The 286,340-nt window shown below is 45.0% G+C and overlaps 5 protein-coding genes across 8 annotated transcripts; 4 read left to right on the forward strand and 1 right to left on the reverse strand.

Annotated features, from left to right (window-relative positions):
• The first annotated feature begins 39,206 nt into the window (after positions 1 to 39,206).
• NDUFV2 (NADH:ubiquinone oxidoreductase core subunit V2) lies at positions 39,207 to 54,994 on the forward strand. The gene is made up of 8 exons (XM_009909924.2): positions 39,207 to 39,251; positions 41,101 to 41,166; positions 45,869 to 45,931; positions 46,021 to 46,137; positions 49,454 to 49,622; positions 52,198 to 52,307; positions 53,781 to 53,857; positions 54,835 to 54,994. Exons 1-8 carry the CDS (start codon positions 39,210 to 39,212, stop codon positions 54,926 to 54,928), a joined length of 738 nt encoding a protein of 245 aa, XP_009908226.1. The 5' UTR covers positions 39,207 to 39,209; the 3' UTR covers positions 54,929 to 54,994.
• Positions 54,995 to 59,253: 4,259 nt separating this feature from the next.
• On the forward strand, positions 59,254 to 121,942 carry ANKRD12 (ankyrin repeat domain 12). Of its 4 annotated transcripts, XM_054163986.1 has the most exons (12): positions 59,254 to 59,504; positions 81,278 to 81,415; positions 89,794 to 89,941; positions 91,535 to 91,681; positions 93,256 to 93,456; positions 96,521 to 96,663; positions 99,139 to 99,283; positions 100,863 to 105,490; positions 113,381 to 113,479; positions 115,451 to 115,594; positions 120,252 to 120,347; positions 120,673 to 121,942. In XM_054163986.1, exons 2-12 carry the CDS (start codon positions 81,329 to 81,331, stop codon positions 120,856 to 120,858), a joined length of 6,024 nt encoding a protein of 2,007 aa, XP_054019961.1. In that variant the 5' UTR covers positions 59,254 to 59,504; positions 81,278 to 81,328; the 3' UTR covers positions 120,859 to 121,942. The 4 variants fall into 4 exon arrangements, with proteins under 4 accessions (XP_054019961.1, XP_054019962.1, XP_054019963.1 ...); XM_054163987.1 differs by lacking the exon at positions 113,381 to 113,479; XM_054163988.1 differs by lacking the exon at positions 81,278 to 81,415.
• Positions 121,943 to 125,649: 3,707 nt separating this feature from the next.
• TWSG1 (twisted gastrulation BMP signaling modulator 1) lies at positions 125,650 to 156,047 on the forward strand. Its single transcript, XM_054164120.1, has 5 exons — positions 125,650 to 125,958; positions 128,728 to 128,893; positions 139,364 to 139,463; positions 144,796 to 145,062; positions 153,869 to 156,047. The coding sequence occupies exons 2-5, from the start codon at positions 128,771 to 128,773 to the stop codon at positions 154,048 to 154,050; spliced, it is 672 nt and encodes a 223-aa protein (XP_054020095.1). The 5' UTR covers positions 125,650 to 125,958; positions 128,728 to 128,770; the 3' UTR covers positions 154,051 to 156,047.
• A 4,749-nt stretch (positions 156,048 to 160,796) lies between these two features.
• Positions 160,797 to 191,564, forward strand: RALBP1 (ralA binding protein 1). Its single transcript, XM_054164198.1, has 10 exons — positions 160,797 to 160,935; positions 176,456 to 176,749; positions 181,463 to 181,921; positions 184,215 to 184,564; positions 186,805 to 186,966; positions 187,801 to 187,932; positions 188,453 to 188,560; positions 189,319 to 189,440; positions 189,785 to 189,908; positions 190,721 to 191,564. The coding sequence occupies exons 2-10, from the start codon at positions 176,506 to 176,508 to the stop codon at positions 190,994 to 190,996; spliced, it is 1,977 nt and encodes a 658-aa protein (XP_054020173.1). The 5' UTR covers positions 160,797 to 160,935; positions 176,456 to 176,505; the 3' UTR covers positions 190,997 to 191,564.
• A 6,000-nt stretch (positions 191,565 to 197,564) lies between these two features.
• Positions 197,565 to 271,011, reverse strand: PPP4R1 (protein phosphatase 4 regulatory subunit 1). The gene is made up of 19 exons (XM_054164002.1): positions 270,894 to 271,011; positions 256,670 to 256,805; positions 248,394 to 248,500; positions 234,939 to 235,081; positions 232,633 to 232,779; positions 230,517 to 230,624; positions 229,711 to 229,776; positions 228,318 to 228,476; positions 226,350 to 226,480; positions 224,313 to 224,827; positions 217,467 to 217,636; positions 210,357 to 210,452; positions 207,444 to 207,629; positions 205,312 to 205,473; positions 204,446 to 204,546; positions 201,552 to 201,672; positions 201,326 to 201,460; positions 200,140 to 200,281; positions 197,565 to 198,761 (listed from the first exon to the last, which is right to left on the reverse strand). Exons 1-19 carry the CDS (start codon positions 270,979 to 270,981, stop codon positions 198,598 to 198,600), a joined length of 2,877 nt encoding a protein of 958 aa, XP_054019977.1. The 5' UTR covers positions 270,982 to 271,011; the 3' UTR covers positions 197,565 to 198,597.
• Positions 271,012 to 286,340: the final 15,329 nt, after the last annotated feature.

A 286,340-nucleotide genomic window follows, 5' to 3' on the forward strand; every position in this document is an offset into this window, starting at 1 on the left:
AGGTAGTAATGAACTGAGCTCAGTGCCAGTACAATGTAGATAGGATGAACTGAAGAAGTGGAATAGCAAAGATGAAAATGATGCACACAAAGCTAATCATCCTCCAATCTATACTCCTTATCACTCTGAAAAGTGCTTGGGAGAAAAAAGCAGCACAGAGAAGTAATAGATCAATTGTTAATTCATCCATGTAGACTTCTAGTCCTGAAGAATGCAGGACTAGAAATAAGTGAAATTAAAATCTCCCAAAGTCCAGTAAAATGGAGAAATATTGCAAGGGGAAAACTGAGTTAAAGGAAGTCAGAAACCCAAGAGCACATAAATATCTATTAAAGGAAAGAGTAAAAAGGAAAATATCAATGTCAATCCCACAGCTTATTTTATCATCTGGAGTATTTTTATTTAGTTTCTTCCCTTCCTAATCAAAAGCCATGTGGCTGGTAAATGAAAATTCAATATAATTGTTGGAATGTGAGTTTAGCTTTAGCCCAGTCTGAAATGGCTGTACAGAATTTCCATTATTATGTGATACTCTGGTTATGATTATCATTAATTTCTACCTAAAAAGATATCAAATGTCTTGCATTGATTCAGTGGAGAGAAGGGGGAAAGGCTGCTGGAACAAGTTGAGTATGAACCAGCAGTGTGCCCAGCTGGTCAAAAAGCACAACAGCATCCTGGCCTGCATCAGAAGCAGTGTGGCCAGCACAAGCAGGGCAGTGATCATGCCCCTGTACTCACCACTAGTGAGGCCACATCTCAAATACTGGGTGCAGTTTTGGGCCCCTCAATACAAGATGGACATTGGGGTGCTGGAGTGTGTCCAGGTAAGGGACAGAAGCTGGTAAAGGGTCTGGAGAACAGGTCTTACTGAGAAGTGGCTGAGGGAACTGGGGTTGTTTAGCCTGGAGAAAAGGAAGCCCAGGGGAGATATTGCTCTGGCAGTGGTGGGTGAACAGTTGGTCTTGACGACTTTAAAAATCTCTTCCAACCAAAATAATTCTCTTTACTAAAGCATTATCTGTTCACCTGCCAGACTGAAGGAAAAGCACTGAACCTCTTCATGCATCTTCACAGAAGTAGCTGGCCAGATCTACAATCTCCAAAATCTCCCTGAGATTTGATACCCACATCTCTCTTCGCATGCTTTAAATATGAATTGTCTGTTGACACATTTGCTGAGCAGTTCTGGTCTCTATGCCACTGTTGAAGAGAAATGGCCTTCACCCACATTTGTTCATGTATATGGCCAATATATCTGGGTGCATGACTAAGGCTTTAGGAATTTGGTTAGTTGGTGCCCTTCTGGGATAGGGCAGGGATGCAGCCTTGTGAAGGGAGCATCAGGTAGGAGACCCATCTGGCTTCTTAATTTAGAATCACAGAATTGTTTCAGTTGGAAGAAACCCTTAAGATATAGTCCAACCATTGACCCAGCACTGCCAGGTCACCACTAAACCAAGTCCCTTAGTACCATATTGTGATGAAAATAGTTAATTACTGGTTGTGATTACTGCTTTAATAATTGTCTTCTCCTGTAAATAACAACATGAACATCTGGGCAACATTTCATTAATAACTGTTTCTATAGTTGTCCCCCTCTGCAAATGGACATTTGGACAATATTTCTTTGATAACTGCCTCTGTAATTATCCACCTCTGCAGGTAGTAACATGAACATCTGGACAATCTTTCATTGTGTGCTGACTGGACATGGTTCAGTTCTCAGTCACATCTGGAACATCTGGCCGGAGTCTTGGAGAGGATTGACAACAGGATTTCAGTGTGTACATTGACACCAGTTCATGCCAAAAAGACTTCTGCAAGGTGTTTGTTACTTACTATGAAAAGCAGGAGACTCTCAGACTGACTCCTGGAGACACCTATGAGTGGACACATTTCATAGGACTTCCCAATTGACAAGAAAGGTTCTTCAAATCCTTGCTGACAGCAGGGGCTCCCCAGTGTCTGCAGATCTGGATGATGGGGCAATTGGTGATGTGTCTGTCTTTATTACTATAGTTAAAATCATGTAGTAATGATTTGGTACGTTGCTCTTTCCTATCTATCCTGCTCCAGTTCCAAACCATTGCCCCTTGTCCTATCACTACAAGTCCTCCTGTACAGACTTCCAGAGGACACTGTCTTGATGAGGGGAGGCACTGCAGGAAGCAGCCTAAACACATCCAAGAGTGAGCTTCTGCTCTGCAATCCCCTGCCAGCTCAGCTTGGGACAGCACAGGTAGAACTCCATATGCACCTTTGTAGTTGGCCATTTGGACTTCCCATTTTGCACCAGAGATGTCTGGGCAACCAACTGAAAAAGGACTTGTGTCAAACACTGTTTGAGATGTTTCCTGGTTTGCACTGGAGATTGAACCAGACTGCACCTACCCATGCTTCACACCGTGCCCACCACTCATATTCATGAAGTTTCCTTGAACAGGATGGAGATTTTGGGACTCAGCCTGTTTGAAAATAGTACCATCAGAAGCTAGAGAAGAATCCTCTCCCTGAGTAACAGAAGAGGAAGTCTTAGCCCACCACTAAGGACCATGGAGGAGGAAATTAGGAAATCTACACACACACACACCCAGCAAGTCATCAAGAGCAGCAGAGAAGGACCTGCCCCCACCAAGCAACAGTAGAGAAGGACCCCTCCCCACTGACCCATAGGAAACACTGGACCCACAAAGTGCTGCTTGATCCACCATGTTGGTGACTATTTCTTGCAATCTATAAAGACACCTTTGCCTATATTTCTTTACCTTTCCTATCATTCCTCTCAATAGAAGAGAGCTATTGAGGTGCTGGACATGCAAAGGAGGGCAATAAACTGGTGAAGTGCCTGGAGAATAAGTCAGGAGTGACTGGAGGAGCTGGGGCTGTTCAGTTTGAAGAGGAAGAGGCTAAAAAGAGACCTCTTCACTCTCTACAGCTGCCTGAAAGGACATAGTCGAGAGTTTGGTACTGGTCTCTTCTCACAGGTAATTATGGAATGACCTCAAACTGCATCAGGGTAGGTTTAGGCTGGACATTAGGACTTTTTTTTTTCATGGAAGGAGTGGTCAGACATTGGAACAAGTTGCCCAGGGAGGTGGTTGAGTCACTGTCCCCAGGCATGTTTAAAGGTAATTTAGATGTGGTTCTTGGGGATATAGTTTAGAGGTGAACTTTGTAGAGTAAGGTCAATGGTTGGACTTGATCCCAGGAGTCTTTTCCAGCCTGAATGGCTCTATGATTCTGTCTTGTACTTCTCTCGTGACAGTGATAAACAGTTGGACAACCTTTGGCTTCCGTATCTTAATCTCACTGTGGATGAAAAGCAAACAACCCTCGGAGCAAATTGTAACAGGACAACCTTTCCCTGGGTATCTGTGCCTGCATAAGATGTGCTCATCAATATGTTCTGTTAGAGAAAACTAGAGGAGAGCAGCTGGGAGGAGATTGCACTTTTATAACCACATGCTAATTTTTTTTCCATAGCTTATTGCTGAGCATTTCTGAGCACTGATCTTGCCAGTGAGTGCCAGTTCGTTTTGTTCAGTTCACTTTAATAGCTTAATAATGCCTAATTGGAGTTCTTGGGTACTGCTAGTGAAGGGACACCATGCTCCATTAAGCCCAGGATATTTATTTTGAGAAAATGAGTGAGTGCACCATTTTCTGGGAGCACTAATAGACTTAAATGGATTTCAAAAAGCCTTTTACCATCAAAGAATAACTCAACACCAGGTCACATGCTTGGCTCCCAGGATGAGCCCAGGATGCAGCCTGTCACTCACTGGTTCTTCATTAAGGAAAATTCTGCAGATCTTGCTGAGAGTGGTCTTGGTTCATCAAGCTGTGAATGGCATCAGACTTGGGACTTTCATGTTTAGAACAGGCAGCGCCCTTGATGTAGGAGATAGATGTTTTTAAACAAGTTGATTCAACATTATAATGATTATTTGCAAGGCTGCCTGCTGCAAGAATCCCCTAGGAATGCCATTACTGTGCGATTCACAGAATCAGTGAGGGACCTCTGGGGATCGACTAGTGCAACACCCCTGCTAAAGCAGGGTCACCCACAGCAGGTTGCCCAGGATCACAATGTCCAGCTGGGTTTTGTAAGTCTCCAGAGGAGAACAGAAGCTCTCTGGGCAGCCTGCTCCAGGGCTCCAGAACCCTCAAAGGAAAGAATTTTTTCCTCATGTTCAGACGGAACCTCCTGGATTCCAGTTTATGCCTGTTGCCAAACGTCCTGTCACTGGTACCACTGAAAATAGTCTGACTCCATCCTCTTGACCTCTGCCTTTCAGATATTGCTCAGCATAGAGAAAATCCCTCCTAGTCTACTCTTCTCCAGGCTAACCACCCCCAGGTCTCTCAGCCTTTTCTCCTCACAGAGATGCTCCAGCCCCCTGAGTATCTTTGTAACCTCTACGGGACTCTCTCCAGTAGTTCCTTGTCTCTCTTGAACTGAGACATCTGCAACTTGACACAGTATTGATGTGGCCTCAGGAGGGCAGAATAGAGGGGGAAATGCCTGGATGTATTCCTGACTGTGTGTCTTACTTCTACTTAAACTTGTTTCTACATTGCTACTAACACTAGTAAAAGTTCTTTGGAAAAGTTACCCATTTCTCTCCCACATCTTAAAGAAAGTAGACAAACAGATAAAATTCATAAGTCAACCTGAGCTGATGCATGGCATGTGAGCAATGAAACACTGAAATATAGAAATGATAGTAGAAAGAACTAAAAGACTCCACATTTTTGTCACATCTGTTCACTTGCCATGTACATGTGGAAAACTGTCCCACAGCAATATTTTCATCTGCAATTTAATTTTCCTGGACTAGTTTTCTCTTTTCAGTCTCACTCACATGAATATGGCAGTATGAGATATCTAGGGATGATTCATTTATCTAGCTGACAGACAGATGAATTAGAAATAATCACAGCTCTATGATATCTAATTGTACTTTCCTTCTCCTTTTTTCAGTGCTTGGGGGCTGGGGGGGTGGGAAGCGGGAAGTCTTATAGAATCATGTAGAAGCATAGAGTTGTTTTGGAGGAAACTGTTAAGAACATCAAGTCCAACCCTTAAGCCAGCACTGCCAAGTCACCGCTAAACCGTGTCCCTCAGCATTACACCTACACATCTTTTAAAACCCTCCAGGGATGGGAACTCCACCACTTCCCTGGGTAGCCTGTTCCAGGGCTAGAAAACCATTTTGGGGAGGAAATTGTTCCTATTATCCAACCTAAACCTCTCCTGGTTGTCCTAGTGTATATTCCTTGGGAGAAGGGACTGACCCTCACCTCACTCCAACCTCCTTTCAGGGAGTTGTAGAAAGGTCTCCCCTCAGCCTCCTTTTCCCCAGGCTGAACAACCCCAGTTTCCTCAGGTGCAACTCACCAGACCTTTTCTTCAGACTCTTCACCAGCTTTGTTACCCTTCTCTGGACACACTGCAGCACCTCAATGCCCTAGTAGTGAGGGACCCAAAACTGAACACAGTATTTGAGGTGTGCCCTCACTAATGCCAAATACAGTGGGACAATCCCTGCCCTAGTCCTTGCTACTTGGGAGAAGGAAGCTTCCTAAGTGTAGTTCTTGAGGACAGATGGGAAGCAGAATTTGAATCTGTATTTCATAACAATTCCAACAGCAGGGAAAGTCCTAAATAGCTTCTTTCATCACAAGCCATACTGGGGATAAGGATGTTCACAAGTCTGCTTCTGTCATCAGAACCTTTACATATTCAAGGGCTACCTCTGAGAAACAAGTTTGGATCCACAGTTTCTGTGTGAATATAATCAGTAGAAACAAGATATGTTGCTGAACTGGAGTGTGAAAAAGATGGATCTGCTCCTCACAATCTCATATTTCACCAGGAGGAGACCCACAAAGAGCAGCAGTTCTCTTTAATGTGATGAGTACTTGCTAAAGGAGAAGGTTCAGACATCCCCAGGAACTTTATTACATTCACCTTCTACTACAACTTTTTGCACTGATCACACTGATTACTCATCTACTCTGTTCTGGTGAGACCCCACCTGCAGTGCTGGGTCCAGCTCTGGAGTCCTCATTACAGGAGAGAAAGGGACCTGTTAGAGTGTATCCAGAGGAGGCCACAAGAATGATACAAGGGCTCAAACCCCACTGCTGTGAGGACAGGCTGAGAGAGTTGGGGTAGGTCGGCCTGGAGAAGAGGTGAAGCTTTGAGCCATTCCCATGCATCCTATCATCAGGCATCAGAGACAGATCAGATCCCTCACTGATCCACCTGATAAGGAAGTTGTGAACAGCAAGGAGGTCACCCCTCAGTCTCTTCTAAGCTGAAGAAATCTTGTATCCTCCGCTGCTCTCTTAAGTCATGCCTTCTATTACTTTCACCATCTTTGTTGCTCTCCTTTGGACACATTCTAGCATTTTGAAATCCTTCCTATATTGTAGAGCCCAGAACTGCACACAGCACTCAAGGCAAGACCACACCACTGTGGAATATGGTAGGACAATCACTTCTGCTGGTTAGCTGTGCTGTACCTAATGCATCACAGGTTATGGTTGCCCATTTTGGCTGCAAGGACATATTGTTGACTAACATTGAGATTATCATCAACCAAAACCCTTGTCTCTCTCTCTGCAGGGTGTAGTCCAGCCTCCTGTTATCCATCTACACATGCATCTAGGATCACATCCTCCCAGGTGCAGATTTGGGGGGGGGGGGGGAACAAGATCATCTTTAAGGTGCCTTCCAACCCAAACCATTCTATGATTCTGTGAAATGATGGAAAGTAGCTTGGTGAGCACTTCCAGCAGCTTCCTCACTACCTTTAAGTGGATCCTGTCCAGCCCCATGTTACAATGGCTTTAATTACAAGTACTACATCACTGCTGAGAGAATAACAAACCCATTTCCTTGCTGCTGAGCAAATCTACCCTCAGACAAAACACCTATGAGCAAGATCTCATTTGCTGTTTCCACCCCAAACCACAGTGCCATGGAGCCTTTGCATTTTTTCCTAGTCCCACCCCTTTAAGGACTTCCAAATGTCTTCAGGAGCCCATTTAAGCCTCTCCAGCTGCTGAACTACCAAATTCTCCCCTCAATTTCTGATCCAACCAAATCTACCTGAAAACAGACAAAAGATGGTGAATACCTGGGTCACTGGGTACAGAGTTCAGGGTGTTGTTCTTTGCCATGTGGAGAATGGATCCTCAGATGGTGTCTTCCAAGTGTCACTAATTCTGCAGCTGATCAGTGTACTCATAGTATCATCTGATGGTTTTATTTCTGCACAACTGTGTCTCATTATTACCTCAGCACCTGGGGACTATGATTTGCAGGAATGGTTCTGTTCCAGGCCAGCCTGAATGGTGTTACAGTTCCAAGGCATCTTTGGCAACTGCTAATAGTGGCTGCCTATTTTTAGATCATTTTTCTGCTCTTCTCTCAGCCCAGATCTGTCCTATTTAAACAAAAAGTAGATATTTTAGACCAGCAATAGTTTTCCACTCAATTTTAGGATGTATATTTTTGCTGCTTATAGAAAGAGTTTTCAACTAGATTGCTTCCACTTTGGTTTTTCAGTTATGGTGTCATTATTTTGGGCCTCAATTTGTACTTCTTCTCCATGGTGTGACAGTATCTCTCAGAACAGGGAATGAATTCCCATCTAAACCCTTTGTTCCCAGGGGAATTGTTTTCATATATCCAGTAATACCTGCTTCTGACATCTGACTATGAGATATCAAGTCTTTTCAAGGGTCCTGCCCCTCAGCTTTTGCTCTTTGTTTGCATACTTCCAGATTTGCAGGGCTATGATTCACAATGTCAAATTCAGTGACCTCCTCAATGTCTGAATAAGTGACCAGGGCCACTTGCTGAGAGAAGAGTAGCAGAGGAAATTTGGCACCTTCAATATCAGTAAGCAGAAAACCTCACAACTTTCTCAGTATCTCACATGAGCCCATACAGCCTTGTTGCCCTATGTTGAGCTAATTTTGTCTGAAATCTGTGATCACTGCCTGGAAACTCCCCCACTACCCTAGGAAGCCTCTTCCAGGGCTTGACAACCTTTTTGGGGAAGAGATTGTTCCTAATGTCCAATCTAAACCTCTTCCTACACAACTTAAGGTCGTTTCCTCTTGTCCTGTAACTTGTTACTTGGGAGAAGAGACTGACCCCCACCCTACTACACTCTTCTTTCAGGGAGTTGTAGAGAGTGAGATGGTCTCCCTCAGCCTTATTTTCTATGCAGGTTAAACGATCCCCAGGTCCCTCAGCTGCTGTTCACAAGACCTGTGCTCTAGACTCTTCACCTGCTTCATTGCCCTTCTTTGGACCTCCTCCAATACCTCGATGTCCTCCTTTTAGTGAGAGGCCCAAAGATGAAGTTGGTACACCAGTGCTGAGTACAGGGAGACGATCACTGCCATAGTCCTGCTGGCCACACTATTCCTGATACAGGCGAGGATGCTGTTGGCCTTCTTGGCCACTTGGGCACACTGGTGGGTCACATTCAGCTGGCTCACAACCAACACCTCCAGGTCCTTTTTAGCAGCTTTCCAGCCACTCCTCTTCAAGCATGGAGCATTGCAGAGGGTTGTCGTGATCCAAATGCAGGACCCAACACTTGGCCATGTTGAACTTTTCCCCAAGTGTCCTCAGTCCATTGATCCACCCTGTAGAGACTTCCCACCCCCAAGCAGATCAAGACTCCTTCACAACTTGTCCCTGTCTGCAAACCTACTGGGAATGCACTGCTGAGTTTTCCAATAACTAGGAGCAGGCAAGCCAGGAGCTTGAAGGCACACAACTAACCCTGCTGCTTCACATTTCAGGAATTAGATTGTGCTGATGCATAGACTTGGCAGATGCTGCAGCTCCACACTTGTAGGGTTTGGAGGTTGATTTCCTACTTGGTTTAGAGAAATTTCAACTATGTAGCAGGGCTCAGAAATTTTACCACGAAATAGGTTGTCTTCTGATGGGATATTGCTAGTAAAGGAAAAATGGGATGTTTATTTATGCAAGTGACACATCACAGATGGTTGCAACCATCTCCCAGCTATCTGCTTGACTTACTTTTCCCAAAATTAGCACTAGTCACAACTCAGTCTAGTGAGAATTGCCTCAAGAATGCTGTGATAATTGCAGTCTAATGGCCTGGAGAGACAGAGCCCGAGTGCTGGGAATTCAACACCAAGTACCACTCATGGCTCTAACAGCCAGCTTCACAGGGATTAAAACAGCTAAAAAGCATATCTGGGCTACTGGGAAAAAACATGTAAGATGTTTGGTACAGTTCCAAAGCTAATGAAGGAAAATATCACTCTTTTTCTGTTCTTCTTTAGTTACACTCTATTACCTTAGAGATCAGGGAACAAAACACATACTATTCATGGGATTATGCTGGAGCTGCTTCTTCCTTCTTCAATAATTCCTGACATTTGATTTGATAGAGAACTACTTAAGAGAATCCAGCAAAGGGCTGTGAAGTCTCAAGCTGCACCAGGGGCAGTTTAGGCTCGAGGTGAGGAGAAAGTTCTTCACTGAGAGAGTCATTAGCCATTGGAATGTGCTGCTCAGGGAGGTGGTGGAGTCGCCATCCCTGGATGTGTTCAAGAGGGGCTGGACATGGCACTTGGTGCCATGGTCTAGTAGTCATGAGGTCTTGGGTGACAGGTTGGACTTGATGATCTTTGAGGTCTTTTCCAACCTTGTTGATTCTATGATTCTTTTTTTCTATGATTCTATGAAGATATTGAGGGGACTGGACCATCTCTGTGAGGAGGAAAGGCTGAGAGGCATGGGGTTGTTGAGCCTGGAGAAGACTGAAGGGGAATCTTCTCAATGCTGATCAATACTTAAAGGGTGGGGGGCAGGAAGATGGGGCCTGCTCTTTTCAGTGGTGCCCATGACAGGACAACAGGCACAAACTGGAACCCAGAGGTTCCATCTAAACATAAGGAAAAATTTCTTTCCTGTGGACATGATGGACCTCTGGAGCAGGCTGCTCCAAAGAGGTTGTGGAGCCTCCTTCTCTGGAGAGATTCCAAACCCACCTGAACATTGTGATTCTGAGCAACCAGCTCTGAATGATCCTGCAATAGCAGGGGGGTTGGGTTAGATGATCTCTGGAGATCCCAGGGCTAAATACACAGGCTGTGCAATGGCTTTTCCCAGAGATAACAGGTCGTTTCTGTAGTGAGGTGCCCCAAACTGAACCCAGTATACTTACATGGAAGCAAACCTAATTAGAGCTCAATACCTTTAGTGGCTAAATGATGGATGATGTTGGGAAAGGTTGTGCAGACTGAAAACCAGCACTGGCTTTGCTGGTGGAAAATCATTATTACTCTCTTCAGCTGACATTTTTTGGCCTCATTCTCAGAGTGGGAGACACTGCATTTGTTGCTTGTGACACTGTATGTGAGGAATGCAGATGTAAAATGCTGCATTTTTTTCAGCCAAGCTGGTGTCATTCTCTTTTAAATTCCAAAAGAAGGTCACAGCAAATTTTCTGCATCCAAATGAGAGTTGTTTTGTTGTGGGGTTTTTCTTCCCTTTTTTTTTTTTTTGCTGCTGCAGTTGCCAGAAGCATGAGGAATTGTAAATTCCCCACAAAATTGAATCCAAAAAGGACAGTGCTGATTTTCCATAGCACCTGTCAGGCAAGTAGCCACATTCACTGACTTCAGCAGATGAAAAGCTGCAACACCAAGTGCTTCAGCTATTGACTGATATAAGAACAGCAATAAACCAAGTTGGAGAGTTTTTGACACGCTCATCTAGAAAGGATTAAGATATGTTTGGAAAGTACTTACAGACGTGCTGGGGAAGAAAGATTTAAACAATATAGAATGAAAGAAACACCCATTTTCATCACACAATAATTACAAACCAACAAGATGTTGTCTTAAAATGGTCAGAAGGTGGTGAAAGTCCATTTCATGAGAAGCTTCTCCTTGGTGGCAAGCAACAGGGTTAGAGGAAATGGATACAAGCTGTTTCAGGGAAAGTTCAGGCTGGATATTAGGAAATATTTCTTCACTGGAAGGATTCTCAAACATTGGAATGGTCTGCCCAGGGCAGTGGTGGAGACAGCATCCCTGGAGGTGTTTAAGCAGTGTGGGGACCTGGCTCTTAGGGACATGGTTTAGCATCAACCCTCCGGTGCTGGGTTGAGGGTTGGACTGGATGATCTTTGAGGTCTCTTCCAGCTGGATGTATCCTCTGTGATTCTGTGATTCTGTTTAAGGTGAAATAAACATCCCTGGGGTTACAACATGGGGAACAACTCATAGCAGATGAAGGTTCACCAGAGCTTTCCTCTCTGGCCTATTCATCCTTGGACATAGTCATTGAGAATTATATTTTGATTTTTAGGTGTTCCCTCTAATGAAGCTGGGTTTTAACATGGAATAATTACACTCAGTAATTACATTTCTTTTGCTTCTGTTGGCTCAGATGACAGCCAAAACTTCTCAGTGAAATAAGGGGAGAAAAAGATACAAAGGGTCACGTTTTCTTGAGATTGCCCTCTCTCAAGTGACCTAATCTGGTGTTATTTCTCTCTTTATATTTCTCCCTCCTGCAAAATGATGACACTATTAGCCTCCAGATTGTTGTTTTAAAGGCATGATGTATTTTGATGATCACATTTTTATAGGAAGCACCTGGCTTTATTCCCAACTGGCCAAACTAATGCATGTTTCAAATTTCCTCAGTATTGCTTCAGTTAACACACTTGATTCTGACCAGCTTTAAGCTGGAGACCTTCCTTAAAAGCTGCAGGAATAAGACAAGGGGAAAAATCCTGAATAAAACATTTCTACCATCACTGCTTAAGACTTTTGTTGTCTCCTTTTCTCTCATTTAACTTTCTGAGAGTGAAATACAGTTACCAGAAAGGAGAAGTAAGAGGAGTAAAACCTTCACAGTTTCCAACAGATTTTGATAGAATTAAACATATTCAGAAAAGAGTAAAACAAACTCTGAAAATTACTTTTTTCTGCATAAGAAAAACATTCCCATTTTGGCTTTATGCTCCTGCTGTCTAAAAACTGTAAAGGCTTTTCATTATCCATTCAGCAGTTTATCTGAGTTGGGAGTAAACATCAAATTTTAAAAGCAGTTCATTTCCCGAGGAGCTGATTCAGAACTCATTGTGTTCCCCAGAGATCAGGACTGGTTCCAGTCTTGTTCAACATCTTCATCAGTGACTTGGTTGAAAGGACAGAGTGGACTCTCAGCAAGTTTGATGATGAATGATACAAAACTTTGAGGAGTGGTGGCATGCCCATTAGGCTGTGCTGCCATTTGGTGAGACCTGGACAGGCTGGAGAGTTGGGCAGAGGGGAACCTCATGAAGTTCAACAATGGCAAGTGTAGGGTCCTGAACTGGAGAGGAATAACCCCCTGCACCAGTACAGGTGAAGGTTTGACTTGCTGGTAAGCTCTTCTGTGGAGAAGGACCTGGGAGTACTGGTGGAGAACAAGTTTACCATGACCACCAATGTGTTCTTATGGCCAAAAAGGCCAATGGTCTTCTTGGGTGCATGAAGAGGAGTGTGGTCAACAGGTCAAGGGAGATTATTCTCCCCCTGTATGCTATGAGTTAATAACTCAAAGGGTAGCAACTATTACAGCTTCTCACCTTGCTTTTAGGATAACACATTATTAGGATAACATATGTGCACATCCTGCCTTGCACATTAATCTTAATTGTCCAGGGAGAAGGAATAATTAGTTCTTATGCTCCTTGTATGCTGGCAGCCTGAACTGTAATCTGCAGCCCAAGGGTAAAGATCTCATCTGAGTCATGTTTATGCACAATGAAAACATAAAGGAGTTTTGCTTTTAAATCTTGGTGAATTGAGCTGACTCCTAACAGGACAGCAGGATTCTTCAACCATTTCCTCAGCACTAACAACTACATCAAATCCATGTTCCACATTTCAAACCCCTTGAATAGAAAAGCAGTGAAAGGGTTGGGGAAGGGAGGATTAGGATCCCATTTTTATCCCCACATAAGGATACACCTCCCCTCTTCCTCCTCTGCCAGGTTTATCATTCCCAGTCCTGTATCCTGTTGTGATGATGATGATGGTTATTGAGGCTGCAGGACCACACACATTGCACTGCAGCAGCAGGTTACAGCAACTCGCTCACTTCAAACTGTGCTTCTCTCCTGAGTTAAAAGTGATAAACAGGTATGGCCACCTCTTCTCCAGGGAAACAGGATATTTCTGCTTGTGTCTGCATGTGCTCTCGCTCTGTGGGAAGAATAAAGTATCTATGGAGTGATGAGTTCTTAAGAGCATTTTTAAAAACCACTGGTGAGGTTCTGAAAGCAAAAACATTAAAAGCAGGTTTAATTAATAGTTGTTATGATCAACAGTGTAAAATGGGGGCTTCAAAATGTCACTGACAGTCTAAGCAGTGGCTAAGACCAACAGACTGATGCTCTACCTTAGCTACTCTTCAGTAAGCTCTACATTTACTCCAATTTACAAAGTAAAATCATGGAATCCAAGATGCTTGGGTTGGAAGGGACCATTGATCTGCAGGGACATCTACAACTAGAGCTGGTTGCTCAGAGCCCCATCCAACCTGACCTGGAATGTTGCCAGGGATGGGGCTTTACTACCTCTCTGGGTAACCTGGGCCATTGTCTCCCCACCCTCAGTGTAAAAAATCTACACATTGTGAAGAGAATGCTCTGAAGACACCTAATTGTGGCCTTCCAGTGTCTTAAGGGGGCCTAGAAGAAAGCTTGTGAGGGACTTTTCAGAGTGTCAGGTAGTGATAGGACTAGGGGGAATGGAGCAAATCTAGAAGTGAGTAGATTCAGATTGGATGTTAGGAACAAGTTCTTTACCATGAGGGTGGTGAGGCACTGGAACAGGTTGCCCAGGGAGGTGATAGAAGCCCCAACCCTGGAGGTCTTTAAGACCAGGCTGGATGTGATCTAGTATGAGGGGTCCCTCCCCATGGCAGGGGGGTTGCAACTGGCTGATCCTTGATGTCCCTTCCAACCCTAACAATTCTATGATGGTCGGCCATGAGACTGGATTTAGCTGTCTTAACAGGATGCCTCTCGCTCCCTTCCTCTTCACTGGGCTTCTGTTTTCCAACACTGGTTAAAGAGGCCACGAGTGTGACCAGCAGGATGGGGGAGGTTCTTCTTCCCCTCTGCTCTGCCCTAGCAAAGCCTCATCTGGAGTACTGTGTCTAGTTCTGGGCTCTCTAGTTCCAGGAGGACAGGGAACTGCTTGAGAGGGTACAGCAAAGGGCTGTGAAGATGATTAAGCATCTAGAATGTCTCTGATATGAAGAAAGGCTGAGGAGTTTGGGGCTGTTTAGCCTGGAGAAAAGACTGAAGGGGGATCATATCAATGCTTACACATACTTAAAGAGTGGGTGTCAGAAGGATGGGACCAGTCTTTTTTCCAGTGGTGCCCAGTGACATCACAAGACGTAACAGGCACAGACTTGTACATAGGAAGTTCCATCTAAACATGAGGAAAACCTTCTTTCCTGTGAGGGTGCCAGAGCCCTGGAGCAGACTGCTGAAGAGGTTGTGGTCTCCCCTTCTTTGTAGAGATTCCAAACCTGCTTGAACATGTTCTCATGCAACATGATTTGGGCAACCCTCCTTTAGCAGGGTCATTGGACTAGATGATCTCAACCCTTACCATTCATTGAGGCTCTTTTTCTCCAAAACCAGAGGAAAATGCTTGCTGGTTTTAACAGAATTGTTTTTCCTTCAGAGGAAGCCAGTATCTGCTGCTAACTCAAAGCCAGATGGTGTGTTTGGATTTATTTAGACATGACCCATTTCACAGGAGGGAGCAGCGTTGCCCATCTAAGATGAAACCTCTGCCCTGTGGGTTTGTGTGTGAGGGACCAAACTTCAGGAGTCTGATGAAGCTGGATGCAAAGCACTGCTGAGCCCAGTGCTGTACCACAGGTGATTCATCCCATTAGCAGCTCAGCTGGATACTTTGGGAATTTGATGCCTTCAAACTGGCAGGTTTTTTCCACCTTAAGAACCAATAATTCATTCTAAAAGTATCATTCAAGACTGGCTCAGGGAAGACAGGAGCACAGAGCAGAGTGGAGGAAAGAAGCCTCTATTTATCTTCACCCACACTTCTAGCTTCACTCTTTCAGAGTGATATTTTCCACTCTGTTTTGCTCTCCAGCACTACAAAAACATCTGCTGTGAGTCTCTAAAAGGAGATTGCTGTTAATTGGTCTAAAAAAACACACTGTAGAGAAGGACTTTAGAACTTCCTGGGGTCATTTGTTAGCTAGCCAAAGGAGTGGTGAATGAGCAAGTCTTCTTCTCCAAAGAAAATAGGATGGTATGGAGTGTTTCCTGCACACAACAAAACAAAAGCAGGAATCCATCCCACGTCTCATATGTCTTTTCAGACTTCAGCAGGACAAGAGGCATGTATTTAACTATTCACAGAATTAAACACAGATAATGACTCATAATAGCCATAAGGGCATTTCCTAAGCAATGCAGTTCTCTGCAGTCTCCTCATTACAGGTGTTCAGTAAGCTGACAGGATCTTAGAATCATAGAATGTTTTGGGTTGGAAGGGACCTTTAAAGGTCACTGAGTCCAACCTCCCTGCACTGAGTGGGATGTCTTCAACCACAGCAGGTTGCTCAAACCAGGAGTATTTCCAGGGATGTGGCATCTACCACTGGGCAGCCTGGGCCAGTGTCTCACCACACTCAGTGCTGGAATTACTCAAGGTAAAGGGAAAAGAAATGTCCTCATGCAAACTCTTCAAACCAATGCTCTGGAGATTTTTCTGTCTATATCTGTATTTTACTAACAAGTACAACATCTGAGATTGAAGAGAAAGGGAAGTAAGTGAAAGAAGAGCTTTAAAGAAATCTCTCACATGTAATGAAATTCTTGCCATCTCCAAGGGGCTGTACTTGAGCTGAGCTAATGAGGATGCTGAGAAGAATGGCAATACTGATCTGCAGTATGGAACAACTTCTGGAGGGGGAAAAAAAAAAGTAAGCCATCCTGAGCTTTTCAACTTGGAAACCAAACTGTGGGAGGGAAGGAAAGGAGATGTAATAAATCTTATAATACCATGAGTGTTCAGAGAAGGTGACTAAGGAGTTCATTATTTCTCACAGTATAAAACCTGCAGTGAAATTATTTGGTATCAGTTTTAAGGCCAAACAAAAGCAAGTTCTCTTCTCATGGGGTGAATGATTAAATCATTAAACTGAAGATCAGGTTGGATAAGGCTCTAAGCAAACTGTTCTGGTTGAAAATGTCCTTGATTACTGTGAGGGTATTGGACTAGGTGACCTTTAATGGTTCTTTCCAACCTAAAGCATTCTATCATTCTATGATTCTATAATCCCAGTCCTGGAGGAAGGGTTCCAAGCTGTGCTTCCCACCATTCTGTGAAAGGCTGAAAGACCTGGGACTGATATACCCAGAGAAGACTAAGAGGGAATCTTCTCAATGATGAACAATAGCTAAAAGGTGGGGAGCAAGAGGATAGGGCTGGGCTCTTTCCAGTGGTACTCAGTGCTCTGCTCTTGTGAGATGCCATCTGGAGTGCTGCATCCAGTTCTGGTGCCTCCAACCCCAGAAAAACAGGGACCTGATGGAGCAGGTCCAGAGGAGGGCTACAGAAATAATCCAAGGGCTGGAACCCCTCTCCTGTGAGGACAGACACAGAGAGTTGGGGTTGTTCAGCCTGGAGAAGAGGCTTCCAGTACATAAAGAGAACCTACAAGAAAGCTAGGGAAGGACTTTTTACAAGGGCTTGTAGTGATAGGACAAGGGGGAATGGATTGAAGCTGGAAGAGGGGAAATTTAGACTGGATATTAGGAAGAAATTCTTTAAAAGTGAGGGTGATGAGGCACGGGAACAGGTTGCCCAGAGAAGCTGTAGATGCCCCCTCCCTGGAAGTGTTCAAAGCCAGGTTGGATGAGGCCTTGAGCAACCTCTCTGGGGGGTGTCCCTACTCATGGCTGTGTGAGGAGGTTGGAATTAGACAATTTTTAAGGTCCCTTCCAACCCAAAGAATTTTATGATTCTGCAGATCTATTCTGTTAATAATGTCCTGCCTCAGGGGGACAGCAAGAGGATGAATACGCTGAAGATGTGAGGAGCTCCTCTAGTAACAGGACTTACATACCTATAAATAGAACCCAGCTCAATTTTTGTAGACCATTCTACCATCTGACTGATGGCAACAAAAATAACATAGTCCCTGAGATCATCACCTGCAGGCTTATGTAACAGTAGAAACTGTTTTTCAGAAGAAAAAAATATTAATTGCAGCCTATTATTAGCCATGAAAACATTCTTCAGTGCTATGAGTCATGATTCTCATCATCAAGCTCAATGCCATGAAATGTACCTCCTAAAAGCAATGCCCTTCACACAGTATTTGTGTGGGCTTTCCGTGGTTTTATTGTGCACTAAACTGGGCACACATGAAAGGACCTGAATGGTAGCACATCTCTTCGGACTTCTGCGGCAGAGAGATGATGCTGCCATAGCAACAAAATCTCTGGATGGTTTGAATTTGAACCCTCCACAGTGAAACTGTCTGTTGTGGTAGGAAATAGTTGTATCCCTAGATTGGTCACCATAATTTTTGCAACTACAATGATCTGGAGAAAAGAAGGCTCCAGAGAGACCTTATAGCAGCCCTCCAGTATCTGAAGGGGGCCTACAAGAAAGCCAGGAAGAGACTTTTTACAAGGGCTTGTAGTGAGTGGATGAGGGGGAATGGATTGAAGCTGGAAGGGGAGAGATTTAGACTGGATATTAGAAAGAAATTCTTTAGAGTAAAGGTGGGGAAACACTGGAACAAGTTGCTCAGGGAGGTTGTGGATGCCCCCTCCCTGGAAGTGTTTAAGGCCACATTGGATGAGGCCTTGAGCAACCTGATCTAGTGGAAGGTGTCCCTGCTCACAGCAGTGGAGTTGAAACTAGGTGATCTTTAAGGTCCCTTCCAACCCAAACTATTCTATGAGCTGTGAATCTGTAAACCTGCAGCCTGTGTTTATGTTCTTAGGGGATGTATTTCCCTCAGCAGGCTGATGCTTCCTCAGTCCTTCCTCCCACCTGCCCAAGAATTTTGTCAACACCAGATTTTCAGAAGACAAAGCTCCATAACATGTCTGTATTTACATAACTAGATAAGAAATCTGTGACTGGAATTGGGTATTTCAATAGTAAGATTGTCTTGCTGTTGCTGTTAATTGCTAGTAACGTATAATCACTGCTTTTGATGCTTTATTATCACTTATTTTATATATCTATGTGCCTATCTTGCACTCCCAACCACAAACTAGGGACAGTAAAATTAAGCCTTTTTCCAGACACATACTTCTGATACTTCTGTCCTTTAATTCCTAGACATAGCAAGGTCTGGTTTAGGAGTCTGCATCTCTGCTTAGAAAATGAAAAGCCTGAAAGCTTAGAGATGAGAGATTGTCTCCACCAGAACCCAGAAGTAGGGGCAGTTCTCTTTAATATCTTAACCAATCATCTGGACAAGGGGATCAAGAGCATTCTCATTAAGTTTGCAGGTGACACCAAGTTGGGTGGGAGTGTTGATCTGCTTGAAGGTAGAGACCTCTGCAGAGGGAAGAGGAAAGGCTGATCAGTGGGCTGAAGCCAATTGTATCAGGTTCAGCCCAATCAAGTGACAGGTCCTACACTTGGGTCACAACAGCCCCATGAACAGTCCAGGCTTAGGGAAGAGTGGCTGGAAAGCTGCCTGGTGGAAAGGGACCTGGAGGTGTTGGTTGACAGGTGGCTGACCATGAGCCAGCAGTGTGCCCAGATGGCCAAGAAGGCCAACAGCATCCTGGCATGGATGAGATGTCATCTGGCCAGCTGGAGTAGAGCAGTATTCAGCACTGGTGAGACCACATCTCAGATAGGGGGTTCAGTTTTGGGTTCCTCACTACAAGAAGGACATTGAGGTACTGAAGTACATCCAAAGAAGAGCAATGAAGCTGGTGAAGGGTCTAGAGCACAAGTCTTGTGAGGAGCAGCTGAGGGAACTGGGGTTGCTGAGCCTGAAGAAAAGGATGCTGAGGGGAGGCCTTCTTGCTCTCTACAACTTCCTGAATGGACATTGGAGCGAGGTGGGGGTTGGTCTCTTCTCCCAAAGAACAAGTGGCAGAACAAGAGGAAACAGAGGTTTGGGTTGGACATTATGAACAATCTCTTCCTTGGAAGGTTTGTCAAGCCCTGGAACAGGCTTCCCAGGGCAGTGGCAGTCACCATGGCTGGAGAGATTTAAAAGCTGTGTAGATGTGGTGCTGAGGAAAGTGGTTTAGTGGTGACCTGGCAGTTCTGGGTTAATGCCTGGACTTGATCTTGAAGGTCTTTTCCAACCAAAACAATTCTATGATTGTATGATGTTTAATTTCTGCCTTATCCAGCATTATATTAGTTCTTGCAATATCACTCTCCAGATGCTTAGGGTTTTTTTTTTTTCACACTTTAAAAAGCAGCAGTTATCTTTTTCAAACACTGATCTTCACATGCTCTGTCATTACAGTTACCAATTTCAGGGTGGGGGAAAAACCAACACCCAAGCTATTCCATCAATATGAAGAATCAATATCAATTTTGATATCAATATCTTTTTCCTGTATGGGGTGCAGCTCCTGGATTATATCTTTTTATGTTCCAGCTGATAGTATTTTCCCAAACTATATAATATTTTTCTCTCCCTCTCTACAGCCATTGCTACTTTAAATTTGATTTTTCCTATTCTGGGGCTGCTGCCACTCTGGTGGAGTAAAGGCTCTGGATTATATTTTCAGCTATTTTCATGTCTTTTTTTTTTTTTATGTCCAGTAATTGCATTCTGAGTGTCTTCAAGATGAAAGAGTATCAGGTGTTCTGGTGCATTTTCCAGCCCCTCTGCTATTTGCAATTGCTCACAGTTAGAAGAGCTGCTCCCTACTTGAATACTTCTGGTGGGAACCCATTAGTGAAAATTTATGTTCCATTAGTGACATTTCCATTAGTGAAATTTCCATTAGCCAGTGCAGCCATCGACTAAGTGTTGGATCAACATTCTTGTCCCTCTCTGCCTCGTAACTGGCTCACAAGTCACAGCAGAGCTTCCAACCACTGCTTCCAAAGGGAAATACAATGGGGAGCAATTTTGGCGATAGAGCCTGCTGCAAAGCAGAAACTTGCCTGTGCAGGGAAATCATCTGCACAGCCACACGAACAGAGTTACTGTGCTACTCCTCAGATGGTGCAACAACTTCTGGGGGTAGTTTCAGGAGTTTGAATGTCTCTTCAATTTGATTTATGCCTCTTCAAAAGCACTTTAAGCCAAAATGAAAACAAGCTTAAAACCACAGAGAGGTTCATAAGGGGACTAAAATTAGCATGTTCTCAGCAACATAATTAAACCAAATGAGATGATCTCTCAACAACTACATGAAAGGAGGTTGGAGCAAGGAGAGAGCCAGCCTCTTCTAGGTGGCAAGCAACAGGACTAGAGGAAATGGTTACAAGCTGTGCTAAGGGAGATTCAGGTTGGATACTAGGAAATATTTCTTCACTGAAAGGGTCCTCAAACATTGAAATGGTCTGCCCAGGGCAGTGTTGGAGTCACCATCCCTGGAGGTGTTTAAGCAGCATGTGGACCTGGCACTTAGAGACAGGGTTTAGTGTTGACCCTTCAGTGCTGGATCAAAGGTTGGACTAGATGATCTTGAAGGTGTCTTCCAACCAGGTAGATTCTGTGGTTCTGTGATCCTGTAATCAACTTCCCCAGAGAAAAACATCTTTAAATAAACTCTTCAATTCTTCATTAGAGGTTCTTTCTCCCCATTAGTAAAGGAAGTGTGTAAAACACAGATTTACTATCACATCAGCTGTTATATCTCATGGTACCCCATGAAATGAGATGGCTACATGCTGGCACTTGCATCCCCGCATGTTATCATCATAATCCTGACTCTCACAGGAACAGTTATCTCCTACCTCACTTCACTGGGGAGTTGTTTAGCCCAGAGAAAAGGAGGCTCAGAGGCGATCTACTTGCTCTCTACAACTCCATGAAAGGAGGTTGGAGTGAGGTGGGGATCGGGCTCTTCTCCCAGGCACTAGGACAAGAATAGGACAAGCAATAAGACAAGAAGAACAAGCAATAGGACAAGAAGAAAAGGCCTCCAGTTGCACCAGGGCAGGTTTAGGCTGGACATTGTGAAAAATTTCTTCCCCCGAGGTGTTGTCAAGCCCTGGAACAGGCTGCCCAGGGAACTAACAAGCAATAAAACAATAGGAAACAGCCTCTGTTGGTGTTCAGGAAGCACAAACCATCCAAGCTGCCACCTTTTCCATGTCTAGCAGCAAAGCTTCCTTGACCTTAGTGCCTGGAAAACAGAGAGTGCAGCTCAGCCCTCACTCGGGTGTTTGAAAACAAATACCTTTTTATCTGGTGAGCAGGGGCTGGCACAGGCTGTTCTATTGCTCTCGATAAATTTCCAGTGCCTCGGAAGATTTAACCAGTGTGGGAAATTTTAACGTGTCACCATCGTTACATTTGCCTTCGGTCAATTTACCTGGAATGTCTTTCCAGAGGATTAAACTGCAGTGCAGCGAGGGAGATGAGAAATTGCCACTCACAAGCTGCTGCCTTGTAAAGGTTAGCTTATAAAAATGTGTGCTGACTGAGGCAGTATTTTTCATTGCTGTGTTGGGGATGAAGATTTGGTTATGTTAAGATTTCTTACACATCCAGGAGTGTCTTCACACATCTATAAATAAGAGGAACTGCTGAGCTCTGAATCACTAAGCTTTGCTAAATCACTAAGCTAAATCATTTAGCCATTCCTGGAGAATTTTAGGAAACCCTAAGGGTTGTGAAGACAGGAAAAGAGATTAAAATGCTTCCATTTGTCTTAAGAGAAGTCATTTTGCAATGGGATACACAGACAGTACTTCATCAGAGGCATCTTCCAAGGACAGTCAGGACACACCGCTGAAGAAATGTGTCAGTCCTTGGCTGACAAACTTGAAGTATTTTGGAAAAATCAAGTACCCAACATAGAATCATTTTTGTTGAAAAAGACCTTTCAGATCATCAAGTTCAACTGTTAACACAGCACTGCCAAGTCCACCACTAAACCACATCTCTCAGCTCCGCATTTACATGGCTTTTAAACCCCTCCAGGGTGGGGACTCCACCGCTGCCCTGGGCAGCCTATGCCAGGGCTTGACAGCGCTCTCGGGGAAGAATTTTTTCCTAAAATTCCAGAAAAGACCAACCCCAAATTCACTCCAACCCCACTCAGGGTATCTGTAGAGAGCAAGAAGGTCTCCCCTGAACATCCCTGTCTCCAGGTTAAACAACGCCCAACACCTGTGTAAAGAACTTGACTTGCTGATGACTCTTCTTCCTTGGACTAATCATGATAAGGGGTTGTGGTAACAGGAAACCAGAGTTTCATGAGCCTGGCAAGTAACAGCAGTATTGGAGCTCAGAACTCTGCCTCCAATATTATGCATCTGTTTGCTTACCTACAGAATAGGAGGAGAAAAAGAAAGCTGAGAAGTCCTAATTCTAAGATTCTTACAGAGTCAGGTCCTCACTCTGCCACATTTTACAGTTTCCTGACTACATCTTAGTTTTCCATGCATGAGGTAGCGAAGAACATTTATAAATGATTGTGTGGTCTGAAGTCTTGTGGATGCATTCAGATGTTGTAGGAGCCAGTAACATGTCATAACTCTAATGAAAATGTCTAAGAATTCTTCTGATGATATGGGACTAAAAAATTATGGGAATATGTTCCCATTATTTAGTTTCCTTCAAAATGTTTTTCTGTGGAGCTGTACATCCCTAGAATTTTCCATACAAATTGGTACCTTTTCATTCTTCCTCCCATATGAACCAAAGGCACCATATAAACCAAAGGCACAATCTCATAAGTGGAGTGGCATGTACATACATCAGTGAAAATCCCAAAGCTGTGCTTGCACTTGAATGGTCTAAAATTTGTTATCTGCATGAAAAATATTGCCACTAAGGGTAGAAATATAACTGTGTTTTGTATTAAATTATAGGCCTTGGTATCCTGGAAAGATTCAAGCATACGAATTAATATAAATATGAATAATTTATCTCTATATATCTTCATAAAATCATAGAGTTATTGAATCATTTAGGATCATCATGTCCAACTATTATTTAACTTTACCAGGTCTGGTGCTAGACCACCTCCCTCATCAGGGACAAGGATTCAACCACCTCCCTGGGGAGCCTGTTCCAGTGTTTGAGAACCCTTTCAGTGAAGAAGTTTCTTCTAGTATCCAATCTAAACCTCCCATGGCACAACTTGAGGTCATTTCCTCTTGTCCTGTCACTTGTTATTTGTGGGAAGAGACCAACACCCTACAACCACAGGTAGTTGAGAGTGAGAAGGTTTCTTTTCAGTCTCCTTTTCTCCAAACTGAACAAACCCACTACTCAATTTGTGGCCTCACCAGTGCTGAGTACAGGGGGACAATCACTTTCCTGATCCTGCTAGCTGCAGGATTGCTGATACAGGCCAGGATGCTATTGGCTTTCTTGGCCACCTGCTCACATGCTATCTCACCTTCAGATGGCTCTTGATCCACATCCTTTGGCCTTTCTCTACTGGACAGCTTTCCAGCCACTGTCCCCCAGTCCTGGAGAACTGTAGAGAGTTGGTGTGACCCAAGTGCAGAACCTGACACTCGGCCTTATTGAACCTCACAACAGTTCAACACAAAGATCTTATCTCCTTTGGGGTTATTTGAATAGGAGAGATAAGCTCCATAGTTGGAAATGACTTGTCATTTGGATGACAAGACACCCCAAATATCATATGCTGACCCAAAACATTGCTGTGTCATTGCACTCTGTGAATCACCAAAGGCACGTTGGAGCATTGCAGGCAGGATTTGTGGCAGGGACCCTCCAGCTAAAGTGGAACTGTCCCATAAAACCTCGTTTTGTTGGCAAAGCAGTGTAAAGAAGTGAAGGCTCTTTGCAAAGAGCTGCTGTAGCTGTAAATCATCTTGCTGGTCACAAGGTGGCAATGAGAACCCGACGTGCTTTGTAAATAGGCATGTATTTGAAGTACAGCACTTCCATAAAGTAGAAAGTTTATGTATCAGCTTACACTTAGCTCAATGCTCCTCCTGAGCAGAAAATCTCTTGCCAGAACTCTTCAATGCCAGAGCAATCATAGAATCATGGAATGATAGGCTTGGAAGAGACCTCCAGATATTATGGAGTCCAACCCCCCTGCCAAAGCAGGATCATTGAGGGCAGGTCGCAGAGGAATACATCCAGAATGGTCTTCAAAGTCCAGAGTAGGAGACACCTTGCTGGGCATCCTGCTCCAGTGCTCTGCTACCCTTACAGTAAAGAAGTTTTACCTCATGTTGAGGTGAAACTTCCTGTGTTCCAGTTTGTATCCATTGCCCCTTCTCCTATCACAGAACACCACTGAAAAGAGACTGGCCCCTTCTTCTTGACACCCACCCTTCAGGTATTTATAAACACTAATAAAATCTCCTCTCAGTCTTCTGTTTTCCAAACTAAACCTCCCCAGGTCTCTCAGCCTTGAAAATGTGTGCAATGTGCACACATTTTTCTTCACATGTATGAAGTTTGATCACAATAGCCAGGGATATTTTTTTTTCCCTTTTGTTTCTTTCCCAGAGCTTCTTTTCATAGTCAGTTCCTTTACACAGTATTTCAGATGTTCTGTGCTGTAGAAGTTATCCCAGTGGTTACAGTCTAAGCAAATGAGGGCTAATTCCTTGGTTAAGTTTAATCTGTGTAAGACTTTCATTGCTACAGTATTTTGTTTTCTAACATTTTTCATTACAGGAGCCACTCAAAATAATGAAAATTATTGTGACAAAGAAAGGAGCCATGTGCTGGGTCGAAGGTTGAACTGGACGACCTTCAAGGTCTCTTCCATCCAGGTATGTTCTGTGGTTCTGTATCTGGTGCCTGTTCCATTTTATTGGCATATTAGCATCAGAGGGTAATTTTATAACCACATGATCTCCCTAGTCCCCATTCTCCATCTGTCTTATGTTCTGTACCTTGGGAATGCTCCATGTTGTCTACTGCAGGTACATGTGCCCACCTTTTACCAGTCCTTCCCAAATGCAGAGGAATGGATAGTCTTAACCAACTGACAGAAGGCCCTTCTCTGAGCAGGAGATAGCATCACCAGCTATTGATTGGTGGTGAAATAGTGCCTCCCTTCTGACAGTTTGGGACCAGCACTGTTCACAAGTTGTTTTGGTATCATGGTTCAGTGATACATTTGTGAGAAGGAAAAGACCTTACCCTCACAGCTCAGAAATGTGGTTCTTTTATCTATAGAGTCATAGAATTGTTTTGGTTGGAAGAGACCTATAAGATTATTAAGACCAACTGTTAACCCAGCACTGCCAAATCCACCACTAAACCATGTCCCACATCTACACATCTTTTAAAACCATGCAGGGACTCCACCACTGCACTGGGCAACCTATTCATAGAATCATAGAATCAGTAAGGTTGGAAAAGACCTCAGACATCATCAAGTCCAACCTATCACCCAACACCTCATAACTAACTAAATCATGGCTTCAAGTGCCACATCCAATCCTTTTTTGAACACCTTTTCTGAACAGCAATCTCATTGGGTAGAACAGCATGAAAAAGGCAGAGTTAGGCACAGAGGAAAGCAAGAGAAGCTGCAGCAAGGTGAAAGCTACATAAGGGAACACAGAATGTGGTCAGGGGGGTTGCTAGGTGGATCACAGAGCAAAGGATACCAAAGGAACAGTGACCAGTTCCAACCTCTTCCAGCAGTAACCATGAGCCAGCTGGGATTGTCACCATGAACATTCCCCCAGTGCCAATGACTATGCCCAGGAATGCTCAGGAATCCCTTTCTCCAATCTCCAGCACTTTTTGTTCTGCCTCTGCAGGAGTGACTCTCCCAGAAGGTTCCCCCTCAGCATCCTCACTCCACATCCCATGCCATCATGCAGGACACCCTCCAGGCTCTCTGGGGATGTGCCTCCATGATCACTTCCAACCCACAATCCTCAGCTGAAGGTCTGCTGGGCTTTGCTAAGCCCAGCAGACAAATCTTTTTGGGAAGAAATAGTTCTGATGTCCAACCTATATCTTCCATGCTGCAAACTGAGGCTGTTTCCTCTCGTTCTGACACTTGCAGCCTGGGAGAAGAGACCAAACCCCACTTCACTCCAAAGTCCTTTCAGGTAGTTGTAGAGAGTGATAAGGTCTCCACTGAGCCCCGTTTTCTCCAGTTCCCTCACCTGCTCCTCACAAGACTTGTGTCCTATACCCTTCACCAGCTTTGTTGCCCTTCTCTGGACACACACCAGCACCTCAATGTCTTTCATATAGTGAAGGACCCAAAACTGAACCCAGTATTCAAGGTGAGACTTCACCAACAGTGACTACAGGGAGACAAGCATTGTCCTGGTCCTGCTGGCCACACTATTGCTGATCCACGCCAGAAGTGTTGCCCCACAGCTAAGTAAAACGTTTGCTTGTTCCTTACCCTCAGAAGCTCTAGCTAAGCTGATGCTGAAGAGGGGTTCTGGCTCAGACACCAGCTCAGACCTTGCAGCTCAGACGTGCCCAAGCACGACAGCAGCTTGTCAGGCAAGGACAGAGCTGAGCAATGGATACAAGCGGCCACCGGGTGGCACTAAATGACAAGGCTGTGGCTGGTGTGTCCTGCATACTGAACCGGCAATGGCACCAGCTCTTGGTGGTCTGAAAGGCTTCAGGTACATTTCTCGGAATACTCTGAATTTTAGCTGCATATTTACCATCAGTTGGCCTTTGAAATTCACAACAGCATCACTGTGCTTCTTTTGTTGCAACACACAAGAATCACTGGATGAAGACAGCAGCCATGACAAAGCAAGGGGTTGTCTCTAACAGAAATGAGCAGCTTGCTCAGGGACTGCCTATCCATCTCTCAGCCTGCACTTCACCTCATCCTTTTGTTTCATAACAAGTCAAACCAACTCGGTCAGCCAAACCTTTGCAAAGAAGCTCTAATGCAGTTGTTGATTAAACCTTGTTTGAAATACAGTGTTCACAGCTCTGGTGTCCTCAGCATAAGAAGGAAGGTGGACTGTTGGAGCAGGTCCAGAGGAGGCTACAAAACCATTCCAAGGGATGGAACCCCTCTGCTGTGAGGACAAGCTGAGAGAGTTGGGGTTGTTCAGCCTAGAGAAGACTGGGAGGGGATCTTCTCAATGTTTATCAGCATCTAAAGGGCAGGGGTCAAGCGGATGGGGCCAGACTCTTCAGTGGTGCCCAGCAACAGGACAAGGGGCAATGGGCACAAACTGGAACATAGGAGGTTCCATCTGAACATGAGGAAAAACTTCTTTCCTGTGAGGGTGCCAGAGTATTAGAACAGGCTGTGCAGAGAGGTTGTGGAGTTTTCTTCTCTGGAGAGATTCCAAATCCACCTGGATATTGCAATCCCAGACAACCTCCTGTGGGTGGCCCTGCTTTAGCAGGGGGGTTGGACAAGCTCCAGATGCCACTTCCAACCTCCATCATTCTCATTCTGTGCTGGAAACAAGTATGATGCTGCAATGTTACACAGAAGGGCCAGGTAACCAAGCAGACTTAACACTTATGTATGTTAAAATGAGTTGAAATTACCTCTTTATCTTCCCTGAAGTCAGGTGATTACAGCAGCTACAAGGCTCAGCTATAAAGGCTAAGACCTTTAGAACCAAACTAACATAATGTTTATCCAGGTATAAAGACTCTGTGAAGATAAAGCTCATTATCTCCAGCCTTTCCAAACTGAGGAAGAAATGTTATTTTCATAGTGACATATGGAGAGCTGAGGTGACATTCTATGCTGTGCTTGGATCATCCCACAAGATCTTTAGATGTTAAGATAGTTTTACACCTACTCAGTTCTGAGGGGATCTGTGACTGAGGAGCTCTGCTTCTAATTTAAGCTGTTTAAATCTCACTGGGGCACTCAGAGAGACCACCAAGAAGCTTTGTGATTCCTTTTTCCAACAGTTTAGATCTTAGTGTAATGCTTCCTCTAAACATCAGACCAGATGGGAAAAAGATTCTTCCTTGGAAAACAGGCCAAGATTAGTGATTGAAAGATCTCATACAGAAAATATGATAACAATCTCAAGGAGCTAGAATTTTCCTACATTCATAACTGGCACTTTTCACAAGGAAAAAAATAGGCCTTGGCCTTTTCCAGTCCTAAGGCCAGTCAGAGATCTAGGTGCAGATGAAGAGCTTAAAAGCATTTCCTAATTTTGAATAAATATGTAAAGAATACTGCATCAAATTCCTTTTTGTCAAACTTAAGTGAAGCCTGCTGAATTACGCCAACAGGAAAATATTTGACCTATTTTGTTTGTAAAACGTTGCGCAAATCTAACAAATAAACGGAGTAAACTGTTCCAGAAAGAGTGCAGCAGCAGCAGCAGGCAAAATATCTTCTAGGAGACGTAAGGGTGGATGGAGAGACGAAGACTTGCATGTGGAAACAAGCTAAATAAGGCTTGAAATCTGCTCTAACACATTTAGCCTTCCTGCTCTTCTTTCTTTCTTTGGTTTATTTGGGACAGGAGCAAAATCTAAGTAGCAATCAGACAGGATGAAATTCACCTCTGGTACACTTCAGCTGGAACTAAGACTAAGAATGAATTAATATTGTGATTGACGGAGGATGAGAGCCAGTGAGCATGGATAAAATGTGGGGTACAATTCTATCTATACATATTGGCTATCCACACCCAATGAGAATACTTAGTGCCCAGCCCTCCAGGATCTACTGTCACAGGAGACCTGATCCATCCAATTCATGAAGTCAGCAAAGAGTCTGGAGGACAGGTCTTTTGAGGAGTGGCTAAGGAAAGTTATCATCCAACCTAGAGAAAAGGAGGCTGAAGAGAAACAGGTGGGGGTTGGTCTCTTCTCCCTAGAAACAAGAGATAGGACAAGAGGAAATGAATCATAGAATCATAGAATCAATAAGGTTGGAAAAGACCTCAAAGATCATCACCTGTCACCCAAGACCTCATGACTACTAAACCATGGCACCAAGTGCCACATCCAATCCCCTCTTGAACACCTCCAGGGACAGTGACTCCACCACCTCCCTGGGCAGCCCATTCCAATGGCTAACAACTCTCTCTGTGAAGAACTTTCTCCTCACCTCGAGCCTAAACTTCCCCTGGTGCAGCTTGAGACTGTGTCCTCTTGTTCTGGCGCCGGTTGCCTGAGAGAAGAGACCAACCCCCTCCTGACCACAACCACCCTTCAGGTAGTTGTTGACAGCAATAAGGTCTCCCCTGAGCCTCCTCTTCTCCAGGCTTAACAATCCCAGCTCCCTCAGCCTCTCCTCATAGGGCTTGTGCTCAAGGCCTCTCCCCAGCCTTGTTGCCCTTCTCTGGACACATTCAGGAGTCTCAATGTCCTTCTTAAATTGAGGGGGCCAGAAATGGACACAGTAAATGGCCACATATTGCACCAAGGAAGGTTTAGTTTGGATATTAGAAGAACCTTCTTCGCTGAAAAGGTTCTCAAACACTGGAACAGGCTCCCCAGGGAGGTGGTTGAATTCCCATCCCTGGAGGTGTTTAAAAGATGCAGAGATGTGGTGTTCAGGGACATGGTTTAGCACCAGACTTGGCAGAGTTAGAAAATGGTTAGAGTCAGTGATCTTGATGGTCTTTTCCAACCAAAATGATTATACAAGTCTATGCTACTCTCCACAGCTTCTTCTCAGGCCCTGGCAAACTTCTGTGGGTGGCTGAAACTGTGGGTGCCTCATGGTTCTGCTTTATCTCAAGCAGGCTTGTAGTATATCAAGGTTGGAGAGTTGGATGAAGAGGAAACTCATGAACTTCTACAAGGGCAAGTGTAGAGTCCTGCAGCTGGGGAGGAATAACCCCCTGCACCAATACAGGTTAAAGGTTGACCTGCTGGAAAGAAGCTCTGTGGAGAAAGACCTGGGAGTGCTGGTGGACAACAAATTCACCATGAGCCAGGAATGTGCTTCTGTTGGCCAAGAAGGCAAATATGTCCCAGCATGCATTAAGAAGAGTGTGACCAGCAAGACAAGGAAGGTTCTCCTGCCCATCTACTCTGCACTATTCAGGCCAAATCTGGACTCCTGTGTCCAGTTCTGGGCTCCACAGTTCAAGAGAGACAGAGAACTACTGCCGAGAGTCCAACAGAGGCCATGAAGATGCTGAGGGGACTGGAACATCTCTGTGAGGAGGAAAGGCTGAGAGACCTGGGGCTATTTAGCATGGAGAAGAGCAGAGTGGATCTTCTCTATGCTGACCAATAGCTAAAGGGTGAGGGTCAAAAGGATGGGGCCAAACTCTTTTCAGTGGTGCCCAGTGACGGGACAATGGGGAATGTGCACAAACTGTAGAGCACAGGAGATTCCATCTGACCACAAGGTAAAACTTCTTTCCTTGAGGGTGCCAGAGCACTGGAGCAGGCTGCCCAGAGAGGTTGTGGTGTCTCCATATCCAAAGGGATTCCAAACCTGCCTGGACATTTTGATCCTGTGCAATCTGCTGTGGGTGACCCTGCTTTATAATAATAATAATTATTATGACTGGACTGGATGATCTTCAGGGGTCCCTTTCAACCCCCACCATGCTGGGATTCTGCAATTATGTGATATCTGGGTTCAATGCAAACAAAATCTGTTTCACCAATAGGTCTTCTCTCCCTGCTGACTCTTGCTTCCTGCCATTCTGGAGGCAAACCAGTTGATCCCGCAGCTGAGTACAGCATGGTTTTCCTGTGTTTGTCAAGTCACTCTTTACTCAGCATAGAGTTAGAACTAGTGACTCTCCTGAGAGCAGCCTCCACTCCTCCTCTAGCTGAGCCACCAAAAGCTGCCTTCTCACCATTAGATAGAAGCAAAAGATAAATGAGTATATAACTGTTTTTTCTTTTTAAAGAAGGGGATGGGTCATTCATGTGCTGAAACGCCAGATGTGAATTGTCTCTGACTTTACAACTCAGTATCAGCAACAATTACTTACTGGATACAAATACTAGACAGAATTGATAATCTCTTGTTCTTCAGCTGTGAACCACAGCAGATGGTTTCAGTCTATGCAGATTAAGAGTGAAGTAACACTTTTTGTATCTCCAGAAGAAATGGGAATAACTTAACACCAATTACAGTGACATGATGCAAAATAGGGAAGGCAGCATCCTAAGCATTGAACTTCGACTGATTCGAGCAGATTTTGAGATTATAAATATTACATTTGGCAGTTTAGAGTCATCCACAATACAAATGGGTGTGCAGCTGTCAGAGAGAAGAATGAATCTGCAATTGGAGTGGGATTTGGTTCTGCTTTCCTTTTCACCAATCTTCCACTCTGCCCTTTAATTTCCATTACAGCTCTTTTTGCTGCAAGGACTCATTTGTCACTGGAACAGTTTATCTGTGAAAAGCCCCTCTCCTTGTTTCCAGGAGGTTAAATCAAGGCACTGAACAGGAGAGGACAGAAGTACTTGTGCGACAGAGGGGGAAATGCAAAGATGTGACACAACAGCATCAAACAAATGACACAACAAACAATACCATCAGCGTGGCTGGTATCAGTTCCATCAGGCTTAACTGTTGTCTGGGGTTTTTAGACAGCAGAGCACAGAAGAACTTTAATGAGGAATTGAAAGGTTATTTTAGATATTCATATCCATGAGGAGTGCCTGAGGAAGCTGGGGTTGTTCAGTCTGGAGAAGAGGAGGTTGAGGGAAGACCTCATCTCTCTATACAACTACCTAAAGGGAGGTTGGAGTGAGAAGGGGGCAGCCTCTTCTCCTCTTCAGGCAACAGGACTAGAGGGAATGGTTTCAAGCTGCGCCAGGGGAGGTTCAGGCTGGATATCAGGAAATATTTCTTCACCGGAAGGGTTCTCAAACATTGGAATGGTCTGCCCAGGGCAGTGGTGGAGACACCATCCCTGGAGGTGTTTAAGCAATGTGTGGACCTGGTGCTTAAGCACATGGTTAGTGTTGACCCTTCAGTGTTGGGTTGGGGGTTGGACTGGATGATCTTTTAGGTCTCCTCCAACTGGATGTTTGATGTGATTCTATGATCTATAGGAAATTTATTCTCACTAGAGTGGCAGCACAGGGAAAGCATGAAACAAGTGAGCAATGGAAACTGGCACAACAATGTAATAGAAGAGGAGGTTTGCCACAGAACTACTACCCTGACAGCACCGGACCTGCACATTGGCCCACCTGGGAGCTGTCATGGGCTTGAATTTGGTGTGTAGCTCCCTATCCTGCAGCCAAGGTGGCTGAATTCATGCCAGACATGAGCTGGCAATTCCAATCCAGGCAATCCTTTGTCACTGCGTATGAGGACAACATCCAGGATGGATACTGGCATTCCTGTTGAAGACTTAGTGTCAAGGCAGGTGCCTTTTTACCTCTGACAGCTGTGCAATGCAGATTGGACCATGGATTTTGTCAGGCAAGGTCCACACCGCAGGATAATATTAAATGTGCTGGTTGGCCCCATGTGCTGGGTTGGCCCCCAGCTTCTGACATGGAAATAGCTGAGGTACAGTAACTATGAGGACTGAATAGAAGAAATAAAAAATGCAGTTTTATAAAGAAGGAGAGGCCTTGAAAGTGAAACCAAACCTTTGGACGATAAAGAAAAGTCAGGACTTCCCTTTATTTTGTGGACAAATTTGGGGAAATAATATTTGCAGCAATGTTCTGGATGGCTGTGGGAAAGGCTACAGCCACTGGGACATTTAGTCAGGAGAGGGAAAAGCCTGTGGCAGTTACACAAACAAATACTAGATTTAGGTGTTGGCAAAGTACCAGGGCAGCAGCTGCATCCAAGTGGGTTTTTTGATGAAACCTTGGATAACAATTGCAAAATTTGTTAAGACTGCTCAGAGATGAAAAGAGAAAGGATGAGGAAAGGCAGGTGAGTTCAGGGGCACTGTTCTCATTAAGACAGGAGAGGCTAAATCATGCCTGGATCTGTGAAGGGGATAAACCAAAGAAGAAGGATAAGAAGCCTGAAGATGAGTAAAGATGGTTTGATGAGTGAGGATCAGAAACTAGAAGAGAGGATGAGGTTAAGTCTCTGGGAACATGGTTGGGAAAGGAAAATACATGAGAAAATGGAAAGCTCAGTGTCTCCTCTGTCAAGTGCTCCAGTGTGATGATCACCCATCATTGTGTCAGTTTGGTAGTGAAAGAGCGGCCCAGGCTCTGGTGCAGCCACTGTTGGCACCCAGGCTTGGTGCTGGGTACTGGAAAGTTGTGAGTATGCAGGGGACAAGCCTGTGAAAGGCTTTCATGTTGTCAGCAGGATCTGCACACCAGGATGCTCCTCTTAGCTCAGCAGCAATTTTTTTCACCACAGGTAGCAAAGTGTAGAACAGCTGTATTCTAATAATGCATAAAGGTATCAAATAAGTTTGTGTGTTGCCAGCAGAATTAATGACTCTCAGAGCTTTGGATGTAAGACAAATGTAATTCCTGTGCTGGTAATTATTATCATAGAATCACAGAAAGACCTGTAAGATCATTGAGTCCAATCATTATCTGAATCTACCAAGTCTGGTGCTAAACCATGTCCCTCAGCACCACATCTCTGCATCTTTAAAACACCTCCAGGGATAGTGACTCCACTACTTCACTGGGCAGCCTGTTCCAGAGCTTGACAACCCTTTCAGTGAAGAAGTTTCTTCTAATATCCAACCTAAACCTCCCCTGAGGCTGTTTCTTTTGGTCCTAACAGTTGTTACCTGGGAGAAAAGACTGACCCACGCTCACTCCAACTTCCTTTGAAGGAGCTGTAGAGAGCAAAAAGGTCTTCCCTCAGCCTTTTTGTCCAGGTTCAAAACCTCCAGTTCCCTCAGCTACTCTTCACAACACCTGTTCTTCAGTCTCTTCACCAGCTTCATTGCCCTTGTCTGGACACATTTCAGCACATTGCTCTTTCTTGGAGAGTGGGGTCCAAAAGTGAATCCAGTACTCAAGGTGTTGCCTCACCAGTGCTGAGTACAGTGGGACAATCACTTCCCTGGTCCTGCTGGTCACACTATGTCTGTTCCAAGCCAGGATGCTGTTGGACTTCTCGGTCACCTAGGCACACACTGGCTCATCTTCAACCAGCTGTCAACCAACACCTTTAAGTCTTTCTCTACTGGGCAGCTTTCTAGCCATTCTTCCCCGTGCCTGCAGTGTTCCTGGAGTTATTGAGACCCAAGTGCAGTATCCAGCACCTGGCTTTGTTGGCTGTGGTGCTAGCTCTGACTAGGTCTGCATGTTTTGATTTACATTAGGTAAAAGAGTTTCCTTCCCTCAGGACCCACTTTGATGTGAGGGAAAGGCTGGTAAGACCTGGTGATAGCCAGAGCTCTGCTAACAGGAGTATTAAACCCCGAAAGGATCATCTAAGGTGAACAGATTAGAGATTTAAGGGCAAATAAAAACAATCCTGGTCATCCAGGATAATAGACAAGGATGTGAGAGACTTGTTTGTGCCCTGGGATACCCAACAGGATGAAAAGCACTTGGTTTAGAAAGTCAGTGCCCTGAAATTCTTACCAGGCAAAGCAAAAATGTCCCTTTAAACTGCATAATAACAACTCCATCATCATAATAATAATAATTTGACCAGAAGTCAAATTCATTCCTGCTAGAATCGTGTTGCCTCTAGGAAAGAAATGAAGCTGCTGTCTCCTTTCATGTACACATTCAATGAGTTGCTTTTTTTTTGTTACTTTTTTTTTTTTAACTTTTTTTTTTGTAACCTCAACCCCAAGAGGTTTAATGCATTTTAATTTCTTTGTAAGTAGGTCACTGGTTTTCCTTTTCTGCTCCTTTCCTTTCCCCTTCTAAAGCAACTTGTTGTCTAAACCTTTATTTATTCACTTTAGAATAAGAAACAAACAATAACCAAAAAGAGCTTTGCAGACATTTCCAATCTACTTTAGCAATTCTAATGTGTTCCACTTTAGCCCCATCCACTCAGTACTCACCAGGCTGTTCTCAAGTTCTTGCCTTTCCATCTGCTAGTCCTTCACAGATAAAGATTCAGGCAGGAAAATTATCCCAGGAAGATGAAAGCTGCACACTGCAAGAGAGGGGAAACTTGTTCTTAAAGAATATAAGGCAACACAACTTGGTACTAAAGCTGTCACCACTCTGGTCATGCAGGATCTCTATAAAATGACAGGAACACAATGACTGAGGAAAGGGCCTCGAGTTGTGCCAAGAGAGGTTTAGGTTAGACATTAGGAACAGCTTCTTCCCTAGAGGAATAGAAGAATAGAATAGAAGAATAGCCCTAGAATAGGCTGCCCAGGGAAGTGGTGGAGTCCCCTTGGAGAGACTGAAAAACCTTGTAGATATGAGATGTCGTTCAGTGGTGGATTTGGCTATGATGGGTTAGTGGTTGGATTTGATGATCTTAAAGGTCTTTTCCAACCAGAATGATTCTATGATTCTATGGCTGCGAGAGGTTGAAAAGGAAATAACCTAAACATCCATCCCATGATGTCCTACCTGCATTTATCTTGACTGAGAATTACACTTAACTCTCTTCCCACAAGATCTGCAGAACTTGGTAATAAAATAACCCCCAAAATATCACAAAAGGACTTAAACCAGCATGAAGTGGGGAGAGGGAGTGGCAAGGACAATTATGGTGCAAGTAGCAACTGTGTACAGGGGGCTTCATCTCTGACTCTTTGCCTGAAAGGGAGAGTGAGTGCATGGATCAATTTTTAGCTCAGATGCTGGGGGCTGCAGCATCACTGGCTGCATTTGGTCAGCACCCTGAAGGCATATTTATGACTCAAGGGCCATTCCACCAGGGCTGCTGTGTTACCTGGAGCTCGTGAAATCAAGCAGAGCAACATTCAGACTCCTGTCTCTGTCAGCAGAAGATGGGAGGTTCATAAGTGCTGTGGGAGGAAGACATAAATAATAAATGAGCTAAATAATGAAGAGTGGCTGTGCCTAATTATAGTTCTGGCTGCCCTTTGGAATTAAGGAATTTCAAAGCTGCTGCAAAAAGATGCTGATCCCTTTTATGAATGGCATTTGAACTTCATGGATTATTAACTTGAGACCATCAGAAGATGCCAATGGAAGTCACACCAGCCTTTCATAGCCTTGTTGGAAGGGAGAAGCAGTGTCACTTACAGCACTTTATTTACACATCAAAACATTCTTAATCTTAAATTAATCATTAGCCTGAATGCAGAAGCAATATAAGAATTAAGATTAAATTGTGTAGGCTGTTTGGAAGATGTTTTTCCTCACAGCTTTTGGTACCCTAATTTAGGAGCTCTTCAGGCTCTGCATGCAGTCAGAAGAGAGACAGTTCACTGCAGAAGAGGCAGAAATCACTAATGCAGGTATTGAAGTATCTAGTGGTAAGTGTGTGAATGCATTTACCTCCTCATCCCTCTCTGTTAGTAGTTTGAAAAGAATCCTCCCTGTAGTCCTCTACTTGAACTTCACAGGGAGGATTTGCTTGTGACACTTCAGTCAATTGCAAGTGGGAGGTTTCTCAAGATGTAGATGGCCAAGCAGTCAGCTTGGATGGGGAGTCCAACAGTCCAGCATGTCAGACTGGTGTGGATGGGAAGAAGAGGTACTTCCTGGGTCATGCTTTAACCCTTTATCTTCTTCACAGCTTCACTATAAACCTGATCTTAGTCTGGAGAAAATAAGGCTAAGGGGAGACCTTCTTGCTCTCTACACCTCCCTAAAAGGAGTTTTGTAGCCAGGAGGGGGTTGGTCTCTTCTTCCAACGAAAAAGGGACGGGACAAGAGGACCACAAGTTGGCCCAGGGGAGGTTTAGATTGGACATTGGAAGAAAACTTCTTCACTGAAAGTTGAGATTCTTGTACACTGAAACAGGCTACCCAGGTAGGTGACTCCCCATCCCTGGAGGTGTTTAAAAGACACAAGAAATGTGGTGCTGACAGACATGGTTTAGCACCAGCTTTGGTAGAATCAGAGAACAGTTGGACTTGATGATCTTAAAGGTCTCTTCCAACCCAAACAATTCTGTGATTCTGTGACTTTGTTCCTAGTGCCCTTCCCATGCTGCAAACCAGGGATTATGAATGCCTGGTCACTGAGAACTGGATTTCTCTCAGCCTAGAGGAGCTGTGGAACAAGATGCCAGGGTACAGGTTGGTGAAATTGTGTTATCCTCCATCTCTCAGTGACTTCCTGTATCTAACTGAGGGTCAGAACATGTGCCTTTCATTTTTCTATCTGTAATATCAAGCTGATAATTGCTCATCACATTCTAAAAGAGGTCTTCACCTTTGGATATGAAATAGTTGGTTAACTTAGTGAACTTTATGGAGTAGGGTTATAGGTTGGACTTGATGTTCCTGAAGGTCTTTTCCAACCTGAACATTTCTGTGATTTTGTGATACCAACTATGTTTACTTCATTCCCAGCACAAATATCTATCTGTATGGGCACATTTAATTTATTGTTACGTAGAATCACAGAACTGGTTAAGTTGGAAAAGATCTTTATGATCATCAAGTTCATTCACTGACCTAACACTACCAAGTCCACCACTAAACCACAACCCTCAGCACCACATCTACACATCTTGTAAAGCCCTCCAGGGATGATTATTTAACCACTTCTCAGGAATAAAGGACAGTTTATATTAAGATTCTTTCTGAACCTTAACTGCATCTCCACTTTCACTAGTAATATGAGATGTACTTCCACATAAAGGTGAAATTTAAAGTGTTGCAGGGTATTGAAACAGCTGCAGTTGTGGAGAGCACAAATCTGCTCAGGGTGTTATCCCAAAAGCAGGGTAGTTTACCTGGTGTGCAACAGTCAATGCAGACACACAGCATCTACAAAATCTGTAGTGCAAACTCTAAGAAGGGTGGTCTTGTAGGCAAGGGACATCTTTTCTCTCTCCCTTATTCCCTTTCTCTTCCCTTTGGCAATTGTAAGATCAGAATTGGTTTGGTTGGAAGACCTCTAGGTTGTTGTTAAACAGTGTCCCAAAGGCAAGAGGGTAGTGTCTACAGGCAAGAGGGTAGAGGTTCATGGTGAGCATCACAGAGAGACATTAAGTGCTGGAACATGTCCAAAGAACAACAATGAGGGTGGTCTAGAGAACAGCTGAGGATCAGGAGCACTTGAGGGAACTGTGGTTGTTTAAGCTGTACAAAAGGAGGTTTAGCAGCTTGCTCTCTACAACTATGTGAAAGGAGGTTGGAGAGAAGCGGGAATTGCTCTCCTTAATATCAGGTGATAGAATGAGAGAAAATGGCCTGAAATTGTGCCAGGAGAGCTTTAGGTTGGATATTAGGAAAAAAAACTTTTACTGAAAGAGTGGTCAGGCATGGAAATAGGTTGCCCAGGGAGGAGGTGGAATAACTGTCCCTGAAGGTACTCAAGAAATGTGTGGACATGGCTCTTCAGGTCATCATTTAATGGCCATCACAGCCTCAGGTTGACAGTTGGACTTGAAGATCTTGGAAGTCTTTTCCAATTGTAACAATTCTATGATTCTAGGATTCTATGACAAGAGGGAAGAGCCTCAAGTTGCACCAGGGGAGGTTTAGGTTGGACATTACAAAAAATTTCTTCCTTGGAAGATTTGTCAAGCCCTGGAACAGGGTGAAGTCACCATCCCTGGCACAGTTTCACAGCCACGTAGATGTGGTGCTGGGGGGCACGGTTTGGGGGTGGTTTGGCAGTGCTAAGGGTTGGACTCGATGCTCTCAGAGCTCTCTTGCAACCCGAACGACTCCGTGCTCCTATGACAGCTCAGTCTGACGGATCCTTCCCTGGGCAGGAAGCCAGGCAAGCCCGAGCCCAGCACACCGCCTTAAGCCCGGTTGGCCGAGCGGAGGCAGCGCGCACCCCACGGCAGCCCCCGCGCACCCCACGGCAGCCCCCGCGCCCCAGCTAGGGCTGCGCGCTCCCTCGGGCGGGCGCGCTCTCGCAGGCGCTGCGTGTCCGGCGCATGCGCAGGGCTGCGTCTCCTTGGGGCCGCTCGGAGGGCGAGCCTAGGCCGCAAGGAGAGGGCAGGGGCGGACGGGGGTCGCTGCTGCTGCCGCCAGCACCATCATCACCATGTTCCTGTGCGCTCCGCTGCGGGCCGCGGCCGCACGCTCGGTAAGCGAGGAGTCTGCCGCTCCGGCGGTGCCGGCGCGCTTTGTCCCCGCAGGACGGGGCCGGGCTTGGCTGGAGGAGGCCGAGGGAGAGGTGGGAGGCCGCGGTGGGGAGAGGAGAGGGTCGGCGCTGCTCTCACAGCAGGTAGACGGGAGGCTGAGCCTCGAGGGAGGGCACGGCAGGGCCTCGGGGGAGAAAGGCCTGGAACAGCCGGTGAAAAGGCGTCGCTGCAGGGTGCCTGCTCTGCCCTCGGCGTTTGCCGGAGTTACCTGACCGTCTGTAGAGCTGCGCTGCCTGGCACCGAGTGCCTGTTACTGCCTGCTCTGTAGCTGCTTGGTGCCTATGGGAGGTTATTGGGGAGTTCCCCAAGTGGAAATAAATTTTTTGTCTGGCTTGTGTGTGTAGGAATAACCTTTGGAAGGCAACCCCTGAATTTATTGTTCGCTTCTCAATCAGCTCTTCACACCAATTGGAATCCTTTAGGGCAGGGCAAAAACCCATGGGCTCATTCTGCTTCCTCTTCAAGCTTAAAATTTACAAGTTTGGTTCTTGAAAACGTTCAGAGCAATATACTTGGCTAAAAGAAAGAGGCTTCACCTGAAATGCTTCCTTTTGAAGGAACACTGCATATGTGTCACGTTTACTCAGCACTGAGTATGATACCAGAGCATCACATCCATATTTGTACATTTGTAGAATGTATGAATTGCCTGCAGAACTGTTGGTTGTATTTTCAGGCTGTACATGCACTTCTAAGTCTTTTACTTGAATTTTCTGTGCTGTCTCACCCACTTAGAACACTCAGGTTGGCCTGCCAGTGCAGTTCATTTGATGTGCTTCTTACCTGCTTGTTAAAGACAACTGAGACTTTGCTGGAAAAAGTGGCACTTGGAAACAGCTTGCAGCCCACGGAGTTATCTCTCTATCCTAGAACTCATTGTGGTGCTTGGTGCAGAATGGCAAATGAGTTGCTTTGCTGGATGCTGTTTCCAGGTATGCCAGAAGTGGAGAGCAAAGAGTAGGTGGATGCATAGAACAACATATACCTGACTGCATAGTAAATCCAGTGTCTCCTGGAAGGACTGATCATATGACCAGGAATTACTGCATCCATGTTGTGAAATTACAGGAGATGATGCTGAAAAGATTGAGCTGATTTTTGCTGATTGAGCTGTATTTTTGCTGTTTTGATCCACTTGACATCTAGAAGGCAGGTGTCAAGGCAGCAGGGATAGACTCTTTTCAGTGGTGCCCAGTGATAGGACAAGGGGCAGCAGGCACAAACTGGAACCCAGGAGGTTCCTGAGTATGAGAAGAAACTTCTTTCTTGTGACGGTGCTGGAGCCCTGGAGCAGGCTGCCCAGTGAGACTGTGGAGTCTCCCCTGGAGGAACTCCAAACCCACCTGGACATTTTGATCATGGGCTGTCTGCTATAGGCAAACCTGCTTTGGCAGAAGTGTTGGACTAGAGGATCTCCAGAGATCCCTTCCAACCCCCACCATACTGGGGTACTAGGATTTTGTAAATGCTTGCTAGAGAAGAACTTCAGGAAAATCCTTCCTGAAGTGACTGATGAGAATGTGTATTCAAGGCTTTTAAGCAGTGGCAGAGGATTATCTGGTTGAAGTTAAACCCTTTAACGTCTACACTGAAATGGTCAAGGCAAGTCAAAATTGCTCTCCAAATAGTACAGGAAAGACTTTAATAGTCTCTCCTTAATTTAAACTGTTAGTGATCACAGTGGAATTAATGGCTTACAGTTAGAATAGGAGTCAAGCTGGGTCTGAAAGCAGGCACTAGCCGTGTGTAAATTACCAACTACTAGTATTGCCTACTTTCTTTTGTTTGCAGGTGAGACAAGTCCGGTACGTACACAGAACAGCAGTGCGCAATGCCGGCGGAGGAGCCCTCTTTGTGGTAAATAGTTTTCTTTCTTAATGTAAGGGAGGTGTGTGAGAAGAGTTTGGCATCGCCTTTATTCAGTCTGAAAGCTGCTGATGTGCAGGACCTTGCTATGGAAGCCTGCTGGCATTTACAAAGACACATGTTTTTAGTAGAGCTTTTCCTTAGAGTTGTGTTAAGAGTATTGAGAGGTTTTGCTGTAGATTTCACAGAATCACAGGATGGTGTGCGTTGGAAGGCACCTCTGGACATCATCTAGTCCAAACACCTGATAAAGCAGGGTCACTCAGAGCAAGTTGCCCAGGATTACAATGAGCAGGCCTCATCCTCTTCACACCCAACTATATTTAGAAGTGTTGCAGTGAGCCCCTCTCTCTCTGCTCTTCTGGGGCTAAGAAGCCCCAGGACTTTCAGTCTTTCTTCCTCATAGGGGTGTTTCAGTTCCCTCAGCATCTTTTTAGTCTCCATTGGACTTTGTCCAGTAGTTCCCTGTCTCTCTTGAATTGGGGAGCCCTTAACTGGACACAGGACTCCAGATGTGGCGTCACTAGGGTAGAATAGAGGGGAAGTGAACGCCCCTCGTTTTGCTGGTCACACTATCCTTAATGTGCCCCAGGACACCACTGGCCTTTTTCACCATAAGAATGTGTTGCTTGCTCATGGTGAACTTGTCCACAAGCACTCCCAGATGGAGCTGATTACCAGCAGGTCAGCCCCTCACCTGTACTGGTACAGGAGGTTATTCCTCCTCAGGTGCAGGGCTCTACCTTTTGGCTTTGTGTTTCATTTCTTTTCTATGAAACCCCTTTCATAGTAATGGTAACCTTAGCAGCTTTTGTGTGTGACTGCAGAGGAGACGTTGTTTAAACTTTATTTCATTGTCGACCAGTTCTTGTTTCCTTTTTTAACTGGAGTCAATTGAGCTTGTCATTGAAACCCATGAAACTTTGCAAGCTCATTTTCTTGAATGGGATGCTTAACCTCAGAATTACCCTTAGCTAAAGGTCTAGCCATGATTTCTAGGAGTTGAAAAGTGTGGTTCCTGTTCATATATGTGACGTAGCATGTTGCAGCTTGATTCATAATTGAGGTATTATTGTAGGAAAAGCTCTTAAGTTTCCATGTGTGAAGCGGATATGATGTCCATCTACCTCTAAAGAGAGCCTGAAGTATCTTGAGAGGTGGATTCTGTCCCATTCTCCATTCAGAGCTTTTTAGCTAGTCTATAGTGTAACAGCTGAAGGATTTGCCAGTTTCCCAACATTTGTTAGCAATCAGCATGTTATTAGAGTTGATCACTTTGACCGCAGACGCTCAGGGTTTTGGGGCAGATTTGTGTTTCTTTTCTGCAGTTTCCCTCATAAACTTAGTGGAGTGTGACGGGTTAGGGCTGGGCCAGCCACTGGAGATGCCAGAGGTTATCTATGAACCCCTCTCCCTTCCCAAAAGGAAGGAAAAGGAAATAAGGGAGAGAGGCTGGTGGTTTGGGAAAGGAAACTGAAACAGCTTTGATGGAAGTAATAATAATAAAATGAAATGCACAAAAATCGACACAAAGCAGTGTGGAGCCCAGCCCCTGATGTCAATGATGTCATTGTCACCAGTGATGCTGGGCAGGCACTGGGGAAGTCCCAGACTGGATTCAGCAGCAGACAGGAACCAGATTCAGGAACACACATACTGGGAAGGCAGAATCCTCTTTGAACACTGGCCATTGAAGAAGAGACTTGATTCTAGTGATCCCTCAGCTTGATCTTGAAGATGATGTCCATGGGATGGAATCCCTAGTTGGTCAATTGAGGGTCACCTGTCCTGTTCAGTCCTCCTCACAGGTGCCACCTCTGACTTCCTGTGCCCCAGTGTGGGGCACAAGATGTGGCAGTGCCCTTGGTCTGTCTGGGAGCAAGTCTAAACCAGAGCCTTTCTGCAGCCCAGCCCTTGGCAGTAACTCTCACCATCAGTGTTCTCAGTGCTAGGAGCAGCCCCTGGCTGTGGAAACCTGCCCTGAGCTTCAGAAAGTGCCCTCACTGAGCAGAGGCTGAGCTGAGAAGTCAAAGCTATGTGAATATTCAGGCATTTTTCAAGATTTGTCTAACTGTTTAAATTATTTGCTGGAAGGAGGAAGCTAAAAATAGTGAAAGGGAAGTAGAAAAGTAAAGTTGTGTGGTTTAGTTGGCTACTTGTGATTTGCAGTTGTTTATTTACTAGTGCCATTGTCATCTTTGTGTTCTGCAACAGAGTCTTCCCTAGAAAAGCACAGGAAATTGTGGGGGCTTGTTTTAAGTGGGTTAAGGGTGGGGTTTTTGGTGTGAAAGACACTGAGGTGCTGGAGCAGGTCCAGACAAAGGTAATGAAACTGGTGAAAGAGGTAGAGCACAGGTCTTGAGAGGACTGGGGTTGTTTAGCCTGGAGAAAAGGAAGCTAAGGGGAAACCTTCTTGCCCTCTACAACTCCCTGAAAGGAGGCTGAAGTGAGGTGGCAGTGGGTCTCCTGTCCCAAGTAACAAGTGATAGCCAAGAAGGAATGGCCACAGGTGGCACGAGGGAGGATTGAGAATTGGACATTAGGAAACATTTCTTCACTGAAAGAGTGTTTAAGCCCTGGAACAGGCTGTTTCTATGAGCATCTCTTAGATGAGAAAAGGCAGAGAGAGCTGGGACTGTTGGAAAAGGCTGGAGAAAGAGGGATGTCATCAATGTCCATAAATACCTGAAGCAAAGGTGCAAGGACAGTGGAGCCGGGATCCTTTCAGTGTTGCCCATTGGCAGGACCAGAGGCAGTGGGCAGAAACTGAAACACAGGTTCCATCTGAACATGAGGAAAAACTACTTTCCTGTGAGGGCCCCTGAGTTTCCTGCAAGGCACTCAGGTTACAAAGAGAGGTTGTGGAGTCTCCTACCTTGAAAATGTTCAGAGGCAGCCTTCTGGACACGGTCCTGGGCAAGCAGCTTTGGGTGGCTGTGCTTGAACAGGGAGAGTTAGGCACAGCTGACCTCCAGAGTTCCTTTTGAACCTCAGCCACTGTGGTTTATTCCTTCCACTGCTGTGTCCTTAATTGTGATCTAGGGTTTCCACAATCCATGTCCTAAAAAGCAGCAGAAATGAACCCAAAACGGAAAGAAGCAAATCCACTCATTTCAGACTCAGACATGGTTTAGCACCAAACTTCGTAGCATTAGATAATGGTTGGGTTCAATGATCTTACAGGTCTTTTCCAAATGAATTGATTCTATGCTCTATACTTACTTGCAAAGAACCTTGAGATTAAGGACAATTGCAAATGGATCAAATAGTTATGGAAAGCAAAGTAGCAGCCTGAAATTGAATGGGGGTGTGGATTTGAGAAGGAAAAGTTAAGTTGTGGAACTAGTGGTTATGAATCATGGAATTGATCCATGCAACTATGACACAGATAGGTATAAAGGGGAAGGGTGGAAGTTCCAACTTGTGCAGCATTTCCAGTCAGTTTTTCTTCCATCAGCCTCTTTTTGAGAACTTCATTAAAACGTGTAGAAAACCCTCACCAACAATTGCCAAGCTGTATTAACAGTGTTGAAAAGGTCTGTTCTCATAACACCACTGTATTGCTCAAGAAATAACATGAATGAGGCATTATTTTAAAGAGTGATTACATTTCTGATATTTTTGATAACTTTCTGGGAGGTATTTAGTCATTTATGATTCAGTACTATGAAATTTTTATCTGGACTGTATGACCTCAGTGCATGGAATAGGTCATCTTGAGTGCAATTACACAGCACTTACAGGATGGCCAGGGGATCAGGCCCAGCCAACATGGATTTAGGAAGGGCAGGTCCTGCCTGACCAACCTGATCTCCTTCTATGATCAGGTGACCACCTGGTGGATGTGGGGCAGGCTGTGGATGTAGTCTATCTGCACTTCAGCAAGGTCTTTGACACCATCCCACACAGCAAACTCCTGGCCAAGCTGTCAGCCCATGGCTTGGACAGCAGCACTCTGTGCTGGGTTAGGAACTGGCTGGAGGGCTGAGCCCAGAGAGTGGTGGTGAATGGTGCCACATCCAGCTGGCAGCCAGTCACTAGTGGTGTGCCCCAGGGATCAGTGCTGGGCCAAGTCCTGTTCAATATCTTTATTGATGATCTGGATGAGGGGATTAAATCCATCATCAGTAAATTTGCAGATGACACCAAGGAAAGATGTTGACTTGCTGGAGCGTGTCCAGAGAAGGGCAACAAAGCTGGGGAGGGGTTTGGGGCACAGCCCTGTGAGGAGAGGCTGAGGGAGTTGGGGTTGCTTAGCCTGGAGAAGAGGAGGCTAAGGGGAGACGTTATTGCTGTCTACAACTACCTGAAGGGAGGTTGTAGCCAGGTGGGGATTGGTCTCTTCTCCCAGGCAACCAGCAGGAAGAAGTTCTTCATAGAAAGTGTGATTGGCCACTGGAATGGGCTGCCCAGAGAGGTGGTGGAGTCACTATCACTGGAAGTGTTTAAGAAGAGACTGGATGGGATGCTTGGTGCCATGGTTTAGTTGATTAGCTGGTGTTGGATGATAGGTGGGACTCAATGATCTCAAAGGTCTTTTCCAACCTGGTTAATTCTATTCTATTCTAAATCAATTTTATTTCAGCTAATCAACTCTAATGAGAAGATTTACTTTTTTTTACCACAGTAAATCTGTCCTGAATAACTTCCTGCCAGCTCTCTTTTTACACCTTGCCTTTTTCTTTTTCTGAAGCACAGAGACAGTCCTGAAAACAACCCAGATACTCCGTTTGAGTTCACACCAGAAAACCAAAAGGTAAGGAGACAAAACAAGTTAAATGCACAGACTTTTCTTTTGGATCAGTACTGATTTGATTGTTTTATCCCCTCTTTGCCTTTGAAAAGCGCATAGAAGCCATCATAAACAACTACCCAGGGGGACACAAGTCAGCAGCTGTCATGGCAGTACTGGATCTGGCCCAGAGGCAGCACGGATGGTTGCCTATATCAGCTATGAACAAGGTATTTAGTGCTTCATTATCTTTTAAACCTAATTTTACTGTGTTCTTTAAATATCTTAATGGAATATTGGCTTATTTGGTCAAATCAGAGTAATGTGAGATTTACATGTGTAACACAATTAGGAGAGTTCCCTGTGACATTGCATTTGAAAAGATAAAAGGGATTCAGGAGCTTGGGGTCTGTTTGAAGGCTGTTAGCCCACTGTTAAAAGCTATAGACAGAAGAAAACAGATATTTCATGAGCCTTATTTAGAATCGTAGAATTACAGACTCATTAAGGTTGGAAAAGCCCTGCAAGATCTCTGAGTGTAACCATTAGCCCAGCACTACCAGGCTGCCACGAAACCACATCCCTCAGCACCACTTCTACATGTCTTTTAAATCCTTCCAGCGATGGGGACTCCACCTCTGCCTTGGGCAGCCTGGTCCATGGCTTGTCAACCTGTCTGGGGAAAAAACTTGTAATATCCAACCTAAACCTCCCCTGGTGCTACTTGAGGCCTTTTATTCTCTTTCCATCACTTGGTACCTGGGAGAAGAGACCAATTATCTGAAGGTTATGAAGTGAACAGGTATTATCTGTGGTCTATTTGCCTGCCGTAGAGACTGCAACATAAACCAGTTATGCTTTTGGAAACAGCCAGTTCTGCACCTGAGCAGTTGCCCAGGGGTCCAGGTTAACGAGGTCAGGGACTGGCTCCATGGAGATCATGCTTCATTGCCTGTTTACTGATGTGACACCAACCTGCAGATGTAGCCATGGTGCTCCTAAGCCCAGCTGTAGTATGTCACAGAACCTGAGGCAGACTTGCTGAGTCCGAGTTGGGTGAACGTGGCACCAGCCTTCAAGCATTCCTTTCCCAAGAGGCTGACGTGGATTAGTGTGGGCAGATGTGTAAGAGTTCTGTTCATTCATAGAGCACAAGTGCAGGATGAGCTGGAGCTGACAGAGGAAGCTGGAACCCACCTGCCTCCTCACACCTAGCTTGTGTGTGATGCTAGATGCTGGCAGGGAGCTGAACTCCTCGTTATGCTAATTCATGGCTTAGTGGAGCTTGTGCTCGAGTAGGGTAATTCCACTTGGCACCCGAATCACAGAATGGTGGGAGTTGGGAAGTACCTCTGGAGATCATCCAGTCCAACCCCCCTGCTAAAGCAGGGTCACCCAAAGCAGGGTGCCCATGATCGCAATGTCCAGGCAGGTTTGGAATCTGTCCAGAGGAGACTCCACAGCCTTTCTGGGCAGCCAGCTTCAGGGCTCCAGCACCCTCACAGGAAAGAGTTTATTGACATTTAGGTGGAAGCTCCTTGGTTCCTGTTTGTGCCCCATGTCCTGTCACTGGGCACCACTGAAAAGTGTCTGGTCCCATCTTCTTGACACTTGCTCTTTAGATATTGATAAGCATTAAGATCATGGTTTTTTTTCAGGACAAACAGCCTCAGGTCTTGCAGCCTTTCCTCCTCAGATGCTCTATTTCCCTCAGCATCTTTGTAGCTGCTGCTGGACTCTTTGCAGCAGTTCCTTGTCTCTCTTGAACTTGTGAGCCCAGAACTGGACCCAGTACTACAGATGTGGCCTCAATAGGGCAGAGTAGAGGGAGAAGTAGAACTTTCCTCTGTCTGCTGGTCACATCCTTCTTAATGCATGCCAGGACATATTGACCTTCTTGGCCATAAGTGCACATGCTGGTCATGGTAAACTTGTCCACCAGCACTCACAGGTCTTTCTCTGTGGAGGTGCTTTCCAACAGGTCAGCTCCTCACCGGTACTGGTGCAGGACCATACACTTGTCCTTGTTGAACATCATGAGGTTCCCCTCTGCCCAGCTCTCCAGCCTGTCCTGGTCTCACTGAATGGCAGCACAACCAGAGAGAGTATCTGCCACTCCTCCCCATTCTGTATTGTCAGCAAACTTGCTGAAGGACTGCTCTGTCCTTTCAACCAGGTCCCTGATGAAGATGTAGAACAAGACTGGACCCAGTCCTGACCTGTGGGGAACTCCACTAGATACAGGCCTCCAGCTAGACTCTGTACCACTGATCACAACCCTCTGAGATTTGCCCTTCAGTCAGTTCTCAATCTGCCTCACTGTCCACTCATCTAACCCACACTTCCTAAGCTTCCCTAGAAGCATGTTACAGGAGTATCAGAAGGCTTGCTGAAGTCAAGCTAGACCCCATTGTTTTGATTAGGAATAACTTAATGAGGTGGGAATTACAAAAATACACTGAGCTTTGTTTTCCCCAAAACTCCACCCCAAAATTATGTACAAAACTAGTTAAACTTTATTTACAGGTTTTATTTGGTCAGGAATTCCGCAAGGATGCTTATGGGCAACTTCAGCTCAATTTAGAGAATTCAGAAAATGGAAAAGGCTAAGGCACAGAATAGCTTTACCCCACTTACAAAATCAGAGGCAAGCCAGGACCCTAGGGAAAAGCCGAGGGTGCCAGATTTTACTCATGAGAGCAGAGCAGGATTTGGAGATGGTCCCTGGATCTCTCCTGGGCGGCAGCCTCCAGAGCTGCAAGCTTTATAATCCAATTTGTGGATCATGTGGCATAAATCCAAAGAAAATGGGACCCACCAAAATTAAAGTATCTTTAGACATGGCTCCCACGAGGCAAATCTCATGGAGCAGCACTGCCTTGCAGTGCAAGAGAAGCCCTACTGCTGGTGTGTTTCCAGTGAACAGAGTTTACGGCAGGCAGGGTCACTCCAGCGTGGGTAGGGAGCGGGAACCCAGGGTATGCAGGTCCAGAGAGAAGCCAATTCCAGGTGCTGCAGGCAGATCTTGCCAATTTCACTGTAAATCTAATGAATCCTACAATGAGTCCCAGAATGAGTCAGACCACTTTCTGGTTATTCTATTTAGGATTTCAGCAGACAGGGTGCCCAATGCCAAAATATACTGGGCACAAAGAGCCCAGCAGTCACAATTCCAGAGCCCAGTGCAAGCTTCCCCACAAGTGAATACGCATGCGGGACTTTAGCTCCTGGCAGGAGGAAAAGCGCCTTTTTACCTTGCCCTGCTCAAGCCCCCAGGGGGAGGGGAAAGGAATTTTGAGTCCTTGTCTTCCCTCATTCAAACCTCCACAGAGGGAGGTAGGGAAAGAGGGGTTTGAAGCACCCTACCACACCCATCCACTGTTCTCCCCTCATCCACACCACAAGATGGACACAGTTGTGCTTTTGGTAGCCATTCCCTCTCTCTTCCTCATCCTGTGCTGCAGGTAGCTTGACTGAAGCAGCTTGTTGACCACCTGTACTGCTGCCCTGTGAGGATTTGATGGAATATCTGTGCTCTCCTTACAGGTTGCTGAAGTTTTAGAAATGCCTCCCATGAGGGTGTATGAAGTAGCAACCTTCTACACCATGTACAACCGCAAACCAGTGGGGAAGTACCACATCCAGGTCTGCACCACCACACCTTGCATGCTGCGGGACTCTGACAGCATTTTGGAAGCCATTAAGAAGAAACTTGGTATGATGCATATTTGGAATACCTATTTATTTTGTTTTCCCCTTGTTTAACGATACTGAAGTAAAATTCTTCATGTGGTGGGGACAGTAGTAGGGTTGTAAGTAGAGTAGACTCATCGGTGAATAAGCGCTGGACTCTTCAAATGTTAGGTTTGGTTTTGATCCTTTAAAGATACTAGTAGAGTAGAGCAGAAAAGGTCGTTGTCTGGAGAGCCCTTTACTGGTCTTAAAGATGTTGTAAGGGCAAATTTACAAGAAATGCATGTTTTTAACATTGCTCTTGGACTGGGAAGCTATGCACTGTCCCATATACCAGTGTGCACTTACAGCCCAGAAGGCAAATCACATCCTGGGCTGCATGAAAACACCATGGCCAGCAGATCCAGAGAGGTGATTCAGCCACTTCACTCTAATGAGACCTCACCTTGAGTACCGTGTGCAGGTCTGGAGCCCTCAATATAGGAAGGACATGGACCTGATGGAGTGGGTCCAGAGGAGGGCTGCAAAAATTACCAGGGGGTTGGAGCACCTCTGCTATGAGTACAGGCGAGGGATCTGGGGTTGTTCAACCTGGAGAAGAGAAGGCTCTGGGGAGACCTAATAACAAGTTTCCCATACCTGAAGGGGGCCTATAAGAAGGATGGAGGGAGACTGTTCACAAAGGCCTGCAGTGACAGAACAAGGGGCAATGGCTTCAAAATAGAAAAGGGCAGATTTAGATTGGATGTTAGGAACAAGTTCTTTACTGTGAGGGTGGTGGAACACTGGAACAGGTTGCCCAGGGAGGTGGTTGAGGCCCCTTCCCTGGAGATATTCAAGGTAAAGCTCGATGAGGCCTTGGACAGCCTGATCTAGTTGGGGATGTCCCTGCTGACTGCAGGGAAGTCAGACTGGATGACCTTTGGAGGTCCCTTCCATGCTGGATTCTATATATGAGAGGACTTTGACTGCTGTGGCACTTCAATTCAAAATAGGATTTTTAAGAGATGCTGTATGGAAGTTGTGTGAGGTGTTTTTCACTGAAGGTCATAGAATCGTAGAATGGTTTGACTAGAAGAGACCTTGAAGGTCCAGCCCTCCTGCAGTCAGCATGGACATCTGCAACTAGATCCAGGTGGCTCAGAGCCCCATCCAACCTGGCTTTAAAAAATTCTAGGCTTGGAGCCTCCAAAACTTCTCTGGGCAGCCTGTTCCAACGCCTCATCACCCCAACAGTGAAGAACTTCTTTTTGTATCTAATCTCTATCTATCCTGGTTTGAAGCAATCACCCCTTGTCCTGTAACTACATGCCCTTGTAAAACGTCCCTCTCCAGCTATCCTGTAGCCTCCTCTAAGTAATGAAAAGCCACAAGAAGGTCTCCCTGGAGCCTTCTCTTCTTCGGGCTGAACAACTCTCTCACCTGTCCTCACAGCAGAGGGGTTCCAGCCCTAAGATCATTGTTGTGTATTCCTCTGGACACTCTCAAACAGGTCCATGTCTCCTGTAATGAGGACTCCAGAGATGGACCCAGCACTGCAGGTGGGGTCTCAACAGAGCGGAGCAGAAGCGCAGAATCTGCTCCCTCCACCTGCTGCCCACGCTGCTGGGGAGCAGTCCAGGATGTGGCTGGCATCTGGGCTGTCAGTGCACATTGCTGACTCCATGTCCAGCTTTTCACCCACCAGCACTGCCAGGGCTGCTCTCCATCCCACAGCCTGGACTGATACCAGGGGTTGCCCCAACCCAGGTGCAGGACCATGCACTTGGCCTCGTTGAACCTCGTGGGTTTTGCGTGGTCTGGCCTTTCTGGTGAGCCTGTCCAGGTTCCTCTGGATGGTAAATATGTTAATATAACTTACAAATTCCCCATGGAAAAAAAGTCTACTGAGGCTGCAGCCTGTTAGATGTAGCAAGAACTCTGGGGATTTGTTTGTGGAGTGTTTTCCTCCTCCCTGTGTGGTTATGTGGTGAAGAGGTTATTAGTTGATCTTACCCTCTATCAGGTTGCACTAACATTGCCTGAGGACTGCTGTGATAAGAGCTGCAGAACAACTGCTTATTCTCTTCTCCCTTCTAATAACTGTGGAGGAAAACTGCATTTCAGCATCTTCTCTTCCACAGAGAATGTTGTTGGGTTCAGACTCGGGTGTTATTTTGGCTTATGTCCCTCAGCAGCACATCTCTGAGCCTTTGAACTCCAGGGATTGGGATTTAACCACTTCCCTGGGGAGCCTGTTCCAGGGTTTGAGAGCCCTTTCAGTGAAGAAGTTTCTTCTAATGTTCAACCTAAACCTCCCCTGGTGCAACTTGATGCCATTTCCTTCATTCTTAGAGTGGTCATTTCATGGCTGTTTGGCAATAAATTGTACCTGAAAACCTTATAACAAGGTCTCAAAGAGTTATTCCCAAGACTGACTACACACTTTATTAGAATCCTTTGTTTAATGGAAACATTTTTAGACTCATTAAAAAATATTATTTAACTACACAGATTCTTTTAGGGCCAAAATACAAGTAATGAGGAGACTCAGAGTGATGTTTTATCAACCTTGTTCAGTAGCCATTGGTGATCCTAATATTCTTTTATTGTTTTAGGTATAAAAGTTGGAGAAACAACCCCTGATAAGCTCTTCACACTGATAGAAGTGGAATGTTTGGGTGCTTGTGTCAATGCACCCATGGTTCAAATCAATGACAACTACTATGTAAGTATGAGAGTCCCTTCTGAAAGGTCACATTTCTGTGCTGGGCTATCTCCATCTTCACTAGCTTTGCATTCTGAGGTTTTGGTTGGTTATTTCAAATTCCTGTTGGCAGGGTTGGTGTATTGCCTAGAGCAGCTGGGACTTCTAGAGATCATCTAGTCCAATGCCCCTGCTAATGCAGGGTCACCCTCAGCAGGTTGCCCAGGATTGCAATGTCCAGGTGGGTTTGGAATCTCTCCAGAGAAGGTGACTCCACAACCTCACGGCAGCCTGCTCTAGGATCCCCACAGGATCCTTGCAGGAAAGTTTTTCCTCGTGTCCTAGAATGGTAGGGATTGGAAGGGACATTTGAAGATCAAGTTCCAACACCCTTGCTAAAGCAGCATCACTCAGGACAGACCACACAGTACTTCCTGTGTTTTGGCCTTTTCCTGGAGTGCTTTATGAAAGTGCATAGGTGTATTTTTCCTTTTACTCTTGATATATATGAGTGGGGTGATGCTGTTCTGCAATGGTGGCCTCCCCATCAGTCTTCAGCTTCTAAATGGGAATTTGTTAAGCATTTGAAAGCAGATGGATGGAAATCTTGGACTGATTGAACACTTTTTTTGAACTTGTAGACTTCTGAGAGGTTGTGGAGTCTGCCTTTGTGGAGATCTCCAAAACCCACCTGGCAATGACCCTGGGCAACCTACTGTGGGTGACCCTGCTTTAGCAGAGGGACTGGACTAGATGACCTCCAGAGGTCCCTCCAACCCCTACCATGCTGGGAATCTTTGAATTGTGGCTCACTTGGATGCCATCAGACCAGCAGAATGAATGTATTGACTGAATGCGCCTTTAAAAAACCCTTATTTTGAAACTATTTTATTATCACAATCTGGTTAATTTTCTGACAAATTTGTCACAGATGACAGCATTCGGCAGTATCTGCAGTGGCAGGTGTACAGCAGCTAGGCAGAGACCCAGATTCACTGATCCACCAAGGAAGCTGAAAGCACTCCCCATGTTATATATCATAGAATCAGAGTTGTTTGGGTTGGAAGAGGTATTTAAGATCATCAAGTCCAAATGTTAAGTCAGCACTGCCAGGTCACTGCTAAACCACATCGCTCAGCACCACATCTGCATGGCTTTTCAATCCCTCCAAGGATGGAGACTCCACTGCTTCCATGCACAGCCTGTTCCAGGCCTTGACAAACCCTTTCAGGGAATTATTCCTCATGACCCATACAAGCATTTAGTTCTAATATAATTTCTGTAACTATATGTAAACAAAAAAAACCCATTAAAATGACAATTGGCTTTTTAATATTTCTGATTTTTTTTTTTTTTAAGCTAGTGTGTGTGTGTTAATGGACAGGATAAAAATTTCCCTTGCTGGGATCACACCAAAGAGCCACTATCTCCTACAAGAGGCACAGATGTTGACTCCCTATTTTGTCAGTGATTTTGGTTTTGTTCTTTTAACAGGAAGATTTGACACCTAAAGATATTGAAGACATCATTGATGAGCTGAAGGCTGGCAAAGTTCCCAAACCTGGCCCACGGTATGCTGTATTTGTGTAATACTGGCCAGCTGCTCCAAGGCCAGTCTTGTTGAGAAACTAAATTCCTTTTCCAGTGGTTTGAGTTCACAACCTTCAGCTAAAAAGCAGTAATTTAATAACTAGGATGGTGTGTCTACCATGCTGTGTGGTGTGGTCGACATGCTGAAGGGAAGGGATGTCATCCAGAGGGACTTGGACAGGGATTCTGGATGATGATAAGCTCTGTTCTGCTCTGCTGAGACTCCACCTGCAGTGCTGCATCCAGCTCTGGATTTCTCAGCACAGGAGAGATGAGGATCTGTTGGAGCAGGTCCAGGGCAGGCCACAAAAATTATGAGGGCTGGAATCCCTCTGCTGTGAGGACACACTGAGAGTTGGGGTTTTTTCAGCCTGAAGAGAAAGCTTCAGGGAGAGCTTAAAGTAGCCTTCCAGTGTTTGAAGGGGGCTACAGGATGGATGAAGAAGGACCTTTTAAAAAGATGTATTGACAAGGGCTAATGGCTTCAAACTGGAAAAAGCTGGATTGAGATTAGACAAGAAATTCCTCCCCATGAAGGTGGTGAGCACTGGAAAGTTACCCAGAGAGATGTGGAGGCTCCTAGCCTGGTAGTGTTCTAAGCCAGGTTGAACAGGGGCCTTGAGCAATGTAGTGTAGTAGGTGTCCTTGCCCATAGCAGAATTGGAACTATAGATCATTGGGGTGCCTTACAACCCAAACCAGCTTATGATAAAGAAATAAAAGTAGTGCTCCTGTCTTGCATTTCACTTGCAAAACTACCTGTCACTTATTTGAGTTTGGAACCCTTTTGATCTCAGCATAGTATTGCAGTTTTTCTCAAAGTTAAGTAGGAAAAATGGAAGAAAAAGAAGTGGTTTCAGCTTTTAGTCAGATTCATAGCTATCTTCTCTGCAATGGTTAAATGATATCTGTGGTGAGAACACCATGAGCAAGGCATAAATCTGCTTTTGTTTTTCAGGAGTGGACGTTTTTCTTGTGAGCCAGCTGGAGGCCTCACTTCTCTGACTGAACCACCCAAAGGACCAGGTTTTGGAGTTCGACCTGACCTCTGAGGATTTTTGTAATATAAAATGAACTGTGCAAATTATAATAAAGTAATTTTAGTCTCAGTAAAACCATGTACATTCTAATACTCTTTTAAAACAAAGCAAGCAGCAGCAATTAGAATAATGCCTGTGAAGTGTAGTAACAATTCCAAATAATAAGGGGCTCTACAGACTGGGAAGTGACTTGAGAGATGACTTAAAACAGGGAAGTGAAAGTTGCATCTTTTAATCATTGAAAATTCTTTCAAATCCTTCTAAGGTTCTTTGAAGAAGCACCAAAAATGGCTAAATTCCAAGTCTGGCAAATGCACAAGGAAACAAACCAAAAGGAATTGGACCAGTTGACATCCCAGCAGGCTGTGTGGCCATTCAGCAAGACCAGGACGGGCTGGAGAGCTGGGCAGAGGAAAACCTTGTAACAATTCAGTAAGAGCAGGTGTAGGGTCCTGAACCAGTACAGCTGTTGACCTGCTGGAAAGCTGCTCTGTACTTGTGAGTACTGGTGGGCAAGCTCACCATGAGCCAGCAAGTTGCCCTGTTTTACTGTGAGCGGTCCAGAGCCCTGGAGCAGGCTGCCTAGAGGTTGTGGAGTCTATGCTGGAGAGCTTTTAAACCTACCTGGACACTGTGATCCTGGGCAACCTGCTCTGGGTGATGCTGCTTTAGGAGCTGGGTTGAACTGAATGATCTCCAGAGGACTCTTCCAAGCTTTGGCATGCTGTGATTCTGTGAAATTTAAAACCAAAACCCCAAACAGGATCCAAGCCTTGCTGTGTACAAAATCCAGCAGTTTCAGTAAGAGGTGGTGGTTCTTGAGTCTAATTCTTGTTATTACCATTCCACGACTAGAAAAAGTGTGAAAATGATCTTTTTATCATGTTACAAGAAACCCCCAAACAGCAGTACTCACTACCAAAAGAAAGAACAGCCACAAGAAACCGCTTCCTGAACAAATTTATTTAGTACAGCCAAAGTATGGGGGTAGGAAAGGGCAAAAGATACCACAATGGTTTACATAGTCAAGTGTAATGTATGAAACCAGTTACGAGTCACAGATCCTCCTCTGAGCTTACTGCTGTGTCACCTACTTTTAAGAACTGATCTGTGTAAATTGAGGTATTTCTCCCAATATATAAAAGTTGCAGAAAATGTCTGAAACTATTGAGTGCATGCTGATTATCAGTACTTGTCTAAACTAATCTCCCTCTTCTGAGTCAAATTTTGTTACCTACATGTTTCCCTGCAATTACATCATCTAGTTTGTTTATGCCACTCACATTGGTGATGTTCCTTTGGCAAGGACAACAATTATTTTGGTGCAACAAGTCTGCCTACTCCTTGACTAGTAAGGATAATTCACATTAACCTTGTGTGGTACAGAGGTGACACACCACTGTTTAAAATTAAATGACATCTTTTAAGATAGCTTTAGGACTGTGAAATAGTTGAAGAGAAATAATCAAATAACCATTAGTCTTCTCCCTCATCCACTTCAGTTATAGAAGGCTTTATGGTCCTGGCTCCTACATGAAAAAAAAGTTTGGCAATCATTTTATTGACAATAATGACCAAAAAAAACCCCAAATCACATCCTGATTTTTACTGAATGAGGGACATGCTCTACTAATTCTCCAAATGTAGAAGTGGAAGCCAAAGAATGTCCTTTAACTTGGAAGGAAAAATAGACTACCTGGAGAAGATACTAAGAAGGTACAGTCCTGGAAAACAAAATGACATTTAGAACATGGAAGCAAAGACATGCAAACAATCCACTGGAGAGGCTGGTGGTGGTTTTTCTTTCCTCTGGTAAGAACGGAAGATATGAGAATGATGGATTAACAGGAAACTCCACTAGGTACCTACTGATGTGTTCAATGTTGGCTAACATTTCTGTTTTCTGGAACAGTGTTCTATCATGAAATAGGAAGCAAAGGCTTCCAGAGACAAGGAGAAGAGACTAACAGAGGGGTAGCAATGAGGAGTTAATTGACTGATGCCTTCTGCTTGTCATAGAATCATTTTGGTTGGAAGTGACCTTTAAGATCATCAAGCCAAACCGTTTACCCAGCACTGCCTGGTCACCACTAAACCACATCCCTCAACACAACATCTACATGTCTTTTAAATTCCTTCAGGGTTGGAGACTCCACCACTTTCCCGGGCAGCCTGTTCCATGGCTTAATCTTTTGGGGGAAGAAATTTTTCCTAATATCCAACCAAAAACCTCCCCTGGCACAACTTGCCCTATTCCTTGTTAGTAGATAGAAGTGACTGACCCCTGTCTCATTCCAACCTCCTTTCAAGTAGGAGGTCTCCCATCAGCCTCCTTTTCTTCCCAACTAAACAACCCCAGATCCCTCAGATGTTCTTCACAAGACCTGTTCTCCAGACCTTTCACCAGCTTTGTTGCCCTTCCTTAGACACACTCCAGCACCAACATGTCCTCCTTGTACTGTGAGCCCCAAAAGTGAACCCAATAGTCAAATGTCCCAGCAGTGGTGAGTACAGGGGGACAGTCACTGCCCTAGTCCCAGTGATCACAAAATGCTGATCCAAGCCAAGATGCTGTTGGCCTTCTTGGCCACCTACCAGTCCAAACAGTAGTTCTTATATAAGCTTTAAAGAGCCATCTTTTTAAATTACTGATAGATATTATTATAAAATCTGCTGCACAAGATGTTGCTGATGAAACACTCCTTCCCCTCTTAGCTGACATGAAAAATTATGCAGTGAACACAGCTCATGTGCTGTCCTACCTGCTCCCGCTCAGCTGACAGTACTCACGGTGTGTGAACAGCATGGAAAGGACATAGCAGTTATTTCATGACACAAATGATTTGTAGCAGCACTGGTACAGTAAGGTTTTTGAAAGCAAGTTAAAAGAGGTTTGCCTGAACAGATGACCTTTACAAAAAAAATGTTTTAATTCTGAAAAAAAACCTTCCTGACTTGCACAGTAAATATTAGACTTCCTGCTTTCTACACAATCAGCAAAGAAATCCAGTAGCAGACTGAGCATGGCTATTAAAGCTGCACTAAATGGAAGGGCTTTATCTGCCTCAGAACACTACATCTGACAGACACCTGTTACCCAAGAACCCACGAGCACAGAGCCACCCAGATTAAGTCTTACCACACAGTACTATAAAATAGTACTTAAGCAGATGCAAAACCTTTCTCAAGTGCAGATGAATGACCCATTTTCAAGGTAGCGAATAGCATCAGCCTACTTCTGTAACCCCACCCCCCACGCATTTATATGACACCTACTGTTTTGGAAACTTTGAAGCTGGCTCAAACGTTGGACGGGGTTGGGGAATGCATGCACCCCATAAAAGGTCTCGCAGGTCTTTGCTGCACTCACCGGGATGTAAAGAGCTAGGCGGGAGTGACGGGTGGGCAGGGTTCGGGGGGATTCTCCATAGGGATGGGCTGGAGAGAGGGAGCCCCAACCGGTGGGAATCTGCCTCAGCTAGCGGCCGGAGGGACGAAACCCCGACCGGGCCATCAGCCGCAGCGAGCTCGTCCGTCCACACTCTCTCTTCGCGGGTGTTCTGAAGGCGAACGATCCCCTAAAGCTAAGGCTCTCCGCCCCCACACCACATGCACCTGGGTCGCAGTGTTTCTCCCAAAATCTGCGGACCCTTCTACCGGTCCACAGAAATCCTCTCAGCCCCCGTCAAAGAGCGTATTCTAAGAAACAAAGTGCTTCGTACCCAGCGGGAACAGCAGTCCCTCCTCAGCCCTCCGTACCCACCGCTCCCCGCTTCATTCGGAGGCGCCGCTGCTCCCGGGCCGCGCATGCGCAATGCGCCGCCCGTGAAAACTCACTGCGCCATCGCCGCCGGAAAACCCCTCCCCGGGGAGGGAGAGGCCGCCACCGGCACGGTGGAGCGGGCAGGGATCTCGCCGGTATCACTAGGTCAGCTTCCATCCCGCCGAGGAGATCTCGAAGGCTCTCTCTCACCCCACAACCATACGCGCCGCAGCGGTGCCGCCGCCATTTCCAGAAAGTTCCAGTGGCCGCGGCTGGCCAGCGCCTGCGCAGTCCTCGCGTCCTCTTCCCTTACACACCCCCCCCTCACCTCCGGCACGCTCTGAGCCCGTTATTCGAGCGGGGGGACGAGGCAGGAGGCGCTGTCCGTGCCCGTCTCCCTTGGGGCGGGGAGCGGGGCGCTGACGCTCCTCAGAGACACGCGCACACAACCGCACTACTCCTCCCAACCCGGCGATGTAACGCTGGCGGCGGCGCTGCCCGCCCGAGCCCTGGGTGAGGGCCACGTGGGCGGGACACGGCCAATGGGAGCTCGGCGGAGCTGGGCTCCGGCGGCGACGTTGGGGAGCGGGGAGGGGAGGGGGGGGGGAGCGGTAACGGCAGCGCAGGGGTAGGGGCAGAGGGAGGGAGAGGCAGTGAAGGGGCGTTTTCAAACCCTACAGCGGCCAGGGCTGAGCCCGAGTCCCTCTAGGCACCGCTGGTAACAGTGGGTGGCAGCCGCTCCCCTGTCAGATCTCTGACGGAGAGAGGAGCGGGGAAAACGGCGGGAGAAGAAGGACGCGTCCCGTCGCTGGCTCCCGGGAGAAGGTAAGGATCGGAGAGCAACCTTACCACCCTTTCCATTCCCGGTGAGGGACTCGCGCTCCTACCCGCTCCGCCGCGGTGCCTGCCACTCTGTCTCTCCGAACGCGTTCGGGGACCCCTTACCCGGTGCCCGCCTCAGGAGGTGCAGCCGCTGCCCTGCGCTCCCGGGCAGCGGACGCTGCGTCTGTGTGTATCCCCCGGGCCTGTCCCCGCAGTGCCCTGCGCCGGAGGCACAGCGGCGGCGGGCAACGGCTGTCCGCTGTCAGCCTGTCAGTGGCGCGGCGGGAGCCATGGCCGCCGCTGTCACCGTCTGGCGGCCGCGCCTCTCGCCCCGCCGAGCCCAGCCCCTGCCCTGCCGTCCGGGGAGAAGGGCTCAGGAGGGAGGGAGGGACGGTGGGCGCAGAGGACCTGGGCGGTGGTTTCTTACTGGGGAGGTAGTGGGGAGGGAGGTGGCAGTGGCGGGGGCTGCCCGGGCGGCCGGGTGCTGAGGGCGGCATGGCGGTGCGCACACACACAGACACACACACAGACACACACGCCCCGCCGCCCCGCCTCCCAATTTTGGCAGCTCCCGCAGCCTCAGGACTTGCTCCGCCGATTTGGGCCGTGCCACCCCGGCGCGGGGCAACCTGCCTTTGTCAGACCGAGGGCCCGGGGTGAGGCGTTTGGTCGTTATTAGGCTCTAGCCTGCCGTAACATGCTAAAGGGGTGCCCCGGCTGTTTGGCACAAGAGAAGGGTTGAGCTGGCTCGGTGTGCCAGCGCAAGGCAGCGCTGAGGTGGAGCACAGGTGACACAGGCAACAAAGGAAGGACGAGAAGGCTCAGATGCACAGTTTTTCGTGCTAGTTCAACCTTGACTCTGCAGGTTCTGCTGCTGACATTCAGCCTTTATTTAAGAGCTGGATAAGAAATTGAATTATTTTTAGTTTATTTTAACCCTTTTAAGTGAAATCGGTTGTTTAATATCGGTGTTATCAGCTAGAGGTCTTGTAGACGTTGCCTGGATGCTGCCACTGTGTTCTCTGCCTTTCTTCTGCGGGCCATGGGGGTGTGGAGGAAAATCTGAATTTATACCTATGAATTATAAGGTAGGTTATGGGATAAAGCAGCTCTTCCGTGAAGGCAAGTGAGTAAGTTGTGATGCTTGTAGGAACAAAAAGCTGTCAGTCAGATGTGGAACAGTCCAGATGACCCTATGTTCCAGGAAAAAAATGTTTAATCTGGGAACACTAGAAAAGGGTGAGATCATCATGTCTATAAGAAATCATTAACTTCTATTAAAATAATTCACTGTTATTGATATGCCATGATTGGAAGGTGAGGGAACACTTCTGCTTTCTGGTTTTGCAGCAGCAAGGGTTTGGATGTTTTTCAGTATGCAAGTTGATGGCAGCTTGACTGTCCTCATGTCTTGGTTGCTGTAGGTATGGACATGGTGAGCTACTCACATCCTATACTTGCTTTCCTCCTTCTGCTGCAATCTTCTGCAACAGTTCAGAGGGTAATAGTCCCCAGAGTAACAGACATTCAAAATTGTGAGATGTCAGGGCATTTTACCTGCTATAATTTGAGGTTTGTGCAGATGTTGGGTGTTGCTTATTTCATTCTTTGGACAGAAACTCTAACTCTTAGCTAACTTTGTGACTTGATCAGCTGGGGACCTTAATTTCACCCTGTGTGAATGAGCAGGTTTCTGTGCAAGGCTGAGACACTGTCTCCTCAAATAGAATTTGAAGGTTTGACGTACAGCGGAATGCTTCATTGGGAGGGTGATGGCAACCCTGTTGGCTGTGTCTTTTTCCTTCTTCAACACTTCCCTTTTCCTGTATGTGTCTTGTAAGCTAAAATAACAGACAATACCAATGTTTTCCTCTGTACTCCAAGAACTATGGTGGCATCCTTGTAGTGATGTCAGTTTTTTGGTGCACTATATGTGAGTCTCTCTTCTGATTTTCTGGCTTTTCTCTAGTAATTGCTGGGTGCAGAGAGTTGATCCAAGAGCCTTCAGTTGGTTTGCAAAGATGACAACTCAGGCTTTCAGACATAAGGATTTTGGCTTTTCCATTACCATCCCTTTGTGTGTTCTTCTTCCACCTGTAGGATGATCCAAAATTATTTCTGAACTCTAAATATTACAGATAGCAAAGCTTAGGACAGATGTTGGGTGACAAAACAAGATCTGTGCAACAAGCTTAACTTCTTTCATGGTTTCTTCCAGCCTGCTTGCACAACAGGTAACTTCTTTGAGGAAAAGATCTTTTGATAGGAAGGTGAAGTAAGTGATTGTGTGAAGCTTTCTTTGGCATTATTTGAAGGGGGTACTACTACAGCAGAGACAAAGTGGAACTCAGGAAGTTCCACCTCAACATGAGGCAAAACATATTTACTCTGAAGGTGCTCAACCCTGGAACAGGCTGCACAGAGAGGTTGTGGAGACTTCTTCTTCAGAGACTCAAAACACATCTAGACATACATGTTTCTCTGTGGCCTGCCCTGAATGATTCTGCTTTGGCAGGGGGGTTTGACTTGACGACCTCCAGAGGTCTCTTCCAACCCCTACCATTTTATGATTCTATGATTACCACTTACCATAGGATTAGAAGCATATACTGAAATTTTAGTACCTATTTTTATTAAATTAGTGGTCATTGATCTTGCTCTCAGTCAACAGCTTCTTTGCGCCATTAAATGTCTGGTTAGATCACTACAAAGCCCATGAACTGCTGCAGTTTCAACTTAGCTGGATACAAAGTCCTTTTAGGGGCAATGAGAGGATGCAGAAATGGCTTTTTACTCAACATTGGGCATACAGAGATGTATGAAAACAAATTGTACTTGTTGAACTGATTAAACAGAATCATAAAATCCCAGCATGATAGTAGGAAGGTACCTCTGGGGATCATCTAGTCCATCACCCCTGCTAAATCAGGGTCATGCACAGCACCTTGTCCAGGATCACAATGTCCAGGTGGGTTTGGAACTTCTCCAGAGAGGGAGACTCCACAACCTCTCTGGGCAGCCTGTTCTAGTGCTCTGTCACCTCACATGAAGAAATTTTTCTTTGCCTTCAGATGAAATCTCTTTAATTCCAGTTTGTACTTGTTGCCCCTTGTTCTTTTCCCTGTTCCTCATGAAAAAAGTCTGGCCCCATCCTCTTGATCCTGTCCTTTAGATATTGATGAGCATTGAGAAGATCCCTTCTCAGCCTCCTCCAGACTAAACAGCCCCAGGTCTCTCAGCCTTTCCTCTGCAGAGGGAGATACTCCAATCCCACAGTGTCTTCATAGCTTCTGCTGGGCTTTCTCCAGCAGGGTTCCTTGTCATTCTTGAACTGGGAAGCCCAGAACTGGACTCAGTACTCCAGATATGGCCTGACTTGGGCAGAGTGGAGGGGGAGGAGAACCTCCATCGACCTTGATTTACCATGTTTAGATGATCTTAGGGTGATGAAATCATCTGAAAGACCAGCGCAGTTGGTCCTCTCTAAAGTTGGAAGCAACTATTGGTCCCAAAATCTGTAATGATTAACCTGCTACCACAGTGGTAATGGACATACCTAGAACAACTTCTGACAGTTTTTTGAACCTTATGAAGAGATGGGCTGAGCCTGAATGTTTGGTGTTCTTTCCTTTCTATGTTTTATTGCAGATGGAGTAGTATAAATGTTGATTGGTCATTTAGTCTCCAGATCAGGCTATATTTTAACTACATCATTAGGCTCTACTTAGAGTCTAGCGACAGATGGTATGAAATAAATATTAGCACAAACTCTGCCTTGCATTTTGTGTTATGACACTGAATAGTTTTATTAACAGAATAACAGAAGTCAGAGCCCTGCTAACATCCTTAGTGGTTTTTTTTCTTACTAGTTCACTACTGTTCACTGAATGGGCCCTCTCTACAAGAAAAACATTGAGGTCCTGGAGTGGGTCCAGAGAAGGACAATGAAGCTGGTGAAAGGTCTGGAGAACAGATTTTCTGAGGAGCAGCTGAAGGAAGTGGGTTTGGTTAGCCTGGAGAAGAGGAGGAAGATGGGAGACCTTCTCACTCCCTACAACTCCCTGAAAGAGATTATAGTGAGGTAGGGGTTGGCCTCTTCTCTGTAATAACAAGTGATAGAATGAGAGGAAATGGCCTCAGGTTGCACCAGGGAAGGTTTAGGTTCATATTAGAATAAGCTTCTTCACTGAAATGGTTCTCGGGCCCTGGAACAGGTTCCCTATGGGGCTAGTTGAATCCCCATCCCTGGAAGTGTTTAAAAGATGTGGTGCTGAGGGACATAGTTTAGCGCTAGACTTGGTGAAATTAGGTAGTGGTTGGACTCAGTGATCTTAAAGATCTTATTCAGCTGAAATGTTTCTATGATCCTGTTCTATGATCATTATCACAGAAGCTGGAAAAGTCTTTGAAAGTTCCTCCAGAAGCTCATGGAGCTGTATTTTATATCTCATCTACATAGTTAAGAATCTTCACTGGCATCTTACATTGAACCTAAGTATTCATTTAAAGAGAGAAACTTGAAGCCTTTGAGATATAACTTTGCTTTGGTTTATTTTGAGTTATCTCTCTGGATCTGACAAAGCACCCTCATATCTGCAGCAACTTCTTTTATCTTTATCAAGCAATAAATGAACAAACTCTCCTCAGTTTCATGGCTGAGATGTGGTCATGTCACAAAGGAATTGGTTTCACACTGGTTTATGTGAAGAAAAACCATTAGCAATGTTAGAGACAGAATTATGAGCTCTAGTAGAGTCAGAGTAAAAATGCAAACTGAAGAGTAAGACTTGAGGTGTTTTCTTCCCTGCTCCTGTCATTCACTCTTGACTTGCAAGTAGCCTGATGGAAAGTCTTGGAATGACTTTCTTGTCCTATGTCTTGCATTAATGAGGCTGGAAAACATTTGAGAGCACTTTTTTGACCCTCTCTGAGCTTCAGAGTGTTTTAAATACAAGAGGAACCAACTAACACTTTGCATTTCCAGGAGTATTAGAAAGTTTATTGCTTGATGACAGCAGAAATGAGCTTATTTAGGTGAAGACATTTCCTATAGTTTCCATTCTCCTTCAAAGCCTTTTGCATTAGTCCTGTTTAAGAGGCTTTTCAAACCTTTCAAACTCTGATAGAGTTTCCTTCTTTCTAGTATGGGTAATGATCATCCACTTGTCTTCTGAGCTCAAGAAGGGACAGGTGTCTTAACAACCATATTACTTTCTCTAATAAATAAGTAATGTTATCTATTCTCTTTAAAATAACTGTTGCTTTGCTTTCCAGTCCCTTCAGTTCTCCAGATGACACAGTAAAACATTAATGAAGGTTAATTGCAGTACTCACTTCAGTTTTACAGCTCTAAATAGTTATACTTGTATGCAGACAGTTTGCTGGTTGTTCTCTGTTTTCACTCCATCTGTTCCCTCACTATCTTTTTTCCTCCCAAAGAAAAAATATTTCCTTAAAGGAACTTGCCATAAGATTTTCTTCTGTTGCTTTTGTGCTATGTGGTGATGACCAAGAGGTGGCAATAAAGACCATGCAATATTTTGCATGTCTTCACAATTTAGCCAAGACAAAAACCTCTGTTATCCATCTGAGGACCTATAGATAAGCCTAGCCAGAAGCCTGCCTTTTTTCCCCGGATCTGCTGCTTTCATGAATGGTAGTACTCAAGTATGTTGTTATACCCCTGGTGAATTCTGTAAAGTTGAAGGGCTTTACTTAGGTGTTGGTAGTTGTCTATGTTTAGTCTGTGAAGACCCTTTGCATGTTTTGGGATTCTTCCTGGCAGTGCTGCAGATAAGTCATGGTTTTTCTTGAATTTAGGTAGACAAATTATCATTTGTTTCTGAAGGTCTAATAAAATGTATAGAGTAGATATGAAATCCCTTTGTCTTGTAGATCTTTAGGTTTCCAGAAGGGATGTAGATTCCTGTAGAAGGAATCTTAAGTTTGGCAAAGTACTTAGGAAAGTATGGTGTCATTTTCAAGTTTTACTTTGGTAGACACTGTGCTCATGGTATAGTCTTTCTCAGTTGACCAAGATTTACTTAGTTACATCTTTAAGGAATAACTCCCCTCAAACCTGAAGTTTACAACTCCACTCCTCCATTTACCATACAGGGAGTATCACATCATGCTTCATATCTGCACAGGTGCTTCCTTTGAACCCATAGCTCATCCTAAAAAAGACTCAAGAGGAAGCACCTGTGAACATACAAGTTTTTAGACTTGCAGATTGAAAGGAAGGTCTAATGGATTTTGCAATCTTTGGCCCCTAAGAACTAGAGTTCTTGGGCAAGCTGACTCTTTCTTTGCCAGAATAGGTTTCCTCTTTATAGGATCAAGAATCTCATTTAGTTTGAGATCCTATCCAGAACACAGCCAGATCTCTTCAGGTACTCGGGATGCTTATGTATGTCTGATTGTCAAAGTAAAGAGATGAGGTTGTTTTTCCATGTAAATGTTTATTTTGACAGCTAGGTAAGTCTCTCAGTAGGAATATGATGTTTTATATTCTATGCAACTGACTTAATGGTATGATTTAACTTGAGTATGATACAAGTACTCATCAGCTGCACAGGTTTTACTAGTCACTTCATAAGTCTTTGTTGGAAGAAATGCTATCTTAACTACATAGCTAAAGTTGCTGGAGAATATAGAAGACTTAAAACCTTTTCATATGGTCAGTGTATCAGCAGGAGGAGAGACCTGCCAGTAGAGGTGAAGAACATCTGCATTTCTAAATCATGGAAATGAATCATAGACTAGCTGACATCAGAGGCATTTCTTGAGGTCACCTAGTCCATGTCCTACTCAGAGCAGGGTCTGCCAGAGGAGACTGCTTCTAGACATGAGCAGTTGAACCTGGAATTCACCCCAATAGTATGAGAAAAATGTTGTGAATTTTTAATTTTAGTTATTCTGTTGGGATTCCTTGTTGGACCTGTTGCTGAAGGTTTGGTAATTCATAGAATGCTTCAGTTTGAAAGAGGTAATCTAGTAATCTAGTCTAAACAGCCTGCAGTCAGCAGGAACATTTGCAACTAAAGCAGGTTGCTCAGAGCCCCAGACAACCTGATGCAGAATGGTTCCAGAAACAGTGCATCTACCACCAATCTGGGTAATCTGTGCCACCATTTTTCCACCCTCAGAGTAAACAATTTCTTCCTTCTCTCTAGTCTAAATCTACCTCTTAGTTTAAAACCATCACCCTTTGTCCTGTCACAGCAGGCTCTGCTGAACAGACTGTCCCCATCCTTCTGATAGGTTCCCTTCAATTAGTGAAAGGCTGCAATGGGGTCTCCCTGCAGCCGGCTTTTCTCCTGGCTGACCAATTCTCTCAGCCTGTCCTCACAGCAGATGTGTTCCAGCCCTAGGATCATTGTTGTGGGTTCCTCTGGACACTCTCCAACAGGTCTGTATCTCTCCTGTGCTGAGGACTGCATAGGTGGATCCAGCACTGCAGGTGGAGTCTAAGCAGAGGGGGCAGAATCCTCTCCCTCCACCTGCTGCCCGTGCTGCTGGGGATGCAGCCCAGGACACAGTTGGTTATGGGCTGTGAGCGCACGTTACCAGCTCATGTCCAGCTTTTCACCAGCCAGCACCCCCAAGTCTTTTCCACAGGGCTGCTTAGTCTCCATCCCTTTACCCCCCACCCTGGACTGTTATCAGGGATTGCCTCAACCATTCACTAGTGGTGTGCCCCAAGGATCAGTGCGGGGGCCCATGCTCTTTAACATCTTTATTGATGATCTGGATGAGGGCATTGAGTCCATCACCAGTAAATTTGCTGACAACACCAAGCTGGGGGCAGAAGTTGATCTGCTGGAGGGTAGAGAGGCTCTGCAGAGGGACCTCCACAGGCTGGATAGGTGGGCAGAGCCCAACGGCACATTGGCCACAACAACCCCATGCAGAGCTACAGGCTGGGGTCAGAGTGGTTGGAGGGCGGCCAGGTGCAGAGGGACCTGGGGGTACTGGTCGATGGTAGGCTGAACATGAGCCTGCAATGTGCCCAGGCAGCCAAGAGGGCCAATGGCATCCTGGCCTGCATCAAGAACAGTGTGGCCAGCAGGAGTAGGGAGGTCATTCTGCCCCTGTACACTGCACTGGTTAGGCCGCACCTCGAGTACTGTGTCCAGTTCTGGGCCCCTCAGTTTAGGAAGGATGTTGACTTGCTGGAACATGTCCAGAGAAGGGCGACGAAGTTGGTGAGGGGTTTGGAGCACAGCCCTACGAGGAGAGGCTGAGGGAGCTGGGGGTGCTTAGCCTGGAGAGGATGAGACTCAGGGGTGACCTTACTGCTCTCTACAACTACCTGAAGGAAGGTTATAGACAGGCAGAGGTTGGTCTCTCCCCCCCCAGCAGCCAGTACCAGAACAAGAGGAAACAGTCTTAGGCTGCGCCAGGGGAGGTTTAGGCTGGAGGTTAGGAAGAAGTTCTACACAGAGAGAGTGATTGCCCATTGGAATGGGCTGCCTGGAGAGGTGGTGGAGTCACCATCATTGGAGGTGTTCAGGAGGAGACTTGATGGGGTGCTTGGTGCCATGGTTTAGTTGTTTAGGTGGGTTGGATTGGTTGATGGGTTGGACGCGATGATCCTGAAGGTCTCTTCCAACCTGGTTTATTCTATTCTATTATGCAGACCTTTCACTTGGTCTTCTTGAGCCTCATAAATTTCACACAGGCTCAAGCTTGTCCATGTTGCTCTGGATGAGATCCCTTCCCTCAGATGTGCCAAGTGCATTGCTCAACTTGGTGTCTTCTGTCAGACTTTGGTTTTTTCCTTTCCAATAGGGATCCAGAGCGTTTTTTGCCAGCTGTTGTAGGTAAAGTCTTTCCTGACAAATTCCATTTTTCATAGTCAGAGGCTGCATTCTTCTTCTCCTGCCTGTGTGTGGTAGTCTTGTAAAGCTGTGGTGCATCCTGCAAAGTTCCGCTGCTCAGATTCTTAATGAAGTCTTTTGTTTGTTTAATTTAAATGACTGACTGGTTGCATAAATACCACTTCTCTGCACTTAGTTTTGCTTATTAAAAATACAATTTTTTAATTTGATTTTTTTTAAAGACAACTATATGTGTTTCTTCTCTGTATTGTTTACGCTAGAACTTAATGAGGAAAGTCTTCTTCAGTGTCTGCAACTCAAGAGTGAGCTTTCAAGTGAGAAACTGAAAGTGAAACAACCTTACTTTCTACTGCTGGAGGAGAAATAGGAAAAGTAGCTGAAGTGTGAATAGTAGTGAGAGCATTTCTTCAGAAATTATCATCTGGTAACATCTGAAAAGAAACTCAGCCATATTTTTGATCCTGCAGGAATTCCTTTCAAGGAGAAGAACATCTGATTTTTCAACAAATTGTATTTGTACCCTTGGCATTCCGTTTCTCTGCAGAGCAGCCAGCTCTCAGTTCCATGAAAAGACAAAGGGTTAATGTGAGAGCAGAGAAATGCACTTAAGAAATGCATTGGAACAGGTTGCCCAGAGAGGTTGTGTAGGCTCCAAGCCTGGAAGTGTTCAAAGCCAGATTGGTTGGAGCCTTGAGCAACCTGGTCTGGTAGAAGGTGTCCATGCCTATTGCAGGGGGTTGGAACTAGGTGATCTTTAAAGTCCCTTCCAACCCAAACCATTCTGTGATTTGCCAAGTGTTTTCCACATCTAAGGATAACTGCTTTGAGACTATTTTACCCTCTTCCTTCCGTAGTGGTAAGGAAGAGGAGTTGCTTGCAGAAGCTGAAACTGAAGTCACTTAGTACTTTATACTTGGTTAGACTATAGATACTATCTAGCATTAATAATCTGAAAAATGAAGTCTGCAATGTTTGTGGCTATGGCAAAGGGGTAGAACTCCCAACTTTATTTCTGTTGCTATCTGTAAAATGAAGGAAATAATAAATTCCAGCAACACTGTGAAGGAAGAGGGAGTCTAACATTAATTACTCCTAGGTTTGATTTGTAGATAGAAGATTCTGTGGTGTTGTCCAAGGTAGATCCTCCTTTTTATTTAGGATATTTTTTTAAAATTAAAAAAGAAATGCTGTGGATATTTCCTTATCTTTAAGAAGGCAGAAATCCAGGCAAGCTGAACTAGCAGGAAATCATGGTGTGAGTGACAAATAGATTCTCTGAAGGCAAATGAATCCACTTGCTGCCTGTGTTTCTGTGGCTCCTCATAACTTCACCTTCAGGTTGTGAATAAATTTTCACACAGCAACAGAAGCAAGTTTTCTTCAGTTGCTCTGAGAATTTGCCTTTGCTAGTAGTGAGAATGGTCAGAGAATGTTGAAGTCCTTGAGTGCTACTTAAACATTTCATTAGGAGAATTAAGGACTAAAAGGAATGTTTAGCAAATCAATATATTGCTTGGTTGTGTCTAAGGACAGGTAAATAAAAACACCTGAAAAGTCTGGTTTATTTTTTCTTGTCTTGCTTTTAGTTTCATGAGCAAATTGATACCAGTGCATCGCTTTCCTTCTGACAGGTAGGTTTGGGAGTTTTAGTTGAAAGTGTGTGATGTCAGAGATATCAAACCTTACTCTCATTAGAGTGGCAGTCTTTGGTTGACATTCATTTTAAGTGTTATTGGGAAAAAAGGTTACAGAGACAAGTGCAGGTGTTTTTCTAATGATGAGCTGTGCTGTGGAAGAGAAGCCATCTCTTGCTCAGCTAGAGCTGTTATTAAAGGATGACCTGTCTGTAGTAACTCTAACAGTCAAATCAATCCATGAAGCCAGTCCCAAGGACATACTGGGGTATAGTGTTATCAGCTGGTGAATTAAGATCTTGTCATTTTGGGCCAGAGTGGAGTATTTCTTATTCCACAGAGTGCTGCTTGTGAAATGCCACTGCATGATTTATAGGTGCCAGCAGTTAGGTTTGTGTAGGCTGGGTCAATGGTCAATAGTGGTCAGCTATATGAGATTCAACAAGGCTGAGTGCTGGGTTCTGCACTTGGGTCACAACAACCCCATGAATGCTTCAGGCTTAGAAAGCTGTCTGGCAGGAAAGGACTTAGGGGTGTTGGTCAACAGCTGACTGAATATGAGCCAGTGTGTGCCCAGGTGGCCAAGGCCAAAGCATCTTGGCCTGTATCAGGAATAGTGTGATCAGCAGGAGTCAGGGAAGTGATTGTACCCCTGTACTCAGCACTCGTGAGCCCACACCTTGAGTGCTGGGTTCAGATTTGGGCTCCTCACAAGAAGGACATTGAGCTGCTGCAGTGTGTTTAAAGAAGGGCAAGGATGCTGGTGAAGTGTCTAGAGCACAAGTCTAGTGAGGTGCAGCTGAGGGAACTGGGAGTGTTTGGCCTGAAGAAAAGAAGGCTAAGGGAAGACCTTCTTGCTCTCTATAACCTCCTGAAAGGAGCTTGGTGTGAGGTGGGAATCAGTCTCATCTCCCTAGTAACAGGTGACAGAATGAGAAGAAATGGCCTCAAGTTGTACCAGGGAGCTTTATGTTGGATGTTAGAAGAAACTTATTGCTTATTGACTTACTGACCTTATTGCCCTCTACAGCTACCTTAAGGGAGGTTGTAGACAGGTGGAGGTTGGTCTCTTCCCCCAGGCAACCAGCATCAGAACAAGAGGACCCAGTCTCAAGCTGTGCCAGGGGAGGTTTAGGCTGGAGGTTAGGAAGAAGTTCTACACAGAGAGAGTGATCACCCATTGGAATGGGCTGCCCAGGGAGGTGGTGGAGTCACCGTCATTGGAGGTGTTCAGGAGGAGACTTGATAGGGCGCTTGGTTGCATGGTTTAGTCGATTAGGTGGTGTTGGGTGATAGGTTGGACGCGATGATCTTGGGGATCTCTTCCAACCTGGTTTATTCTATTCTAACTTCTTCACTGAAAGGGTTCTCAAACACTGGGACAGGCTCCGCAGGGAGAAGGCTGCATCCCCATCCCTGGAGGTATTTAAAACACAGAGATGTAGTGCTGAGGGACACAGTTTAGCACCAGACTTGGCAGAGTTAAATTATGGTTATTATGGTTGGACTTGATGATCTTAAAGGTCTTTTCCAACCAAAGCAGTTCTCTGATTTGTGTTTCTTTTACTTTTTTTTTTTTTTTTTTCCTTGCTCTAGTAACAAAGTCAGGCTGGGCTATGTAAGGTAGAGCAACAGCTGAAAATGTCTGACTGACTAGGTAACTGAGGGACTGGGATGACCTCTAGATATGCCTTAACCTCAACTATTCTTTAATTCTATGAGAAATTAAGGTTTTGTGCTCTTTAAGGGTGTTTAGGTAAAAAGGAAAGGGAGTGGGGAAGGAAAAAGGGGGAAAGAAAGCATTAGTAAAACTCAGTGAGGAAACACAGATTCAGTCATGCTGATTAATAGTGTCATTGTTAGAAGCTGACAGGTCTAGGTGCCACTATTAGCACAGAAAATAAATTGAAGAGTATTGTGAAATCTGTGGAACACTTGCAATCAAGCACAGGTAAACTTAGGCTCTAAAGAGAGGGCTTTGAACGTTTTATGAGTAGGAACCCAAAGTTCTATATAGGCAGTTACAACCAAAGCCCTGCAAAGGCAAGGATTGTGTGTCCTCTTGGTTTTTAGCTTTTCCTAGTAGAAATTCCTAGACTATGAGACATGTTCCTTATTTTGGTAGGAAGTAGTGGTGAGTTCCAGCTGAAGTATTGGAAAATCTTTCTTGCTGCCTGAGTGTTGGCTGGTTTGTAGCGGCGATGAGTAGGTACTTCAGAAGATCTTAAAAGCTGTCCTGGAGACTATGAGTAGTCACTGCCTGTTCCTATTTCACTGCTTCAGGACACCATTATGAAACAGGGTTCAAATGTTGTAATTTTTATTTATTACAGAAAGGTTTGTGCCTCTAATGGTACATATAAATGATTGGATCTCAAGTATCTAAACATCTCAAATGGCAACGTAGGAATACTCTCTGACAGGACAACAGGTCTAGTAGTTCATTCCACGTATTAGTTGAGACCTGAGGAGGCTCCAAAATACATGCATCCAAGTTCTTTCCTGGCAGGTATTCCTAAAACATGTTTGTCATAGAATGGTTTGGGTTGGAAGGGACCTTAAAGGTCATCTAGTTACAACTCCTGTCATGGGCAGGGACACTTCCTACTGGACCAGATTGCCCAAGGCTCCATCCAACCAGCCTTTGAGTACTTCCAGGCTTTGACCCTCTGCAACCTCTCTGCGTAACCTGTTCCAGTACCTCACCACCCTCTGCTTCCTAATGCCTGATCTCAATCCAACTTCTTCCAGTTTGAAGCCATTACTACCAATCTTGTCACTACACAACTTTGAGAAAAGTGCCTCTCAAACTCTCCTGTAGCCCCCTTCAAACACTGGAGGGCTGCTGTAATGTCTCCCTGGTGTCTTATCCAGGCTGAACAACCCCAGCTCTTGCATCCTGTCTTCAGAAAAGAGATGCTTCAGCCCCCTGATCATCTTGGTGGCCCTCCTTTGGACTTGCTGTAACAGTTCCATATCCTTCTTGGGATGGGAGCTCCAAAGCTGGAAAGATCATTGAAGGTGGCATCTCTGCAGAGTTGAATAGAGGGGCAGAATTCCCTCCCTATACCTGCTGCCCACGCTGCTTTGGGTGCAGCCCCAGGACATTGTTGGTCCTGGGCTATGAGCACACATCACTTGTTCATGTTGAGCTTCTCATCAGTCAGCAGCCCCTAGTCCTTTTCCTTGCACTGCTCTATCTCCATTCTCTGTCCAGCCTGTATTTGTGCTTGGGTTTGCCCTGATGTATGTGCAGAAGCTTGCATCTGACCTTGTAGAACTTTGTGAGGTTCACACAGGCCCACCTCTCAGCCTGTTCAGGTGCCTCTGGATGACATCCCTTTCCACCAAGGTGTTGACCACACCACACAGTTTGGTTTCATCTGCAAACTTGTTGAGGGTGTTTCGATCCCACTATGTCCTTGATGAAGATACTGAGTAGTATTGGTCCCAGTACAGATCCTTGAGGGACACCACTTGTTACTTGTTGTTTCCACTTAGACATTGAAGTACTGACAGTTACTCTATAGTCACAACCATTCAGCCAATTCCTTACCCACCAAGTGGTTCACCCATCACATCCATGCCTTTCCAATGTAGGGACCAGTTAATGTTAGCTGGTGTTTTGTTTGATTTGACTTTGAGGGTAACATCTAAAATCATGCAGGGTGGATTGCTGCAGGGGAAGGGTAAGGCACTTTCTCTGGGGTTGCACAAGAGGTACAGCAAAGAAAGAAGCAGAACTGATCTCAGCAGTGCATGTTCTAACCACAAAGTGTTGTGCAAATCTTAAGGCAAAACTGTAATAAAGAAGAACTCCTCACTTTTGGACCAAAAATGTTTTGTCATATTTTATTGTCAACTGCTGTAAAATCTGCCAGCTTTGTGACTCATGTCCATGCTGGATACTGCATTTGCACTTTAGACTGCAGCTGACTGTTGCCTTAGGCACTGGTAGTTTTTAACTGTGTTTGAGCTTGGCTCTTTCATCACAACTCAGACACTGGGATCTGCATGGACTGAACTGTCACAATCATGTGTGAAAAGGGGGAATGTTTTTCAGCTAACAGAGTTCTTGTCACCTTTCATCTGTAAAAGCCACTGCATCTATCTAAAGTAGTCTAAATGGATGTGCTACCTAAAGCCAGGAGTATTTAATAATCATAGAATCACAGAATGGTTGTTGCTTGAGGGGACCTTTAAAGGTCATCTAATCCAGCCGCCCTGCAGTCAGCAGGGACATCTGCAACTTACAGCAGGTTGCTCAGAGCCCAGGACAACCTGACCTTGAGTGGTCCTAAGGATGGGGCATCTACCACTGCTCTGCACAACCTGGGCCATTGTCTCACCACCCTCATGGTAAAACATTTCTTCTTTCTATCCAGCTTAAATCTTCCCTCTTTCAGTTTAAAACCATCACCACTTACCCTCCTGAAAAGATTCTCCCCAGCTTGCTTACAGACCCCTTTCAGTACTTAAAGGCCACCATAAGTTCACCTGTCCTCAGAGCAGAGGGGTTCCAGCTCTCTGGTCATTTTTCTGGCCTCCTCTGGACCTGCTCCAGCAGATCCATGTCTTAAGTTTAAGAAAAAAGTCTTTAATACTTTTTCTGGTTACTACTGGAGAACTGCATTGCAAGTTCTGCATTGAGACACCATGGAGTACAGGGCACAAAGTGCCTGTTAAGTTGTTTCTTCGTTGTATTTGCTGGTATTTTATTACACAACACATACAGAAAGCAACAATGGTAAAAATATAATCTTAAGTAGTATAACAGACACAAAAAACTTCTGATTTCATCTTTTCTTACGCAAAATATGTTTCCCTTTACAAGTTAAAGGAGAATATGCTTCTGGGCTGCAGCAGGAGTTAAGCTTGCCAGTAGGGATGTGTTGCAGTGAGAATTAGCCTGTTATAGCTGCGTATGTCTGATGTAACCAACTTTGGGAGAAGTTTTTACTAGATGGATCCCCTACCTACTCAACACGTGGAGTCTGGAGTTTTCCAGTAATTGTAGAACCATAGAATTGTTTTGGCTGGAAGAGATCTCTAAGATCATCAAGTCCAATCATCAGCCTAAGACTGCCTTGGCCATTAAACCATGTCCTGAAGTGCCATGTCTACATGTTCCTTGAACGCCTCCAGAGATGGTGATTCCACCACCTCCCTGGGCAGCCTGTTACAGTGCCTGACCACTCTTCCACTAAAGACATTTTTCTCAGTATCCAACCTAAACCTCTTCTGGCACAATTTCAGTCAATTTCCTCTCATTCTCTCACCTCATACTAGGGAGAATAGATTAACCCCCACCTCACTACAACCTCCTTCAAGGAGGCACATTTCTGCTTTCCCGCCTTGTATCAGAAAGCAGGTGGGTGGGATGACATGTGGGAGACAGGAGAAAGGGCGATGTTTTTCTTCTGATAGTTAAATCACTTTCAGAAATTAAAAAAAAAAATCTCTCCATGAGGCAGAGGGGATTCTTTGGAGACTCTGCCTCCTTATGCGCCTACCAGGGGACACCCTGCATGCTGCACTCCAGCTACATTCTTGGGTGCTAAATGAGGTCTTTTTCAGGGGGGATCCATACAACACTGTTTTCATGGGACTCTGCTCAAGAAACCAAAGACTGTTTTTGCTGAAATTAAGCCTTTAACAGCCTTTTCCTTATAAAGATCAAATGAACAGATGCAATCATTGTAGAATAGCTTTATCTGTGTAGTCCTCTCTGAAGACCTTGGTACAAAGACTGATATTTTTGTGGCTATAGTCACTCTGAAATGTGACATTTCAGAACAGCATTTGATATCATGTTCTAATGAGATTTTTAAGTGCTTGCCCTGGGCAACGTCCCATCCTTTACCATTGTTTTGACATTCTCATGAGACATCAGCAGTGTTTAAGACTTCATTTCTTCAAGCATGTCTGTCCAAGGAGGTAATGGAAGAGTCACCACAGTAATAAGCTTGTTATTCTCCATTAAAGCTAAAAGGAGATGGAACACTTTTACTTTTTTACAGGGCCACTGGAATGGCAACACTAAAGAATTTTGGTTCATGCTCCAATGAGAAAAACTTCTTTCTTGTGAGGTGATGGAGCACTGGAACAGGCTGTCCAGAGAGGTTGTGGAGTCTCCTACTCTGGAGAGATTCCAAACCCACCTTGACATAGTGATCCTGGGCAATCTGCTGTGGGTGACCCTGCTCTAACAGGGAGGTTGGACGAGGTGGTGATCTCCTGCGGTTCCTTTAAACCATGCTGGGGTTCTGTGATGCTGTACTTTCCTGAAAGGAGGAGAAAGAGCTCTAATCCAGAGAGTGTTAAACTTAGTGAAATGAACATCTTTCTGCTAGTTTCTTTTTCCTTAAACTCTGCTCCTTACAGCATGTCAAGCCCAGTTTTCTGTGAATTTTACTCCTTTGTACTGTACCCATTCCCTTTCTCCCAGCTGCCTTTGACACTCCCACCAGAATACAGATAACATTTGGTGTGACTAGGCAGGAGCTACCTACATACTTCTTAATTAACCACTATATACATACGGGTGGGCCAGCTGGCTTTCTCTCAGCAGAATTTGTCACACTGGCTTTTGCCTGCCTTTCCCTCACTTCAGCTGTTCTTCAGTGTCTCTCTCTTATAATCATCCACCACCTTTTCTTTTTCCTTTCATAGATTCATAGAATGGGTTGGATTGGAAGGGACCATAACCAGTTCCAACCCCCCCTGCCATGGGCAGGGACACCCTTCCACTAGACCTGGTTGCTCAAGGCCTCATCCATCCTGGCCTTGAACACCTCGAGGGAGGGGGCGGATTCACAACCAGCTTGAGCAACCTCTCTTACTGGAAAGAAATTTTTTCTAATGTCCAATCTAAATCTGCCCTCTTCAAAGCTTCAATCCATTCCCTGTCTTCCTGTCACTAGAAGCCCTTGTAAAAAGTCCCTTCCTGGATTTCTTGTACGCCTTCAGTTACTAGAAGGCCACTGTAAGTGTCCCCAGAGCCCCAATTCTCATAGCCTGTCCCCATGGGTGAGGTGCTCCAGCCCTCTGATCACCTTTGTGGCCCTCCTCTGGACCTACTCCAGCAGTTCAATGTACCACTTATACTGGGAACACCAAAACTGGACAACCTCTTAATAGCTTTGGGATGAAGACCATACCAGTCATTTCTAAATCAATTTGGAAGAGAGAAGGTCTTGGGAGTGGGAGGAAGGAGATCCTTAGAGGACATCTACATCAGAGTCTTAGTTTGACTCAGGAATGCATCTTGAGAGTGACCATACATCTTTCTTCTCACTGTAGCTTAATTTGCTCTATGCAGTGGTTTCAGCGATGGATTCCTCCCATTGTAAGCCAAGAGATGTGTTCAGGAACGCGCTGAATGTGCTCCAACTTCTAACGTGTTCAATCCATGGGACTGCACTAGAATTAATTCATAGCAAAACTGCCAAGCGTGGCTCATGTAAATTCTGGATTTGTGCTACCAGCTGTTTGACACTCCAGATCCGCTCTCAGTATCTCTATTCTTCTTGCCAATGTAGATGTAGCCTTTGCTGTCATTTCCCTGAGTTTAATTTTAGCAAAACATTCTGAAGCACTCCTGTCAAATATTTATAGCAAAAATTTTGTACAGTTGATTCACTGTTTCCCAGTCTGGAGTAAATCCCTGTTGGAAGAGGAGGATATTTTTCTTCAGTAGCTGATTTGTGAGATTCAGAACAGAGGTAGTTGAGAAGATTGCACTGTCCAAGATCCTCCCTATCCTAGATCCTCTGCTTTTTAAATGCACATATATTCTGGAGCTCAAAGATAAATGTAATATCTTGGATATTTGGATCCAATATCTTGGATAATTGTAATATCTTGCACCTTGAGTCCTGTGTCCAGTTGTGGGGCCCTCAGTTTAAGAAGGACATCGAGACACTTGAACGTGTCCAGAGAAGGGCAACAAGGCTGGGGAGAGGCCTTGAGCACAAGCCCTATGAGGAGAGGCTGAGGGAGCTGGGGTTGTTTAGCCTGGAGAAGAGGAGGCTCAGGGGTGACCTCATTGCCTTCTACAACTACCTGAAAGGTGGTTGTAGCCAGGAAGGGGTTGGTCTCTTCTCCCAGGCAACCAGCACCAGAACAAAGGGACACAGTCTCAAGCTGCACCAGGGGAGGTTTAGACTCGAGGTGAGGAGAAAGTTCTTCACCGAGCGAGTCGTTTGTCATTGGAATGTGCTGCCCAGGGAGGTGGTGGAGTCGTCATCCCTGGAGGCGTTCAAGAGGACACTGGACGTGGCACTTGTCCTGGTCTAGTCATGAGGTCTGTGGTGACAGGTTGGACTTGATGATCCTCGAGGTCTCTTCCAACCTTAGTGATACTGTGATACTGTGGAAGTTAACCTATTACTACTTGGCCATAAAAGCACATTGCTGGCTCCTGCTGAACTTGTTCACCAGCACTACCAGGTCCTTCTCCACAGAGCAGCTTTCCAGCAGATCAACTCCTTACCTGCACTGGGGCAGGGGCTTATTCCTTCCTAGGTGCAGGACCCTACTCTTGTCCTTGCTGAATTTCATGTGGTTCCCCTCTGCACAGCTCTCCAGCATGTCCAGACAGGGTGGCCTGATGCAGTGTCAGTCACCCCTCCCAATTTTCTGTCATTTTACTTTATGAGAAGTGGGAGTTTATTCAAATATTTTTAAGCATTTCTGTCCCTTTGAGAAGAATTTCACACAGGGATTGTGAAATGTCCCCCTGGTCCATAAAACACTTCCTGGAAATACTGCCAGTGTCAATATGACAGTTGGGATGGTTCTGCTTTGATAATTCAGTATACAATACTCTGTTTTAGTGAACTTCCAAAACAATTTTCTCTTCAAAACATAGTTGGCTTAAGATCAAGAATTGAATGAATTCACCACATGATCAAAATTAAATGTGAAGAAAATGGAAACATCCTGTGCCTTCTGTTTTCATTTACTTCTATCTGTGTATTCTTTGTGCCAGTTGTGTTATCTAAACATAGTTTTAATTCCAATGTAGTGTGAAAGTGTTTTCATCATCTTCTTGCCCCTCTACAATACCTGCAGCTTATAATGGATTTTTTTGTGTGTGTCTGCCATTAAAAAAAAACAACCCAACCCACACCAAACCCCTATTTCTGTTTCAGTATCAAGTTCAGTAAGACCTGAAAGGACATACAGGAAGGCTGAACACTCAGGAAGGAGGAAGTCTTGGTCACATCATGTGGTTTAGCCCCTTCTGGTGAGACAAACAAGAGGAGTGGTGCCAAGCCTAAGCCAATAAATTTTGCTAAGCTCCTGAAGTTTGGCTCCTTACTGTCAGTACCAGAAGGGTGTAGGAATGGCATACTGAGCAAAGCAATAATGGAAGTAGTTTCCAAGAGTCAAGTGGCAGAAAAAAAAGAGGGAAAGAAAACAGCAGCTTATGCAATAAGAAATACATTGATTAAAATAATAAAAGTAACTTTCACACCTTGATCTATTCTAAAGTACTTGTAATCAGGATGACAAATATAACTTAAGCTTGAAAGAGGGGATTTCAGAGTCTAACTGAGCTAAATTAGATTTATCACTTGTGTTTTCTTTTTAACCCCATGAAAACAGAGATACTGCCTGCTCTGCTAATACTCTGTGCATGGTGTAATTAGCACCATAGCAAAGATACTTATTGCTGCTTTTTAAGGTTAAGAAATGTTTTGTAAACTACAGGGAGTTCCTTCTAGATGACTCTTTATTGCACCAATATTTTTTCTGCAACTGTTAACAAAAAGCAAATCAAATGAAAAGGCAAACAACCCTGAGCTTTGTCCTTTAAAAAATGAGCAGTTACTCTCCAGAGCAGTAGGGCTGAAGATACCATAAAATCGTTTAGGCTGGAAGAGACCTTCAAGATCAGCGAGTCCAGCCATTAACCCACTGTACCAAGTCCACCAGTAAGCCATAGCCCCACATCTACACAGCTTTTAAGCACATCCAGGGGTGGTGGCTCCATCACCTCCCTGGGCAGCCTGTTCTAATGTCTGACAACTCTTTCAGTGGTTTTTGGGTTTGTGTTTTTTTCCTAATGTCCAGCCTGAAACTTACCTGGTACAGCTTGACACCATTCCCTCTTGCTCATCCATTCCTGCAGGCTGACAGTCAGGGTCTGGAGTTGTCCTGGATATTGTTGCTTCTGGGTCATACCAGTGGCAGAAGATCAGATGACACTACAGAAATGAGGGGAATAACCTGTTGTTTTGTTTGTCTTGGGTAAGGATGGAACAGTGGGAATTTCATAGTATTTTATCATCATAGTGGAGGCAAGATTCAGGTTGTTTTATGTGAGAGTTTCTAATTAAACTCTTTCTGGTTTTCATAAGTGGTTCATGTTAAGTAAATTTAAAACCCTCAGGTATGAGTGAAAGGAAGGAAAAAGCAGACCTTAGTGCAGCATTTCCTGTTTTTCTGACATTAGGATTGAGCATTTTGAACTTTTCTTCTCCTATTGTCCTTCCTCTCTTGTTCTGGAAGAAGAAAGTGAGATGTTACTGTGTTGTATGCAATGGTATTAATCTTAGCCAAGAGTTGCCTATAGTTTAGGTCTTGGGAGGGAGGGAGGAAAGGATGGATGGGGATTTGGGCACTCCTAGAAGAGTAGTGACTCTTCATTCTGTGGAAGAGGCAAGTCAAGGCAAGTCAAACCTCTTTCATTATGTGAATCTGTAATGACACTTTTTGATGGACCCTGGAGATGAGACCTCACAGAGCTCTTAGAGTTGTGTGTACATATATTATAGTGATGGTTTATGTAGTTTGCTGTAGGGGAAACTAGCAGATTTTTCTTTTAACATTTATTCTGTTCCAGCAAAAAAATAGCAAATCACCAAGATTTGACCTTCTTTCCATAATACTTTGGATAGATAATTAAGATAGAAAGCTTAATTTCTCTTCAGAGTGTTGCTAGAAATGATCTTGTGCACCTCCCCAGCCTTATTACCTATAAAATAAGTGAGGTATTGAACTGATGACCCATTAAGCAAGCAAAGAGATAAGGAGTTGAAGCAGTTCAGCCTCATCACTGACTTGGTGGTTTTCTGATGACACTGTCACCATTAGCAACCATGTTAGACCTTTATGATTTTCACCCCAAGGATTGAGCTGCAAGTAAGTGGGATGCTTGAAGTCAGGTGTTGTTAGTCATCCCTTTTTTAAGGTACTCTTCAGCTCGGCTACCATCTGCAGTAACATTTGTCCTGACATGACACTGCAGTGTGTACATTTATATAATATCATCTGTTTGTTTGTTTTTCAGGCACACGATGAATCCACTGATACAAGTTACAGCTAGCTAAACAGCTATAAAATGCCCAAATTTGGGTCTACAAAAACAGTTCACATTGCAAATTCTGACAGTGATAGCACCATGGTGGAAAAAACAACTGCAAGAAAGGTAACGAAGTGAAATCCATGTTCATTTAGTTGCAGTGAAGTGAAGAGTACGTGCTTTGTTGTGGGGTTTTTGTTGGGAAGAAGTAAATGTGAATCTGTAATCTGATCTCTTGAGTGAAGAAAAAAAAGCCTGTAGGTTTTACATGGTTTTAATAAAATTAAACTAGGAAACAGAAATTCTGCCTTTTATTCTGACTTGCAGCTTAATTGAAAAGGAAGCTGGATGTGTTGGATTCATTTGATGTAAATTAGTGCTTAGTTTCCATGTCTTACACCATATAAAGTCTTTTTACAGTCACAAGAACAATAGTACATATTTTATTTAATTTCATAGTGTCTGCAACAATCACATAAAACATTTCTGAAACACAGATCCAATGAACCAACACGAGTTTCTTGCATTCCTTTGTTACACTGGGGCTTGTTCCCTCCATTAGGAGAACTTGAAAGCCAAATGCTGCAGGCGAGTAACTCCTGTACAAGGGAATCCACTTCAAAATTGGTACAATCCATTTTTGAGTACTGGAAAATGAGGGAGAGTAGGAGCTCCAGAAACACTGCAGGGTGGTTTGTTGTTTAGAATTATTCCTTAATTTTCAAACTGGAGCCTAGCTGTGAATAGCCCTCTTTTTCATTTTGTCTGCTGAATACACTTGCACACCAGACAAAAGTTTATCTGTAGTACTAATGAGTAGCAGAAGAATATTCTGCCTTGTGAGTGATGAGTTGTATATTGCCCTAAGGAGACAGAATCCCATTTATCTCCCAAAAGATGTTAAAAACTCTCTTCTCTGGAAAAGGAGATTGTGTGTGTGTGTGGTCATATTTACTATTTTATTGAAGTCTGTATTCACTGTAAAACCTCTCAATGAATGGTTGTAAGACACAGAGGGCTGAAAAATAAAAGGATAAGATCCAGCATCTCATTGTATTTGTCTTCTGAAAGCATGCATGGAAAACTTTGAATGTTGTAGTCTCTTTGCAGTTTGTTTTACGGGTCCCAGTGAAGTGAAGCAAAGGTAGTTGTTTCTATTAGCTGTGGTGAGCTACTTGGATAAGAAGAAGAAGATAACAGCATAAAATGGGGAGAGGAAGTTGGCTTACTAGTAAAGAGATGAAAAAATGTTGGATTTTCCAGGGTTTTTTTGTTCTGCTTCTTGTTTGGGATATGGTCAAGTTGACTGAGGTGTCATTCAGTACTGGGAAAGAGTGGGGAATGCCCAAGGCCTGCAGGCAGCAGGAACAGGAAGGCTACTGCAGTGAAATTTAGTGCTGTTAAGGAGTGCCTTTTTATTTACACACTTGTTAATAAGTAAAGATTTTTAGGTTGCTTAAACCCCCAAAATACTGTCTGGCTCTAGAAACTCTCACTATCTTGACACTTTAAAAAAATCTTTTTAACACAGGAGGCATAACCAGCAGCTGATAGAAAAAATGATTGTTTTTTTTTTTTAACTTTATTCTGCTCAGAATTTTAAACTATAAAATCTATAACACAAAGGTTAAAATGAATTTTCATCTTTTGTTCACTTTCATCAACTTTTATAAAGTTACCTGTTTTCCCCCCTCTTTCTTTGCTCAAGGTATGTCTTGAAATTCTTGGAACACATTTGTAGGTGTGAGTATATGGAACTAGATTATCCATTTTTATAGTGCAGTTCATAGGCTTTCAGTTTAACATAGAGATTACTCTGGAATTTGAGTTTAAATGAAAATAAAGCAACCAAAGAGTTTACTTGCAAGGCCCCTTTTCCTCCTCTACTCTCCACCTCTGACTTCCTCTCACCTCCTCTACCTGTTGCTTGCTGCTGTTGTATTAAATGGAGCTAGTTTCCCAAGTGGGTGTTGAAGGAACATAGCAGCGATCCTGGTGCCTACTTCAGCATTCACTGATTGTCTTGACACCTTCCTCTACAGTCATATCCTGCCTCTGATCCTATTAACTGCTCCCTCTCTGCTAACAGCAGTAGCAATTACAATTTCTGGGCTGCGTACCCAGAATCCCTACAATACCCTACAATCTCTGCAAACTCAGGTCGCCTTCTGAAGCAGACAAAATATTAAAGAAGATCTGAATTCATATCAAGATATTAATCACTCTTCCCAGGGATGAGAAGTGTGAGTGAACATGGTGTCATTTACCAGGAAGACCAGGGGTATCCTGGGGTGCATTAAGGAGAGTGTGGCCAGCAGGTCAAGGGAGGTTCTCCTACCCATCTACTCTGCCCTGGTGAGACTACATCTGGGGTAGTGTGTTTGGTTCTGGGCTCCCCCCTTGAAGAAGGACAGGGATATACTAGAGATTGTCCAACAAGGATGATGAGGGGGCTGGAACACCTGTCTGATGAGGAAAGACTGAGAGATCTTGGGGTTGTTTAGTCTGGAAAAGAGAGGATTGAGAGGAGATCTTATTAAGGGCAGGTGTCAAGAAGAAGGTTCCAGTCTCTTTTCAGTGGTCTCCTGTGACAGGACAAGGGGCAATGGATACAAACTAGAACACAGCAAGTTCTACCCTCAAAATGAGGAAAAACTTCTTTTCTGTAAAGCTGCCAGAGCCCTATAACAGACTGCCCAGAGAGGTTGTGGAGTCATCTTCTCTAGAGGCTTTCAGAACCTGTCTGGATGTGTTCCTGTGTGACCTGCCCTAGGTGATCCTGCTTTGGCAGGGGATTTGAACTTGATCTTCAGAAGTTCCTTCCAGACCCTACCATTCTGTGATTTACCACCAGCAAATAGGGAACATTTTGATTTCATTTAGAAATTCATTTTTCATTTAATTTATTTCATCAGGACTAAATTATTCTATTTTTAATGGTCACATAAACCCCTTTCATTGGCTTAGAGGTTCAGGTGATGGTTAGTACTTATCAGGTGTCTCCAACAGGTGTCTCTGCTGTTGAGACTGATCCATCAGTACAGGAATTAGAAATAGGGACAAATGTCTGATTCTGTCTTGTCTGGTATTTGAGATGAAGATGCCAGTGAAAGCAGGATTCCTTAGAATCCTTTTACCAAGGACATAGGTACAGAATCACTGTGCGAGCTAATTACACTGATACCAAAAAGGAAGTTGATAAACTGCTTGCAGTGTTATGTTCGGTCTGGCTTCCTATTCCCTTTGGCACGAAGAATAATGTAAGATTAGAGTAATGGAGAATTTGGTTTGGGAATTGTGTGATATACAGTGGGTATAGAATCACAGAACCCTTTTGGTTGGAAAGAACCTCTATAATCATCAAGTCCAACCATTATCTCACTCTACCAAGTCTGGTAGAGGAGGTTATAGTGAGGTGGGGTTCAGTCTGTTCTCCCTAGTAACAAGTGACAAGACTAGAGGAAAGAGCCTCATATTGCACCGGGGAGGGCTAGGTTGGACATGAGTACAAACTTCTTTCCCAAAGGGTTGTCAAGCCCAGGAACAGGTTGTCCATGGCAGTGATGTAGTCACCATCCCTGGAAGGATTTCAAAGCTATGTGGACGTGCTGCTGAGGGACATGGTTTAGTAGTGACTTAGCAGTGCCGTGTTAATGGTTGGACTTGATGATCTGAAAGGTCTCTTCCAACCAAAATGATTCTATAAATGAACAGTAATGTTGAAGGACAGCACTCCCCCCAAAAGTCTACTTTCTTCTGAAAATGGCTTAAATACATGGTGTAAAACTATTCCAGTGGTTGGAAAGGATCTCTAGAGATCATCTAGTCTAAGCCCCCTGCCAAAGAAGGCTCAACCTAGGACAAGCCATGCAGGAGCACATCCAGGTGGGTTTTCAAAGTCTTCAGAGAAGGAGCCTCCACAACCTCTCTGGGCAGCCTGTTCCAGTGCTTTGTCATCCTCACAGTAAAGAAGTTTCTCCTCATGTTGAGGTGAAACCTCCTGTGTCCTAGTTTGCACGCACTGCCCCTTGTCCTATCACTGGAAAAGAGCCTGACGCCTTCATCCTGACACCCACCCCTCAGATATTTATAAACATTGATGAGATCCCCTCTCAGCCTTCTCTTCTGGAGACTATAAACACTTGCAGGATTTGGTTTTCCTTTCATAGCTGAGGTAATTTTAGCTCTTCCTTGCTGTGCATTCTGCTGTTGGATGAGGGATGTAGTGAAGTTACCATTATGAAACTTAATCTTTCATATTTGTCCAGTGGAAGTTAATGCTGCTTTTGCTGTTCTAGGAACCAGTAAATAGTGTGGGTTGAGGTCTGCAGAGAGCTCATAAAAAGCATTAGGAATAACCTTCCTGTTAATAAGCTGAGTTTATGTCATATATGCTTCAGGGTTCATGTATTTTATACCAGTTGCTTATCTTGGGAGCATAAAATAAATCAAAAAACTGGTAAGTGTAACTGGTGCTGCACTGGTAAGTGCAGCAAACAGAAATTTAATGTCTGCATGAGATATTTTATAACATAAGGACATAATGAAACTTAAATTTGTCTGAATTTATACTTCAGAATGCACACAGGCAAGACTCGGGAAGCAAATGATAGATGTGTGGTCCAAAGGAGAAACACATTTGGGCCTTGTAAGAAATTAAATGTCTTTGAAGAGTCTAACAATAGTGCCCAAAGCCATCTGAATACCATACAGAACGTGCTTCAGTATGTAATTAGCTTTGATAGGCAGAAAAAGAACACTTTTTCTCCCAGGGCTGAGTACAGCTGCTACATTCTGTGGCACTCTGTTGTCTCCTTTTGTCTGTTGTCATTGATTGTAGCTCTACCAGACAATAGAACTGGAGTGGGATATCAAGGAATGGTCCAAACTGCTTTTTATTAGCCTTCCAAGATACTTTCTGTTGAGCAGATGAAAAATGTGTTCCTCATCAGAGAGGACAGAGAAAATACTTCCTTGTTACTCTGTCCTCCTCAACATTAAACATTGAGTTCATCCCATTTGCCCCAGAGTGGAATAGGCTGTGCTCTGCTCTTGACAGATGTTTGCCAGATCTTTCCTTTCAAGCCTTGCCTGATGGAAATTCCAGCCTGTTTGGATGCTTACATTGACCACCATAGAGTTGTCTCCTGTTGCAGTCTAGGGCCATTAAATGCCCTGCGTCTGTAGCAGATGATTTTAAGGCCAGGCTGGATGTGGCTCTGGGCAACCTGATGGAGTAGAAGGTGTCCCTGCCCATGGCAGGGTGGGTGGACTAGATGATCCTTGGGGTCCCTTCCAACCCTGACAATTCTGTGATTCTGTGGCATGGAGTGTATGTAATGCCTCTGCCTTTGCAGCAGTAGTTGGTGTATCTGGCCATTATCTTGTTTTCAGTGTTTTATGTGACTAGCAATTTTCACCTTAAAGAACCTTTTTAGAAAGTCCACACTCTCAAGGTAGAGCTTGCTTTATACAGGACATCAACTTCATTTTAGATCTTCTTTTCTGGTTGCTTCCATGGATCACATTAAAGTAAACCTGCTTTCTACCCTGTAGAGGAGATGGCCCTGATATCACAGGGCCCAGGAGTGGTTGGAACAGTGAGCGCTGAGTCTTTAAATCTATTTCCATGTTCCAGCCTATGGGGTTTGATACCTCCTCTTGCCTTCCTTTACTTGACATTGAGTCCAGGAGGCTGCTAAATGTTTTCTAGTTTTTAATGTGGAGTCTTGTGGTTACACAGTTGATTTTTTGTAGCAGTCTGTAGTACCTTGATTTTATCCTGGATTTTTCAGTTTTGATTTGCATTTAGGCTGTATTTTTAATTTCACTAGTCATTTTATTTACCTTTTGCCAGTGCTCTTTACTTCTCCCTTTCTCCAGTTGTGTCTGCATCTCTATTTCATCACCATCACTATAAATACTAACTACTGTACAGACTCCTTAAAAACCCAGCTCACTGTATCTTCTGAGTGGGAAAGTCTACCACTGGTGGTAGCTAAATGGTTTTTTAATTATTTCTACAACAGCTAAGGAACAAAATACTCCTGTGTTTTTCAGTGTACTCTGTGTATAGCCTGCTCTGTCATTTTCAGCATATCTTTATCTGTTTGAAAGTGCTCATTTTTAATTGCCTCTCCTCCTAATTAGATCATCACAAAATTAATATTCAGTGATTGCCAAAGAAGCAGTTCATCAGTCAAAATATTTAACAAAACCCATATACACAGTTGAAGAGTGTTGAGCTGCCTGAGAGTAGGAAGACTCTGCAGAGGGATCTGCACAGGCTGGATTGATGGGCTGAGGCCAGTGGGGTGAGGCCAAGTGCAGGGTCCTGCACACTGGTCACAGCAAACCCATGAATGCTACAGACTTGAGAAAGAGTGTCTGGGAAGCTGCCCAGTAGAGAAAGACCGGGAGTGTTGGTTCACAGTCAGCTGAACATGAGCCAGTGTGTTCCCAGTTAGCCAAAAAGGCCAACAGCATTGCCAGGGGAGGTTTAGACTGGATGTTAGGAAGAAGTTCTTCACAGAAAGAGTGATTGGCCATTGGAATGGGCTGCCCAGGGAGATGGTGGAGTCACCGTCACTGGAGGTGTTTAAGAGGAGACTGGATGAGGCACTTGGTGCCATGGTTTAGTTGATTAGATGATATTGGGTGCTATGTTGGACTTGATGATCTCAAAGGTCTTTTCCAACCTGGTTAATTCTATTCTATTCTACTCCTATTCTATTCCATTCCATTCCATTCTAGCTTAGATCAGGCATAGTGTGGCCTGCAGGACTGGGGAAGTAATTGTCTCTCTGTACTTGGCACTGGTGAGGCCACACCTTGAAAAGGTTTACTTTTGGGCCCTTCACTACAAGAAAGTTGTTGAGGTACTGGAGTGTGTCCAAAGAATGGCAAAGAAGAAAGAAGCAGGTGAAGGATCTGGAGAATGGGTCTTGTGAAGAGCAGCTTAGGGAACTGAGGTTGTTCAGCCTGGAAAAGAGGAGGTTGAGAGAAGACCTCACTCCCTATAACTTCCTGAAAGGAGTTTGGAGCATGGTGAGTGTTGGTCCCTTCTTCTGAGTACCAAGTGACAGGATAAGAGGAAGTGGCCTCAAGTTGCATCTAGGGAGGTTTAGGTTGGAGGCTGAAAGGGTTCTCAAACACTGGAACAGTCTCCCCACAGAGGTGGTTGAATCCTTATTCCTGGAGGTGTTTAAAAAGCACAGAGGTGTGGTGCTGAGGTTTAGCATCAGACATGGTAGGTTAGAGAATGGTTGGACTTGATGGTTTTAATTAAAGGTCTTTTCCAATTGAAACAATTCTATGATTCTGTGGTTCTGATATATTAGTGGTTTCATCTGATCATCTGTTAAGAGTCATATAAAGCTGTGGAGCAGCGATAGCTGGCAGAGCCTGGGTGATGTGTTTCTGCAATATGTAATGAAGAGATTATGTTAATATTCTGTATTGCATCTTGAGTGGGGTGGGTCAAACCGTTAGGATTGCAGAGCAGCCTTCTTAGTGATCTTCTCTCTTTTACATACTTTGACCTTTTATGTTATCAGAATAATCATAACTTCATATTGTGCCCATCCAGCTTTTTCTGTGTTTATCTTCAAGTTAATGGTTGTGAATTCAATGATCTTAAGTGTCTTTTCCACCCAAAATGATTCTGTGAGTATGTTTTATAAGTCAAAAAATCCCAGATTTATCCAGCTAAAAAAAAATATTCCAGATAGCTTGTACCTACTCCTTCCAAAACTGACACTAGTTTTAAAAGTTTATTCAAAGATTTTCAAATTTCTTAGTAAATCTTGCTTTTAAAAGTGAAACAATGCATTTTTTTTTCATGTTGAAATAGAATTCTCTATGGGTGATTATAGATGGATGGTTGCTCAGGGAAGTAGTTGAGGCCCCATCCTTGGATATATTCAAGGTCATGCTTGAGATGGCTCTGGTCAATCTGATCTAATGGAGGATGTCCCTGCTCACTGCAGGGTAGTTGGACTAGGTGACCTTTGGAAGTCCCTTACAACCCAAACCATTGTATGACCATGGGATTACAGGGTGAGGTGGGAGCAGAGGGGTGTTGTTGGAAAGTTGTTTTGTCATTGCTGTGTTACTGCTCACAGTCTGAATTGCAGGGTGGGCTTTTAATGTGTTCTTAATGTCATTATTATGTTATGGTCCAGGAAGGAAATTGGGATCATTGTTAAGATTTGGCAAATTCTTCTCCAGTGTGTGTGTTCCTTTGCTTATTAATCAAGGCTCTAACAACAAACAGCAGTCAACAGTGATATTTGGAAGCAGAAACAACACAGAATATACTAATTTTAAAAAGAAATTAATTACCTTGATTATTTTTAGTAAGGTTAATGCAAAATGTTTGGCTTAAACTCTGTAATGCACATCCTTACACACAGGTACATAACATTCTCACCTGCATTTTCAGCCTTATAAGACTTAACTCTTCTTGCTCTGTAACTACTTAGTATACTTTTTCTTTATATTAGAGCAAGGACAAGATTGCCTCCTATGGCAAGAATCCCAAAGTGGATAGATGTGATGTGGGGAAGGAGATGAAAGAAAAGCCTTCCATAAAACGGAAACTTCCTTTTACCATTAGTCCATCCAGAAACGAAGATCGGAACTCAGACACAGGTATAGCCTTTTCTTGTTTCCATACCTTGGTAAAATGTGTTGTCCTTTAATTATGTGTTATGGTTTTATATTGTTGTCCCTGCAAAAAGAGGATGCTAAGTATAAAAGTTGCCCGCTTGTCATTAGCAAGACCTAGCAAGCCAGCATAGTTTTTCCACATTTTCCTTGTTTTCTAACCTTATTCCTTTGCTTCTGTTGCAGTAACAATTTTTTGTGTTTGTTGTCATCTCTAGAGGCCTGTTTGTTTAAACTAGTAAACTGAGGAAATGACACCTAAGTGTCTTGGTTTGTGACACAACTGTCAGCTCTTTGGGGAGGGAGAGTGGGAAAGATTGGTAGATGTAGTGTCCTCCATAGGAAAGAAAAAGTTGCTGAGGTTATGGAGCTAAAGTAGCTATGGAGAGTGAACATTTTCTGCAGTCTAAGCTCCTATGATCTGTTCAGGATACCTTTTCTTCACAGGCTGGTAATTCCAATTTAGGCAATATTCTGTTAGAACAGATTTCAAGACTGTAAAATCCCATTCTTAATGTGGCTCTTCTGCAATCAAGATGGAAGGATCTGGTTGTATTCAGAGAGTACAGTTATCCCTGAGTCTTGGTCATAGTTCTGTTGGTAGCAAAGCAGTCACCTCTGGAAGACCACCAGAAGGCAGGTTCTCCAAATTTCTCAAGAGGCTCAGTTTCTTACACAGAGCTCATTGTACATGCCAAGGTTCAGGGCTGGGACAACCACTAGATGAGTGCCAGAGGCTCACTGTGAACCCCTCTGCCTGCCCAAAGGGAAGAGAAAGGGATGAAGGGAGAGAGACTGATGGGCTGGGAAAAAAACTAAACCAGCTGGAATGGAAAGAGGAACAGGAGGAACAATCAAATGAAATAGAGACAAAAAGATAGAAACCAGTATGGAACCAACCCCTGACAGCAATGTCACCACTGTGGGCAGGCACTGGAGAAGTCCCTGACTTGATCCAGCAGCAAATGGCAACCAGGTTCAGAAGCTGGGTTCAGAAACACACAGATCAGGATCAAAGAGAGATCTGAGGAGTGGGTGTCAGGATGAAGGTGCAGTCTCTTTTTGGTGGTGCACAGTGATAGGACAGGACCAACAGGTACAAGCTAGAGCACAGGAGGTTCCACCTGAATGTGAGGAGACACTACTTCACAGTGAGGGTGATGGAACACTGGAACAGGCTGCCCAGAGAGGTCATGGAACCTCCTTCTCTGGAGACTTTCAAAACCCACCTGGATGTGTTCCTGTGTGGCCTGCTTTGGCACAGGGGTCAGACTTGATGATCTCTGGAGGTCCCTTCCAGCCACTAACATTCTGTGATTCTCTGAAAGGTTGGACCAGATGATCCCTGGGGTCCCTACCAACTTGTCATTCTAGGATTGCTGCTGTGAACATGGGTTTTCATCTTTTAGAACTCCTTTGTAATCCTTCTGATAGCTGTGAAGTGCAGGTAACCAAAACTAACTCAAGTGCAGTAAATTAGAGATGTAAATTCAGGTATGTGACCTGTCACCAGCTGTATTTCTAAAACAATGTCCTAACAGAACTGCAAGTTAAGTTTTTGCATGTCCATATTTCCAGACAAGGAAGGTCCAGAGAAAAAGAAACTGAAGAAGGATGCTGCAAATAAGAAGTCAACACCAGTTAACATTCTGTTTGGCTATCCTCTGTCAGAGCGCAAACAGATGGCACTTCTCATGCAGATGACAGCAAGAGACAACAGCCCAGGTGATCTTACAAAGTGAACAGTTTTCCTCTTGGCTGTTTAGTTCTGTCCCAGTCTCAGTATTCTGAACCCTGATGTCTTTGAAGAATCCATGATTTTTACTGGAATTTGTTACATTGCTCCCAGTTCTATTGAAAACTATTTTTCACTGATGTGTAACTGATGAAAAATTCTTGACCTTCTGTATTTAGGTGCAAACTTTTGCATTATGAGAGCTGTAGAACCTGAGAATCTCTTTACTTCAATGTCTTTTTGCCTCTCAAACACTGTCCCATATGCACTCTTAAAAAACCTGAAGGTTATTTGTATTTGTAGGAAATTTAACCATTGTCCTATTGTCTCAATTCAGAGTGGGATTTTTAAGGTAGAAGGAAGCTGGATTGTTTCCTTAGGATTTAATGGGAGAGGGGTTACACCTTGATTTCAATTCAGAACTTCAAGCTTTCCTTGGTCCATCTGTATGTAAAAAAATCTTTATATTAAAAGTGTATATTCTGCAGGTATATAAAATTAGCATTTAAAAATTAATAGCTGTGTTTCCTTAATAAATTACCTAATCTACCCCAAAAGGTTTGTGTTGGTGCAGCTGAGGAATACAATACACAAGATTGTGTTCCTTCCCCATACATAAAAATAGAACAGAATTGTGCTGGAGGAAGGGGAAGCAGGATAGGTACTGATCTCAGGTGGACAAGAAGGCCAACAGCATCCTGGCCTGTATCAGCAACAGTGTGCCCAGCAGAACCAGGAAAGTGATTGTCCCCTGTACTCAGCAGTGGTGAGGCCACACTTTGAGTACTGGGCTCAGTTTTTGGCCCTTACTACAAGAAAGACATCAAGGTGCTGGAGTGGGTTCAGAGTAGGGTAACAAAGCTGGGGAAGGATCTAGAACAAAAGTCTTCAAAGGAGTAGCTGAGGGAACTGGGGTTGCTCAATCTGCAGAAAAGGAGGCTGAGGGGACACCTTCTTGCTCTCCATAACTCCTTGCAAGGAGGTTAGGGTGAGGAGGGTGTTGGTCTTTTCTGCCTAGTAACAAGTGATAGGACAAGAGGAAACAGCCTTAAGTTACACCAGGGGAGGTTTAGGCTAGAAATGAAAAGAAAGTTCTTCACAGAAAGGATTCTCAAACTCTGGAACAGGCTGCCCAGGGAGGTGGTTAAGTCCCCGTTAAAAATAGGCAGAGATATGGTGCTGAGGGACATGGTTTAGCACCAGATTTGGTCGTGTTAGATAATGGTTGGACTCGAGGATCTTAAAAGGTTGATTTGGTTCCCAGCAAAACGATTCTGGGATCTGTATGGTCATGCTTTGTCTTGTTTTAGCAGAATTTATAGCAGAGTAGGTGGAGCTGGTATTTCAGATGAACTTCATCTGTCCTTGAAACCAATTTTAACAACAGTGAAATTTTGCACATCACCCTTTTGCACACTGCAAATAGACATTGTGCTGGTAAATGTAAAATCATTTATTTAAATACAATCATTCACTGATTATTGTCATGCAAGTGTTAGCACGAGGTGAGGTAAAAACAGTCTTGAAGTAACTTAGAGTGACTGTTTCAAAACTTATTTTGTAGATTCCACCTTAAATCACCCCTTGCAAACACCACCATCACAAAAGAAAACTTCCACCTCTTCTTCAAGGCAAAAAGACAAAGTGAACAAGAGAAATGAGAGAGGGGAAACTCCTCTACACATGGCAGCAATCCGAGGGGATGCCAAACAAGTGAAGGAGCTGATCCGCTTAGGTGCAAATGTCAACGTGAAAGATTTTGCAGGTAAGTTGCTGCACATTCTCTTGCCTGTGTGATGTCAAAGTTTAGTGCTTAAGTTGCTGTCAGAGATTAAAGTTCAGTTTGTGCTATATGCAAATAAAAAATAGGACATAAAACTTAGACACTCTCAAAGCATGGGTTTTATTCCTGGAATACTGGGACACTGTGGTACATATGTTTTTACAATACCTGGAGGTTTAATCTGTGGCCAGGGCCTCTGCATACTGGGTGTTAACAAAAATACCTGTGCATGCCTTCTGGACTTTGTAGAGTGTTTGGATTTTAGGAACAATTTCTTTGCCAAAAGGGTTGACAACCCATCAGTAGGCTGTCCAGGGAAGTGGTGGAGTGACAGCAAATACTGACACATCAAAAATGATCATTCATCTAGGAGGACTGGATCACATGGTGTCCTGGTTGTGCTGGGCTGTGGGCCATTATCAGTTTGGAGTCAGCCAGGACAGCTGACAAGGTGGCTACAGGTGGATTCCAGTCCATAAACCTCACATTCAATATAAAGGGGAAAGTCAGAGGAGAGAGGACTTTTCTGCTATAGCTTCCTGCTTGGACGCCTCCTGAACCTGCTCCTCTTCCTTTTCCTGCTCTTTGGGACTGATGCACCTTTGCTGGGCTGAGTATAACTTTGTACACTTCGTCCTGGCGTTGTGATCAATTTTGTTGTCTCATTAAATCCTTTTTCATTTCAACCCATGGGTCTTTTGTCCTCTTCCTGATCCCCCTTCTCTTCCTGAGGAGGGCTTATCAGGTGATAAAGTAACTGCTGGGGGTTAGCCCTAGATATGAGCTCAACATGGACACAAGTACAAGCTACACACACTTGTCTGCTTTGGTGCACATTAGCTGTCCCTGTAATGAGCCAACCTACATTATGTTGCTGCCACCTTAGCTGTTACTAAACTCTGCATCTCCTCACACAACCTACAATCTCATTATCAGTTGCTAACTTCGCCTGCTGTAATTCACAGAATCGCTTAGGTCTGAATAGACCTTTAGGATCATCAAGTCCAACTCTTAATCCACCGTTGTCAGGTCATAACTAAATAGTGTGCCTCAGCACCACATCTACGTGGCTTTCAAATTCCTCCAGTGATGGTGACTCCACCCCTTCCCTGGGCAGCCTGATCCAGCGTTTGAGAACCCTTTCAGTAAAGAAGATTCTTCTAATATCTGATCTAAATCTCCCCTGGCACAACTTGAGGCCATTTTCTCTTGTCCTATTCTTACTTGGGAGAAGAGACCAGTACCCACCTCTCTACAACCTCCTTCCAGGGACTTGTTCAGAGCAAGAAAATCTCTCCTGAGCCTGCTTTTCTCCAAGCTGAACAACCCCAGTTCACTCAGGTTCTCCTCAGAAGACCTGTGCTCTAGACTCTTCACCACCTTAATTTAATTGTAAAGGCAGATGAAAGGCTGAGGAGAATGACTGAGAGCTGGTTTTAAGAATCAATTAGGAACAAGTTGTTAAAGACTTCATTCAGAACTTGGGAGGATGTGATTGAGATCAAGTGAGATACTTTTCCATTGGTAATTCCAAGTGAGGAGTAGAGGTGGCTGTAGGGGATGAAGTTAAGAAGAGCAGGAAGATTTGAGCAGTGAGTCATGAGTGGAGAAAAATAAAAATTCAGGATGCAGTGAAGTTTAGAGATAATTAGAGATTTTAGCTAAGAATCTGGCAGAACTAAAGGAGGAGAAAATGAATTAGTAAGGGAGGACATAACCCTGCTCATGGGATATCTGCCAGAATGATACTGCTGTATGAGAACGAGAGTAAAGGAAACAGATGTTGAGAGCTTGCCAGGACTAGAGTTGGCAGGCTGGACATTGTGATAGGGTAGGAAAGCACAGCAGTAAAACACAGAGAGGAATGAATCAGGGAGGGTATAAGGGAAAAGAGGACAGAGATCAGAGGACTGAGAGCAGAATTGTTATGCTTGTGGATAAGTGAGAAAAGGATGAATGACAAGAAGATGGAAAGAAGGAGCAGGTAGCCAAGCAGTGAGTGACCCAAATGATGAGTGGAGAAGAAATGTGGTATATGAAGATCAGGAAGAAGGGGTTTGGTCTAGAATAAGGTAGAGTGTTTTTATTTTTTTAGCTTTATTTTTATTCAAGTGAGTGGCAGTTGAGAAATTGAGTAAGATGAAGGTGAGAAGTTACCTTGCTGAAGGATTAGATAAATTAGGAGTTTCTTGTACCTCCTGTTCACAGATGTTCAAGGCCATTACTGATTACACACACAATTCAAGTGTATAACCCCTTCCAGACCTGCATTGATTAAGTTGGAAACAAAAGGTGAATGCTTTCCCTAGAACTGGGCTTTGAGAAGGCAGAAGCAGCAGACTGGAAGTTCAGGGCAGCTTAGTAGAAGGCACCAAGGTGGGGAGAGGAATATGGAAACTGAGGTGAGGAATATAGCATGTGGAGGTTGATTGCTCTCTTCAGTTGAGGCTGCGTTACAAAAAAACGAGCTCTGAACTTCAGCTTGTCAATGTGGAAACCAAAACTGTCAAGAATATAGTATTCTGGGAAGTAGCAGGACCAAGTCGTCTGCCAGTATCTATTCATGGCTCGCTATCTCGACTAGTTAGATAGCTGAATGTTGGTAGTGATTCCTTGTCCATGTTCAGCAGCTCTGAAAGAGCACTGGTTGTGGTAATTTGCTGTATTTGTCCTTTCCCATACTGTGATTTTTGAACTGTTTCCATATAGAATAGTATTATTTATATGTACTTAACACTGTGGTCAAATGCTTACTGGCTAAACAACTTTAACATGTTTAGGCTGGGGTGTTTTTGCCAGATTTTGGTTTTTTCCTATTTGATTAATGATTTCTGTGTTCAGTGTAATCACAGTGAAGTTTGGAATTTGGCATGAGGTTTAGAGTTGACAAAGCAAGTGTTGTCCATCAGATGGATGGCATTACCTTCCTGCAGCTGTTGTGTGCAAGTGTGTTTTGAAGTGTTTCGAGGCAACAGAGATCACACAGGAGGAAAAACAAAACAACTCTTAAATCTTTCCAACTTGTGCTTGCCACTCTTTGCCACAGGCTGGACACCGCTGCATGAAGCTTGTAACGTTGGTTACTATGATGTCGCGAAAGTCCTGATCGCAGCAGGAGCTGATGTGAACACCCAGGGCTTGGATGATGATACACCGCTTCATGACTCTGCTAGTAGTGGGCACAGAAATGTGAGTGTACAGCAAGAGTGGGAGGGCAATAAAGAGGAGGTATGAAATGCTCCTTCTTTAGAACAAATCCTGACTACCCTGATTGCTGTCATACAGCTTTGTATTTCTGCTTCTGCTGTTTTGAGGGCATCTTAAATTTGGTTTGGTTGTCACATCTCGCTTTTCATCTTGCTTCTATTGCCAGGTATTCTCAGTTTTCTCAAGTATTTACAAGTTTCACTTTTACTTTTTAAATAAATTAAACAGTTAAATGACTTTTTCTTAGTGAGATTTCTATTTTGTGAAATTCTCAAAAGCAGAATGTCTCCAAACAGTATACTGTGGGTTTGTTTGTAAATCTTTCTCTCCATCCTTCCATTTATCCATCCATCCATAGAATGGTTTGGGCTGGAAGCAACCTTGAAGATCATCCAGTTCTGACCCCCTTGGCTTTGGCAGGAACACCCTGAAGGCCTCGTCCAGCCTGGCCTTGGAACACTTTCAGGGAGGGGGCACCCGCAACCTCCCTGGGTACCTCTCATCTCGACCACTGAGGCTACCTCTCATGGCTGCTAGGGCACACTGTTGACTCCTATTCAACTTGCAATCAACCCAAACCCCCAGATCTTTTTTCTGCAGGGCTACCTTTCATCCCTCAGTTTGTACATACAACTAGGATTGCCCTCTCCCAGGGGCAGAAGCTCGCACTTGCTCTTGTAAAAAGTCAGAGAGTTGGTGATTGCCCAGCTCCCTGGTCTATCCAATATCCCTCTGTAAGGCCTTTCTGCCCTCAAGGGAGTCCACAGCTCCTCCTAGTTTAGCATTGTCAGCAACCTTATTTCATTTCCATTCAGTTCCTGAACCTAGATAATTTGTAAAACCATGGAAGAGAACTGACCCTAAAAGTGAGCCCTTGGGAACTACACTGGTGACTGGCCATCAGCTTGATGTGACCCCACTTACTGTAACTCTTTGAATCTAAGCTGTCAGCCAGTTCATTGCTTGCCCATCATATTATGGACTTGTCTAACTGTGTGCTGGACATTTTATCCAGAAGGGCACTGTAAGAGACCATACCAAAAGGATTGCTAAAATCTCAAACCACCAGATCTACTGGCTTCCCTTGATCAGCCAGATGGTTGCCCTTGTCATAAAAGGAAATTAAGTTGGTTAAGCAGGACTTTCCCTTCATGAGCTGGTGCTAGCTATGACCACTGACTGCATTGTCCTTCAAGTGGTTTTCAGTAACATCCAGAACAACCTTCTCCACAATTTTACCAGGCACTGAAGTGAGACTGACAGGCCTGTAATTACCAGGGTCTTCCTGCTTTCTCTTACTGAAAACTGGGATGCTGTTTGCCAGCTTCCATTCAACTGGGACCTCTCCAGACTCCCAAAATCATCCATCCATCCTTCCATCTGTCATCCATCTACCTATATTTATTTTTACACATTTGCATATGGAGTTTGAAACAGCACTGGTGTGTGTGTATATATATATTCTTTTAATTTTTAAATTCACTAATAATAGCTTAGTGGAGAAGCTAAATGGAGCACTGTAGGTATTTTACATTAATTTCTGAATCTGGTCTTGTTTTCTGCAAACTAAATGCAGGAATTACTCTGCTGTATCTTTATAGAATCACACAGAATCCCAGCATGTTGGGGTTTGGAAGCAACCTCTGGAAGTCATCCAGTCCAAACCCCCTGCTAGAGTAGGGTGACCCACAGCAGGTTGCCCAGGGTCACAATGTCCAGGTCGGTTTGGAATTTCTCCATAGAAGGAGACTCCACAACCTCTCTGGGCTGCCTGCTCCAGTTCTCTAGTACCTTCAAAGTAAAGAGGGTCATGTTATCATATCAGTGCCTGATGAATTTCCCCATTCTTACTATGTAGAACAGAAAAGTAACTCACACTGGATTCTGTGCTGAAAATGCAATGACCTTGGTGTCATTCTAACTTTAACAGGGCTTTTTTGCCCTTGGTGCTAGAGAAATTGATGTTTTTTCTGTACTGTATTCAACTAAGGATGGGGAAGATACATGAATCTCTTCAGGGCTTTTCTGGAATGCTGTGGAAACCAACAGTACTGCTAGTTGAAAAGCTTTTCTTGTTCCATAGAATTAAGCACTATAAAATGGGGAGCAAGGAGGTGAATCAGGAGCAGAGGACTAGAGAGCTTGGTAGGTGAGGAACCAGATGAGTTGTGTGAAAAAATGCTAGAACAGCAGGAATAAAAGAATATTGCTGCTTTTCTTCATCAGGATGAAATGTCTGTGTAACAGGGGACAACTTCTTTAATCGTCTTCATTACCTGTTTTATGAGTAGATGGTGAGCACGTGACATTTCCATTCTAGTTGCCAAAGTCTTGGTTTCCAGTCTCAGTCTCGTAGGAAAGAGTTCAGGGTTGTCCACATTTCACGTGCAGCAGAAGATTTTTCTGCTGGTTAATTAACATGTTGTGGAAAACCTAAACCTTAATTTATTGCTGCAGATTGTGAAGCTGCTGCTTCGACATGGTGGAAATCCATTTCAAGCCAATAAGCACGGAGAGAGACCCGTTGATGTTGCTGAAACTGAAGAGCTGGAAATGCTGTTGAAAAGGGAGGTGCCCATCTCTGATGATGAGAGTTGCTCAGGTAGGAACAGCTGTTTAATGACATAACCTCAAGTGCATCAATTCACCTGAAATCAGATTGGTTTAATCTTTTGCTGTAGGTAGCAATTGCTATTGCTGAGGGGTAGTTTTCAAATCTTCCAGGTGAATTGAGTTCTCTGAAGTGGTTATTCTGACTTTGTTTTTTCCTTCTTTCTTCAATAAGCTCACAAATTAACCCCACCTCAGAATGGTGCTTTTATCATAGAAAGATACAGAGAAAATAACCATATTTATTAGGATACAAAGTGGTTTCTGAGAGCACTTCTTGGGGGAAAATATCTCCCAAGGCACTTATTTCACATCCTTAGTAGATGAATGGGACCTAGTATCTCACAAGGGTATAACTTGGTTCCACTTACTCAGGGATATAAAGATTCATGAGGAAATTTCTTTACATGAGCAACTTTTTATCTTTCAAGAATAAAAACTTACCTGCTGTTGAAAAATGGCCAAATAGTTCATATGGAGGAACCTCATGTAGTTGTTAGAGAGAATAAGAGGTGATGAATTCCTGGAGGAATGAGTCATCATGGTACAATGTCCTTGAGAAAGAGTCAGATTATAGAATCATAGAGCCATTCAGGTTGAAAAGACCCCTGGGATTATCAAGTCCAACCATTGACCTTACTCTGCAAAGTTCACCCCTAAACCATATCCCCAAGCACCACTTCTAAATGACCTTTAAACACATCCATGGATGGTGACTCATCCACCTTCCTGGACAGCCTGTTCCAATGGTTGACCACTCTTTCCGTGCAAAACCTTTTCCAGCCTAAACCTACCCTGCTGCAGTTTGAGACTGTTCCTTCTTGTCCTATCGCTGATAATCAGCAGCACCAACTTCTCTACAATGTCCTTTCAGGTAGTTGTAGAGAGTGATGAGGTCTTCTTTCAGCCTTCTTGTCTTGAAGCTAAACAGCCCCAGCTCGTTCTGCCGCTCTTAATAAGATTTATTCTCCAGGCCCTTCACCAGCTTTGTTGCCCTCCTCTGCACTTACTCCATCACCTCGACATCTCTCCTGTATTGAGGTGCCCCAAACTGGACATAGCAGTTGAAGTGTGGCCTCACCGGTGCTGAGTACAGGGAGACAATCACCTCCCTACTTCTGCTGGACATAGCATTTCTAATACAGGCCAGGATGCCATTGGCTTTCTTGGCCACCTGGGCACACTGCTGGCTCGTGTTCATCCACTCGTCAGTTAGAACCCCCAGGTCCATTTCTGCCAAAGAGCTTTCCAGCCACACTTCCCCAAGGGTGTAATTAGGCACAGTAGGTGAGGATTACAAGATTTAAGGTAATTGCTTTTATTAGACTGGGATATAAACACTAATCAATGGTTTTTACATACCTGAGCGAGAGCTCTAAAGTGTGGGGAGGAATTTGGTTTCACAACCTTAAGTTTTAAAAAGCTGAACTCTAGGGAGAAGGTTTATTGTGGATTTTGAATGGGTTCTTTCTTTTCTTTCTTCCTTTGTTCAGCAGCATGACTGCTAAACTGAATTATTTTGTCCTGAAGTCTCATCAATACTCAGCTAACTTTTGGTTTCCTTACTCTAGATTCTGAAGAACCTCCATCTGTAAACTCTTCCATCGTAGAGGCAAATGTTGATTCAGAAGCAGAAAAGGACTCAGTAGCCAACGACAGCAAACAGACAGTCCCCAGTAAGGCACCACTTCCACCTGCTCTTGATGAGTATGAGTTCAAAGATGATGATGAAGATGAAATGAAAAAAATGATTGATGACAAACACATCCTTAGAAAAGACTTAAGGAAAGAGGATGAGGCTGAAGGTGAGAAGAACAGCTTATTTGTGAAACAGGAAAAGGTTACCTTTTCAAAATCATTTAAAAGCAAAAAGCAGAAACTGTCTAGAGTTCTGTATTCAAGTTCAGAGAGCTCAGATGAAGAAATACTTCAGGACAAGAAAGTGGTCACTCCTTGCTCTGTTTCAGAGACATCAAACTCGGATGTAAGAGTGAAAAAAGAATATATGGTTCCAAATGAACACAAGCAAAAAGGCAAAGTTAAGAGAAAACTAAAAAATCAGAGCAAAAACAAAGAGAATCAAGAACTAAAGCAAGAAAATGCTAGAGTAACAAATATAGCTGCTTCTGGGTTAGATTCGTTAGATAAAACTCGAGAGGAAGAAACCTTTAAGAAGTCTTTCACCCCAAAAGAAGATTCTTCTATACATCTCTTTCATATCTCTGCTGGCAAGTCTCCAAAGCACCCCTGTGGATTAAGTGAAAAGCAGGCATCACCACTAAAGCAAGAGAACACCAAAACCTGCCTATCTCCAGGAGATTCTGAAATAACTTTGCAATCTGATTTAGTGCGGTATGATCACAACACTGATTCTGAGTATCTGGTAGAAAGTTCTAGTGGCAAATCTTGCAAGCACAAAGAAAAAACCAAGCACCATCAGAAGGATTTTCACTTAGAGGCTGGTGAAAAATCCAGTCCTAAAAGGAAAGAGGAAGATAATAGCTCAGCATTTGAGAGTTCAGAGTATACTCTGAGAAAGATTGACAAGGAAGGTAAAACTCTTAAAAAGCATAAATTAAGGCACAAAGAAAGAGAAAAGGAGAAGCACAAAAAGGAACAGGATGGAGAGAAGGAAAAACATAAACATAATGTGAAAGAGGTTCAAAGAAGCATTGAGTTTGACAGAGAATTTTGGAAAGAGAACTTCTTCAAAAGTGATGAAAATGAAGACATGTTGCTAAATCTAGACCATGAATCTCTTTCCTCAGACAGAAAATCAAAGCTGGAGAAAACTGTGGCAAAAGAAGATAAATTAGTTAAGGAAAGACCGTTCCAGAGAAATGCTAAAGAGGAGAGAGAGAAAGAGAAAAGCAAAAAAGAAAATGAGAAGTTTCTGAAGGACGAAAGAATAAAAGATGCAAAAGAAGAAAAAGAAATGATGCTTGTAGGTAAAGAGATGGAATTGTTCCTTGTTTTTAAGGGTGGGGCTGTCAGCGTGAATTTAATAGAAAAAGAAACAGATGCTGCAAAGCAGGAAAAGCATTTAAAGGAAAATAAAGAAAAGACTGAAAAACGAACCTCAGCAAAAGAAATTGAAAAAGTGGAAAGAAAAATTGGAGAAAAGGAGAAAAAGGTAAAAGAAAAAGCAGAAGTAAATGAAAATATAGAGAAAGTCAAGGAGAAGCCCAATTTCCAACAAGCAGAAAGATGCCATAAGGACAATGATAAAATCAAAAGCCTGGGTACTCTTAAAAAACCTGATGACAAAGAAAGAAATAAAGAGAAACCTGATAAGAAACATGATAAAGAGAAGGCCGATAAAGACAGACACTGGGCTGAAAGCAAAGAAAAACACTGCACTGAAAGGAAAGTCAAACAGTCCGATAAAGAATCTGAATATACTAAATCAGAAAAAAACAGAACGAAAGAAAAGGAGCTTGACAAAAAAGACAGATGCAAAGACAAGGAGATGTCATCAACAGCAAACTCAAAGCACCTGCAGGATGAAAGGAGGTGCAGTGTCACAGAAAGCACCAAAACGGCACATGACAAACTGGCATCTTTGAAAGAAAAACCAAAAGATGACCTGTTGAAAACTCCAGATGGCAGGGAGAAGGACAAAAAAGAGAAAGATATCGACCGATACAAAGAGCGGGACAAACATAAAGAGAAACTGCACCAGAGCAGTTTGCTTAAGCTGAAACTTGAACATGAGAAAATTAAGCCTAAACCAGCTCCTCCCCCAAAGGATGCTCGGCCTAAAGAAAAGAGATTAGTCAATGATGATTTAATGCAGACAAGTTTTGAACGAATGCTTAGCCTTAAAGATCTAGAAATAGAGCAGTGGCACAGAAAACACAAAGAGAAAATAAAACAGAAAGAGAAGGAACGTTTAAGAAACCGCACTTCTTTGGAACTCAACAAGATGAAAGAGAAACCAAAACACTCCTTAGCTGAGGCAAAAAGCAAAGAACTGATTCGTTCGAAAAGCTCAGAGCTGCCAGATGTCTGCCTGAAGGACAAGCAACAGAAAGATGCTACAAGTAGTAGATCGCAATCAGTAGACACCAGAAGTGTCAATGTTGTAAAGCCTTCCTTGGCTTTAGAGAACTTCAATAGATCCCCCAAATCAGACAGTGAAAAGCCAGGTCTGAGCTCCAGGTCAGTGTCCATGGTTTCAGTTGCAAGCTCTGAGGACTCCTGCCATGCCACGGTAACGACTCCACGGCCTGTAACTGAGTACAACTCAGACCTTATGCCAGAAGGTTCTGACTCCCAGATGTCTTGTTCGCAGTCACCGTTTTTGGTGAGTGTCAGATCACCAGCCCTCCTTGAAAAGGAGCCTGATGGTCTGGCCGAGTTGCCAGATCGCCCCAAGCCATCTTTAACAAGCAGGTTTGCAACAGTGTGCATCAGATCAGTATCTGTCGAAGATGCTAAACTGGTTTTGAATGAGTGTAGACCTCTGGTGGAGGTTCAAAGGTGCAATGTGCTTGCTGCTGTTCCTGAACCTAGCAGACAGCACCGGATATCAGAAGAACATAGCCAGAGTGCTCTGCTGTCACCTCAGGCCTTTGCTAGCACTTCTCCTAAAGCAGAACTGCCATTCAGCATGCTGGAAAGAGACTTTCAGAACAGTATGTCCGGTTTGCAGTCAAACTTCACATCGTCTCCAACGGTTAGCAACAAGCAGGCAGCAGTGGGTACAGGTACTGTTAAGAATAGCCCTCAGATGAGCCCCTCAGGAGACTCTAACATGCATTTAGAGCCATGTGGGCAAAGCAGTGTGACTCAGCAAACCAAACGGTGGGATGTGCCTTTTGACAGACTCAATGCATTAAACAATGAGTGCAGCAGCTCAGGTTATAGTGTAGCAGAGCAAGACACCAGCAGTGGTACAGCAACACCTAGTTCTGAAAACAGGACATTAAAAGAGCAACAAATGTCTCAATTTGTGCCTCAGCATGCTGAGATTAAGGGAAGTTCCACTTCTCAAGAATCTGCATCTTTGTTGCCTTCACAGTCGCCTTGTTCTTTACCGGCCCAGCCACTCCCAGATGGGTCTAAGCACATTTCTTTACCAGGCGTTAGCAGCCAAGATTCATTTACAGCCCAAAATCTAGTTCAAACTGCTTTGGATACAGATACTACTAGTACCAGAGAGCTGGAAAATGCTTTCTGCCCTTCAAACATCAAGAAGGCTGATGGACCCACTGCTGTGTGTTCTGAGGGCTCTGCCAAGGATGTTTCACAGAGCTGTGAGAGGGTGAACGATTCACCTATGGCAGTGACAGAAAAAGACACCCCTGAAAGTGAGAGCAGTTCACAATTACAGGTAAACTCCTGCATAGTCAGTCAAGCAGTTTGCAAGAATGCTCAGAGTGAAGCAGGTGGTAGCACAGCAGATGCTTCAGACATCAGAAATGAGAAAGGGCAGCAAGTGAAGCTGTTTGCAGTGCATGTTGTTAATAGTAAAGCCAACACTGAGCTCTGTGAACTAAGTTCAGGAATGTCAAAGGGAATTACGAACGAATCAGCTACTAACAAACCCTGCACTGCAGACAGAGAAAATGTGTTGACAGATGATCCACCACAGTTTTCCTCTTTATCTAGTTTGGATAATAGCTCACAACAGATGGCACAGGAAGAGGTGCAGAAATACGGCCAAACAGTGAAACTGGAAGAAGAAATTGCTGAGGGTCAGAAGGTGGAACAGCAAGAAGTACCTCAAAGAATCACGAGGAACAGAGCAAATATGCTTGCCAGCCAGGGGAAGCAGAATCCCCTTGGCTTCACGCTGACATCAGAAAAAGAGTCAGAGTCCTCAGTGTCTCTGAAAGCAAGGATTAGACTGACTGAAGAGGAGGATGCTCAGGTCCATCCTCCACGTAAAAGAAAGGCGTTGCGTGTGCCTCAGCCCGTGCAAGCCAGCCCTTCTTTACTGCAGGCTAAGGAGAAGACCCAGCAGTCGCTGGCAGCTATTGCTGATTCTCTGAAGCTGGAGGAGATTCAGCCTTACAGTTCTGAGAGAGCCAACCCATATTTTGACTACTTGCACATAAGGAAAAAGGTAGAGGAGAAGCGTAAACTGCTGTGCAGTGTTATTCCTCAGGCGCCTCAATGCTATGATGGATACATGACCTTCAACAGCTCATACATGTTGGATGGCAATCCCTTGAGCAAGATCTGCATCCCAACTGTAAGTTACACAGTCTTTATGTACACAGCACCATGAAAAGTGTGGTTTGGGTTTGGTTTTGTCACTTGAGTATTCTCCCTAACTGCCTTCTGAAGAGTTGTGCTCAAATTAGTAAGTTGACATTTGTCACAGAATCACAGAACGTTAGGGGTTGGAAGGGGTCTGCAGAGATCATGTAGTCCAACCCCTCTGCCAAAGCAGGATCATCTACAGCAGGTCACATGGGAGCGTATCCAGGAAGGTTTTGAAAGTCTCAAGAGAAGGATGCTCACAATCTCTCTGGACAGCCTGTTCCAGTGCTCTGTCACCCTCACACTAACGAAGTGTCTCCTTACGTTTTGAGGTAGATCCACCTGTGTTCTAGTTTGTACCCACTGTTCCTTCTCCTGTCACTAGGCACCACTGAAAAGAGGCCATCGCCTTCATCTCAACATCCTGCCCCCCTCAGATATTTATAGACATTAGTAAGATCTCCTCTCAGCTTTCTCATCTCAAGACTAAGTGTCAAATCAGCGTTGACCGGTAATGTCATTTTTAAAAGCCCCAGTCAGTAAAAATGCAAGCAGCAGTTTCACCAGACAAAATGTGATAGAAGCATTGAATGGTTTGGGCTGGAAGGGACCTTTGAATTTCACCTAGTCCAACTCTCCTGCTGTGAGCAGGGGCACAGAATCAAAAATCATGGAATGAGTTGGGTTAGAAGGGACCTATGAATGTCATCTAGTTGAAGATGTCCCTGCTCACTGCAGGGAGGGTGGACTAGATGAGCAGGGATCTAGTTGAAGATGTCCTTGCTCACTGCAGGGGGAGTGGACTAGATGACCTTCATAGGTCCCTTCGAACCCAACTCATTCTATGATTCTGTCATCCAGCATGTGTTGTGTATATCATGTATGACACCTGTAAAAGGCACACAGACAAATGCTGCATTTCAAAGTATTTACCATGGCACAGCCAGCCCTTCAAAAGTGAAGTCGGGTGTTGAGAGCTGCTCCAAATTTCTGCTAGCAAAAATTTGGTTAAAACTAATTGTTCAAAGCTGTTTCATTTGATCACAACAGTGGAATATTAGTGACATGTATGCGTCCAGTTACAGGCTCCCTAGTTCAGTAAAGAGAAGGGACTACTGGAGAGAGTCCAGTGGAGAGCTACAAAGATGCTGAGGAGACTGGAGCATCTCTCTTACAAGGAGAGGCTGAGAGATTTGGGTCTGTTTAGCCTGGAGAAGACCAAGAGGGAATCTTACCAATACTTATAAATATCTAACGGGTGAAGGTTATGAGGATGGGGTCAGTCCTTTTTCAGTGGTGGCCAGGGACAGAACAAGGGGCAACAGGTGCAAACTAGAATAAAGGAAGTTCCATTTAGACATGAGAAATTACTCTGTGATAGAACACTGAAACAAGTTTCTCAGGGACGTTGTGAAGTCTCCTTCTCTGGAAAACTTCAAAACTCACCTGAATGCAACCCTGGGCAACCTACTCTGGGTGACCCTGCTTTAGCAAGAAGGTTGGACTAGGTGATCTCCAGAGGTCCCTTCCAACCCCTACCATTCTGTGTGAGTGTTGTTATGCATATGATGTGTAATTTAACGTGGAAAATGTCCTTCCTGTTGGGATTTTGAAGTGTTTCCCTTGATGGCTCTTTAATGATTCTCTGTTAGCCTGATTTGTGCCTCATTAATTTACATAAGCTGTGGGGAAAATAGATTCTCTTGCTTAAATTACTCCTGTGTTTTAGATACCACTACATGAAGACAATATATTTAGCTCTGAAGCTCTGAGGCTTGGAATAGTTGGTGTAACACACTGTTCTGTGCATTGGAATTTTAATGATGCACTGGAGTGTATCTAATGAACTGCAAACATCCTGGGAACCAGGAGGTGCTGTGCTGAAGTTTGGTTTCGACAGTGTGGCAGTTTAGGCTGGGTGCCTCCTGCTGCTGCCACATAAGATACACCTTTGGTGCCCTGAGTGTCCAGCCCAGTGGGTGGTCACAGGAAGCTGCGTATTTCATTCCCATAATGTCCTGATCCCTATAAATCTATCAGCAAGGTCCCACACTTCCTCTTTCTTCTCTCACTGCTCCTGTGGGAGATGCTCCCTATCTGATAATGGAAGGGGAGTTATCTCAAGGCCTCTTGGCCTGGCTATGCTTAATGCCAGGAGAAGAAGGGGGAAGGGCAGTCTCAGATCTGGCCAGCTGAGATTAGCCTAACAGTGGAGGGGGGGAAGAAAGAGCCCTGGGGGTTTTTGGGTGTACCTTCAGGTAGGGAGAAGGGGAGTGCTGGGAGGTTTCTGGGTATACTATAAGGGACTCTGTATACTTTGGGATCTCTTTTGTCACTGTGCTTGTAGCTCTCTGTAAAACACTCACTGCTTTTCCATTTAAACTTTCCATCACTTTTGCAATCCATTTGTCTGAGTCTCATTTTTTTTTCTGCCCCTGTGGGAGGCAAGAGAGGATCTGCCTCAAACTGGGACACACAGCCTTGTTTATATGCTGGGATTTGCAACCTATATCACCTCAGGCTGTGAGGATAGTCACGGATGAATTGTGGCTGCTCTCTCACCAGTGCAAATACAAAACATAATATAGGAGACATCAAGTCAGTTCAAAATACAGAAAGGACATGGACCTGATAGAGCAGGTCCAGAGGAGGGCCATGAAAATGACTGGGGGGGTTGGAGCACCTCTGCTACAAGGACAGGCTGAGGGAGCTGGGGTTGTTCAGTCTGGAGAAGAAGAGGCTCCCAGGACTCCTAATAGCAGCCTTCTAGTACCTGAAGAGGGCCTCCAAGGAGGCTGGAGAGAGACTGTTTACAAAGGTCTGGAGTAATAGGATGAGGGACAATGGCTTCAAACTAGAGAAGAGTGGATTTGGGTTGACTGTTAGGAACAAGTTCTTTACCATGAAATTAGTGGAACACTGGAATAGATTGCCTGAGGAAGTAGTTGTGGCCCCTAGGGAGATACTCACAGCCAAGCTCAACGGGGCTCTGGGCAGTCTGATCTAGTTGAGTATGTCCCTCACATACTGCAGAGGGGGTTGGACTAGATGATCTTTGGAGGTCCCTTCTATGATTCTATAAAACAGAAGGAAACAAATCAGGATCTTCTAACAGAGGAAATTTAAATTGCACTTAGCCACATTCCTTTGAGGCTGGTGCCTCAGTATGTCTGCAGGGTTCAGTCATCTTGATCTGTGCTGTCTCCTGAGAAAAGGCAATGAGATGATTCATGACCTTTAAAGGTTCCTCCCAACCCAAACTGTTCTATGATTCATTTCCAGCTTCTGATGGCTATCTTGCAGATAATTATCTAGTAAAAGAGATTCTGTCCATTCTCTCTGGTGTTGCTGCAGAAACTTAAGTGATAAAAGCTTATTTTAGTGGTGTTAGCAGAAACTTATTTCCTAAATGCATGAAATATTATAGCAGTAGAACAGGCTGGTTGATTTGGGTGGGGTGGGTGAGGGGAGATGGAGAGGCATATGTGAAAATAGTTGTGTATGTGTGAATGTTAGTTAGCTTCAGTGGTGTTCTCTTTTTGTAAGGGGCACAGAAGAGGATTGGAGGTTTATGGAGTGAAGAGTTGGTGCTCTTGTAGTTTTTATGAAGGATCCAAGGTGTGCAAGAAACTTGGCTAACTGATTTTCATGTGTTGGAGGGGGTGAGCCTTAGTTGTTATTGAGCAAACCTGTTCTGATGGTAGCCTTCTGGTGGAGTGGAGCAAAGAGCTGAAAGGCTGAGTTCTGTCTAGTTTTTCTCAGATTAGGATTATAAAACACTCTAGAAGGAAAGGCTTCTTTGTTTCCCTCTCTTCTGCATGGAATCAGTGACCTTAAGAAACTAGTTTGATAATGTGTTCTGGTTATACAAAAAACATAGGGTCAACTCTTTCTTGTGGCATTCAGTTTCGTGCCCTTCTTGCAAGAAAATATTTGCATTTTCCCTACATGCTTTTTGTGGTCTCCTTACTAACCATCTCTTTGACCAGACGATCAGAGAGACTCCTCTGACTATTCTTGCCTTGAAACCTTTAAACTTTATGGTCTCGAAGGAAACTGAAGTAATTTCCTCTGTCCAAACCCAGTGCTGGTTCACAAGCTGGGATTTCCAGCAGGTGGTGTAAGACTGCTCAAACCCTGTCTGCAGATTTCAAGGGTCCAAGGCTTGCTCTTCCCATGTTTGCAAGAAGACATGAAAAAAATTGTAATTTCAAAAGTCACTGTAAACAAACTGAGCCCTGTATTTAGCTTTGTGTTTTGGTAGCCAGGGTAGGGCTGACTGGAGTGTTTATACACAGAAGCAGTTGTGATCTCTGGGGTAAGAAAAACCTGTAGCTGCTGCACAGAATCACAGAATGGTTTGGGTTGCAAGGCACCTTTAAAGGTCAGCTAGTCCAACCCCCCTGCACTAAGCAGAGACATCTGCAACTGAAGCAGATTGATTACTCAGAGCCCCATCTAACCTGACCCAGAATATTTCTGGGGATGGCTCAGGAAGTGTCAGCCAGCCAGGGTCAGTGGGGTGGGCTGTGGGATGGTGGGAAGACACTGTCATCTTAGCTGTTGGTGTTAGAAAATCTGCCCGTGGTTGATGTGTACAAGCACTAATCCAATAAACCAGTTCTGAAGTCTCAGAATCTGCTAGGGTGCTTGACAGGATGAGAGGAAGCATCCTCAGGTTGCAGCAAGGGAGGCTGAGATTGGGCATTAGGAACAGTTTCTTCCCCAAAAGGGTTGTCAAGCCATGGAACAAGCTCCCCAGGGAAGTGGTGGAGTCCCCATCCCTGGAAGGATTTAAAAGCAGTGTAGACGTGGTGCTGAGGGACATGGTTTAGTGGTGGACTGTGCAATGCTGGGTTAACAATTGGACTTGATGGTTTTAGGATCTCTTTGGTCTCTTCCAACCAAAATGATTCTATGAACAGCAGCTTTACAGAGGCAGAATTCTCTTAGACATTTAAATAAAAGCCCACACAAATTTGCCATCTAGGTAATCAAGCCCTTTCCAGCTATTTCCTATGGTGTTGATTCTTATTTCTCTTGCAAAATTAAGTGATCCATAAATTTGAGGGAACAACATTTGCTAATAGTTGCAGTAGTTAGGTGATATGGAAGCTCACCAACACCGAGATTTTATTTCTGGACAACTTAGCTGCATAAGCTCAAAGGATATTTATAGACTGATTATTTGTCTTGCTTGTTATGCTGTGTCCTTCTCTGCTAGCCAAAGCACTGAAATTTTTGAGAGAACATTAAATTAATTAAACAAAAGCTTGGTGTCTCTACAAGCATCTCATCTTACGTTATTGAAAGACCATGACAGCACTCTTGTGCTGCACCATGAGTGCAATGTTTACAGGCAACACTGTACTGCAGTGTGTCTTAAATTAAGCTTAATCACACTGATACCCCTTATGACTGAAACAGGTTACTGCAGGAGATAATCTGGAGCTTGGGTTTGGATTTTTTCTGGTTGTGTGTGTTTGTTTTCAATGGTGATGACTTACACAAAGTAGCAGATGCCATAAATGTTACTCACCCATTTGGGAGCCAAACCAACTTCATTGAGAGAAGTGAAGTGTATCTTGCTTAGCAGTTTGAAACGTGAAAGCGCTGAATGTCATTTTGTACCAAGTAATAACTGAAGGAATAAACCACAATTAGTTATTAGAATCATAGAATTGTTTTGGTTGGAAGAGACCTGTAAGATCATCAAGTCCAACCATTAACCCAGCACTGCCAAGTAACCACCAAACCATGTCTCTCAGTACCACATCTATATAGGTTTTAAATCCCTCCAGGCATGGGGATGGCACCACTTCCCTGAGCAGCCTGTTCCAGGGTTTGATGACCCTTTTGGGGAAGAAACTGTTCCTAATGTCCAACCTGAACTACCCCTGGTGCAACTTGAGGACACATCACCTCATCCTATCAAGCACCCCAGTAGATTCTGACACCTCAGAACTGGTTTATTTGAGGCTGTTTCCTCTTGTCCTATTGATATGTTGTTTCTGTTCAGTATGTTCTTTAATTCCAAAGACATTGGCCAACTGCCAGTTGATGAAAAATTTTCCTGAAATAATAACAAGAGAACAATAATCAAATAACATCTGGTAGCTAAATCCCTTTGTTACTGAAGTGTATAGGTGCAAGATTGATTCTAGTAACGCAGTGTGTCCATATTTTCATGCTGGATTGATTGCTTTTTGACAGTTGCAGGATCCATATTATTGAATAGAACTATTTCTGTTTGTGTTAGGTAGAAGGTAGAGTAGAATGCCAGTAGGTATTTCAGCTGTGGTTTTGGAGGAGCAGGAGCAATAGTAAGTAGTATTTCATTTTGGTTTGATGAATGCTCTTATATCTAGCAGTGGTTAAAAAACCATCCTGAGCTGTCAGACAGAGCTGGCACAAAGAGAAGGAAACCTTGGGTGGAGCCTTAAAACTCTGAAGATGTTTATTAGTTACTTCTCAAGGAACATCTGATTTTTTCAGTTGCCATGAGGGCTCCAGATGCCTTTTCAGTATTTGTCACACAGCTCAGTCAGGACAGTGATATTGGTTGTTTAACATAGCTGATTAGCTTTATGCTGAACATTTTGTGTTTTCAATCAATAACAGTGTTGTCAGCTCACTCAAGTCTGTTTGATTATTTTATTCATTATTTCTTCTAGGCTTAAGCTTTAAAAAACAAGAACCAACCACCATGCATTGGAATAGCTGACAGAAGAAAACAATTTTCCAAGCCACTGCATGGGGCTCCAGTGTACTTTTTGTGCTTGTCTGTGTCCTGCATGATTGTTAGATGAGGAATAGGGTTGGTTATCTTTTGTGCCATGTAAAATGTCAGTGATGCTGCATAGTTACATTGAGTGACTTCTTTTTTAGCAATGTTTTTTTGTTTTCTTAGTTTGCTTTTGCATTTGGCTAGGCAGCTTTTAACTTCTTGAACAGTTCTGCTTTAAAGAGTGTAAAAATGAAAGCAAGTTTTATTTTTACTATTTTCTAATGTGTAGCTCTTTTGAAGAGCAGCTATGGCATGCTGACAGTGACTGGTTGAAACACCAGACAACAGGTTAGGGAAGGGATTTTCCCCCTCTGTTTTGCTCTAATGAGACTCCAGCTGCACTGCTGGGTCCAGTTCTGGAGTCCTCAGCACAGCAGAGACATGAACCTGCTGGAGCACATCCAGAGGAGGCCACTGCAATGATCCAAGGGCTGAAACTACTCTTCTGCAGGGACAGGCTGAGAGAGTTGGGGTTGTTCAAGCCTGAAGAAGGGAAAGCTCCAGAGACCTCCTTGTGACCTTTCAGTACTTAAAGAGGCTGATCAGAAAGTTGGGGACAGGATTTTAGCTGGGCCTATTGTGACAGGACAAGGGGTGATGGTTTTAAGCTAAAAGAGGGAGATTTAGGCTAGAGAGAAGGAAGAAAGGGTTTACACTGAGGGTGTTGAAACCCTGGCCCTGGTTGCCCAGAGAGGTGGTAGATGCCCCATCCCTGAAAACATTCCAGGTCAGGTTGTTTGGGGCCCTTAAGCAACCTGATACAGTTTCAGATGTCCCTGCTTACTGCATGGGGGTTGGACTAAATGGCCTTTTAATGTCCCTTCCAACCCAAACCATTCTATGATTGTGTGGAACAGTTTGAAATGCCACTTCAGTCAGGTTAATTAGCTTTATAGTTAAAAACCCCTTAAAACAGTTTATTGCAAATGGATTGAAGTCACATAATTAATGAAATGTACAAAAATCTCATGTTTTCCCTAAAATCTATCTTGCTTATGTTTGTTGGGTTTTTTAATGCTCAAATCATCTAGGTAATGTCAAACATCTGTTAAAGACAGACTGACTATACTATTTATAAATCTTTTTGCACAGATTACACCACCTCCCTCACTGTCAGACCCACTTAAGGAACTATTTAAACAACAAGAGGTTGCAAGGATGAAGCTACGTTTGCAGCACAGGGTTGAAAGGGTAAGACTGAAGGAATTGCTACTCTTTTCTTTCCCAACTTTAAGCTTTAGGGTTGTTTCTTTTTTCCAATGCACAGACTGTATTTCCCTGAATTTAAGAGTGCTTTAGAAGTAATGCACCTTCTACTCAAATTTATGAATCAAGAAAATACAGTTTGGACAGCTCAGCAGAATACTTAAGGCAGTCAGATAGCAGCTTTTTCCTGTTAATTTCTCTAAGATGTAGGCCAGATTTTTCCCAGGGGAAGAAATGTTCAGACTGTGCCTTTGATGGTTAATAATGTTCATAGGCTTCAGAACCAAACTGACTGAGTTAAAAGAATCGAAGCAATAGCAAATTGTGTCTTTGCAGAAGACACACGTGGCTCCAAGGCTAACGTCTTATTTGCATTATTCTGCTTGCAGAAAGTGCCTAAAATTATATTAGAACTGCATCTGCAGGCTTCACTGAAGTTGAACACAGAAACTGAGAAAATACTCCTGGTTTAAGAGTACTCTTTGTGTTGCCCAAACTTTGTTCCTTGTCAGCCTAGATTTAGATGTCTGTAAGTACTGTGAGCCAGATTGCTTGTGGACACAGACAGGCCCCCTTGCTCATGTAGAATATATCTTAAAAGTATGTAAGAACTCTTTCCACAAACTTCTACAAGCAGCTTGTTCATTAAAACCCAGTGTGATGATTTTTAAAGTTGATTTCAAACCAGAACAAACAAGTTGAGGGCAAGTTTTTACTTGAATTCAGTATTTCAGTGTAAAATAGGGATAAAATAACAGGCACAAAGAATTTGGACATGGCTCAAGGTCTGACTGAAAAGAGATTAGTTGTAAACAAAGGTAAGATGCTTCATTTAGTGTTTTCTGAGCTTTTTATAATCCACCTTTTTTCCTTATGTTAAAACTTAGAGCCATTGCATTGCAGAGCAGTAAACACACTCATGTAACATTCTTTTTTGCTTGGCCACTATGTTTGCCATGACAAGCATATGACAAAACCCTTCATATAGTGAAGACTCACAAACCTGTATAATAGTTAGGCTTAATGATCTTAAAGGTCTCTTCTAAGGTTCTATATCTCAACCCTATGCTCCTTAAACTTTCCATCTTTCACCTTCCTCATTACCTGGAACTCGCCTCAGTAGCACTACGTGGAAAATCTGGGCGTGATGTTCAGCCAGCATTTGGGGGTCAGGATAGTGTTTTCAGTTCTGACATTCAAGGAATGCTCTTTGCATCATTGAATTGACATTTTAGATTTGATTAAATGACCAGCAGGTCAAGGGAGGTTCTCCTCTATCCTGCCCTAGTGAGGCCACATTGGGAGTATTGTGTCCCGTTCTAGACTCCCCAGTTCAAGAGAGCCAGGGAACTACTGGAGAGAGCTCAGTAGAGGCTGCAAAGATGCTGAAGGGACTGGAGCATCTCTTTGAGGAGGAATAGCTGAGAGACCTGAGGCTGTGTAGCCTGGAGAGGAACAGCCTGAGAGGGGATCTTATCAATGCATAGCAAGAGCTAAAGAGTGGGTGTCAAGAGGTCAGACTCTTTTCAGTGGTACCTAGTGATAGGACAAAGAGGAATGGGCACAAACTGGAACCCAGAAAGTTCCATCTGAACATGAAGGAAGAGCTTACTTGCCCTGAGGGTGGCAGAGGCCTGGAGGACTGCCCAGAGAAGTTGGGGAGTCTCCTTCTCTGGAGAGATTCCGAACACAGCTGGGCATTGTGATCCTGTGCAACCTGCCATGGATTACCCTGCTTTAGCAGGGGGTTTGGACTTAATATTCTCCAGAGGTTCCTTCCAACCCTCCACCATTCTCTGATTCTCTGACAGCCACTCTTCCCCCCACCAGCCCACTTGTCACACCATTCAACGGCCCTTCAAAGAAACCTTTAAATGAATGGATATTTTAATGAGTTAACCTGAAATGTTTAATTTACCTCATGTACATTTATATGTTGATCTTTTATTCAATTAGGAGAAGCTTATTATTTCCAATGAACAAGAAGTTCTGCGTGTTCACTGCCGAGCAGCACGAACTCTGGCTAATCAAACACTGCCATTCAGTGCCTGCACCATTCTGCTGGACACCGAGGTTTATAACGTGCCACTGGATGCTCAGGTAGAGATGTATTTCAGATTGTCATCCAACAAGGTCTTTCTAGACTGACTCAAAAGGATTGCTTGGAGAGAATTCTGTTCCCATGTCGAACCTGGCATTGGTTTGTATGGAATTAAGGTTTTGCACATTATAGGTTGTTACTTTGGTTAGGCCTCATGTGGGTGTACAGTGACAAGAGGATAGGGGTATGTGTACATGGTTTTCTGGTTGGTACCATGTCTGAGTTTCTTTCTCCTCCAGAAATGAGGAGAAAGATAAAATGAGAACATTACTTTGCTGATTTTTATGAAATCCAGCTTTAGTCCTAAATAGAACGTTTCTTGGGAGCTTACAAATACAGCTTAAACAGTAATTAAAAACATACCAGAATAAAAGAATCATTGTCAGTAGCCCAGAGACTTGGAGTGCCAGTAGTGCATGAAGTGGTAAGATTGGGTCATGAATTTGGAAATATAATACAATCCTAGACTGGTTTGGGTTGGAAGGAACCTAAAAGATCATCTAGTTCCAACCCTCCTGTCCTGGGCAGGGACACATCCTACTAGACCAGGTTGGTCAAGGCCCCATCCAACATAGCTTTGAGCACTTCCAGGCTTGGAGCCTCCACAATTTCTCTGGGCAACCTGTTGCAGTGTCTCACCACCACATTATACTTCTCTCTTCTCCATAAGAAATGTGAGAATTGTTTCCTATAAACCAGATGACCAGTGCTGAAATGTTGAACAATAACAAATGAATTTTTATTGCTTTGAAAATCCCCTCAAGCTTCATATTATTTACATGTGCAATGTTATTTACATCTTCAGTGTTGGTATTATTCCTGGTTAAAACAGGACCGTGGCTTGCTGGTCAACATCTGGCTGAACATGAGCCAGCAGCGTGCCCAAGTGGCCAAGAAGGCCAACACCATGCTGGCCTGTATCAGCAATAGTGTGGCCAGCAGAACTAGGGAAGTGATTGTCCTCCTCTTACTGGGCACTGGGAAGACTGAACCTTGAATACTACGATCAAGTTTAGCCTACTCACTCTACAAAAAGGACATTGAAGTGCTGGAGCATGTCCAGAGAAGGGTAGTGAAGCTGGTGAAAGGTCTGAAGTACAGGTCTTGTGAGGAGCAGCTGAGGGAACTGTGGTTGTTTAATGCAGAGAAAAGGAAGCTGAGGGGAAATGTTCTTGCTCTCTGCAACTCACTGAAAGGAAGTTGTAGTGGGGAAGGGGATGGTTTCTTCTGTCAGGTAACAAGCAACAGGATGAGCAGAATCTAGTCTCTACTTGTATCAAGGGAGATTTAGGTTGGATACTAGGAAAAATATCTTCACTGAAAGAATGGCTAATCCCTGAAACAGGTTGGCTGGGGTGGTTGTGGAGTCACCACCCATGAAAGTGTTCAAAAGCCATGTAGATGTGGTGCTGAGGGACACAGCTTAGTGGTAGACTTGGCAGCACTAGGTTAACGGTTGGACTTGATGATCTTGGATAGCTTTTCCATCATTACTGATTCTCTGATTCTATAAAAGGAGCAGTATATGGGTACTGCAGCCTGTGTAGTATGAGCAGTATGGAGTACTTAGTAATCTACGTACCTATTATGGACTGCCACTACTAGAGAGCTTTGGAGAATGTAATTTCCTGGTGCTGGTGACTTGTGAACAGCTCTGCTGAGTAACAAAAATGGAACCAGCATTCAGAAGCTGTGAGGAACACTTCAGACAAGGAAGACATTTGATGGTTTTGGTGTAATAGAAGTGGTGGTGCATTTTAAAATGAAACACCTACATTTCCAACAGATGGGGAATCCACTTTAGTCATGCAGCCCCTTGTAGAATAATTAGTTTCCAGTGCTTGCTCAGGCTGTTACTACTTTTTTCCTCTGCTATCTTTGAAGAACTGGAGCTGTGCACAGTGAGGTGGTTCAGCAGGGGATAGCACTTTAGCAACTTTGTGTTGTTCTCCCATTTTAAGCTTTATACTGGCAAATTTTTAAATAATTTCCTTAGTCAATGTAACTGATAGGGCAAAAATGAGATTTTTCTGTTAATTTTGAAGCTCAGAATGGCCTTTAATTTTTTTTCTCAATTCAGAGGCTTTGAGCTTTCTAGAAATTTCAGATCCATCTAAGTTGCCCTTGGAGCCACATTTTTCTAGTTAACATTTTACAATTCATTTTAAATATGCTGATTCTAACATGCACCTGTTCAAGCAGGTCCAGAGGAGGTCCTTCAAGACAGTCAGAGGAGTGGAACACTTCTCCTGTGAGGACAGGCTGCGAGAGTTGGGGTTGTTCAGCTTGGAGAAGAGAAGGTTCTGAGGAGACCTTAGAGCAGCCTTCCAGTATTTGATGGGGGCTGCAGGAGAGCTGGAGAGGGACTTTTTGCAAAGACAGGGAGTGACAGGAGCAGGAGTAATGGCTTCAAACTAGAAGAAGCTGGATTGAGATATTAGACATTAGGAAAAAACTCTTCCCCATGAGGGTGGTGAGGCACTGGAACAAATTTCCAGAGAAAGTGTGGGGCCTGCAAGCCTGGAAATGTTCAAAGCCAGGTTGGGTGGAGCCTTGAGCAGCCTCACTATCCATGACAGATCTAGAGGAGCTTTAAGGTCCCTCCCAACCCAAACCATTCTATGATTTTATTCTATGATTCTATATCTGAACTCTATTAAATAAAAGGAACCTTGATTGAGGGAGAAGTTGTTGTGGGCTTCCCCTACACTTCGAATGACCATCTAGATGATAACAGGAGCAGTAGTAGAATGCCTGTCGTTCCCCCTCAGGACCTCAGCACCTTGCTGGTTCCATCTGTGGTAGCTTTTGTTAGGAAATTTTCCTTTGCTCATAATGTTTAGCAAAGTATTAAATATATTTTTTTCTTATAATTGAAGTCAGTGTTTTAAACCATCACCTTGATGCTTTGAACTTGATACTTCATGGGGAGGATGTAGCTGCTTCAGGAAAAAAAGCTTTCTCCTGTGATGGGTTTTGTCACTTTGCTGTTACCCTGCTGGCAACTCTTAATTGTGTTCTCCAAAGAAGAAACATTTTGGATGAAATTTCTCTTGTATTTGAGCAAATAGCTGGTAAATGTCTGTCACCAAAGAGCTGGTTTATTTTGCAGGAACACACAGTCACAGTCATGTGGTCAAACCAAAGATGGGATTTTTAGAGATTTCAGTCTCTGCAGGATTTTCACCCATTCTTGCCCATTGCTACAGTGTAGAAATTCCTGCAGTCTCTTGTTTTCTTCCCTTAAAAAAAAAAAAAAAGTAACAGCAGCTTGTTTTATTTAGTGATTATGACTTAACTGTTAACATTGGCATAGTCTGGCTTCAGGACTATATGCAAAGGATCTAGTTTCTCATGAGGGACTGAGGGGCAGATGTTCCATATTCTTAATAAATAGATATGAGTTTTATTTCATTGAGCAAGACATAAGACATGTCTGCTCACTTGTTTTAATCTCCTTTTAGGGATTTTGATGTAAATAAAATACAATTTTATTATTGCTTTTGAATACTTTTGTAGCCAGTGAAGTCAGGCTGCCTAAATTTCCCTTTATTATCCCCAGGGATTATGTCTTTAATTTGTTGCTGAATTTTAAAGAGAATAAAGCAAAAGCAGTTTAGGGGAAGAATCTGCCTTGTACTGATTAACATTTAAGATATTAAGATGAGGGAGGTTCTCCTTCACTTCTACTCTGCCCTAGCAAGGCCACATTTGCAGTACTGGGTCCAGTTTTGGGCTCCCTAGTTTAAGAGAGACAAGGAACTACTGGAGACAGTCCAGCAGAGACTCCAAAGATACTGAGGGGACTGGAGCATCTCTGTGAAGAGGAAAGGCTGGGAGACTTGGGGCTGTTTAGCCTGGAGAAGAGCAGAGTGGATCTTCTTAATGCTGACCAATAGCAAAAGGGTGGGGGGTTGAAAGGATAAGGCCAGACTCTTCAGTGGTGCCCAGTGACAGGACAAGGGGCAGTAGACACAAACTATAGAGCACAGGAGATTCCATCTGACCATAAGGAGAAAATTCTTTTCATGTGAGGATGAAAGAGCCCTGGATCAGACTGCCCAGAGAGGTTGTGGAGTCTTTTTCTCTAGAGAGATTTTAAACCTGCCTGGTCATTGTTATCCTGTGCAACCTGTTCTGGGTGACCCTGCTTTATCAGGGGGGTTGGACTAGATGATCTCCAGTGTTCCCTTCCAGCCCTCACCATGCTGTGATTTAAGGTATAAATCTTTAAGCCCCCCATTCTACATTTCAAAAATACAGTAGATTTCAGAAGGAATCTGGAAATACCCATTTTTAGTGAGCAGCTGGCTCACAGTGGAAGTGGTGACCAACATTTATACTCATTTATACCTTGATATTTTGAATTTATTTTTCCATCTGATGCACTGGAGGCCACAGGGAGGTGGTTGAATCCCCACCTCTGGAGGTGTTTCAAAGATTCAGAGATGTGGCACTGAGGGACATGGTTTAGCACCGACCTTGGTAGGTTAGATAAAGGTTGGACTTGATGATTTTTAAGGTATTTGCCAACTGAAATGATTCTGTGGTTCTGTGCTTCTTCAGGAAGGACCCAGAGAGTAATTTCCTGGGTTTTAGTATGCTCAAAAGCGAATCACCCAATCCCTGACAGTTTGGGTCAATTCTTTTTTGCAGGCTGATGACAGCAAAACATCAGTGAGGGATCGATTCAATGCGAGGCAGTTCATGTCGTGGTTACAGGACGTGGATGATAAGTTTGAAAGATTAAAGGTACACTTCTTTGTTTTTTTCACTTTAAAATAGTAAACCCCACCAGACTGGGATGTGCCTGTGAAGATGAGATGAACAAAAAGTAGATTCAAATGCAATATCGTAAGCAATTGGAGAGGTTTTGAGTGCAAGATAGAGGAGGGTCCAGTAGCATAGAGGAAAACCAACTTTGTTGCTATGTAGAGTAACAGAGTAACTGTTGAATTTCTAAATCATCAGGAAACAACTTACTGCTAGCAGAGAGGCTCCTGTGTGGGTGTTTTTCTGTCCTCTAATTTGACTTTTGTCCAATATCGCAATAATTTATTTCTCCTCTTGAAAACAGACGTGCCTTCTGATGAGGCAGCAGCACGAAGCAGCGGCGTTAAACGCAGTACAGAGACTGGAGTGGCAGCATAAGCTACAGGAGCTTGATCCTGCTACCTACAAATCTCTCAGCATTTATGAAATTCAGGAGTTTTATGTTCCTCTCGTTGATGTTAACGATGACTTTGAGTTGACGCCAATATGACATCAAGCACCTTGTGGCACAGTGACACACAAAAGGTATTTTTTTTCTTTACAGACTGAGCACTTAATTCTGTGGAATTCCCTCTCAATAATTCTAGTGTTCCTTCAGAGAAGTGTGGCACGGGCTCTTGGGGACACAGAAGATGGATCCTAATTTTAAAGCCCTTTTCCCAGTAACTGCCATTTAAAACCGCCTGTGGCGTTAGAGCTTGCTGCTGGAAAATGACAAAACAGGGCAAGTTAACAGCGCTGGAAGCTGTTAATAGCTAAAACAGTCACCAAAAAAAACCACAGAGGATGCTTCAAAATCTGCTATAAAGCTTTGCATTGAGAAACTTCAGTAACAGTTGAACTCCCACAGAAAGATGATGAGAAAGCCTGTGGAAGAAAATGTCCAACCTGGAAGAAAATAGTCTTATTAATCTTATTATATTTTGTAAAGTACTGTACAGTTTTCTTTTTCTGGGGGGGGAAAGATGTAATATTGTTTTCATTTTAAAATAATTTATTTTCTACCTATTGTGCAAATGTAAATAGTCTTGTAATTAATGTTCAGATATTTTAACTGTACAACTGGTTTTTGTCTAAGGTTTTATTGGACCAAAGTTGTTGTTTTTTTCTGCGGTGTAACATGTTCCTGGTTGGCAGTTCTGGGTTTGGTTTGGGTTTTTTTTGGTAGGGCATGTGTTTGACTTCGCTGCTTGTTTCATCACCATGACTGTAAAAGAGTTGAGACAGAACTGTATTGCATGCCCCTGAAACCCCTATACTTCAATAACTGATCCCTAAACGACTGTAATACCTGCACCGACCATCTCCCACATCAGTCTGTTGTTGTAATGCCACACGTACCACTTACTGTACTGAAGATATTTTGTGTCAAACCAACAAAACCCAACAGACACCTTTTGTTCTTATATGGTGGTCTCGTAATAGAGCATATTTTTTTCCAACTAAATGCCTTTGAATGAAAATTCTTAAATTGTATATTGTCTATTTTAATATTAACCTATGGAAGGAGATGTGAATAGCTGTAAATAGAATGTTTAATAAATTTTATTGGTCATGTTACTCATTGCAGTTTCTTAGTGTTGGAACACTCTGATAAATGAAATCTCAGCATTCCTGAAATACATAAGAAGACTGGCAAAGGTGAGGGCTGGGCTGGCCACCAGATGAGTGTCAGAGGCTCTCTATGAACTCCTCTCCATTCCCAAAGGGAATATGGGAAGGGAGACTGATGAGTTGGAAATAAGGGAAAAGAGATTGATGGGTTGGGGAAAAAAATGAAATAGCTTTAATGGCAATATTGATAAAATGAAATAGATACAAAGAGATACAAACCAATACAGAACAAAACCCTGATGTCAGTAGTGTCACCATCACCACTGATGCTGTGGGCAGGTGCTGGGCAAGTCCCAGACTGGATTCAGCAGCAGATGGTAACCAGATTCAGGAGCTGGATTCTGAAACTGGATTCGGGAACACACAGATCAGAATTGAAGGAAGAAAAGAGTTCCCCTGATCACTGAAGAAGAGAGCTTGACTCTGCTGGTCTCTTAGCTTTATCCTGAAGACGATGTCTATCAGACAGAATCCCTTGTTGGTCAGTTGAGTTACCTGTCCTGTTCACTCCTCCCCACAGGTGCCACCTCTTCCTACACCCTCACGTGGGCCACAAGATGTGGCAGTGCGCCTGGTCTGCCCAGGAGCAAGTCTAAGCCAGAGCCTTTCTGCAGCCCAGCCCTTGGCAGTAACCCTTGGCATTAATTCTCCTCATCAGTGTTTGCAGTGCTAGAAGCAACCACTGTCTGTGCAGACCTGCCCTGAATTTCATGGAGTGCCCTCACTGAGCAGAGGCTGAGATGAGAAGTCAAATCCCTGACCAAAATTGAGTCTGGTCTAGCTCAGACCAGAACTGAAGCTCAGTGAAAAAATTCCCATATTGTGAAAGTTAACACTTTTTTATTCTTAGTCCTGTCCCTAACAAGCAGACAGTTAATTATTTATTAGTAGGAGGTTAAGAGATATTCATGAAAAAGATTTGTTACCCTCTAGTCCATAAATAATTCAGGAATGCTTGGGATCTGATGTCTGTGAAATTGCTGCTGAAAGAAGTGGGGCTTAGGCAAAGACCCTGGAAACAGATTTCAAGTGCTTGTTTTGAAGTGATTATTAATTACCAGGTGAATTACTATGGAGTAGCTACTCCTTCCTAATGTCAGTGCCTATGGTATCCACCTTCTGCTGGAATGCAGACTGGCACAGACCAAGAGACTCTATAGGCAATAAGCTCCTTCCCCTGTGCACATGAAGGGTAAAGTAACAGTAATAGCAATAACAATAGTAGTAGTAAAGCATAGTAAAACCAATTACTATGTAGCTCCTGCCCTGTAACTGTTTGTTTGATATTTTTTTTTCCACTTTTAATTTGTTAGGTACCTAAAGAAGGAGAAGTAGTTCCTGCTTTTACGTAGGAGTATCTTCCTGACATCACTCAGAATTGAAGATATACTGAGGAAAATACCAGTGTGATACTCTTCTGGAAGTAAAATACTCCTCTGAAAGTAAAAAGTTCTGTTGGAACTAGCTGTACAAATTGAAAATGATACAGAAATCTGTGTGAGTTGCTTAAAAAGGAAAAGATGGATAAAGCTGCAAGGTGTTAACTAGTGAGTAAGTGTGAGTTTACTTCAGACACTTGAAGTAATAAAAAGTAACATTTGCAAGGCCAAGTGCCAGGTCCCTTACCTGGGTCACAAGAACCCCATGGTAAGCTACAGACTTGGGAGTGTGTGGTTGGAAAGCTGCAGCTTGGAGAGGGGCCTGGGAATATTGGTTGACAGTTGACTGAACATGAGTCAGCAGTGTGCCCAGGTGGCCAAGAAGGCCTATGGCATCCTGTATTAGAAACACTGTGGCCAGCAGGAACAGGGAATTGATCATCCCCCTGCACTCAGCACTGGTGAGGCCACACCTGTGTGCAGTTCTGGGCTGCTCACTACAAAAGGACATTGAAAAGTGTTCAGAGAAGGGCAGCCAGGCTCATGAAGGGGCTGAAGCACATGGCCTACAAGGAGTGTCTGAGGGTTGTTCAGTCTGGAGAAGAGGAGGCTAAAGGGAGACCTCATGGCTCTCTACAACTATGTGAAGGGAGGTTGAGGAGAAGGCAGCTGCTTCTCCTTGGTGGCAAGTGACAGGACTAGAGGAAATGGTTACAAGCTGTGCCAGGGGAGGTCCAGGCTGGATGTTAGGAAATATTTCTTCACTGGAAGGGTTCTCAAACATTGGAATGGTCTGCCCAGGGCAGTATTGGAGTCACCATCCCTGGAGGTGTTTAAGCAGTGTGTGGACCTGGCACTTAGGGACATGGTTTAGTGTTGATCCTTCAGTGCTGGGTCAAGGGTTGGGTTGGATGATCTTTGAGGTCTCTTCCAACTGGATATACTCTGCGATTCCATGATCTAGAAGTGGGAGAACCTCATCCAGATGTTTTAAACTATGAATAGTTAAGAGTATAAATGGCTCTGTTAGGCAAGAAGCAGGTGACAAAAATACTTTGGAAGGAGACAGCTGGGCAGATTTCACTGGAACTTGGTGGTGTTGTATAGTGGTGCCTCCACATGTCCTCTGTGGTATTGGAGTCTACCAGGGCAATGTGGTGACACAAACCAGGGAGCAGGACAGCACTGGGGTGCTGCAGCAGTTTGGCAACCCCCATGGCTGCAGGAACAGTCCCACAGGGATGGCAGGAGGGTGGGTTTACTTTAAAACAACCAGAAAGTTCAGCCTCTGGAAGAATTCACAGAAACATTTTCGTGATCATTCTCAAATATTTTGGCAGTATTCTATCTCAGAAGGAGATCTGAAGGCAGATGTTTATTAGGGTTAGCCTGTGTCGGCTTTGCAAGGAGAGATGACTTCCCATTATGAGTGTGTTGTGTTTTTTTCAGTTGCAACTGCTTAGTAAAAATTTAATTGCTTAAAGACTGTCCAAACGTTTCATTCCCTTAGACAATGATCTCTTGGCTTCTGATTTAAACCCAGGCTTTGTTCCAGTTGAGTTGTTTGGGGTTTTTTGTCCAAGTTTACTCAGTGGAATGATAGCTTGTGTGTTGCTTAAGGACACCCTGCTGTGGATTTCCTTCCAAAAGTGTGGGGAGAAGGCCATGTTTCTCTTGGGAGTCTCCTGTCCCCCATGAAGCCTGAGGGCTGCTCTGGGTTTCTTTCAGTACTTTCAGGGGCCAGTAAGAAAGGTGGGGATAGAATTTTTAGCACATCCTGTTGTGACAGGACAACGGGTGATGGGTTTGAACTAAACGAGGGGAGATTTAGTTTAGATATAAGGAAGACACTCTTTCCACTGAGGTTGGTGAGACACGGGCCCAGGTTGCTTAGAGAGGTGTAGAAGCCCCATCCCTGGAACCATTCCAGCTCAGGTTGGACAGGGATCTGAGCAACCTGATCTAGTTGAAGATGTCCCTGCTGACTGCAGGGCGGTTGGACTCGATGACCTTTCCAACACAACCCAATTAATGATTCTGGCTACTTGGTCAGGTTCCTCCGGCGTTCTTATAAAAACCCAGGGAAGAAGCTTGGTCCCTTGGAGCCCGCAGGAGGATAAGCACACACAGAGAGCTGTGCTTTGATCGCGGCTGTCCCAAATCCGTGGTTCCTTTCCTCACCAGAGCCTGTTCCTGCCCTTTCCGGAGCCGGCAGCGTGGCTGCCCTCGCCACCTGCCCAGCGGGCGATAGCCCCTCCACCAACGACCCCTTCGGCAGGGCAGAGTCACGCAGCTCCCTCACACCCACCGGCCTCACCCGGCTCCGCGCAGCCGCCGCCAGCCGGGGCGGAGGGTCCCGGGGCGCGCAGCCGGCGGCGGGGGGAGGGTCCTGGCGCCTGACGGTGCCCCGAGGCGGGGCGAGGCGAGGCCGCGCCGCCGCCTCCGCGCTGCCTGCGGCCGAGCGAGGAGGGGAGCAGCGGGCCCGAGGTGCGCGGTCGTTGCTGCCGCTGCCAGCGGAGCACCGAGGGACACCGGCGGAGCGGTGGGTGCCTGGTCCACGGCTCACGCCAGACCACGTTGGGAGTACGGAGGGAGAGGTGCGAGCGGCGGCGGGATGGAGCCGGTGGCTGGGGAGGAGGAGGCGGCGGGGCCGCGGCTGTTTCTTTGTGGAAGGAAAGTTTCGGTGCGGCGCGGCGCGGCCGCCCCGTTGCTTGCGGGAGGAGGAGGCCGGGCCCCCAGCCACCGGGAGTGGGGCCCCTGCCGTCCCGGGCCGCTTCGGCAAGGGGGGCGCGCTCCCTGTCACCAGCCTCCGGGGGCCCTGGCAGTGCCGTCGCTGGGGCCGGGGCCTCCCGGGAGCCGAACGCGCGTTGATTGCCCTGAGGGAGTTTGGGGTCTTTTCCGCCCCGGCGCTGAGGGAGAGCGATGCTGAGCCGGCGCTGGGAGCCGGTGCCGCCGAGGCGGGCTGCGGGGATCGTGCTCCGGTGGATAAAAGTGTGGGGAAGCAGCAAGTCGATGAAACGGAGCGATCCTGGAGAAGGCAGGGGACGTGCTCCTGGAAACGGTACCGCTCCGGTTCCGCTGCTCCGGAGCCTTTTATGTAAGAGCCGAGCACGGCCCGTTGCCGAGACAGTGTTAAAACGCGTCGGGATCGCTCGGCTGTAGCCCAGCATCGTGCTCGTCTTGGCTGATGCCCCTAGCCCTCTGGCGTGCAACACCCGGTGGGCTTGGACGATGTGTAATTGAAGGCAAACTTTCTTGGGTCTGGGTAGGAGTGCGAGGGAACTGTGACCCCCCCACACTTCTCAAGAGAGATGTTCTCCCTGTGACTCCCCCCTCTTCTTGAGGGGGAAGACGTACTCCATACATGTCCCTGGGTCTTGTGGGGGGGGTCCCTCCCAAGCCAATGGCCATGTGCCCAGCACAGTGAGATTCGGGAGCATCTAATAACTATTGTAAGAAAGATTAATCTGACACAGGCACTAAAATGTCCAGATCGTGCCTTATTGACATGTTGGCTTGGTTTTCTCCTTTTTAATGCTCGGATGTTGCTAATTGAGGTTTGGTTTTTTGAATTCATAAGGCAGAAAAAAACCCATTTCTAGATACAGAAAGAAAGAAACCAAATGTCCCATTAGCATATTTTTTACCCCTCTTATGAGAACAATACAAGCTCACTGCAAGCGTGCCCAAACATGGGCTGCCTTTTATTATATATTGGTACAGTGCCTGGTGCAGTGGGATCCTCTTTTGACTGGTTTCACGTGCTCAGCACAAAGCAAGATCTGCCTGGTAAGAACCCCCTGGCATGCTGCTCATCATGTTGCAAGTACCACCTGCCTAGAAGCTGGGCTTTCAGCAAGGGAGGAAGGAGGAATGCTTTGAATGAATCCCCTTTTTCTCTGTGTTTGAAGTAGCAGATGCTTGTCAGTGGTTGACTTCAGTCACTTGTGTGGTTCTTCAAATCTTCCTCCTTCAAAGTCATTCTGGTTCTAAAGTGTTGGTGTCTGAAGTTAACATCTTTGTGATTGAGTTGAAAGCCTGTGTGACATCTAAGTTGGTATGAAAACATCTGTCTGTCTGCATTAAAGGTGACAGGGCAACTTACCTTACACCTGGTAGAAGGTTGCTGTGTAGCTTTGGTCCTAGACACCTGTGTGTACCTCCAGCCTGAGAAGATAATACATAAAACCTCTGCTTCATGCACCTACAGAATTAGGTCTTTATTGGTGGGTTTTCTCTTCTGAGGTGGTTTTTTTTATCGTTGCTGCTTATAGAGTATCATATTACATCCAGGCTCCCCAGGAAGGTGTTTGAATTCTCATCCCTGGAGGGGTTTAAAAGATGCAGAGGTGTGGTGCTGTGGGACATGGTTAGCACGAGACTTGGTATAGAATGGCTGCATTAAATGGTTCTTAAAGAACTTTTCCAGCTGAAATGATTCTATACTAATGGAGACCAGTGACAAGTCGTGTCCCTCAGGGGTTGGTACTGGGTCTGCTGCTGTTTGACAGCTTTGCAATTCATATGCACAGTGGGACTGCGGCATCCTCGGCATGTTTGCAAATGACACCAAGCTGTGTGGTGTGGCAGACACGATGGAGGGAAGGGATCCACCCAGAGGGCCCTTGACAGGCTGGAGAGGTGGACCCAAGCCAGCCTCATGAAGTTCAACAAGGCCAAGTGCAAGGTCCTGCACCCGAGTCAGGGCAATCTCAAGCACAAATACAGGCTGGGTGAGGAGTGGCTCAAGAGCAGTCTTGAGGAGAAGGACATGGGGGTGTCAGTTGGTGGAAGAACTCAACATGCACTGGCAATGTGCGTTTGCAGCCCAGGAGGCAATCGTGTCCTGGGTTACGTCAAAAGAAGTATGATCAGCAGGATGAGGGAGATGATTCTGCCTGTCTACTCTGCTGAGAGGACAAGCTGAGAGAGTTGAGGTGGTTCAGCCTGGAGAAGAGAAGGCTCCAGAGAGACCTTATAGTGGCCTTCCAGTATTTGAAGGGGGCTACAGGACAGAGAGGGACATTCTAAAGTTACAGGTAGTGACAGGATGAAGGATAATGGCTTCAAACTGGAAGAAAATGGATTGAGATTAGACATTAGGAAGAAATTCTTCCCCATGAGGGTGGTGAGGCACTGGAACAGGTTGCCCAGAGATGCTGTGGAGACTCCAAGCCTCGAAGTGTTCAAAGCCAGGCTCAATGGGGCATTGAGCAATGTGCTGTAGTAGGAGGTATCCTTGCCCGTGGCAGGGAGGTTGGAAATAGATGATCTGTGGGCTCCCTACCAAGCCAAACCATTCTGTGATTCTAAGTAAGATTTAACTTGTGTTCCAACAGCCTTTTCTTTGCTGTTTTTTCTTTCAGTGCTGGTGGAAGTCCTTTTGAAGCTTGCTTGCCTGCAGGAACCATGAGGTCACAATACATCACAGCACCCACAGTCACTGTCCTTCTGTTCCTGCTGTGGGTCCAGTCGTCGTCAGGCTGCAACAAGGCTCTCTGTGCTAGTGATGTCAGCAAGTGCCTCATACAGGTATCACTCCTGTTTCCTTTATCTCATTTCAAGCTGTGTAAGAAGCAGCTCTGAAGCTGTGTCTTGAAGAGACCCAGTGATAGGAATAACCTGCATTTTCTAATAGTCTTTCTAAAGAAGTTAATTTGGTCTCCTGCACATGCAAATGCAAATTAACAACTATTTTGTAGACAATTTGATGTCCATGTGTATATGAGTCTGTTTCTTTTTAATGAAAGCATTTTCAAGTTGAGGGTGATGATGAGTAGAAGCCAATACCAGTCACACTGTTAGTTTTCAGTCTTTCTCCTTTTCTGTTGATGCTATGAACAAGCAGCAATTTAGACATTTTATTAGAAAGGTTTTTGTGGGCAAGAATTGGTTGTTTTAAAGATATCTGTTCGAGTGTGCTTACAGTGATCCCATAGCTGAGATGTTTTCCTTCTCTGTTCCATTTAGCTTAGTGTACAGTTGATTAAAAGATGCCTAAGAACTCACATGAGAGGGACATGAGTAAGGTCTTAGAGCCCTGAGGTGCATTTGGAAAAGCTTTTTGTTCAGGAGGGACCTCTAGCTACTGATGGTAATGGGCAAGCTCTGAAAGCATGTGGGTATACCTGAAAAAAACCCACAACCAAAACCAAACCAAATACTTATGAGTTGAAGTAGTAGGAAATGAATGTTAAACTCAAATCCAGATGCTGCTTTTCGCTCACTCTGCGTCTGTCTGCAGTGAAAGAATCAGGCTGAGTCCAGGCTGCTCTTCTTACAGCAAAAGTTAAGGTGTGCAGCAGACCAAAAATGCCTTTTCTAGTGAAATTGGAATTGGTAACTGCCAAGTATTTATTTACTAGTGGTGTAGTGAGCGTGCTGCTTGACTCCTTATTAAGAAGAAGCATTTATCTGGTCAGCTGCTTTAGAAGGAACTGATTCTTGCTGGCTCCTTGTCGGTCAGAAATGCAACTTCAAGTCATTGGCTTCCCTGTAGAATGTGTCTGATTTGCAAATAAAAACACCTGTCAGATTCACAAACCCATCCTGCAGAGCTTGCTGGCTGCAAGCTGAGCTGTTTACTTCTGCTTCTAAACTGCCATTGCTTTAAAAATAAAAAAAATCAAGAAAGAAAATAGTGCTTTTCCCAGTCCCACCATGGTCTCTAAGGAAGAAAGAGGCTTTTCACTTTTACCTTCCCAGAGTGTTTTTGCTGGTGCTCTGTGACAAATGGGTGCACTTTGGAGCTCCTTCTGTTGCATCTCTTAAAATCACCTTTAAGATGCTGGTTCTGGTGTTGCATGTACAAAGCATTTAAATGCCAAGTGCAGATTTGTTGATTCAAAGGAAAGCTGTTGGTCCAGGTGAAGGGAAAACAGAGAAGATAAATTGTCTACTTTTCCTGTGCTAGTGGTGGAATCCATCAGCCATGGAAGCACAGACATCTTGCTTCTAGCAAGTCAAGCTTGAGACACACAGAATTTAAACCCTATGACTACAGTCCAGGAGACATGGAGCTGGTGCTGTGGGGATAAGGTGGCTGAGGTTCAGTGCTGCATGGGGGTGGCTCACACAACTGTGTTGTACTTGGAATGTATCATCATAGATTGGTTAGGGTTGAAAGGGGCCTTTAATGGTCTCCTAGTCCAACCCCCCTGCACTGAGCAGGAGCATCATCAACTGGAGCAGGTTGGTCACAGCCCTGAGCAACCTGACCTGGAATGGTTCCAGGAATGAGGTTTCTACCACCTCTCTGGGCAACTTGGGCCAGTGTTTCACCACCCTCAATGTGAAACACTTCTTCCTTCTGTCTAGGTTATATCTCCCTTTTTAGTTTAAAACCATCACCCCTTGTCCCATCCCGACAGGAAATTACATTGGCATCTCTGTAGCAGCAGTCCTGTCCATGCAGAGCCCCCTGTACTGCTTTCCTTGTCCTAGGTGTGTTCTCCCTGACTTTGTACAGCTGATGTGGAATCCCTTGTTGAAGCATTTACCTAAAATCAAAATCATCCATGATTCTCCAGGCCCCTGAAGTATCTCAGGCCACGTGAATTGTGTAGGATTGCAGGGGAATGCCGCTGTTGGTTCTCACCATCTGGCTGCTCTCAGCCTGCCAGCAAGCCTGACATACCAGTCAGTATTCATTCTTCATAGAGCAGATCAGGTCAGACTAGTCTGATTGTGGATTTAAAGACTCCTAAAGCTTTGATTTAAAGCATCTTCTGTCTTGGATGTTGTGGCAGAAGCACTGCACGCCAGGGGGGAGGTATGTGAAGCGTTGTTATTTCTTGGGTATGAGCAGAGGATATCTGTGGATTATTATTTTTTTCCCCCCTCTAAACTCTTCTGGAGAAATCCAAGCTTAAAAATAAAACTCTGTGTTGAGTGAGTTTGCTTGCCTCTCACATGACGTTTTTCTCAAACCTATTTTTATAGCTCTTCTAGTTAGGCAAAATCCATGGCTTGAAATCAAGAGCAAGTCACTCGGTGACAACTGGGGGAGCAAACAGAATGTGTTTGTCATCTGCGTCTGCCTGCAGAAGGAGAGGCTGCTGGTCTTAGAGACAAAGGACCTGCTCTTTCAAAAACCTTACAGTTAACATAAATATTTTTGCCAGCGTAGCTAGAAGTCAGTACCGTCATTGCTGCCACTCCTTCAGAGTTGCTCTGCTTAAGGGTGGTCCCTGCATAAATATTTATTTTTGTTAGATCCAGAGCAGAGCACGAGATCAACAGCTTGCATGCATTCAGCTTCTCTTTTACATCCTGAGCCTCCAGTGTTGTTGGAGCTCTGTTAGTCTACTTCTTGTTTTCTTCTTTCAAGCAAAGACCTATAAGAAAATAGCTTGAGGCATCTGTCTGTATAAACTGAAAAAAAAAAAAAAGAAGATTTAGAGTTGTAGAATAGTTTTGGTTGGAAGAGATGTTTAAGATCATCAAGTCCAACCATTAGCTCAGCACTGCCAGGTCACCACTAAACCGTGTCCCTCAGCACCACATCTACAGGTCTTTGAAATCCCTCCAGGGATGGTAACTCCACCACTGCCCTGGGTAGCCTGTTCCAGGGCTTGACAAATCTTTCAGTGAAGAAATTTTTCCTAATATCCAACCTAAACCTCCCCTGGCACAACTGGAGGCCATTTCCTCTTGTCCTGTCACTTGCTACTTGGGAGAAGAGACCAACACTCACCTTGCTCTGATCACCTTTTTGTGGAGTTGTAGAGGTTGAGAAAGCCTTCCCTCAGCCTCCTTTCCTCCAGGCTAAACAACCCCAGTTCCCTCAGCTGCTCCTCACAAGACTTGTTCTCCAGACCCTTCACAAGCTTTGTTGTCCTTCTCTGGACATACTCCAGCACCTCAATGTCCTTTTTGGAGCAAGGCGCCCAAAACTGAACCCAAAACTCAAAATGTGACCTCACCAGTCCTGAGTACAGGGGGGGCAATCACTGCCCTAGTCCTTTGTGGCTTTCTGTAGTTGTTGACTTGGGAAGGTCAACAGGGTGGGACCACAAAATTAGTTCCCTTGAAGGCTTTGGATGTAGCTCCTTTCCCTGTGTCTGGGGTTGGGGCACTGAAGTCAATAAGTGTTACCTTGCTTTTCAGGTAAGCTCCGTAGCCCTGACTGCAGAAGATGTGCTCTTTGCAGTATTTGTTCTAACACATCTGTTGCTGACTTGGAAGCGTGGGTTGTTTTGATCTTCCCATGTGTGGAGGAGATGAGAAGGCCAGTTACGCTCAGTGGGTGGAGTGGAGGAACATGGAGGAAATCCTTCAAGGCAGAAACCTCTGGGATGGGACATTCCCACAATTGTTCATAGCAAATGATCTTGAGGCAAATCCCAGGCTGGCTCTTGTGGTGCAGAGCTACCTTCCGTGGTCAGGTTTGGGTGGAACTTCTGTGTTGTGCTGGAAGCTGAGCGTTGCTGTCTGATCTACAGCAGACCTTTCAACCACTGCAGTGTGTAGGAAAGGAATGGTGCTGTAGTTCCAGGTCCTTCTGAAGAGAGATTGTTCCCTGGAAAATGGAGTTTTCTGTCCCCAAATCTACATGCCTGCAGTCACCTTGGCTGCTGTGGTGCAGTTCCAATTAAAGCCTCTTTTCATCTTTGTCTTCCCCTGCTGTTAATCTTGTGTACAAACCTGTCAGCTTGAAAGGGTTTCCAAGACTTTTCAGCCCTGTGGTGGTACAAAACAAACCACTCCTTAACTTTGGGTCTCGGGCATCTCAAAATGACTTTCGGTGTGGATGTTGTAGCCGTGGTACATAACGCAGTTGGGTTAACAAAACAGTGCTGGCTGGTTTGCTTCCAGGAGATTTTCTGTTATTAAACTGTTCTAGGAAAAAAAAACATTACCTCCTTCGCTTTCACTCCCCCTTCCAAGAGTTTGCCAGTGCCTTCAGGTCCTGTTTCTGGCTGTGCTGATTAAAACAGTCTCTGCCGTTTCAAGAAAGCTTTGAAAAAGTGCAGATGTTAAATACCTTGTAAAAACCTTTATTTGCTTGCTGGAGCAGAAGTGTCTTTATTGTCCAAACAAGCCTGCTTCCTATTTAACGCCATATTTTTAGCCTGAGAGGCTCATTCCCTGCCTAGCAAAACACATTCTGCGATGCACCTTCGGTAGTTTGAGCTTGGGAAGCTGCCAGGTTGACTTATGAGTAATATTTTCTTCCACTGATGCCTCGCCGCCCCCAGCAATTCAACAAGGAACGTTTCATTTTGCCTGGCTTCACCCATGTCTCATGTAAGCATTCTTTTAAAGAGATGTATCCTGCTCAAGTAGCCAGTGTGGATGAGTCAGGCCGGGCAGAAGGACTCCAGAGTGGTTAAGGAAACCGTGTGCAGGCAAACACATCTATGGAAAACCAGACAGTTATTGCCCTGAAGAGACAGTTTTGAGGAAGGCTCTGAGGAGAAGGGAGCTGGAGACCCCTGCAGAAAGCTGGTTGTGTGGCTCACTCTTCCCTCCTTCCACTCCAAGTTAAAAATAGAAAATAAACCCAAGAATTACACTGCTTAGGAGCCCTTCCTATGAAAAAAAAAAAGCTGGTAAAATCCTGGTAGGTACAGTGATGCTATCCCAAGCAAGTGCCTCCACCCCCCAAACCTCAGCAGGATGGGTTTTTATTACATTGCAAATGGATAATTTAAAATTACCTTAAGTTCAGTGAGAATACTCCTGGATTCATACAGTGCAGTCTGTGCAATGCAGGTGAATTTAGTGAATATTCTGGCTTTGATTCACATCTTGCATTTACTAAGTTACACAGAAATGCCTCCTCCCAAATACCAGCTTGTTGGTCTTGCAACATCTTTAATAAGTATAGAATCTTAGAATCTCTTAGAATTGTTATGATCTTGGAGGTCTTTTCCAGCCTTAGAGTCCAGCTGCTAGCCCAGCACTGCAAGGTCATCATTAAACCATGTCCCTCAGCACCACATCTACACATTTTTTGGAACCCTTCCAGGCATATTGATTCCACCACTTCCTTGGAGAGCCTGTTCTGGGGCTTAACCACTCTTTCAGTGAAAAAATTATTCCTGATGTCCAACCTGAACCTCTCCTGGCACAATGTGAGGCTGTTTCCTCTTGTCCTATCACTAGTTACTTGGGAGAAGAGACCAACACCCATCTCACTCCAGCCTCCTTTCAGGCAGCTCTAGAGAGCAGTAAGGGCTCTCCTCAGCCTCCTTTTTTTTCAGGCTTAACAACCACAGTTCCCTCAAGTGCTCCTCACAAAGACCTGCTCTCCAGACCCTTCACCAGCTTCACTGCCTTTCTCTGAACCTGCTCCAGCACCTCAATGTCCTTCTTGGAGTGCAGGGCCCAAAACTGAGCCCAGTATTCAAAGTGTAGCCTCACTAGTGCTGAGTACAGGGGGACAATCACTTCTATGGCCCTGCTGGTGACACTATTGCTGATCCAAGCCAGGATGCTGTTGACCTTCTTGGCCATCTGGGCACAGCCAACATCTGGGCTGCCAACCAACACCCCCAGATTCTTTTCTACTGGGCAGTTTCCAGCCACTCTTCCCCAAACATAGAGTGTATATGGGGTTGTTGTGATGCAAGACCTCGTCCCACTGGCCTCAGCTCATCAATCCAGCCTGTCCAGGTACTTCTGTAGAGCCTTTCTACCCTCAAGCAGACCAATACTCCCATCCAACCTGGTGTTGTCTGCAAACTTACTGATGAATGAAGTTCAACAACTTCATACTTAATACAAAGTTAATTGCCCACTTTTACTGTTGGAGAACAAATCTATAGGATATTTTTAATGCTAATATATATATTAATGCTATTCCCTGGCCACACTAACAGCACTTTACTCATGGTTGCTTTTAAAGTTGCCTTCCTCTGGCTTTTTCTCCTCCAGGCTGACACAATCTGTTTATCAAACAGTAAGAGAAATAGTTTAGAGCTGTGTCATTCATTCACATAAGTCATCTTTCTAAGTTTGTGATGCCTCCTCTAGTGGAAAAAAATGGTGTATTTTATTAATGGGCCTGGTTTTTTCATCTTTCACTTGGAAACAATATGGTAATAGGTGACATTAATAAACTTTGAGGATGGAAAAAAAGTTAAAAACTCTTGGTAGCTTTCCACTCTGTAAATAAAATTTGCAGGCTTACTAAGATGGCATACTGCAGTGATGCTCACATCAACCACTCAGCAAAGGCTGAGACACCTGGGGCTCTTTAGTCTGCAAAGGAGGACTGAGAAGGGATCTAATCAAAGCATATAAATATCTGTGTGCTGGGTGTCAAGAAGGAAGGGAAAGCTTCTTCTCACTTGTGCCCTATGATAGGACAAGGGGCAGTGGATGGATACTACAGCACAGGAAGTTCCACCTCAACGTGAGGGAGAACTTCAATACTGTAAGGCTCACAGAGCACTGGAACAGGCTCCCCAGAGAGGTTGTGGAGTCTCTTTCTCTGGAGACTTCCAAGACCTGTCTGGATGTGTTTCTGTGCCAGATTCTATGGTCCTGCTCTGGAAGGGGATTTGGACCCGAAGATCTCCAGAGGTCCCTTCCAATCCATAACATCTGTGATCCTGTGAAACTGTGCGGGCAACAGCATTTCTCAGCATGCTGTGGAGCACTCAATAGTTGCTGTGCATTCACTTTCTTTGCTGGCTTAGGGAAGATCTGTGATCTAGGATGAAGTGAATGGAAAAATCACATCAATGGATTCGTAACTGTGTTGATCCAGTGCAGCATATGTGCTGCAGCTCTGGGGGTTGGTTCAGTGTTAGTCCAGGTCTGGGTGCCCTGAAGCTTAGAATCATAGAATTGTGCAGTTTGGAAAAGGGCTTTAAGGTCAAGTCCATCTGTTAACCTAGCACTGGCAAGACAACACTAAACCATGTGCCTCAGCACCACATCTGCACAGATTTAAATATATCCAGGCATGGTGACTCCACCATTTCCCTGGGCAGCCTGTTCCAGGGCTTGACAACCCCTTTGGGGATGAAATTTTTCCTAATATCCAACCTAAACCTTTTCTGGTGGAACTTGAGGCCGTTTCCTCTTGTCCTATCACTTGTTACTAGGGAGAAGAGACTGTCTCCCATCTCACTACAGCCTCCTTTCAGGTAGTTGTAGAAAGCCAGAAGGTCCTCTGGTAAACAATCCCCATTCCCTCATCTGCTCCTCACAAGACCTGTTCTCTAGACCAGAAGATCATTGAGTCCAGGCTGTGTGCACACAGCTTCTTTTGCTGTATTCTTAAACCCTTGCACGACCCAGACCTGACCCTGGCCTTGCCCTCTCAAAACACACTCTTGGCTCTTCTGTGAGTCTGCAAAGGAGGAGTGATCCCTGTGCGACTCAAAGGGCTGTGGACATCCGTGGTTGCCAGAGGGAACACGATCAGGTGCATCTCTGCCTTGCCTTGCCTAGGCAATGCATTCTTGATGTTTGGTGTAAAAATGCTTCCTTTTTTCTTGTCTCTTGGAGACAATCTCTTCATCAGGGCCTGTTGTGACAGGACAAGGGGTGATGGTTTGAAACTGAAAGAGGGAGATTTAGATTGGAGAGAAGGAAGAAAGTTATTACACTGTGGGTGGTGAGACGGTGGCTAAGGTTGTCCAGAGAAGTGGTAAATGCCCCATCCCTGGAAACATTCCAGGTGAGGTTTTCTGGGGCTCTGAGCAATGTACTCTAGTTGCAGATGTCCCTGCTGACTGCAGCAAGAGTGGATTAGATGACCTTTAAGGGTCCCTTCCAACCCAAACCATTCTATGATTTCAGGATTCCCTATCTGAAGTATAGCAGCGGCAGGCAAAGATTTACTTTTAAAGTGGAGTTTTGCCCCCTTGGCTTCTTCCCAAGAAAGACTTTGTGGGTGATAAACGTTTGTGTCTGCCAGTGAGGTGTGGTATCCCTGGCCTAGCTGTGGTTAGCTGAGGTGGATCAGCTTTAGGAAATCTTTCTTCAGAGAGAGGGTTCTCTGGAATGATCTGCCCAGGGCAGTGCTGGAGTCACCATCCCTGGAGGTGTTTAAGGAGTGTGTGGACCTGGAACTCAGGGATGTGGTTTAGTGTTGACCCTTCAGTGCTGGGTCGAGGGTTGGACTGGATGATCTTTGAGGTCTCTTCCAACTGGATATTTTCTGTGATTCTGTGATCCTTGGGTAGTGATTCCTGGTCAGGAGACTTTCATGCCAAACCACCTTCCTGCCCTTCCCTCCTCTCCATGTGCATCTCCCAGCCACACCACAGTGTGTCACTCCCCTGCTTCTGGAGAACAGGATCAAAGGGCAGGGATGGGCATCAGCTTCCCAATCCAATGAGTAGCAGAGATTTGCCAGTGGCTCTTCCAGTAAAGCAGGGGGTGGGAAGGAGCCTGTGGTCAGTCTTTCCAGTAATGGGAAATGGTTTTCTCACCAGTTGTGCCTAACATGGTAGTTAGGCAGATGTCTTCAAAACCAAATTTTTAGACAGGACAACCAAGGGTGACTTCTTGAGCATCCACATTTCACACTTCAGCATGATTCAGGTCCATATACTATCTTATGTAGCCACAATCTTTCAGCCAAACTGGAACTGCTGGTGTGGATTTGAGCTAGAGGGAAGGATATTGCCTAGTTCTTAGGTTTCCTTCAGCCATGTTGGCTCTTGCCATGCTGCAAGGTCCACAAGGGTAGGTCTTGACTGCTAACCCAGTGCCTTCAGGTTTAGGTAATTAAAAGAGAAAGATTTGTCTTCTTGCTTCCATGACTTCCAGTTCATAGACTCATAGAATAGTTTAGGTTGAAAAAGACATTAAAGATCATTTAGTTCCAACTGCCCTGCCATGGGCAGGGACACCTTCCAGTAGACCAGGCTGCTGAAGGCCTCATCCAGCCTGGCTGTGGTCCAGAAGTGCTGGAAGTATCCCAAGGTGTTGAGTTTTGGAGAGAGGGGATTGTTTTCTTGCTAGCAAAAATGCTTCAGCTGGACCTGGGTGAGGGGAAAACAATCTAGTCCAATATTGCTAATGGAGAGTGATGTGTGACCAGCATTTTGTGCATCGGCACAAAATCCTGTGTCAGATGACTCAGCTGAGGAAGTTCCTTTTAGAATCCACAATGAGGTGTGAAGGTAGTCATGGTGCATTGCCTTGAGTATGCACATGTGGCTTAGAGTAACTTCCTTTTTTAGCTAAATTATAGTCTAAGTGTGCCATTTATATATAAAAGAAACATCCTTCACCGCCTTTCCTGTTGTGATGGGAAAAGCAATAAAAGACCTTGCAGATCCAGGCATGCATTCCATGCACACACCTTTCCCATGAATGGGATTTTTGTCTCTTTTAAAGGCTGCCTTCAGATTTGTATTTAGGATGTCAGCTTAAAAAAATAACGAAGCTTTTGTAAAGTAAGACGAGATTTTGACTGCAACCATTTTACTGTTTCTCGCTGTATTAAGTGTGCTAAGCTGGTTTTACTTCCCTAACTTGAGCACTTGCTTGAGGAGGAATCTCTCTGCAGTATTAAGCTCTGGAGTCCCCAACACAAGAAAGAGAGAGAAGTGTTGGAGTGGGTCCAGAGGAGGCCACAAAGATCAGCAGAGGGCTGGAGCACCTCTGCTGTGAGGACAGGCTGAAAGATTTGGGGTTTTTTAGCCTGCAGAAGAGAAGAGAAGGCTCTGGGGAGACCTTGTGGCCTTTTAGTGTTAGAAGTGGGCCTACAGGAGAGCTGGAGAAGGACTTTGTAAAAAGGCATGGAGTGACAGGACAAGGGATTGGGATTAGACTTTAGGAAGAAATTGTTCCACATGGGGATGGTGAGGCTCTGAAACAGGTTGCCCAGAGAAGTTGTGGAGGCTCCAAGCCTGGAAGCATTCAAAGGCAGGTTAGATGTGGCCTTGAGCACACTGGTCTTGTAACAGATGCCCCTGCCCATGGCAGCGGGGGTTGGATCTAGATGATCTTTAAGGTCCCTTCCAAACCACCCCTTCCATGATTTACCTGCCTGGCTTTGGCTGCGATGTGACGAGTTTGTGTTGTTTTCAGGAGCTGTGTCAGTGCCGCCCTGGGGAAGGGAACTGCTCCTGCTGTAAGGAGTGCATGCTGTGCCTGGGGACGCTTTGGGATGAGTGCTGTGACTGCGTTGGTAAGTTTGCTTGGGGATTTTCTCTTGTTTGTGGTTTTTTATTTAAAGTGCTTCCACCTGCCACAAGCTGAGCTCACAGTCTTACAGCAGAAGTAAAACATCGGGACAGAATCTGTGCTTTAAGCGTCTTGCAGCTTATTCTGTGGGTACTGAATAAACTGCTGTGGGAAACCAAGCATTTGGAGGCTGAATCTGCTCTATGGGGAAGGGGTGGGGGTCATCCAGATTTTTCTATGTTAATGTCATTGGAACAATTCATTCTGTCTCTACAACAGAAACTCCTTTCTGAATTGAAGCAGCATCTGCTTCACGGTACTGGATACTGTATGGGGATTTCTATGCAGATAACACCAAGCTGGGTGGGCATGTTGATCTGCTTGAGGGTAGGAAGGCTCTACAAAGAGATCTGAACAGGCTGGATCAATGAGCTGAGGCCAGTGAGTTGAGGTTCAGCAGTAATGCTGTTCTTGTTAAGACTATCCTACAGTAAGAACTTCTCTCTTTGTTACCCTCTATGAAGAGCAAATTAAACAAATGATGAGAACATTGGGCCATGTGCATCTGCTAGCAGTCACAAGGATTCACAAGGGAACTCAAACTAAAATTGTCCCTGTGTAGTATCAGTCAATCCACTTTGCAGTTCACAGAATCAGAGAATTGCTTGGAAAAGATCTTTAAGGTCATCAAATCCAACTGTTAACCCAGCACTGCCAGGTCACCACTAAAGTATGTCCCTCAGCACCACATCTACACAGTTTATAAATACATCCAGGCATGGTGACTCCACCATTGCCCTGGGCAGCCTGTTCCAAGGCTTAACAGCCCTTTTGGGGAAGAAATTTTTCCTAATGTCCAACCTGAACCTGCCCTGGCACAGCTCCCACTTATTACAACCTCCTTTCAAGCAACTGTAGAGAGCAATAAGGTCTCTCATTAGCCTCCTTTTCTCCAGGCTGAAAAAACCCTGTTCCCTCAGTTCCTTCTCTTAGGTCTTGTGCTCCAGACCCTTCACCAGCCTCTCTGGATCTGCTCCAGCACCTCAGTGTCCCTGGAGTGAGGGCCCCAACTCTGAACCTAGTACTCAAGGTGTGGCCTCACCAGTGCCAAGTACAGGGGGATGGTTGTTTCTCTATTCTTGCTGGCCACACTATTGCTGATCCAAGCCAGGATGCTGTTGACCTTCTTGGCCACTGGGCACAGTGCTGGCTCATGTTCAGCCAATTGTCAGCCAGCAACCCTAGATCTTTCTCTACTGGGCAGCTTCCCAGCCACTCTTCCCTAAGCCTGGAGCATTGCATGGGGTTGTTGTGACCCAAGTGGTGAGGTCTTCTATGAATTCATGAATCACAAAATGGTGAGGGTTGGAAGGGAGATCTGGAGATCATCCAGTCCAACCCCCTGCTAAAGCAGGGTCACCCACAGCAGGTTGCCCAGGATCACAAAGTCCAGGTGGGTTTGGAGTATCTCCATAGAAAGAGACTCCACAATTTCTCTGGACAGCCTGTTGCAGAGCTCCAGCACCCTCAGAGCAAAGAAGTTTTTTCTCCTGTTCTGAAGGAACCTCCCATGCAATTTGTGCCCATTGCCACTTGTCATGTCTCTGGGCACCACTGAAAAGAGTCTGGCCCCATGTTCTTGAGAACCCAAGATGATTAGTGTCAAAATGCTCTTTTTCAGTGCAGCCCATTGCTTCTCCTGTCCCCTCAGGGTACGAATATGCTTCCTGACGCTCTACTTCTTGCTTGCTTCTCCCTTGTTTAGCTTTGCTTTACTGTCTTGCAGTAAGCAGTGGAGCGGCATGGTCCTGTGCTTCTGTGTATCTGTGCTTCTTCTCAATGGCATCTTTTAGCCCCTGTACCCTGTGGAGGAGATGTATTTAGAAACAGGATAGTAGGAAGGATGAGGTATAGGATAGGAGGTTATTTTACTTAATTCTGGTTATTTTAGCTAGTTCTGAACTATTATAACCTGTAGAAAGCAAGGCTTAGCATGCCAGTGTCCTCCAGGGAGAGGAAGAACCTACTTACTGAGACTGTGGACCAAAAAAGCCAAGTCCACACAGAGGATTTTTCCTAAATCCCACATTTCTGCTGCCTTTTCCCATGGTGTTCTCCAGAAGAGAAGTTAATGAGGTTCAGTTTCCCAGTACTGTTTCCTGATGATTCTGTGGGTGCCTCAGGCATTGTTGGTTCTATGGTATGGTCCTGTTCCTCTTCTTAGCAATGCAGAGGGGAAACAGGAGTGTGTGCCACTCCCTGTGTCCTGGAGACAGGTCTTTGGTGATAGTTAAGTCTCTTTATAAGCTGATCGTGCCTCATGTGAATGCAGGTAGGTTGTTATCTCCTTCAGGTCTGCTCTGAGATCAGGAATTACATCCCACCTCCAGCACTGACTTTACTGGTGCTCTGTTGATGTCCTGTGTTTTGTTTTGGTGTTCTCTCCCTTCTCTGGAAGGCAAAAAGACACTGAAGGAAGGAGAACAGCAACAGGCTCTTATTTCCTTTTATTTTTCCAAGCTTTGTTACTTAAAATCCTCTAGTCCCGCATGTCAAGGCTTATCTGTGTCCTCCATTCTGCATCCTCTCATTCATTCCAAAGTAATAAACATAGAATCTTAGAATGGCTTAGGTTGGAAGGGACCTTGGAGATCATCTACTCCAACCTTCCTGCCATGGGCAGGGACAGCTCTCAGCTAGGCTCAGCTTCTCAAGGCCTCATCCAACGTGGCCTTGGGACATCCCCAGGTAGGAGGCACCCACATCCTCACTGGGCAACCTATTCCAGAGTTTCACCACCCTCATACTGAAGAACTTCTTTCTAAGATCCAGTCTAAACCTACTCTCCCTCAGCTTCAGACCATTCCTATTCCTTGTCCTATTGCTAGACACCCTTATGAAAAGTCCCTCTCAAGCCTTTCTGTAGGATCCCTTCAGGTACTGGAAGGCAGCTATCAGGTTCCCCTGGAATCTTCTCTTCTCCAGGATGAACAGCCTCAGCCTATCCTCATAACAGAGGTGCTCCAGCCCTTGGATCATCTTTGTAGCCCTCCTTTGTACTTGCTCCAACAGCTCTGTATCTTTCTTATGATGGGGATACCTGAACAGGACGCAATATTCCAGGTGGGGTCGCACCAGAGCAAAGGGGCAGAACTACCTCTCTTGACCTGCTGGAATTATTTTTCAGTGTCACCTGATGTTGTTTGGAGGAGACTCTTGTTCTTTTTCCTACCCAGTATTTGGCTCACCTTTTTATATGAGCAGACTAACTTGTGTTACTCTTACTCTTTAATGCTGGTGATGCCAACCCCTTGCTTAGGATTTGCCAGATCTCTTGCTAACTGTTATGGATGAACCTAACTCTACTTTGGTCCTTATGGAAATCCCTCTTAAACTAAAGAGATTGTGAGGCTTTTTATGAAGCTCTAGTTGAACATGACTTCTGAAGCTCAAATCATAGAATTGTTTTAGTTGGAAAACACCTTTAAGATCATCAAGTCCAACCATTAACCCCGCACTGCCAGGTCACCGCTAAATTGTGTCTCTCAGCACCACATCTACACAGCCTTTCAATCCCTCCAGAAATGGGGACTTCACCACATTCCTGGACAGTCTGTTCCAGGGCTTGACAACACTTCCAGTGAAGAAATTTTCCTAATGTGCAAACTAAACCTCCCCTGGTGCAATTAGTGGCCATTTCCTCTTCTCCTAATGTATCTGCAGGGCAGGAGATGCTTCTCTGGTTGTGTGGAGCAGGTAGACTTTGAACATTTTATGTCCCATATGGCTTTGCTACTTTATGGACTGGTGTGCTTTGCAGCTGTAGCTGTCTAAAACTCTGTCTGTGGAACTATCCAAAATGATATCCAGATGTACATGAGGAAAATGGATTTGTCTGTCTCTTGCCAGGTGACTTGTAATCGTGTTTTACAGCTTCTGAGTTTAAATACCTCTGCAGATACCACTTTTCTTTCTGATCTTGGTTGTTTCAGTATTGGAATTAAATCCAGACACCCTTCAGTTTCACAGCTAGCAATAAATGTTAGTGCTTAGATAGTTAATGAAAAAATAGCACCTGCAGTGCACGTCATGACAGCATTTTTTAGGAAGCAGCAAAGAGAAAGAAGAGGTTTCCGTAAAGATACCACAAAAAACACTGAAAGTCAAGGAAGAGGTAACCTGGAAATAAGCATTTTGCCTGCAGTGACCCTTCCAACTAAGCAGCAAAACAAGGTTCATCTCTGCTGTCTCTAAGCAGGTAAAGTAATTCAGACTCTTGCTCCCTCCTGATAGTGATCTTTGCATCTCTGGCAGACAACTAAAAAGATCCAGTGCATGACTGCAGCCCTTGAGATCGAATACTTGAACTGTGATCAAAAGTTTCCTGCACCTCAGGACCTCTCCTGATACCATCTTTGTTCAGGCATAAGCTTTCAGGCCAGCTTTATGCTGCTATCGATTTTACTGTGCTTTGTCTCTTGTCTCAGGGGAATGAAACCTTGTGTTGAACTCCTCATGGTGTGAACCGTAATGTCAGCATGGAAAGGGAAGCAAAGTGTTTTTCAGAGGAGGTCTGTGCACTTGGAGCTCACAAGTCACAGGTGTGTTTTAGAATCATAGAGTGGTTTAGGCTGGAAGAGACCTTTAATAGCATGAAGTCCAACCATTAACCCAGCACCACCAAGTCACCACTAAACCATGTCCCTCAGCACCACGTCTACACGGCTTTTAAATCGCTCTAAGGATGGTGACTCTGCCACAGTCCTGGGCAGCCTGTTCCAGGGCTCAACAACCCTTTCAGGGAAGACATTTTTCCTAATACCAAACTTAACCTCCACCCTGGCACAACTTGAGGCCATTTGATCTCATCCTGTTGTTTGTTACTTGAGAGAAGATACCAACCTTCACCTCACTCACCCCTCCTGTCAGGCAGAGAGTAGAGGGTTCAGGTAGAGAGGGGAGAGTGAGGTCTCCCCTCAGCCTCCTTTTTCTCCAGGCTTAGACAGCCCCAGTTCTCTCAGCCACTCTTCATAAAATCTGTTCTCCAGACCCTTCATCAGCTTCATTGCCCTTCTCTGGACCTGCTCTAGCACCTTCTTGGAACAGAAATCTGCAGAGATCTGAAACCTGCTATTATGGAAACCTCATCCTCCTGTATTTGGTGGCACTCCTACTGTTGAGCTAAGAGTGGGATATATGTGAAAGGATTCTTGTTGTGCTTAAGCAAAACAAAAACACCAACCCAAAAAGACAGTTTAAATGTTCTGGATATTGCTGGCAGTTAAGGAGAAGCATTTAGGGAGCTCCATGTAACTTTCTGTTTCATTCCCCTGCAGGTATGTGCAACCCTCGCAATTACAGTGACACACCTCCCACATCCAAGAGTACTGTTGAGGAGCTGCATGAACCAATTCCTTCCCTTTTCCGGGCACTGACGGAAGGGGACACTCAGCTGAACTGGAATATTGTTTCCTTCCCTGTGGCAGAAGAACTGTCACACCATGAGAACCTTGTTTCCTTTCTAGAAACAGTGAACCAGCCCCAGCATCAGAACGTCTCCGTCCCAAGCAACAATGTCCACGCACCATACCCTAGTGACAAAGGTAATGAGTCTAGTGTCTAAACTCCATGTGCTTCCTCTGGTCTTTCCCAGGAGCCTTCTCCTTGCCTCTTTTCTGCTTGTCTGTGCTTGCACCTTTTTTTTCCATAAACCCTTGAGGAGTTCAGTCTAATTTGGAGCATGATGTAACAAAAGGAGTGAAGCAAAAGTATTGAAGAACATGGAAGGTGGTGTTCAAGTGTCAGATGATCTTAGGAGACACCAAAATATGTTTGTTGTCTCTGTAATTCCTCCAGTGGCATGGGGCAGTTTGTTCACAGTACTTCCATAGTGTGTTCCCTGATATTGAAGCAGTTACACGTAGCTTAGGAGAGAGGACAGACCAAAAACTGAATCCAAGTCCTGTATCAGTACAACGGTAGGCAACCAAATTGCAGGGCTTGAGAGATGTGAGAAAGCCACATGCTATAAACCACTCTATCTAGAGTAGATATTTATTTCTTTTGTCTGAGCTGGCATAACTGGAGCTCTTTAGAAGGATGATTTAGAAGGAAATCCAGGATTGATAGTAAACCCCAGGAAGATTAGCAAGATTGCTCTTTATGCTGAGGAGGGATATCAGAGAATGGTGAGGGTGGGAAGGTACCTCTGGAGATCCTCTAGTCCAACACCCCTGATAAAGTAGGGTCACCCACAGCACGTTGCCCGGGATTGCATTGTCCAGCTAGACTTGATATCTCTCCAGGAAAGGAGACTTTACAACCCCTGCACAGCCTGGTCCAGTGCTCTGTTACCTTCACAGGAAAGAATTTTCTCCTCATGTTCAGATGGAACCTACTGGGTTCTTGTTTGTGCCCATTCCACTTTGTCTCATCACTGGGGACCACTGAAAAGAGTCTGGCTGCATCCCCTTGACCCCACCCTTTAGATGTTGAATAGTGTTGATACAGTTGCCTCTGAGGATGCTTTGCTCTAGGCTAAACAGCCCCAGGCCTCTCAGCCTTTCCTCCTTACAGAGATGCTCCAGTCCCCTCAGCATCTTCATAGCCTCTGTTGGACTCTCTGCAGTAGTTCCCTGTCTCTCTTGCACTGGAGACCCCAGAACTGGACCCAGTACTGCAGATGTGGCCTCACTACGGCAGAGTAGAGGAGGAGGAGGAGGATATGTAAGGCGGGGGATATATGACAGACAGTCTCAAAAATACACAGTTTGGGAGTGGGAGTTCATTCCTCTTATTTTTTTATCAAGGTTTTATAAACTCTTGATTAAATTAGAGGATAGACTTCAAAATATTGTTTGCTGGAGCTGATGGGGGAAAGATGAGAAGTTTGAGGTAGTGACAGTGACATAAAAAAACCACCTCTGCTTCTTGGTTTCCCTACTCAACCTGAAATAATTCTCCCTGCAAATCATTACATCACAATGGGAAGAATCTCATACATAGCTCGCAGTGAAATTGCTGCTTAACAGGGGAAAAGGAGGCTTTGCTTCCTTCCCAGCACACACTTTAAATGTTCCTCACCCCTTATGTTGTGATGAGTCTTTTATCACTGTAAGATATCCCAGTTGATGGACACACTGCTTCCCTATCATGGTGAACCCTTGACCTAGTTACATTTCCAAGCAGGACTGCTCTTGATTAAATGGGATCCTAATGGCAACTTTTCTAATTTCCTTTGGTTAAGGCATGTTAGGAAAATAAATTAATTCCAGAACTGGGAAACCAGATGGTCAGATAGCTTCTCATGCATATGTAGTTGGTGTTATTAAAATGCTTGCTCACCATTAAGAGAGCTACAGAATCATAGACTGGTTTGGTTGGAAAGGACCCCAAAGATCATCTAGTTCCAATCCCTCTACCATGGACAGGGACACCTCCTACTAGTCCAAGTTGCTCAAGGCCTTATCCAACCTGGCTTTGAACAGTTCCAGGCTTTGATCCTCCATAACTTTTCTAGCACCTGTTCCAGTGCCTTACCACCCTTATGGGGAAGAATTTCTTTCTAATGTCTAATCTCAATCAAGCTTCTTCCAGTTCAAAGCTATTACCGCTCACCCTGTCACTCCATGCCTTTGTAAAATGTCCCTCTCCTGCTGTCCTGTAGCCTCCTTCAAATACTGGAAGGCTGCTCTAAGGTCTCCCCAGAGCCTACTCTTCTCCAGGCTAAACAACCCCACTCTTTCAGCTTGTTCTCACAGCAGAGGTGCTCCAGCACTCTGCTCATCTTTGTGGCCCGCTCTAACAGTTCCACATCTTTCTTGCGTTGGGATCCAGAGCTGGACGCTACTGTAGGTGCAGTGTCACAAGAGTAAAGCAGAGAAGGAGTATCCCTTCCCTTGACCTGCCAGCCACACTGCTTTGGATGTAGCCTAGGGTTGCTGCAGAAAGCCACGTTAAATGGGAAGCCCCCAGAAGCCCTGTGTGCAAACACTACAGTATTTAAAGATGAAAATTATATGTATGGGGAAAAAGAAAATTATGCTTAGAACAATCTTGAATATACTCCACTGTACCCAGGTCCTACAGCCCAGATGCTTGTGCCCTCACAGTCCTCTACTAAAACACCAACAGGATGGGCTAATGATAGTTTTGGATTGAACCTGCTATTTGAGCTGCATCTCAAGGGTGTGGAGTTTAACAACACAAATGGATCACAGTGCCATTTCTTCTTAGTCAAAAGTCTCCTTCATTCACTAAGAAGGTATTGGAGATTAGGTTGGGAGAGCTTTCACTGGAATGCTGGCAGTCCAAACCCAACAGTTATATTTGGAAACAGTTACCAAATGTCACTGCTTTGCAGGCTTCAGGAGGCACCTGGAAGGGAAATAAATGTCAGAGCTGTTCTTGTAATCGTGGCTTTCAACATAGAGTGATAGAATGGTTTGGAAGGGACCTCCAAAGGTCATCTAGTCCAACCCCCTCTGCAGTAAGCAGGGGCATCCTCAACTAGATCAGGTTGCACAGAGCCCTGTCAAGCCTCACCTTGAATATCTCCAGGGATGGGGCCCCAACCACCTTGCTGGGCAACCTGTTCCAGTGTTCCACTACCCAAAACAGCCTATACAGCCAGTATGGAAGCCTGTTGAAGAGTCTCTTCTTGGTCACAACATAGATAACTTTGTAGTGCTCTGCTGCTTCTGAAATCATATCAAAGTCTGCTTATTAAAAAATCCTGAATGATTAGGGCATTGAGAAGGTGGAAAGATGAGCTGGCTGCTGGTCTTGGTCAGTTGATGATTATTATTGTGGAAGCAAGGACAGGTAGGGGATTGTACCTCTTGCTGCCAGCTGTGTGAGCCATTGGGAGGCACTGGGTTTAATACTTTTATGAGTTTGTTGAGGAAGGTGGAGGGATGGTAGGTCAAGGGCTACAGAGCCTTTTGAGCATGGGCACTGAGAAGAGAGCCCAGGAAGATGCTGCAGCCTGGTGGCTTCTGCCCATGCACAGTTCAGTCACAGAATCAAGTGGTTCAGAAAACTGGCATGTGTTGGAAGAACCACTGTAGTGGATGGGTCTGTGTTTGTGTGTGCATGCTCAGTGACAGTAAGTACAAGCTTAGCCTGCAGTAGAAGAAACTGAAGATCATGTCTTTACTCTTTCCTTCTCCCCAGACATGCTGGTAAAGCTTAAGGGTAGAACCTCCAAACAGAGATGTCATAGAGTCATTTTGGTTGGAGGAGACTTGACTAAGATCAAGTCCAGCTGTTAACCCAGCACTGTTGGGGCACCACTGTACAGCATCCCTCAGCACCACATCTTCATGGCTTTTATATCACTTCAGGGATGGTGACTCCACTACTTCCTTGTGCAGCCTGTTCCAGGACTTGACAACCCTTTTGGGGAAGAAATTTTTCCTAATGTCCAACCTAAACTTACCCTGGTTCAACACAAGGCCATTTCCTCTTGTCCTATTTATTACTAGGGAGAAGAGTCCAATCCCCACCTCACTACAACCTCCTTGCAGGGAGTTGTAGAGAGTGAGAAGGTCTCCTGTTGGCCTCCTTTTCTCCAGGCCAAACAACTCCAGTTTCTTCAGGTGCGCCTCACAAGACCTGTTCTCTAGACCCTTTACCAGCTTCATTGCTCATCTCTGGACCTGCTTCATCACCTCGACGTTCTTCTTGGAGTGAGGTTTCTAATTCTGAGCCCAGTACTCAAGGTGTGGCCTCCCTAGTACTCAGTATACTCAGTATAGGGGGAAAATCACTTCCCATGTCTTGTTGGCTGTGCTATTGCTGATAGAAGCCAGCATGCTGGAACACAGATGCTTTATGTTTTTTTTACAGTCCTGTGCCTCCTCCATCTTGTGGTTGTTCTGTGGCTCATTGCATGCTTCACTCCAACATGATATGCTGGCAGCAGCCAGTTGCATTGCCTGTAAAGGAAGAGGGGCTAATGTGAGGTAGATTTTGGTAAGGGCACAATGTCTGTGTGCTGGCTTCTGGAATACATCCCAATATTTGGAAAGGCTCTGCCTATTTCTTGTGGAGCACAGTTCTGACTCCTATTTGAATGTGGAGGGATTGCTGCTGAGCTGCTCCAGGGTGCCAGGCTTGGTCACTGCAGTTCTGAGCAAGTGCCACGAAAAGCAGGAGCAGCCCCGGGAACCCGTGAGCTTTGTTTTGGAGCAGCATGAAGCCTTCAGCTCCGGGAGGGTGGCTGTGGATCCGGGAGGAGGTGGGGTGTGGTGGGATATAAAGCATTCCTTTCCTGTCCCAGCCCACTGCCAGCCCAGCCGCCAGACCTTCAGCTTCCCCATTATTATCCTAATGAGTGTCTTCCCTTTCCTCCTGTGGAATGACTTTGAACTCTTGAGCTGCCAAAGTATCTCTTGTTTCTGGTGTTTCTGGTCTCTGAGCCACTACTTGAGAGAGGATTGTGGCGATTGTTAATCTGGAGCTGCATTTGTACTTGATTCTTCTTGCTTTACTTGCAGCTGAAACCCTCAGAGCTCTGAACTGCAAGCTCAGATGTTTAAATAACCTTAATTGCTTCAGATGATGACAGGATGTTGGCGAGGGAGGGGAACTAGATAATCTTTTGGCAACTGATGAAACAGAGTCTGGGTTGTAGTTAAGGGTTTCTGACTTCTGCACCTTGGTGATGCAGGATGGTGTCTGATCTGCCCTTCTGCCCCCCTCCAGTGCCAGGCTAGAAAACCAGTGAAGTGCCAACTGACCTTGCACAGCACCTTTAGCTTCAGAGGTGGCATGCAGGGAGATGGGGAAGTTTTCCCATCTCACAGACAGATAATTTTCCTCAACTGAGTTGTTTTATCTTCTGTGAGTTGCTCAGTTCCTCTGTGGTTCACCGACACAGATCTCGCTTGCAGCACAGACAGTGTCACAGCAAAGCTTGATAGAAACATCAGCTTCTGCTTATTTTGAACTTAGATTTGATTGTTGCTTCTTCTACATAAATGTTTTATCAGTCACAAGTGGGGTCTCTCAGGGGTCTGTCCTGTTTGATATCTTCATCAGTCACATGGACAATAGGACTGAGAGCACCCTCAGCAAGTTTGCAGATGACACCAAGCTGAGTGGTGCAGCAGACACACCTAAAGGGACAGGATGTCAGCCAGAGGGATCTGGACAAGGTTGAGAAGTGAGTCTGTGTGAATCTAATGAAGTTCAACAAGACCGAGTGTAAGGTCCTGCACATGAGTCATGGCAATTCCCAGTCTCAGTCCAGGCTGGGGATGAAGGGATGGAGAGCAGCCTGGAGTAGAAAGATGTGGGGGTGCTGGTGGGTGAAAGGCTGGACGTGAGCTGCCAATGTGCACTCAGCCCAGAACCAACCATGTCTGGGGCTGCATCCCCAGCAGTGTGGGCAGCAGGTGGAGGGAGGAGATTCTGTCCTTCTGCACTGCTGAGATACTACCTGCAGTGTTTGTTTCAGCTCTGAAGTCTTCAGTATAGTACAGACATGGACCTGTTGGAGCAGGTCCAGAGGAGGCCACAACAATGATGGGAGTGCTGGAACTCCTCTGCTGTAAGGACAGGCTGAGAGAGCTGGCGTTGTTCAGCCTGAAGAGCACAAGGCTCTAGGGAGACCTTCTTGTGGCCTTTCAGTACTTAAAGGGGGCCCAGAAGAAAACTCGGGACAGACTTTTTAGCGGGACCTGTTGTGACAGGACAAGGAGTGATGGTTTGAAACTAAAAGACGGAGATTTAGACTAGAGAGGAAGAAAAATTCCTGGCCCAGGTTACTCAGCAAGGTGGTAGATGGCCCATTCCAGGTCAGGTTGTTTGGGGCTCTAAGCAACCTAATCTAGTGGAAGATGTCACTGCTCAGTGCATCAGGGTTGGACTAGAGCTTTAAAGGTCCCTTACAACCCAAACCATACTGTGATTCTTTACCTTCCAGTGAGTATGAGTTAGGGAGAAAAAGGTGAGAAACTCCTGTTCTGGAAAAAAAGTCTGCTGCTGCCCTCTTCTTCTTCTCCACACCTGTAGTGTGTAGTCTGTGTGAAGATGGACAAAACACAACTGAAGGAGCTCATGCTGCACCACACAACATCCTTATTACTGCACTGAGGGAGCCAAGTGACTAATTAGGACTGTAAAACAACTAAATACTCTCCTGATCCCAGCTGAGCCCATAGGGATAGATTTTTTCCCCTGTGTAATTCTGTTTCTGTAGCCTATAAAGAGGGATTTAATGCTTGATCATAGAATCACAAGAATGGATTGGATTGGAAGGGACTTTAAAGACCATTTAGTTCCAACCCCACTGCCATGGGTAGGGAAACTTTCTGCTAGACCAGTTTGCTCAAGGCTCCATCCAACCTGGCTTTGAACAGCATGGGAGGAACTCTCCTGCTTTCAGTAATTCAGCCTCTGCATGGGCACACAGATGCTGCTGAGAAGGGGACAGTAAGTGTCCCATGATGAGGTGCAGCCTGGCCGATTGGACTCATTCAGACCTGGCAGACTTCTGATTGAGCGAGACTGCAGAGGTGACTTGGTAGCATATATACAGAGCACATCCTCCAGCTGCTTACAAGAGCTACTGGGAACCAGCCAGATCTCTGCTGGCTCTGGTCTACCTTTTACAGTTGTCCTCACCCCTTCACAGCATTTTCAAACTGGTCCTGTAAGACCTAATTCTCTTGGTTTGTGTGCAGGTGGAAACACACTTCTCCACTCTCCAGTTAGTGAAGATTAATGGCCCTGGTTGTTGCTGCCACCTTAATAAGGTTGAGGTCTGGCTTTGGTTTCCATTTTGGTCCTGGGAGAGTGGTTGAAGAGACCAGCCTCTCCCAGTCTCACAGGGTACGACTGCTGTCATCTGGCTTTGGCAGGTTGCTCGCCCTGGGCCCTCCTTCGACCCAAGAGGTGTTTTCAGTCTCTCAGTTCAGCGTCATTGGTCTTTCCATCCTAGAAATCATAGATTCTTCTCCCACTAGAGGTTTATTGCAAGTGTCAGGAGGCATTAGCTGTTGTACTGGGCTTCTTCAGGCCTTTTTGAATTGGTACTAACACAGATGAGGCTCTCACATGTGAGGTCCTGTCCTTGGACAGGCCTTCCACAGCCATGTGTGCTTCATTGGCATTCCCAGCAGTACTTCAGGTACTCCAAGATTTCATGGGCAACTACAGCTTTACTCACAGCACAGCTTTTCTAGGAGCAGAAAGCTGCTTCAGCTGTGGGTCTGCATCTCCTCCCCAGGATCTTTCTTGCCCATTGCAGTGCATGTGATGTCTGCAAGACATGTACATCAGTTCAGAGCCTGGAGAAGGCAGTGAGTACTCCCTAGCTTTCAGTAGGCTGGCAGCATGTCCTGTGACCCTCTTGCATCTGTTTAGAGAGTACTAAACCAGTCTAGCCATAGTTAAGGTCCACTCATATATGTTTGAAGAAGTGATAATGTTTAAAAGGTAGGGTTGGCAGGGTTTCCAGACATCAAGGAGGACACCTCCAGAGAAAAGTTCTTTGGGACGGTTTCCAATCATTAAGGTTGGAAAAGACCTCTAAGATCATCAAGTCCAAACATCAATCCAGCACCACTAAACCATGTCCCAGAGCTTCATGTCTGCATGTTTTTTGAACACCTCCAGTAATGGTGACTCCACTGCTTCCCTGAACAACTTGTTCCAATGCTGTACATTGTGTTGTTCCTTGCCATGGAATCATAGAATTGTTTTGGTTGAAAGAGATCAAGTCCCAGCTGTTAAGCCAGCACTGCCAGGTCACCACTAAACTATGCCACTCAGCACCACATCTACAGGTCTTTTAAATCCCTCCAGGGATGGTGAGTCTACCACTTCCCTGGGCAGCCTGTTCCAGGTCTTGAGAACCCTTTCAGGGAAGAAATTTATCCTAATATCCAACCTAAACCTCCCCTGGTGCAGCCTGAGGCCATTTCCTCTTCTCCTATTGCTTGTTCATAGGTGAAGAGACTGACACCCATTGGGCTTTGAGCCCCTATGGGGCTCTGAGCAATGTGATGTAGTTGAAGATATCCCTGCTCACTGCAGAGGGTTTGGACTAGATGACCTTCAAAGATCCCTTCCAACCCAAACCATTCTATGATTCTTTGGTTCTAATCCTTATGCTTCAGAACATACCCCTCAGAACTTGAGGACAGAACCCCAAAACCTTTTTTGCCTGTGATTGTAGAAGTAAATCAGTCCAGGAGCAGAGCAGAGAAAACAGGTTGAGTTATAGGTGTGGAAAGCTTGAAGTTGATGGGTGGTACCTTGGCTCTCCGCCTCTTCTCTCTGCTTTCACTATCACCTTTTTTTCCTTATACCCATGATGATTTACAATCCTGCCTCAGAGGCTGCAGTACTCATGAATTTGTAATTGACCCAAATCCCCCCCTCTCCCTCCTCTTGCTTCAGAGCACATGTGTACCGTGGTGTATTTTGATGACTGCATGTCAATACATCAGTGCAAGATCTCTTGTGAGTCCATGGGAGCTTCCAAGTACCGATGGTTTCACAACGCCTGCTGTGAGTGCATCGGGCCCGAGTGCATCGACTATGGCAGCAAAACTGTCAAATGCATGAACTGCATGTTCTGAAGCAGCAGGATTGTGACACAGAGAGAGACACCAAGGCCAAAGTCACCTCTCCCAGTTAAAGATGGGGATTGCAAGTGCTGCATTTTTGGTGGAGTGCCTGCCGCTTGCAATTAAATGTACCTGGCTGAGAAGAACAAACAAACAAACAAAAAGATGTATAAAATCTGAAAACCTCCTGGGGTTTGTTTTTGGTTTTGTTGGTTTGGGATTTGTTGGTTTTTGTTTTTTGGGTTTTTTTCCTAAATCCATGTAAACAAGGCTCACTAGTAGAAGTTTCAAAGCTATGTTTGAAGTTTATTTCCTGCTCTTTCTGCTCAAATGGTACAGCCATGCTCATCCTCGCTGTTGTGATTGTTCTCCTTGGATCTGAAAGTATTGCCTATGCTGGTTTGCAGGATGTAGTACTAGATCTCCTAGTTTAGAGTAGGGAAACCTTAGGAATGTGGTAGTGATATTTCTGTCACCTACGTCCAACCAGTAATAAATGGCTGCTAGGCTGGAGGGAGTGGTGGTTCTTCAGGGGCTGGGGTTTAGAGGTTTTTTCAGTTTCTGGGTTTGGTTTTTATTACCTTCTGGCGTGAAAACGGTATGTGGGGAAAAGAAAAACTGCTGCTTTCTCTTCAGGTTCAGCACATTGCAGAATCACAGTGTGGCAGTGGTTGGAAGGGACCTCTAGAGGTCATCTAGTCCAGGCCTCCTGCTAAAGCAGGGTCGCCCTTAGCAGGTTTCCCAGGATGGCAATGTCCAGGTGGGTTTGGAATCTCTCTAGAGAAGGAGGCCCCACAACCTCTCTGAGCAGCCTGATGCAAGTGCTCTGGCACCCTCACAGGAAAGAATGTTTCCCTTATTTTAGGTGGAACTTCCTGTGCTCCAGTTTGTGCCCATTGCCTCTTGTCCTTTCACTGTGCACCACTGAAAAGAGTCTGGCCCCATTCTCTTGACCCCCATCATTTAGATATTGATCAGCATGGAGAAGACCATCTGGGCTGTCATGGATAAAATCCAAACTTCTTAGAAGGGCTGCCCAACAAAACTCTCTGTATGGACACTTTTCTCTCCAGTTTCATTTGCCCTGCTCCCATAAGTACGTTGGGACACATGGTGCATAATTTATATATTGGGGAAAAAAAAATCATAATCTTCTCAGTCTTCCCTTGATACCAACATAAAGCTGTTAAATGCAGTTGCCTCTCCCTCCTTTTGCACTGTTATAAAGGATTTGCTTACCCCTGAACCTTCAGTCCAGTAAAGGAACGTGACAGGTTCTCATGGATTTAATTACTGAATGAATAAAGTAGAATTAGATGACATGAATAACAAGTTGTATAGCACCTGGCAGCAGGCATGTACCCATTCAGCTGTCTATTGTTAATATTTATTCTAAACCAGGTTTTTGGTTGTTTGTTTTGTTCTGCCATTAAATATTGTTGCTGAAGAAAGGAATAGCATAGAATCATAAAATCATTCTGGTTAGGAAACCCCTTTGAGATCATCGAGTCCAACCATTATCTAACTCTACCAAATCTGGTGCTAAACCACATCCCTCAGCACTGCATCTCTGTGTCTTTTAAACACTTCCAGGGATGGTAACTCCACCACTTCAATGGGCAGCCTGTTCCAGGACTTGACAAACCTCTCTTCAAATATGCAACCTAAACATCCCCTGGTGTGAATTCATGTTGCTTCCTCTTGTCCTGCTTCTTAGTAGGGAGATGAGGCTGACCCTCCCCACCTAACCTTGCTACAGCCTTCTTTAGGGGAGTTGTAGACAGCAAGAAGGTCTCCCCTCAGCCTCCTCTTCTGAAGACCACACAATCCTAGATTCTTCAGCCTCTCCTCATAAGAGAGGCTGTTATCCAGACCCTTCACCAGCTTTGTTGCCCTTCTCTGGACCCTTTCCAGCACCTCATTGTCCCTCTTGTAGTGAGGGGTCCAAAACTGAACCCAGTATTCAAGGTGCAACCTCACCGGTGCTGAGTACAGGGAGACAATCACTTTCCTGGTCCTGCTGGACACACTATTCCTGATCCAGGGCAGGATGCTGTTGACCTTCTTGGCCACCTGGGCACACTGCTGGTTCCTGTTCAGCCAACTGTCTATCAACATCTTCAGGTCTTTCTCCAGCCACTCTTCCCCCAAGCCTAGAGTGTTGATGTGTCCTCAAAGACAAAACTAGGATGTTCTGAGTTGAGAACATTGTCCATTTTTCTCAGTAAGGGTTTTGCTATGTTGGCAATTACACAGCAGTTACTATGACCCAGTCAGGACTCCATTGGTAATGGTACTAAGTACAGGAATAAATTGTATGAGTAGTTAAGGATCAGCTTTTGGTATTTATAATGATGGTTTGAACTCCTTGGATATTTTGTTTCTAATGCATATGCACACTGAAAAGAGTTTGACTTTCATGTTTCTCTGGCTAGCCTCAGTCTAGAGGGGTTAAACTTTTTCTAGTCACACCTGTCTATCTGTACCGTGTACAAATGAAAGCATTTTAAACTTCTTTTGTTGAAAAGTTTGAATGTTTGGTTTGGTTTATTTTTTTTTCTCATGATACTGTTTCAATAAGATGAAATAATAATAATAAAACCTACTCTCACACAGTAATGTTACTTCAGTCTCTTTTTCAGCTCTAAAGCATTACTTGAAAGATGAGCTTTTGTTATTTTGAACTAGTGGATCATGAAATCCTCTCACATTTTAGATAAACTTACCCCAAGGAGTTGCTCTCCCTGTATTTGGCAATTCACATTGTTTTCTGCTTGGGTTTCATAAAAGGAATGGAGAGAAAGAAAATGTTAGAGTAGCTGTGCCTGCTTTTAGGTGGAGGGTGATGCATCATCACAGAATCATTTTGTTCAGACAAGACCTTTAAGATCATTGAGTGCAACCATTACCTAACTCTGCCAAGGCTGGTGCTAATCTATGTCCCTCAGCACCACATCTGAGGATTCAATCACCTCCCTGGGCAGCCTGTCCCAGTGTTTAAGAACCCTTTCTGTGAAGAAGTTTCTTATATCCAAGCTAAACCACCCCTGGTGCACCTTGAGGCCATTTCTTCTTGTCCTGTCCCTTGATACTAGGGAGAAGAGATGAACCCTCATCTCCTAGAACCTCCTTTCAGGAGGTTGCAGAGCCAGAAGGTATCCCCTCAGCCTCCTTTTCTCAAGACTCAACAATCCCAGTTCCCTCAGCTACTCCTCACCAGACCTGTTCTCCAGATCCTTCACCAGCTCCATTGCCCTTCTCTGGACCCACTCTAGCATCTCAATGTTCTTCTTGGAGTGAGGGGCCCAAATTCAAAGCAATACTCAAGGTGCAGCCTCTCCAGTTTTGAGTACAGGGGAACAATGACTTCCCTGCTCTTGCTGGCCACACTATTGCTGATACAGGCCAGGATGCTGTTGGCTTCCACCACTGCCCTGGGCAGCCTGTTGACAACCCTTTCAAGGAAGAAATTTTTCCTAATGTCCAACCTAAACCTCCCCTGGCACAACCTGAGGCCATTTCCTTTTGTCCTATTGCTTGTTCCTTGGGAGAAGAGGCCCGCCCCCTCTGTGCTGATGCAGTTTTGTGTGTCACAGCCCGAGGCAGGTGGTGAGGACAGCTTTCTGGGGGCTTTCCTCATTTTTTTTGTCATTCCTGATGCTGTCTAGAGCTTGTTCTAGCCGTTGTGTGTATGCACATCCTACATCTAGTGTATTTTATCACAACTGAGTGTTTAAAGAGGTATTCTAATGAAGACATCACTGCTTTGTGTGTTTTCCTTCTCAAGATTTTCTCAGGGAAAATATTAATACAGCAGTGTTTCATCAATAGTCTAATGCTCTTTCTGACAAATCAAAATATTTTGGTAAGTTGTTTATTGAGTCTCATTTTGCAAGAGAAATCATAATCTATTTCAGGGACTCCTACTTCACCAGCATACCATCACCTACATAAGTGCTTTAGAATGCTTAAGGACATGTTTTAAATCTTTTCTGGCTGGGAATCACAGGATTGGAAGGGACCTCAAAGATCATCCAGTTCCAACCCCCCTGCCATGAGCAGGGACACCTCACACTAGATCAGGTTGCTCAGAGCCCCAGCAAGACAAATTTGGCGCCAGAACTGACTTTCTTTTAGTACAGCTGAGAGGGAATGGGAAGGAATTGTTTGTTAACACAGTTTTGCCTTTCCCCCTTTTCTTTCTGACAAAGTGCTTTCTAAAGAATAATTTCATTTGGGTTGGAAGGGACCTTTAAAGGTCATCCAGTCCAACCCCCCCGCAGCTGGCAGGAACATCTGCAACTAGATCAGGTTGCTCAGAGCCCCAAACAACCGAACCTGGACTGTTTCCAGGGATGTGGCATCCACCACCTCTCTGGACAACCCAGGCAGTGTTACATCACCCTCATTTTAAAACATTTCTTCCTTTTATCTACTCTAAATGTTCCTCTTTTAGTTTCAAACCATCACCCCTTGTCCTGTCACAGTAGGCCCTGCTGAAAGTCTGTTCCCATGCTTCTTCTAGGCCCCTTTTAGTACTGAAAGGCTACAAGAAGGTCTCCCTGGAGCCTTCTCTGGGGTGAAAGAAGCTCCCCTGCATTATTATTTTACTACATTTCTAAGGCTCGGGCACATCAGGACAACTGAAGGTCGAAGGAGGGAGGTTGCCACCTCAGAAACCTTGCTTGACTTTGTCCCTAAAGCAGTGAGAAGTTACAGAGTCAATGTGGGGCACGGTGGGTGTGAGAACGGGCCTCTCCTCAGTGTAAGCAGCCTCAGACCACAATGAGTTTTCTATGTCAGGACTCACACAACTGGTATTTCACATGGCAGTAAATTGGGATGGGCAGCGCTGCAGACAATCATTTGTTTGTCTTCCAAAAATGGGAGAAGATTCACTCTGGGCTCATTAGCTGATGGGCCCATTGTGTGTGAACTTGTGTTGGCAGCAGCCTCTGATAATGCTTACTCTTTGGAGCTGAGAGCCTCTGGGGACTGTCACTTCAAGTGGAGATCCTCGCAGGCAATCATCTCAAATTACTATAGGGTGTTACTGCAGTAACCTTCCTCTCTTCTTTTGCCAGGAGCAACACTGCCTTTGTGTAACACAAAACCCCCCACATTAGCTGCGATGTTCAGTTAAATAAACCAGTAAGCCCTTGCTGTTAAACTGTTTCTTCTGGAGGGAAGGAGGTAAATTGGCAGTTTGGAGGTTATGTAATAAGTGGTGGAGACAATCTCTCTGTGCTTCAACACTAATCGGAGTGTTTACAACCCTCCCTTTTGTATTTTCTACTGAATGGCACAAATTCCAGTGGGGGACCTTTTTACATTACCGCAGGAGGTTGCACAAAGAGCCCATTTGACAGGGACTAAGCAGCATTGAATCCCCAAGTGAATAAATGAAGCAGGTGGCACGCTGCCACAGTATTAATGTGTCCAGTAGCCCAGGGATTATGTTTGAGGCTGTGGGAATGAATCGGTCTGCTTCTCGCTGAAACAAATTCCCTTGTTGATGAGGAATGCTGAAAAGGATTCAAATTATGCAGGTGCTTAACATAACAGAAACTTGCCTTGTGAGGGACAAAGAATACAGAATTCCTTTTAACATCACTGTAAACAGGATGCACGTTGAAATGGAGATGTTCTTCTCGGCACAGGTCGCCTCAAGCCCAGTTTCTCCATTTCTTGTGTTTGACAGCAATGGAGAGGAACTGGTATGAATTCAAGGTCAGATTCATTATGTAAGATGAAGCCAAAGTCGATGACTGCTCCCTTGTGAGCTGCAAATGTAGTAGTCATTAGGAACACTGTTTGGAAAGCTGACTAGATGCAGCCAGCTGTAGAGCTTTATCAGCTCTTGTAATAGGCATAACAGCCTTTGGTGTTTGCTGACTTAATAGAATCATAGAATTTGGGCTGGAAGGGACCCTTAAAGGTCATGTAGCCCGGCTTCCCTGCAGTCAGCAGGGACACCTTCAATTACAGCAGGCTGCTCAGAGTCCCAGCCCCACCTAGAATGTTTCCAGGGATGGGGCTTCTACCACCTCTCTGGGCAATCTGAGCCAGGGTTTTCCTGCCATGAAAAATGCCATGCTTGAGTAGACTAAATATCCTCTTTTAACCATTACCCCTTGTCCTGTTGCAGCAGGCTAAAAAAAGATTGTCTAAAAAGATTTTTTTTTTAATAGGCTGATTCATAGAGTACTTTGTTAAGTGCTTAAGTTCCCACTGCTCTTACCGCTGTTACAAATGTTACTTCACAGCAAGTTTAGCCACACGGTATTGTAGTGATTAGTAACACTTGGATTTCATAGTAAACCTGCCCAGAAGAGCAATGGGGGTGGGGTGTTGCTGCCCATCTACCCTCAGTAGCTTCAGTTCTTTTACTTGGTTTTCCCCTCCGGGAGATCATTCACTGACAGAGAAGCCACAGACCCCTCAGGCTGTCCCGAGAAGAGCCCATCTCTCGCCAAGCCCCCTCTTAACAAAGCGCGACACCGTGATACCCGAAAACTTCAACACGCACACAACCTCCCCGGGCTTGGGAACTTAAACTTATCAGAGGTAAATGCGGGGACGCGCGGGGGACGCTGGGAGTTGTAGTCCAGCGTGGGAAGGCGCGTCACTGCTCCACCAGTAGGTGTCCCAAAGTGAACTACAGTACCCATCATGCCCTGCGCTGGGGGAAAGCAGACCTCGCGTTTATCGCTTTGCGCACGCGCAGTGTGCAACGCCCCTTCTGCGCCTGCGCAGTAGGCAGCTCGCGTCTCGCCGCGCCGCGCCGCGGGCCGTCCTCGCGAGCCTGGGCGCGGCGGAGGCGGAATGTGGCGCGAGGCGGGGCTCCGCCCGTGAGGCTGAGGCGGAGTCGCTGCGCCGGCCGAGCGGGACCCGGCGGTTAGTGCGGGCCGGGAGGGAGGGAAGGAAGAGGGGGGGTCCTCCGGTATGGGCCGGCACCGCTCGGCCACCCGCCGCCCCAGTTTCCCGCGAGGGGCGCGGTAGCCGCTTCCGGGATGGCGGAGGTTGGGAGGAAGCGGGGGGATAACGGGCTGCCCCGAGGCTGGGGGATGTGCCGTTAGGGACTCCGCCTCCCTTTCACCCCGCTCGCCCTCACCAGGCCGGAGCGCTGCCGTTCCCCTCGGAGGGGTCGGCCGCGGTCAGGGTGGTGCAGCGCCGTGGAGAGGCCGCGCGTCCCCGCTGTGGGCTCTCGGCGTGCCGCCCTGGGGCGGTTACCCCCGCGCCGTGCTGTGCTTAACCCACCCGCGCTGGGTCCCTGCGGTGCTTATGGGCGACGGGCTCTTGTGCGCCCCGTTCCGGGAAGCCTTTAGCCGTTTGGATCGTGCAGGGTTCACTGTAGCTGAGGTTAGAGGTGCGCGGGGCCGTGGACCAGCGTTTGTTAGGGCTCTGGGTTGGTTTGGTGGGGAGAGGTCAAGCTAGCTATTCATTTACCTTCACCTACAGGTCGCATCTCAAACCGCAGAAAACTTGCTATTGCTGGTGTTTTTCTGTGTCATGTTTAACAGGTTCTAAGGATACTGGGTATTCCACCTAATAATGGAGTTTGGGAAGCCTCTGTTACCATACATCATTTATCAGCCTGTGATGTATGAGTAAATAAGCAGATCGCACTTTTAAGTGCTTATCGACTTGGCTGTGCTGCCTTAAAGGGTTGGACTGGATGATCTTAAAGTTTTTTTCCAACCTAAATGATTCTATGGATGTTAAAACAAACGACATAGAAAATGCCAACAACTCACACTGATAATCTGGAAGTATCTGTGCATTGAAATGATGTGGTTTGGGTTCCTACCCCTGTCCCTTGTGTCCCTGAGGATAATGAGAAATAATAATAAACCCCCCCCGCTAGGCTAAGATCTTTTAAACAGTTGGATTTGTATTAGGGGTTCTGTTTGTTTTGTTCCTGTCCAGCAAACAGCTGTAACAGCATTTTTGTACCTATTTCTCACCTGGAAAACGCTTGAAGCATTTACCATGCATGAATTGTATATTCATTTTTTGGTTGGAAAAGAGATTTCAGGTTGTGAAGTCCAACCATTAACTCCTCTACCAAGTTTGCTGCTTAACCATGTCCCTCAGCACCACATCTCTGGATTTTAAACACTTCCAGGGATGAGTATTCAGTCACCTCCCTGAGGAGCCTGTACCTGTGTTTGAGAATCCTTTCAGTGAAGATCCTTCTTCTAAACCTAAACTTCCCCTGGTGCAACTTGAGGCCGTCTCCTCTCGTCCTGTCACTTGTTACTCGGGAAAAGAGACTGCATTCCAGCCTCCTTTCAGGCAGTTGCAGAGAGCAAGAAGGTCTCCCCTCAACCTCTTTTTGTCCAGGCTAAACTGGATGTGATGCAGGGCTGTAATGGATTTAAATTTATTAGTGAGCTAAAGAAAAATGGCAGTGAGATGCCATAAGTGTGGGGTTTGATGTCTGCTGAGTTGGTGCATACAGCTTCTGCTGAACGCTGCCATACGGCTCCTTCAGTCCATATATAGCATAGCTCCACAATCAGTGCGACATGCTCTTGAGGAACTCTCTTCTGCAGAGCAGTTTGAATTTTGAGCCTTTACTGCTTCTCAGTGTCTGACATGCACTAACATTCCCTGTGGCTAGGTCAGAGCCAGGGTGTTTATTACAGAGAAGCAGGGAGCTATACAGTTCCCTGTCACAAAGATTTCATTTCTGCCTTTGAGAAAATAAGTTGTGTCCTTTAGTCTTCCCTCACCTGGAATACAAGACAGAAATAGCTGCCTCATTTTAACATTCCAAGTGCAACTCTAGTGTTGTTCTCTCTTACTGAAGGTGTGCTCAGGGCGTGTTTAGTGGCTTGGGTTTGTTGGTTTTTCTCCCCTCAAAAGTACGGATTTCACTGTAAAACCCTTGGTGAGATTGCAGTTAGGGAAAAAGGCTTATTTCCACTTCTGTAGCTGCATTTCTATACTGGAATATATTCTCTTGGTATTGCAGTAACTGTGACCTTGCTTAAGAGCTCTGTGGCTCAGTTCTTTAGAGGTAGTTAAAGCAGAACTGATGTGCACTTGCACGCTGGGGTTCTGATCTCAGCTGTACCCTTTAAGCACTTCCCCAATGTGCTTCAGCTGCATTTTCTTACAGACAAGGCTTGAATGTTTTTAGGGTAAACATGGCTGCTTCTTACAAGCTGCTTTTAGACTAATAAGGCAGGCTCTGCTCTTGGACAATAAGTAACACAAATGCAGATCTGCTTTCATAAAATCACAGACTGGTAGGGCTCCCTGCTAAATCAGGGTCACCCACAGCAGGTTGCCCAGAATCAGGATATTCAGCCGGGACTGGAATATCTCCAGACAGGGAGACTCCACAACTTCTCTGGGCAGCCTGCTCCAGTGCTCTGACACCCTGACAGGTGTGGCAACAGGAAGGAAGCTTTTCCTCATGTTCTCAGATGCAACCTCCTGGGTTCCAGTTTGTGCCTGCCACTTGTCCTGTCCCTAGACACCACTGAAAAGAGTCCGACCCTATTCTCTTGTCCCCTACCCTTTAGCTATTGATCAGCATTGAGAAAATTCCCTCTGTCTTCTCCAGGCTAAACAGCCCCAGGTCTCTCAGCCTCTCCTCATCACTGGGATGCTCTAGTCCCCTCAGCATCTTTGTAGCCTCCACTGGACTCTCTCCAGTAGTTCCCTATCTTTCTCTTGAATGGGAGAGCCCAGAACTGGGCACAGTACTCCAGTTGTGACTTTGGTGGGGCAGAGTAGAGGGGAAGAAAATCCTATCCCCACCTTGACTGCTGATGATCCTCTTTCCTTCTGTGAAGTTATTGTCATGTATCTGGCCTCAAAATGCCAAAATAAAGCTTTACCTTTGGTTTATTGTATGTCCAGTAGGATCTGCTAAGCTTTTCTCTGAACTGATACATCAGGTGAACAATTCACTGCCCTTAAAACTGGCCTGCTTCACATTTACACCTAAAGACTTCATCAGCTCTTTATGGTCTTTAGCTAAGTCTCATGGTCTCCAAAATAATAAAACAAGCCTGTGGTTGAGCTGGAAGTATGAGTTCTGTTTATTGAGATGACAGTGCTTAGGAACACTGATTTCCTTTTGGTAGGTAATAAGATCTATTTAAATCAAGAATATGGCTTGGTGTTTTTCCCTTGTGTAGCTTCTGTAATACTAGCTAAACAAAAGTGCAGATGATGAATGTGTCCCAGTTTCTTCCAGAGGCAGCTTGGCATAATGTCCTGACTGAAAAATAGCAACTCATCAGCAAATAAACACAGGATTTTGTAATCATGAAGAAATCAAGAAAGAAAAAGTGCTCACCAGCTGCTAAAAAAATAATTATGTAAATCAGAGCCACAGAGTGGTTTGCGTTGGAAGGGACCTTTAAAGGTCATTTAGTCCAGCCTCCCTGCACTGAGCAGGGACATCTTCCACTGGATCAGGCTGCTTAGAGCCCTGTCCAACCTGATCTGGAATGTTTCCAGGAATGTGGTGTCTGCCACCTCTCTGGACAACCTGGGCAAATGTTGCACCAACCTCAATTAATAAATTTTCTTGTTAATATCTACCCTAAATCTCCCTCTTTTAGTTTAAAGCCATCACCCCTTGTCTTATCACAGCAGGCCCTGTTAAAAACTCTGTCCCCAGCTTTATTCTGGGCCTTCTTTAAGTACTGAATGGCCACAAGAAGGTCTTCCATGAGCCTTCTCCAGGCTGAGCAACCTCAACTCTTTCAGCCTGTCCTCAGAGCAGAGGGGTTCCAGCCCCAGCATTATTGCTATGGCCTCCTGGGGACCCACTTGAACAGGTCCATGTCTCCACTCCTGAGCTGGACCCCACACTGCAGGTGGAGTCTCAGCAGAGCAAAGGGGCAGAATCCCCTCCCTCCGCCTACTGCCCACACTGCTGGGGATGCAGCCCAGGACATAGTTGGCTTCTGGGCTGTGAGTACACATTGACAGCTCATGTCCAGCTTCTCACCCATCAGCACCCCCAAGTCCTCCTCAGGACTGCTCTCTCCACTGGTCAGTGAGGATTGGATTATAGATCATTTGGGCAAACTGTACACCCACGAATCCTTGGGCCCTGATGGGATGCACCTGCGAGCTCTGAGACTGCTGGCTGATGCTGCTTTACCACTCTCCATCATTTTCAGAAGATCATGGAAAACAGGAGAGGTGCCTGAGGGCTGGAGGAAAGCCAGTGTCACTCCTGTCGTCATAAAGGGCAAGGAAGAAAACTACATAGCAGTCAGCCTCACATTCATCTCTGGAAAGGTGATGTGATGGAGCAGCTTGTTCTAGAGGTCATCTCTAAGCACATGGAAGAAAGTAAGGCTGTTAGGAGCAGGCAGCATGAGATTGCTAAGTAGAAATCATGTTTGACTAATCTGATAGCTTTCCATGAATGTGAATGGGTAGATACAGGGAGAGCAGTCACTTTAGCAAGATGATCTCCCATTACATCCTCAGGCAAGCTCAGGAAGTCTGGGTTAGCAGAGTGGGCAGTGAGATAGATCATGAACTGCCTAAACAACAGAGCTCAGAGGATTGTGATCAATGGTGCAGAGTCCAGTTAGAGACCTCTGACTAGTGGTGGTCAGTGCTGGGTCCAGTCTTGTTCAGCATCTTTGTCAATGATGGGGATGAGGGATAGAGAGTACCTTCAGCAAGTTTGGTGATGACACCAAACTGGGAGGGGTGGCTGACAATACCTCAGGCTGTGCAGCCATTCAGTGGGACCAGGACAGACTAGAGAGCTGGGCAAATGGGAACCTAGTGAGGTTCAACAAGAGTAAGTGTAGAGTCCTTCACCTGTGGAGGAACAACACATGCACCATTACAGGTTAAGGGTTGACTTGCTGGAAAGCAGCTCCGTGGAGAAGACCTTGGAGTCCTGGTGGACAGTAAGTTATCCATGGGACAGCAGTGTGTTCTTGTAGTCAAGAAGGCAAATGGTATCCTGGGGTGCATTAAGAAGAGTGTGGCCAGGTCAAGGGCAGTTCAAGGGTCACAGTCAAGGGAGGTTCTTCCCCCCCTCTGCTATGGTGAGACCACGTCTAGAGTACTGTGTCCAGTTCCAGACTTCCCAGTTCCAGAGGGACAGCGGTATACTAGAATGTCCAACAGGGGGTTATAGGGACTGTGAAGGGACTGGAACATCTGTCATGTGAGGAAAGACTCTGAGACCTGGGACTGTTAAGTCTGGAAAAGAAAAGACAGATCTTATTGATGTTTATCAACATCTGAAGGGTGGGTGTCAAGAAGAAGGTGCCAGTGTCTCTTCAGTGGTGTCTTGTGGTAGGACAAGGGGCAGTGAATACAAACTGGAACACAGGAAGTTCCACCTCAATGTGAGGAGGAACTTCTTTACTTTGAGAGTGCTGGAGCGCTGGAGCAGGCTGCTCAGAGAGGTTGTGGAGTCTCCTTCTCTGGTGACCTGTCTGGATGCATTCCTGTGTGACCTGCCCTAGGTGATCCTGCTTTGGCAGGAGCATTAGACTCAATGATCTTCAGAGTCCCTTCCAACCTCTACCATTCTGTGATTCTCCATTCCTTCATTCTCAGTCTAGATTGATACTGGGGATTGCCCTGACCAAGGTGCAAAACCTTGTACTCGTCCCTGATGAACCTCATGAGCTTCACACAGACCCACTTCTCAACTTTGCTCAAGTCTGTCTGGATGACATCCTCTCCCTGTAGGGGTGTCAACTACACCACTCAGCTTGGTGTCACCTGCAGAGACGCCGAGGCTGCACTCAGTCTCCCTTTGCCATTGATGAATATATTAAACAGTATAATGAGCTGCTTGATAGCACAAATCAATGTGGGATGTAGCCCAATTTAAGACAACATTAACAGAGAAGATGTTTAGTTTTGAATAATCAGATTTACTATTGCATGTGCAGAATTAAGCAGTTGTTCTGATGTAATAATGATTAAAGAGTGTGATTCAAGTCACTTCTTCCTCATTGATATGCCCTTAATAGTTTGTCATCTATCCATTTCAGTGCTGAGAAGATAAGTAGAGATATAAACCCTAAGCAATCAGTACAGCTATAAAATGTCTTTAAAAGAAGATTTATGACCCTTGGTGTTGCAGATTAATTTACAGTATGACCTTGTAGGAAATCTCTGGCTTGCTTCCATCCAGGCCACTGGAGGAAGCAGGGAATGCCTCAGTGATTCTTGCCAGCTCCAGGAGCATAGCACTGGGGAGGACCTGCAGAAGTGTGCAGAGATGCACCAGTTCAGTTTCTGATCTGCCCTGGGCAGCTTTGCAGCTAGGAGGAGCAGATTTCATACTTCCAAGCTGCTTTATTCTCCTTCTTGCTCACAAGGACTGGAGGGTTTTTTTTAGAGTGGCTATTTTGGTCCCTGGAGGCACAAAAAGAATAAAGGGGATGAGTTATGCTTGCTTGGGTGAGGTGGGAAGGGGCCAGATGGCTGCTGCAGTGGAAGAGTGAGGAGCGAGGGCTCTGTGGAGAGGTTTGACATTCCAAATCAAACCACAAGTTTGGACCAAAGTGGAAATTATTTTAAGGGAAATAAATTTAGTTTCAGGTTTGTTGCTTTATAGCAGAAGTGAATAACTCTCCCTCTAGTCAATTCATGTAGCTGTGTGGAGATGAAGTGTGTTTTTGTTTCATTTTTATCCTCTGCTGTGAAAATTTCACATTCATCATCTAGTCTAAGCTGGTACATGAAGTTTGCTTCCTGGTTTACAGTAGTCACAGGGGGAACTATTTGATACAGATATGATGTAATAACAAATTAAGTTTTATGAATGGTGAGAGAGCCAAAAGGTTGCATTTTAGCACCACTTAATCATTAACCAAAATAAAATTCACAGGGTGGTTCAGGAGAATATGTTACAGTCAAAACTAACTTAAACTACACCTGTGCTAATGATGTAAGATAACTTAATTGTCAGATTTTAGAGGACACAGTCTCAGACTGCACCAGGGGAGGTTTAGGCTGGATGTCAGGAGGAAGTTCTACACAGAGAGAGTGATTGCCCATTGGAACGGGCTGCCTGGGGAGGTGGTGGAGTCACCATCATTGGAGGTGTTCAGGAGGAGACTTGATGGGGTGCTTGGTGCCATGGGTTAGTTGTTTAGGTGGGTTGGATTGGTTGATGGGTTGGACACGATGATCCTGAAGGTCTCTTCCAACCTGGTTTGTTTATTCTATTCTATTTTACTATATTTGTAATAATAAACTCCAGTAGATTTTAGTATGGTCAACAGAATGCTCTGTAAAAGCATAGTGCCAATCTGTACAACCCCCCAAATTCTTTGTTAATTGGATTTGAAGAAAAGTATCATCTAACACCCTCCTCCTTTCGTTTTCATTTGTGATGGCTTCAAATGATGCTGTTCTTCTAAGTTAGCTAAAGAGCTTTGCACATCTCATGGATTGAACTAAAAATGTAAGAGCTTGGGGAAAAGAAATTGAACCAGTTAATTACCCCAAAGCACCTTCTGTTATTGTAGTGTAGAGCTTTTAGCTGCTCGTGTTCTTTAGATGTTTTAATCTCTCCAAATTTTGTGAATGTTCTTTGGGGGACTTGGAACATCTCTTCTGTGAAGGGAGACTGTGAGAACTGCGGCTGTTTAGTCTGGAGAAGAGAAGGCTGAGAAGGGATCTTATTAATGTCTATAAATACCTGAGGTGTGGGTGTCAAGATGAAGGTGATGGTCTCTTTTTACTGGTGCCCAGTGATGGGACAAGCAGCAATGGGTATAAGCTGGAACATGAGAATTTCCACCTTAATGTGAGAAGAAACTTCTTAATGGTGAGGATGTGGGAGCACTGGAACAGGCTGCCCCAAAACATTGTGGAGCCTCCTCCTCTGGAGACTCCCACCTTGATGTGTTTTAGTGGGGTGTGTCCTAGGTGTTCCTGCTCTGGCAGAGGGGTTGGACTTGATGATCTCTAAAGGTCCCTTCCAACCCCTAACATCCTGTGATTCTGTGGTGGTTGATTGCAAGCTACTCTTAGGTGCAGAGATCTTCCAGAGGTGATGCTGCTGAAGTTTTAATCCTGTAATTTGAGGTTGTAGTTCTCCAAAACTTACATAAGTTGTACTGTTAATGTTGAGGTGGGGTTTTATCAGTCATCTTTTGAAAGGGGTTTCAGAAGTTGTTGCAGGAATTGAACTGTAGCTTTCCAGCTGAAAGAGGAAGTGATGAGTATTTGGGAGATATTGTTGTGGTTTTTCAGTGCTTAAAGAAGGCCTAGTTGTATCAGGACCTGCTCTGACAGGACAAAGGGTGATGGTTTTAAACTAAAAGAGGGGAGATTTAGACTAAGAGAAGGAAAACATTACTTACACTGAGGGAGATGCTACCATAGGCTGCCCTGATTGGAAGTAGAAGCCCCACTGCTGGAACCATTGCAGGTCAGGTTGTCTGGGGCTCTGAGCAACCTGCTCTAGTTGTATATGTCACCACTCTTAAAAATACCTTTTACCCACAGAGGCAGTTTATTTTCTTTTAGGGATGATGGGAAGACAGTGGCACTCTTGGTGTGCACTGGGGCTGCCATAAACTGCCCACACCGATTTTATGTAAGGCAGCAGTGTTTCATTTCTGTAAAGAAGGTCACACAACAGATTTGGGAATGGGTGCCAGAACCTGTTTGGTCCTGTGCTGTCGGATCTGCTGGAGGGTAGAGAGGCTCAACAGAGGGACCTGGAGAGGCTGGATCAATGTGCCAAGGCCAAGGTTCAACAAGGCCAACTGCCAGGTCTTATATTTGGGTCACAAAACCCCATGAACATTCCAGGCTGGAAAGTTATGCAGCAGAGAAGCACCTTGGGGTGCTGGTCCCTAGTTGGCTGAATGTGAGCCAGCAGTGTGCTCAGGTGGACAAGAAGATCAATAGCATGCTGGCTTAGGTCAGGAATAGTGGCCATGATTGTCCCCCTGTACTCAGCACTGGTGAAGCCACACTTGTGAGTACTGGATTTGTTTTGCACCCTTCACAGCAAGAAAGACATTGAGTTGCTGGAGCATGTCCAGAGATGGGCAGTGAAGCTGGTGAAGGGTCTAGAGCACAAGTGTGGTGAAGAGCATCTGAGGGAACTGAGATTATTTAGCCAGAAGAAAAGGAGGTTGAGACGAGACCTTCTTGCCATCTACAGTCATAGGAGTTTGAAGCCAGGTGGGGGAAATGGCCTCAAGTTGCACCAGGTGTGGTTTAGATTGGACATCAGGTACAGTTTCTTCCCCAAAAGCATTATCAGGTCCTGAAATAGGCTACCTGGGGCAGTGGAGGAGTTACCATCCCTGGAGGGATTTAAAAGCCACAGAGATGTGCTGAGGGACATGGTTTAGTAGTGACCCGGCCGTGCTGGGTTAATGATTGCCCTTGATGGTCTTAAAGGTCTCTTCCAACCTAACTGATTCTTTTCTTACCAGCTGCGAAGGATTCATACTTTTGTATCTATTTGTTTTGCTCTTTTGTTATGGTACTTAGCAAGTAAATTGAAAACAGCAATGGGTGTATTTTGTCAGGTGGTGTTTTGTCATCCTCTGAAGCCATGGGATTGCTGAACATCACTGTGGTAGGTGCTGCAGACTGAGCTGAAGCTTTTGCAGGAAATGTTTTTGAATTGAAATTCTAAGAGTGTTTATAGATCTTTCAAAGAAAGCTGCTGTTTGATGTAAGGTCTCTTGTAAGGCTGATTAGCTGTGAAAACTGACACAGAAGACAAACATTGTGAGCTCCTGGGTCCTGCTGCTGCTTCAGTAACAGATAATTTAACTGCTGAGTCTTCCCACAGTTGCCCCTGAAGAGCCTGTCCTGGCAGCAGAGGCAGATTCCGGCTTCCCAGCCGTTCCCTGCCGAGGGGATCCCTGGAGACAAGGCACTGCCCTGAGCTAGGGTGTGCCCATCCTCCCTTGAATGTATTTTTGAAGGTGTTCAGGGGTTTGTGACATTTTGCAACCTCTCAGCCCTGGAGGTGGTGATGTTAATCATAATTAATAATCTACTGATGCTATAAATATGTAAATTGACTTTCCCCTCAGGTATTGAGTGAATCTGGGGCAGAGATGCAAACGAGGCTTTGTTAATCCTGACTCTACATATGGTACTGAAATAGGAGCTAAAAATCTAGATCTTCACAGAAGGGTGAAATACTTGGTGTGGTCTTAATGAAGAGTTGGCACTGGCATTGATAAATCTCCCTCTTTTAGTTTAAAACCATCACCCCTTGTGCTGTCACAACAGGCCCTGCTAAAAAGTCTGTTCCCAGCTTTATTCTGGGCCTTCTTTAAGTACTGAAAGACCACAGAAGGTCTCCCTAGAATCTTCCCCAGGCTGAACCCAAACTCTCTCACCTTGTTTTCACAGCAAAGGGGTTTCAGCCCCAGCATTACTGCTATAGCCTCCTGGGGACCCCCTCGAACATGTTCATGTCTCTTCCGTGCTTGAGGGCTCCTGAGCTGGACCCAGCACTGCAGGTGGGGTCTCAGCAGAGCAGAGGGGCAGAATCCCCTCCCTCCACTTGCTGCCCACGCCGCTGGGGATGCAGCCCAGGACATAGTTGGTTGTGGGCTGTGTACACACGTTGCCTGCTCATGTCCTGCTTTTCTCCCAACAATTATTTAAGGTTGGCTTTCTACTAAATGGATTAATGAGGAGCTGGAATACCTCAGTAGCAGGGAATAAGCTGGGTACTGGTACACGTTCTGAATGCGAGCTGGCTCCTGCAGCACTCCATTCAAACAGAGCCGTGGTTTGTAGCTCTCCAGTCGTTGAGAGCTAAGTAGCTTTGTGTAGCTGTGTATCAGCACTGCTGAGCTGGAATGGCCTCTCAGAGCAGGACTTGAAATGCTTTGGCTTGTACTGTACATGCAGCAGACTTTTATCTATCTGCAGGTAATTGAGATAACACATAGAGCTGTTTGCTTTACTTTTGGAGCTGATCTGATGCTGCCATTATCGTTGAAAAATGCCCAGGTTGCTCCTGTGTGACTTGAGCTGTGTCCTAACAAAGTCATCTAACGTTCACAGAGCATCACATAGCCTGTGAAGTGGTCTTAGGTTTAGGAGCTGAGTGCTGCTAAGCATTTTGTATTGTCTTTAACCAGGAAAATCTTCTTGAGACTTTAGTTCTTGCCAGTTATGAAGAGTGGGTGACTCACGTGGGAGTTACATCATGCTGTGTTTGTGTAATTCCTGGTGACTTGTGAAATGTTAAACTTGCTTTACCTGTCTGCATGAAGCATTTCCCTCTTCTTTCTCCTCTCATGGCTGTTGAAGAAAGGAAAGGGCAGTGTTTATGTCCCTGAGTTTTGCTTGTTGAATAGGTGGCCTCTGATGTTATTTTGCTGTTTGACTGCCTGGTGACATTTCAGTCTAGGAAGTGTGTCAGTGAAAGCAGTGTTTGGTATTAAACTTTTCACTATGTTGTAAAAAAATGCATCTTCTTATTTCAAAACCCAGCTTAAACTGTTCTGGTTTATTGCAGTAATAAAATCTCAGAACAGTGTGAGTACACCAAGAATGGTTTACTAGCTTTAAGCTAGAAAAAAATATCTTTGTTCTTTGCCTGAGTTACTGCTGTAGCTGACAACCATCAGCAGTTACAAGATAATTAATTGGAGGTGTATTTAAGAACATTCTCTGCTCTTGGAAGGACAATGGTTTTAATGGCCTCCCACACTTCACAGAATCCCAGCACGGAGGGGATGGAAGGGGTCTCTGGGGATCATCCAGTTCAACCCCCGCTGCTAAAGCAGGGTCACTCACAGCATGTTGCCCAGGATCACAGTGTCCAGGTGGGTTTGGGATCTCTCCAGAGGACACTCCACAACCTCTCTGGGCAGCCTGCTCCAGTGCTCTGGCACCCTCACAGGAAAGAAGTTTTTTTCCTGTTGTTCAGATGGAACCTCCTGGCTTCCAGTTTGTGTCCATTGTCACTTGTCCCTAGGCACCACTGGAAAGAGTCTGGCCCCATCCTCTTGTCCCCCATCCTTTAGCTATTGATCAGCATGGAGAAGATTTCCCTTTGAGGCTGCTCTTCTCCAGGCTACACAGCCCCAGTTCTCTCAGCCTTTCCTCTTCACAGAGATGCTCCAGTTCCCTCAGCATCTTTGTAGCCTCTGGTGGACTCTCTCCAGTAGTTCCTTGTCTCTCTTGAACTGGGAAGCCCAGAACTGGACGCAGTACTCCAGATGTGGCCTGACTAGGGCAGAACTTCCCTTGATCTGCTGGTCACACTCTTCTCAGTTCACCCCAGGAGACTATTTGCCTTCTTGGCCCAAGAGCACACTGCTGGCTCATGGTTACCTCCTGGGACTTCCAGGTCTCAGATATTGTATAGTCTGGTTCATCACTTCCCTTTAACTCTGTCTTCTCATCTCCAAGTGATCTTTTCAGCCATCTTAGCAGTGGTACAAGTACCACTCATAGTTTCTGGTGTTCTTTGACCACAAGTGGTATTTTTTCTTCTTTCCTTTTATGGTTCATTACTTTCAAAATTGGAGCTATGCTTTTACTGGGATAATTTTGGTCCCAAAGCAGTGGTCTGCCTCATCTTGTTGAGTGACTTCTTCACCTACGTCCGGATCTTTTGGACTCGGGCTTACAGTGATGAGGCGCCTGCTGTCTTCTGGCTCTTGCTTTTGGATAGTTATGACAGAGCAGGTTCTGAGAGCTGAGTGAGTGTCCATCCTTTAATTACTGACTTCTTGGGACTGCTTTCAGTGTAACACCCAGATTTTCAGAATGTGTCTGCTTGTGGCAAAATGGAGTGACCTGGGGACACCCACCATGCTTCAGGTGTGGTCTTGCATAATGCTCCTTACTTGTGTCCTTCATGCCGCCCCACAGCTTTACAAAATAACAGCTGTGGGTGCAGTCTCCAGCTCTAATTTACTTCTGCTGTTGCAATTGATTACAAGGCACAAAGTCACAATGCAGAGGTGCTGCAAACCAGAAATGACGGAGTCCTCTGTACTGACTGAGAGCGCTCTGAGGTTGGTCTTTCAGGCTGTGCCTCCCTTTCATGTGTTTGTGCCAGCCTGTTACAAGTGAGATCTTTGACAGTTGGCTGTCGTGTCTCTGTCTTCACTTTTCTGTTTTTTCCCAAACCTCATCTCTTCAATACCGATTTTTACTGCCTAGATACACTCAGGTTGGATATTTTAGAAAAGAATTACAGAATCACAGACTGATATTGGTTGGGAAGGACATTAAAGGTCATCTAGATCCAAACCCCCTGCCATGGGCAGAGACACTCCTACTAGACCAGGTTGCTCAAGGCCCCATCCAGCCTGGTTTTGAACACTTCCAGGCTTGGAGTCTTCGCAGCTTCTCAGGGCAACCTGTTACATTGTCTCACCACCCTCATGAGGAAGAATTTCTTCCTAATGTCTAATCTCAATCCATCTTCTTCCAGTTTGAAGCCATTATCCTTCATCCTGTCACTACGTCTTCGTAAAAAGCCCTTCTCCAACTCTTCTGTAGCCCTCTTTAAATACTGGAATGCCACAAGAAGGTCTCCTGTAGTCTTCTACAGGCTGAAAATCCCAAACTCTCTCAGCCTGTCCTCACAGCAGGTGGGTTCCTGCTCTTGGATCATTTTTATGTCCTTCTGGGGACCCTCTTCGAGAGGTCTGTGTCTCTCCTGAGCACTCCAGACCTGGACCCAGCACTGCAGGTGGGGTCTCAGGAGAGTAGAGCAGAGGGGCAGAATCCATTCCTGCCACCTGCTGCCCATGCACCTGGAACGCAGCCCAGGATGTGTCTGACTTCTGTGCTGTGAGCACAGACAGTTCTCCCTCTCCTTCCTCTGTTTCTTACATCCAATTAGTTATCAGCTGCCTCGACATGACAAGTGCTTAAAGGGGCAGATAAGAAAGCTGGGGCAGATAAGGACACTGGGGACAGACTTTAACGAGGCCTGTTGTGACAGGACAAGGGCTGATGGGTTTGAACTAAGAGGGAGATTAAGACTAGATACAAGGGGGGGAAAAATTCACATTGAAGGGGGTGAAACCCTGGCCCAGGTTGCCCAGGGAGGTGGTAGATGCCCCATCCCTGGAAATATTCTGGGTGAGATTGGATGGGGCTCTGAAGAACCTAATCTAGGATCCTGCCAGGCATGTCTGGAATCTCTCCAGAGAAGGAGACTTCACAACCTCTCTGTGCAGCCTGATCCAGGGGTCTGGCACCCTCAAGTAACTTCAAGTACTTCTCCCAAGTAACAAGCAATAGGACAAGAGGAAATGGCTTAAAATTGTGCCAGGGCAGGCTTAGGTTGGACATTAGGAAAAAATTCTGCACTGGAACAAGGCTTCCCAGGGAAGTGTTGGAATCACCATCCCTGGAGGTGTTTGGAGAGCATGTTGATTTGATGCTGAGGGACATGGTTTAGGGGTAGACCGTGCAGTGCTGGGTTCACAGCTGGATTTGATGATCTTGAAGGTCTTTTCCAACCTTACTGGTTTTATGACTTGAGCTGTCATACCAATGCACCCGCAGCTTATTCTAGGGTGTTCCTTCCATCCCATGAAAGAAGGGCTTGTGTCCGAGAGTGACCATTTAGGCACAAAATGCCATCTTCAGCAAAGTGGTCTCCAGAGGCATGATGACCCATACAGCACATCTGGGCTGTGGAATTTCTGATCTTTATCTGTGTTGGGAAGAACTTTTTGCTTATGAGTTTCATTGCTGAGAATTTCTGGATTAGCTTCCTTCAGCAGTTTTCATCTTAGCTTTGCTGGCCACAACTCAAGCAAACAACATACCAGCATCTGATTGTGGATGACCTGATATAACCCCATCAAATATGAAGTTGTTGTATACCAGAAAAGAATTTCATCAGTCCTTTTCTACTTTCTTTAATTTGCATTAGTACAATTAGAAGAAGGATTTTCTGTAACTCTGCTGGTTGGTTGTTGGGTTTGGGTTTTTTCCCCCCCTTATTACAGCAGGTTAGGCAAGTTCTTATTTGCATCTGTAAAATATGCTTGGGAGAGATGAAAATGAGCTTTGCCTTCAGTGCAGTGCTCATAAACACTCAGATGTATTTGATGTCAAAAACTGAAAGCTAGCTCACTATTTTTTGAGTAAATCCTAGGAGTTGAGAATGGAAGCTGCCTGTGAGTTTGTAAGAATTCTCTCAAATGTGAAAATACTCTCTTACCCTCTATGTGCTGATTTATTGTTGTGAAGTAGAAATGTCTAAACCAGCAGCTCTCTTATTATGTTAATATGGTTTAGGAGGTAATGGACAGATTGTGCAAGCACCGAGCTCAGGACCTGATGTTTTATTATTTCTCTGTCAACATAAATTGGACCATTCAGTGTAGGAAGTATTGCTGTTAGTGCTTCTAGAACAGAGCTCCAGACAGGGTGTTCTGAAACCCACTGCTTAAAATCTTTCTGTTCTCCCCTGCTGCAGGTGTGATGGACAGGTAGCAGAAGGTTTCACTTGGCTGTCAGGGAATCAGAATGACCGAGTGCTTCCTGCCTCCCACCAGCAGCCCCAGTGAACACCGGCGGGTGGAACACAGCGGGGGTCTGGCTCGTACTCCCAGCTCTGAAGAAATCAGTCCTACGAAATTCCCTGGATTGTACCGCACTGGTGAGCCTTCACCACCTCACGACAGCTTGCATGAGCCTCCAGACATAGTATCTGATGATGAAAAGGAGCATGGGAAGAAGAAAGGAAAATTCAAGAAGAAAGAAAAAAGAAGTGAGTGGGCAATTTCTCTGCTTGCATACTCATCATTTCACTGCTTCTCTTTCTTTCTCTCCCCAAATTGCTGAGTATTCCCAGTGGGGTTTTTTTCCCAGCTTTAGGTGTGAAAGAAATCAGCCTGCACAAACAGCCTCTGTGCAATACCTGTTTCTCTTCCAAAAATCCCCACACCTTAGCCAAAAAATGGATCAGTTTTTTGTTGCACAGGTGCAGGTGCCCAGAATTACTAACAAACATCCAGCGTGTTCTGCCTGGTGTGGGGTTCTGCTAATCTCATTATCTGTTCACAGCCTGCATGGAGGTTTCCCAGAGTATTTCCAAATAGATGCTTTTTGAAACTGTAGCTGAGGTGCTAGCTAAAATAAACTGTTTGACCTGAATTTCACAGAATGGTGGAGATCATGCAGTCTGCTAAAGCAGGGGCTCCCACAGCAGGTTGCCCAGGCAATGTCCAGGTGGATTTGGAATCTCTCCAGAGAAGGAGACTCCATGACTTCTCTGGGCAGCCTTTAAAGGGAAAAAAAATTTCCACCTGTTCAGATGGAACCTCCTGGGTTCCAGTTTGTGCCCACTGCCCCTTCTCCTTGTCACTGGGCGCCACTGGAAAGAATCTGCCCCCATCCTTTTGACCCTTCCTTTAGGTGTTGATCTGCATTATCCTTTAGTTAAAACCCGCAGTTCAAATTTCTGCAGGTTCTAAGGAAAAAAGTAATTCCTTAGGGTTTTCCTGTAATGCAAACAGCATTAACCTGACACATTATTGGTCTGGGGATGAAAATTCAGTATTGATTGGATAGCTCTAAATTCAGGCTATTACTAGCTGGGTTTTTCACTCTTTGCCAACCAGCTTTCTGTTACAAATGATTTAGAGTCTTCTAAATCTGGAATTCGTGGAGGTCAGCACTGTACGTGGTGTGGGTTTATGATGTAATTCACTGTATCCAATGGTGATCATCTAACTGAAGGCTGAGGGGGAGAAAGGCATCCTCAGCACATAGATGCAGCTCAGTACACATTAGCACTGCAACTGTTTTCTCCCCCAAGAGATGACAAGAAGTCTGCAGCTGCTGTAAAGCAATTTTTGTTACTTGAGGCTTTTTTTCTTAATGCCTTCAAAGCTTTAAAAAGCAGAAAGTGTCAGAAGACTCAAATGATCTCTTGCAGCTGTAATGTACAAAACTTGCAGCATTTCTTAGTCCTTGTAGATGGCGGTCATGGAACTGCTGCTCGTATGTAAGCTACAGACAAAGCTCTTGGGAGACCGCGTGCTGCTTGGGAAGGATGGTAAATACAGCTTGGGCAGGCATTTTTCTTATGTGCATGACAAGGCTTCTTTACACTTGCTTAACATGGTTGGTTTTAGGAATTCCCCTTCCAGTTTTGACTTTGTTACTCCTTCCAGACTTTCAATCTTTCAGTCTACTCCCACCTTTCAAATTCTGTTACACCTGTTCAGGTTGCTTCTTTCCGCTTTCCTGGCTACCTGCTTTGATTTAGGACATGTGACCTGCTGAGGTCATGTAAGTTGGCATTTAAACAAATGTAACTGAGCATTATGAGGCCTCATCCTCTTGACTACCACCGTTTAGATGCTGATGAGCATTGAGAAGATCCCCTCTCAGGCTGCTCCTCTCCAGGCTAAATAGCCCCAGGGCTCTCAGCCTTTCTTCCTCACATTGGTGCTTTAGCCCCCTCAGTGTCTTTGTAGCCTCCACTGGGCTCTCTCCAGTAGTTCCATGTGTCCACTGAACTGGGAGCCTGGAACTGGATACAGTACTCCAGATGTGGCCTCAGAGCGGGAGGAGAACCTCCCTCAACCTCCTGGCCACACTCTTAATGTCCCCTAGGAGACCACTGGCCTTCTTTAGTAGATGTTACTAAACTTTTAAACATCACATTTAAAATAACTGCAGTGAAGTGTTTAACTTGCTCCTTCATGTCTTCTCATGAAGTCAAGAAATACCAGTTTCAGCAATGTGCTGTTGCTGGTGTTATGTTCCCACGGACCTAGAAAAGCACCAAGGTTGGTGTTGCAACATGGGTGTTGAAACACCCAAGGCAGGTGTTCTGTGGGTGAAGGCAGCCTCCAGCTTGAGTCTCCTGTGCCAAACCATTGTTTGTTGGGGAAGGCAGTCTCCAAGCTTAGGGTCTCCTGTGCTGGCCCATAGTTTGTTAGGGAAGGCAACCTCCAAGTCGAAGCCTCCTGCGCAGGTGCTATTCCCAGTGTGTGTGTGAACCCTACCACTGAGAGCTACTGCAGATACCCAGCAGGAAGCACTGAGGGCAGATTGTTCTGGACTGTCTGGTGAGGATCTAGCTTTGTATTTGGAACTTAGATGTGTGAACCTCAGCTTGAAACTCTGTGCTAGCCCCATCTTGTTCTCACCAAACACAGTGGTGATGTGTCCTCCTCCCTTGTCCCATGGCTGGGTCATCAGTGGCTCTTCCTGTATCGGAGAGATTCACATCCTTAGTTTCTGCACTGCAAGTGTCCTTAACCATTATTTCTGGGTTTAGTTTACAGAAAGAATGATGGTGTAACCAGTGAACTGGGAAGATGAGATTTGGTTGCTGGTTGTCCCCCAGTTAACATTTGCATTTTGATACTAAAATCCACTTGGGCAGGAACAGTGCTACAGTCTTGCTCTGTAGTCTGTGAAGGTGCATGTTTGGTGGTCCTAGGGAGGAGCCTAGGATGGGAATTGTGAGCTGGTCCCACAGGTATAATTATTTGATGGCTGTTCCATGCTTTAAAACATTTCTTACGTTGAATATTACCTTCTAAAGAGCAGCCAAGGAGGCTTCAAAATACATATAGCTCCTTGGGTGTGCTGAAATAATCACAGAATCACAGAATGGTTTGGGTTGGAAGGGACCTTTAAAGGTCATCAAGTCCAACCCTCCTGCAGTCAACAGGGACATCTGCAACTAGAGCAGGTTGTTCAGAGCCTCAAAAAACCTGAACTGGCATGTTTCCTGGGGTGGCCAGGCAACCTGGGCCAGTGTTTCACCATCCTTACAGTAAAAAACAGTTTTTTCTTGTCTCTAGTCTAAATCTCCCTCCTTTGGTTTAAAACCATCACCCCTTGTCCTGTCACAACAGGCCCTGCTAGAAAGATTATCCCAATCTTTCTTCTAGGCCTCTCTAACTTACAGGCCACAAGAAGGTCTCCCAGGAGCCTTGTCTTCTTCTCCAGACTGAACCACCCCATCTCTCTCAGCCTGTCTTCACAGCAGAGGGGTTTCAGCCCTCACATCATTTTTTTTAGCCTCTTCTGGGCCTGATCCACCAGCTTAATGCTGAGAATCATAGAATCAGTCAGGGTTGGAAGGGACCACAAGGATCATCTAGTTCCAACCCCCCTGCCATGGGCAGGGACACCCCACACTAGATCAGGCTGGCCAGAGCCTCATCCAGAGAAGCTCCACAGCTTCATGTAGTTTAGAACTGGCAAAATAAAGATGAGGTTCTTTTGCAGAGGAATTTTCACCTGTGAAAATGACAGCCCATAATCTCCTCCATGATGCTCTCTGATAATCCAGGGGGTTAATTTTCCACCAGCCAAAACATCATGAGGGAAGAATATTTGGCTGTCCTCTATGTGTCCGCACTCAGGCAGAGGCACTGGACAACGGAAGATCCTCAAAAGATCTGGATAATAGGGGCTTCACTTTGAGGCCAGAACTTGCTGCCCACTGCCTTTGGGGGGACCAGGATGGTGGAAAATGTCTTCTGCTGACCAAGTTTCAGCCTGACTTTTCTTATGTGGGGTACTAGGTGTGTAAAATGACAGTTAATTGACGTAGAAGCTGTGTTTCTATGTTGGGTTTAGCCGTGGGTTTGGTTTTGGTTGTTGTGGTTGTGGGTTGGAGGGGTTTTTGTAATCCACCTTTAAATAAAGATCTTACTGCTCTTGCCTGAAGGATGGGCAGGGCTGGCTGTGGAGGTGTACTTCTTAAGAGCACTGGTGCATGTTTCATATGACACTTGGTGTTTTGCTGCTGAAAAAGTTACTCCACCCTTGGACTTCTTTGAAGCTCTCAGACACAGTTTGTAAGGCAGGCAGACACCTTCACTGACAGGTACTGTGCTGGTGATACTGGAGCTGTTTATTTGTCCAGTGCAAAAGTAACTGTGCTTGGGATTTTGGAGGGTTCTTCTATTTGATGCTGTGGGCTTTTGGAGGTGGTGGTTGTTGTTGTTGTGGGGTTTTTTGTCTTTTATTTGATGCTGAAATTTTATCATCTTACAATTCATAATGCTGTAGAAGGAGATTGGGGAGTTCAGTGGCTGAAGTTTAGTTTGTTTTTCAGAGAAGTTTGTTAAGAGTTGGGGGTGTGGAGATGATCCTTAACAGCAACTCTTATACTGTTGATTGCAGGAACATAGAGAAGTTGCCAGGCAGTTGTTTTTATTTTGCATTCCATTGACTCTTAGATGGGAAACTAACCCATAAGATGGACATTGCCATTATGAGTAAGTATATAAAGCATTCATTGTTCAGATCCTTCAGGAGCTGTGTGGCTTATCTATGCAACCCTCATTTAATCCCTGTCCACTTCACTGTGTAACAACTAAAAAGAGGCAGGCAGGTGCTTCTCTTTCTCCTCCTCACGTGTTCTTGTTCTCTCCCTCTTACAACGTGCTGTCTAGAAGGTAACCAGGCTTACAGCTGTCCCCTTGCCTTCTCCTCCCTTGCCCAACAGCGGAAGGCTATGCTGCCTTTCAAGAGGACAGCTCCGGTGACGAAGCGGAGAGCCCTTCCAAGCTGAAGCGCTCCAAGGGCATACACGTCTTCAAGAAGCCCAGTTTCTCCAAAAAGAAGGAAAAGGATTTTAAAATCAAAGAGAAGCCCAAAGATGACAAACACAAGGAGGACAAACACAAGGAGGACAAACACAAAGAGAAGAAGTCGAAAGACTTAACGGCAGCAGACGTGGTGAAACAGTGGAAAGAGAAGAAGAAAAAGAAGAAGCCAATCCAGGAGACCGAGATCCCTCAGGTGGAGGTTCCGAGCCACAGGCCTGTGTTTGGCATCCCTCTGGCCGAGGCAGTGGACAGGACCATGCTGTACGACGGCATCCGCCTGCCCGCCGTCTTCCGCGAGTGCATCGACTACGTCGAGAAGTACGGCATGAAGTGTGAAGGCATCTACAGGGTTTCAGGTACTTGGCTCCAGGGGCTCCTTGCTTGCCCTTTTCTTCTTCTTTTACCATGTCTGACCCCCTAGAGAGTGCTTGTGGGCTTCCCACCAAGTTGCTTTTCCCAGTTGCTTCCACCGTAGGAGTTTTGTCCTCCAAAACTCCTCCTGGAGCAGATGCCCTACCCAGCAGAAAGCACAGCTGTGGCTGTTGCAGCTGAGCAGCAGCAGGCTGGTTAACTACTGTAGTTGAGTGACACCAGCTTCCCAAAGTGAGACATCACTTTTAGTCACCTCCAACAAAACAGCCCCTTTCTTTGTCAGCTGCATCTGGCACATAACGTGCAAGAACTTCTCTGGGTGCATTTTTGGGAGTGAGGGAGGAAAAGCCTTTGAAGCAAGTTGCCTGGCCCTGTAAAACTGATCAAACCAGTTTAAAGGCTTTGTGAAGCTGGAAGCAAGCTGTTTTAAAGGCCCCATTAAGCTGTCTGGTACAGAACCATAGAACCATCTTGGTTGGAAAAGACCAACCATTATCTAACTCTGACTAAAGTCAGCTGTTAAAACATGTCCCCAAGCACCACAGCTGTGTGTCTTTTAAACACCTCCAGGGATGGTGACTCCACCACTGCCTTGGGCAGCCTGTTCTGGGGCTTGACAGTATTTTGGGGAAGAAATGTTTCCTAATGCCCAACCTAAACCTCCTCTCATGGGACCAGAGGCCATTTCCTCTCGTCCTATCACTTGTTACTTGGGGGAGGAGACCAACCCCCACCTCCCTCCAACCTTCTTCCAGGTAGTTCTAGAGAGTGAGAAGGTCTCCCCTCAGCCTCTTTTTGTACAGGCTGAACAACCTCAGGTCCCTCAGCTGCTCCTCCCAAGACCTGTTCTCCAGACCCTTCATCAGCTTTGCTGCCCTTCTCTGGACCCACTGCAAATCTGTGTTTGGTAGGGATGCACAAATACCTCAGCAGCTCAAGCAGTTTCTCAGTCTTGCCAGTTGGAACATTCTGGTGGTGTGTTTGTTTTCTCATGACCCAATATGTTTGCAGTATTGACATTTTCACAGCAGAAAGTGTCTTTTCCATAAAGCATCTTTTAATGTTTGTACTTTCTAGGTGTTCTCCAGGGCAACAGCACCCTCTTGTGTGGGTAAGGTTTTTTAAACTGAGAGCTCAGGGAAGATTGCAGTGGTTTTAACAACCCATCAGCTGTTGTAGTGACCAACTTGGACATGAAACTGAGCTTATTGTCCCTGACATTTCATTTACCATGTGCTGAACCCAGGCAGTGCTGCTTACCCTGTGAGCCAAGCTGTGGCAGCACGTTAAGCTGGTGTAACTCACCTGTGGGTGTTTGAGCTTCAGGAATGAAATTTCCCCACGTTTGGGAAGGTTGCAATGTCCTCAAGTCATAAAAACACCTCACAGAAGATCTGGGGTGGATTGGGTAATTCTGTGAACAAGCTTTTATTCATGCAGCAATCAAGAAACCTGGTGGCAAGCAGCAGGACTAGAGGAAATGGATACAAGCTGTGCCAGGAGAGGTTCAGGCTGGATATCAGGAAATATTTCTCCACTGAAAGGGTTCTCAAACATTGGAATGGTCTGCCCAGGGCAGTGTTGGAATCACCATCCCTGGTGGTGTTTAAGCAGCTTCTGGACTTGGTACTTAGGGACATGGTTTAGTGGTGACCTTGCAGGGCTGAGTAGAAGGTTGGACTGGATGATCTCTGAGGTCTCTTCCAACCAAAGATATTCCGTGAGATTCCCCCTCTGAGGAGAACCAGCTGGAAATCTGGGAGCTAAAAAGTGTGGGGTATGTTTTGACAAAGGAAAACTGTTTGAGGTAGAACTTGTTGCCCATATGTTTGGTAACATATTTGCTGCTTGGCTAAGGGCTGTATATTTGAAGCAGCCACAGAGACGCTTGAATGCAAACAAAGAACTGACCTGATGTTCTCTTCCTCACCCTGTTTTCACATTCCTTGATGCAAGGGAATGTTGGCACCAGGTTCGATGCTGGGGCTTTGCTTTATAGTGATTGCCAGGGCTCTTAGAAGTCATTCTGAGTCATGATTTTAACCCACGTTACCTCGAAAACGTGTTCCTCAGTGAGCTTAAACCATAAGGAGAGGTGAAATAAACACATCTCCTGGAACAAGAGTCATAGAATCACAGAATCATTGTGGTTGGAAAGATTATCAAGTCCAACCATAATCTAACTCTGCCAAGTCAGGTGCTCAAAGAAGTTTAGAGATAATTGTTACAAATTTGCAGCTGCTGCTGTCTCTAAATTCTTGGTCTCGATGTTTTAAGGAATCAAATCAAAAGTGGATGAGCTCAAAGCAGCCTACGATCGAGAGGAGTCTCCCAACCTGGAGGAGTATGAGCCCAACACAGTAGCCAGCTTGCTGAAACAGTACCTACGAGAACTGCCTGAGAACTTGCTGACCAAAGAGCTCATGCCCCGCTTTGAAGATGCTTGTGCAAAGACCACAGAAGCTGAGAAAGTTCAGGAGTGCCAGAGGCTGCTGAAAGAGCTGCCGGAGTGTAACCACCTCCTCATCTCTTGGCTGATTGTGCACATGGACCACGTTATTGCCAAGGAACTGGAAACAAAAATGAACATCCAGAATATTTCCATAGTGCTCAGCCCCACGGTCCAGGTAGGTGCACCACAGCAGGGAGTGTGGGAGCCCAGGAAAGGCTGCTCTGTAGGGCTTCTCCTGCGGGTGGGAACCAGGTGTCGGGTGGTACAGTTAATGATGGTTGCTCTTTATACTTTGGGGATCTAAAATGCTGGGAAAGAGGGAAGAAAAAACTTTGTGAATGTGATCCTGCATACCATGGGCCTGATATTTGGGTCATTGCAGAGACTGCTGTCAGGGCTTTGATTTTGCTGTGAAGAGGAGTAATTTAATGTTGAACTCCTCCAGTATATACAGGGAGTCAATGTCTTTGGGCTTTCCATCTGGTAATCATACAACCACAGACTGGTTTGGATTGGAAAGGACCTTAAAGATCATCTAGTTCCACCACCCCTGCTGTGGGCAGGGACACCAGGTTGCTCAAGGCCCCATTCAAACTGGTTTTGAACATTTCCAGGCTTGGAGCCTCCACAACTTCTCTGGGCGACCTGTTCCCAGTGCCTCACCACCCACATGGGGGTGAATTTCCTCCTAATGTCTAAACTGAGCTGCTTCCAGTTTGAAGCCATTAACCCTCGCCCTGTCACTACGTATCTCTGTAAAAAGCCCCCCTCCAGCTGTCCTGGAGGCCCTGTGCAAACGCTGGAAGCATGCTCGGAGCTCTCCTGGTCATAATTTAGTGACAGTTTAGTGAAGGCTAGAGTGTTGCTCCACTTTGATATCAAGCCAATGAACCCTGCCCTACAAGCAGATCTTGGTGGAGCGATGCCTGCACCAGTCTTTGGTGTCTACAATCAGCTGGCTGCAGGCAAGCCATTGACTTTGTTTTCCAGTGGGATTTTGTGGGTTTGGGATTGATTTAATTCCTTAATTAACATCATGGAAATATATAATTTAAATGCAGCTCAGAGTTTGTCCTGTGCAGAATGGGAAGGTGGTATTACTGGGTGTGGGTCTTCTAGAAGCCAAGCCACCCTTTGAGAAAAGCTTGGCTTTGTCACGAAGTCTGGTGGAGGCCCCGTAGCCAAAGGGCCGGGTGGTGGTCTTGGTGGATTTGCTGCACCAGAAGCTTCATAGCTAACAAAAGTAGTAACAGCTGATGGCAAACAACACAGGCCCCTTCATGTTCTGTTGTGAGGTGGATTTTAGCAGTGGCAGGGGAGGTGCTGATGGAACTCTGAGCTTGCTTTTGGGATAAAGTTTTGATTTTTGATGGAAGATACAGCATCCAATTAATTCCTTGCTGCTGTCTCACATTCAGGCAAGAAATACAGTCACAGCTTCTTTCACACTGCAATAAAGCACTGAGAGAGAAGTTAGAGAAAATATGTACAGGCTGGGGCAGGGGAGAGAAGGCAGCCAGCCCCCAGCCAGAGCACAGGGCAGTTGCTGTCCCTCTCTGCTCTCACTGCCTTCAGAATCATAGAATGGTTTGGTTTGGAAGGGACCTCCAAAGGTCATCCTGTCCAACCACCCCACAGTCAGCAAGGACATCCTCCACTAGGCCAGGGTGCTCAGAGCCTTGTCCACTCTGACCTTGAACAGCTCCAGGGAAGGGGCCTCAGCTACCTCCCTGGGCACCCTGCTCCAGTGTTCCACCACCCTCATGGTGCAGAACTTGTTCCTAACATCCAATCCAAAGCTCCTCCAATCTCAAACCATTGCCCCTCATCCTATCACCACAGCCCCCTGTAAACAGTCCCTCTGCAGCCCTCCTGCAGGCCCCACTCAGGTACTGGAAGGCCACTCTTAGGTCTACATGGCACCTTCTCTCCTCCATGCTGAACAACCCCCAGCTCCCTCAGCCTGTCCTCGTAGCAGAGTCAAAAAGCAAGATTTTGAGTAAAAAGGAAGATCCAGTACAGTTCTGTATCTAACTGTCCTGACCTACTGTGAGGTGTCCCTGCCCATGACAGGGAGGGTTGGATGATGTTTGAAGTCCCTTCCAACTGACACTTCTGTGATTCAGTGATCCAGCAGTGAGGGAAAGGATTATGGCAGGTTAGATATGTGAAGACCCTGAGTTCAGCATGAAAATGGCTCAGATACAGAGGGAAGAGGGAAGTGATCCCTTGAGGCCAGCACTGGCTCATTTAAAGTATCATCTTTAACCTAGATGTTAGGATTTCAGGACAAATTACTGTGACTGCTCCTCACAGACAGGCCTGTTAAAAGCTGCTGTGTTCCACATCAGCTTCCCAGGTGAAGGCAAGGTGAACACATCCCCTCACCCAGTATTTTGTCTCCTTCCCTTGCAGATCAGTAACCGTGTCCTGTATGTGTTTTTCACACACGTCCAAGAGTTCTTTGGGAATGTGACCCTAAAGCAGGTGACAAAACCTCTTCGATGGTCCAACATGGCAACAATGCCAGCACTTCCAGAAACACAGGAGAGCATCAAGGAAGAAATCAGGCGACAGGTTGGCAGTTCCTTGAGTGCTTCTCTTTGTCTTTGCCTGCACTTTGATGCATTCAGGAGTAAATTGCCACAAGCTCGTAACACGCCCTTGAATTCTTTCCCAGTTGTCCTGTCAGTGGAAGCCACTGGGAAGAGATTGATGATGTCCTTCCCCATGTCCTGCGTACAAAGCTGTTACTGCCCTGTGATTATTACAGCAGTGTCTTTCCTGCATTGCCATGCCGTGTAGTTCAGTCCTTTTGTCATGGGAGGGTGGTAGGAGGATGTGTTGAAGAGTGGAGGCTCTCAGATACTGCCCTTCAGCTGGTTCCAGATCACGTGCTGAATGCATGTTAACACTTGTTGGTCAACATGTCAGGCTTTGAAAAACAGCATTCCAAGCTTCTTGCCAGGAATCATAGAATTGTTTTGGTTGGAAAAGACCTCCAAGATCATCAAGTCCAGCCATTAACCCAGCACTGCCAGGTCACCACTAACCCATGTCCCTCAGCACTACATCTACACAGCCTTTAAATCCCTCCAGCAATGGTGACTCCGCTGCTTCCCTGGGCAGCCTGTTCTAGGGCTTGACAACCCTTTTGGGGAAGAAGTTTTTCCTTAATGTCCAACCTAAGCCTCCCCTGGTGCAACTTGAGACCATTTCTTCTTGTCCTAACACTTGCTCCTTGGAAAAAGAGACCAATCCCTACCTGGCTTCAACCTTCTTTCAGGGAGGTGTAGAGAGCCAGACGGTCTCTCCTCAGCCTCCTTTTCTCACAAAGCCAAACCCATGTTTTCTTTCCAGTCTGCCCTGCTATGATGTCACAGATACTCATTTCTTTGGCACCATTTCTAGGAATTCCTCCTGAACTGTTTACACAGAGACTTGCAGGCAGGGATAAAAGACTTATCCAAAGAAGAGAGACTCTGGGAGGTGCAAAGAATTTTAACAGCTCTTAAGAGGAAACTGAGAGAAGCAAAGAGACAGGTGAGTAACTTCTCTATTGGCCAAACACCTACATCACGGATCCCTATCTTGTGACCATGCAGAGGCACCACTTTGATCTAAGTTTAGTCTAAATCTCCCTCTTTTAGCTTAAACCCATCCCACCTTGTCCTGTCACAACAACAGGCTCTGCTAAATGCATTCTCTCCATCTTTCTTACTGGCCTTTAAGTACAGAAAGGCCAGCAGAAGGTCTCCCTGGAGCGTTCTCCAGGTTGAACAACCCCAACTTGCTCTGCCTCTCCTCAGGGCAGAGGGCTTCCAGCCCTTGGATCATTTTTGTGTCCTGCAGTAGCAAGAGGAATTATTGGAAGCCTCAAGGTTACCAGACTTCAGACCCATTACTTTTTTCAACTATCTCATGTCCCAGACCTTCCTGAAAACTTCCAAGACAAGATGATGATTGTAAATGGGGAAAATAATGATGCTCACATGAACTACTTCTTTCAGTCAGAGTGACTGGGGGTGGCATCCTTTGAGCAGGTGTCCTCTTCCCCTGGCAGGAGTGTGAAACCAAGATTGCACAGGAGATTGCTAGCCTTTCAAAGGAGGATGTCTCCAAAGAAGAAATGAATGAGAATGAAGAAGTCATCAACATTCTGCTGGCACAGGTAGGTGGGCAGGCATTTACCTCTTTGCTTGTTCTGTTCTGCATCTCTCAGAAATATTAAACCCTCTTTTGTTCCTTCTGATGTGATTGAAGGAAATTCTGTTCCCTGGCATGGGAAATGGAAGGCTTAAAGGGATCTCTCTGTGTATGTTCAAATGCAAGGCTGTGTGGTAGTGGTCAGCAAAGCAGGGGAAGAACCCAGACTGAGCAGACAGCAGAAAGGAGACACTGTGCAGCAGCAAGAAGGTGTAGCCTTTGTTGTTCCTGTCACTAGAAAACACTTCCCAGTCCAAGCAGTTTGAATACTGTTACCTGCTTCCCTGCTGATCAAAGGAAGCAAGGCAGCTGTTGTGGCTTTTATGCCTTCCTCTACTTCCCACAGTAGCTTTCATCTTCTCCCTGCTGCACTCCCCCCCTTACATCCATCTTCAAAGACCTGTTTTATAATTCAGGTTTTCTACTGATTCCACTGGTTATCCTGAGCTTTTCCCCTGTGATTTAAGGAGACCAGCAGCCAAATATGGTAGAATTCAGTGTGTCATCTCCACAGCTACTCAGCACAGCCATTGCCTGCTGGGTTCAGAGCTGGCATTGCTGGGTTTCAACTTTGATTTGCTTTGAGGTCTTGATGAGTCAAGATTCAAAGCAGGCATGGGACCGCTTCTGCTCAAAGTATTTCAGAGACAGCAGCATCTGGTTCTGATGGTGTGTTGCTGTAGAGCAACAAAGGACATAAAGTGAAACAATTGCTCGTTGCAGGAGAATGAGATTTTAACAGAGCAGGAAGAGCTGCTGGCCATGGAGCAGTTCCTGCGGAGACAGATTGCCTCGGAGAAGGAGGAGATCGACCGGCTCCGAGCAGAAATAGCTGAAATACAAAGGTAAAAGGGGAGGGGAACTGCTCCATCAGAGCCTCTGAAGTACATCCCTACTCCACTGAAGCAATAAACTGCACTTAAAAGCTGAGCCTGTGAACATCACTCAGGAAAGCCTGAAAATCCACAGTTTGAACCTTTGGGGACACTCTGTTACAGACTCTGTGCACTAAAAGCATCCCCCTAGGAGCCCATCGGTTTATTATATGAAACTTTGATAGGAGGTTCTGATTTTTGTCTTTGAAGCTGTTGGAGATGATGCAGGGGGGGTGAGTTAACTCTTTTATGCTGCCCCAGCTCTGGCAGACCTGAGGGAGGGCTTCAGTCAGGGTTTGTCCTTGGTCTTTCAGCCGCCAGCAGCACGGCCGGAGTGAAACTGAGGAGTATTCTTCTGAGAGCGAAAGCGAGAGTGAAGATGAGGAAGAGCTGCAGGTCATCCTGGAAGATCTGCAGAGACAGAATGAGGACCTGGAGGTGAGATTTCACAGGATGTTAGGGGTTGGAAAGAACCTCCAGAGGTCATTTGGTCCAACCCCCCTGCCAGGGCAGGAGCATATCATCTAGCGCAGGTCCCACAAGAACACATCCAGACATGTCTTGAATGTCTCCTGAGAAGGAGACTCCATGACCTCTCTGGGGAGCCTGTTCTAGTGCTTTGTGACTCTTACAGTAAAGAAGTTCTTCCTCATGGTGAGGTGGAACTTCCTGGGCTGTAGTTTACATCCACTGCCCCTTGTCCTGTCACAGGGCGCAAGTGAGAAGAGGCTGTCCCTTCCTTCCTGACACCCAGCCCTCAGATATTTATAGATACTGATTAGATTCCCCTCTCAGTCTTCTCCTCTCCAGACTAAACAGCCCCAGGTTTCCCAGCCTTTCCTCATAGGCAGTGATCCAGTCCCCTAATCATCCTCTGTTGGACTCTCTCCTGTACATCCCCGTCCCTCTTGAACTGGGGAGCCCAGAAGTGGATGCAATATTCCAGGTGGGGCCTCTCTAGGGCAGAGTAGAAGGGGATGAGAACTTCCCTTGAGCTTTGAGCCTCTGTATTCATTGCTGCTCTTCTTCATAGTTCAGACTGTGCAGAGGTGTTTGCATTGGAGGTTTTGCATCCATCCATTCTGCTTCTAACCCACATGCTCTGCATTTAAGTTTCTTGTGCTGAAGCCCAGGTTGCTGAGTTAATAACAGCAGAGCTTCATTGTGCTGTGCCAAATATGTCCCCCACCTCGAGCTACAGCCCTTCTTTGTCAGAAGGAGCCCTGACTTTTCTTTCCCTTGCTCCAAAGATAAAGAACAACCACCTGAACCAAGCGATTCACGAGGAGCGAGAGGCCATCATCGAGCTGCGGGTGCAGCTTCGCCTGCTGCAGCAAGCAAAATCTGAGCTGCAGGTGCAGGAAGAAGAGGAGCCAGAAAAACGTGGGGGTGTTCCTCAGCAGCAGCAGCAGCAGCAAAGAGACACTGTCCTGGAGACAAAAGCAGCCAAAGAGCAGCCAAAAGCAAGTAAGGAGCAGCAAGTCAAGCCATCGCCGAGCAAAGACAGGAAAGAAACTCCCATTTGATCTGGCTCCTTAAATACACATTAAACAAAGCAAACTGCACAGAGAGAGTTTTGCTGGCTGTGTACATTCTGTAACGGGACTTCGCTTTTGAGCCCTGGAGACTTCTGTCTCCCACGCTTGTGGCTTCTACTCCTGAGGCTCAGGTGAGTTTGGAGAGGCCAGAAGAGTTTTCCAGTTAGATTATTTCCATTCTGGTTTCCTTCAGGTGATTTGAAATGTCCCAGTAACCCTTTTCTTTGAAACCAAAATCATTATTTCCATTCTTCGGAGCACAATTGGAAGAGCTCAGTAAATAAACAGTGCACCCACCCCTACTAATTAATTATTTGCCTTGTGGATCTCTTCATCCTCATTCACCATTCTTTCTGCTTCTTAACCTTTGTCACTTCTTGCTTGTGCCTTTTGATACCTTTTTGATGCAGATTATATATACAAGGGAGCTTTAAACTGATTCTGGGTTGGCTGAGAAGGTGGGAGACTGTGGGGTGTTGACCAAACATGCCCTTAAGCTTCTTTATTTTTGTGTTCTGAGATGTACTGAATAAATGTAAACACTTGAGAGATGTTATTTATGTCCCTGTACCATGGAAATGTTCAGCGAGAGCTCTTGGTGTCTTCTAGTGCTGTACGTGAGCCATGAACTCATTTCTGAACCACCCTCATCACCCCTGTGTCCATGCTGCTGCTTCCTCCATTGTCCATGTGTCAGTCCCTCGGAGAAAGCCCCCAGCGGGTGCTTCAGGCAGTGGTGGGGATAGGTTGTGTCACTTTACATCTACCTGCCCAAGCAATACAGCAGAACTGCAGCAGCCTGAGGAACAGCCCCAAGGAGCAGGGGTGGAGTTCACCATGTGTGTTGCTTAACAAACTGACCACCCCTTCCCCTTGGGACTTGCTCTTGGTTTGGCTATTTTGCTGCTTCTGCCCCTGGCAAGCCTCCAGCTGGGTTGAGTGAGGAGCTGTCTGATGGTTCAGCTCAGCCTTGAGCCCCCGCCCCGCCAGCTGACAGCTCCCCAGCAGCTGCCAGAGGTGGCGTGTTCCCCCCTCCCCCCCATTACACTGTTGCGACTCGTTGGTCATGAGTTGGGTTTGTACAGATGCTGCTTTGATACCTGAAGAGAAAACAGCACAGTATTTTTGTAACATTTGAGGAAAAAAATAATAATTTATAAACACCAAGCTGTGGTCAGCTGGCTGTGAACTAAAGCATTCTCCCTCGCCTTCCTTACGCACATTTTCTATTTGCTGGCGATACCGAAACCTCTTCTCTGTGTTTTAATGGACACAAAAGTTCCTGTTGAACCAGCACGGATTTTTCTAATGTTCTTCAGACAAACCTCTTGCTCTCAGTTAACTTTTATTTTGTTAGGATTGCATTTATCAAGCCAATAAACTCAACAGCCATTTGAAAGGTGTTTATGTGGCAAATTAATTCAGGGTTTCTCAATCCCACTCCCCTGAAAGAAGTGTCTGCAACTGCACAGCACAGAAAGCTTCCCTCTCTGGGCTGAACAACAACTTTAGTGTGATCAAATTAAAGGTGTTAAGACTTTGCTTCTCTAATAATAGAGATTTAAACCAAAAGGGAGAAGTAGAATAGAGAGAAGACTGTTTTTTTTACTCTAAGGGTGGTGAGGCCCAGTTCACCCAGAAAGGCGCTAGAAGCCACCTCACTGGAAACATTCCAGGTCAGGTTGTTGGGGGCTCTGAACAACCTGGTTTAGTTGACAGTGTCCCTGCTGACTACAGGGAAATTGGTCTAGAGGATCTTTAAAGGTCCCTTCCAACCCAAGCCAGGCTGGTTTCAGCTGTGAAGGTACAACCCCATCCCAATCCTTACTTCCAGCACATGAACTCCTGTGACCTTAGAATGCACTTCAGGTGTTACCATTTAAGTCTCCTGAGGTACTTAAGCAGCTGTAACCAGAGTCAAAACATCTGACAGACATTTCTGTGGCATTTCCCTTCCCCTTCTTTCACAGTACTCATCCAGCAGGTATGGGTAGAACTCCTGTAGTCATGAAGCCTAAGTGCAAGTCAATGCTGGCCAAATCAAGCTCCCACCAGTAGCAGGGATGCCAAACAGCCCCAGGGGAGGCCCAAGGCAGGTGGTTCAGGCAGTGCCAGCCACTGAGCCATGGCTAAAACCAGCCCTCTGCCAAGTCCCCTTGAGCTGTGGGCTTCCAGTGACATGTGTGAGCTGCACCACTCCAGCCCTTGCCTCCCACAGCCTCCACAACTCCTGACATCAGGCAGCTTCATGAAGTCCAAGCACATCTTGAATAGCCATAACCTACGTCAAACTATCCTTTAAACTGACTTCAGAGTGATGGGGCTCTGAGCAACCTGAGCATGCAGATGTCCCTGCTGACTGCAGGGGCATTGGACTAGATGACCTTTAAAGGTCACTTCCAACCCCAAACATTCTGTAATGTGATGAAAATGAAGACTTCCCAAGTGTGTAGCTTGTTTATCCCAAGCACAGCAACAGACCCTGTCAGACCCCTTGGATGGGCCCACCAGCCTCACCTTTGCTGACATGAAGCCCCACCACCCTGCAGCCCTTGTTCTGTGCTTCTGCACGTAACAAAGCTTTGTCACAGTTCAGTGTAGTCCATCTGCTTTCCTTTTGAAAGTGTTTCCACCACAGATCATGGCTTTAGAGGGATGCTATACCTCACCTGGAATATGCATCCAGTTCTGGGCTCCCCACTTCACGAGGGACAGTGATAACTGGAGAGAGACCAACAGAGGGCTACCAGGATGAAGGGACTGAAACTGAGGAAAGGCTGAGAAACCTGGGGCTGTTCAGTCTGGAGAGGAGAAGACTGAGAGGGGATCTAATCAATGCCTATAAATTTCTGAGGGCTGGGTGTCAGGAAGGAAGGGACAGCCTCTGCTCAGTTGCATCCTGTGACAGGACAAGGGGCAATGGATGGAAAGTATAGCATAGGAGGTTCCACCTCAACATGAGGAGGAGCTTCTTCACTGTAAGGGTCACAAAGCACTGGAACAGGCTCCCCAGAAAGGTTGTGGAGTCTTCTTTGGAGACTTTCAAGCCTTGGCTGGATGTGTTCCTGTGGGGTCTGCACTAGATTCTATGGTCCTGCTCTGGCATGGGGGGGTTGGACTTGAAGATCTCCAGAGGTCCCTTCCAACCTCTAACATCCTGTGATCCTGTGACAGGACAACTACATACCTTAAGTGTTCTCCTTTCCAACACAAGCCTGAAACAGTTTTTGTCAGCTGAAAACCCTGAACAGCACCATGTAAATTCAGTGGGGCTACAAACCAACATCCAGGTGCAGGACCTTCCATTTGGTCTCATTTAACCTCATGAGAGTCACACGGGCTCACTTCTTAGGCTTGTCCAGGTCTCTCTAGATGGCAATCCTGTCCCTAAGTTCAGCTGGACTGTAATTAACTGTTCTGCAGTCCTGATGAACACCAGATCTTGCCCAAAGGGTCAGGAATTTGTTCCACAGCTATCTGGGGACATGCAAAACACTGAACCCAGCTTGCCAGGCATCAGTCATGTCTTGGTTAAAAACAAAGCAGCCTCAGGAGGGTTCCAGACACATGCTGGGTTTATTGGTGTGAAATCAGTATGGAAGTGTGGTGAGGAAACAGCCTTACCAAAGCCTGACAAGTCTCTTGGGAGGAACAACTGCAGACAGACCCTGCTGCGAAGAACAGCAAGCAGGAGAAAGGCAGAGCTGGAAGCAGGGCATGGGAAAAAAGAGCTTTCCCACAAAGAAAAGCTCCAGGCTGAGCGAGCCAAGAGATCAGCTGGAAACCAGCAAGAACTGCCCGTGAAGGAGCGATGCGGGATTCCACCAGGGAGAGGGGGGATGAGCTAGGACACTGGCTTTGGGAAGCTGTGGACCAACAGATGACAATTTGTGAGCCACCTCACTTTCTGCTCAAGAAATCCTGACCAAGGGGGAATGAGCTACAAAGCTCCAAACTTGATTCAGGTTAGACAAACTCAGGAGGGAACTCACCAGGATCTTTGGCAGCATTCCGAGGCACAGCCCCACAGGAAAGCCAGCTCCTTTTCCCCCCAGCTCATAACTGAGAGGCACATTTCCTCAGAGCCCATCTCCCTAAGTTGAAGCTTGAATTCCTGACTCTGATACCACCACCTGCAGGAGAAAATTCCCTGTCAGAGCTCAGCAACAGCCAACACATGCCTCAGGCAGTAGAGCAAACACTCTTGGGCAAGGCTGAGAATAAAGCCAAGGCTTTGCTTCCCTTTCACTTCTTAGGAATCACCAAATCGAGCAGAAAGGAGGCAGAGGCCAGGGGCATTCAGACACTCTGCAACTGAAAATACTCAGGAAGAGAGATGTCACCTGCAGGGCCGGGCCAGCACTGGAGTCCTCAGCACAGGAGACATGGACCTGACGGAGCAGGGCCACAGAAGGCTACAAAAATGATCTGAGGCCTGGAAGCTCTCTGCTGTGAGGCTGAGTTGGGGTTGTTCAGCCTGGAGAACAAAAGGCTCCAGGAAAACCTTGTGGCTTTTCAGTACTATCAGAAAGCTGGGGACAGTCTGTTTAGCAGGGCCTGTTGTGACAGGGTGAGTCACAACTCACTCTGTCCTGTCCTGGACACAGGACTCAAGGTGTGGCCTAACCAGTGCAGTGTACAAGGGCAGAATGACCTCCCTGCTCCTGCTGGCCACAGTTCCTGATGCAGGCCAGGATGCCATTGGCCTTCTTGGCCACCTGGGCACACTGCTGCCTCATGTTCAGCCCACTGTCAACCAGTACCCTCAGGTCCCTTTCTGCCTGGCCACTCTCCAGCCACTGTGACCCCAGCCTGTAGCACTGCATGGGGTTGTTGTGGCCAATGTGGAGAACCCAGCATTGGATGTGTTAAATCCATGCCCTTGGACTCTGCCCATCTGTCCAGCCAGTCAAGGTCCCTCTGCAGAGCTCTCCTACCCTCTAACAGATCAACTCCTGCCCCCAGCTTGGTGTCATCTGCAAACTTACTGATGATGGACTCAATCCCTTCATCCAGATCATCAGTAAAGATACTGAACAGGATGGGGCCCAGCACTGATCCCTGGGGGAGACCACTAGTGCCTGGCTGGAGTCCTTGAGGTTGCTTTGCCTGCTCTTACAACTGGGCACAGAGCTGCCTTTTCAAAACGTGAAGCTGATTTTGATAGGGAAAAAAGGACAAGTAGAGAATCAATCTATAAAAGCCAACCCACCAAACCAAATCCAGAAGAAACAAACTCAACCCAGAACAAAACAAAAAACCCCAAACCAGAAAATCCCAAACCTCAACCCTAAAGAAATGAGACAAGGAAACCTCCAAAGCCCCAAACACACCAAGCCTCAAGGCAGAGATGACCCTATCTGAACACCTCCATGGCCATCCTCAGGAGAGAAGCAGGCCTGTGGGGAGTAAATAGCAACTCCCTGTTTACTAAAGACAGGAAACTGCAGAAGGATGAAAGTTGAGGCCACATCCTTGGAGGTATTCAAGGTCAGGCTTGACAAGACTCTGAGCAACCTGATCATTAGATGTCCCTGCTCACTGCAGGGGTGTTGGACCTTTGGAAGTCCCTTCCAACCCAAACTTACTATGATTTCCCAAGAGAACAGGGAGGGCAGGAAAGAGGAACTTGCCTGAGGCTGAACTGCCAGGGTATCACCAGCTGGGAAGTAACAATGTGCTGCCCAAACCCATCAAAGCTAAGCTGCCACGGCACTTTCAACCTCCTCAGGAAGGTAAGCTTCACGTGCTTCCGGTTCAGCAGGCTGGGGAGAAGGAGACTTAAGCAACTTGCCCCTAGGAAACACAAAAGGAGATGCTGTATCAGAGGAAAGCAGGCAGTGGACTGAAAGCAGTTTGAGCTCTCCAGTTCCTGAGGACTGAGGTGAGTGTTCAGCCTCGCTCTGATGCCATTTCACACTGGAGGGAAAGATTCTAGAGCACACCAAGGGATGCCTCATACACAATAAAGTACAGGCTGGGGACTGACCTGCTGGAGAGCAGGGAGTCTCAGGGAACTGCTTGAGAGAGCCCAGTGCAGAGCCACAAAAATGATGAAGGGAGTGGAACATCTCCTTATGAGGAAAGGCTGAGGGAGCTGGGGCTCTGTAGCCTGGAGGAGACTGAGAGGTGTTTATAAAGATGTGAAGGGTGTCAGGAGGACATAGCCAGGCTATTCTCAGTGATGCCAAATGATAGGACAAGGGGCAGTGGGTGCAAGCTGGAGCACAGGAGGTTCTACATGAACAGAAGGAAAAACTTTTTCACTGTAAAGGTGACAAAACACTAGAACAGGCTGCCCAGTGAAGTTGTGGAGGCTCCTCTGTAGACTTTCAAAGCCAGCCTGGATTTGTTCCTGTGTCACCTACTCTAGGTGATCCTGCTCTGGCAGGGGGGTTGAACTATATATGATTTCTAGAGGTCCCTTCCAACCCAAACCATTCTAGGATTCTATTATCAAGCAATCCCTTTTCCCCTGCAACAGACGTCAAAGAACTAAGAAGGGGAGAGGGGAGGGAGGGGGGAACCAAACAAAAAAGGCCACTTAAATGTCAAACTTATTCTTTTAATGTCTTACAAAGGTCACCATTTTTGTTTTCAATCTTATTAATAAATTTTATTTGGACAAATAGAGAACAACTTGTATCACAACAGCTTTAAACAACATGAGTAAAGGCTGCAGCCCTCCAAGGAGGCTGACAGATATGTACAGTATATGAAGAAGGAAAAACAAAACAAAACAACCCCCCATAAAACAACCAAAACAGTTGCACCTCAAGAGCTGATCATCAAGTTAAAAATACCTGACTCAAAGTACATGTGCTAATAATTTTTTTTTTCTTTAGGTCATGACCAGCATGAAAATAATTAGAATGCAGGTACTCAGCAAAAGTTTTTCTGCCAATGGGTACAGCAATATGCTGCATTTAAAGATTAAAAAACCAAAACTATCAAATTCTAGGTTAGTGTTAGCACTGAGCCCTTAAGAGAAACCCAAATCTCCATTTTGCCCCCCACTGACAAGACAGTCACCCACTTCAAGGTGTGTCCGGCTGCACACAAATCGAGTCCTTGAGTGATGAAAAAAAGCCCCAAAGCAACAAACCCAAACGTTCTGAGAGCTAATACTGGAGGTTTTCTTCTCTGTTTTCTTTTTACATCCTGGTATAAATTTCTGGCCATTTCATCTCCAAGCTGCTACAGGAAAATACTTGCTAACTCCTCTGGAGAAACAAGGCAAGGTCTCTGGAAAAACAAACCAAACAAAACAACAGAATCACATCTGTTCTGCAATGACAATGATCTGCCAATTCAAGTTTTCAGTTGTTGAGGAAGACAGAAGATTTAAGGCTTCGGTGGCAAAAAGAATCCTCTGAGCAGTGTTGAGCTAAAAGTCAAAACTGACAACAGGCATGGTCAACTTCTCTCCACTTAAAAACCCCTGCTTCTCGAGGCTTAGGTGACATCCACCCTTTCCTTCTGGCAAGGAATCTTCCCTTCCCAAGAGGTTATCCCAGATCACCCATTTTAGAAGCAGATGAGGAGAGCTGCTTTGAAATCTCTTTATTGACAGCAACATGGAGGACTGGTCAGTAAGTTGAGGAAGTGGTGCTCATGGCATCATCTGCGATTTTGGTACTAGCAGGGTGGATGCTGGCTAAGTATTTGACGTCATTGTCATCATCCATTTGAAGCACCATAATGGTTTGTTCCACAGCTTCTTGATGAGAGTTGGCAGAATTTAGGAAATACTCTGGAAGAGAAAAGCCACAAAAATTATGTCAGGAAGAGACGGGAGATGCTTCAAGGCAAACCTCAGCAGGCTGTCGTGAGGTTCGGGATCTCGGGAGACACACAAAGGGGAACCGCTGAGCAGGCGCACACAGAGCCACAGAATCCTTCGGGTTGGAAAGGACCTTTCGGATCAAGTCCAACCATTACCTAACTCTGCCAAGGCTGCTGCTAAACCAGGGCCCTCAGCACCACATCTCTGCCTCCTGGAAACACCTCCAGGGATGGGGATTCAACCACCTCCCTGGGGACCCTGTCCAGTGTTTGAGAACCCTTTCAACAAAGAAAGGTCTTCTGATGTCCAACTTAAACCACCCCTACCACTTGTTACTAGAGAGAAGAGGCCAACCCTGACCTTGCTCCAACCTCCTTTCAGGTAGTTGTAGAGCAAGGTTTCCCCTGAGCATCCTTTTCTCCAAGCTAAACTACACCAGTTTCCTCAGCCACTCCTCATCAGACCTGTTCTCCAGACCTTTCTCCAAGTCTGCTGCCCTACTCTGGACCTGCTCCAGCACCTCAGTGTCTTTCTCATAGAGAGGCCTCATCTGTGCTGTGTTCCTTTACAGGGCTCCGGACTCCCTGCTGACTGTGCATTGGAGATGCTTTCCTAAGCAAAGTCTGCAGTTTGAAAGCTGCATGTCTAATGTCCCTGAAGAGACTCCAGAGAAGCTTTCCTTCCCACTGCTACCATAAAATACAAACCCCAAACCTCAGCCATCTCTTCTTCCCCAGTGAGAAAACAGATGGTGGATTTGTATGGAAGGATTTTTTTCCTTATTTTTATTACACAGACATTTTACTTTTAAATTACCCTTTAAGTGGCTAAAAAAGTTGCTGAACAACTCCTTGGTTGCTAGTTCTTCATTTGTTCTTTCTGTGCCCTGAAAAAATTCTTCCCCATGAGGGTGCTGAGACACTGGAACAGGTTGTCCACAGAAGTTGTGGAGGCTTCAAGCCTGGAAGTGTTTCAAGCCAGGCTGGATGGGGCCTAGAGCAACCTGCTCTAGTAGGAGGTGTCCCTGCCCATGGCAGTGGGGTTGGAACTAGATGATTTTAAGATCCATTCCAACTGAAGTCATTTTGTGATTCTATGATGATACCTTTACAAACTAGGGAAAAAGGTATTAGAAGGCAGGCAGGAACTCTTAGTTCCTGAGCCCTTCACCACAGTGGCTCTGATACCATAAGAAGATTAATGCTTTTGTCTCAGCCAAGGTAACATCCCACACCAAGAAGCAAAAGCAAGAGCAACCCACGTCTGATGTGACTTCTTTCCCAGCAGGGAAGTGGAGGGACAAAAAGACACAGGGTCAGCTCACTGCAGCTCTTTCACCACTAACCTTTCTCTAAAAGGGTTTGCTTTAATGTTTTTGCAAGCAGCAGTCGAACATTTGGAATCCTGTCAGATGCCAAGTGCAGTAAGTGTGGCAAGAGATGCACAGCAAACTGGTCCATGGGCAGGCAATCATCTTCAATGATGGACTGGCAAGAAGGAAGAAGCAATTCCATTAGATTTCAGCAAAGTAGGAGGATAAAATCCCAAGACATCTGAGCTAATAGATCTTACCGCCCTCACAGCACAAATAGAGCTTTGTGGTTACCACCAGCTGTAAATATGGTACAACACTTTGTAGAGGATGAAGCAGGTTAAGGTTAGTTAGAAGGCCACTTCAGTTTTTATGAAATCTGGCAAGTTCCTTATTTGTATTGGGTGATGGTTTTGGTTAGTTACTGTACCACTAGAAAACAGGGAAGAAATGGAAAAGACCTCTCCTTCTTCTAGGTGACTCTGCTTTATCAGAGGGGTTAGACTAGATCATCTCCAGAGGTCCCTTGCAACCCCTGCTATTCTTGTGATTCCCAATGCTTTCCAAGATTAATTTCATCTTTGTTTTCACTAGGTAATATATTAAGACAGTAAGCACCTAACAAGCCTCTGATTTACCCAAAAAGGTGTTTCTAAATAAGCTCAAAGCTCATTTCTCCAAACACTTGGCCACCAGCCACACTGGCTCCCACTCTGCACCTCTGCTACATCCTCCAAGTGTGACCATTCCCTTGGAACCTCAGCTAGTTTCAGCTCTTCTGCTTAGTTTGTTGAGGATATGTTGGGTTTGACCAAGCTGCACTAGCTGGCCAAAGAGGCATGGGCAGCTCCTAGTGCTTGATTTCTAAAGGGTAACCCCAAGAAGTGATAGGTTCTGCAGCATGTTATAAGGACCTTACTTCATGCTGAGTAGCAAAGCTCTTTCCCAGCTCGGGAATTACTTTGCTATGCTTTTACTTTTATTCTATATCCAACACCAGATCTGACAACCCGAGGTCAAAATGCTAAACTCAAGATGCATTCAAGCTCACGTGTGGATCAACACTGCAGAAAGCAGCCATGAAACCTATCCCATTGAAAACAAAGTTCTCAAGCACTCATGAAAATAGTGTCAATAGAGAGCTGAAGAGCTCCAGTCGCTAACTCCCCTTTGTTCTTACCCCCACAACCCCCAAAAGCTGAACAAGAAGACATTTCACCTGGCATATAAAGATGAAAGTTTGCCGCCCAGACCATTTGAGGCATCTGCAGAACTTCTCGACAAGTTCATTCATGAGGTCGACCATGAAGGTTGATGTTGAAGCTATGTAGAGCTTTCTTACCATTTCACTAACCTTGAAAGAAAGGAGAAGAAATACCACATTTAGTTCTGACCACCAACCCCCCAGAAGCCTGATTAGCCTGAAGTTACTTAGTTTGCTTTACCAGCTTGTAAGAAATACAACGGACAGAGGACACTTTGTCTGCACAGAGGCTGAACGCGATGGGTCGCAAGTAGTTATAGATGTCTCTGGCGCTGTACAGGTCCAGAAGCAAGATCAGTTGCCTACAAGATGGAAGAAGAACCAAAGAGAGTCCATTATAATCAGGAAGGTAGCTTCAACTGGGAATATGATCGTGTACATGACAGCAATGCCATCACCACAAAGCTACAGAGAAGTCAAATCTTCTGGCTTCCAAAGCCAGCCGTCTGGCTGTGGGGCACCTGCAAGTTTTAAATTGCCACTTATTCACCATACAGGCAAAGTGCTGTGTGAGCTCCAAGAATGAAAAGCTGAGGGAGAGGCTGCATGCAGAAGGCAGGGATTCTGGCAATGACTTCCACGCAGCAGAGCCATCCAGTTGTGAATGACTACCTGGTGAAGACATCTCACACATTTAACATGCAGCCACAAAGCAACTACTCTTAGTCTGAGGAGTAACCTTGTCACTGAAGTACATTGATCTATCAAATCAATCAACATCTACTGCAGAGTAGACTGGACAGCTAGAGAAATAGAATGAAAAGCTGAGGGACAAGAAAAGGAACCAAGGTTGGATGCAGAAGGCAGGGATCGTGGCAGTGGCTACGACCTACAGACAGCACAGCGATCCAGTTGTGAACAAGTACCTGGTGAAGACATCTCATGCAGCCACAAAGCAACTACTCTTAGTCTGATGAGTAACTTTGTCACTGAACTACATTGGTCTATCAAATCAATCAGCTTCTACTGCAGAGCAGACCTGACAGCTAGAGGAATTGTCATCTTCAGTTTGTAATGAAATGGTTTAGATTTCAGCAGGCTGCAGACAGCAGTATGTGCCATGAATGGTAGAAGATCCCATTTGAATGTATGGACAAACTCCTTTATTCCATCTGAACCTGAGGGAAAACTTCTTTACTTTGAGGGTGACAGAGCGCTGGAGCAGGCTGCCCAGAGAGCTTGTGGAGTCTCCTTCTCTGGAGAGATTCCAAACCCACCTGGACACTGCCATCTCGGGCAACCTGCTGTGGGTGACCCTGCTTTAGCAGGGGGGGTTTGGATGATCTTCAGAGGTCCCTTCCAACCCCCACCCACTCTGTGATTCTGTGAAAATGTGTCCGAAGTGGCATGGTATGTGACATGGTGTGATGATGGAACATCTCCAGCAGCAACATTTATAGCTACTGAGTCAAAACAACACTTAGATGTAGCAAACCCACCATGGCATCACAACCAGGGTGTTAAAGGAAGTCTCTCAACTTTACATCAAAACATGCCCTGTAACTAGTGCTCATTTCATCATCCCTGGTCACACAGTCTCTCCTGACAGGGTAAGTGCTGTAGCCTTGATCACTTTGGTGGCCTTCTACTGAACTTGTTCCAGTTTACCAGCATCGTTCCTGTACTGGTATAGATTCATTACTCCAGATGGGATCTAATGTGTGTTGATCAGAGGGTTCTAATCCATTCCCACCATCCACTGATGGTTGATAGAGCCCAGGATAGTGCTGCCAGGATATGATGTTGGCTCATGTTCAGCTCACTGCTCTCCATGAGACTCTGGGGCTTTCCAGCAGAGCTTTCCCAGAAGAACCCATCCTCGTTTCACTGCCAGAGGCTCTTCCTTCTCACACAGAGGACTTGGCACCTGTCCCTTGCTGAATGTCATAAGCCTCTGCCAGCTGATCCTTCAGAGCTGCCTCCCATAGAAACCCACCTACCAGTTCCATGACAAAACCAAAGTCTGCTTAGGTGAAGTCCAAAGACTCTACTATGCCACTCACTTCCATTACTCCCCTCAAGATCTTGACATTCTTTTTTTCATGATCAAGAATTCAACCTCCTCAGTAAACATACCAATTTGAAACCACCTTGTTAGGACACTTCTATTGACTTCAAGAGCAACAAGAGGTGGTCTTGTCTTCTGGGAGCTTTTACAGAAAGGTAATGTTTTCAACATGTGGTGATGGAAAAGTACATTCAAGTTCCAACTATTTTAAGTGTTATACAACTACTGGGAATTTTTAAGCAAGGGACACAAGTGGAAGAGCATAGGGTCTCTTCACTACTTAGAAATGAAATGGAGGGTGTCACTGGAAAGCATCTACTGGAAAACAGCTCTATTGAGAAAGGCCCTGGAGTCCTAGTGGACAGGAAGTTATCCACAGGACAACAATGTGCCCTTGTGGCCAAGAGGGCCAAAGGCATCCTGAGGTACATCAAGAAAAGTGTGTCCAGCAGATCTAGGGAGGTTCTCCTCCCCCTCTACTCTGCCCTGGTGAGACCAGACATCAAATACTGTGTCTGGTTTTGTGAGCCCAAATTCAAGAGAGACAGGGGTGTACTGGAGATCTCGAGTCCAATGGAGAGTTACAAGGATGATGAAGGGACTTGAACGCCTCTCCTATGAAGAGAGACTGAGAGATGTGGGGCTGTTAAGTCTTGAGAAGAGAAGGCTGAGAGGGCATCTTATCAATGTCTATAAATATCTGGGGGGTGGCTGTCAGGATGAAGGTGCCAGGCTCTTTTTGGTGGTGCTCAGTGATAGGACAAGGAACAACAGGTACAATAAGCTGGAACACAGCATAAGAAGAAACTTCTTTCCTGTGAGGGTGATGGAACACTGGAGCAGGCTGCCCAGACAGGTGGTGGAGTCTCCTTCTCTGGAAACTTTCAAAACCCACCTGGATGCATTCCTGTGTGACCTGCCCTAGGTGATCCTGCTCTGGCAGGGAAGTTGGACTAGATGATCTCTAGAGGTCCCTTCCAACCCTTAACATTCTATGATCTACTCTATGGTTTTCACATTTTTAAATCCCCTTGAGAGCAAACCCAAGCATCCAGCGAAGGACTTACTCTGCCAGCTCCGTGCGGAAGCGCCAGTTCCGGCTGTTATCAGTCACCAGGAACTCCTGAAGCTGATAGAGGTAGTCCCGTCTCTTGTCAGGATGAAGCAGCTGGAACAAAGGGACATGAAGAAATGTACTACAGTCAGCTACAGCTACAGTCAGCACACAGAACAAGGGCTTTAACACACAGCTGTTAAGAGCAAATGCTCGCTCTTACTCAACAAAATGGAAACTTGAGCAACGATGTTGCTTTCCTGGGCTGCGCCAAACCATGCCCATGCCTGTAAAATCACACAGGGCACACTGAAAGCAAAATCTGATCTAGACTCTATTTTTACTCTAGGAAACAAGAGGAGTAAGGAATAAAGATGGCATTGATTAGAAAGGGTTTATGATTTCTGTCTTTCAGCTCCAAAAATGTGGCAGTTGCAGAAAAACAACTAAAGAAATTTGAGAAGTAAGCTGTGCAGAGAGGTGAGAGCCATGAACTCTGTCCCCTGGTGCCTATATATTGAATAAACATGCACAAACCATAGAATCCTAAGTGTGGGTTGGCTTGGAAGGGACCTTTAAAGGTCATCCAGTCCAATCCCTAACAGTCAGCAAGGACATCTTCAAGTAGAGCAGGTTGTTGATGTGGAATGGTTCCAGAGATGGGACTTCTACCACCTCTAGAGCGGGTAAAATAGGCTCTCCAGAGAAAAGAAAGTAGCAGCAGCAGAGATCTGAAAAGCACACTCTGCTGTTCAGCAGGCAACTGTATGGGTTCCCACCAGGAGCTGCACTGGTGTCATAGTAAAACAACAAAGTGCATACACAGACACGAAGTAAAACACCTAGTTGGACTTGACCAAGAGCTGAAGACAGACATACCTTCAGGAAGTCATGCAAGTGTTTAAGCACACCTATCCTGACTTCATCCAGGTCTTTCAAAAAGCCATTGAAGACAGGAACTAGATCTACAGCTGTAAGCTGGTCTCCAAGGATGACAGCGAGTTCATGTATAGAAAATGCCAGCGTCCGCCGAACCTTCCACTGCAACAGAGAGCCACGGATTTTAGCGTGCTCCATTCCTCTGCCACTCATTGCACTTACACAACACAGCAAGACTTATATCCCACAGTATTTCAGCAGACATAGTGGAGCTTCCCTAATGGAAAAACTTCCACAAGAGTCATAGAATGATTTAGATTGGAAAGGACCCTAGAGATCATCTACTCCTAACTCCCTGCCATGGGCCAGCTCTCAGCTAGACTTGGTTGCTCAAGACCTCATCTAACCTGGTCTTGAACACCTCCAGAGAGGAGGCATCCACAACTTCTCTGGGCAACCTCTTCCAGAGTCTCACCACTTCTGTATTGAAGAACTTCTACCTAAGATCCAGCCTAAACCTACTCTCACTCAGCTTAAAACCATTCCCTCTTGTCTTGTCACTAGACACCCTTATGTGAAGACCCTCTCCAACCTTCCTTCAGGAGTAGAAGGCAGCTATAAGGTTCCCCTTGGAATTTTCTCTTCCCTAGGTTGAACACCCCAGCTCTCTCAGCCTATCCTCATAGCACACGTTCTCCAGCCCGTGGATCATCTTTGTGTCCCTCTGGATTCACTCCAACATAGTTCTGTGTCCTTTTTATGATGGGGATACCTGAACAGGATGCAGTATTCAAGGTGGAGTCTCACAAGAGCAGAGTAAAGGGGCAGAACTACCTTTCTTGACCTGCTGGCCACACTCCTCGTGATGCAGCCTAGGATAAGATTTGCCTTCTGGGCTGCATAAGCAAACTGCTGCCTCATGTTGCACTTCTCATCAATCAATACCCTCAAGTCTTTTTCTTCAGGGCAGCTCTCAACAATAAGGAAAAACTTCTTTCCTGTGAGGGTGCCAGAGCTGGATAGTTTTGAACACAGAGTAATTTGTTTGTACTTATGTTTTAAGTTTGCTAGATGGTTATTTTTAATGGCTGCAAAAGAGTTTGGAAAATATGAGCAATGGCCATGTAGAAAATCACTCACTACATATCACTGACAACTTCTGCTCTGAGAGAGCAAGCAGCAAGTGCAGGAGAGGTGAAGTAGTCTGGGAACATTGAAAGAAATAAAAAGAGCATCTCCAAAAAAGGAAACCAGGGAGGATTGGGAAACAACTGCAAAGTGCACAAAGTCACTTCCTCACCACCTGACAGCAAGGAAAATGCTATTTCCAGTACTTGTTTTCAGAAGAGCCATGCTGCATGGTGATCATGATGTTATTCCCTTATGACTAACTGGATGCAGCACCAAAAGGCTGGCTGACTCACTGAGCTCCAGACATGTCTGCAGGACCTCCATGTTGTGACAACCTCCTGTTGTAAAGAGCTGTAAAGAGTGAAGTGGTTTTCCCCAAATCCCAAGCACTGCCTTAAGATCAGAAGTGAGTAGAGGAAACCAGATACCTCTGCTCACATTCCCACTGGAAATCCCACTCAAACTACCCCATTTCCTCACTAGCTAAGCATACAGCTAATGTCCTCCAAGCAAACCATTATGGAATCATAGAATCATCAAGGTTGGAAAAGAGCTTTAAGATCAAGTCCAACCATAACCTCTCCAGATCTGTCTGCAGAGCCTTCCTACCCTTGAGCAGATCCACACTCCTGCTCAGTTTGGTGTCGTCTGCAAACTTGCTGATGGTGCACTCCGCCCCCTCCATCCAAATCATTAATCAAGATACTAAACAGAACTGGCCCCAATACCAAGCCCTGGGGGACATTGCTTTTGACTGGCCACCAGCTGCATTTAACTCCTTTTATCACAACTCCAATGAGCTGTCCAGACAGTTTTAAATCCAGCAGAGTCCACCTGGCTATGCCATGAGCTGCAAGGTTCTCAAGGAGAACACTTTCAATCTTCATACAAATATCCAAATATCATCAACAGAAAGAGCTACCTAAAAAGCAGAGGAACTCAAACCAGGAGAAACCACTGCCCAAGTTCAGATCACTGCCTGTCAGAGGCTCTGAGCTTACCTGCATGTCAGAAGCCAGTGTCTCATAGGTATCTTTCAGACAGTGCCAGTTCTGTCTGCCCAAGGTGAGTGCCACTCCCGGCAGGCTGTAGGCACAGTGCTTGGCGATCTCGGTATCAACCGTTTGTGCGCGGGACGGATCAGTCATGGACAGATACTGATCCAGCAAGGCTTGAGGTACAACATCCTGCAGGGAGAAGAGAGTTCAGTGCTCATGCTGCTTTCAGTAAGTCCTCCTAAGGCTTGCTAAAATTCCAGGGCACCCTAGCAGAACAGTTCCCCTCCCCCCCCCATAAGTATAGAGTTATTTAATCACAATCTGTTAGTAAGAATGCAAAACTTCTCTACTTCCTAAGTTCCCCCAAAGAAACGATGACCTGAGTGGGAACTGTCTGAAAAGCTACAGACCAACACAGCAGGTGAGTGGGTGGATCACTGTCTACTTCGACAGAGCAGGAGATTAAAGGACTGCATTTTACCTTGCAGGTATTTTACCCATGCAGGCTTGCAGGCTCTGCAAATCACAGAATTACAGAACAGTGGGAGTTGGAAGGGAACTCTGGAGATCATCTAGTCCAAACCCCTGCCTGAGCAGGTTCACCTAGAGTAGGTTGGACAGGACAGCATCCAGGTGGGTTTTGAATGACTCAAGAGATAGAGATTCCAATACTTCTCTGGGCAGCCTGTTCCAGTGCTCCACCACCCTCAATGTAAAGAAGATCCTCCTCACGTTTAGATGGAACTTCCTGTCTTCAAGTTTGTGTCCGTTACTTCTTGTCCTATCACTGAGCATCACTGTAGAAACACTGACATCCTCCCGACACCCACCCTTCAGAAATTTATAAGCATTGAGAAGGTCCCCACTCTGCCTTCTCTTCTCTAGGCTAAACAGCCCCAGGCCCCTCAGCCTTTCCTCATAAGAGAGATGTTCTCATCCCCTCGTCATCTTCACAGCCTTTTGCTGTACCCTCACAAGCAGTTCCTTGTCCTTCTTGAACCAGTCAAAATTAGCCATTTTAACACATCAACAAAAATAGGCAGAACAGTAAATTATGAGATTTGCTCCAAAATCATTTGCCTATTCATATCAAAATCCTGGGGAGGTCAGGAGGGGAAAAAAAATGCTAAATTAAAATGTCTTGGGAGGTAGGGAAGGGGGGAGGACTAAAATACAGTGCATTCAATATTGCTTCCAAATAGTCAGCAGGAAGCAAACAGCTTCTCCAGAGACAAGTATTTCTGATGAAGAACAGTCCTTCAGCTCCAGGGAGACCATATAGCAGCCTTCTAGTGCTTGAAGTGGGCTACAGGAGAGCTGGAGAGGGACTTTTTAAAAGGCATGGAGTGAGAGGATGAGGGATAATGGCTTCAGACTGGAAGAGGCTACATTTAGAGTGGACATTAAAAAGAAATTCTTCCCCATGAGGGTGGTAACACACTGAAACAGATTACCCAGAGAAATGTAGAGGCTCCAAACCTGACGGTGTTCAGGGGCACGTTGGATAGGCCCTTGGGAAACCTGGTAGGGTAGGAGTTACCCCTGACTATGGCAGAGAGGTTGGAACAGATGGTTTTAGTAAAGCCTTCAACACAGTTTCTCACAGCATCTGCCTGGAGACACTGATTGCTCAAGGCTTGGACAGGCACACACTATGTGCCTGTGGACTAAGAACTACACAGGTTAAGAAGTGGTTGGATGGCCAGGCCCAGAGAATTGTGGTGAATAGAGCTAAATCCAATTGGTGGCTGGCCAGAAGTGGTGTTCCTCAGGGCTCAGCACTGGGGCCAATTTTAACATCTTTATCAATGATCTAGATGTGGAATTGAGTACACCTTCAGTAAGTTTGCAGATGACACCAAATTGGGTTGGAGTGTTGATCTGCTTGAGGGTAACAAGGCTCTGCTAAGGCATCTGGACAGGCTGCATCCATGAGCTAAGGTCAGTTGTATGAGGTTTAACATGGCCAAGTGTCATGTCCTGCACTTTGGTCACAACAACCCCACATCTTTACAGAAAGAGTGATCAGGAATTGGGATGGGTTTCCCAGAGAGATGGAGGAGTCACCATCCCTAGAGGTGCTCAAGAAATGTGTGGATATGGCACTCTGGGACACGGTTTAATGGCTGTGGTGGTCTTAGACTGAAGGTTGGACTCAATCTTACAGAATACAGGTCTCTTCCAACCAAAACAATTCTGTGATTCTGTCTCTAAGGTACCTTCTAACCCAAATCATTCTGATTCTCTCCACTAAGAAATGAAAGCACTAAAATGTTAACTTCAGCATTGTCTTTTGCTCCAGATCATCTCATGCACTGACTCTACTCAAGAGGTGCACAAGAGCATTACCCTATCATAGGAGCTGATGTCAGCAACAAGAGGGACTGAGGTTCCTGCTCAAGCAATCACAGGGTTACATGCTTCATCCTCAACAATGTAAAAACAAACATTCAATTCCTTTTGAGGGAAAAAATAGCAAAGAGACAGTTGGAGCTTAATGAAAACACTTTCACAACTTCTCTGCAGAAAGCTGTCATGGGGTGAGGGTGGTTCCACTCAAAATATTTAATTTAATCTCCTGTTTCCTCAATAACCTAATTTCCATTACAGGATAGTTTCCATAGAAAATGAAACAAACCCAACCAGAGACTGGAAGTCTAAGACAACCATCGTATCACGGCAAAAAATGGTGTCATCTCTCATGCATAATTACAAGCAGAAGCAACTGCTGAATGAAGCCATTCTCTCTGGAAACATGGAATATTTTAAAACTACTCACTGAAGAGGTTAGCCATGTTTAATAGAAGTTGCATCAGAAATGAGCAAATGAAAGACATAAAAAAATCCTCATACACATAACAAAATTCCACTGCTCTGACACAAGGAAGGGGAAAAAAAAATATCATTCTCATTTACCTGTACTTTGGATTTTCTTTCTTCTTCAGGGCTGAAACTGCTGTTGGTGCTCAAATCTGAATCATTGTGGATATAGTGAAGTGTGGAATCCATATTCTGTGAGGGGAAAAAAAACAAAAGGGAAGGGAGAAGATTCACACAAAGTACCCTCCTGGGTTACCCACAAAACAAATGTCAACATCAAGAAGTGCTGTCCTCACCTCGGGGTCTTTTTGTTCGATTAAAGGAAGACATATTCCAAGATCAAATACCATTCTGTTACAGCCCCAAATCAAAAAGTCTACGACACAAATCTTTCCATTTCAGACACAAGCTCTTCTTACTGTGCTCCATTTGGGGTTTTATGGAACAAAACCCACAGGAGAGGGGTACCTCTGAGACTGCATTAAGGAAAATGTAACCAAGACATGGGTCACATTACTTCTCCCCTGAAGGCACAGGGAAAAAACATCCATAGCAGATTTTGTAGGATTTGTGCTAGAAAAAGGTCACAACAAAGCCACTCTCACACTAAAGAGTAGAAACTGATGAGGCTCTTTTCCTGGAGGTGATTACTCTATAATCTTCTCTACAGATGAGCTTCACCCTATCATGCAGAGTCCTAGTAGACCATAGCTGCTGACATCAGTCATCACCCCTCTCAGCAGTTCTATTAAAATGTATTTAGCAATCACTCAAGCATCCTGGCTACATATCTGGGCTTTGAAGATAAGGACTGAGACTTCAGTCTCAGAACTCTGCTGAGCAGCAGAGGTTTGATATACTATGATAAACTGTGCAGCTGTCACCTTCTGTACCAGTGCAGCTCCCCACATCCAATGGACTTTGCATAATCAGACGTGGATTTCAAGGAGTTCATGATGAATATTTAAAAAGTAGATAGGGCTGCTGTGAGATAAAAGAGGACAGAGGCACTTTTGCTAGATGTGAGCCAAGGTATCTACTCACAGAGGCTGCAGGGTGAGCTCTGAGGGTCAACACAAGCACTGAGAACATGCCTCCTCTACCGGCACCTCAGATTGGTTTGACAATGAGAATTTTCCTGCAACCTAGAAACTTCCTCAACAAAAGCCTCCAGGACACCATCTGTCTTCCTTGGTTTGACTTCAGTTGCTACTTCCTCTTCCACAAGCTGCTTTCATGGAAGCAGTAGGTTGTAATTTTAGTGACTGAGGTATAATTACAGGTGATGCTGAACAGGCAGAGCTGGGAGGCAATCACAGATTGCTGGCACAACAGCCCACGGCGTCTGGCAGGTTTATCACACAGCAGCAAGAAACTGCCAAGGAGCCAAAGAACAAACAGATCTGTAAGGGACTTCATAACTAAAATGTGTCCTCCAGAGGCTATGCAAGATTTCATCTTGCCAATTCCTCACTCCTTTATTTAAGAAGGATATTGAGACACTTGAACGTGTCCAGAGAAGGGCAACGAGGCTGGGGAGAGGTCTCGAGCACAAGCCCTATGAGGAGAGGCTGAGGGAGCTGGGGTTGCTTAGCCTGGAGAAGAGGAAGCTCAGGGGAGACCTTATTGCTGTCTACAACTACCTGAAAGGAGGTTGCAGCCAGGTGAGGGTTAGTCTCTTCTCCCAGGCAACCAGCACCAGAACAAGAGGACACAGTCTCAAGCTGTGCGAGGGGAAATTTAGGCTCAAGGTGAGGAGAAAGTTCTCCACAGAGAGAATTATTGGCCATTGGAATGTGCTGCCCAGGGAGGTGGTGGAGTCACCGTCCCTGGAGGTGTTCAAAAGAGGATTGGACGTGGCCATGGTTTAGCAGTCATGAGGTATTGGGTGATAGGTTGGACTGGATGATCTCTGAGGTATTTTCCAACCTTCTTGATTCTATGATTCTGTTTTTTTTGCCCTCCCAAAAATAAGCATAAAATGTTAGCATTGCCCCAAAGTCACCAGCTTTGGCCTCTTTCAAAACAAGAGATTATCACAGAACCATTTTGTTTGGAAAAGACCTTGCAGACCATCAGGTCCAACCATTATCTAATTCTACCAAGTCTGGTGCTAAACCAACCCTGACTCCAATACTCCCTTCAGGGAGCTGTGGGGAGTTAAAGGGTCTCCCCCTGAGCCTCCTTTTCTCCAGACCAAACAGCCCCAGCTCCTTCAGCCTCTCCTCACAAGAACTGTTCTCCAGACCCTTCATATCAACTTTGCTGCTCCAGCACTTCAATGTTCCCCTCAAATGAAGGCCCCACAGTTTCACCTAGCCCTCAAAGCATAGGCAAGCAGCACAAGCTAGCCACAGTGCTTTCCATGAGCTGCCAAAGTGCACGGGCCAGAGGTTAGTGATCCATTCTGCTGCCATAAAAATGAAAAGATGTCATCTCACAATCTTCCAGCTCTCAAGGGCTAAGTTTAAAAAAACAAGACAGACAAAAATAATACTTCACTGACTGAACTAAGTCAAGCAACTAAATTTACTGAAGGGTGTTGCAGATGGGGACATTTTTAACCAGCCTCTTTTAAAGTCAAGTCTCCCTTCCAGAAAGGGAGAGCTTCAGTACAGAAGCATCAGTTGGTATTTAAGTCAGGGCAGCATCTCTGTTCCTGCAGAGAAGTTCCATCTGCAGTTCTTCCATGTCACATGCACACAGATGAGCTGAAAATTGCAGAGCCAGGACATAAAAATTCTGCAGGGTTTAGCTTGAAAGCTTCTTGGTACCAAACTGGAGAATCACCACCTCTGAGATGCAAAAATCTTTGTCACAGCCTCACAAATCTCTCACATGAGGGCTCCTTTGGCTGCAGTGTAACAAGAGCTGCGTGGTTGTGCTCCATGGACCCCTGCTCTATGCACACAAAGCCACAGCATCAGGACAAACACAGAGAGCAGAGGTAGGTTTCAGGAGTCCAGTCTCCTCCTGGCATCCACAGAATCATAGAATAACAGAATGGTGGGGGCTGGAAGAGGTCTCTGGAGGTCATCTAGTCCAACCCCACTGCTAAAGCAGGGTCACCCACAGCAGGCTGCCCAGGACCACAACATCTAGGCAGGTTTGGAATCTCCAGGCAAGAAGACTCCACAACCTCTGTGGGAAGCCTGCTCCAGGGCTCTGGGACCTCACAAGAAAGAATTTTTTCCTCATGTTCAGGTGGAACCTCCTGGGTTCCATGTTGTTCCCACTGACCCTTGTCACTGGGTATCACTGAAAAGAGTCCCCAGGTCTCTCAGTCTTTCCTCCTCACAGAGATGCTCCAGTCACTTCAGCATCATTGTAGCCTCCACTGGACTCTCCAGACACAGGGCAGTAGTTCTCTCTTGGTCTGGGGAGCCCAGAAATGGACCCAGTACTGCAGATGTGGCCTCACTAGGGCACCTTCTTATCTCAGACAGGAATGGACTGCTTTTATTTCAGTTTGCTTTGTCTTCACCCTCTACCTCCAACCAAAAAGAAAAAAGGACAACTCTGACACCCATACACTGGGAACACAACTTAAGGGATTTCTTATGGCTCATGTTCATTTAGCAAGCCTTACAGAGAACATACAACCTAAAGAAAATAAAAATGGGAGTTCCTGAGCAAGAATAAAAGTAACCCTCAACAAACAAGCTTCCTCTATGTCCCACAATCTTATCTGCTCTCTATTGCAACATTTATTTCCACTTGAATAATCTCTCTGAAACATGTTGCTTGAACTCCTTCAGGAGACAATGTAGCTGCAGAAGGACAAGAAAAATGTGGGTTTGCTTTCTGATGTATGTGCAGAACTGAAAAGGTGGCTTTCAAAGATAAAAGGCTGTAGTTTAACTTTTCTGAGGTGTCCAGTACCCTACTGACACACTGATATACTGAGACATAAAACTAAACCCCCCCCCACACAGAGAAAACCAGAACCAAAACAAGTCCCCCCAAAACAACTAAAAAAAAAATAATCCAGAAAAAAGGCAACAAAACCAACCCCCAAAACAAACAAACAAAACCCTCTCTGCTCACAAACAGGAAAAAAAAACAAACCCAAAACCAAACTCACCACAGCAAGGAAAAAAAACACCATGAAAACAGAAAAAAAAAGATAAAAAAGGGGAAAAAACCCACAAGGAAAGAAGAAAAGGAAACACAAAGGAAAGAAGAAAAGAAAAAAAAGGAAAGAAGAAAAGGAAAAAAAGGAAAGAAGAAAAGGAAAAAAAGGAAAGAGGAAAAGAAAAAAGGAAAGAAGAAAAGGAAAAAAAGGAAAGAAGAAAAGAAAAAAGGGGAAAGAAGAAAAGAAAAAAGGAAAGAAGAAGAGAAAAAAGAAAGAAGAAGAGAAAAAAGGAAAGAAGAAAGAAAAAAAAAGGAAAGAAGAAAAGAAAAAAGGAAAGAAGAAAAGAAAAAAAAGGAAAGAAAAGAAAAAAGGAAAGAAGAAAAGAAAAAAGGGAAAGAAGAAAAGGAAAAAAAAGGAAAGAAGAAAAGAAAAAAAGGAAAGAAGAAAAGAAAAAAAAAGGAAAGAAGAAAAAAAAGGAAAGAAGAGAAAAAAAAAGGAAAGAAGAAAAGAAAAAAAAAGGAAAGAAGAAAGAAAAAAAAAAGGAAAGAAGAAAAGAAAAAAAAAGGAAAGAAGAAAAGAAAAGCCACCTGTGAAAAATCAGAGCTCTCTTCACTGCTAGGGGCAACAGTCCACTTGGGTCTACAGATCTCAGCTTGATTCCCAAATTCTAGGTCACCTCCATAACATCCTTTCGCTTGTAAAATGAGGTCTTGATTTGGTGCCAGTAGCAAACAAGGAACTGACATAGATTAAGAGCATCCTTTTGAAAGGGTAAAGCTGAAGCAAGCAAAACCGATATACGTGAATGACAGCTTCTTAGACTTTCTGTCAGCATCATACTCTGGTCAAAACACTGCCCTCCTCACCCCCCAAATCAGAAGGGTAGAGGACACATTTAGACTGTTGGCATGACAAATCAGTGGTGACAACAGATCAGAAAGAAATTTACCCATCTTGAGTGACATGAGGAACTGGGCTCAAGATTTGTGGGAGCAAACCAACCACATTTGTAGTGCTAAATTATGGTTGCATATAAACAGCAGTACCCAAGTAAATGTCACATTCCTCCACTGCCTGTATGGCTGTGTGCCACAGGGTAGTCCAACGTCTTAGGTGAAAATTAAAGGGCATCTAGAAACACTACACTAATTAAAGAAGGCCACAAATAGAGAGTGATCACCCATTGCAATGGGCTGCCCAGGGAGGTGGTGGAGTCCCCATCATTGGAGGTGTTTAGGAGGAGACTTGATGGGGTGCTTGGTTGCATGGTTTAGTTGACTAGGTGGGTTGGATGATAGGTTGGACGCAATGATCTTGAAGGTCTCTTCCAACCTGGTTTATTCTGTTCTATTTGCACTGGATAGAAGTCAATTCCTAGTCTTTTCCAAGACATTTATCAACATTTCATCTGAAAGTGTCCGGGCAACTGAGTCAACAAATTATAGTATAGTATCAGTCATCATCTGCTGTGGTTTCATGAAGCAGGTTTTAGAACCATTACTACAGCTTTTAGGTCCACCAGAGCTTGTGGCCCTAGATGCAGTGGGTTTGGGCTAATCACAGAATTATACCATTGTTTGAAAATACCTGTCAGATCCATTGAGTCCAACCATTGTCTAACTCTGCCAAGGCTGCTGCTAAACCATGTCCTTCAGTACCACATCTCTGTGCCTTTGAAACAACTCCACAGATGGGGATTCAACCACCTCCCTGGAGAGCCTGTTCCACTATTTGAGAACACTTTCAGTGAAGAAGTAGTTCCTCTAATATTCAAACTAAACCTTCCCTGGTGCAATTTGAGGGAATTTCTTTTCATCCTGTCACTTGTTACTAGGGAGAAGAGACTGACCCCCACCTCACTACAACTTCCTTTCAGGGAGTTGTACAGAGTGAGGTCTCCCCTCAGCCTCCTTTTCTCCAGGCTAATCAACTCCAGTTCCCTCAGCTTCTCCTAACAAGAACTGTTTCTCTAAACCTTTCACCAGCTTTGTTGCCCTTCTCTGGACATGCTCCAGCACCTCACCGTCCTTCTACTACTTCTTGTAGTGAGGGGCCCAAAACTAAACTCAGTATTCACGGTATGGCCTCACCAGTGCTGAGCACAGGGGCAGGATCCCTTCTCTATTCCTGCTGCCCACATCATTCCTGATACAAGTCAGGATGCTATTGGCCTTCCTGGCCACCTGAACACACTGCTTCCTCATGTTCACATGGCTGTCAACCAGCACCCCAGGTCCTTTTCTACTGGGCAACTTTCCAGCCACTCTGCCCCAAGCCTGTAGCACTGCATGGTGTGACTGCAGGATACAGCACTTAGGCCTTGTTAAGCTTCATACAGCTGACCTCAGCCCATGGATCCAGACTGTCCAGATCTCTTTGCAGAGCCTTCCTCAAGCAGATCAACATTCCCACCCAACTTACTATCAGTTGCAAAACTAGTGAGGATGCAGTTGATCCCTTCATCTGTTATCACTTAAAGACATTAAATAGACAGCATACCATACACAGTACAGAACAGAAAATGGTATCCAGTGCCACAGACCTGAGTTGGGCATGAGGTGGTGGTGGTGGTATGCTGAAGTATTAGGTGCAAAACACTTCAAAATGCAGACTGATTGCTAGAATCCACCTTCTCTTTCAGCAGTCCACACAACATCCCAGACTGCAGGTTCGGAACTTCTCTTATGCAGGCCAATAAACCACTGCAGAACATTTCACCAGGGAGAAGAGGGAACAAAGTGCCTCGTTCTCCAGATTGGGAAGGGTACTGGAGAAGGGGACTCACTTAGTATCAGGAGGGCTTAGTTTCAGGGAAGGGATTTCACAGAAATAAACTACAGTAGCATTAAAACATCTTAAAATGTGATAATCACAAGAGATTTTAGTGGAATCAATTTCAAAACCAGTCTGGGTAGGCACAGAACTGGACAAAACAAAGGCACCCAGAACAACTCATTTTACTTTAGTAGCTGGAGTTCCACTGCCAGCCAAGAAATCTCAACACCACACTATCCAAAAGCAGGAAATCTTTGGCTGCTGTTACTCCAGGAAGGCAAAACACAGCTCTGCTACTGGAGCACTGGAAATCCTAATGGGAAGACAAATAACAGAGTCCAAAACTCTCCTCTTACCTCAGTGTCACCAATTAAAGGCACGATATCATCCAGTATAGGTTTAAAACTTTGTTGGTCATTGATGGTTAGCTCAGTCTGTGAGTCTGTTCCCTTGCCAATGCTGCCCATGGGCTCCTCTGGATGCAAAGTGGATGCTCTGAGTGCAGCAGATAACATCTCCACTTGTGCTGCAAGTATATGAAAGGGAAATGTATCAGAGACTGAACTGCAAGGAACTTCAGCAAGCCCATAAAGTGACTTCTACACAGTGAGTAATCATCTGAAAGATGGTGAAAGAACTACTGGGGAGGTACAAATGTAATGTTATTAACTGTTAGTAAATCTCAAATTAGAGACAACAAATGTAAAACATAAGACTTATTGATGCCCCACTCTTCCTAGGGTGCTCAGCCACACTGCAGCTCAGTGAAATTGGGCTTTATAGCAAAAACACTCAGCAGGAGGAGATTATGGTTATGGCAGGATCAGTTCTCTACAAATCTTGATGCATAGGAATGGTGTCCTTGGGGCATAAGAGTACATGGATAGTAACTTACTGACTGGGTCTTTTGTGGGAGGTGGGAGTAAGAGAGAGAAAAGTAATTCAAATAAGGGTTGAAAACAGATTTATTCATACAGAAAAGACTTTGTTTCTAAGAGACTGTGTATGTCTATATGGTCATAAATCATAGAATCATTTTGGCTGAAACAGACCTTTCAGACCATTGAGTTCAGCCACTTCCCATACCCACTGGTATCCTGGAATGAGAGGTCAAGTCATACAACCACTGGCATTGGAAAAGACCTCCAAGATCATCAAATCCAACTGTTAACCCAGCACTGCCAAGTCCCCTATTAAACTATGCCACTCAGCACCAAATCTATACAGCTTTTAAACCCCTCCAGGGATAAGGACTCCACTACTGCCCTGGGCAGCCCATTCCAGAGCTTGACAACTCTTGCAGTGAACAAATTTTTCCAAAATCTCCTTTGCTGCAACTCTTGTCCTGTCACTTGCTACTTGGGGGAAGAGATCAACTCCCACCTCACTACAACCTCCTTTCAGGTAGCTGTAGAGAAGCAAGATCTCTAAAGGAAGACACTAGACCCCAGTAACATTATTCTTTAGTCTCCTTGCATCTTCCAAACAACTAATGAAGGCTGCACTGTTTGACATCAAAAGAAAGCCCTTAGCAACTTCACAATCTGCCATCCATTCTTTCAAACAAGTCCAGCAGTTTTGAGTGTTTTGCTTTCCATCTCTCTGCTTACTGCCAATTAAGAACAGCTTTGCAGAGCTATGCTCCTTAGATATAGACCAACCTAAGCAGATCAGGTATCGGAGGCAATCCTAGCAGCAAGCAACACAAAATTCACAGACTGGTGGGAGTTGGAAGGGACCCCTGGAGAGCATCTAGTCCGATCTCACTGCTAAAGCAGGTTGCCCAGGATCAGAGTGTCCAGGCAGGTTCGGAATCTCTCCAAAGAAGGAGACTCCACAAGCTCTCTGGGTAGCCTGCACCCTCACAGCACCCTTACAGGAAAAGTTTCTCCTCATTTTCAGAGGTTCCAGTTTGTGTCCATTCTCCCTTCTTCTGTCACTGGGCAACAGTGGCAGGCACTGATATTTCTACATAGCATGCTCCTTTCTTTTTCTTCTGGACCATGTGTCCATCCTTACCCTCATTTCTTATTCAGAGGCAAAAATCTGTGAGCTGCATGCATGCAAGTAATTAAAACATAAAAAGAAGGAGTTTCTTTTCCATTTACTCCTCACCCATTGTTTCATTAGCAAAGTATTTAAGACTTGAACTACTGACTTAGAAACATAATTTTGGTAAAGAAATGGGATCAATTAACCCCAAATTTGGGGTGGATTACCCTATTAGCTCTTCATTTGGCAAAGCATCCTGAAACTGCCACAAGGCACAGTTAGCCCCAGTAACCTGCAAGTTAGACTTTTCTCTCTTCCCCCAAATAACATTAAGAAGAACTGACATTACACAAATTTGTAACCTTCTGTGCAGCACTTAAGGAGGTAAATAAAGCTCTTTGGAAAGAAAAATAAAGAAATAAAAACATCTGAGGGGAAAAAATACAACCCCTGAATTAAATGAAGAAGGCAGCAGCCTCAGAGAGCTGGAAGAAAAGGGTCTTTTTCCAGGTCACCTGTGATAATTTTCAAAGAGCTGGCAGACTTCAGAGGAATTACAGGTTTCCATCTGCCCCTTTGAGACCCTCAGGATGTCTGGCCAGTGGGTTGGAAATGTCCTCTTAACAGGGATTACATCCCACAGCTCAGCTTTGGAAAGCTGTGAAGCTCTGCTAGCCAGCAGGTTGTCCAGAAGAAGACAGGTTGTCTTCATCTTGGTTGCTGGCTGCTCAGCTACCTATTACTCAGACTTACCACTCTGGCAACAAGCTAGTGCTGGAAAGCAAGCCTCAAGGTATAGATTTTGAGCAGTGAGGTTCAGTTAAAGTCATTTACCCCTTCCTGAGAATAAGATGACAGAAAAATGTTGATCACCATTAAGAAAAAAAAAATTAAAAGAAGTATTTACTAGAGACCTCATCAGTCTGCATGCCACAGAGCAAGGATTTGAAGTTGGAAGTGGAAACTGCTCTGCTGACAGGGAGGTGCACGGCAGAACTACAGAGAACACAGTCAAGTTACAAACCTGAACCACCCCCCTGAAAAACACAGAATCATAGAATCAGTCAGGGTTGGAAGGGACCACAAGGATCATCCAGTTCCAACCCCCCTGCCATGGGCAGGGACACCCCACACTAGATCAGGCTGGCCAGAGCCTCAGCCAGCCTGCTCTTAAACACCTCCAGGGACGGGGCCTCAACCACCTCCCTGGACAACCCATTCCAAGGCTTCACCACTCTCCTGGTGAAGAACTTCCTCCTCACATCCAGCCTGAATCTCCCCACCTCCTGCTTCATTCCATTCCCTCTAGTCCTATCACTACCTGAGATCCTGAGAAGTCCCTCCCCAGCCTTCTTGTAGGCCCCCTTCAGATACTGGAAGGCCACAATAAGGTCACCTCGGAGCCTTCTCTTCTCCAGACTGAACAGCCCCAACTCCTTCAGTCTGTCCTCACAGGAGAGGTGCTCCAGCCCTCTGATCATCCTCATGGCCCTTCTCTGGACACCTTCCAGCACATCCATATCCCTCTTGTAATAGAGGCTCCAGAACTGGACACGGTACTCCAGGTGGGGTCTCACCAGAGCTGAGCAGAGGGGGAGAATCACCTCCCTTGACCTGCTGGCCACACTTCTCTTGATGCAGCCCAGGATCTGATTGGCCTTCTGGGCTGCAAGTGCACACTGAGAGCTCCTGTTGAGCTTCTTGTCCACCAGCACCCCCAAGTCTCACTCCTCAGGGCTGCTTTCCAGCCAGTCACTGCCCAGCCTGGATTTGTGCCTGGGATTGCCTCGACCCAGATGCAGAACCCTGCCCTTGGTCTTGTTGAACCTCATGAGGTTGGCTTGTGCCCACCTCTCCAGCCTGTGAGGGTCCCTCTGGATGGCATGCCTTCCCTCCAGCATGTCTGCTGTACCACACAGCTTGGTGTCATCAGCAAACTTGCTGAGGGTGCACTCAATACCACTGTCCATGGCACCCACACAGATGTTGAACAAGCCTGGTCCCAGAACTGATCCCTGAGGGACTCTGCTTGTCACTGGCCTCCACTGGGACATGGACCCATTGACAGCCACTCTTGGGGTGTGGCCATCAAGCCAGTTATTTATCCATCTAGTGGTCACCCATCAAACCCATGTGTCACCAGTCTGGAGACCAGGATGTGGTGTGGGACAGTGTCAAAGGCTTTGCATGTGCAACTAGATCAGGTTGCTCAGAGCTCCATCTGACCTGACCTGGAATGCTGCTTCTACCACCTCTCTGGGGAACCTGGGCCAGGGTTTCACCACCATCACTGCAAACAATTTCTTCCTTCTCTATAGTCTAAATCTCCCTCTTTCAGTTCAAAACCACCACTCCTTGTCCTGTCACAACAGGCCCTTTTAAAAAGGCTGTCCCCAGCTTTCTTACAGACCCCTTTAAGTACTGAAAAGCCAGAAGGAGGTCTCCCTGGAGCCTTCTCTTCTCCAGGCTGAACAACCCCAACTCTTTCAGCCTGGCTGCCAGTAGAGGGCTTCCAGCACTCCCATCATTGTTGTGGTTTCCTCTGGCCCCATTCCAACAGGTCCATGTTTATACTGTGCTGAGGACTCCAGAGCTGGACCCAGCACTGCAGGCTGTGCCTCAGCAGAGCTGAGCAGAGGGGCACAATCCCCTCCCTCCACCTGCCGTCCACGCTGCTGGAGATGCAGCCCAGGACACAGATGGCTTCCAGGCTGTGAGTGCATATTGCCACTCATGCCCAGCTTTTCACCCAACAGCACCCCCAAGTCCTTCATTCCCTGGCCTGAGATTGGAGATTGCCCCAACCCAGGTGCAGGACCTTGCACTTGGCCTTGTTGAACCTCACGAGGTTCATACTGACCCACTTCTCAAGCTTGTTCAGGTCCCTCTGGCTGACATCTCATCCCTTAGGTGTATCAACTGCATCACTCATATTGATGTTACCTGGTAACTTGCTGAGGGCTCACTCAATCCCACAATGTAGCAGAGGAATGCAAAATCCAGAAAGGAAGAGAAGTGAAAGCAGAAAACGTATAGGAGGAAAGAATCATTGTCAGTCACTGCCAGATAAACTCCAGTACCAAATCACTTGCCTCAGCTGCTCAGGACTAGCTCTAAAACCAGTTATCAAAATGGAAATCAGCCCCTGCTGAGCACACCATGAAAGACATAACCTTTTTGCCATCACCAGTTATTCAGACTCACAGAATGGTAGGAGGTGGAAGGGACCTCTGGAGATCATTTAGTCCAACCTCCCCCTGCTAAAACACAGCAGGCTGCCCAGGATCACAGTGTTCAGGTGGGTCTGGAATCTCTCCAGAGAAGATTCCACAGATTCTCTGGGCAGCCTGCTCCAGAGGTCTGTCACCCTCTCAGCAAAGAAGTTTTTCCTCATGTTCAGATGGAACCTCCTGGGTTCCGGTTTGTGCTAGTCAACAAGTGCACAGAAAACCTCTTGACACCCAATCAAGAGATCCCCTGTTCTGAAACAAGACAGAAACAATCCCATAACAGAGGACAATTCTGGATATACAAATTCATAGCTACAGAAATCTTCATGGGAAGTGTTTAAGATGCCTTCTCTAACTGGGCAGAACAAGGTTTTGTAAAATAAACATAAAGAGCAGTGCAGGTTTTAACAGTGGGCTTCAGAGATGTAAAAACTGAAATCAGTAGCATGGCTGATTTTTTTCTCTATCCTCTTGCCTTAGAGAAGGGGTGCCCAAAGCACTCTCAGAGCAAACCTTTACCTGCTGACTTCACAATAAACGAAAGCAGATTTGAAAAAGGTATTTTCATATCAACCTACCAGCAACAATAAGATTAAAGTAGTGTCACTGCATTCTAAAATGTTTTGCCCATTCCCAACTTGCCCCTCTCTTTCTTTCCTACTTTTCCTCATGAACAGCAAGCTTTCCCCTGGTGCTTCCTCAGCTCCAGAATAACCTGGCTTCTTCCTCAGTAGTAGCTCTGGACTGTCTGACTGTGACAAGCTTCATGTGCCTTGGAATTTACTTAGCATAACACCAAGAGAGACTTATCTCCAGTAGGAACATGCTAAATGCCCAAGTCAATTTCAGCCCAGGAGGTTATCTCCAAGGTGCTGTTCCACCAGCTGGTCATACTTATGAAACCCATTTCCAGCCTAAAAAGAGCTTTGAAAGTGTGCATTCACTTCCAAGAATTCAGTGTGGATCAGTTCTCACGCGGACCCAACAAACTCAGCACACTTCAGTTGACAACATGAGGCTGCAATAATAAAGACTTTGCAGAAAAATGACTGATTGATTAACAATCAGAAGAATGCATCAAATGGAAACCATTTATCACACTTTGATATTTCAAACAAGAATAAATCTTAATCTGCCTCTTTTTTTTTCTTCTTTTTTTTCCATGTATGTTCATTACAAAATCAATGCATGGTGGGGGTTCGAAAGGACCTCTGAAGATCATTCAGCCCAAGCCCCCTGCTTAAAGCAGGGTCACCCACGGCAGAATCACAGCCCAGGATCACAATGTCCAGGTAGGTTTGGAATCTCCCCAGACAAGGACACTTCACAACCTCTCTGGGCAGCCTGTGCCAGGAGTTTGTCACCCTCACAGCAAAGTTTCTTCTTGTGTTCAGATGGAACCTCCTGGGTTCAAGTTTGTGCTTGTTGCCCTTTGTCCTGTCAATAGGCACCACTGAAAAGAGTCTGGCCCCATCCTCTTGCCCCCCACCCTTTAGTTACTGATCAGCATTGAGAAGATTCCCTCTCAGTCTTCTCCATGCTAAACAGCCCCAGGACTTTCAGCCTTTCCTCCTCACTGGGATGCTCCAGACCCCTCAGCATCTTTGTAGCCTCCACTGGACTCACTCCAGTAATTCCCTGTCTCTCTTGAACTGGGAATGCCACATCAACAGCTTGTATCATTGAATTATCTGTTTGATTATTAAACAAACCAATAATGATTATGAACCTGGCAGTCAGAAGTTTATACCAGCTATGTGCATTCAGTTCATGGAAGGCATCATACCACCTTTAAACAAATACAAGCTCTCTTTCAGTTCAGCATCAGTTTTCATCATTACATCAAAATTAATACAATTTCTTTGAGGACCAGGAGAAAGCAAGACTTCTGACTTTTCAAAACTACTGAAAGGTTAAAGCCCAAATGGCTAAAGCAACGTATCTCCAAGCACTAAAGTCACTTCAGAATCTTTACTGTACCTTTAACATCTGGATCATCTACATGGGGTTCCAAATTTTCTATCATTTCTTCCAATTCTTTCCTTGTTGCCATAGGAATGTTTGAAGATGCTGGCATAGTGAGCTCCTGAACTTCTCTGTCAAGTATTATCTCTGAAGCTTGCTGAAGCTCCAAGTCAATGTCTATTTCAGGGAGTGGAGTCCTCCAGAAGTGGAAAGAGTTGTACAATTCCTGCTCTGAAAGAGAGGCTTCCTTTGAATTCAGCCCAGCCTCCCGCAGACCTGCCGTGCAGCAACGAGAACTCCACTCATTCTCATCAGCCATTTCCCCGCAAGATCCTGAAGACAAAGTGCAATGGAAGGATGACTCAGTTGGGAAATCACTTTCCCTCTGGGAGTTATTTGACACTGTATTTTGATCTTCCATGGCATTTTCAAGTTTGGTTGCAAAATCACGCTCCACGTGCGAAGACAGATCCTCTGTCCTGTTGTGCTCATCCTCTGTTGTAACATCTTCTGCAGTTCGGACTTGTTCGCTGGCCAGTGCCAAAGAAAACAAACAGTTAACCACCAACATATCCCTGTTGCAAAGGGCTGCACACCTGCTGCCAGCTTGTTATTCAACAGGCTAGATTCACTTGCACCATTAAAACAAACAAACAAAAAAACCCAAAACCAACCAAACACCAAAAAACCCCAAACAAACAAAAAGACACAATCACAGAACGGTTATGTTCAAGACCCCTCTGGAAGTCACCTGGGCCAAACCAAGACACCCCCTGTTCAAGCAGGGTCACCCAAAACTATTTCCCAGGGCTGTATCCAGGCAGCTTTTTAATGTTTTGGAGGATGGAGACTCCACAAGCTCCTTAGGCAACCTGTGCCAGTGCTCAGTCACCCTAACAGTTCGAAAGTGTTTCCTGCTGTGTTGCAGTTTGTGCCCACTGCCTTTGGTCCTGTCACTGGGCACCACTGGAAAAAGCCTGGCTCTGTCTTCTTTTTACCCTTCCTTCAGGTATTTATAAGCTTCAATGATATCCCCCGGAGCCTTCTCTTCTCAAGGCAGAGCAGTCCCAGCTCTCTCAGTCTAACTCATAGGAGACGTGCTCCAGTCATAACGTCATCATGTTTTCCTGGCCCTTCAACTATGTCCACATCTCTCTTATAATGGGGAACCCACAACTGGACCCATCACTTTGGCTGTGGCCTTACCAGAGCTGAGCAAAGAGGAAGGATTATCTCCCTCAACCTATTGGCAACCCTCCTCCCAAAGCAACACAGGATACTGCCGGCCTTTGCTGCAAGGGCACGTTGCTACCTCATAGTCAGCTTGGTGTCCACCATGACCATTAGGGCCTTTTCTGCAAGGCCGCTCTCTATCCAGACAGACCCCAGCCAGTACTGGTGCCTGAAGTTGTTCCCTTCTATGTGCAGGACTCTGCATTTCATCTTGTTGAACTTCAAGAGGTTTCTGTGAGGCCATTCCTCCAGTCTACTGACGTCCTTCTGGACAGTGGCACAAGTTTGTGGCACATCAGCCACTGCTCCCAGCTTCATATCAGCAGGCTTGCTAAAGGTACACCTTGCTCCACTATCCAGATCATTAATAAGATTAACTGGACCAAACACTGACCCCCAAGATACATTGCCAGTTATTAGTGTCCAGCTATGTGCTGCCTATCAGTCCCCTCTAGGCCTAGCCATTCAGCCAGCTCTCAATCCACCTCACTGTCTGCTCCTTCAGCTCACACTTCATCAGCTTCTCCATGAGGATTTTTATGGGAGACCATGTCAAAAGTCTTACTGAAGACTGGGTAGGCTATACCCACTGTTCTCCGTTGTCTGTCAGGTCAGTCATTTCCTCACAGAAGATATATCCTAAGGTATGCCACGTATTTTTACTAAGTAATAGGAATTTCTGGAGGTCTATTAAGTAGATGAGAAGCTCCAGATCTTCAATTTACCAAGATACTGAATTTGGACAGGAAAGTTATTTTCTTAACTTGCAGTTCACACAGAAGCAAACAAACCGAAGTTTAGATTTAGCCAATTCTTTACCTGTTCTCCTGTGCAGAACCACAATCTTCTGGGTTTTTACCATCTTCTTCTTTAAAGTACTGGCCACTGCTGGATGGATTAGCAAAAGTTGATATGAAAGGCCCCAGAGATTGAAAAGCAGCTTGGCGGACCTGGTGGAAAAGGTTCAAGATGAGAAAATACTATTTAGAGCTATAAATCCTGCTGGCATGTAAAACATAAATGCCTACTACTAGGAGTTGGAAAGGCCATAAGCAGGAAAACAAGAGCTAAGGCTCTTGTCTGGCAAGAGTCAGCCAGTCATATGCAGAAAGTGGTAAGTGAAAACTGAGGCATGAAAAAGCAGGGTAAACCCAGTTGAATCGAAGTGACTAAGTTGACAGGCCTGTTCCCCACAGCCAAAACGATCGTAACTATTGAGGCAGGAGAAGCAGGTAAATGTGAAAGCTGTTGAGAACTCTGACAACTTGGAAGTTAAAAACCATGTACGGTGAACAGATATGCCACTACCATAAGTTTGATTGAGAAGATGCATTTCTTTCCTCCTCCTATTTGGCTGTATTCTTTATTTGCTCCTCCTTGCTCCCATTTATCCTCCCCTTCAACAATTAACTACCTCTGTTTTGCTTATTTGATTAATTCTTCTGTGCTATTACTCACAACTTTCCAGGATCTAGAGCATGAGCTCCTGTGCAAAGATCTACTTTTGGCTCTCAGAAGTAATCTGCTCTATAGTAAACTTATCAAGGTTTGAAGAGGAGATGCTCAAGACAAATCAAATAAAAATAAAAGTCTCAAGCCCTCACAACAACAAAACCAACACACACACAAAAAGAAGCAAGAAAGAACCAACACCCCCTACACACCCAATCAAAACCAAAGAAACCTCAAACCAGCAACAAACACCACCAACCCTCTCTACTGCCCCTTCTGCCCCCTGAAAAAGGAGGTGGTGGTAGGGAACTGGGAGAAATACAATTAAATCACATCTTATTTTCCAGTTTTCTTAATGATTTTCAGCAATGTTCAGACCCAGTTTTGTAGCTATCCCACTGACACAGTATTTTCTCACATGGTGCAGTGAAAAGGTGAGGGACCTTCTACAACCACTGACAAACTAAGCAGTCTAAGAATTTTGCTTAAAAGTCATAGATTCATAGAATGGTTTTGGTTGCAAGGGACCTTAAAGATAATCTAGTTCCAACCACCTTCCACTAGACCAGGCTGCTCAAGGCCTCATCCAGTGTGGTCTTCAATACTTCCACAGAGGAAGCATTCACAACCTCCATGGACAGCCTGTTCCAGCGTCTCATCACACTCACTGTGAACAATTTTTTCCTAATATCCACTATAAATCTGCTGCCCTCAAGCTTCAATCCATTCCCTCTTGTTCTATCACCACAAGCTCTTGTAGAAAGCCCCTTCCCAGCTTTCTTGTAGGCCCCCTTCAGGTACTGAAATGTCTCCCTGGAGCCTTCTTTTCTCCAGGCTGAAGAAGCCAAACTCTTTCAGCCTGTCCCCACAGGGGAGGTGCTCCAGCCCTATGATCATCTTTGTGACCCTCCTCTGGATGCAAACCATCAGCTCCACATTCCTCTTATGCTGGGGGCACCAGAACTGGCCATAGTATTTCAGGTGGGGTCTCAAGAGCAGAGTAGAGATGCATGAAACAAGATGCCAGGAAAAAAATAAAATTGAAAAATAAATATTTTTCACCATTTGAACTATCAGACATTGGAATAAACTCCCAAGGGAGGTGGTGGATTCCCCTACATTAGACAGTTTCGAGGCCCATCTGACAGGGTGCTGTACTATCTCATTTAAACTACATTCTTACCCTGAAAGGTTGGACTAGATGATCCTTGAGGTCCTCTCCAACCTGGTATTCTATGAATCTATGAGATCATCCACACCTGTGGAACATCTATGCACAGTATTGCAGTAACATCTTTTCACTATAAGATACAATCCACCCCCCGCAGTGCTTACCCATCGTGAAGGATCACCAATCAAATTAATAAAAAGGGGTGAGAGCTTTGTCCTCCGAACTTCCTGTGAGGTGGCACAAGAGACAACCATGAAGCATTCGGCGCAGGCTTTCCGCACTCCCCACACGTTATCAGAGCAGAGCTGGAAAAACCTCGGCAGCTGTTGGGAACAGAGTGCTTTGAACAAGCAGTACTTGTTTCAAAGTAACAATTTTTTTTAATTCCCCCCCCCCCCCCTTCCCCTTCATATTCACTTCCTTCATCTGCTTCTCTGCCCTCAGATGAAGTTGAATGCTTGCAAGACAAAGGACAAACATTCAGCAGCACCACCCTTCTGATCAGCTGGCTCTCACAGATGCAGATAGGGAAAAATCATCTATCTGAAGAACAGCAAGAGAATACTAACTTTGCAATCTGATTTATAGAAGAAAATACCCAATAACCCAAGTCCAAAAATATCCTTAAGCCCAGAAAACCCGTAAGACACAAACATCATCTCTTCACCGTTCTTAAAACCTCATCTCTACCCCAGTCTTTTAACATACCTAACACTGAAAGCAATAAAACTGAGGAACACTGGTGCATTAACTTGTTACCTCTCAGAAACCACTGCAGATTTTTTTTAAGATTCTCAGTGAAATGCAGGGGGGGGGGAGAGGAGAAAAGGTTATCTTCAGTAAGAAAGAAAACCTTTCTTTACCGCCTCAATTTCTTCTTGTTACATTTACCAATCTCTTTCCCCACCCACCCTAACACAGCAGGACCATGAAGGACCACAAGGTCTCCCTAGAGCTTTCTCTTCTCCAGGCTGAACAACCCAAACTCTCTCATCCTGTCCTCACAGCAGAAGGCTTCCAGCCGTAGGATCATCTTTGTGGTCTTTTCTGACCCTGCTCCAACAGGTCCATGTCTCTCATGCCGAGCTGGACCCAGCACTGCAGGTGAGGTCTTAACCAGGGCAGATTAGCCTCCTTCCTGCCTTATTTAGTTTGGAAGTTGCACACCTCCACAGTTCTTTCTCCAGTTTTGTTAAAACTCTTTTCCCAGCTCTAGAACCAAGTACCCCTGAGTTCTAAACTATGTGGCTTGGCAATTAGGAGTTCTGTATTCAAAGGAACTGCTCTGAGCAGCTCTGCTTTAGCAGGGGAATCAGACTAGATGATCCTCAGAGGCTCCTTCCAACCCCCACTGTTCTGCGACTCTGTGTCTCCAAGATTTTGTAAGCATGAGTCATAACCTCATGTCAGCAAAACTGGAGAGCCACAGATTTTTTAGTCCCTCCTTACTCAGGAACTGTTCTGTAGCTCTGGAATCATTCCAGCTGCCCTTTTGTACCTTTCCAGCTCCAACACTGACTCCCATTAAAAAGAAAAATCCTTTAAGGAATGGCTTACCAGCATTTCTTCAGTGGCTTGCTGCCCAACCACACTGCAAATATCTCCAAAGTTGGCTGCACATACCTTGCAGACAAAATAAAAAAAACCACCACTAGGATCAGAGTTTTAATAGAGCAAACAAAAGCAAAGGAAAAAAACCACCATACAATCAGGTTTTGATGTAAACTCAGTATCAGCTACTTTCCCACCCCATCAGTTCCCATCAGTTAAAACTGTTTTAAAAACAATTTTAAAATGCTTTTCCTTGTTTCAAGCTTAACCAGGTGTTTTTAATGATGAAAGAACCACTTTAGAGCTTAAATGAAAGGGAGGGAGGATAAAATGTGTTCAAAGTGCTGTCACATGAGAGACTAAAAGCAGTTCTCACAGAAAAGAAGCTCTGCAGTGGCAGGGTGAACCCAAAACACAGCCTTAGCACCTAAATACCATGATGAAGTAGTGGTTTGTTTCATCTTAATGAACATCATTAATTAATTCCATTCATCTCAGAGATCTCTTTCAGAGAGATATGAGCTCAGGTGCCTGATGCTTTTATCAGTTACAGGTGTTCACATTTTTGCGGCTATCTGCATGATCATGAGGAGAAGCAGATTCTTTGTTTCTGATAATAAATGCCAGGACTATGGGAAAAAACCTCAGTGTCAGATACAAATGTGGAATATAAATGCCTGTGGAAACAGGAGCTTCAAAGGACGCCCATGGCTTTCACTTAGACATGTCACAAATGAGATCTAGCAGGGAGAAGCTGCTCAGTTCCAGGCTGGTGACATCATCATCCTGGGCAGACGGTGACCGTTCCATACCTTACGAACGTGGAACATCCTGCAGTCGCAGCACATCTCACAAAACCTGGGGAGAACAAGTCTTTCCGTGATGTCCTTTCCCACCATGGAGGCCATTTTGCACATGATCTAGTGGCAAGACAGACACCAATCAGGGATGCTTGCACAACACGCAAGCCCCTGTCAGTGAAGCAGAGGCTTTTTACATTTACTTTTCATACTGATACACAGGATTCTATTCACAGACTCATAGAATGGTTTGGGTCGGAAGGGACCTTAAACATCATCCACTTCCAACCCCACTGCCATGGGCAGGGACACCTTCCACTGGACCAGGTTGCTCCAGGCCACATCCAGCCTGGCCTTGAATGCCTCCGGGGAGGGGGCATTCATGACCTCATTGGCCAACATGTTCCCTGATGTGAAACTACTAAAAAAGCATTTTCATACCAAAGAACACGACAGCTTTCCCCTCTTTCTGTACTAGAACTTTTAAAACCAGAAGGAAATCTAAAAGAATTTTAACTTTCCTAAGCAAAGCTTTGTAAATTCATTTTCCAATAACAAATTCTTATGCTTCTAACCTCAAAGGGATAGATGAGCTGCAGAAACCTTTACAGACTTCCAGTATCTTCAAAACAATGATGATGGGTAAAGCAGTCCTGCTTTAAATTTTATTCCCTTGTGTATTTATAGGCTTTCTCAGGAAAAGTCCTAGAATGTAGAATTCTAGAATTGTTTTGATTGGAAAAGACCTTTAGGATCATTGAGTCCAACTATTTGATACCAAATGCAATAGTGACCAGCCTGCTTATTGTTTACAAGTCACATTATGAAAGTAAAATATTAATGAGGCCTCTCTCAAGCCAAAAGAAAACAAATAAATGAAAATAAAACACTCAGGCAGCATCTATATAAAATGCAGGAATAAAAATATCAAGGGAAGTATAAGAGTACAAAATCTGCTGCCATTTTTCCTTTATAACTTATTTCCTTACTATGTTAATTCAACACATCATAACTTTTAATTATTAAAGAGGTGTCTAATGCAAACCACCAACCACCCATGAATTATTCAACTCAGATGCTTATTATTTGTCCAATAAAACAAAACAAAAATCAAATCAATAAAAAGAAACCAGACACAGCAATGCAATTCGTGCACTAAATATTTTCCACCGATGGAAAATTCCACATATGCAGCTTAAACTTCGCTAAACCAAATGAATCTGAAAAGAAGAACTGAAAAGCCAACATATTGGATGCTTAGGAGTTAATAAAATTCATCCTCTGAGTTGTCTTGTGCAGCTGTGTTTTTCTTTACAGTTAGTATGAGCTAATGAATTTAAATCTTACCTTGACTTGAGAGCAACACACGTGGGAAAAGTTAAAGAGATTGGTTATAGGCAGCAATATTTTTTTTCCCTCTTGAATACCACAGGGATCATAGACTCATAGAATGTTAGGGGTTGGAAACGACCTCTAGAGATCATCTAGTCCAAGCCCCCACCAAACAGGATTACTTAATGCAAGCCACACATGAGTACATCCAGGTGGGTTTTGAAAGTCTCCAGGGAAGGAGACTCCACAATCTCTCTGGGCAGCCTGTCCCAGGGCTCTGTTACCCTCACAGTAAAGAACTGTCTCCTCTTGTTGAGGTGGAACCTCCTGTGTTCCAGCTTGTACCTGTTTTAGCTTGTCCTATCACTAGGCACCTTAGAAAAGAGACTGGCACCTTCCTCTTGACAGCCACCCTCAGATATTGACACTGATAAGATCCCCTCTCAGCCTTCTCTTCTCCAGACTGAACAGCCCCAGCACTCTCAGTCTTTCTTCACAGGAGAGATGTTCAAGTCTCTTCATCCTCATAGCTCTCCATTGGACTCTCTCCTGTAGATCCCAGACTCTCTTGAACTGGGGAGCCCAAAACTGGACACAGTATTCCAAGTGTGGTCTCACCAGGGCAAAGTAGAGTGGAAGGACATCCCTAGACCTGCCGGACACATTGACTCTCCTGGCCACCAGGGTATATTGCTGTCCCATGGATAACTTCCCCTTCACTACGCGTGACCACTGTTGCAATATCAAATGTTCAAGCAACCTTTACATTCTGTCACTTGGAAATGTTGATACTTACAGCCACAGCCTCTGTCTTCACATCATCATTGCTGTCTGGAGCTGTCAGCTCGATCAGAACAGGGCACACTTTGGTCTCCACATCATATCTCTCAATGAGCTCTTGCTCCAACAGAACTAACAATGCTGCTTGGCTTGTTTTTCTTACCTACCATAAAAAGGCAAAAATTGAACCAGGGAATTTGTAGAGAGTAATTTGCTTAAATATCCTTTGTTTCAGAAGATAGCACACTCGTCGTTTTCAGCAAGAAGACAAGTGCTTCAACAGCTCCTTGGCAAACTTGATGCTTGAAACAAACTGCCTTTGAACCCAAGAACACCTGCATATTGTAAACTAAGCAAATGCTGTCATGGAAGTCTCTACCAACTTCCCAAAATATGGGACAGCAGTATCAAAAAGGAGCAGTTGTGGCAAACACAAAGAAAAGCACCACAACTAACTGTGAGCAAAGTTCTAAGAAATATGGATTTTTAAAAACAAATTCTTCTTCTGAGATTAACAAGGTGGCTGACAATTAATAGCTTGGTTTATTTTTAATTCTGAGATATGATTTTGCTTATCCCCACCTCAAAACAGACTGTACAAAAATAAGGTAACCATTAGTAACTGTATGCATAACCATTAGCAACTGTATACAGAGGTAATCCCTGCCTCTCAAAAAAAGTCATTTCATCAGAAGAGGAAAAAAGTAAGATACTTCATGTTGAAGTGCAGCAATGCTGGGAACAACTCAAGAGTTCTTTGCTTTGGAGCACACTAGACAAAACTATGGAGTATCACAGAGGTTAAGATGATGAATCTTTGAATCTGCTAGCAAGAGGACAAACACATGCAGATGATCATGGGTAATGGCTTTCAATTAGAAGCATCTTGATTGAGATTAGACATTAGGAAAAAAATTTTCTCCAGGAGGGTGGTGAGCATTGGAACAGGTTGCTCAGAGAAGTTGTGGAGGTTCCAAGCCTGGAAATGTTGGAAGCCAGGTTGGATGGGGCCTTGAGCAACATGACCTCGCAGGAGGTGTCCCAGCCCATGGCAGGGTGTCTGGAACTGGATGATCTTTAAGATCCTTTCCAACCCAAACCATTCTGTTATGCTATGAGTTAGTAAAACAACAACTAAGAAAATAGGTCTGGGTACTTATTTGAATTATGGAGAATCTGGAAAGGGCAAGGGAAAAAGTGGCAAATGGAAGCCTAAAATCATAGAATCTTTCAGGTTGGAAAAGACCCTTGGGATCGCCAAGTCCAACCATTGACCCTGCTCTGCAAAGTTCACCCCTAAACCATATGCCCAACCACCACATTGAAACAACCTTTAAACACATCCAGGGTTGGTGACTCAACCACCTCCCTGGGCAGCCTGTTCCAATGATCACTCTTTCTGTGAAAAAAAAAAAATTAAATCTAAATCCAGCCTAAATCTAACCTGCTGCAGTCTGAGGCTATTCCCTCTTGTTCTGTTGCTAAGTACCTGTGAGAACAGCACCAACCTCTCTACAACATCCACAGCTCTTGTCTCATTCAATAAGCCTTTCCCTCATACAGTGAGGGAAAAATAAGACTTAAAATAATGGATCACCTTCCTTGGCAAGCTGTTCCAGTGTTCCACTGCCCGCATGGTAAAGAACTTGCTCCTAACATCCAACCTAAATCTACTCCTCTCTAGTTGGAAGCCATTGTCCCTCATCCTATCACCACAGGCCTTTGTAAACAGTCTCTCTCCAGCCTTCTTATAAGCTCCCTTCAGGAACTGGAAAGATGCTATTAGGTCTCCCCAGAGCCTTCTCTTCTTGATGCTGAACAACCCCTGCTCCCTCTGGCTGTCCTTGTAAGCAGAGGTGCTCCAACCCCCTGATCATTTTCATGGCCCTCCTCTGGACCCATTCCATCAGGTCCATGTTCTTCCTGTATTGAGGGCTGTATTGGATGCAGCAATCCAGGTGAGGTCTCACCAGAGCAGAGTAAATTGGTAGAATTATAAAATGGAATTAGAGCAAAGAGTCAGCTTTTCATGACTGCTTTTTGCCAGAGTTTAAATTCTGTAAGCTTTACAAAACAACTGATTTTATTCCTAAGCGTAAAACAAAACAAATGGCCCCACATGAGAATAGATTAACTCAGATGAAGAAAGATGTTGGAAATTGTCTTTAACTGAAGTTCAGAGTGTCACGTACTTCATGTCCATTCAAAACCCCTTTTTTCCCCTGAAGCATTACATACTTGTATGATGCTCAACTGTACCAATTCAGCATCGCAGCAGGAACGTTCAGCCATGCGGTAAGCTATTTGTAAGCAGACACTTACCTGGTTGTTCTGGTCTGCGAGGTACCGTACCACAATGGGCAGTAAGTATTTGGAAAAAGCATAAGGGATTGAAGGTCTGTTTTCTTGACAGAACATAGCAATATGAGGCACCTGTTCCATCAGCTCTGCCCGCACTGTTGGCTCTGTCCAGGTGTAAAACAAAACCAAAGAAAGAACAGTCAGTGTTTAGAAGCATACTGGCAGAATGAGCTTTTTATGGTCCTGTGCATACAAACTGCAGTTGCAGCTGATACACCTAAAGGGATGGAATGGCATCCAGAAAGACCTGGATAGGGTTAAGAAGTGGACCTGTGTGAGCCTCTTGAGCTTCAACAAGGCCAAGCGCAAGGTGCTGCACCCGGACTGAGACAATCCACAATATCAACACAGGCTGGTGGGTGAAGGGCTGGAGAGCAGCCCTGCAGAAAAGGACTTGGGGGTGCTGATGGGTGAGAAGATGGATGTGACCTGTCAATGTGTACTCACAGCCCAGAAGCCTACTGCATCCTGGGCTGCATCCCCAGCAGTGTGGGCAGCAGGTAGAGGGAGAGGATTCCGCCCCTCTGATCTGGTGAGACATCACCTGCAGCACTGGTCCAGCTTTGGAGTCCTCAGCACAGGAGAGACATGGACCAACATGTTAGAGAGGGTCCAGAAGAAGCCACAAACATGATCCAAGAGGTGGATCCGCTCTATTGTGAGAACAGGCTGAGTGAGTTGAGGTTGATTAACCTGGAGAAGAGATGAGTCCAGGGAAACCTCCTTGCAGTCTTTTAGTACATAAAGGGGGACTATGAGAAAGATGGGGACAGTCCGACAGTCCTCTTAGCAGGGTCTGTTGTGACAGGATGAAGGATGATGGCTTTAAATCAAAAGAAGGGAGATCAATACTAGAGAAAAGGAATGATTTTTTTTATGTTGAGACTGGTAAGGCACTGGTCCAGATTTCCCAGAGAGGTGGGAGATGCCTCATCCTTGGAATCATTCCAGGCCAGGTTGGATGGGGCTCTGAGCAACCTGATGTAACTGGAAATGTCCCTGCTGTCATGAAGTTACCATCCACAGCCTAACTTTCTAATTTCAGCCTAACTTTTTCCTCGGAGTCAGCAGCACCTCCTGCTATTAAAGCTGTGTTGCAGTTTCTACCATTGTAACTCAACTTTGGCTTCCTTACACAAATTTCCCAAAGTAGAACACAAGATAGGATAAGCTGCAATTCCTCCTTAGTATGAGGTTTTCTCAGTCGAAGTTTATCAGTTGTTTTCAAGGCAAAATGGGCAAAACCATCTATTTTCCTCCTGTAGTGAACTGGGTGCATGAAGCAGAGTGTGGCCAGCAGGTCAAGGGAGGTTCTCCTCCCCCTCTGAGTGAGGCCACATCTGGAGTATTGTGTCCAGTTTGGGGCTAACCAGTTCAGTGGAGACAAGGAGCTACTGGAGAGAGTCCAGCAGAAGCCACAAAGGTACTGAGGGAACTGAAGCATCTCTTTGAGTAGGAAAGGCTGAGAGATCTGAGGCTGTTTAGCCTGGAGAAGAGAATCACAGAATCACTAAGGCTGGAAAAGACCTTTAAGATCAGAGTCCAACTGTAACCCAGCTACCATGACCACTAAACTATATCTTGAAGCACCACATCTACAGCTTCTTCAACACATCCAGGGCTGAAGACTCCATCACTTCCCTGGGCAGCCTGTTCCAACACCACAACACACTCTCAGTACAGAATTTTTTCCCAATGTCCAATCTAAGCCTCCCCTGGCACAACTTAAATCCATTTCCTCTCATCCTATCACAGGTTACTTGGGAGAAGAGACCAATACCAACCTCCTTTCATATAGTTGTAAAGAGCAATAAGATTAAGAAGACCAGGAGGGGATCTTCTCAATGCTTATCAATAGCTAAAGAGCAGGAACAAGAGGATGGGGTCAGAATCCTTTCAGTGAGGAACAGGGGAAAGAACAAGGGGCAATTGGCACAAACTAGGACACAGCAAGTTCCACTGAAACGTGAGGAAAGGCTTATTCTGTGAAGGTGCTGGAACCCTAGAGCAGGCTGCCCCAGAGGGGCTGAGGAGTCTCCTTCTCTGGAGAGATTCCAAACCCACCAGGACATGATTCCTAGGCAACCTGCTGTGGGTGATCCTGCTTTAGTAGCGGCATTAGACTAGATTATTTCTAGAGGTCCCTTCCAAGCCCCACCCTGCTGGGATTGTGTGAAATCTGACAAGGTCTGGCAGCTTCAATTCTGGAAGATGGGCTTAAAGCATGTTAGACAAAGGAGTCCTTTTACATCTTGTCTCAACATGTTTTTCCATCTGTGTGAAAACTTGGCCAAAGGTGGCTGAGCTAATAAGCCTTAAAAACACCCTCCATTTGTGCCTGCCTAGTAGCCAACAGAGAGCAGAGCAACTACAAACTGAAGAGTCCTTCCTTGGTGAGCATGTTCTGAGATGAAGAAAGCCACCGTCATGAGTCATCATCACTGCAGACAGACTTTGCACAGCCCCTTTCCCAAGAACAACTCTTTGGAAAAGGCTGCGGATGAGCAACAGCAGAATGAGGAATCATCAGGCTGGGCAAGGAGGGATGGAGGGCTGGGAGGTGAGTAAAGACGGCTAAAAGGAAAGGAAACTGGAACTTGCTGGACAAGAAACTGGAATCAGGGCCTAATGCCAGCGCTGAAGGGACTTGTTCCCACCTTTCCCCAGTAAGGATGCTATTTCAAGACATGCCTAGGACATGACCTAAGGGTACAAGAGGCTTCTGTCACAACCCTTATCTCTAGGATCTCATTCTTGATTCTCAGGACTCCTGTTTCATTTCATGCAGCAGGGAGATGACAACTTGTGGGCAGGGGGAAGAAGTGTGAGGAAGATGAATTTGGCTGAGGCTGCACCTTTGGCAGCAGAGCTTAAATTGCTTCTGAATTTGCTTTAGGCAGTTCCCACCCTCCCAAACCCTAAACCTGTGGCTTCCATGATGCCAGTGGAACTGTTCATGCAGCCAGACAACAAACCATATCAAAGAACTGATCTGGCTGACACAGCTTTTGCCCCACCACAGCAACATGATTAAACAGCAAGAACTGGCACTTAGCTTGGTTTCCCCCTGCAATCTCACATTTCCCTCAAGTAGCATAACTATCTGATGATGGAAGCAAGCAAGTAATGGTGAGAAAGAGCACTCTGGGACTGCTGACTATGATATTACCATCAAAACAGAGTGAAAGAAGCAAAATGTCAAGCAACTCAATTGGTTCCTTCACCTAACATGAAGCTGTGCAAAATGCTCAAGCCAGACTCTTCACCAACTAATTGCACACTGCTCATCTGATTGCACTCCAAACTATGTTGTTCCTGCTGAAGAAATACCACCACTACAATCAAAGCCAACAAGAGCTCTGTATTAAGCATATCAAGAGCTACATACAGAGCTTCAGACACCAGGCACTCAAGATGGGTGCTCTTTTGACTTTGACACCTCTACATTTTGCCCACCCACTGGTAAAGTAATGGTAAAGCTTTCTTTCTCCAAATCATACAATCAGAAAATGGGTTGGGAGGGAACTTTGAAGGTCATCTAGTCTAATCCCCCTGCCATCAGAAGGGACATCTTCAACTAGAACAGGTTGCTCAGAGCCTCATCCCACATAAACTGGAATGGTTCCAGGAATGGAGCTTCTACCACCACTCTGGGCAACCTTGGCCATGATTTCACCACACTCAATGTAAATAATTTCTTCCTTCTCTCTAGTCTGTATCTCCCCTCTTTTAATTTAAAACCATCACCCCTTATCCTGCCACACAGGCCCTACTAAGAGGACTGTCCCCGTATTTCTCTATGTACTGAAAGGCCACAAGAAGGTCACCGCACAGCCTTCTGTTCTCTAGGCTGAACAACCCCAACTCTTTCAGCCTGTCCTCATAGCACAGGGGTTCTAGCCCCAACATTATTGCTATGGCCTCCTAAGGACCCTCTTCAACAGATCTATGTCTCTCCCTTGCTTAGGACTCCAGAGCTCGACCCAGCACTGCAGGTGGGATCCCAGCAGAGCAGAGAGCCAGAATCCCCTCCCTGCACTTGTGCCCATGATGCTGGGACATGGTTGGATTCTAGGCTGTGAGCACATACTAGTGGCTCACATCCAGCTTTTCACCCACCAACAATCCAGCAGATTTTCTGTGGAAATGAATTTTTACATTTCTTTATGAAGCACTCCAGTACAAGAGCAAGGAGTACCAAAACCCTAAGATACTTCTTTCCTCAGAACAGGGTTCATCTATTATGTAGCACTTGAAAGAGCAGCTACACCACCTGACAAGCCTCATGAGCTGCTCACGTAAAGTGAGCCCTCTTCTTCCTGAGCTTCTGAGTAAGCTCTGGCTCTGTGACGAACACAGATGAGGTGATGCAATTAAAAACTTGAAAAATTCATGCCCAGGAATGAATTAGAACTGTAAAGTCACCTTAGTTCTTATATTCCCTAACTTTCAAGTACATGGCTCTGCAATCCTAGGAAGATCAGTTCCAACCAACAAACAAAATGAGCACTGTGCAGGTAGCTGGGGGTGTAATGCAACACCCTAATTCACCATCAAAAAGGCATTTGTGCTCTTCTGGGCAATTACTGCTGCTGTGCAAAGACCCGAACCTTAAGCTTACCAATTTAGGTAAGAGCTCAGTTCCTCCAAATGCTGAACCATATGTTCCAGTGTGTACTGAACAGAGCCTCATCTTGCAGCCTGATGGGCTTACAGTAGAGCTTTTTTTTTTTTTTTTTCCCCTTTTGGTTTCATTATGCTTCCTAAAAAGCCAAGCAACAATGCCCAAAATTTCCATTTAGGAGACAGCACTTTATTCTTCTCTTGATTCATTCCTCAGTTTGGTCTGTAGCTTAGACTAAAGGAGCTCCAAACACAGATTTCAGCAGGAAGTGACATGACAGTGAAAAAAAAAAAAACAAACCAGCATCACAGAATATTAGGTATTGGAATGGACCCCAAAAGATCATCCAGTCCAACCCCCTTGCCAGAGCAGGATCACCTAGAGCAGATCACACAGGAAGGCATACAGGCAGGTTTTAGTATCTCCACAACCACCCTGGGCAGCCTGCTCCAGTGTTCCATCACCCTTACAGTGTCTGCCATTTCAGTTTAAACTCTTGTGTTGTTTCTAACCAACTTTATGGTTTGGTCATCACCACACTTAAGAGAGGACGGAAGAATCAGTTAAAATCATTACGTGCTGCTTCTTGAGGCATAAGCTCATCCCGCTGGGGAATACATCTGTATTATGTATTTTTTTGCACTGTACGAGACAGTCAGGACCAAGTTTTCACACAGCATAAACAAAATCTGGGTGGGGGATTTTGCTTCACATCAAAACTTTCAAGTTTCTATTTTAGGCAAACTGTGTGCAATGAGGTTCTCTGTAACATTTGCTTGGAACAGTATTTTTCCGTTTGGCAGAGGAAGTGTTTTTAAGTGCTGCTCTTTCCAAACTATCTCCTGGAGGCACAAGTCTCTGCCTTAAAGGAGCAGGCTGCTATGAAAAAAAAAAACAAACAACAAACCCAAATCCAAGCAACATGGCAGAAGGAAAAAAAAGAAAATAAATACCAAGATTAAAAAATTAGATCTCAGAAGCAAACTCCTCTTTCTTTTCCTCATTCATTAACATTTTCTTTCATTCTGTCTGGTCTTGTGTGTTCTCCAGATGGAGAATTTTACTGAACTGAGTTTTCCTAATCAAGCAAAACCAAGAGAATGAAGCAAGAAAGTGACAATAGACTTCTGGTTCTCCTGTTTGTCAGGTATCTTTGGAAACAATTTTACAGAATGAAATAGAACCATGGAATCATTAAGATTGGAAGAGACTTTTAGGATCACCATGTCCAACTGCTAACCCAGCACGGCCTAGTCCTCCACTAACAATGTCTCTCACATCTTCTAAACCCCTCCAGGGATGGTGAATTCAGCATCAACCTGGGCAGCCTGTTGCAGGGCTTGACAGCCCTTCTGAGGAAGAAATTGTTCCTGATATCCAACCTAAACTGTCCCTGGTGCAACTTCAGGCCTTTTCCTCTTGTTGCTTGTTACTTGGGAAAAGAGACCAACCTGCACCTGCTACAACCAGGTAGTTGTGGAGAGGGAGGTGGTCTTCTCTTCAGCCTCCTTTTCTCCAGTCTAAACCCATGTTCCCTCAGCTGCTCCTCATGACACTTATGCTCCAGACTCTTCACCAGCTTTGTCGCCCTTCTCTGGATATGCTCCAGCACCTCAATGTCCTTCCTGTACTGAAGGGCCCAAAAAACTGAACCCAGTATTCAAGGTGTCACCTCAGGAGCACAGGGTACAGCTCTACCTCTCTCAATTTCTAGACCACATGAAGTAATATATTCCACCCAGTATCTCCAGAACCTGGTCAGACAGACCTGCACTCACCAGCCTTCAGGTTTAGCTATTTCACAAGACACCATTTGAATCAACCTCCCAAATTAACTCCAAAAGCAGAGAAATAATTAACTGTTCTTTCCTCACCCATGAAAACACATTTCAATTCCCCCTAAAATTTGACACCATCTTTCATGTAAGCCCAGTGCCAACACACTCAACTGGCTCTCTTAGCATATACTCTAAGCTTTCCTGTATCCATGTGTAAGGTTCACTTCATCCCTGCTGAGGCTTCACTTCACTTCATATTCCACATCAGTTATGAGGAAACAAAGCACCATGGTTAGCTGCATACCAAGAAGTAAATGGGGATTATTGCAGAGCTGCCCAGTATAACACCAACCAACTGCCCCAGAACAGCTACTTGTAAATAAAGTAATTATTTCAGAGCCAGCTCACAACTATATTTATTTCACAGTAACTTATTCTGCAGCAATGTACAACAGAATCATAGAACCAAAGCACCACTGGACTAGATCACAGAATAACAGAATTGTCAAGGTTGGAAGGGTCATCTAGTTTCAACCTCCCTGCCATTGGCAGGGACACTTTCCACTGGATCAGGTTGCCCAGAGCCATATCAAGACTGGCTGTAAAAACCTCCAGGGATGGGGCTTCCACCACCTCCCTGGGCAACCTCTTCCAGCATCTCACCACCCTTATGGTGAAGAACTTCTTCCTAACGTCTAATCTAAATCTCCCCTCCTCTAGCTTGGATCCATTTCCCCTAGTCCTATCATTACCTGACGCCCTAAAAGGTCCCTCGCCGGCCTTCTTGTAGCCCCTTTCAGATACTGGAAGGCCACAATAAGGTCTCCTTGGAGCCTTCTCTTCTCCAGGCTGAACAAACCCAACTCTCTCAGCCTGTCCTCACAGGAGAGGTGCTCCAGCCCTCTGATCATCCTCGTGGCCCTTCTCTGGACACGTTCCAGGATAATGTAACTTTAAAGGTCCCTTCTAATCCAAACTCTTCTACCGTTCAATCCATTCCTTTTTTAAACTAAACTCAGGTGAAAGGCAAATGAAAATATTAATTTATATATGCTACAGAAAAAACACCTTCATGCCTTTCCCTTTGTAGAGATCTTCATTTCAGCCTGAAGAGAAGGGTCCACAACATACTAAGAGGACAATGTGCCAACAGCATGATGACAGCACTGGATTTGTAGGAGTGAACATTATTGCATGATCAAAGACAAATAAATTCTATAGTTCGTCAACTCAAACTTCATCTAACCCTTCTTTCCCAAATAGAACTTTCTCTTTCCCTCTTTTCAACCTTCTAGTGTCATGCACATCTTCCCTTTCCACTTCTCTGCTTCATCTGTCCCTCCAACTTCTCTATCTTTTTTCAAGACAAAAGAAAATCGAGACCAGTGGAAACACACTGTAACCAAAGCCTGCCCCTCTTAACTCAGGAGTCCATCAGAAAGACTGATGTGTGCTGCTTCAGTTGTCAAGCTCTTTTCTCTTACTAACCAGAGTGGGGAGTTAAATTCCGACTACTGAGAGAGGGTAAAGTCACCATTAGTCATCCTTCAGATGCATGGTGAGACAGAAAGATCACATTAAGCAAAGGGGAAAATTCTTAGTGTGTCAGGAAGTGGGAGAAAAGGCCTGGAAAATCCTGAAACATGAAGATACAGGAGGGAAGGAGGCAAAGGTGGGATCCTGACAGCTGGGAAAGGCAAATACTAGGATTCTCATTAATATTGCTTAGATATGAAGATTTTATTCCATGAAATGCTGCCAGATGTGCTATTCAACAGGTATTGCTGGCATCTCTCATCCTACCAAAGGCACTAATTAAAATGGCCTTACTAACAGGTTCAGCACAACATTAGGTCATTATGGTTGAGATGCCATCCACATGACACCTAATCATACAGCTTCAAAACTTAATGACCAATTAGTTTAAATAATTGGGTTAAGAATCAATTTGTTTTGCAGACTGAGTTCACAACTGATTTCAGGCAGGAAAAAAATACAATTGTTTTCCATTCAGAAGGAAAATAAAAAGATATCTTTTTGGTTACATCCAAGCAAATAAGCATCAAGTCCTCCAGGAAGCCACTTTCTTTGCCCCCATTATTTCTTTATTACACTGACATTTACTTAGTCATACACCAAAACACCATATGCATTTAGAACAGAAAAACAGAGGCTCCCCCTCTAAAACAACCCTCAGAAAAATAAGATTTAAAGCTTCTGGTGGCCCTTGCAAGCACACTGAGCAAAATGCATATAAGGCAATTATTCTGGCTTTGAAAACAGTCAGTCATGGAATCACAGAATTGTTTTGGCTGGAAAAGACTTTTAAGATTGTTGGGCATCTTGTGGGCACAATGATGAAATCTTGTATCATATAAACCACTCACAAGCTGGTACCAGAAGAAACCCAGTTTGAATGATACTGATTTAGTGAAATGCAAAAGACAAACATAAGGCCCTTGTTCAAGGTCTAGTCTACATGTGAGAATGAAGAAGGCCCTGTTAATTGCACCAAATTATCACAGTCTCATGATTTTTCTGTGCCTTCCATCCTACAATCATGTATTTAGATTCATATCTTTTCCTAGTTTTATTTCACATGAAGCTTATGTCTCTAAGCTTAACTAACATCCTCTCAAGGAAGCTTAGGAAGTGTGGGTTAAATGAATGGACAGTGAGGTAGGCTGAAAACTAGCTGAAGGACAGAGCACAAGTTGTGATCAGCTGTGCAGGGTCTAGTTGGAGGCTAGTGATGCTCCCCAAGGGTTGGTACTGGGTCCAGTCTTGTCAAACATTTTCATCAACAACATGGATAAAGGGCCAAAGTAGACCCTCAGCCAGTTTGCCAATGAAACAGAACTGGGAGAAGGGGCTGACACCCCATCAGGCTGTGCTGCCATTCAGTGAGACCTGGGCAGCCTGGAGAGTTGGGCAAAGGAGAACCTCATGAAATTCAACAAGGGCAAGTGTAAGGTCCTGCACCTGGAGAGGAATAACCTCCTGCACCAGTACCGGCGAGGGGTGGACCTGCTGGAAAGCAGCTCTAAGGAGAAGGATTTGGGAGCCAACAATGTGCTTTTGTGGCCAAGAAGGCAAATGGTGTCCTGTGGTGCATTAGGAAAAGGTACTGCCAGTAGTTCAAGGGAGGCTCTCCTCCTGCTCTGCCCTAGTTAGGCCACATGGGAGTACTGGAGAGTGTCCAGTGGAGGCTGTGATGATGATAAGGGAACTGGAGCCTCTCTCTTTTAAGGAAAGTCTGAGAGACCTAGGGGCTGTTTAGCCTGGAGGAGAAGACTGCGAGGGGATTGTCTCAATGCTTATGAAGATCTTAAGTGCAAGGGTCTAGAGGATGGGGCCAGACTCCTTTCAGTGGTGCCCATGCACAGGGCAAGCAACAAGCAAAAGCTGGATGACAAGGAAGTTCCACCTAAACATAAGGAGAAAATTCTCTGTTGTGGGAGTACTGGGACCCTGTAGCAGGCTTCCCAGAGAGGCTGTGGAGTCTCTCTGGAGAAATTCCCAAACTGCCTAGAGATTGTGATCCTGGGCAACCTGCTGTGAGTGACCCTACTTTAGCAGGGGGTTGGAACAGATGAGCTCCAGATGTCCCTTCCAGCCCCCATCATTCTGTGATTTGAACGTGAAGCCTTGACTCCAGGTTGTCTCTAATCAGCTATCAGGTTCTAACCAAACAAGTCAAAACACATTGACACTTTCATAATTCAGTTATTTTTTGAGTTATGACTTATTTTCATAGAATGAAACTTAGACTGTGGATGGTAATTTCATGTTCATAGAACGGTCTGGGTTGGAAGGGACCTCTAAAGGTCATCTAGTCCAACCCCCTCTGCAGTAAGCAGGGGCATCCTCAGCTAGATCAGGTGACCCAGAGCCCTGTCAAGCCTCACCTTGAACATTTCCAGGGACAGGGCCCCAGCCGTCTTGTTTTACAAAACAAGTTAGAAAAAAATATCATAAATGGGAGAGAAAACTGAAACCCAATTTTAGTAATAGCAATCTTAAATACCTCAACACCAAACCATGAAAAAACCCTGCCATGCTGCAGTCTGAGTTCAGCGCATCAATTAAGAAGGTGCAAACCGTATCCAGTTCCCTAATGAACCTTCACACACACAAGGAAATTGTAACCTCCTGTCTCACAGAGATGGGCCAAGTCCAGCACTGCAACTGCTCCAGGCACAAAACTCACACTGAAGGTTGGAGAAATTTAATTTGTGGAGCAGCTGCAGAATCCAGTGCTACTAGTCTGGTAGATCTGAGATGACTTCTCCAATGCAGGAAAAGCCTGAAATGCTGCTTTTACTGATGCTGAGAAAACATCAAGCCTGACTGAAAAATAAATGCACTCCACCCTTGTGAAAGGAAACCAATTGATTGGAGCTCCAGCCTTGTCTTCCATTAAATGTCTACCAAAACAAACCTCAATTTCACATACTTAGCAGGCCACCAAGGACAAGCCTAGGCTCTGAAGTCAAGCATGAGGCCATTTTAGCACTGCACAAGTTTTAGGAGAAACAGCTGAAGGAACTGGGTTTGCTTAGACTGGAGAAAAGGAGACTGAGGGGGGACCTTCTGGCTGTCTACAACTACCTGAAAAGAGGTGGAAGCGAGGTGGGGGTCGGTCTATTCTCCCAAGCAGCAAGTGACAGGGCAAGAGGCAACAGCTTCAAATTGCACCAGGGGAGGTTTAAGTTGGACGTTAGGAAAAATTTCTTCATTGGAAGAGTTGTTAAGCCCTGAAACAGGCTGCCCAGGGAAGTGGGGGAGTCACCATCCCTGGAAGTGTTCAAAAAACACATAGGTGTGGAACCTAGGGAAATGGTTTAGTGGTGGACTTGGCAGTGCTGACTTAACCACTGGACTCAATGATCTTGAGATCTTTTCCAATCTTAGTGATTTTATGGTTTTCCCCTGGACCTATCTGTCCAAACTCAAAGATTCAGAAAGTTTCTGATGCTCGAAACTGTTAACATGATCACACAAACAAGCACTGTACATACAGATCTCAGAAGCAGAGCTTTGCTGGGAAAGCTCTCTAGAAACCCCTAGTGTGCCACTGTTCTCAAATAAAGACACATTCAATCCAAAACGAATAATGAGACTTTTTTTTCGCCCCTCTTAAAGAAGCCTTGGAGAGGCACTCAATACAATTATGTAATGCTTACAACTGGCTATTTTTCCTGGCTAAACAAAGGAAAGCAGTCCCTCAGAAAAGTATAAATGTGCATAATGGTTTTGAACTGAAAGAGGGGAGATTAGGCTAGATTGAAGAAAAAAAAATAAATCACAGAGTGTTAGGAGTTGGAAGTGACCTCCAGAGATCATCTAGTCTAACCCCCCAGCCAGAGCAGGATCACCTACAATAGGTCAGACATGAACACATCCAGGCAGGTTTTGAACGGCCAGAGGAGACTCCACCACCTCTCTGGGCAGCCTGTTCCAGTGTTTTGTCACCCTCACAGTGAGAAATTTTTCCTTATGTTCACATGGAACCTCCTATGCTCCAGCCTGCACCTTGCCCTATCATTGGATATCATTGAGAAGAGCCTGGCTGTGTTCTCCTCACACTCATCCTTCACATACCAGTTTCCTCCAGGCTACAGAGCCCCTGTTCCCTCAGCCTTTCCTCATAAGGGAGATGTTCCACTCCCTTAATCATCTTTGTGGCTCTCTGCTGGACTCTTTCAAGCAGCTCCCTGAGGTCCTTCTTGAACTAACTGACCCAGATAAATTTTCCTTCTGACTGATATTGGTTGCACAAAGAGGTGGTAAAAGCCCCCTCCCTGGAACTATTCCAGGTCAGGTTGTTTGGGGCTCCAGGCCACCTGACCTAGTCAAAGGTATCCCTGCTGACTGCAATGGTGTTGGACTGGATGAGCTTTATAGGTCCCCTTGCGTTCTATGATTTTAAACTGAGACAGTAACAACAGAGGAACGGCAAGGAGCAGAATATTTTTCTCACTTTTGCAAAGCATTACCTCCTGCCACTCCAGAGGAAGGGAGAAAAACTAGCAGGCATTAAGCAGAAGAAAGATTTTCTTCTCATGCAAGATTTAACAGAAGTTCCTCTTCACAGCACTCCTACAGTGACAGAAGACTGAACTTCAGATCTCCTCCAATGTTGTGTTGCTAGAACTCTGCTTCCTTCTGGTGCTTCAACTGTATGCTAAATCACAGAATGTTAGGGGTTGCAAGGAACCTCCAGAGATCATCAGGTCCAGCCCCCCTGCCAAAGCAGGATCATCCAGGGCAGGTCACACAGGAACAGATCCAGAAAAGGAGACTCCACAACCTCTCTGGACAGCCTGTTCCAGTGCTCCATCACCCTCACAGTGAAGAGGTTTCTCCTCATGTTGAGGTGGAACTTCCTGTGTTCTAGGTTATAGCTAAGCCTTCAATTCTTTCTAGAGTATCTTCAACCTGGAATTTTGTTGCACCATTTTTCCCTTCATTCCCAACATCTAGCAACCTCTGTTCACACGTAAAAGCCCTGTATGCAGAGCCCTTCTACTCATTACTTCTATCTGCATCTTGCTCACCAGTTACTGCTGCCTCTCTTCAGCTTCTCAACTGGTTGTCCAAAAGGGACCAAGGCAACAACTTCAGCATTTAAATTCTCTCCAAATTAACAAGTTTTCCACAGATATTTTGCTAGATTATTAGCAAGGCAATAAATTAACCTTTATCTACAAACCTAAATTCATCATGCGGATCTGCTGGGCAGTCAAAGCACATTAGAAATGTGATTCAAAATGTACTGGTGAGAAGGGTTAACCCTACATTTTGAAGGGATGTTGAGGAAAATAGGCAGGAAAAAGTCATCTTTGGGGGAGTGACTTAGCAAAATGACATTTTGACAGTACTTTATTGCATTGGCAGCAGCCTGGTTTGAATACTAAAGATGAGAAAGAACATATTGGTCCTGTGCTGAACACAGGGTCAGCAATTCTACCTTGCCCTTGTTAGCCCAGTAACATGTTTGTGGCTACCTACCTGAATCATCAGCTAATCTGCTGATTCTCTCCAGCACAGCAATACAATCTCTCTCATCATCACTGACTTCCTTCAAAGTGTCCAGCAAACTTCGAGCCACCATTTGCCTAGTTTAAAAAAAAATAATAGTAATTCAAAACCAGCATTACTTGTGTCCAGAAATACAAAGACATCAAAATAAAGAAAAAAAAATGTGCAATTAGACAAAATCCTTAAACCAAACAGGAAACTTGTACACAGAGTCACTTTTCACTCAGAAAATTTAGTTAGTCCTGCTTTGGGAATTCTTAATTCTGATACCTGGTGTGATCCTGAAGAACTGTTCACTTTAAATGTAAAAGTAGAAGGATAAAAGAAACCAGCTACAAAGATAAAAAAATAGGAATCATCTGCCAAGTGGGTGAAGAGGAACTCAAGAAGTCAGTGCTAGCCTTTTGCCCTCACCCCTGAATTTCCCAGCTTGTTCTATATGAAGCAGGACAACACTGCTGTTGTCAGAACAGTTCTGAAGAGAATTCTGGAAGTATTTCACAGAAGCATGAGCACTCAGCTCAAGATTTTCACACCAATGGTGACTTTTGGAAGATAAACTCCAAATTGGGCAACAAAGCCAGTGAAGGATATAAAGCACAAGTCTTGTGAAAAGCAGCCAAGGGATATGGGGTTGTTAAGCCTGGAGAAAGGGAGGCTGAGGGGAGACCTTCTGGCTCTCTACAACTGCCTGAAAGGAGGCAGAGGTGAGGTGAGGGTTGGTCTCTTCTCCCAGGTAGTTGACAGAACAAGAGGAAACAGCCTCAGGTTGCATCAGGGAAGGTTTAAGTGGACATGGCCTATGGTGTGGCTCAGTTGGTAGCACATAAGACCTTTAATGGGGAAGGTTGTGAGTTCAAGACTGCAGTGGGCACTAGTGTCCTCCCTACTCTAGTCATGAGGTCTGTGGTGACAGGTTGGACTCGATGATCTTTGAGGTTTCTTCCAACCTTAGTGATACTGAATATGAGAAAAAATTCTTTATTGAAAAAGTGTTTAAGCTCTGGAACAGGCTGCCCACAGAATTGATGGAATCACTGTCACTGGAAGTGTTCACACAGCACTTACAGGATGGCCAAGGTATTAGGCCCAGCCAGCATGGATTTAGGAAGGGCAGGTCCTGCCTGACCAACCTGATCTCCTTCTATGATCAGGTGACCCGCCTGGTGGATGTGGGGAAGGCTGTGGATGTAGTCTACCTGGACTTCAGCAAGGCCTTTGACACTGTACCCCCCAGCAAACTCCTGGCCAAGCTGTCAGCCCATGGCTTGGACAGGAGCACACTGTGTTGGGTTAGGAACTGGCTGGAGGGCCAAGCCCAGAGTGGTGGTGAATGGTGCCACATCCAGCTGGCGGCCAGTCACTAGTGGTGTGCCCCAGGGATCAGTGCTGGGCCCCATGCTCTTTAACATCTTTATTGATGATCTGGATGAGGGCATTGAGTCCATCACCAGTAAATTTGCAGATGACACCAAGCTGAGGGCAGCAGTTGATCTGCTGGAGGGTAGAGAGGCTCTGCAGAGGGACCTTGACAGGCTGGACAGATGGGTAGAGTCCAACGGCATGAGATTGAACACATTCAAGTGCCGGGTTCTGCACATTGGCCACAACAACCCCATGCAGTGCTACAGGCTGGGGACAGAGTGGCTGGAGAGCAGCCAGGCAGAGAGGGACCTGGGGGTACTGGTCGATGGTAGGTTGAACATGAGCCTGCAGTATGCCCAGGCAGCCAAGAGGGCCAATGGCATCCTGGCCTGCATCAGGAACAGTGTGGCCAGCAGGAGCAGGGAGGTCATTCTGCCCCTGTACACTGTGCTGGTTAGGCCACACCTTGAGTCCTGTGTCCAGTTCTGGGCCCCTCAGTTTAGGAAAGATGTTGACTTGCTGGAACAAGTCCAGAGAAGGGCAACAAAGTTGGTGAGGGGTTTGGAACATAAGCCTTATGAAGAGAGGCTGAGGGAGCTGGGGTTGCTTAGCCTGGAGAAAAGGAGGCTCAGGGGAGACCTTATTGCTCTCTACCACTACCTTAAGGGAGGTTGTAGACAGGCGAGGGCTGGTCTCTTCTCCCAGGCAACCAGCACCAGAACAAGAGGACACAGTCTCAGGCTGCACCAGGGAAGATTCAGACTGGACGTTAGGAAGACGTTCTACACTGAGAGAGTGATTGTCCATTGGAATGGGCTGCCCGGGGAGGTGGTGGAGTCACCATCGTCGGAGGTGTTTAGGAGGATACTTGATGGGGTGCTTGGTTGCATGGTTTAGTTGGTGTCGGATGATAGGTTGGACATGATGATCTTGAAGGTCTCTTCCAACCTGGTTTATTCTATTCTAAAAACATGTAGATGTGGTGCTGAGGGACACTGTACAGTGGTGGACCTGGCAGTGCTGCGTTAGTGGGTGGACTCCAAGAGTTTGAAGGTCTTTTCCAACCTTAATGACTCTCATTATATAGAGAGCAATGGGCAGATTCTGTGAAAATAAAATGTACTATTCCATCTGTGCCTGGGACATACATTAACCCCCAACCAACCTGAGACACACAGGTTAGATGGGGCTTTGAGCAACCTGGTCTAGTAGGAAGTGTCCCTGCTCATGGTAGGAGGGTTAGAACTAGATGATCCTTCCAACCCAAACCTTTCTATGATTAAGCAAAACAAAAAGTGAAACATTAATATGAATCACATCAAGATATTTTTCTAAGCATAAACTTGTCAGTGATAAGAAAAAGTCAAATTTGGGGTTTTGTCCTCTAAGGTTCTATTACAAAGTCATGCCCATCAGTTACCCAGAGAGCCCTAAACATTAAACAGGCAAACTTCCTCCACAATAACAACCTGCAATGGCATAATTTTTCTTCCTCACCCTTTTGAACAACATGGGTTGCACATCAGTTCAGTGGGCAAGTAAGATTATCTCAACAGTGGAAAAGGCCAAGGAACAGTGTCCAACACACTGTTAGCTCTTGTGCTGCCCCAGAGCAATTCATCAACACGCTGAAGCAGCAAGGGTCAAGTGTCAGATATTTGCAGAACTGACAGACACTCTGTTAGGATGCAGATAGAAGCACTGTTAGCAAACAGCAGTGCTGTAGACAAGATGCATGTCTGTGATGTGAAGGATCTGGAGAACAGGTCTTATGAGGAGCTGCTGAGAAAACTAGAGTTGCTTAACCTGGGAAAAAAAAAAAATATGAGGGGAGACCTTCTTGCTTTCTACAACTCCCTGAAAAAAGGTTGTAGTCAGATGGGGGTGGATCTCTTCTCCCTAGGACCAACTGACAGGATGAGAGGAAATGGCTGCAAGCTGCACCAAGGGAAGTTCACGTTGGATATTAGAAAAAACTTCTCCAGTGTCAAGTCCTGGAGTAGGCTGCCCAAGGAAGTGGTTGAATCCCCATCCCTGGAGGTATTTAAAAGACACAGAGATGTGGTGCTGAGGGCCATGGTTTAGCACCAGCCTTGACAGAGTTAGATAAGGGTTAGACTCGATCTTGAAGGCCTTTTGCAATCAAAATTATTAGACTCTTCTAGGAGCAGAAGCATAGCTGAAGTCAATTGTCTTTGCTGCAAACAGTGAATGTAAGCAATGGCCACAAACTGGTGAGAAACAGATGGGAACATCCTAGTGTAAGAGGGAAGCTTAAGAACTTTACAACTCTCAGCAATCAGAGAAACACAGTATGTTACCAGGAATTCCCAAAGCTAAGCAGACATTTCTGTTTTCTCACACTGAAAATCAAACTTAAATGTTTCACACTGTCCACTAGCAACACAATCTTAAAGTGTTTTGACATGCAGATGAACAAAATCCTCAAAAAACCCCCACCAAAAACCAACCCTGCAAAAATTGTCTGCTTTTGACAGATTTCCTCTCCCTCATTCTTTACAACTTGGTAAAAGTGCAACATCTCTCAGCAGAGTCCTTGATATGCAGTTGAAAACTCAGCTATCAGAATACTAATGGAGGGAAACAGACTATGTGACACACTAACCTAGAAGCAGAGTTGACTTGGTCTTTTAAAGGGCTGGACGCCTCTGAAAAGAGAAGAGGAACAGATGAAGCATATGTCACAAACCAGCCTGCCTGGATGTGTGTCTCCTACATGCTTAAATGTCATCTTGGGAAACGAGAGACAAGTCATGTGACCCACTGAGTTGATCTCAGCACGTGAGGAACCACAATAAACAGCACTACATCCCAGCTGGCTCCTGGGGACTGCGGAATTGCACCCTACTGTGCTGAGAGCTTTGGGCATCTCCTCACAGAGTGAGCTTTGTTAGCAACATCCTGAATCGTGGTAGCTGGATCCCACAGCAAGTCTTTGCTAACTCCTGTGAGTTAGATGGTTATGTAGAAGCAGCCATCCAGTAAATATAAGGCTACAAACCTTCTGCAAGAGCTGGAGATGAAAACACAAATCCTAACCTCATCTAGATATGACACATTTATTACATCCACTCAAAGCTAAGAAAGGATATGCAGCTTTTTCCCTGGACTAAATGTGGAAGATGGCCTCCACCTGCAACCAGGTGGTACTGCCTGGCATTCAGAGATTCTGCTAAGAAGCACCACAACAAAAGGCAGTGGGGCAAGCTAAGCTAGCTTTAGAAAGACTAACTGGGAAGCTAACCAATAATGACAGGGTACACTCTTAAATCCATCCATCCAGTGTTATGGAAGGTTACATTCACTTATCTCATAGAACCACAGAATGGTTTGAGTTGGAAGTGACCTTAGGAACTTTAGATACCTTGCCCAACTACCCTGCCATAGGCAGGGACATCTTTCACTAGACCAGGTTACTCAAAGCCCCATCCAACTTGGCCTTGGACACTTATAGGGATTGGGCATCTACAACTTCCCTGGGCAAACTGTTCCTGTGAGTGTTTCACCATCCTCAGACAAACAAATTTCTTCCTAATCTTTAAACCAAATCTCCCTTATTTCAGTTAAAACCATTACCCTTTACTCCTATCCCCATGTCACTGTAAAAAGTCCCTCTCCAGCTTTCTTGTAGGCCCCATCTAAGTACCAGAGGGCTGCAATAAGGGCTCTCCAGAGCCTTCTTTTCATAGAGGAGGTGTTCCAGCCCTCTGGTAATTTTTGTGGCCTCCTCTGGACCAGCTCAAGCAGGCCCATGTATCCAAACAATTCAAGCACTGGGTTGAGTTACAAAAAGCCTAGATGATTCCACGTTGAGGTCAGGAATCAGACAACCACAGTAAAATAATTAATTGTCATGTGTGGCACAGCTTCCATTCTGACACCAGTCTCTCTTTCATCTTGAGTGCAGAAAGCAAGAAGGCTACCTTCTACAGACCATACCTGTGCCATGAAGTCAGTTACTCAGAATGCTTTTGGTCAAATCTTCACTTACACTGTAAGTGCTAATCCCTCTTTGAAATCCAACATCTCCTCAGCTGGTGCTGAGTGGTGCTCTACAAATATTTAGAAGTTAAACTATTTCAAAAGACATCAGGTATTCTCCCAAGGGACAAGCAAAGAAGTACTTCAGAAGGCAAGAAGCATGGCAAGAGGATAGCTTAAAAATATCTACATCCATATGTAGATACAGTCTTGAGAGCCAAGACTGATCATAGTGATGAATGAGAGTCTGCTGCCAAGATCTGCTTTGCTTTGAAGAGAAGGAGCAAAAAAATTCCTCACAAAGTAGGCCGATAAAAGGAAGGCTCTGCTGTTCAGGAACAGCCTCACTCCTCAAACATCTGTTGGTGAGCAATATTTACTTCTGAGCCTTCTTAATGAGGAATGGAAGTAAGTTAACAGCAATAAAGCTTAGGAAAAATCCACAAAGGATTTTTAAAATGAGAAGAGACAAAAGCTCTGCTCCAGTCTGTGCCAGCAATTGCTTTTTTAAAGCAAAGAGCAATAAAAGGAAATCCTCATCCATGCAGGCATACACACCAGCACTACAAGACACAAGGAGACCTAGTTTCAGGGTGATGGGCTTGGCTTTCTGCTCGACACCTATTCTTGCTACAATATGATATTGCATTACAAAGGCATATGCTAGAGATGCATCTCAAACCTGGTCTGGAGGCTGCTTCTTCCTGAATAAAACCAGAACCACAGTCCTCTTTGCCTCAGTTTTCAGGCACAAGAGGGGTCATTTATTTGTCAGGTTCCACTCCATTCTCATGGACTACGACAGTATCCATGGTGCTGATTAGCAACACTTCAAACAGTGAGGACGAAGACCATAACCTGCCAAAAACTGTCACACAGCAATTCCTTCCACCATTTGGGAAGCTGTTAAAGGAATCCCTACCTCAATCTCTTTTTCAGTTCATCCTGTCAAAAAACATACATATTCAAAGGAAGCAACAGTTGCTATCTGCAAGTTCCAAGCCTGATCTACTGAATTTTCTAGGATTCAGACACAGATCCATTTTTATCTCAGAGCAACTGGCTTTGGCCTTCAGATATTAGCTGAGAAATCACGAGTGCTCAAGGAATCCACTCAATCTAATAAACTACACTTAATAAACTGGGTGTGATTAATACTAAAGAGATAGAGATTAAATTACATTTAGATTGCTTATTCTTACATTTCCCCCTATGAAGTGCTCCAGTTCATCTAGATCCCAAAATTTCTCTGGTTATTCCTGAGATTAACTATTGCTGAATCATCACAAACTGCTGCAACAGTTGCTCACTATCACTTACAGTGATGTAACTGCTACTCAGAGTTGTATCACTAATGGCTATCATATGGTATTTCCTCTGTTTTCTTATGCTACATAACTCAGTGAGCCTACAAAGAGCACTGTAATTAAGCAACATGTTTACACCAGCAAGAAAAACCCCAAACAAGTAAACCCCAGGGAAAACTGTGGTTACTCTACCCACCTTCCCCTGCAAAAAAACAGGATGCATAAAGCTGGACAGCATTATCCACAAGATTTCAAGCTTGTGCATGCCCCATACCCTCTGCAATCCATACTCAGGCTCAAGAGACTCAGAGAGACAGCTGTTTCTTAAACAGGTCAGTAAAATATTGGGACCACTATTCTTGTTTAAATTTCAAGGCACACAACTGGAGTTTCTGAGTTCCTTTTATTACACTACTGTCATCTATATTCCTCAAGGTTTCTCTTCACTCCTTTCACTTGAAAACACAAACACACAAAAATTAAAAACTCAAACTGCTGATTTCATCAAATTGTGAAATACAACAAAGAGGATTTAAGGAACACAGAAAGCTTTAAAATCAGGCATTTAAGAACTGGTTTATGCAGGTTATCATAAGAGAAACCATTTGATCATTGCTAGCTTCAGTTCAATCAGAATGAACACCTTGCAAACCAAGGTATATTCATGTATGTAGTATGGAATTTTAAGTACACTTCACATGATTGAAGTTAAGCACAGGGCTAAATCCTCACAGGGCTCAGATCATGACCACAAAAACAGAGGGTAAGCTACAGGGTGGTTGTTCATAGACTTATCTTCTGCATACTGGAAAGAGCTCAACATAAAAGCAAATGTCCTTTATTAAAGACTTACTTGCAGCCCAAACTAAACTATGTTAAAATAAAACACTCAGAAACCCACAATCTTAACATGCTGTATACATAGCTGTGATCTTGTAATGGTTTGTAAGTAAAACAAATGCTGGGGTTTAATTGCTCCATTCCACTGCAGTATGTCTGCATGCAGGGGATGGGCTGGGGTTGTGTGTCTGAATATGCTACAGTATGTCTGCTTTTAAATTAAACAATGAGCTCAGTGGCATCACAGAAATAAAAAGGGGGAAATATAGACCACAGTATTAAGTGGGCAATAATCAATAATCAGAAGCAGCAATACCCAAACTGTCATCTGTGGATGAGGGTGATCTTGCAGAACACGTTTTGGGCTTCAAGTAATTTTCCACACAGAGTTATGGATACAGTTTACTCTTATCCTCCTGTCCTGTGTCAACAGGAGCTTACCAGCCACAAAACACATAAAAGGATGTGGTACAATTAACAAAAAAGTTCAAGAAGTCCTGAAATACAGCTGCTTAAATGGTAAGCAAATGTTTTTCTCTTACATTCCTCCTACTCAGAGAGCAAAATACTAGTAAGTAAACAAGAGGAAGAGTAGAAACTGAAGAGTTTTATCAAGTTGTTGTTTTGTTTGGGTTTTTTTGGTTAAATTATTTGTATTTCATGAAAATTAACTGCAATTAAGTTGGAATCAGATAGATACCATTAGGCAGGCAGGACATTTAAAAAGCATACCTGTTAAATATGTTCTCACTTGCAGCGTACTTGTCCAGTCTTCCCAAAGGCGTCAACATTTCATCTTGTGAGACAAAGTCCAGGGCTGAAGGTATAATAATCACATCAGACTCTGAGCTGTAGTCATCCACACCAACTAGCAGAGACATCAGAAATATTCCTTATAATCACAGTAGTTTAACACTAAAATGATGTCTGTTGTTGGTCTGAAATACAGAAGTCTAGGCAAGGTCCCATGACAACATGTTTACCAACTGCACTACATCATTCCCCTTCTCCCCTCAGCCTGCCCTAGCTCCCATTAAACCTTTTCTGACAACATAAAAATTCCCCAAATTCCCAAATGTGTTTCACTAAACACCCAAGTTCCAGGATATTTTTAGCTAACAATATTTTTACATCTTTACATCAAGCAAATGCCTTTTAGCAAGTCTGAAGTCAACTTTTTGAAGACACACAGACTAACATCATAGACTTGGTCAGCCCTGAGATAAAGAGTTAACACCACCCAACAGAACACAAACCCACCTTTTTGTCAAAGAAAAATCTAAATTAAGCATGTTAGAAAGCTCAGATCTGTGTTGCTCTATCCAACTAACTATCAAACAGAACAGGCACAATTCACCTACTGTATAGTTACTAACTAGTGCATCAATTTGGAACTTCATTTGAATACACTTTTATCAACCTAGAACCACAACAACGTGAAAAAAAGAGTCCAGCTCTGCTCTGCAGAGCTGCTTGAAGAATTCAATTTTAACTACCCCCTTTTTTAGCTTACAAATGCCCTCTAAAGTGCTCAAAACCACAGCTCCATTACAAAACAAACACACATTTTAGCCTACAAATACAACCACACATTTACAAGAACTCTCCCAGGCTACCTGCTTTGCTTCTGCAAACTCCAAAACACTACAACTATCTTTCAGTCCAGCCACGTTTCCCTGAAAAGCCTTTTGAAAACTGGCAAATAGAGATAGATATTTGACTTTAACTTGCCCCAAATACAGTTCACCAACAGTTTAACCACCCCTCATCTAAAATGCATGAAAGCACCCTTGGCATTATTCCTTAAGCAAAGTCATTTTGATATTCCCTACGCTTGGAGAAGCTTCAACTCAATACTGCCTCCTCAGCCCTTCCCTGCTTTCTACCCAACTTTGGAGCACTTGGCCAAATCCCACAGAACCTTTCATAAAAGTTACAAATGCAAAAAATCCACCCTTGAATACAAGTGTACCGGTTTGGGCTGGGAGAGAGCTACAGTTCTTTGTAATAGCTTGTATGGAGGTATTCTGGAGGCCCAACCCCCTCAGAAGCAGTGTGAGAAGCAGAAAAAAACCTTGACGTTGCATGAGCACTGCTCAGCAGGAATTAAAACATCCCTGTGTTATCAACACTAGTTTCTGCACAAATCCAAACAATACCAGCTACTAGGAAGAAACTAAACTCTGTCCCAAGCAAACCCAGTACAAATATTGGGTAGTTCAAAGCAAGAACGTCCAGATTTGTTCCCACTATTAGAATATGGACTAGGCAACAGGGCCTCATGTTTGTTTCCTCTCCTGCTGCAAAAACTATTTTCTCCACTATTTTTTTCCATTTCTTCAAATCAGTACAAATAAGACTGAAGCAAACACTCAGAAGGCATCTAAGCAACATGACACCACTGAAAGCTACTGCAAGTGTAAAGTCTAAGTACCTCTTAATCTAGCCTCACACGTTCACACCAACGTGAGAAAGAAGCAGAGCTAAGAAATGGGGAGTTTCTGTGAAAACACTCTAGCCCAGCAGTTTAAAGTCACCAGTGGTGACAGAGGGAGGAACAATTAGGCTAGAGGAGAGTGTGAAATGCAATCAGTGCGCCCCCCTTTTCTGTCCGTGTAAGTGCTAAAGCAGAGTAAAACACATAAATGTATTCATTTAGCTAGATTCTGGATCTTGCAAACTGCTTTTCCAAACTCTACTACCACCAAATGCAAGGCAACATCATTTTGTTTCAACATCTGACAGTGACTGACCTGTTGTATGACACAAGCCAAATCCCTCCTCCTCTCTGTACCTTCATTCTCCTGCCCAATTCTTTGTTTGGCTGGGTTTTGTAGCTGTTCACCTTTGTCTATCTACCTTGCATCTGGTCCACGCTGTACCAAGAATGTATTAACACCCCCCCACATTGTTCTCCTGCTTCCCTATAGTTCTCCTCTGTTTTATGGCAGGGATACAACAATTACCTGGCACAATTATTAACTAACATGGACCATACAGCAATCCTGCTGAGACAGACTATTCAGAGGTGCTTAGCCAACCATGGACAAGCTTGGCCAAGCATGTAACAACAAACTAGAGGTCCATGTGAAACACAGACATCTGTAAAACCAGTGTCAGAGTTCTCAACTGAGTGATTTTTCAGCCTAGAAAAGGCTCAAAGGAGATCTTTGTGGCCTTTCAGTACTTAGAGGAGCCTACAAGAAATCTGTGGACAATATTTTTAGCAGGGCCTGTTGTGACAGGACAAGGGGTGATGGTTTTAAATTAAGAAGGAGATGCAGACTAGAGAGAAGGAAGAAATGGTTTACACTGAGGGTGGTGAAACACTGGCCCAGGTTGCTCAGAGAGGTTAAAAGCCCCATCCCTGAAAATATTCCAGCTCCAGTTAGACAGGATTTTGAGCAACGTGATCTAGCTGCAGATGCCCCCACTTACTGAGAGGTTGGAGTAGATGACCTTTAAAGGTCCCTTCAGGGGGTTACTCACTGCAGAGGGGTTGGACTCAATGACATTTCAAGTTGCCTACCAACCCAAACCATTCTCTGATTCTTTGATTCTACTACATATCTCGTCTTCATAGTATCTTTCACAAAGATCTTGCTCCTGTTGTGTCTTTTACAAACAGGTGCACAAGATCATGCTCAAAAAAATTAACAACTATTTCTCTTTTATTTAATAATGCATGAACAACTCTTTCCCATAGACTGTTCAGTACCAAGATCTATGTATTCTTTTTGCTCCCCTGTGGGTTTATGGCAGAAACACCCTTGCTCATTTTGGCATAGAAACTCAGTAACAAGGCAACAGGTATTCTAAAAATGAGCAATCTTCATTCCTGAAAGCAATTTAGAATCAAGATTTCCAGCTAATATTACAGTTCCCTCATTTTTGCCTTGTGCATTTCCAAGATCTATTAAGAAGTCACTGTGACAGTTGCTACAGATTAATCTAGTAAGATAGAATAATTTTTATTCAGCTGTAGTACAAGCTATTTACTATGCTCTACATCAACTGTTGCCATAAGGATGTTCAGGTTAATACAGCACTTACATGCAGGAAGGATTTCATTCTGTTCTGCTGTTCAAGCATGTAATTTTTCTGTTTAATTGTAAAGTACAAATCCTATGAGCCCAAACATTTGATATCATAATCACAGGAGAATAGCAGCAAGTTTCAGTCTAAGTTACCATACTCTATGCTGTAAATTCAATGTACATTCAGACTTCTGCAGAACCCAAGTTGAAGCCTCAGCCCTTCAATACTGTAGATGTAAATATACTCATTTCCATCTCATTTTCTCTAACAAATATCATTTTGCATCTCTGATGTTCAGTTCTCAGGGGCTTAAAAGACAGGATCAATCTTTTTATCCTGTTTCAACCGGGTAAAAGGTGATGGTTTTAAATTAAGAGGGGAGATTTAGCCCAGTGAGAAGGAAGAAATGTGTTACAATGAAGGTGATGAGACACTAGCCCAGGCTGCACAGAGAGGTGTCAGATGGCCCATTCCTGGTATCATTCCAGATGAGGTTGGAGGATTCTGAACAACCTGATCTAATTGAAGACGTCCCTGGTAACTGCAGAAATGACTGGACTAGATGACCTTCAAAGGTCCCTTCCGACCCAAACCATTCTGTGATTCTAAAGATAAATCCACCTCAGCATGAGCATGGAAGCAGATTATGTACATTTACCCACAGTTAGGAACTCAGCTCTCTTACCATTTCATAATGGACTATATATTCTAGCTCTGGTTCCACACCAACATCATCAACCACCTAAGCATCAGCCATGCTATTTCAGCTTCATTTGCTACCACGAATTCACTGAGCTGCTTCAGAAACATCAACCAAGAGCTACTGTGAACACTACAACATGTTTGGCATGCTGAATCTCACCACTCTTCCTGCTCCATCTAGGTATCCCTGACTAGTGATCACAAACCCCATTGTCAGGAGCCAGTTTTTCCACGAGATGTTTAAAATCTATGATCTCTGTTTCCTGCTGTAGTCTTGAGACTGCAAATGTAGGTAACATGTCCCAGATTTACCCTGATACTGCCAATGCTTTTTGGAGAAAAGTGCAGGTTTGAACAGCCTGTGGTTTTACTCCACAGAATTACAAAACAAGTGAACAGAGAGTATAAAGGGGATCTGCAAATGACAATCTTGGATTCCAGTTAGTCTATCATGTCTCACAGGACAAAGGGAAATGGCCTCAAGTTGTGCCAGAGGAAGTTTGAATATTAGGAATTTTTTTTCCCCTGAAGGGCTGTCAAACCCTAGGAACAGGCTGCCCAGGGCAGTGGTGGAGTCACAATCCCTGGAGGAATTTCAAAGACCTGTAGACGGGGTGCTGAGGGACACGGCTTAGTGGGGGACTTGGCAGTGCTGGGTTAATGGTTGAACTCAATGATCCTCAAAGGCTCTTCCAACCAAAACTGTTCTACAATTACCAGGAGTAAGAACCACAGTTTCTTTTCTCTGTCTATCCCCTAAATTTCCCATTCAAACAAGGAGCACTCTCTGCCTTGAGCTTCTTACCAATGTGAGGTTACCACACCTGCATGCACAGACTTTGTTGTCTGCACTCCCAGTTTGGTGAGACTGCGTTTAGGGGTGGGGGAAGAGAGGTAGGAGCAAAGAAGAACATAAAGAGGGGGAAATGCAAAGCAGCTCCGATGCAAAGCTGCCCTGCTAACACAGCTTATACAAGGGTAGCACAGCAACTTTACAGACCCACTAGACTAAACAGAGAATATTTTCATTTTGCAAAAAAAAACCTCCTTAAGCAAGGAGGACAAGTGCAGCTACAGATAATTTTGCTTCTTCCAGGCAGACACAAGCAGCGCTGAAAAATCCTGATTTGCTCTGAAACAAAGAATAGTTCTACCTCATATTGCTCACTAATATGTTTGCACCATAGCAAAATGTACTTTCTACCCCTTAGCTATGTTATTTGCAACAAAAGCTGGTCCAGAGGAAATGGAAACAAAGGAGGACATCTAAGCTATCAATTAGAACAATCAACAGTTTATATTTTGTCCATTGGTTTCCTGTTGGGAGCATGTCACACCCATCATCATGGCAGTCAGGTCCCCATCTCTTACCCCTCCAAACAACTTCATACCATTAAGAACTGCAGAATGCAGCTGCAGTGAGGCTAGTCAGTTGGTGTGAGCAGGAAAGTCCTTCAAGGTACATACTCATAGTCAAAGAAAGGCATCATCCTCCCTCTGCAGATCACTGCTGCTAGGGGGAGGGGGATTGAACGTAGGACTGGCTGAGAATTTTTTTAGCACTATAAAGAGAATCCCACTTCTCTCTTCAACCAAGATATTCTCCCTAGTCCTACCATGACAGGACACACGTGTTCCCTGTGTTGTGGGCCACACTCAGGTTCTGCCCCTCCTCACTAAGTATCTGGTACATATCGAAACAACCCAAGTAGAACCTATGTATTCTTTAACTCTCAACTAACTGAAAAGGAAAGCATCATGAAGTGTGGGGCAGCAGGTCCAGGGATGGGATTCTGCCTCACAGCTCCACTCTGCTGAGATCCCACCTGCATGTTGGGTCCAGCTCTGCAGTCCTCAGCACAAGAAAGACATGGACCTGTTAGAATGGGTCCAGTGGAGGGCCACAAAGATGACCAGAATGTTGGAACACCTCTCCTATGAAGACAGGATGAGAGAGTTGGGGTTGTTCATCCTAGAGAAGAGAAAGCTCCAGGAAGACCTTATTGCAGCCTTCCTGTATTTCAAGGGGGCTACAGGGCACCTGTTAAAGACATGTAGTAAGAGGACAAGGGGTGATGGCTCCAAACTGGAAGAAGATGTATTGAGATGAGACATTAGGAAGAAATTCTTCCCCATGAGGGTAGTGAGGCACTGGAACAGATTGCCCAGAGAAGCTGTGGAGGCTCCAAGCCTAGAATTGTTCAAAGCCAGGTTGGATGGAGCTTTGAGCAACCTGGCTTGTAAGAGGTGATGAATTTTAAGGCCCCTTCCAACCCAAACTATTCTATAATTCTATGAAGCAAGCAGTTAAAGCGGAAATGCTCAAAGGCTCCTGCTAGGTTTGCAACACTGATGTGACACCAGGAATAACAACGTATTGGCTACTAACTCAACTGCTACACTTGGTTCAAGTGCTGTTACACTGTGAAGTTACTTCAAATGGTTCCATGACAGTAACTGAAGTTTACTTGAGCCAAAAGCTGCAAAGAAGGCAAGTTCTATGACTAATACATCCATGAGCTATAAAACATGGTTTCACACTATGAATCACCTTGAACTTCCTAACTGCACCACTCCTCTCACTACTTAACCCCCAGACAACACTCTTGGAGACCTTTTTAGACAGCATTCAAAACTCTCAGCAGGATAACCTTCTGTGTTTCCTGAGCACACACAGGAGGAAATTCGTCCTGTAACTCCGCAGGCTCTTCTTCCTTCTGCAACTCTCCACACTCTTCCTGTCTGTGCTTGGTATAAAACTGGTCTATGTGAGAAGATTGAGAAGCACAGAATGAAGGGGATGAGAAAAAGTATGAACAGTCACAAGTGTGGGGGGGTGTTTGTGTTATTTAAAATAGCTTCCTCTGATAAAACACATGAACAAGCAAACTCACATATGCAAGTATTCCCACAGACTGATCAAGCTATTCCTCCTGCAAGCTAAGAAAGGAAGGAAAAGGTGGTCTCTCTACCATTCAAATATTTGGGAAGTGTTCAAGCACTATGGCAACAAGACAAAAAAAACCAAACACCTCAGCAGACTTGTTTATCAAAGACAAATGCTCCAACAGCCTGCATTATTGCTCCTATAGAATGTCGCTTGTATACATTGATTTATTTAGCTTTTATGGATTTGTATCACAGAATCATGTATATTTATAGTGCTATTTGCCCTTTTAACCTTAAAAGCAGTAAAAAGCCCCCCACCAATCCATTACTCTCAGTACAGTTCTGCTGTTGCAAATGAACACCCCTCACACATATATTTGACATTTCCTTCAGCCTATACCTTGGATAGGATTTTAACACCCTATTGCTAGAAAGAATCTCACCCACCCCAAGAAAAAGCCACTTCTGTTTTTCTTACACTGTACCTTCTACAACATACAGAGCAGCCCCGATGTTCTGGGTTCCTTTAGAGGCAGCTGCGCCTGCCCTGCTGGTCCAAAGAGGGAATTGATACTCCAGCTCTTAAAGCAGAAGCTCTCCTTTTATCCTGCTCTGCTGCTGCTGTTAGGAGTCATCTCCTGCAGCTACTACTCTTACAGTGAACATTTCCTGCCCACACAGAGGGGAAAGTCTCAGCAGCAAAGACACACACAGGAAAGAAAGGCACTTTAATCTTCAACATGCTGCGGTCTGCCACCTCCACAGTAGGTCAGCAGTCATAAGCAACTTCGCAAACATCAAGGTTTCACTCTAAGCTTAAGCTTTTGAAGACTTCCAGCTCCTTCCTGACTTGTTCACTCCTTACCCTTTTTGGTTTTTTTTTCTTCTGCAAATGGGAGAGAAAGGGAGCAGGAAGATACTTGAAGACCTAGGAGACAGATTAGGAGACAAATTCAAAAAAGAGCTGGCAACCTTAACTGAGGATGGCTGTCAGAGACAGGAATGCAAAAGATGGCTGTTGAAAAGCACATTTCTAAATCAGAAGTGATGCTACTGGCCTTGGGAGACTGAAAGACTCAAAAATTATCTCTTCATCAATCCTCTGCTAGGTGTAATGGAGATAACGTGCAGCTGCATGAAGAAAGTTCATCAGCCTCTATCAAACCAAGCTCAATCCTTTCCTCACACCAACCCCTTCTCTCTCTAGGATCCTAAGACGTTGCCCGAGAAAAATAGAAGCAGCATTATCCACCTGAGAATGCTAAAACCAGAATTCCACGGGGACACAGCTATCCACCTGAGGCTCCCAGTTTCTATGAGGGTCAATCACCACATTAAAAGACAAAGAAATGAACTGAAGAGTCGGGAGAATGGAAACCTGATCTCCAGGGGAAACAACAGACTTGACAAGGATGTTTCATTAGCATCAAAAACTGGTTACTAGATTCCCAAGGGAGCAGAAGTCATTCACACCAGAGGCCTGATTCCCAGCACTATACAAAGTCTGCCATTAATGTCTGTTACTCTTTTTTTGCAACACAGATTATTAAATGCTGAAGACTATTGAGAAGCCAAGCCAGTAACTCAAACTACCTCAAACTAAGACTCTGATGGGACCAAAAAGTCAGTACTACTACCTGGTATCAGCACATTATGTTAGAAAGGCTCAGAAGTGACCCAACTTGGAGTTTATATGCAACACCTATGAGCATAACACAATTTGCTAATTCTTGTTCTGTGGCAAAAGGAACAAAGGAACCACAATGCAAAATTTCTGATCTCACTATGTACAGCTGTGGGAAAGAGAAGGTGGATTTTTGTGTACCGAATGTGTGCTATGCCAGTTTAATTCACTGCAAAAGAGTAAGAACTACCAAAAACATGAAGCTGTGACTGTGATTTGGCACTGCAGGAAAATACAGACTGATGTTATTAAAAGAAAATAAAAACACCTTTTGACTATAAGTACCATAAATGAAAGAAACTAAAAGAATTAAATTCAAGTAAGTTTCAGTGTAGGAAGACACATCCAAAGTCTAAGAGAATAATCTACTTTAAGGCATCCAGCCAATACAAGCTCATTGCTAACACCCGATGATTTGCTGATCACCTGGAAAAAGAACATCTCGGTGATGACAAACAAGCTTTTGACATCTGCACATGCACAAAGAGTGTTTTCTTCAGCTCTGCTAAATAACTGGTTCACTCAGAAAAACCAGCTAAGAGGCTAGAATGACCTGTCCCCCCTTGCCACTCACTGAAAAAGAACTTGACACTAAAACCAGAGCTATATTAGACCACAGCTACTATCCACAAGTAAAATCCGACTAGCAACATGAGCTCAGCTAATGCAAAAACTCTATTATTGTTAAACTTTAATTCTCATAGCATTAATCTCTTTTGCAAAAGAAAGCAAGTTTACACATTGGTCTATTTATATACCTGAGAACTCATTCAACATCTCTAAACTAGAACTATCTAAACTAGGCTTAGATATTAAAATATTTTCTGCTTTTTTAGTTAAAATATCTGAAAATCAAACTACAGGAAAAGGTAACTCTTACCATTTTTCAACACAATAAAAGGTAGTTTCAGAATCTGAATTTGAAGCTACATAACCACCAAAATGTGCAGCTAGTACCAGTAACTCTCTAAAGTCCCAAAGTTGTGTGTAAATGCAGCTGTCGGTTAACATAAATACAAAAATAATATTAAAAACAGAGATAAGGTAAAAAAAAATACAAAAATCTTTTCCCTCCTGATTTAAATCACAATGAAAGCCCCCAGTTAAATAAAGCTATCCAATTTCACAACCTGAATTGTAATTACAGATGGCTCCATTTTCCAGAGCACACATCAGTGGGCAGCCTCAAAGAAGGCAGAATCACAGCACGTTTGACCGCATCTATCTGCACCTTTCACTTCAATCTTCAGGCACATCCAGCAGGAGACCAGGGGACACACAAACTATCTGGGAAGAGTCATAATGAACATTTTATTTAGCAGCAGCAGGTAACTCTGCAGCCCCATGGGTTTGCTCTTCATTTTTGGATCTCATTGTCTGCTCTATATTGACCTTAAACACATACACGATTCTATCTTGATTTTGTGTGCACAAAGCAAGATTTGACCAAAAGCCAATTTTCCCTGACTTCTTTTCATACACTGTGCAAGATGTCAGACAAAAGATGAAGGAAGCCAACAGTCCCACTAATGTTATGGGCAACTGTTCAGCTGACACTGAACCACTACCTTAATTTTGCCACCTCAGAGCAGCCAGATGGGATAGGGAGTCTTCTGCAAGCTTTCTTTGTATTTTAACCCTTTAGAGTAGGATTGGGGTTTTTTCCCTTAATGGATATCACACCAGGATTCTTCTTAGGTTCACCTTCCCAGAAATGCAATGCATGATGTATTACTTATTTGAGAGGTTAGTTACTAACAAAGCTGCCTTTTCACAGTGAGAACTTACTTCTATGATTTAGGAATTAAATTTGTTTGAAAATGACATTTCTTTTACAACCTTCTGTATGTTCAGCCTCACAGATTTATTTTTATCTCTGAGATACACTCACAGACTTCTATTTATTTATTTTACTTCAAACTGACAAACAAGGAAAAGTCACAGGCTCAGAATGGGAGAACTAAATTTCTTTAACTATTATCATAGCATCTCTCTTTCAAGGACAGCCTGAGAGACCCAGGGCAGTTTAGTCTGCAGAAGAGCAGACCAGGAGGAGATCTTAATGCTTATCAGTATCTAAAGGATAGGGGGCAAGAGGATGAGGACAGACTCTTTTCAGTGGTACCTACCCAGTGACAGAACAATGGATGAAAACTGGAACCCAGGAAGTTCCACCTAAACATGAAGAAAAACTTCTTTCCTGTGAGGATGCCAGTGCACTGGACCAGGTTGTCCAGAGAGGTTGTGGAGTCTCCTTCTCTGAAGGCATTTTACACCTTCCTGGATGTGATCCTGTGCAACTTGCTCTGGGTGACCCTGACTATTTAGTGTGGGGGTTGAACTAGTTGGTCTCCAGAGGTCCCTTCTAACATCCACCATTCTGTGACATTTCTACAAAAGCAAAATAATAGCTAAAATTCAAGCAGTGAATACATGTGCCAATCTGTGTAACTACTTAGAGCAATCATCTGTGTAAAGTACCATCAGGTGTAAAATATGCATTCACCTGAAAAAAAAAAATAACCAGAGCTTTCCAGTGGTTACCAAGCAACCAAGAGCAAGAAATAAGATGAAGCTTTCAAAATAGAAATGCAGACCAAAGCTGAAATTAATTATTTAAAAGTCAGTCCAGCTGGTTTATCAACCACTCTCTAAAAGCCTTCCTTACAAAAGCTCCTGTTTAATCTCTGATCTCTTCAAGGAATAAATCATTTTTCAATAGGTCCCTTCCACAGGAGATATTCTGAAGGTCTCTTAATACTGCAAAATCAGATTTACTACTTTGTTTCATTTAACCTAAATATTTCTCTCACTGAGAAAGGATAAACTGTATTTTGCAAGCAACCACTAAAACAGTCCTCCAAAGAAATAATAATGTAACTGTTTTGTATTTCAGGTTAATTAGCATCCAGTGGCTCAATAAATGGAGGCACAAACTGCACAGTTGTACAAGTTGTTGGTTAAACTCCAACCTTCCAGTAAAATACTTAATTCCAGAGACCTTAGAGGCAAAGATCATAAACCAGCTGATCTTAACTCTGCATAGCTAAAAAGATACACAAATGCTTGGCTCATGAGTTTTACCAGGAACTGGGTATTGTTACTTGCTCAGCTCCCCAGACTTTCTACTGCTTTAGAATCAACAAAACGTAATTCTTAGTCAGTTTCATCATCATCAAATGGTCTGGGTTGGAATGAACCTTAAAGATCACCTAGTTCCAACACCCCTGCCACTGGCAGAGACACGTTCCTACTAGACCGGGTTGCTCAAGGCCCCATCCAACCTGCCTTTGAACACTTCCAGGCTTGAAGCCTCCACAACTTCTCTGGGCTACCCGTTTCAGTGTCTCATCATCCTCAAAGCAAAAAATTGCATCTTTTTATCCAATCTAAATCCACTCTCTTTCACTTTAAAACCATTAACCCTTGCCCTATCACTACTTGCCTTTGTAAGAAGGCCCTCCTTTCATCTTCTTTTGTACCTCTGTTTTGTGAGAAATAGTGGATCCCCTTGTAGATTCTCATGGTCAAGAAACCCTCCATCTTCAGATTCCAAATCAAACCTGGACTCACTGATGAGCCACAAAGGAACATTGTGTCTTAAGGCAAATGTCCTAAGCCATGTCTAATCAGAGACCCAGCTACAAATGTCCAACCCAGATCTTCACACATGCATCTAGCCCTCATCACTCCTGGTTTTCCCAGTGTACCTCACAGATGTTTTGCTGTTACTTGACATCAAGTCAAATAAAAGCCAAAGATCTATCAAAATCTACATAGCTCACTTCTTAGAACAGCAAATCAATTGAAGCCATCTCAGACTTTTTTCTTAGAATCCATATTATTTTACCAAATATTTACCCAATTTCTCCCCCTGAATTACACCACCAGAGCTACCCATGTCCTTTTCCTTGTTTGTCCTCAACTATAGCTTAGCATATTTAGTAGCAAGGCCACAGCCAGCAAAATCACACACGCATAAAAGCTGCCAGCACTTTGTTTTCTACTAGTTGGAAGATAACATCTCTAAACCATCAGTGTCTAATGCTCAAAAAAGCTGCAAGTACTTAAAATATTTACAGCAGAGAGATAGTGGAGGGTGGGGTTCAGGCAAAAATCGCTGTATATTGTCTCTTTTTGAAATTGTTTCATCCATGCAACCATGAAACATAAGCCCAAACAACGCATCAATTGGGGATGCTTTCATCAATGGTGTAAAACCTGTTGTGAGTACAAAACCATGGTAATTTCCAGCACCCAGAGCTTTTGACTTGATATATCCCCAGTCTGTATCATTTTTATCTCAAACCCACCTCACAGAATCAAAACCACATGACATTTACAACCATCAAAGACATTGTGTGACTGAACTATGCCCAGGCAGCGCACACTGATTCATACAGACTCCTGTTTTGTTCTCCTAAAACAACACACAGAAGTATTGAGCGGTTCACTTTAATCTGCTTCCATCAAAACCTCAGTAATTTTTAATGACATTTCAGATTTTTTAAATTTCTATGGATTCTGCCTTCAGGATGCTCTCATCTGGATTGAGTCATATCTCTACACGCATATATTATGCTTTTGAAGACAAGACCGTAAGATTCAAACCACCACCACAAGCCCAGGGGGTCCAAATCATCTCTCCAATGGCTGCACTCCTATCTTCCTTCAACTCCTGTCAGGAAACATCATCGTCTAAGTAGAAATTTTAAGACCACTTAAAAAGTGTGTCACTTCCAAAAAAGTCCTCTTGTAATCACACAAAGTTTTCAAGCAGCTACACCATCAGATCTGCATTCCAAGCGAGAAGAATTGGAAATAAAAACCCATAAAAGCCTTAGAGAAAGGCTCCTTTGTGCAAGGCAACACACGCTGAATGTCTTTTAAACATCAGATCATGAAACTGAGAGAGACGTAGAACAGTTAAACGCTGAAATAATGCCTGCCTAGAAACGCTAAGGAATAAAATGAAAGCTCCTTCTCCTGCAAACCCAGCCCTGGTGAGCAGATCGCTCTGCAGACTGCATATCAAACAAAATACCTCCAGACAGCGACGAGGGTCCGCACGCCTACGGCAGACTGCGATACCAACCGCCTCCATTTTCACTTTCCACCCAAAATTTATCCTCCTCCACGCTTCCCACAAGCTCCCTGGGTACTGACATGACCAGCAGATACCGTCTCACCTGGGTAACATCTCACTGTCTACCCAGCCAGGCTCCATACCCCTGAGTTAGTAATTCTGCACCACCAGAGACACACTCGGCAATTTGCACCCCCACACTTAACTCCTTTTTTGCTTTGCTTTTCTTCACACCACCCCCCCCTTTCCCCCCCCCCGGTCTCTCCAGCAGAGTCAAGAGGGGAGGCTGAGGTAAGGGAGGAAGGAAGAAAGGGGACACACAAAAGAACTCTGTGTGTGTATATATACACATAAATAAATAAAATGGAGAGATGTAAAAGGGACGAGCTACCCACTGGCTGCAGCCTCCGACCCGGCACATTTCTTCCTCGGAGGCATCCCCCTGCGCCACGATGGGATGAGGCCCCGCAGGCTGCCGCCACACCTCCCGCCGTTAAGAGACCATCCCCCAGCCCCCCCTCCCCGATCCCGCTCGCGCTTCCCGCCTCCCAACGCACCCCTCTGAGCCCCGCCGCCGCCGCTGCTTCCCCGCGGGAAAGCCCGGCGGAGTCCGGCCTGTCCCACGCCAGCTCGGGAGCGTGTCATGTACACGGGGAAACGCGGAGCATGGCCTCCTCTTCCTCCTCCTCTTCCCCCTCCTCCTCCCCACCGCCGCCTCCCACAATGCACCGTGGCCTCTTCCCCGCTGAAGCCACTTCCTCGCCCAAAAGCCGCCCCACGCTACCCCCTGGCCCTACTCACATCCGTCGACCTCCTCCTGAAGGTCCTCCTGGAGCAGCGACAGATCTGCGGGAGATACACCATGTACCAGCGTGCCCAGCCCAACAGCCCCGGAGCCGCTGCCGCTAGCGAGCTCCGCTGGCTGCAACCGACCCGACCCCACCCCGCAGCCCCCCGAACCGGCCAGCGGCGGGAAGCGCTTCCGAAGCCGGGGCGGGGGAGAAGAGGAGGAGGAGGAGGGGGGGGGGTAGAGGAGGGCTGGCGCCTCACCGGGGAGGCGGTGTGTGCGGAAAGGGGGAGGGGGGCGCTACCTACCCGCCATCTTGCTGCAGCCCCCCGCGGGGCACCGGGCTACATTAATCCACCGCCAAGCAACGAAGGGAGCGGCGGTGCTGGGCGGTGAGAGGAAGGGGCAGGTCCAGCCCGATCCAGGCCCCGAGCCCAGCGGCAGCGTCTCCCGGCGTCCCCGGGAGAGCCGCGCAGGGAGGGAGGAGGGAACGGGCGGGCGGAGGAAAGCGGGAGGAGGGGTCTGGGCCGGACACGCTGCCCCCGCCTCCGCCCGGCTCAGGCGGCTTCGCCTCCCCGCCCCTCCGCTCTGACTCTACGCCCGGAGCCGCGCGGCTAGGCTCTTCGCGGCCCCGTACCCACGGTCGCACTCTATGGCCCGGTTACGTAGGCCTCGATGCGCCCCCAGCCGCTATCGCGGGAGTTGGGCTCCTCCTGCCGCCCGCCGAGGGACCAGGAACGCAGCAGGGTTGTGGTGAGGCCCCACGGTTCTCCCGGTCCGGCCTTGGAAGTCCCCACTTTGGGCATTCTGAGTTCATGTGGAGACGCAGTTCTCCTCACTTCCAGGGAAACAGGGACTTGGCGAGGCAGAGAGACCACAGAAGTCCCTGCTTTGGGTGGTGTGGGGGGTCACCTGGAGAAGGGTCCCCACAGGGTGGGCATTCCACCTTCTTCACCTTGGGCTGCATGGTGTCTTTTCCAGAGGGAAGAAGGGTCTTGGTGAGGCAGTGGGGCCACGGTAATCCCTGTTTTGGGTGTTGTGGTGTCACCTGGCAAGAAAGGTCTGCACAAGGCAGCCACGCTTCCTTGCCTTGGCTTGCAGGGAAAAGAGGCCTCAACAAGGCAGAGGCACCACAGAAGTTCTGATAGAGTCTGTCAACATATTTTTTATAGGCCAACTTTTAGTAGTGAAAGGCTGCAATCAGATCTTCCCTGGAGCATTCCCTTCTCCAGGCTGAACAACCCCAACTCTCAGCTTTTCCTCATGGGAGAGGTGTGCAAGCTTCTAACAATCTTTGTGCGTAAATCCTTCCAAACCTGCACTAGTGATGAAGTGAGACACAAGGTACTCATCATCCATCCATCTGCCAGCAGAAGGACATGGAAGTGGGCCAGAGGGGGCCACAAAGATGATCAGAGGGCTGGAATACCTTTACTGTGAGGACAGGCTGAGAGAGTTGGGGTTGTTCAGCCTGGAGAAGAGAAGGCTCTGGGGAGAATTCCTTGTAGCCTTTCACTATTTCAAGGGGGCTACAGGACAGCTGGAGATGGACTTTTTACAAAGACATAGAGTGATAGCATGAGGGGTAATGGCTTCAAAGTTGAAGAAGCTACATTTAGATTAGATACTAAGAAGTTCTTCCCCATGAGGGCGGTGAGGCAGTGGAACAGGTTGCCCACAGAATCTGAGGAGGCTGCAAGCCTGGAAGTGTTTGAAGCCAAATTGGATGGAGCCTTGAGCAACCTGGTCTAGTAGGAGGTGTCACTGGCCATGGCAGGATGGTTGGAACTAGATATCTTTAAGATCCCTTCCAATCCAAATCTTTCTGTGATTATGTGCTGGCAACATGTTACTCTGTAGCTGGTTTAGTGACATTTCTTCAGTCAAAACCACTCTGTGTATGAGGACCTCAGGCTCAAAAACTGCAGCCCCAAGGACTTGCCTATATTCTCTATTATATCATTATCTGGCATGTCTATTATGTTATTACATCATTAAAAAGGTGTTATAACACACATCTGTTACATCATTATGTAGTGCCCCTGTACTCGGCACTGGTGAGGCTACAGCTTGAATACTGGGTTCAGTTTTGGGTCCCTCACTACAAGAAGGACATCGAGGTGCTGGACTGTGTCCAGAGAAGGGCAACAAAGCTCATGAAGGTTCTGGAGAGCAGGTCTTGTGAGGAGCAGCTAAGGGACCTGGGGTTGTTTAGTACAGAGAAAAGGAGGATGAGGGAAGAATTACTGTCCCTGGAAGTATTCAAGAAACCTCTTCATGTGGTGTGGAGGAACATATCATAGTGGTGGACTTGGCTGTGTTACATTAGCAGTTGGACTCGATAATCTTGGAGGTCTTTTCCAACCTGAATGATTCTATATTATTATGTATTTTCTCTCACTTGCTTTGAAGAAGGAAGTCTGACCAAACAATTCCATTTTTCATTGTCCATGTGATCACCAGCCTTGCATTTCTCCCAGGCTGCCCTTTGTGTGTAGGGAGAGCTTCTCATAAATATCTGCACAGCAATCTCACTATCCTACTTCAGAGTCCTCTGCAAACCTCCTCTGCAAACCCTGCTTTTCCTGTAAAGCCTATTAAAAAATGCATCAGGGTTAGGCTGCTGGTGCACCAAGGCAACTGCTTGTAATACTGACTCACGGTTTTCTTGTCCACCCCCAGGATTCTGTCTGCACACATCTCTTGGGCTTTGCAGTTAAACTATGCACTCTTTATATACCACCTTTTTGCTCTTTATAGAGTGTTTAACCAAAATTGGCCCGTGATTGAACATGTGGATTAAGATGCATACACATGTAAGCCCATATAAATGGATACAGATGAAAAGCCTGAAGCCTGGGATACACTCAATTTGCATTTGAAAATGGATCTCATACTGAAGCATTTCTCCTAAAAAGAGGTGTTGGTCATGAAGCCTTGCCTTTCTTCTTCCCCTTTTCTTTCCTTCTCCTCTTTCCTGTTCCTCTTCTTACCTCTCTCCAATAAAGGTTGGGATTTTATTTTGTTTTTATACATCTCTTGTGATTGAAGAAGTTTTTGACTGTACACCATTCAGTTTTATTTCATTTTCCCTGTTTCCTGGGCAAGAGCTTGAACTGGTGACTACCTGTGAACCATAACGTCAGAATCCACCGGCCACTGCTCCCAGCAAAGGCCTTGCAAAGGGTTATAAACACATTAGTATGCCAACCATGAATAAATTAACACCTACATTTGCTGACAAGTTTGCCCTGTGGGTTCCTCACGTCATTCCAGGACAGGAGCAATTCCAGTGGGAAGTTCAAGTGATGTTCAGACCTCTGAAAATAAGGAAATACCCACCTGAGGGACATGCTGGTGCAACATTAAGGTTGCACCTGGAGCTCACAATGGCTCTTGTCATTAATTTGCAAGCAAATCTATTGCACCAATGGTATGAAGATGACAACTGTGTGGGCAAGAGGCAGAGAGGCATGTCGGGAGACAATTTTCAATGCCTCATTTTGTGGTTAAGACTATGACCAGTGGTGACATCTCTAAATCCTTTGGCTATGGATACTGTGTGAGGGTGGTCTAACATTTACAGCAGACAAGCAGAAGTCTGTGTCTGAATCTGATCCTATAGGTGCTCAAGCTTGCTGTGAAAGAGGACAAAGAATTATCATACAATCATAGAATTGTTTTGGTTGGAAGAGCCCTTTAAGATCATCAGGCCCAACACTGACAGATCCACCACTAAACCATGTCCCTCAGCATCACACCTACAGGTCTTTTAAATCTCTCCAGGCATGGTGACTCTATCACTTCCCTGGGCAGACTCTTCAAGGGCTTGACAACTGCTTCAGGGAAGAAATTTTCCCTAAACCTCCCCTGTAGAAACGTGAGGCTATTTTCTCATATCCTATCACTTGTTCCTCGGGAGAAGAAACCAACACCCACTTCTCTACAACCTCCTTTCAAGGAGTTGTGGAGAGCAAGGTCTCCCTTCAGCTTCCTTTTCTCCAGGCTAAACAACCCCTGTTCCCTCAGCCACTCCTCTAGACCCTTCCTCAGCACCATTGCCATTCTCTGCACATACTCCAGGACTTCACTGTCCTTGTAGTGAAAGGCCCAAACCTGAACCCTCTAATCAAAGTATGGCTTCACCAGTGTGTTATGGGGTGCTGCGAATCCCCCTTCCCCCACCTCCATCAGTGGAGATTTGATGTGGGGGAGACAAAGGCGGGAATTTGCCTTCCCCCGCTCCTGGGAGACAGGTAAAAGGCTCCATTCCTCCCGCCGGGAGCTGGCCCGCTGGGGTTTGGAACTGTGACTGGCTGGGTTCTTCGCACCCAGTATATGGCACTGGGTGCATTGTCTAGGAAAACCTTGCACAGAGTGACCAGAAAGCAGTCTGTGCTCTCACTGTGGCTCTCATTTTTGGATCCATTTTGGTGTTCATTTGGGACTCGCTCTCCTCTCGCTCTGGATTGGCAGTGAAATCAGAGAGATCAGCACTCAGATTTGGCTTCCTGGTTTTCCTTTAAGAGAGTTGTGCTACAGCTCTGAGATGTCCTGCTTCAGGAATCGTGTGTCATGCATATGTATGTAACAGGAAGACTGAATCACTGATCAAACAAGGCAGACTTCAGGTTATGCCCAAGAACCTTGGCTCCAGATTTCCTGGTTCTCAGAGATTTGTCTCACCAACATAGTAGAAAGAAACAAGAGCAGACAACCAGAAACAGAACCTTTTCCTCACTGAAGTACCTGTTGAGTATTTATTTTTTCATTTGAGCAGAGAGAGATAAAACCAAAATCTGAATTTTGGCTACTTCATAAAATTACAGCAACTATGGATATGTGCCGCTGGGTTACTGTTGTAGAAGATACTGATATTCCCCAACCCTTCATTCTTGCTCTCCAAAATCATTTAGAAAGCAAATAAACGTCATTATTCACATCTTACAGATAAAGAAACGGAGAACAAAACAAGCAAACTTATGTCCTGATACTGCTTGAGGCCTAGAGATGGAAAATAGTGAATTAAATAAAACACACCTAAAAATCTGTGCTGTTTTTTGCTACCTGATGCCATGATATACATTTGCAGATTCACAGATTGCATCAGGTTGGAAGGGACCCTGAAAGGTCATCTTGTACAACCCTGCCACAGTCAACAGGGACACCTCCAACTAGATCAGACTGTCCAGGGCCACATTAAGTCTGATCTTGAATGTCTCCAGGGATGAGGCCTCAACCACATCCTTGGGCAACCTGCTCCAGTACTTACCACTCTCATTGTGCAGAACTTCCTCCTGATGTCCAAGCTAAATCTACCCCGCTCCAGTTTCAAGCCATTGCCCCTCATCTTGTCACTACAAGCCCTTATAAACAGTCCTTCCCTAGCTTTCCTGTAGGTCCCCCTCAGATAATTGAAATGCAGTTCTAAGGGCTCCCTGGAGCCTTCTCTTCAGGCTGGACTATCCCAGCTCCCTCAGCCTGTTTTTGCAGCAGAGGTGCTCCAACCCCCTGATTGTTTTTTTGGCCTTCTTCTGGACCCACTCCATCAGGTCTGTGCCTCTCGTGTTGGGGGGCCCCATACTGGACACAGTTCTCCAGGTGAGGTCTCACCAGAGCAGACTAGAGGGGCAGTATCACCTCTCTCATCCTGCTGGCCACGCTTACTTTGATGCAGCCCAGGATCCAAGGTAGCAATCTAATGCATGGTTCCTAACATGCCAGCACTGCCAGGCCAGACCCTGCCTTCTTATTGAACTTGCCCTTGAGTCAGCCAGGCTTTCCAGCCTTTCCTCAGCCCACACTGTCTCCTTTCCCCACCCAACCAGTCCCTCCTCAGCAATACCCAGCCTGATTTTTGGATGAGTGTATTTGCATTTATTCATTCCTTCATTTTCTGCTCTACTGAGTTGAAATTTGCATCTCTCTAGGTCTGCCTAGCTATTGGCACCTACAGTCAGCTCACACTCTTCTTCTGAATCAGAGATGAGTTACTCAGATCCCAGAACACATGGAACTGAACTACCACAACCACCAAACCTCCTTTACCTTTAGTGGTTGTCCTCCAACATCAGCTTCAGACCCTTTCAGTTGACCTCTTCCTATGATCCTTTTTCTTACTACAGCACCTGCTTTCTGCAATCCTTCACTCTTCCATCCTAAACACCTCTCAACAAGCTGCTGGATGAAAGCACTTTTAATTCTGGTTTTGTCCACAATTTTTTTACCTTCTTTCTAACCTTCTTAGTGTTTTCTTATATTGCATTTTTCCAAAGTAAAATAGAAACAAACTTCAAATCCTAGAAGAAGTGGAGTCTGGAAACCTGTCTGTAGACCTTTTTCAGGTCAGAACTGGACTTAGGTTGGATTCAGAGCAGCACTGTTTCACAACCCACGTAAATACAAGCTGGCCAAGTCTTTTTGGCCACCCTGTTGAGCCAACAACGTGATCCATTTAGAAGGAATCAGTTGCATGCCTATGCTGGCAGCTAAGCTCTTCTTTCGCTGATCTGGGGGGTAGTAGGCGCCAGTAGGATGCATGTCAGGAGAATGATTGCTTTGGGATGTGGCTTGTTACCCTGGTCTGCATGTTTGCTAGGACCTGTCAACCCTAAAACATGTGAGAGGTGGAGAAGTCAAGGGGTTACATTCGAAGAACTCTTTGTTTAGACAATGCTGTCTCCTGTAGGAAGCAAGCTGAACTTCAGGGTCAGTTACACACGGTTGTATTTTAGATCTTTGGAGGAATCAGTCTTTAGATGTGTGTATTTGTACAGGCTTTTGAGGGCAGATGTGAGCTCACTCTTATGTTCCAATGTAATCAACTGTGCATTTACAGTTCAGGTAGCACTGAGTCCAGACAGACACATGGACAGAGGGTGGTAACTGCTCTGGTTTGAGCAAGACAAGGACAATTCTGTTCAGGAAATTGAATTCTCAGCTCAGTCTCTGCTCAGTGAGGGCACTTTCTGAAGTTCAGGGCAAGTTTTCACAGCCAGTGGCTGCTTGCAGCAGTGAGAACACTGATGGGGAGAGCTATTGCTGAGGGCTGAGCTGCAGAAAGGCTCTGGATTAGACTTGCTCCTGGGCACACCAAGGCTACTGCCATGTCTTGTTCCCCACCTTAGGGTGCAGGAAGTCAGAGGTGGCACCCGTGAGGAGGAGCAGACAGGACAGATGACTCTCAACTGACCAACAAGGGATTCCATCCCATGGACTTCATCCTCAGGATGAAGGTAGGGATCACCAGCATCAAGCCTTTTCAATGACCAATGTCTGAGGAGGATTGTTCATTCTGCCTTCCACCCCAATTCATGTGCTCTGGAATCCAGTCCAGTCTGGGTCTTGTGCAGCAGGTGTCCGCAGCACCAGTATCAGTGGTGACAATGGTGACAGTGGTGACATTGCCATCAGGGTTGGGTTCCATATTGGTTTGCACCTCTTTGTATCTATTTCAATTTGTTGTTCTTATTTACATTCCTGCTGGTTTAGTTTTATTTCCCAACCCATCAGTCTCTCTCCGTTACTCCCTTTCTCTTCCCTTTGGGAAGGCAGAGGTGTTCAGGGAGAGCCTCTGGCACCCACCTAGTGGCTGGCCCAGCCCTGACCCTTGACAGAAACCAATCAAATATATGCAAAATATAGCAGAGGTCCCTTCACTGAAAAAGACCCAATTGCAATGGAAATTGTTGTTCCTCTAAAAGTGGAGGTTGGGAATATTCCAAACAACTCAATCTCTTTCTCACTGGCAATGTTAGAAAATGACCTACAGACCAGGAGCAAGGATTATGTCACAAAGGAAATAACCACCCAAAAGCCACCCAAAATGGGGACACCTGGAGGATGGTTCTTGGCATGTGCCAGCTTCTACCCAGAAACTGAACTGGGAGAAGATCCAAAGAACAAAGTGTTTTATCTGAAATAAATGCACATAAAGGTAGAAGGGGTACACATAAACTTACAACCCCATGCATCTCTGAGGAGGACAGTGATATTGTGTGAGTTATTGAAGTATTACTCATATGAAACCAGGAGCTTAGGAGGTTGTAGTGAAGTGGATGTTAGTCTCTTCTCACCAGTCACAGCTGACAGGGCAAGAGGAAATGGAATCACGGTACACCAGGGGAGGTTTAGGGGAGGAAAAACCTCTACACTGAAAGGGTTCTCAAAGACTGGGACAGGCTGTCCCAGGAAGTGGTTGAATCACCGCTCAAAAGCCATGCTGAAGGATACAGTGTAGTTGTGGCCCTGGCAGGGTTAGATAATGGTCCGACTTCATGTTTTGAAAGGTCTGTTCCAACCATAGTGATCCTGTGAAATCTGACAGCCTGTGAGGCCAGGCAGTTTACATTAGCAAGCGTCAGAAGTCTAAAGAGCTCTCTGATCCAAGAATAGTTCATTTGTTTAATTAAATTACCAATGATGTGAAAGGGCAGTCACAGTCTTAAAGCAGATCCTAAGCTCATTGTAATTTCCAAATCAACTTTTCATCCTTGCTACATAAATGACCATGTCCCTTTTTTTTAACTATCATGTTGGGTTTGAACCTTGGGTGCCTTGTTGTGGTACAAACATCAGCTGCAGTATCTTTTAACAGTGGGAGGAGTTAAAGGGTGTCAGGTATATTAAGAAGCTTTATGTTCAGAGAATCATAGAATCTTTGGTTCCTGATCAGTAAGTATCTCTTTTTTTCAATGCTGCTTTGCTTGGGAGACCTTATTGTGGCCTTCCTGTATTTAAAGTGTGCCTATAAGAGTGAAGGGGACAGTCTTTTTAGCAGGGCCTGTTGCGACAGGACAAGGAGTGATAGGTTTAAACTAAAAAAGGAGAGATTCAGACTAGATACAAGAAGGCAATTGTTTACACTGAGGGTGGGGAAATACTGTGCCACATTGCCCAGAGAGGTGGTAAAAGCCCCATCCCTGGAACCATTCCAGGTCCGGTTGGAGGGGACTCTGAGCAACCTGATCTAGTTTCAGACATCCTTGCTGACTGCAGCGGGGGTAGACTAGGTGACCTTTAAAGGTCCCTTCCAACCCAAAACTTTCTATGACTCTATGATCCAATGATCCTATTCTATGTTTCTATGATTCTAAACAGTAGGAATCGAGTAGTCTGCCCTACCCCAGAGTAGTCTGCTTTGTCTACATTGGTGTACTTAGAAGGCATAACCACCTTGGAAGCCCAGTGTGCTGTCTACAAGTCCTACAGGGCTGAGGTACATTGTGGTCCTATCAGCAGGATGCCTTCACTTTTGTGCATACTTAGAAGATTTAACAGTACAAGTACGATTTTTCAATGTCTCAGTGACGTTCCATGTCTAAATGATGTTATTAGAGTGGTCCTAACTGCTTCCTTGGCAAATCCATGTTTGGTGAGGTAGGACAGCTTGCTGAAATAAAAGGAAAACTGGCAAAATGAAGGCTGTCAATATATTGTTTCACAAGGAAGAGTTTTATAGAGGAGAGGGCCAAGGTTATTTGTGTGTGGTTCAACAATGCCAAATGCTAGGTCCTTCACTTGTATCACAAGAACCCCATGCTAAGCTACAGACCTGGGAATGTGTGGTTGGAAAGCTGCAACTTGGAAAGGGACCTGGGGGTATTGGTTGACAGTTGACTGAACATGAGTCAGCAGTGTGCCCAAGTGGCCAAGAAGGCCTATGGCATCCTGGCTTGAATTAGAAACACTGTGGCCAGCAGGAACAGGGAGGTGATCATCCCCCTGCACTCAGCACTGGTGAGGCTGTGCCTCCAGTACTGTGTTCAGTTCTGGACCCCTCACTATAAGGAGGACATCAAGGTGCTGGAGCATGTCCAGACAAGGGCAGTGAGGCTTATGAAGGGCCTAGAGCACACGCTACAAGGAACAGCTCAGGGATCTGGGGTTGTTCAGTCTGGAGAAGAGGAGGCTGAAGGGAGACCTCATTGCTCTCTACAACTATGTGAAGGGAGGTTGGAGTGAGAAGGGGCAACCTCTGGACTAGAGAAAATGCTTTCAAGCTGCAGCAGGTATTGGTTCAGGCTGAATATTAGTAAATAGTTCTTCACTGACAGGGTTCTCAAACATTGGAATGGTCTGTCCATGACAGTGGTAAGGTCACTATCCCTGGAGGTGTTTAAATGACATGTGGACCTGGTGCTTGGGGACATGGTTTAGAGTTGACTCTTCAGTGCTGGGTCAAAGGTTGGACTGGATGATCTTGAAGGCCTCTTTCATCCAAATGTATTCTGTGATTCTGGGAGGGAGTTTGCAAGACTCGAGTTCCCACCGAACAGAGGTGCAATGGGACATGGTGACTCTTCTGCTCACAGGACCTTAAAGAAAGCCTCAAACCCTGACCCTAGTGCTGCAAAGGAGTCAGTGCGGGAAAGAGTGCAGAAATTATGTTTTCAGAGGGCTTTCTACCTTTGACTTTGAAAGGCAGGCTGCTGTCTTTTCAAGACCTGTGTCTACAGAATTGATGTCCCACAGATGTTTAGTTCTCCAAATTTTCTACCAACTGTGTGTTTTTTAAGGGCATGGGTGCTATTAACCCCTAGGTTAATGGATTAGCTTTAAATGATGTATTTCATGCTTCCACTGCAATGTACTTTAAGGTTTAAATTAGATTAAATATACAGGGAAGATTTTAGTTTGTAATTTGTCTGAGTGAGAAATAGATTAAAGGCTGTGCTTGCAGGGGTGTCCTTCAGGTATCCATGAGAAGTTACTCTGTACAGTTTTCAAAATTATCAGGGACTAAAAACTTCAGGATATTAGGAACTTATAAAATCACAGACTCATAGAATGGTCTGGAAGGGACCTTTTAAGATCTTCTAATCCAATGCCCTGCTGTAAGCAGGGACATCTTTAACTAGATCAGGTTGCTCAGAGCCCTGTCCAACGTGACCTGGAATGCTTCCTTTCTGAACAGCCTGTGTCAGTGTTTTACCATCCTCAGTGGAAACAATTTCTTCCTTCTGTGTAGTCTAAACTTGAGAAGAAAGGAAATGTTCTCTTTCTTGGAAAGTTCCAGTTTATGTGCCTTTGTTATCTCCTGGTACCTTTTGATAAGGAAATAAAGGGCTGCTGTGTGCAGCATGCCGGTGCAAGTCAGAGGAGAGGCAGTGAAAATGTGACTTCCTTTGAACAAAGAAGCCGTAGAGCAATTTTGTTTCTTTTATCCAAGACAGAGCTTGCATACAGACAGAGCTGGCAGCAGCATGTCTTGCTTTAAGACAAGCTTTTTGTGTTTTTATCCTCACAAATCTCTTCATCCTTTTTTTGCCCTGCATTTAGCTCCTTAGATGCCACCAGCACAGCATGTGTCCACTAAACCTGATGACTTGCTTGTTTACTTCTTCCCTTGGGCTACATAAACAAACCAGCCCTCAGTCTGAGCTTACCCTCGGGCTACATAAACAAAACGGTCTTAAGTGTGAGCTTATTTTGAGGGTGATCATTCCAAGAATAGGTGCAGAATAGATGTCCCCTCAAAGAGATGCTTATGTCCTCACATCTCTGTCGGAATAAACAAGACATGAACTTGCTGTTGCTATGGGATAACATACCCAGGCAGCTCTGCATTTGGATGGAACACTTTGAACTCAGTGTCATTTATCCACCCTTCCTGAAGGATAAAACCAGCCAGGAGTTCAATTTTCCCTCATCTTCTGTGCAAATTGTTCAGGAGCTTCCCAAGCACTCTCCTATTTCAAGAGGTCTGATTTCATAGCAAGTGAGAAGGTCTCCCCTCAGCCTCCTTTTCTCCAGACCGAAGAACCCCACATGTCACTGAAATCAAGAATGAAGTCCCTCTGTACCAGGTTTAGCATTAACAAGCAGGCATTACTTTATTACAGAGCTATGCAAGTTTGGGTGCTAGGGGACATCTCCACAAATCCAGCACACCAGCTGAAATTCCAGGTGGATATTGATATAGTGAATCATAGAATGGCTTAGGCCGGAAGGGACCCTAGAGATTATCTACTCCAACCTCCCCACCTTGGGCAGGGATACCTCTCAACTAGACTCAGCTGCTCAAGGCCTCATCCAGCCTAGCCTTGAACACCCCCAAGGAGAAGCCATCCACAACCAACCTGGGCAACCTGTTTCAGAGTCTCACCACCCTCGTACTGAAGAAATTCTTGCTAAAATCCAGTCTAAATCTATTCTCCCTCAGCTTAAAACCTCAGCTTGGGTGCTGGTGGCAGGGACGGGGGAGTGCCGGTCGAGGGGGTTGCCTCAGGGCACAGGGAAACACAAGAGTTCATCAAATGCTGTCACACCAGGTCCTGTTGCAGGGGCAGGATTGGAGGAACTGCGTTTGTAATTGTCTTACCATCCAGGACATAAGGTTGAGTGGGGAACACCCGACAGGGTGGGGGATGCAAATATTTGTGGGGGTGCTAATTTATGGTAGCTATAATAACAATGTTAGTAGTGTGCTAAACGCACTAGTTCTTAACAGGAGGGTAAGAGCTGTCTTGTGAGGAAGGGGGCATAAACTTTGCAGTTAATTAAGCAAAGGCCTTTGCTCAGGCACTTTAGCCTGAAAAGTCTGTTTTGAAATTGTGTGGCTTTGAGACTTGTTCAGTAGTTTTGTCGAAACATGGGCTGCAGCTTCTCCCCTTGCTGGGGGATGGGGTTAAAAACGGAAGCTTCTGTCAGTCCGGTGTTGATGTGCGTATATAGCGCTGTCAGAGTTGTAATGATGATTTACAGTCCTAGCTGGGGAAATACACAGGCTCTGCTGGAATTTGTTTCTGGAATAAGGCAGCAGAGAAAGTGGCTCAGAAGCATTAAGTTATATCTCCCCAGAAAGGGTATGAAATGAATTTCTGATAAAGCTGATAAGTTGGAGAGTCTAAAGAAGTATCTATTTAATTTTGTATGAAATCTAAAATTATATGGAAAAGTAAACTGTTGCTTTAGTGGTATGGAGAACGACATTCTTTTGGTTCTGCAGTTAGAGGCCCCTTTTGGTGCTGAGAATCTGGCTCTTTGGTATCTTGTATTTTGTTTGTTGGGAAACAATTATTGTCTAAGCGTATTAATTTAATGTTGAAGATACAACTATATGGACTTGGACATCACTCAGAATCTGAGACCAGCCCCTCTTGATACCTGAGGATAAGCTGGAACACAAGGCAGTTTATTTTCTGCCAAATTGATTAATGATTGTATTTGATTTGGAAAGGAAGGTTAAATCTCTGGGACATATTTTGACTGAAAGTTTGTGATGTATTGATCCAGAAAGAGCCCGAGGAGTTTTAGAAACACCATTACCTAAAATAAATAAAGGAAAAATAATAATTGTAACAGTCTTAGGATTAGTTGGGTATTGCAGGACCTGGATTGAGGATTTTTCAGTTCTAGCCAGACCCCTTTATGCCCTTTTGACACAAGATAACCCTGATGTTATATTGTGGACACCAGAAGGGAGGCAGAGCTTTAAAGTGTTAAAAAGCAGGCTGACTGAAGCTCTGGCCCTAGCCCTTCCAGATCGGGAAAAAGAACTTGAGTTATGTGTGGGTGTTAAACAAGGCCATGCTGAAGGAATTCTGATGCAAGAACACGGTGGGAGTCAAAGACCAGTAGCTTAGTTTTCCAAACTATTGGATCCAGTGGCTAGAGGGTGGCCTCACTGCCTGCAAAGTTGTGGGGCTCCAGCTGTAATGGTAACTGGGGCCCGAACGCTGACAGCAAGGGGATCCATCATTAAGGTCTCACAACAGATTAAGGCTTTGTTAACTGAGAGAGCTTCTAAATGGATGACCAGGGTTAGGTTGTTACATATCAAACTAACTGGTCCTGAGGGGAGGGGCTTGGGGAAATTCATGACTGTGTTCAAGTAACAGACCTTCAAACCCGAGCTAGGGAGGGGACACCTTGGCCAGGTGGGGAAAGTGTGTTTATTGATGGATCTTCAAGGGTGATAGAAGGCAAAAGGGTCACGGGGTATGATATAATAAAGGGAAGGGAGCTACAAGAAGGAGGGAAGTTACCCTCCTCATGGTCAGCATGGAGTGCAGAATTGTATGCATTAATTAGAGCCTGTGAATTGCATCAAGGAAAAATAGTAAACATATTTACAGATTCAGAATATGCACATGGGGTGGCTCATGCATTTGGGAAACTGTGGGAGGAAAGAGGATTGTTGACCTGCAGAGGAAAACCATTTCCTCATTAGGATTTAATTATTCACCTATTGGAGGTGGTGAATTTGCCAGAGGCAGTGGCAATAAGACATGTCAAGGGTCATCAGGCAAGATGCTCAGAGTGGACAATAGGGAATCAATTGGCAGATGAAGCAGCTTGGGAAGCAGCACTTCTGTCAGAAGTATCTGACTCTCCCTTTGCTCCCAGTGGTTCAGACACTGAAGGAAGTGTCTTTTCTGCCAGAAGAGTTGGAGATAATTAAAGGTAGAAAGAGGGGATAATTGGTAAACAGTGTGTGCCAAAGGCTTTGGGTCTACAAATACTGAAGCAAATCAATTAAGGGAGCCACTGGGGCTCTCAGGATTGGTGTCAGAAGCCTTCCTCAAGGTGTATGCGGCTTTGGGTCTTTCTGAGCTATCAAAAAGATCTATTGAAGGCTGCTTGGTTTGTGCCAAGATCAATAACCGTGTTACAAGGGAAGTTACCAGGGGAATGTAACCCTGGGCTGTACGCCCATTCCAATGATGTCAGGTGAATTTCACTGAAATGCCCTGAGTGGGAAGGTTTAAATATCTTTGGTAATAGTATGAAAACTTAACAGGCTGGCCAGAAGCTTCTCCAGTTGCTTCAGCAACCACTGGATCAGCTATTAAAGTGACTCAAGAACAAATAATTTCAAGGTATGGAATAGTGGAGGCTAGGTAGAAGAAATGAATGGGGAAATCAAGAAACATCTTTTGAGATTAGAAACCAAAATGCCATGGATACAGCTTCTACCATTAGCTTTGGCTCAAAACCAAGCCAGACCTAAAGGAGATATACAGCTATCCCCTTTGAATTAATGTTTGGACTTCCTTACTATGCATATTCTCAGTCCAGTGGGGAGTTGGAAATAAGTGATGTGTTTTTAAAACATTGTGTGGCCAGGATACTGTGTCTTGTGAAATCTCTCCAACAGGAAGCTTGGCTGGCACAGACCCTGCCTTTGGATTATGCTGTTCATAACATCCAACCAGGAGACTGGGTCCTAGTTAAAGAGTGGAAGGAAGCACCATTGGTGGCAAGGTGGCATGGA

The sequence above is a fragment of the Dryobates pubescens genome, chromosome 9, assembly GCF_014839835.1.
Source record: "Dryobates pubescens isolate bDryPub1 chromosome 9, bDryPub1.pri, whole genome shotgun sequence".
NCBI lineage: Eukaryota > Metazoa > Chordata > Aves > Piciformes > Picidae > Dryobates > Dryobates pubescens.

Excerpts from the sequence above, each read along its gene's own strand:
- NDUFV2 (XM_009909924.2), top strand. The coding sequence starts at position 39,210 with ATGTTCCTGTGCGCTCCGCTGCGGGCCGCGGCCGCACGCTCG. Across the intron at positions 46,138-49,453 it reads CTATATCAGCTATGAACAAG|GTTGCTGAAGTTTTAGAAAT; the intron begins GTATTTAGTGCT and ends CTCTCCTTACAG. Across the intron at positions 52,308-53,780 it reads AAATCAATGACAACTACTAT|GAAGATTTGACACCTAAAGA; the intron begins GTAAGTATGAGA and ends TTCTTTTAACAG.
- ANKRD12 (XM_054163986.1), top strand. The coding sequence starts at position 81,329 with ATGCCCAAATTTGGGTCTACAAAAACAGTTCACATTGCAAATTCTGAC. Across the intron at positions 81,416-89,793 it reads AAAAAACAACTGCAAGAAAG|AGCAAGGACAAGATTGCCTC; the intron begins GTAACGAAGTGA and ends TCTTTATATTAG. Across the intron at positions 93,457-96,520 it reads CAACGTGAAAGATTTTGCAG|GCTGGACACCGCTGCATGAA; the intron begins GTAAGTTGCTGC and ends TCTTTGCCACAG.
- TWSG1 (XM_054164120.1), top strand. The coding sequence starts at position 128,771 with ATGAGGTCACAATACATCACAGCACCCACAGTCACTGTCCTTCTGTTC. Across the intron at positions 139,464-144,795 it reads TGAGTGCTGTGACTGCGTTG|GTATGTGCAACCCTCGCAAT; the intron begins GTAAGTTTGCTT and ends ATTCCCCTGCAG. Across the intron at positions 145,063-153,868 it reads ACCATACCCTAGTGACAAAG|AGCACATGTGTACCGTGGTG; the intron begins GTAATGAGTCTA and ends CTCTTGCTTCAG.
- RALBP1 (XM_054164198.1), top strand. The coding sequence starts at position 176,506 with ATGACCGAGTGCTTCCTGCCTCCCACCAGCAGCCCCAGTGAACACCGG. Across the intron at positions 186,967-187,800 it reads AGGAAGAAATCAGGCGACAG|GAATTCCTCCTGAACTGTTT; the intron begins GTTGGCAGTTCC and ends CACCATTTCTAG. Across the intron at positions 188,561-189,318 it reads TCAACATTCTGCTGGCACAG|GAGAATGAGATTTTAACAGA; the intron begins GTAGGTGGGCAG and ends TGCTCGTTGCAG.
- PPP4R1 (XM_054164002.1), bottom strand. The coding sequence starts at position 270,981 with ATGACACGCTCCCGAGCTGGCGTGGGACAGGCCGGACTCCGCCGGGCT. Across the intron at positions 201,461-201,551 it reads GTTGTATTTCTTACAAGCTG|GTTAGTGAAATGGTAAGAAA; the intron begins GTAAAGCAAACT and ends CTTTCTTTCAAG. Across the intron at positions 200,282-201,325 it reads CTTTCATCTTTATATGCCAG|TCCATCATTGAAGATGATTG; the intron begins GTGAAATGTCTT and ends CCTTCTTGCCAG.